Source organism: Pantherophis guttatus, chromosome 2 (assembly GCF_059756535.1).
Source record: "Pantherophis guttatus breed Tessera chromosome 2, ASM5975653v1, whole genome shotgun sequence".
Lineage (NCBI taxonomy): Eukaryota > Metazoa > Chordata > Lepidosauria > Squamata > Colubridae > Pantherophis > Pantherophis guttatus.
The window spans coordinates 25,852,486-26,140,843 of NC_142064.1; the positions used below are offsets into that span (position 1 = coordinate 25,852,486).

Consider the following 288,358-nt stretch of genomic DNA (forward strand, 5'->3'; position numbering starts at 1 on the left):
CACTTTTTTTAAAAGAAAAAAAATCCCACCCTTTTATTTATTAAATTGAATAGGACAACAATAGGGAAAAAAAGGAAACATGGGTAAAACAAAGATATTCTTCCAGTTACTACACACACACACACACACACACACACACACACACACACACAATATAAACACACACGTGACAATAAAGAATGCCCGACCATCTGAACTTTGAATCCAGGTCATAAGTTCCTCTTTTCAGTTCGGTCATAACTTTGAATGGTTGCTAAGTTACTAGTCATACATCAAGGACTATATGTAACACACAACTATGTATCTACTTGTATAGTAAGCCCAACTTAATTAGAGGGGTGGTATTTCTTTCAGGGAGGTATTTATACTTGCAGTTGGTAACGTACTGCCCTCCATATGTCCACCACTTCTATTATTTACATCCTTTGGCCAGGATGGCTGGTTTTCTTGGATGACAAAACAGATCTCTCTTTTGGCATTGCAATACCAAGCTAGTCCCTGGCAACAAAATTTGAGTTGAGTAGAAGTGAAACTGTCAAATGTTTCTTCTTTCTTTTCCTTCTCTTCTAAATAATTCCTATCTCTTTTCTCTTCTCCTTTTCTGGAGGCAGCAAAATGTCTTGAGTAGATCTGGCAAAATTCTTGATCTAGCCATCTTTTCACTTTTTCCTCTCCTTGGTCAAACAGTAGTGGCCAAAATTGTGGAAACCTTTTGGGAAAAGTATTTTATAAAACTAGCTAATAACACCACTTTTTTTGGGGGGGGGGAGTAGTACCATAAAATTATATATCAATATAAAGATAATTTAATCAAGAATGTAATGCAATAACTTTTATGAAGGATTTGCTATTAGAATAGCAGTTACAATATAAAGAAGAAAAGTGAAACATGTAGAAAAAATGAGATATACAAAAATTATCACGTCAGTTAATACTTAGTTGGGTAACCTTTAGCATGAATTACGGCCTTACAATGTCTTCCCATGGAGTGAACCAAGTCTTTTAGTTCTGCAGCTGTTATAATGTGAAACCAAGATTGAACGATTGCTTCTATTAACTGGGTTTTATTGCTGGGTCACTTCTGACTAACCAGTTTCTTTAGTCGGCTCCATAGATTTTCAACTGGGTTAAGATCTGGGCTATTCCCAGGCCTTTCCAGCAATGGCATATGATTAACTTGAAATTCCCCCCCCCCAAAAAATGTGATGTTATTAGCCATTAAACCTCTAAAATACACTTTCCCCAAAAGGTTTCCACAATTTTGGCCACTACTGTATCTTGCCATACCAGCTCAATGGCACTTGCTTCTCTTACTCTTAGGAATAATTAAGCATCTTTCTAGAGTATCTTTCTTAACAAGTTTTGAAAGGAACATTGTACCTAACTTCTCTTAAAAATAACATTTGTTTCCTTGACAAAACCCATCACTTCAATAAAATAAGATATGGCTAAACTCTATTTGCTTTTTACTCCAGAAAAAGGAAGAGAAGAAAGTGGAGGAAGAGGGAGATGGGGAAGAAGCAGGAGGTCATGAAATTAAGTCCCCAGGTTAAACTTTAAGATTTCCAGAATTAACAAACTAATTTTTAAACTTTCTTTGACAGTTTTAGCTTTGCTTCATGACATTTCAACTCAGTATTGACAGGAGATGTAAGGAAATAATGTCCTGGGTTGATGGAAATGTAATAGTACAATAGTTATTTAGGTAAGATAACAGCTGCATCTAAAATTCTGCTCACTGCCTGTTTTTAAGCTTCAGTAAAAATTGCTGAAGTGGTTCTATTGTCAGCAGTTTGCCTCAAATTTTTATGTGTGTAATTTATCATCAGTTTGTTTCTCTTTTAGGTTTGCCAATGATTGTTAAAATATTCTTTCCCTAGCAGTAACGATCATTTGAAATTCACTTATATTTTTAACACTCTGGTTAGCAAAATAAATATGGAGTGATGGCGGAGTTAATATAAACTAGGACAGCTGGTAATCCAGACGCCATTTATAAAATGAAGTTTCATTCAATGTTGCAATGTGAAACTGCCCTTGTTATCTATTATGCTCTTGCTCTACACAGAAGAGTTGTCAGCCTTTTCAAGGAGAACAGGTGAGTGGGTTGTTGTTTTTTTCCAAAACGGAGTGATTGGAAACAGGAAACAATTAAACTGAAACAATCTATAAAGATGCTCTGTTTAATCAACATGCTAGTTCATCTGCTAACTTCCATGCTACCCCTCAACCACCAAGACTCCAGTCAGTACGGATGAGACTATCAAACCAGCAGTGCTAAGAAAGTCGTGTGGTGGAAGATACATATTAGAAGCATTTTTTTAAAAATTGATTAAGAGTCTTTGTCCTTGAATTTCATTCAATATTTTGTTATTAATTTAGTCATGTCAATTGATTGATTATGTGCCATCCAGTTGACCTCTAGAGACCATATATATATATATAAATTTTCTCCCTGAGGCTATATATATAGTCTCCGGGTTTGTAGTCTGATGCCTTAAGCACTACATCAAACTGTTTCTCTATGTTAAAATGCTACTAAATCTATCTCTATCTTTTTGTTTATCTAACCATGTGTGTGTGTGTATGTGTGTGTGTGTGTGTGTGTAATAACACACCCACACACCCAACACAAAGAGGTGCAATCTCTGGAGAGGTTGAGGAACATATTGGAATATTGAGGAAGATACTTGGAATATTACCGTATTTTTCAGACTATAAAATGAACCAGACCATAACAAACACCTAGGTTTAGAGAGGGAAAACAAGGGGAAAAAAGTGTTTAGCTTTCGCATGACCTATTTTCGGCTTCCCTAGCCCCCAGAAGCACTCTGCAAGAAAAAAAATGGGCCTGTTTTTGGCCTCCCAAACCCTCCACGCATTCTGTTTTTGCCCTCTCTGGTGTCCAGAAGCACTCTGCAGGACAAAAACAGGCCTGATGCCAGGGAGGGCAAAAACGGGATGCACAGAGGGTTTGGGAGGCCAAAAACAGACCTGTATTGCAGTGGTAGGTTTCTACTGGTTCGGGCGAATCTGTAGTGGCAGTGGTGGGAGACTCCTACCGGACATCATCATGGACGCTCTACGCATGCACAGAAGCACCGTGTGCGAGTGAAGCAAGCGTGCGCATGTGCATGCTCACAATTCCGAACTAGTAGCAAAGGTAAGTGGAACCCACTACTGCTATATTCGCTCTATAAGACGCACAGACCCACTTATTTTGGGGGAACAAAGTGTATCTTATAGTCCAAAAAATACAGTACTTTAGAGAATTGTCCTCTCCTAGGAAGGTATTATCTAGCTATCTCCTTGGAAGGGATGTCCAGGACAAAAAGGTTTTTTGCCCAGATGGGAAAACTTAAATTAGTATGGGTTAATTTAATCTTTTGGTGTAGTACATTAAAAATGGAAATTTAGTGGCAACGTTGGAAGACACCTTCAGACTTTTCCCAAAGTCATTGGGGTGTGTGTGTGTGTCATGTGTCTGACTTGTTTGATTTAAAACATACTTTATGAAAGATGGGATAAATTTTGTTCTCGGAAGAGTTGTGAGTACTAGTCTGAGTTGGAAGTTGAGAGCTTTGCAATGAAAGTAGTACTTCAGTCATGAACTTGTCATATAACAGCATGTCTTTATTTAGTTATCTATTTATTTACTGTACATAGCGAGGCTCTAAAAACTGCTTCCAGTAAGTTATATAACAACAAAAGATAAAAAGCATAAAATCAGAAAAAGGAACAAGGAAAAAAACACAATGCAATTGCATACAGAAGTTTAAGTACCCCAGATAGATTTTATATTTCATTAAATTCTCAAGTAAAAACTGGCAAAACCTCCATACGATATAAAATTAGATGACATATTTCAGTGTGCTGTCATATTTACTATTCATGTGCACTTCTAACTCCTTTTAAATGCTTCCTATAGCCAGGAATATTTATGCTATTGCTTCTGGATTTTTTAGCCTTCACTCTGCTTTGAACTCTTTTAGTTTGAGCATATTCTTGCGTCTGCTTGCCTTAACTGCATGCTTTAAATCTCTCCATGGTTTTTCAATATTATTCAAGTTTGAAGACTGTGAAGGTCATTTCCAAATCTTCATCCTTCTTTTCTGTATGATGTCTGATTTGAAGGGATAGAGTCAATAAAGCTGAAAAAAGATTAGATATTTCTGAATTATACCAGGTAAGTGGTGATTAAATATGGCTAGGACCTCTCACTCCATGTTCTGACCTAGGCTTCCTGAGACAGCAAAAAGCACACAATTAGTCCCAAAAACCCTCTTTTTATTTCAACGGCTGTGAATTATGCTCATTCACAGTCACAAATAGTTTGTAAAGAGTCCAACAGATGTCTGCCACAGTCCTTCGGGATAAGGCTGATAAGCACCCACCTTTATCTCACTAGACACACTGCCAAAGACCTAATTGGCAATTAACTTTGCAAGGCCACATGGAGCACAGAGTCAAAACGGAGCTTCAGAATACAAACCGACCAGCATCAACAATGTTGCTTCCTGCAAGGCTCATGTGCCTTTGCTCCTCCTTTATGTTTTATGGGAGGGGCCAATCATCTCCAAGCCCTACTCCTGAGTCGTCCCTTTTGTCTTAACTGTTCTTGCCTTCTGGCAGGTCTGAGCATGTGCACACTGGGATCAGGCTCCCCCTGTTCCTCTGCCTTGCTGATGTCCAACTCTGAAGGCTCCGGAGGCAGCACATAACTCCCAGATGGCCCTGGCCCCCTCTCTGCCTCCAACCCAGAGCCTTTGTCTGAGCCTTCCCCAGACTCCAGGACTGACCCATGTTCCTCCCCAACCTCCTCAATGACCGACTCTGATGCCACCTTTGTAGGCTGCCGGCGGACCACAACACTCCATATAGGGTTATAACTGTCATAGCAATTATATCTGGGTAAAGGCCCCCAGATACCAAGTAGTAGCTATAAGTCCAGGAGGACATTCCCACATAGATACACACACATACATACTACATATTGCTCTTTTCAGAGGAAAGTGACTTTGTCTAGCATTATCACTGAAGCTGAAAAACAATCACAATCTTCTTTGGGTTTGACTACAGCTTATTTTGCGTCATCCAGATTTCAGGAGCCTATAACAATCAGTTCAAAAATTCTGTGATATCTCCAGCTCAGTCCAGAGTGGAAATACACATCTGACAATCACTAGCATATTGATAGTACCTATCAGGACTTTGAGATAGGACAGACAAGAAAACAGACACCATAAGAAATATTAGTACTCTACTTCATTGATGTAGGCTATAATAAGAGAATCTTGAAAGCTTGGCAGGATTTCTCCTTCTCTTCATTTTATACCAAAGAGAGTCAAGTTAGGGCAGCTTCCTTGTTTTCCTGGGCTGAGCTCATGATTTGTTAATGGTCTCCATATATCTTCTCTGAGGTGAGTTCTGGACTCTTGTCCATTATCTCACTTGAAATGAATCTCTCAGTGCTTTACACAGAGGTTAGTCAGAAAGGAGAAGGAACTAACCTCTGCAGAACTTCACAAGATTCTGTTAATTAGCCTTACAATATAGTAGAATTAAGGGACGCGGTGGCTCAGTGGCTAAGACGCTGAGCTTGTCGATCGAACAGTCGGCAGTTCAGTGGTTTGAATCCCTAGTGTCGCATAACAGGTTGAGCTCCCGTTACTTGTCCCAGCTTCTGCCAACCTAGCAGTTCGAAAGCACATAAAAAATGCAAGTAGAAAAATAGGAACCACCTTTGGTGGGAAGGTAACAGCGTTCCTTTGTCATTTAATCATGCCAGCCACATGACCACAGAGATGTCTTTGGACAGTGCTGGCTCTTCGGCTTTGAAACGGAGATGAGCACCGTCCGCTAGATTCGGGAACAACTAGCACATATGTGCGAGGGGAACCTTTACCTTTATAGTAGAATTAAACCTCATCTGGTCATGTTTCCTATCTGGTGTACCGGAAAGAATAATATCAATCTTGCAAGTATCAGCCCTGGTATGCCTGGAGGCCCAGGGCTGCCATTCCGGTGGGGAACGGAGAAGCCGGGACTGCCTTTCCTGGTGAGCGCAACATCCACCACACACTACACCCACCGGACTGCCGTACCCACGCCAAACCGATGGCTGGATGGGTGAGGACAAGCCAGACCCAGCTGACCCATTGCTGATGATGAAATCACTGCCTAAGAGTTGTGAGGCGGCCAGACGGCTGAGCAGTGGGCAGAAGCCTGCGCGCATGCGCGCTGTGTATGGCTGGCATTTGGACTCTGCTAGCTTCACTGCTTGCTTTCGAATGACCAGATTGTGGAAGCATGATGGGGGGCACGCGTGGGTGGCTGGGCGGGGCTAGGGAAAGATTTAAACAGTGGGGAGGGAACTGGGCAGTTAGTCCTGACTTTGTATTTCAATTGATGAATATCAGTTAGTGCCGGGTATTCATGAGGGAAATAAACCATTACAGTTCAAGATTGTGTTCTTTGGTGTTTTTCCTCACGTTTTAGACCGGAACCTGACAGCAAGTCTGAAAGAACAAATCTAGGCAGCATCTCTCTCTCCCTCCCTCCCTCCCTCTCCCTCCCTTTCTCTCTCTCTCCCTCCCCCTCTCCCTCTCCCCACATCTCCCAATGTCATTCCCACATACCATTACAGATATCTACAACACAAGTCTTGGGGTAAATACAGAATCTTGGAAACTGCAAAAGAAATTTCAAGCCCTGGTTTATACTACATTCATGAAGAATTGTTTTAATGATTTGAAATGCTTTCTTTCACCTAGGCTGTCTTGCAATTTATAAGAAAAACTGCTAAAAGATTCATCTAGCTCTTAATTTTTAATGTTTACTTTGCTTTCCATTACCTTCTGAGCCTCCACACCATCTTGCACACCCTTGGAGCTAAAGTTTTAAAGAACCAAAACCGACAAGGGCAAATCTCAGAGGGCCACATTACCCAACCAAGTTTTGATAATGCATGCCAGATCTGATGGCTCATCTACACCAGATTATCAGCTCTTATTGCAAAAGAATCTGACATTCATCACTGATGGCTTGAAGTCAGAGTGACTAACAATCCAATCACCTAAACTCAGAATGAGGCACTTCAATTGGAAGAGGGAACCAGCTCTAAACTCCCTTCTCATTTAATGCTTTATCCCTCACATAGCTCTTATGAGCTGTCAAAATGAAAATGTATCACTCCCTTCTCCCTCCCCACACTTGTCTTTAATCTTCCTACGCCATGAAAAGAGATAGGAGATTTGAGCCACAATCTTCCTTTTAATCCGTCCTTCTAATCTACATCCTTTCTCTCTCTCCAACCCAAATAAGAGGCTGGTATCTAGTGAATTATTGTTACCACCCTCTATTTTAATTTTTCCTCTTTTTTTTTCCAATCTGCCTTCCTTCTAGAAATTGCTCTCTGACTGGCTGGGATTCCTAAGGAATTTTCATGGATCTGTGGTGTCCTGGAGTCCAACTATCCATCTCTACTCTTGTTGACTATAGCAGTTCACACTCTACTGACATCAGCTTTATTTCTTCTTCAGTGGTCACATTAATGGCAGCACCTTCTTTCAGGCCATTGGAAATTGGAGGGAATATTATCAAACGTCATCACTGTCTTAGACACTTTGCTTCTGATGCTATTTATTCATTTCCCAGTCAGTGCTGTGTTCCCGCAGCTTGGAGCTTAATTTAATTTTTTAGTTCTTCCTGGTTTGAGGAGTCCTTAATATCAGCACAATATCAGTGCTGCTGATGTTACTTAGTTAGGGTTTATTTTTATTTAGCGTATGGCACATGTTAGCCAGGGATTATCAAAGTTAAGGTGACCAACTTTTTTACAATGAGAAGGAGGGCACAAATAAATTGAAGAAAAAAAATCATAAATAAAAGAAACATTTTATTCATTGCAACAATGAGTCTAATGCATGCGTGTGTGCTGTGTCGTATTTCGGTAAGAAGTAAACAAAGCCACTTGCACATGGCGCACTCTCTCAAAACAATTCTGTGCGGAGTGCATGCGTCTCATAATCGCATCTTGCCACACTGTACCGAGCCTTGATGAATCGTCATGTCAAATACAAATACGTCACATCACATGCAACGGATTGGATCGGCATCGATCGAATACGGAGATTTACAGATTAGTCTTCAAACATTGAAAAGGAGGACATGTAGGAGGACACTTTTTGAGAGAGGACAGAACGTAAGGACTGTCCTCCCTAAAGGAAGACGATTGGTCACCTTACCAAAGTGACCGTCTGTCTCTGTGAAAGGAATTTTTTCGGGCAGTGTTATCTTACCCGTGGGATGCCTGAATGCTGGTAGGGGATTCAGGGGAGGCTCCTTTCCTGTCCCTTTGCGATTTATTCGCTCAGGAAAATCGAGCCATCGAGCTGCCAGCCTCAGTGGAGAGCAGGCTCAGCATCTTACCACATGAGCCACCGTGGTCCCACCTAGTTAGGGTAATGAAATGTCTGCAAGAAAGCAAGCAAGCTCAGGGAGCACCAAGGACTCCTCATTTCAACCCTGAGCTACAAATATTCTCCTTTATTCTTCCTGGGTTTTTTTGCATTCACTTTTAATGTTCTCCATCTGTTTCTTCCACTTTCTTCTATCCTCATCCTACCATGGTTATCATCGTCGTCATCATCATCCTCAGTAAAATTCTGAACAGATCAGCCAAAGTTTGACATAGCTTGCAGCTCTGTGACTGATGGTTAGCTTTGATAGACCAGGACAGCTCAGTAGCAGCTTTCCATCCTTTAAATATGGAAAATTCAATTTAATGTTCCCAGATCCACCCCAAAGTTACCACTTACCATCATCTGTTACACAGTCTTTACCATGGAGGTGGAGGAAGTTAGCACCCACCCCTCTCTTAGAAAAATGAAATATTTTAGGAAATATTAAAAGGGCAGAATATTTCCCCTAAAAGGGAGGCAGAAACTCAGCCCTCCCACCTTTGTTAACGGGCCATTAAGGCCTGAGCCAGTCCATTCTACATAACAAAGATCTACTTCTTCAGGCAGAGCCATTTAATTGCTCTTCATTGTATCACCCAACAAGATTCAACCAAACTTAGCACACAGACAACCTACAAAGCTAGCCATGACCTCTGACAGCAACCAATCAGGATACTCTTCCTGTGCCCCAGGAAGGTCAAAGCCAGAGAGGGTATAAAACCCAGGGATTCTCAGCATCTCTTCCCTTTTTTCGCCCAAGATCTCCAAGGCATGTGATCCTGTTCATCAATAAACCTTCTTTCCAAGCAACTTCTATGAATCCAGTGTCTTTTTCCCCACTTGAAACTGAACCCAGAAGGATATTTTTTCCAATAGAGGCAACAGGATTCTTCTATCAAAACAAGGAGGCAATTTGACTCTCTTTGTCAAAGAGTTTTGTATTTCCTGGAAGTCTGTTACTGCCAGTCCATGCTAGTCTTCCTTAGGTGCCACATTAAGTACCAGCACACAACTCTATCGATTATGCATCTTTATTCCTTATCCTCCTTCTGGAAAATGATACTTAAGCAACAAGGTTTATAGATGTTTACAAAGAATCATTAAAATGATAAATATTATCTCACATATATAATGTAGTCACATAAAATTTTATGTATACATAACATTTTATCTTGTATTTTAACCACTCACAGAACAATTTGTGTTTTGATTCAAGAGGGCTGTGGGTTCCAGCAGATCCATTTTGGTTGATTATCGAAGAATGGATGATAGGAAAAGATTTGTTGCAATAAATACTGTAAAACTCTCATACATTTGGGAATATTTATGAATAAATGTAATGCCTAAATAGAATAACATATATCAACACTAACATTATTTGCCTAAACATTAGCAGGATTATGCTAGTCTCATGGATAAACTGATTTTTAACTCAGCCATCCAAGAAAGCAAAGGGAGAAAACTTTCTTTGTGGAACTTCTTAAGGAAAAAAAAACTACAACTACTAATCCATACTCCCCATCTCTTTTAAGCTCCTCAAGGTTATTGGAAAGAAAGACATAATGGAAAGTACAAATTTTAACTACAGAAAAAAAAAAGATAGAATACTAAAACTAGCTTGGGCTTGGACTAGGTCTCTTGTTTGTTTGTATGTTATGTATGAATTATGTATTAAGTTATTTATTTGATCTCTTGTACTTATATGCTTGTTTTTGGATGATCAGAATCCCTTTGAGTGAAATGCCAGTCATAGACATGTATTTTAAAGCAGAGATAGAAAAAAACTGAAGGCCAGTGTTCTGCACTAAAATAGATTTAGCTGCCTGAAAAAAAGAAGGAAATCATTGATAACTTTGGAAAGCTTGGGAATGGCAAAATGGCAACTGGAAAAATACCAGGACTCAGCTGCACACTTTTAGTAAAGAACAGAACATGGTAGAATGGAGACAGCAATAGCAATAGCAGTTAGATTTATATACCATTTTACAGTGCTTTACAGCAGTGGTGAAATCTAAAATTTGTTACTACCGGTTCTGTGGGCATGGCTTGGTGGTGGTGGGGTAATGTGATTGGGTGAGCATGGCCGATTTTTTTTTATTTTTTTTACTTTTAAAACCATTTTTTCTACAACCTCTTTGGCAAAGAGGTTGTAAAAAAATTCTTTCAAAATTCCTCTGATCGGCAGAGGCTTTTTTTCTTTTAAATGCCTCTGACGACCAGGCAACTCAGCTGGGATCCTCAAAGGCTTTTAAAAGCATTTTTTCTACAACCTCTTCAGAGGTTCAGATCCCAGCTGAGCCACACAATCATCAGAGGCTTTTTTTTTTTTACTTTAAAAGCATTTTTTTTGGCCAAGGAGATTGTAGAGAAAATGCTTTTAAAAGTTAAAAAAAAGCCTCTGATGATTGCACGGCTCAGCTGGGTATGGGGGGGCAGGGATTTTTACTACCAGTTCTCCAAATCACCCACCTCCATCGCTACCAGATTGGGCGATCCGGTCCGAACCGGGAGCATTTCACCCCTGCTTTACAGCCCTCTCTAAGCAGTTTACAGAGTCAGCATATTGCACCCAACAATCTGGGTCCTCATTTTACCGACCTCGGAAGGATGGAAGGCTGAGTCAACCTTGAGCTTGGTGGGATTTGAACTGCCAAATTGCAGGCAGCCGGCAGGCAACAGAAGTAGCCTGCAGTGGCTCATGGTAAATATTGTTTCCCATCCTGTCTTGTGATCTCCCAGACATAAAACTGTACTTGCAGTTGTATCTAATGTAAGGCTAGAAAAGAACTGGAAGAAAACAATGCATTTTTAAAACATATATATATATTCCTTTTACAGAATGAATGAATACACTCACACCCAACAACACCTACACACAGTCTCTCAGGGGAAAGGAAGGAAGTTAAAATGAGATAAGAAATTAGTGGTAGGAATAAAATTGTTGTTAGGTCAAACAAAAAGTAAGTCATTAGCAAGCAAAGTTGAATTTAGACAGTTTCGGGAGATAGAAGAGATGCTGATTCATGGGTGATTCATGGTCACCGAAGAGGGGTTGGCAAAGAGCTTGTTATGAAGGGAAACAATAGAGCAGCAGGGGTTCAAATCCACTTGGGACAGAATGCAGAGAGAGAGAAGGGGATCTGAAGGCTCAAGAGGAACACATAAATCCTGCTAACCATGAGAAATTGCCAGTTAAATTGTAGCAGAAGTCCTTGATTAACTTTATGGGGAACCTAATAATAACTATATACTTAGCAATAGACACACACTGACACTGTAACAGAAACATTATTTTTGCATGCAGGAAATTAATCTTAGCCTGGTACACCAAATTGAGCTATATGTAATTTGCTGCATTCTCTTTCCTTCTGAGCTCAACTGAACGGAAGGGGCGAATTTGTTTACCTGCTTCAGCTGATTGCTTTCTTATGTCCAACTCAATTCCAGATGACTTCATGGATGTGTCCACTTTGTTTTCTTTGAAAATATGGAAACTGGGTCTCCCGTCTAAGTACTTACTAGGGCTAGCTTTGCTTAGCTTCTCAGGCTTAACAAGGTTAGCTAAACTGCCATTGTCTGTTACTACAGTCAGAATGTTAAACTACATCCATAGTCTTTTCTTAACATCAAGCTTCTTAGATGTTCTAGATTTTAGCAACTGGGTTAAGACTAATTTGGAGACTTTGTAAAAAGTTCAGAGAAGAGCAGCTAAGATAATCAAAGGCCTGGAGACTAAACCACACGAAGAATGGCTGCAGGTTTTGGGTCTGGCTAGTCTAAAGAAAAGAAGTATTAGGTATGATGATAGCAGTATTCCAGTATTTGAAGGGCTGCCACAAAGAAGAGGGGATCAAATTATTCTCCAAAGCACCAGACGGCAGGGACAAGAAATAATGGTTGGAAACTAATCAAAGAAGCAACCTGGAATTAAGGAGAAACTTCCTAACAGTGAGGACAATTAACCAGTGGAACACCTTGTCATCAGAAATCATGGGCACTGTATCACTGGAGGTTTTTAAGAAGAGACTGGCAGTCACTTGTCTGAGATGGTATAGGGTCTCCTGCTTGAACAGGGGACTGGACTAGAAGAACTCCAAGGTCCCTTCCAGCTCTATTCTATTCTAATTTGAATTAATAAGGTGATTTGGGAATATTATTAGATCTTATTATATTAATGCTATTAAACCGATCATATACAAGGTTACTAGTTTCATCCAGTATCTCATTCTGAGGAGTAATACTGTGTTTCCCTGAAATGGGATGTCAGCACCCATAACTCGTATTAACAACTCCGAGGCAAGCATTTTCTCAAAGTTCCATTTATTAGAGTAGATATACTGGGACATCTGGGAAAATCCAAATCTGAGAGTTCTGGGTTTTCCCTCAGTAAATCAAAACCCCCAAAACCATCACCTCACTAATCAGTCCTTCACATGCTCCAATCACCATCCGTCCCATCTCAAGACATCACTCCAACCACTCCTTCTCCAGATGCAGGATTGTCCTGACCTTAACCGAAAAGAAGAATGTTATTTTGTCTAATTACATTCCGTCTACTAAATCCCCCTTTCTACTTTGCCACACACAAGAAGGTGGCAGCATGGAAGCTCCCGGTGCTAATATGGCTTCCAAAGCTGACACGGGAAACATTCCAGCGAACGGGAAGGCTGGGGGGGGGGCATCTTCAGCCAGGACTTCTGTTCATGCTCTGCCACTCCTGGTCCCCTACAGGCACCCCCCACCATGTGAGCGAAGTCAAGCTGACCACACCCATCTTAACTGGGGCTTATTTTGGGTGTAGGACTTATATTACGAGCATCCTTTAAAAAATCATGCTAGGGCTTATTTTCTGGTTGGGTCTTCTTTTCAGGGAAACACAGGAGATTGGGCAAAAACCAAAACCAAAAAAGAATTGTATTTAGTTTACAATTAATTAAGATTAATTAATTAGAGCTTTGTATGTTTCAAAGCAGTGTCTTGTGTCAGAGAAGGCTTGAGGAAAATCATCCTTTGAAGCCAAACTATGATCAACTTAGTGTCCTTTCTCTAAAGAGTAAAGTTGAAATCTTTGGTTGATTTGCTGGACAACTGATGATTTGAACATGGGCTGCACAAGCACACAAATTCCTAAGTGTAGTAGAATGCCCAAGGCATATCAGGCATAGAGTGAATCACCCTATAAAGTCAGATTCCATGCAGGAAATAATGTAATTATTCCATCTACATTTCCATTTTCTGTTGTGTCTGAAATTACAGTTTGTGTATAACTTTTAATAGAGGTCTAAGAGTTTCATCTAAGACTTTTGAGAATTCACATATGAATCTAAGGACTCAGGCTACATTCCTGTGTCATAAAGTAATAACCGTTAACATTTTACTTAAATTGCTGACAATAATTTTTGCTCTACAACTAAAGTCTTTTTTCTCTCCTTTGTGTGGTGTAAGGTAATTGATCCTGAAGGCAAAACAACTGCTCAAATGAGGTTACTAACTTAACAAAAAAAACTGCTACAAAAATTAAGTATCCTGGTTAAGTATAATCCAGAAGATTCATAATTAATTTAACACAAAAACAATACAAGAGTTTAGTAGTCATAAACACCAATAACCTCATCTATATTTAAAGAACTGTATATTCTAATGGATATTTATGGGTGTCTTGGTTATCCTTAGCTTGGTTAATTTGTTGTAGGAATGCTACAGATTGTTCAGCAGAGGATTGATTAGCATAACAACTGGAAAATATATGACCTGAATATGCCATTTCCTTTAAGCTTTGCTTAGTACTTAAGAAACAGTAGCATAGTTGCTTATGGTTCATGCATTCCAATCTGTTTGTAGCTCACAGAGGGCTGTTAAATATTTGATCATTTTCTTACAGCTTCACACATCTTATTTTACTGGCAGCCTATAACACAAGACACACTGTTGGGGACTCAAGGATAGGATGTTCTCCAAAAAATGATTTCCCCACATATGGGTAGATGTAATCCAAGTAATATCAGTGGAAATAGGTTTTAAAATAGAGGTCCTTATCTTAGACCTTAAGGCCAGGTGCAGTCTCTGAAAGCTTTTGGGTGCTTGATAATAGTCTAGAACAGGGATGTCAACTTGCGTCGTCACATTGTCATGTAACGTATTATGACTTTTTCCCTGTTCACTAAACCGGGCATGGGCATAGCCAGCGTATGAAGCATCTGGCCCGCAGACCGCAAGTTTGACACCCCTTGTTTAGAATATCTCCATAGACTTTCAGCCTCTGAAAGCTTTTGAGTGCTTGATAATAGTCTAGAACAGTGATGGCTAACCTTTTTGCCGTTGAGTACCAAAAGCGTGTGGAGCGTGGAAGGTGTCATGTGGAGGGACTTCAAAAATTTCAGCAATGGGTTCTCTGCCCGGTTGCTGGGTGGGCATGGCCATGGTGGGCGTGACTAGTCGGCCTCCAGTGACTATGGCAGGGGGGCCGTTTTCGCCTTCCCCAGGCTCCGGAGCCTTTCTTTGAGCCTCTGGAAGGGCGAAAACTGTCTCCCCTGGGCTCTGGAGGCCCTCTGGAGGCCTTCCGGAACTTCCGGGTGGCCTGTTTTTCTGCCTCCCTGAAGCTCCGCATGGGCCCTGCACTTACTTTGCATCTAAAATGGGCCACATGGAGACTTCTGGGAGGGGAGGGGCAGGTGAGAGGGGTGGGGCAGGGTGGGGCGGGGCCAGCTAGGGGTGGGATTTGGAGGTTCTCCAAACCGGCCATAATGTTAGTTACGGGGTCTCCCAAATCCGGGCAAAACCGTAGCAGCCCACCCCTGACTTAATTTGAGCAGAAAGATGCTGACTTTTCTTTAAGTCTAGAAAGTAAAATTTCAATATGTTCAGTGAACCAAAAGTACCTTAATATGACTTCACTCCATTTTCCCACTTTTCTTTCAAGTAGCTAAAAACTATAGCAGAGAATGATAATTAACATATTTGTCAGGTAACAAAACGTTTGGAAACCAACCCACAGGCTCGGAGAATGAACCTTCCTCCTCATCCTACACCCGAGCTACAGATATTTGCCACTGTTGCAAAATTATGTCAATTGTCATGATTAAACTATTTCTGCATTTTGAAGAATCTCTTACAGGATAAATTGTGGTGTCCTCAGCTATCATAAATAAAATTTATCTTAGTCACTTAGGTTTCTGTGAATTTTGCCATGCATCAAAAACTGCAGTTGAGTACTTTGAACTCAGTTCTTAATAACATCTTTTCTGAAAGCAGAGGCCAGTTGGAATTCACAGTTGACAATTGAATAGTGCCAGATGAAGAAGCACTGTTAGGCTTTGAACCAGAACTTGAATCACACTGGCTAAGCGTGATTTGCTATCGATGATCTGTCTTTCTTTTCTGGATTGAATTTTAATTTATTTTTCCTGTCTTATATGACAAACTGCATAGTGCACAAATGTAGACGTAAAATACTTAGATATACAGCAGAAACTTGCACTTGATGATTTAGATATCCTGTGCAGAAGATGATTTTTTTTCTTATTTGCACAGACCTTGAAAACAGAAAGCCACACTACTGCTCTTATTTTTCTTTAAAATCACAGCTCAGAAGTATTTAAACCTTTAGAACCATATATGGTTTAAGATCTACTCATAAAAGCACTGCCTTCCATTTAATGAACCTTGCTAAATATAGAGATATACTTCAAAAGCACATTTCTAGGTGTTTCTGCCATTTCGTCACAGATGAGACATTTTTCCTTTTTGCATCTCTCTTTGCATCTCTGTAGATGTTACATCACATCTAATATGAGCATTCATCATGATTAGTATGAATTACGATGATTGATAACTTGAATTCCTTGTGCTTTAATGCAATGCAATATTTGTTACTGAAAACTGTGACTAAATAATGAGACTAGGAACATAAGTTTGCAAATAAATGAATGCAATTATTGCAAATAAATTTCTTGCAATTTCTATGTATCTTTTACAATTATTGGGAACACTGGTAGGAGCTTTTATTTTATATATATATTATATCTATCTATCTATCTATCTATCTATCTATCTATCTATCTATCTATCTATGTAAACACATGTGTGTATGTATGTTAAACTTTATTTTATTCCAATTTCATTTTAAATTGTATTTTTTTAAATTAGACTTCTATACCACTTCTTAGTGCTTTACAGCCCTCTCTAAGCGGTTTACAAAGTTAACATATAGCATATAGCATATTGCATATTAGCATATTGCATTAGCATTAGCATATTGCCCCCAACAATCTGGGTCCTTAAATTGTATTTTATTCCAATTTCTTTTTAAATCGTATTCTATTCCAATTACATTTTAAATTGTTTTATCAGATTTTAATAATAATTTGTGTCTGGAACTCTGCACTTTGATATGGCCCAGGAGCTAATCAATAAAGTAAAAGTGTTTGTGTGTTTGTGTGTGTGTAGAGAGAGAGATATTTTTTGAAGTACACTCTGTGTTTGCTACTAGAATATAACATAACACAAATTGTCATTTATATAAAATTGAAAAATGTTGAACTTCCACAGCACAATTCATAAAATAAACTCAGCGTGACTTGTTTTGCTAAAGATAGTTAAAGCTCAGGACACATTCACTATTTCAGTATTTTTCTTACATAAAAAAAGATTTAGTCCAATATTCTTATATTTTATCCATGCTTCAGAGTTTTATGATTTGCAAATGTCAGAAACTGAACAGCAAGGAAAATCATCGGCATGAACCTTGCTGCAGAGACAAAATTAAAGCATGCTTTCTCAGTGGAAATCATGCAGCAAGAAAATGTGAATGGATGGAAATAAAACTAGAACTGGTTCCTGAAAGAAATCACAGCTTTATTAAGTACAATTCCACCAAGACAAGCAAATACAGAGAATCTGACCGCTTGATAGATGAACAAAAGAGTCCCAGATTCATCTATTGGAAAGGCTGGTTATTAAGAAAGCTGTCATGACACACAAGTTGTAGTCTGCACAGTGAGAGGGAGGAGTGAAAAGCGAAGGAGCTGACTTAGCCTTTCTGTGCTTCTCATTACTGCCATCAAGTGACTGCCTTTTGTTTTCCAAACTGCCTTGACTAAATCATCCATTATTCTTAGTCATTCTGTCATCTTCTTTGAACTTCCATATAAGTCCCAGTCAACTAACTGTATGGAGAGAATGAAAAAGCAATTACATGGGTGGTGGAAATCAGGATGTCAGATTTAGTTGTTACTAAAGGTGGAACACAAAGAACAATATCAATGACATAAAGAATAATGAAGGCCATATTGGCCCATAACATAATTAACCTGACACAGATCACTGTCTGAAGCATGTATTCTACAGCCACTGCCTTGAAGGTGACTTTCAATGGCAAACTTGGTAACTATCTTACAGTCTCGATTGTGTTGCTTTCTCCAGCTTTTTGCAACATCCTGACTGATGAAGAATCCTTTTGGACCATTTTGCTTGATCATTAAAGGGATCATTCTATTAGAGATGTTGGCTCAATTACACAGCTCATTAATAACATTTGTAGAGGTAGTATATTTTAATACAGTATAGGAGGTAACCATAATAGCAACTAAGATTCAAACAAGATAAATGAATTCATTTAGTACTTGACTATATTATTTTACTTCGGCTTTCTCATTTGACTCAAGATTGAGTAATTCCTTAACCTAATCTGTTGGCAGTGCAGTTTCCAGCTGTTTTGCTTTTAGCTCAGTTCCTTTTGTTGGTGGTTGCTCAGTCTCTATCCTAGCATCTTCTTCTGATTTCTTAAATTCTGCTTCGCCCACTTCAACTTTTCCAAGATCTTCACAAATAGTGGTTTTCTCTAGAAAACTCTTTAAAAGAGCAGCCTTTGCACTTTTACCATTCTCTTGCAACTAGTCATAGTCACCAGTAAATTACCAATGTAACTGGTTAAATTATTTGACTTTCCCTGAATATTCTTCTAAATTCTCTCTGTCTCTGTGATATATCTATAAATGTACTTCAAGATATTGATAGATAGATAGATAGATAGATAGATAGATAGATAGATAGATAGATAGATAGATAGATAGATACCGTGTTTTCCCGAAAATAAGACCCTATCTTATATTTTTTTGAACCCTGAAATAAGCACTTGGCCTTATTGCCATGTGCTCAAAAGCCCGATTGGGCTTATTATCAGGGGATGCCTTATTTTTGGGAAAACAGGGTAGATGATAGATATTATGCCTTTGATTCATTGTTGACCCTTGGAAGCTGTGTGGAATAAGCCCTGGGTTTTTTTTTTTTTGTTTGTTTGTTTTTTTGCCAGATTTCGGAAGAGGTTTGCCATTGTCTTTTTCCTAGGATGAGACATAGTAACTGCTCCAAGGTCACCCAAATGACTTTGTGTCTAAGGCACACTAGAACTCATCAATATCATGGTTTCTAGCCCAGTGCCTTAACACCAAATATACTATAACTCAGTGGTGGGTTTCTACCGGTTTGCCCCGGTTTGGGTGAACCAGTAGTGGTGGCAGCGGGAGGCTCCGCCCACCCGCCCAGAGGTCATCACGGACACTCTGCGCATACACAGAAGGTTCTGCGCAAGCGTGCGCTCACAGTTCCGAACTGATAGGGAAGGTAAGTGGAACCCACTACTGCTATAACTGGCTCTAGTTATATCTCTAGTGATCTAGTAGGATCCTTTTTAACACTTCAGTAAGATATCAATATCTGGCATTTTACCCAGGCACTGGGATCAAATGATGACACCTGAAATTGGTTGGCAGGCACCCCAAGAGGGTGACAGAGGCATCAGGCTTTCATTTTTACATTTTTACGGTTTCATGGTTCCTGATTTTATTGTTACTGGGTTTTATTGTTGTTGTGAGCCACCCAGAATTCTGTTTAAAATGGGTGGCCATTCAAATAAATAAATGTGTACTTTACTGTGCTGTACTTGTACTTTAATCACAACCGTAAAAATGTTCTAGAACTACATCTAAACCCCAAGCCTAAATGTATGATGAAGGATCAAGCAAATTTTATGTTTAGATCTAATCCTAAACACCTGGAAATAAACCTACATCATAACTGTATGCTTTAAAAAGGTACTTAGAGTTAATTAAGTTTTATTCTTGGGTATTTGGAAAGTATTTAGATCATTATTTCAAATATAAGGCTGCCCTGTTCAGGTTTTCTTCTCCTAAAGCTTAATGATGATCAGAACTAGAACAGAGATGACTGACCATTGCTTACATTTTTAAAATATTATTTCATGTTTCTAGACAACCCATTTCCCTCAGCTACAGTTTCCAAACATCATAATATGGGGAAATATACATTTCTCTCTGACTTTGGGAAAATTCCTTAGCATCCTTTGCATTTGGCAAGCTGCAATGGCAGCACTTCAGTTTTTAAGTATTGGGAAGGAGAAGTGAGGAGGTAGCTTGCATTTTGAACAAATAGAAGGAAGAGAATTGTCTTTCTCCTTGAGAGAAATAGTATACTTGGTAGAAGCAGGCATCTATATTCAGGGAAAGACTTCCCTTAGAAAGCTTTGGGTCGGGTTTGTAAATTGTTAGTTTAATCCAAACAAAACTATTGTTCCTGAAACAATACAGGTAGTCCTTGATTTAAAACAGTTCATTTAGTGACTGTTCAAAGTTACAATGGCACTGAAAAAGCAACTAACTCTGTCAATGATGGCCAGCAGTTTGATTCTCACCAGCTCACGGTTTATTCATCCTTCCATCTTTCCGAGGTTGGTAAAATGAGGATCCAGATTGTTGGGGGCAATATGCTGTCTCTGTAAACTGCTTAGAGAGGGCTGGAAAGCACTGTGACACGGTATATAAGTCTAAGTATATACTGTATAATATATATATAAAGTATATAAATTTTCTTACTTCTTCATAGGATTTATGTGTGTTTTTCCTCAAGCCAGGTTTTTCCTAGGTTTTTCCTAGCTAGAAAAGGTTTTTTTCTGCAGAAAAACCTTGGTTACATAGGAAAAACCTGGCTAGAGGAAAAACAAAGTATATAAAGTATATACTTTAGCTAAACCCACTAAAAAGGTGGGTTTAGATCCTATGTGATTTCTAATTTGCTCCTTAGATCTAAAACTTTGTAAGTGGAACATTGTCTTTTACTGGCAAAACTACAGTTGCTTTTCTCTAGAAACTGACTTCCACTTCAAGTGCTTGAAGAAGGAAAAAAGCAAAGAAGAAAAAAAAATCAAGAAAGACCTCCCTGGGAATACAGGACTTTGTTCAAGGAATGAATCATAATAACATTCACAGTTAAAGATCACAGAAACCGATACTAAACAATGACATAACGCAATTGCCAAAATAATTATTTGGAACATCTGTAAAAATTAAAGATTGGTGGGAACGTACTGTTGAAAAAAGTGAACATATTGTGAGGTTTTTGAATACAGGTTAATAAAGTTTCATAACATACCAGATATAACTGCGGTTGAAAAGAAGACTTAACAATTGTTGATAAGAAGAACAAAAAAAGTCTGGATAGGGGACGTAGCGGTATCTGGAGACAGCAGAACAGAAGAGAAAGAACTAAAGAAAATTGCAAATTGCAAAACCTACAAATAGAAGTAGAATGAATGTGGCAAAAGAAAGCGAACATGGTAGCGATAGTAATAGGTGCCTTGGGTGCAGTTTGAAATAGCACCATTGAACACCATTAGCACAAACAAAATCACTACTAGTCGGTTGGAAAAGGCAGTTTTATTTGGAACAGTTTATATCCTGCCATGACACCTTTAATATTATTAAGCAACAACATCTGCCTATTCCAGGTCTTTGGGAAAGACTCAATAGACAAAATTCAGTTTAAACATCTGGATTACTGTATGAACAACCATAATACTAGATATTATTTGGATTTCTGTGTATGCTTCTGGCCAAATTCTGTTTCTGAATATGGATACATGAAGAAGTTTGGTAATTATTACTTTTTTAAAAAAACAACAACATGATTATGAGGAATAAAGAAACGGGACAAAGGTAGGCGGAATTCACAATGTCAAGGTTATGGAGGAGCTCCCAGATAGAAGGGAATGACAATTGCATTCTGAAAGGCTCACAAGAATTGTCATTGATTTGTGGAAACTTCTGTGTGAGAGCAACCTTGCAACCAATAAGATGCTGCCATCAGAAGTCACTGCTCAAACTCAAACCCAGGGTTTGATAGATGCATTTGTTGACAAGATTTTCATGGACTGAAAGCTATTTGCCATTCTGTGAGTAATGTCAACATTTGAAGAAAATAAAAAATGGTGGGAAGTTGACTGATGAAAGTTCTTAAAGGCTCTGACTTATGAAACCATGCTGTAAGATTGTGCTCCAATTGCCTTGGACACAGAACACAAATAAATCCTTCATAATGTTTATGAGTGTAAAAGACTGTTAAACAGTCTGAACATTCCCTTTCTTCTTTCTTTTTTAATTGTGCATTTTCAACAGCAATAAAAGAGCATCACCATTTCTTCGGGATTGGAAGCATTGCTTGCTAAAACTTTCCAGTGTTATTTTTTCCAAACAAACAAGAAATGAAGACCACTCTTGAAGGTTATATTTGCATCCAATGTATACCTGACTTCTGCTATTTGTACAGTACAGCTATTTTTGGACTGCTTTGCAGCCTATAGTCCAATAGAAAATAAGTGTGGAGTAAAGATATAGTCAGTCAGGATAAATCCCTTACGTTTTATTCACCTATCCATTTTATTTCATTGTATTTATATCCTGTCATTTCACCAAATAGAAAATGAACAATCAAAATAAAATAAACCATAAACTTTAAAACTTCAGTTAAAAACATGGCCACGTCTTTTAAAATTCCTAACAAAATATCTATTTGGAATTGATGCTGAGAATTGTTTATCTGATGGTGGAAAGGGATAGCTTGACTTCCTTTGCTAGGTTGTTGGAAAACCTGGGAATTGCGGCAAAGGTGAATCTTACTCATATCTCTGAAAAATGTCCCAAAGGTGCTTTTTCAGGAGGCAACTGGACTTTCTTGTTTTTTCTTTTGAAGACGTTTCGCTTCTCATCCAAGAAGCTTCTTCAACTCTGACAGGATAGTGGGGAAGGGAAGGATTATCCACTATTCTTCCAGAACTGAAGAAGCTTCTTGGATGAGAAGCGAAATGTCTTCAAAAGAAAAAACAAGTCAGTCCAGTTGTCTCCTGAAAAAGCACTTTTGAGACAACCGTGACCCGGATGAATGAGAATCTCTACAGACTATCTCTGAAGAATGTGCTCTCGTGGAAATAAACTGAAAGAAGGATTTCCCCCCCAAGGATTTTAACAGCTGAGCAGAGTTACATCAACAAATGTACTCTTTCAAACAACCTAAAAGTTGGTGTGATGTTTGAAGTGTTGGGCTAGGACTGGAGAGTTTCTAGCCCATTGTTAGCTATGGAAAGTACTGGATGAATATGTATCAGTCACTCGTTCTAAACAGAACCTTTCTCACTAAGTTGCTATTATTGTGGGGACAGGAAAGATGGGAGTGCAGTGTAAATTGCCTTGGAGGAAAAGCAGAATATAAAGAAACATTGCTGGAACTGCGTATAGAAAAAATAACATAACTCAATGAGGTCTGAAATAGATCAATAGCCCAGTGACATTCTGTAGAGCAGTGATGGCTAACCTTTTTTTCCTCGGGTGCCAAAAGCATGCGCGTGTCATAGTAAGTGCGTTGCCCACACTCATAATTCAATGCCTCCCACATGCCCCGCCCCCTGTGTTTCCCTGCCCCTCCACACATGCCTCCGCCCCCCCGCGTCCCTGCCCTGTTTTTGGTCCCAGGAGGCTTCAGCCCCATTTGTTAGCTATAGAAAGTACTGGATGAATTGTATCAGTCACATGCCGCATCCCCCCAGCCCCCCTGTGCATGTGTGCATGACCCCTCTGGCCCTCTGCACATGTGAGCATGACCCCCCCACCCAGTTCCCCCCGCACATGCACACGCTTCTCCACAGACCAGTCAGCTGGCTGGCGGAAGGCCTGTGTGCGGTGGAGCTGACCTAGGACGACGGCTCGCGTGCCCACAGAGATAGCTCTGCATGCCACCTGTGGCACCCGTGCCATAGGTTCACCATCACGGCTGTAGATAAGGGAGATTATCTTGATGGAAATATGCAAGAACTGTTACCTTAGGCAAAGAGGTTGAAACATTTTTTTAAAAAAAGTCCAGGGTAAAAAGGCAACATTTGGAAGTGGCTCACGCAGATGTCTCCTAATTCACTGAAATATAAGGGAGAAATTACTTAAAGCAGGACTAGAATTCCTAGTCTCCTGGTTTCTAGACTGATCGTCCACTATTATGTTTTGTGAACTCAATCTATGAATTTCTTTTTAAGTTCAGTACATAAAGTATGTGTTTCAGTGGTGAAATCCACTTACCTTTGCTACCGGTTCAGGAACGAGAGAGTGCGCCTCTTCTGCGCATTCGCAGATGGTAAAAAACTGGGATGTGATGACGTCTTGGCGGGTGGGTGGAGCCTCCCACTGCCGGCGCTACTGGTTCGGCGAGCCAGATTGAACTGGGGGGGTTTCACCGCTGATGTGTTTCCAACTAAAGCGAAGAAGCCACCACAGCACATTACAAAGCATGATCAGTCTAGTCTAAAATTTGAAATATTTCATATATTTTGATTTGCAGCTGCTCCCTTTCTTTGGGTGGAAAATATTCTGTAAAAGTACGTTGAAAACATTTCATTTTGAAACATTAAAGCAGAAAGATCTATTTTTTTCAGACTTGTACAGCTGCTTCCGGCTATCTTTGCATATATCATGGGAGCTGCCTGGAAAAAGACACCATGGGTTTAACAATTCAAAAAAAAAAAAAAAAAGGTTCTTCCTTTGGGATTCCAAAGCTTACTTTCAAGGGATTTGCATAGCCTTAAAATACTTCCATCAAACAGGGCAATGAATAAGAACAGTCTTCAGCAACATTTAATTCTACAGGTTTGCCCTCTAATAATCTGACAAACCTTAAGAGATATGTGATCTAATTCTGCAGACTCTGATCCAAGAAAACGTCAAGCTACATCCTTACTACTTTCGTTATTTATATATATTTTTAAGTGCTTAAGAAAATGTCTTTGCTCCCCTGTGCTTGACATTAGCAATACATGATTAATATAGACTAGTCTAATGAAAAAGCACTGAGGCAATTGTACTCAGTGGTGAATAAAACATAGGAGGCGATTAGAAAAAGCGCATGGCATAATCTACCAATATTCCCCTGAATTCTAAAATAAGTATTTCATGATATACTAATTTATTTGCAATTTTTAAAGCAACCACTTAGGCAAATAGTAATTGATTTTCCAGGTGGGAAAGTAAAAGCCTGCTTGAATTTTAAAGATTAATACTGAACTATTTACACAAGACACTGGTCGGTACCAGTGTGGATCTGGGGCACCAGCCATTGAGAGAGAATCCCAAGCCATCTCCATTCATTCCAATGGAAAACAAGACTGACATATTACTTCCCTTGTATCTGGCATGGTAAAGGATTTATGGCAAAGAAAGAAAGAAAGAAAGAAAGAAAGAAAGAAAGAAAGAAAGAAAGAAAGAAAGGAAGGAAGGAAGGAAGGAAGGAAGGAAGGAAGGAAGGAAGGAAGGAAGGAAGGAAGGAAGGAAGGAAGGAAGACATATATATACATACATACATGTATTTGTTTTCTTAGTCTCCAAATGGGCAGCAGGGTGCTTGCTGCCTGGCTGAAAAAAGCCTAGAAACTAGTGGATTGTGATTTCACTGAACTAGGGCTGCATAAAAATCTTGGTTTACATAGGAAGAACCTGGCTAAAGAGAAATACACATACATACATACATATATATGTTTTCTGAGGTTTTCACGGGTATTTGTATGTAGGTCTTTGGTTATTCGGGTTTTCTCACGCGCAAAATTGGAAGTGTCTTGGCGACATTTTGACGAAGTCTCATTCGTCATCTTCAGGCTGGTGTTTTTGGCTTCGTGCTTCTAGGAGCAATGTGTGATCGCAGCTGTTTCTTCCTTTTAACTGCCAGTGGGGGTGTGAACTGATTGGGTGGGAGCTTGGCTGTGTTCTGATTGGGTGGAGGTGTGTTCTGATTGGTTGGGGGTTTGGCTGTGCTCTGATTGGATGGGGGGGGGTTGGCTGCGCTCTGATTGGATGGGTGTATGTTCTGTTTAGATGGGGGCTAACCCGAGCACAACCAAGCCCCCACCTAAACAGAACACACACCCAGCCAATCAGCTGGGACTTGGGAGGCAGAGAATAGATGGGGCAGGGCCAGTCAGAGGTGGTATTTATCAGTTCTCTGAACTGATATCAGTTCTCTGAACTACTCAAAATTTTCGCTACTGGTTCTCCAGAACTGGTCAGAACCTGCTGAATATCACCTCTGCTGTCACTGCCTGGGATTGAACTCTCAACCTTCTGAGTGGGAGGTGACTGTCTTCACCCTAGGCCTGTTGCCCCAACCTTTTGGGCCCCAGGGACTGGTTCCATAACTGGAGAGGGTGTGGCTTTGCGTGCTGCATCCTGTGGATGAGGCTTCACTTGTTTGTGTGGCCCAGCTGCTGACATGCTGCGGCCAGGTGCCGGTCCATGAACCGGGGGTTGGGGAGCCCTACCCTAGGCCATTACATCACTCCTGGCAAAGAATAGAATAATATGATCAGTAACAAACAAGGCATTTCAGGAAAGAATACAGAGTCAAAGATATGGAAAAAGTCCAAAATTAAAAGGCGCACTTGAGGATGATTTTTTTAAACTTTTTTTTTTAATCTCACCTTTATTATTTTTTTATATATACCACTCAAAATGGATTTCATAAACTTATTTGGAATAAAAGGAGTTTGTGCAAGATATGCTGCCTTTGTCCAATTGTAATAATAAATTCAATTACATTGGATTGCAATAATAAATTTTGAAGTTGCAGACCATGAGTTTCTTTCCCCAGACTGAAAGAAAATCTCCCCAAAATGCATACAGTTGTAGGGATCCATCTTATTCTTTTTCTTATCTGTTTCTCCCCTCCTTGTCTTTGTAAAGTATATTGAGGAGAGAGTCTAATTACACAACTCTCCATCAGGGAGAAAGAACAAGCCTAAACATTTTCATCAGTGGTGAAATCCAATTTTCTTTACTACGGGTTCTGTGGCCGTGGCTTGGTGGGCGTGGCTTGCTGGGTGTGGCAGGGGAAGGATACTGCAAAATCTCCATTCCCACTCCACTCCAGGGGAAGGATATTGCAAAATCTCCATTCCTACCCCACTCTGGGGCCAGCCAGAGGTGATATTTGCTGGTTCTCCCAACTGCTCAAAATTTCTGCTACTGGTTCTCCAGTAGCAGAACCTGTCTCCAGAACCTGTCAGAACCTGCTGGATTTCACCCCAATTTTCATTTAGAATTAACTTTTTGGTTCATTTTTTTACATTTTTGTACATCACCTGCTGTTAGTTAGTTGATGGCATGGGTACCTTCTCCACCCATTTTTTCCCCTTTTCCCCTTTCTTCTTTTCTTTCATAATAAACTCACACAAATAGCAATCTATAATTCTCTGTGCATTTTTATCACAAATATTTGGTGTCTGTAATACCTTACAATCCTTTCTATGCCAGATCATAGGGTCCAAGCGCTTGTACTTGATAAAAATGCATCTTCCTGATACCCGAAGTTGGTTAATATCTAGGATAAACAAAATGACGCAAAGAAGTATGTGAGATTTCAAGTACATTTTTTGCTGTGCTGATCTGTGTGTGTGTGTGTGCACACGCGCATGTCTACCATTAAATTAACAACTCCTGGCAACTGTATGGACAAATCCCTACAGGTTTCTTGGCAATACTTCAGAAATGGTTTGCCACTGTCTTCTTTTTCTTCCTAGGGTTGAGAGACAATGACTGGCTCAAGGTCACCCAGATGGCTTTTTGTAAGGTGAGAGTAGAACTCACCATCTGCAGTTTTCTAAGATGGTACCTGCAAGACACACAACTACCTTTATGGGCTGAGCTTGCAGAAATAACAGAGATAAAATGGGATGAGGAGGAGATGGAGTGGGAAGGAAGAGGAAGGAGGAAGATAAAGAAGGAGAAGGAGAAGGAGAAGGAGAAGGAGAAGGAGAAGGAGAAGGAGAAGAAGGTCATCATCAAAAAATAGGTCAGATATTTCAGCTACAAGATCTGCAGTTCAAAGTTAGATATAGATAATTGCATTTTATCTTTCCTAAGGTGTTAGTCCTATTCTTTTTATTCAGTCTATCCATTCAGCTTCATTACTCATCATTCAGAGAGGCATCCAGCATGCCAGTTTTCTTCAAGTGAATAGGTCTTAATTGCCCATTCAAGACCAAGCAATCTCAAATTGCTTTGCATTACAATAAAGCTAGCCTTACTGGAAAAAAAAATCCTTTTTCCAAAGCTAGAGTGAGGGTTTTCACTCTAAGATCAGGAAGTCAGGAAAGCTTTGGTGGAGTGAATGATGACCCAGCAACTGTGATGATGGTAATAATATCAACAATACCCAGCATTTTGTCCCTAGCACCATTACAACACTGGTAAGCCAAATTCTGAATGAAATGAGCTTTCTTAAAATTATTTGAATAGCCTTCCAATAATGGGTTAGATCCTAGATAACAATCAATATGTATTTAATTTTATTTATTTATTTAATTTTTCTTATGTGTTTCTTAATCATAAATTTAAAAAAATTAAGCTCTAGTCTTAATTAAAAGAATCTTGCATTGAATGGCTATGGCTCCATTGAATCCTGTGATATTGGGAGGCATTCTAAGTACTGCCCTTTAAAAGGACCATGGATAAGATGTTCATCTATGAATCATAGGATGAAAATGTGTCAAAAAATCAAATGCTATGAAGAATGATGAAAATTGCTGGGCATGTTTAGTTTGCAAAAGGAAATCCTAAGGAGAGAGATGACTGAATTCCATGGATATCTGAAAGGCAATCATATGCAATCATGTGCAATAGAGGAATAGACAGGTTCACTATAAAAAACAAATCAAAACTGAGCAGCAAAATGACTCTTAAAAGATAAAAGAGGCTACATACTAGGAGGATTTGCCAGACAACAAGAACTATACAAAGATCATGGATTCACTGGAAGCTTTCAAAAGGGGATTGGATTTGTTGGTAGAAGCTCAATGGGTTTCTGCAGTAATCAGAGGGGTAGACTAGATATAATAAGATCTCTTCTCAGATCCTACATTCTTCTTTTTTAAGTAAGTATGTTTTTCATGTAAGTTTCATGTAAGCTTCCGTTAACTTACGGGAAAGCACTAGGCAGTTATTTTTCAGCAACAGTTCTCCGTTGCCATTGCATGCATCAACTTTCAGAAATAATGGAACTGTTCTTTGGCTAGAATTGAAAAGCAGAAACACAGTAGTTGAAAGGCACCATAGAAATGCTATTTGAAGTTGTAGGAAGTTAGCACCCACCCCTTTCCTGGAAGAATGAAATATTTTAGGAAATATTAAAAAGGCAGAATATTATATTTTCCTGGATGAGAAATGGAGAAACATGTTTTAAAGACAAAGCAGCTCCCACCTTCCTGCCCTCACCCTTTGTCAATGGGCCAGAGGCAGAAATTCAATCTTTCAATCTTTGAAACTCATCTGCAACACAATAAGACCCATCTAGGACAGAAACTCACCACATAGCACCTGGGAAGATAACATCAGCCAGCAAAGAGCTAAGACCCCCACCCCCTGGGAGTCTGACAACCAATCAGGATACTCTTTCGGGGCCCCAGGAAGTTCAAAGCCAGAGAGAGCATAAAACCCGGGGACTCGCTGTATCTTGCCCTTTTTTCTGTTCAGGAACTCAAGCCATGTGATCCTGTCCACCATTAAACCATCTTTCCAAGCAGTCTCCATGTTTCCAGTATCTTTTTCTCCACTTGGAGCTGAACCCAGAAGGATATTTCTTCCAACAAACTACATAAATAAGAATCTTTGTGGGAAAGCATCAACCAATTCACAAACAGTTCCACTCTTTGGTATGATTATATGGACTGTTACGCTTCATTCCTGCCATTAAAAGAAATTGGTTAAAATATAATCCCAAGTATTAATTTGGAATTTACTGACATACTCCTGTTCATTGACTTGTAAATGTAAATTTAAAAATGTAAATGTAAAATTTTAAAATCCCCACTGATTTAGGATTTACTGAAAAAAATTGAGAAGGTTCAGTAGAAAATATTTTGCTTCCAACTCTCAGATTCGGAAAGATTCTACATATAAACTAAGTTTTAAGTAATAAAGCACAGTTTTTCAAATAAATTTTGAGACAACAGTGTGTCTTATAAAAGAGATAAGATAATAAATCACTTCATCATCAAGATAGGGAATCCATTATTCATGGAACTTGGGAGTGCTATACATGCAGGCTCCCAGGATCCTTCTTTATCCTTTCTAATCATCTGAATTTTTCAAAGCCCCAAATCACTTCATTTGAACTTACAACCTGCAGAGCAAAACAGAAAGTGAATTCAACAGAACAGTTGAGTTATTACATCAGGTGCCATATGAACACTATAAATCAAAATAGCAAAAAAAAAAAAAGTTCATAAGGTAAACACAGCACAGAAAGAAGAGTTTAAGTGGGATTAATTAGACCAGCCATATTACTGACTCATTGGCGCAAGCTATACCTTGATAGGATGATAAATTGATCAAAATTAATCTATGTCTGCAGATAAAGATACAGAGAATCGATCACAGTTTCTTTTTAGGGGTAAAATGGAATTATTTAAATACTTGAAAACATTAATGACATCAGAAAATACTGACTAGACATCCTACATAGTTTCTAATCTCCTCCTCCTCCTCCTCCTCCTCCTCCTCCTCCTCCTCCTCCTCCTCCTCCTCCTCCTCGTTCTATCCTGTATTGGTTTACCATCTTGCCTAGTAAAAAGTAAATGAATTGCTTTTGTAGAGTTGATTGAATCAGCACATTGCCTTAATATGTTTTTGGCTATTTACAATACAGTAGCTTCTTTAATTGAGTGACCAAACCAGTGGTGGGTTGCTCCTGGTTCAGCCCAGTTCGGCCGAGCCGGTAGTGGTGATGTTGTGATGTCACCGAACCGGTTCTCTTTTACTGGGAGCTGGGCCCTCCCACCCGCCCCCGCTTTATTCCTACCTGTATTTCTTGTTTTTTAGCCCAGCTGGTAGGTGTGGCAGAGTGGATTGCCGCACCTCAGCTGGACAGAAACCTAACACGCTTGCGCGGAGCGCAAGTTTGGCGCACGTTCGAGCAAAGCGAGCATGCGCGCGGCACTCATGCGCAAGGCGCGTGCGCGAAGACAACCGGTGGTAACACCAGTTGGAATCCTCCACTGGACCAAACCAATGTTTTATGTGAATATTTATACCTATGGATTGTTTGTAAAAAAAACATATCCTTTAATTATTTAGTTCTTGTCATTTTTTTGAATCAATTTACAATGACAGCCTTCCTTTAAAAAAAATCCTTCCATCAGCCATGCCTTGATGAAAGCTGTAGCAGAATCATTAACTGTCATGTCATAATTGAAAGGGTAAAGAAAAAGTTTTAATTTGCATAACCTTTTCTGGGTATTATGATAGATCACCAGACTAATGCAAGTGAATTATTCCAGCCCATGAACTATTTTAATGGTAACCAACTACTCCTTCATTGTGTCAGTTGTTGATGGCCAGGAAGAGAACTCTACCTTGATATCTTAAGTTTGGTCAACAAAATGATCATAGTGATTTAGAAAAAACATGGCTTTTTAAAAAAATAGCTCAGGATAAAGCTACAGCAGGATTAGGCTATTTTTTTGGTCCCAGTCTTATTTCAATTTTTTTGAACATCTGGGAGTACACTCACAAAATAGCATGGCTGTTATTGACCAGAAAATGATCTAATCTCCAGGAATGCTCTCTGCTGTATCCTCCTGGTTGGGTACACAAGAGCCCCTAAAGCATTTTGATAAATAAGTGACTGTGTTTGTACATCACACTTAATTTGGTTATGTTAATGTTTTACACAACATGCTGCACTATGCTAACATGCTGCTCACATCCACACTGCCACCAGCTGCTTTAGTTGAATTTTCAATGTCCTATGCATATATTCATTAGTAGCAGCCCAATTGGGATGACTGGAATATGACTCTCTTATGTCAGTGTTTATAGCACTACTATAATTTATATGATCTTTCTTAATCTGATGAAGTGGGCTGCAGTCCAAGAACTCTGGTAATTATACATTCACTGGAGTGGCATAAGACATTTGACACTTTTTTCCCCCTGTTACATCCAACATAGCCACACCTTGGGTTTCCTTCCTGCTCTCCTAGATCTCCATAACTTCCTTTCAGCTTCCCTGCTAAATTTTATTATCAGCCACTGGGAGATTCAGAATTAATAATACTTTTACTAAACCCTCAGCTGGGGTCAAAGAAAAGTGGCCTGAAGCCAAGCATAGAGCAAGTATGGAGAGCTGACCACATATGCAGTTATGCAGTAATAAAAACACGCCTATGAATGCCAGAACTGCTGTGTTGGATCAGATCACGGTCCAGCTAGATCAATTTATCTCCAGCCAGATGCCTAGGCAAAGGCCCAAACCAACAACAGGAAGAATAGCTGCATTTTCCTGCCATTAGTACTCAGAAACACAAAATTAGGAGTAGCCGGGAAGCATTGGGTGAAAAGCTGTTACTCAAAATGGCTGGCTGTCACCTATGAGTTCTTTCAATAACTCATAGGTTCTCCACAATACTTAGTCAACATTTCATATTGTATGCTTATTCCTAATTAAATTCTTTGGAAACTACTTCCCCCTGCTAGGATTTTCCTGGAATGTTTTTGCAATACTATAGATGCTGGTGTTGTGTTTTAAAAGCCTAAAATTTGCTTAGGGAATCTGAGCTGGTAGTAACTGATTAGGAAAAAAACGGGAGGGAGGAAGGGAGGGAGAGAGAGATAGAGAGAGAGATTGGAAGCAAGATAGAGAATTCAATGAAAATGTCAATAGAATATACAGCATTTGAAAAAAAGGCAGATTCCATGGTTGGAATCATTGGAATGAATTAAAAAATTGCCAATTCCTTCATGCTGTTCTACAAGTCTATGGTAAGATTACTTGCTTATCATTTTTTAAAAGAATATCAGATAAAATTCTGATCAACTACACCTGAAAAGTATGTAAATTTGTAAAAGATGTAAAAAGGGGCACTCAAATGGTCAGAAAAATTCCTTGATGATGCTCTGTTTAGCTTAAAGCAAAGGGGAGGGTAAAAGCAGTCACAGATAGACATAACAAATTATGCATAGGATTAATGAATTCACAGATTTTAGAGCTGAATGAGAACTTTAGCAGTTAACACTGATTTTGACCAAGTTTTCAAGTCATGGAAGTAAGTGTTTTTCAGGCCCCAGATAAGTTATCCTGAAAGGGGAAAAGAAAGAAAAGAAAAAGTAATTGAAATGTTGCAGCCTAGAGCAATTCAGCCATTGAGCAGCCACAAAAGTGATGGTGCTGAGAAATGACAAAATGTATGTCATGATGTAATCATGCAAATGCCGCAACTTAAATACCGTAACTGTATCAAACCTTGTGACACGAATACTACTGCAGCATTTACACGAGGGTGTTACCACACGAACAGCATCATTTGGATGTCACTGCAATTTACTGCAGAAACTGCTGAACTTCCCAGTGAGAAAACGGGTATTTTGGATTCTTTTGCTTAGAGTAACAGCAGATAAGAGAAGACATGTAAAGCAGGGGTGAAATGCTACCGGTTTGGGCTGGTTTGCCCGAACCGGTAGTAAAAAATGCTACTGGTTCGCCGAACCGGTAGTAAAAAAATGTAAAAAAAAAGTTCCGCCGATCAGCTGAGCGATGTGTGATCGTCGGAACTTTTTTTTTTTTTTTTTTTTACTTTTTAAGCAATTTTTTACTACCGGTTCTCTGGAACTGGTAGTTAAAAATGCTTTAAAAAGTTTTTTTTTAAAAAAGTTCCAATGATTGTGCGCCGCTCAGCTGATTGGCAGAACTTTTTTTTTTTTTTTACTTTTTAAGCATTTTTTTACTACCGGTTCTCTGGAACTGGTAGTTAAAAATGCTTTAAAAAAGTAAAAAAAAAAGGCTTGGATGATTGCGCAGCACAGCTGTGGTCATCAGAACATTTTTTTTAAAAGCATTTTTTACTACCTATTCGCCCGAACTGTAGTAAAAATGCTTTAAAAAAGTTTTTTAAAAGGTTCCCAAGATCGCGCGCCACAGCTGATTCCCCCCTGCTGTCCTACTTACCTTCCCAAGCCTCCTTTTGGTGTGTACTGCGCATGTGCGCGCGGCACGCATTTGGTGCAAACTGTGCTTGGTGAGCAGTGCGCAAGTGCAACCACCTAACTGGTAGCAAACCGATTCAGATTTCACCATGTGCAATTTTCTGCACCATGTTTGTGTGGAAAATCTGACTCTTATTTTCTCTTGCTCTCCCATAGATAAAATTTCAACTGCTGAAGTTAAGGTTGTGACAAGTTTCTAACCATGGCCTGCATTGTTGTGATATGTAATTTTTGATGTTTGTTACCAGTTTCCATGGTTTTAAAAAGAAATTGCCTATCAGAAGATGCTAGAGTTGATGGCATCTGAAAGTCAGATCCTTTCTTACCTCCTGATTTGTAGGTAGCATAGCTTAAATGTCACATGCTGGGGGACAGCAGTGAGAGACATCACCATCCTGTCCATGTGTTAAATGCTTGATAAATGATTGTATGACATGGAAGGCTGGTCTAGAACAGTCCTTGCCTGAACAGCATCAGGAATCTTCTTATGACAAAAGGAGGGAGAGAAACAAAATCTGGACTTTGAATGAGTGCATCTATCAAATCTATGCTGCATAAATATAGGATGCCACCAAGATTTAGTTTTCTGTACCTCTTTAGTAACATCTAATAGTCATCTGGATCTTTGCAGGATGCATCTGGTAGCACTATGAAAGAGGCAGTTCTCAATTTTCAAGCTGACACTCAATACTGCCAAAATGTTGCTAAACTAAGAACTAAAGAGTTCTTAGTATCATCCACAATTCCAAGTAAACAATAAAGTTATGTTGTAATTTTTTTTGTAACATAACTAGATGACCCTAGTTCATCTCTTGCATAAAGATACATAAACAGGAGAAAACTGGCTCCAAATATCAAATAAGTAAAAGAACAGTTTGTGACAGTACTAAGTATAGTTTAAGATAAAGCAAGTGGCTAAAAGCAGTAATAGTATCATCCATAATTCCAAGTAAATTAACACGCAACGTTATGGGAATATTGGTTGAGAGCCAGGTAGGGGTGAAATGCTCCCAGTTTGGACCGGATTGCCCGATCCAGTAGTGATGGCGGCGGGTGGTTCAGAGAACCGGTAGCAAAAATCCCTGCCAATCCCATGCCCAGCTGAGCCGCACAATCATCGGAGGCTTTTTTTTTTTTTACTTTTAAAAGCATTTTTTCTACAACCTCTTTGGCCAAAAAAATGCTTTTAAAAGTAAAAAAAAACCCCTCTAATGATTGTGTGGCTCAGCTGGGATCGTCAGAGGCTTTTAGAAGCATTTTTTTTCTGTAACCTCTTAAGGTTGTAGAAAAAATGCTTTTAAAAGTAAAAAAAAAAAAAGTTGGCCACGCCCATCCAGTCACATTACTCCCCCACCAAGCCACGCCCACAGAACGAGTATTAACAAATTTTACATTTCACCACTGGAGCCAGGGTACTCTACTAGCATTTAAGGCACCAGGCTAGAAGTCAGGAAAAGGTAACATCTAATTCTGTTGTAGTCACAAAAGTCAACTAGCTGACCTTGGGTCGTTCATTCTTTATCAGCCCACAACGGCAGTCTCAGGCAACAAGCCCATCAGTCAATTCCCATTGCAATCCACATTTGGATGTGGATCCACATCCACATTTGGTTAATCTGAGAAAAAAAGCAGACCCTGCATCTATGGGCAAAATTCTAGGAAGAAAAAAAAATATGGGAATAGCACTTAGCACTTTAGACTTAAATACCACTTTATAGTGCTTTACACCCCTCTCTAAGCAGTTTTTACAGAGTCAGCATATTACCTCCAACAATCTGGGTCCTCATTTTACCACTTCGGAAGGATGGAAGGCTGAATCAACCTTGAGCCTGGTGGGATTTGAACTGCCAAATGGCAGGCAGCCAACAGTCAGCAAAAGTGGCCTGCAGTACTGCACTCTAACCACTGTGCCACCACCGAGGCTCTATATTAGCTCATTTCCCAATATGCTTTGTGTGATTTGTCAAAAAATGCCCTGCTATAAATTTTTCAACTTCTATCTGAACGCATTTTAACAGAAAACTGACAGATTTCAAAAACCAGCAGGAAAAATGTTGGTTTCTCAAACACAATGCCACTAATCAGAACTGTTCTGAGAAGGCACATTGAAAAAACTGACTATTGAAGAAAAACAACAACCCTGAATTAGAATTCATCAGGAGATTTAATGCCATTTCTCACTGATTAAAGAGAGACCGATACATCCAATCATGGTACCAGAGGTTTTAAGTTCCTGTAGAAAAGCAGACTGCTTAGAAAAGTTGCAGGCATCTGTATTGCCTTCTTGTCCTCCTATCTGAGCCTTTTCTCTAGCATCAGCATGGCAGATGCCAGAAAAGCTGCAATCTTTAAACAGGTGTGGGAGAAATAAGAAGCGTGTTTTTGAAGATCTGCAGCCACCAGCAAACAGAGAGAAGCAACCCAATAAAAGGTTTTTTTCCTACAAAGGGAGTGAATGTTTCAGAGGAAAAGAAGTATAGAGGCACAACAAGGAAAAATATATATACAAGTATAAAAGCATGATGTTGAAAGTTGCAAGTACTGTATGCTACATGCTCGCCAGTAACAGAAAATAGTAGAAGGAATTCCAGAGAGGAATTAAGGCAGAAGTGTTTATAAAAAGAAATCATTGTTATATAATATTACCAGAGTGTAGTATTGTAATAGTAATTGAATAGTAGTAGAGCATTGTAATTATTATACAAATATTATAGAAATAATATTAATAGAATATAGGATAGAGGCAATAGAGGACAGATTTGTACTTTTCATATTTTACTCTGTCTTAAATAAAATATATTCCCAACCCTATTTCTAGGGAGATATAAAAAACCACCTACCAGCACAGAGGTGCTTTAGGATCTGTTTTTAGATTGGGTCAATCTAATAATTGGTATAATTTTTTTTTTAAAAAAAACCACTACAGTGTTTTATTATTTTACTATTGCTTTGCTATTAATTGCACTTTTTTATAGTTTTGTATTTTAAACATATTTTAGTAATTTAATATGCCAAGTACAATTATTGCATGGACTATAAACAAACAAAATGATTAAATGAAATAAAATAATTAATCAGTGCAAAAAAATGTGTCCCCAGGGTTTTATTAAATTTGTCTTTCATTTTTCTTTTTACATTTTCCCTTTTCTGCTTTTAAAATCCAGCCAGATCTATGTACTTACTTGCGTTCCTGGCAATATTGTTATGTATTGGAGAAATAGAAAGCTTACATTATAATCAGCTTCTTAGTTTTTTTAAAGTACTATGATATTTTATTTGGTATAAACCAGGGGTGTCCAACGGTGACAACTTTAAGACATGGCCAGCTGGGGAATTCTGGGATTCCACAAATCTTAAAAGTTGCCAAGGTTGGACATCCCTGGTATAAATTTAGGTAGAGTTGAATTTTTTTCCCTGGGATTGTCAGCTTTCATTCTATATATGGATACAAGGAAAAGTGGGAGAGAATAAGAGCTAAATGGCCATTGATGCCCTGCCTGCAATAATATTGTACCATAGTTGAAATGATTGAAAAGCAGTAATCTCACTAGATGTATTAGAGACAAAACAATAAAATGGATTTACATCTGTAGTGGGATAGGAAAATTTGTTTTTAATAAGACCCATTCAATTATTTTTTTTTAAAAATAGACCTTTCTAATAAGATGCAACTAAGCATGTTAACCTTTACTTTCAGTTCCTTTGTTCTAGAGTGTTACATCAGGTCTACTTTGTTAATAATTAGCAACCACAGAAATATTTTATATTTCTTTTTTAAAGAGCCAGTATAGCTTTTTTTATTTTAAAGAGACAGTATAGCATTGTGGTAAATGCACTGAAGATGGATCTGACATATAGAGTCTAGCTTTCATTCAGAATTCACTGGTGAGTTTCAGATTATTACTATTTTAGCCCAGGTAACATCAGAAATTTGTTAAAGGGGGGAAAATTGAGGGGAAACCTCCCTATATGTTACATTGACATCTCAGAGGAAATGTAAAATAAATGCCCTAAATAAAAAAAAAATGCTTGTCGAATTTGGTCAGATTGAGCTAGCTGTAGCTGGCCTGCCTGAAAGCAGAAAAACAGATAGGAGATTCTAGGCAGTATATTTAGCCCTGCCATGAAATGGAAAATGTGTCAGGTCACAACTGAAAACAATTCATTTAGAGTTCTACAACACTTAAATTTACTTTCAAGAAATCTTGCTCTTTGTCTGCCCAACATAGTTTTCACCTTGTTCTGAATATGTTGTTCTTCCTCTTGTATTGTTGTATTGCTGAGGGTCTCAGCAAGTTTCCTGATTGCTTATTTGTACCCTATGACTATCATTAAGTGTTGTACCTTATGATTCTTGATGAACCTATTTTTTCTTTTATGTACACTGAGAGCGTATGCACCAAGACAAATTCCTTCTGTGTCCAATCACACTTGGCCAATAAAAAATTCTATTCTATTCTTATTCTGAGGGTCTCAAATTTCACCCCTTATTGTACTTTTGTATTAGTTTTGTATTTTTATACACTAGTGTTCAAAAATTATATTCATTTCCTGTATTTCTGAATTATATATATATGTGTGTGTGTGTGTGTATTTTTCTTCAACCGGGTATTTTCCTACGTAAACCAAGTTTCTCAAATTGCAGCCATAGCTCAGTGAAATCACATACCCGGTTGAAGAAAAATATATACAAAAACCTACGATAAGATGGAAAACAAAAAAACTTTCTTCCTGTTTCTGTTTGACTCTTAAAACTTTCTTACACATTGTATTAATAGCCAGTAAGCTTTGTTGGACTTTCAGTTGCAGGGGAATGCAAGAGGCATGCAAACTTTAAAACACATTTATTCTTAAGCACTTTTATCATATAGAGAACTTTAATTCAGTGTTCCCCAACCTTACTGGATCGGTGGACTGCTGGGGTGGAGGGGAGGAAGAGGGGATGGCTTTGTGCGTACACACATGCTGTTTCACAAATGCTGCTGACATGCACACATACATGCTCGCCCATCAGTTTGGTGGTCTAGTTCCAAAAGGGCTATGGCCCAGCACCAGGCTGTGGCTCAGGGGTTGGGGACCGCTGCTTTAATTGATAAAATGCCATAATAAAAATACAACTACCACCAGTTTTTGTGTATTTATTTTATTAAAGGTATTTCTATACTGGTCAGTTCAATATGAGTCCTGATAGCAAAGAATAAAAACTTTTATGTAATGAAACAATAAAACATAGAAAGTCATCAAATCTAACCAATCACTTAGTCATGAATGCCCAATAGAAGAGTATTCTCTGCCTTGCAGGTAGCTAATAGGGTGTGCCAGCTGTACCTCTAGGGGTGCAGAGGAGTAGAGAAATAAAACTTGGAGCAGGAATGCAAGGAAGAAAATAACTGAGGCTTTTCCTGAACTTGCAATTCCTGCTAGAATCACAGGTAAGAACCATGGGGAAGGGATGCCAATTCAGAAAGAAATACTGTATTTTTCGGACTATAAGATACACCTCCCCCCCCAAAGAGGGTGAAAATCTGGGTGCGTCTTATACACCGAATGTAACCCTGCCCAGCCTCTCAAACTGAGGTTTCAGAGGCTGAAAAAAGCATCAGAAATGAAGCTTCAGAAAAAAAGCCCCCAAACAGAGCTTCAGAGGCTTTTTTTCTGAAGCTCTGTTTCAGAGGCTTTCAGAGGCAGGAAAAAGTTTTTTCTGAAGCTCTGTTTTGGAGGCTTTTAGAGGCAGGAAAAAAAGCAAAAAAAAAAAAAAAAAAAAAAACAAGGCACAGAGCTCATAACCAAGGAACCTTTTGGTAAAATTCACCTCTGGGGACAGCTGATTGGGGATATTCCGGGAGGCCGATCCACCTGCCAATCAGCTTTTTTCTTATTTTCCTCCCCAAAAACTAAGGTGCGTTTTATACTCTGAAAAATACGATAATTCAGTTTTGGGAGAGACGGTGTGAGAAAGAAACTCAAGGTAAACCTGCTCATTCTGTTTGGTTCAAGAGGAACAGGGGATACCGTGGCAGGCTTCCAAGTCCCCCCCCCTCAATAAAATACCTGTTACTGTACTTTATAACCATAGAGTTCCAGTAAGCCTTGTGTTGTCTGCACTACTTTAAAGAGCTGACAGAAGGCCATAGCAGAGAAGATCAGGCCCTTCAACGTCTTCCAGTGCAAGCACACGGAGGCTAGCCAGATCCACTTGGACAGAACAGTTCCTAAGGTAGGAATAACCATAGAGGTCTTTATAAATCAAAACCAGAACTGTAAATTGAATTTGGAAACCTCCTGAAAAACAACGCAGTAATTTGAGTATCACCTGCTAAAAACCTAGCCATTGCATTTTGTCCTAATTGCAGTTTTTGAATCATTTTCAAAGGCAGACCATGTAGATCTCATTGCAATAATTTAATCTCCTAGTGAAAGAGGATGAGTCACTGTTGCTAAGGCAACAGATAGGCCCAAGATTGGCATCTCCTCCCCATGGTTCCTACCTGTGGTTCTAGCAGAAACTGCAAGTTCAGAAGGACCAGTGGTGGGTTCCTCCCGGTTCCGCCGAGCCAGTAGCGGTGACGATATGATGTCACTGAACCAGTTCTGCCCCCCCGCCCCCGCGTTATTCTTATCTCTTATTTGGCCCCACCCCCAATCTATTGCTGCCTCCTGAGTCCCACCTGATGGCTAGAGGGAAAAAAACTGTTTAAATTCTTGCCACGGGGTTTCAAAGAGCCGCCCTACAGCTGATCAGTGTTAAAAAAAAAACAAATGAGTAGACCGGTGCCTGCAAAAATAAATGGGTAGACCAGTGCCTGCAAAAATACTTGAGTAGATCAGTGCCTGCAAAAATACATGAGTAGACCAGTACCTGCAAAAATAAATGGGTAGATTGGTACAGCTCTGCAAGCAGTTAAAAGCCTGGTAGACCAGTACCTCTGCTAAATCCTAAATAATTGTCACATGACCATCAAGCCGTGCCCACAAAATAATCCATGCCCACAGAACCGGTAGTAAAAAAATTTAGAACCCACCCCTGAGAAGGACCCTCAAGTTGCAGAGGGTCCTTCTGAGGGGGTCCTTGTTTCTTCAGAGGGACAGTGACCCCTCCAAAAGCAAAACTGGTATAATTTTGAAACTAGAATGTCTCTTAGCAAACAACTCTTTGATCAGGGCTTGTTTCTACCCATCTTGTCAGGCTTAGTACAAAAATGATACAAAGTTTTTGCCAAAGTTTAGTTCTTCATTTGCTTACACAATATACACAGAATCTTGCCAGGCTAAAACTATACTACCCTAATATAACAAATATGTTAGGTTGGTTAAAATGGGACGTGGTGGCTCAGTGGCTAAGATGCTGAGCTTGTCAATTGAAAGGTTGGCAGTTCAGCGGTTCGAATCCCTAGTGCCACGTAACAGGGTCAGCTCCCGTTACTTGTCCCAGCTTCTGCCAACCTAGCAGTTCAAAAGCATGCAAAAAATGCAAGTAGAAAAACAGAGAAGGTAACAGTTTTATGTGCGCCTTTGGCATTTAGTCATGCCGGCCACATGACCACAGAGACGTCTTCGGACAGCGCTGGCTTTGAAACGGAGATGAGCACCGCCCCCTAGAGTATGTAATGACTAGCACATGTGTGCAAGGGGAACCTTTACCTTATATACTCTCAGAGATTCTAGAGCAGTGGTTCTCAACCTTCCTAATGCCGCGACCCTTTAATACAGTTCCTCATGTTGTGGTGACCCCCAACCATAAAATTATTCCTAAAACCATTGAAAAAATGTGTTTTCTGATGGTCTTAGGCGACCCCTGTGAAAGGGTCATTCGACCCCCAAAGGGGTCCCGACCCACAGGTTGAGAACCACTGTTCTAGAGAGTGATGATCCTAAATTTCTTGCTCTTATGTTTCAGCTCCAGACTGTGCTGTCTCTTGCCTCGCCTCTCTCCTTGGGATATTCTTTTCTTCCTGGGAAACTGCTGAGTTACTGTAGTCCATCATATCACCTCCTCAGTAGACACATTCCATCCCATGAACTTCCACAGCACCTCCAGTTTAGCCTGGGGTGGAAACACACAATTAATTCCTCATCCTAATCTGATTGATAACCTCTTCCCACTTGGTACATCTTGGCTTTTCCTGCACTGTATGCATATTGGTAATTGCAACAACAGTAATGCATAACTTATTTTTCCTTTTGCAGCCCAGAGCAATGTATGTAATATACACAATGCAAACTACATAATAGGCAAGGTTGTAAAACAACAACTGGCCTAACACAATGAGCTTCATGGGTGAGCAGGAATTTGAAGCCTGCTTTTCTGAGTCACAATCTAACGTTCTTCCCTTTCTTTCCTCACATAGGTAAAGGTAGGTTCCCCTCACACATATGTGCTAGTCGTTCCCGACTCTAGGGGGGAACGATCATGTGCTCATCTCTGTTTCAAAGCCGAAGAGCCAGCGCTGTCCAAAGACGTCTCCGTGGTCATGTGGCCGGCATGACTAAACACCAAAGGCACACGGAACGTTGTTACCTTCCCACCAAAGGTGGTCCCAATTTTTCTACTTGCATTTTTTAACGTGCTTTCGAACTGCCAGGTTGGCAGAAGCTGGGACAAGTATCAGGAGCTCACCCCTTTACGCGGCACTAGGATTCTTTTGATTGACAAGCTCAGCGTCTTAGCCACTGAGCCACCACGTCCCATTTCTCCTCACATACATGCATATAATTTTCTGATAAAAACCCATTCTGATTAAAATGTGTTTTTTTAAAAAGAATGATCCCATCTTTTCCCAGTTAATTTCCTAACAATGAGGACAATTAACTAGAGGAATCTTCAGAAGTTGTAGGTGCTTCATCACTGGAGGTTTTTAAGACTGGATAGCCACCTGTCGAAAATGGTATAGGGTCTTCTGCTTGAGTAGAGAGTTGGACTAGAAGACCTCCAAGGTCCCTTCCAGCTCTATTCTGATTGAAAGTTAAATTTAACAACCCTCCTAAATGGACTTAGAGGCAGACTCACATCTGCATGTTCATAGTTTGCCAACTAGAAATCAAGAAATGATCACATTTGGAGTAGCTGGAATGATATTTTTTTTTTGAGTCATTTATGATACAGGGGCTAAAATGTTGAATTAGGATCGCACGGATCATTCTGCAAAGGAAGTGAGGTTTTCTGGAGAATACATAGCCTTCTCTCAGATCAAGTTGGTGGAACTACTGTGCAACTCAAAGAAATCCAGGGGAAAAAAATCTACCAAATGATAAATTGGCGGTAGCGGCTATATAAATCTTCCATAAACCCTACGGAATAATTGTAGAATGTTAAATGGGTTTATAGATCTATTGTGTTTCCCCGAAAATAAGACAGGGTCTTATTTTCTTTTGACCCTCCAAATAAGGGCTTGGCCTTATTATCAGGGGGTCTTATTATTTTGGGGGTGCAGGAGGCAGCAAGCGTGGGACTGGATGTCCCACCCCTCCCTGTTCTTTGCGCTGACCAAGTGGCCCAACATGTCCCACCACACTCCAATGGCAATAGCTGCTTCCCTTCCCCGCCATTTCTTTATCGAGAGAGGTGGCAGGTGGGGTGGGGGAGAAGCGAGAGGTGTGGAGCGAGTCATGACTCCCCTTGCCATCTCTTCTCCCCCCCTCGCCAGGCATGGCAGGACTCCTGCCCCTTGCTTAGCCACCCATCCCCTTTAGGGATGCCATTTGGGGGTGGCAGGTGGAGCGGGTGAGAAGTGGGATACAGGTCTTATATTTCAAGCTCCGTCGTGTTCCAACATGCTGTAAAAGAAAAACTTCTCGCAAGCTCAATCAAACTTCTCGAACTCGCAAGGTTTTCTTTTAGACCGTGTTTCCCTGGACACAATGGCAAGGAAAGCAACGGAGCTTGAAAGGCAAGACCTGCGTGGCTAAGCAAGCGGCAGGAGCCCTGCCATGGCCATCGAGGGGGGGGGGAGGGAGAAGAGGTGGCAAGGAGAGCCATGTCTCGCTCCATCTGTCTTGCTTCTTGTCCACCCCATCTGCCAGCCCCCCTCGATAAAGAGATGGCAGGGAAGGGTTGAACAGCAGCCAGGCTGCTGTTGCCATTGAGGTGGGACAGGATGTGTTGGGCTACTCGGCCAGCACGAAGAACAGGGAGGGGAGGGCATGTCCCCCACTTCCTCCCCTCCGGCCTCGCCTCAACTCATTTTGGTTGCGCAGCAAGCAACCAGAGGAAATGGCGGAACTGGCTGCGCATGCATGTAAGTACTGTAGTTGCTGGGGGGGCTTATTTGTAGGGGTGGTTTATATTATTGCATGCACTGAAAAGCCCAATAGGGCTTATTATCTGGACATGTCTTATTTTCTGGGAAACACGGTAGAATTAGGAAATGTGTTGGTATGATATGCAAAATCTCAGGCGAATATTAAGATGCTGTGATTCTTTGGATTAAGGCTGAAGTTTCAGATGGGGGGGGGGAGAAATCCCCATCTGACTTTACATTGTCTAATTGGGAGATGGCAGTTCTCCAGTAAAAATGTGTGTAGCAAGGGAAAACATACATAGAAGTGGGTATGTTCATAGAAAAGAAACATAAATGTAGTGCAACAGGACAAAAAAAAAGTAACACAACCCTGTATGAAAAATAGATTGGGAAAAAGGAAATGCAAATATTAGAAGAAATGCATACTAAGATGCATAAAGTTTTGTGTGAATTGTTTAAAGTCGTAAACTGATGCAAACATTAGAAGACAAGTTACCAACTGGAAAAATGAGAAGAAACTGAGGAAACGAAAAGTGCCTCATTTGTGCATTCATAATGGAGGCCTGAAACAGATGTAACTTCAGCTGCCAACCATAGGTTTGCCACATTAACCCAGCAACATATGGAAACATAACACATTTGCCACCTGGGTTGGCTTAGCTATTTGTAGAATTAGCAGAGCAATTAGTGACTCTGACTGATGATTCCTACATGCAAACATGATGGGTTGGTGCCATTTTAAGGTTTTGAACTAGGGCTGGGAAGACCCAGGTTCAAATCAAATCCATGATTTTGGACCAGTCAGTCCACTCTCAATCCAATTTAGTTCGCAGCCCTAAGGAAACACCAGAGGAGTTCAAGGTGTTACCTTGAGGTGCTGAAAGAAAGGCAGGTTACAATTAAAACTCGGACCACACGTTTTCTGAATAGTTTTTATCCCAGAGCTATAATTGCACTCAACAATGAACTAAAGGGCCACCATCAGTGAGCATTACTCGGTCTGTTGTGTGGATGTTTGGGTGGTTTAGGGGCGGGGAATTTGTGATGGGTGGGTGGGTGTTTGGGATTGTTATGTGTGTTGGACCTGGTCTTTGAGTGTTAAGTGAATTTCGTTGTATGGGTATACTGTGTATACACATACAATGACAATAAAATTATTATTATTATTATAAGGGGAATAAAGTAAATGTACCAAATGTAGCTCTTCTATCTAAAATAATGAGTCAAGGTGGCGCAGTGGTTAGAGTGCAGTACTGCAGCTACTTCAGCTAACTGCTAGTTCAGCAGATCAGCGGATCAAATCTCACCGGCTCAAGGTTGACTCAGCCTTCCATCCTTCCGAGATGGGTAAAATGAGGACCCAGATTGTTGGGGGCAATATGCTATTTAGTATACTGTCTTTGGTGTAAGCAGCCCAGAGTCCTCGGAGAGTGGGCGGCATAGAAATATGACAAATAAACAAACAAACAAAATGCAGACAGAGCAGAGGGTATTCACTTATTAGATTTAGCTGGTTGAGGCCTTCCACTGTTATTTTAATTCTAAGATTCTGCTTACCTTGTAGTGTTTTGCAAATCTGCCTGCAGCGTTCCCCTACATTCCTTTCCTTTACATATTAGTTTTCCACAGGGAGACATTAAAATGTAAACGTTATCATATGGATTCATTTGTATCTTTATGTACAGGCAGTCCTCGACTTACCACTTAGTGACTGTTCGAAGTTACAACAATGGCACTGAAGAAAGCGACTTATGACCATTTTTCGCACTTCTGGCCATTGCCACATCCCCATGGTCACGTGATTTACACTTGCATGCTTGACAGCTGACTCACATTTACTTGAGGGTTGCAAACCTTCCCACAAGCAAAGTCAACGGGGAAACCAGATTCATTTCACCGTGCTACTAATTTAAATTATAAATCAAACTAATAAATAAATAAATAATTTAAGAAGCGCAGTGTGGCGAGAAAAGTAAAATGGGGCAAAGCTCACTTAACACATTTCTCACTTAGCAACATAAAATTTTGAGCTCACTGGTGGTTGTAAGTTGAGGACTCCCAATATTATACCGAAACGGTCTCCATTTTTTATTAAAGATATCCGGTTGGGGATTTCTTCCGCTCCTCATCCACCTTGCAAAGGAGGATTTTAGCCTTAACGACAACCCTGCAACGTTGGACAGGCTGAGACCAAGGGTGAGACCGAGTCATTTCTCAGCTTTCTCCTCACTTCCCAGGCCATAATTTGTCACAAAACCATCGCATTAACGTAACCTTTTACGACTCGGTCGCTATCAGCGACACCCCCACCCCGAACGACAGGCCGGCGTGCCAAGCCTACAACACAGAAGCAGGGGAGGCTAAAAGCGTCGCTGTGAAGCGCCCGTCCACAACGTGGGTAGCCGGCCTGAGGCAAGGGCGCGCGGGGGCTGCCTGTGCCCGTGTGCAGCGCTTCCCCTGCGGCGTCTCGCCTCCGGTTTCCCCCCCCCCCTCCTACGCAGGCCTAACCTCTCAGCCCGAAAGGGGCAAGAGCCGGCGCGTCTTCTTCGGAAGAGACACGCGAATTCCTCCCCTTCCCCTCCCCACCGGAGGCCACGCAGCCCTTTAAACCGGCTGCCGCCCCCACCCCGCTGCCTGAGTGACCCCTTCGGTAGAAGCCGTGGACGGAGAAGCCAAAGGGGCTCCGCGAAGGGAAAGGAAGCGCGCCCCGGAGCCCGCTTTTCGGCTCCGCTCCGGACTCCTGGGCGGAAAGCAACAGTACGCGTAGCAGGCGGAGTGTCTGGGCTGGGAGCGGCGGCGGCGGCGGCGGCTAGGGGAGGGGTTTGCGGCTTGGCGTCGCTGCAGAAGTGTCGGCCTCTCGGGGAGCTGCCCCTGTATGCGCGCCTGTGTGTGTGTGTGTTGGTGTGTGTGTGTGTTGGTGTGCGTGAGCGCGCGCGGCGGAGTGACTTGCTCGCTCGCTTTCTCTTTCTCCCTCTCTCTGCCTGGAGCAGCCGCTGGGGCTGTTGTGATACGCCGCCGCTGCCGCCTCCTGATCTCCTTTCTCCCCCCGTCACTCCAGCAGCCCAGCGGTGGCGGAGGGGGAGCAGGAGAGCCAAGAGACGCTGGGTTGTGTGGAGCTCCATCTCCGGGCTGCTCCCCTTCCCAAGCAAGCCAGCCAGCCCGCTCGCTCGCTCGCTCGCCCGCTTTCTCTCTCTCTCGCCAGCCAGTGAAAGCCACTGCCGGCGCCGATAAGCACCCCGAACCCCTTCTGGCATCTACTACTGCCCAAGCTCGAAGGGAAACTGGCATCAACATCTGGGCGAGCACATCTGGGCATGCAACGCCGATTTCCCCCGGATTCCGCGCGCACCCGGGAAGGAGAGCTTTCCCTTTTTTCTTGTTAAGCCCTCGGTCTTCCTGGAAGGGTTCCATTTTTGAACCGCTTTTTTTTTTTCCACCGAAAAGGAAGCAAAGGAGCTAGAGGGAGGAAAGACCAACGGAGGAATCCCCAAGGCGGCTTTCTTTCCTTTTATTTTTTTATTTTTTTATTTCCTTCCCCCAGGGATTCAGTTCATGGGGATGTGTTCAAGACAAGAGAGGATTCAGAAGGATATTGACATAGTGATCCAAAAGTGCAAGGCGGAAAAGGACTGCCTGTTTGCAGGTGAGTTTTCCCAGCTTGGTCTTTTTTCTTTTTTCTTTTTTTTCCCCCCTTCTCTTCTTCCTATCCCGACTCAGTTGCTTTCGGACGCTTTTTCTCCAGGGAGGGCAGTGGCTGGAGTTGGCTCCAAACATGTTGATGGGAAAGGGTGGCTGAACTCGGTCGGAGAGAGAATCCGTTGGCGTTTTCTTGGGTTTTCTCAAAGCATGTGACCCCCCCTCCCCTTCCTCACTCATCATAGATAAAGTAGCTATTGTGGCGCTTAATTAGGGGACGGTTGGATGTCGGCTTAGTGAATTAATTCCTAGTTAAGGTTGGATTTTGGTTTATCTTTAAGAAACAAGCCACCATCCATCTCAGCCTTCTTTCTCACGCACCCAAATTTCCCTCCATGTTTTTAAACCTTTGCCTTGAACAATAAACTGGGGTCTGTCCATCATATTTTTTCATGCCTGGGAAGGTGTTGGTCAAAAGTAGACCTTTTAGGGTGGACTTCGTGATATGGTGCACAAACACCCCTATCTTTATTACCTTTTATCTCCTTCCATCTCTTTTTCCCTCCTGCTCCCTCTCTGGCCCCTTATTTCAAACCTTCAATATTTTGGCTTGTTACTGTCCTCAGATAATTTCTGATAATGTTTGATTTGCCTTGAGCAGTTTGTCTTGTTACTGCCTGTTGCCTCCACCGATAATGGAAATCCTTGTTGTTGCCATAGCACTGGAGCACTTGTTGCAGGGAGGGGTAGACTGGGGTGGTCCTCCTCCCTTATATTATGATGATGATGGTTGCTATTTTTATTTTCCCGGCTTGAATTAATCTCTGATGCTATCTATGTGTGTGCCATACTGGGGAGAAGCTGAGGGTGCTGGGAGGTTAACAGACCAGGCAAGACAGATGTGGCAAACAAGCAAGATTGATCAATAGCAACACATCTCTTTTGTATTCCAGATTTCAGATACGCAGATTCCACTTTTACCTTCACCTACGTTGGAGGATCCAAAAGGTATGAATTCCCTTTAAAACACTTGGATTTCTCTTCCCTGGCTGGTGATACAAAAGCTGTTAGTAAGAGTAAGTTGAGACTGGTGCTGTCCCTCCCTTGGAAGTAGCCTATATTGTGAAATAGTGATGCCTCGAGGCTTTTTCCCCCAAAGATATATTGGCCTGGAACAGGTGTTCTATAGGGTGATTATTAGTCATCAGAGATTCATTGATTCTGCACTTCCTCCTCTTTGTCTCCTTCCAGTCTGCAGACTTTAGGCATTATGTTTGATGTGTGCAAATGGTAAGTGGTAGAGGAACAGGGGCATGAAAAGAAAATTTCTATAAGCTAGGTGTGATACAAAGCAGAAGCAGGACAAACAATATTGAATGCTCGTCATGGAATTTGATATCTATGTCAGCAATACAGCACAGTGCAAAGAGGAGATTGCAATGTGTGAACCTGTTTGTTTATTCTTTGTCAATAAAGCAACTGTTTGGCATTAAAAATAGAATCAGTGGAGTTTATAACGCATATAACAAGTCTCGCTACAGGAACCAAATCCGGATGAAATTTCATAGTTTTTTTTTTTTTTTTTTAAATTGGAAATGGTTTTGAAACTTTGCTCCATCGTACAAATATTCATAGGAATTGATACATTTCTGTGATTTATAGTTTTTTTTTTAATGACAATGCTTTGATTTTTCAAATAACACTTAACATTTTAGAATTTTTATCATTTAAATGGTTGTTCTTTATGTTTATATTATTTTACATTAGATAGAATTACATGAAATATCTAGAACAGTTGGGAAATTATTCTAGTTCTATTCTAGTCCCTACAGTCTGTATCCATTGTATTGAAAAAAGATGATGTGCTAGTTTAGGGCCATGATTGTTTAAGAGAGAAATATTCTAGAAGAAAATGTTTACAGCCACATTGCTGTCCTCGGCTCTTTTTCCAGCAAAAATATTCATAGGTGTTTTATCTTTTACAGTTAGCACAAGAGCAGAGGTCAGTATTTATTGTGACAGTGGTCTGGCTGGAAAAAAGTTTATGGTGTCTTTTGATATATACTACCTCTTCGTTAAAATTTGCAGCCCTTCTCCTATAACATAGTTACATTTAAGCAATCAACGGTCTATTATCTGTCCCGTCTCATTTACTTGGCCTATCTGCTATATATTTCAGGCACGTCTACATTCATGCACCAGTTGATACTTCTAGTCCCTTCCATATTCCAGTTTTATGCAGAATTAAGATCTACTTAAAGCCATTGGGGTGGGTATGTGTGTGTGTGTTTAATAGGTTTAGAGCAGTGGTGGGATTAAAGTAATTTAACAAACCGGTTCTCTGCCCTAATGATTTCTTCTAACAACCAGTTTGCCAAACTGCTCAGAAAGTTAATAACCGGTTCTCCCAAAGTGATGCGAACTGGCTGAATCCCACCACTGGTTTAGAGTGATGCACCTAATTTGGCATACAGTACGGTAGTACTAGCCTGCTTCTAAGATTTTCAGATGGATGTAGATTTGAACCTTGGATTCAGAAGGGTAGTTTGGTCAAAAGCATTTCTGTCCTTGTGAGTCAGAAGCTGACTTTGTTATGAAACATTGAGTGGATTTTTTATTGAATCAGCAGCCTAGAATTGACCAGACAGTAGATGAGATTAGTTTTGACTTGCTGATTGTTTAAGACAATAGATGTTTTTTTTACCCAAATGCATCAACTTCAGAACTGGACTTCCTATCTGTTTCATCTATTTTGTAGGCATGGGAACAGCTGGGCCTGTATTAGAACATGCTTATGGAGCCTCGCATGAACTATGCTTAGCAATACTGGTGTAACTAATATTGCTTTTCTCTTTAACAGTTCAGTCACTGAGCTGTTGAACTCATGTGGTAATTGAGGAGTTATCAGTTCACTGCATGGGGTAGCTTGCCAGAAGACATTTCTGCAGTTTGCCTAGAGGCTATCTTATCTTTCAGATAAGTGCTGATTATTCTTGTAGCAGTGGCTGATGCAAATGAGTTTCCAATATTTGTCCAAGGCCAGTACCCATGTGTTTTCTTTTTTGGACGGCCTTTAAATGTGTTTTTAGAACAAAATGAAACATAGAAGAATTTGCTTATAGAATTTGTATCTAAGCTTTTCTTCCAAGATCTTTTGGTATACTATGCGTTTCATAGATACTGCGAGTTAGCTGAAGTTGAACCTCAACTTTGCCTTGACAGCTGCACCAAAAAATGGGAAATTGGGAAATCAAAAGAAGAGTCATAAAACATGAGATCTGTTTAGCTAAACTAGTCACGAGGCACTTGAAAATTACCCAATTTCTCCGATTGAGCTTCAAGGAAGATAATGAGCTTGAATTTTTTATATTCTATATCTTCTATAGAAGGTATAGAATATAGGTATACCTTCTGTACTTGATTTTCTATACCTCACATTACTTGAGGGTAAGCAAATCCATCATCTCTTTTTCCACAAGGGCCAAACCATTATTATGGTTTATTGCTTTTGTGTATGAAATATTGAAAGCTCTTTGCCATACACATGAATGTACGTGTGGTTGTGTGTGTGTGTATATACACACACACACACACACACTTACATATGCATATCCTCAAACAGCAAAATAAAAATAATATCAAAATGTTGTGAAGGAACTGGAGCGGACAGCCTTATCAAAGTCATACAAATTGGTAGAAAAACAATGCTAAAGATTCACCTGAATCAAGTTTAATAAGAAAGGCAACCTAAGTCTCTTTCTGAATGAAAGTTTCATACAATAAGACTTTCTTTGTCCATGAATCATTATTTAAATAATACTCTTTATTTCAGAGATTCTCTTAGCAGCCTTAATTCCAACTTTATCTTTTCGAGCTATAGCAGTTTGAACAGAGAAGTACAGTACTATATAAAAAATTGCCTTAGACGTACCTGTTTGTCCATCTACTTTATTCTTGACTATTGTTGAAATTGTGTGCAGTTTTCCAGTCAGAATAATAGATATTATCAATTAGATAGATAATATCAGAGGATTCTTTTCCCTACCTGTTTGTTTAAACTTTAAATACCAAATTTTGAATGCATGGACTTGTAAAGACAAGGTGGCTGATTTACCACTGAGCTCTGGTTCTTCTGGCCAGTTATTGACCTGACTTCCATTGACATTTCCTTCAAAACCATCTCTATTGTATGCCAGGAAGGGGCATCACCAAAGGTCTTGACAAATTGTTCCTTTAGCTTTGCTGAAATATTGTCTTCCTCAGAAGATGGAACAATTCTTGAGTTAAACCAAGTGCAGATACCTAGTAGAGGCCCCAAACTTCTGTTGACTCTCTTCAATATGGATGGGTGTTTAAGAGCCCAAATCAAATTTTGGGCTGTAGCTAGCGTCAGTATGGATGTGGTATAAGACTTGATTTACAAACTTGAGGTTAGATTGGAAAATATTTATTCATTATGTTATGTAGCTGTGTCTGGGCTGACACTTTTTGTTTCCCTTTCTTTTTAGCTATATTTATTTAAACAGTCATGTGTTTGATTATTTTCCCCTTCAGCAATAGAAATAATACCATTTAATAACAACTTTGCAAGATTTAGTGAAGGTTGGGAGACAGCAGATAGCCCAGTGTGATTTTGGGTTGTTAAGTATGCTTTTTGTATATTCATTCAGTAAATAAAGCTGAAACTTTAATTCAAACATGTTGCCTCATGCCTTCATTCAGTAGCAGTAAGGAATAAGTAATGAGTTAATATGCTTAATTCAGGTGAAGGAGTATAGATTAGCCTATGTGTGTATATAGATAGATTAATGTGAATGCAATATAGGATTAAAAAGTATTTATTCAGTGAAAAATAAATTAGCTTTGGTGTTAAAAAGCTCAATTTGGTAGTTTGACCTAGTAGCTCAGGTATTGTAGTTCTACACAAAAAACAAATTTTAAGCCACATTTACAGCTAAATATTATACTGTAAGTAGAGAAGTTAATGAATTTTGCTTTCTTATCAGTCATGCAAAGATGCTTCATAGAAATCCTCAAGACCAGGGTTTAATGACCTTTTAATACTGAATGATTATTAAAATCAAAAGTCTTCAAAATTTCAATGGATATATAGAATCCTAAGAATTTGGTTGGCTTTTTAGTGTTCTTGTTTTAGATGTACAAAGTAACAGAATAACAGAGTTTGAAGGGACCTTGGAGGTGTTCGAGTCCAACCCCTTGCTCAAGCAGGAAACCTTATACCATTTCAAGGGAAAAGTTGGTTCTTAGTCATGATAGTTAAAAATCAGAATTTCATTCTTTGCATCTTTAATGGGCAGTGACACTTGTCTATTAAATCAAGGCATCTTCAGACTTGGTTCACTTAGATAAATATGAATAATTTAATGTTTATATGTGCACTTTTTGAGAATTTATAGTACCCCTCTTTATCTGTAGATCTACCTGCCTTGATTAATTTTCAGTTTTGTAAAATAGATTAACCTCGTGGTAGAGATAGGAAACTAAACCCAAGAGGAGGCTCTAACTTGACTATGACTATTTAATTAATTCTTGATTCTAATGAGACTTGAGCAGAGAACTTTTCTGCTTACATTCTTAGTCAATCACTATATTGCAATTGCATCACTTCTGTAATTTGCTCCCATGTGAGCACTTTCCTAAGATATGTTTGCATGGAGAATGATAATGTATGAACTGGGTAAGTGCTGAGAATGCTGACAGTGGTTTATGATTTTAAAAGCAGCCTGAGTTCTAACAAGTCTTATATTAGCAGGTTAAGAGATCAGTAGACCATACCACAGGGTCTGAAACCTAGACTGGGGAGTCACAAAACTCACCACAGAAGAAAACAATGGGAAACCACTTTTGTATGGCTGCTGAAAAAAGAATGTGGATGTCTCCATGAAGTCATCAGAAGTCTAGCTTGTCTTGGCCAGGTTAAAAAACAAAAAAGACATTTATAAAAGACTGAAAACCTTATATGGTTTTGTTGAAAGAAAAAAAATTGAATTGATGATTTATGGATTGGGGGATTAAAAAGGATTAAAGGGGAAGAGAAAAGAATAATGTGGCAATAACTTGATAGAAAGAGCACATGCGATAATTCTGTTTTTTTCTTTTTCTTTTATATATATATATATATATATATATATATATATATATATATATATATATATATTACTCTTTTAATTTTTATGCTTTTATAGAATAGGAAAATTCTGATAAAATATTAAAGTTTGACTTGAAGAAGACTGCTTTTTAACCAATAGAAATAATAGTATAATTTTCAATGGAGTAAGCGATTTTATCAGACATGACATAGCTCTATGTATATCCTTTCAGTCTATCTGTGTTTGTATAGAAAAACGCTGGAAATATGCACTATTAATAATTTTTGCACACTTTCATTTTTCTCTTGATATTTTTATTGACCTTCTATATTGTTGCATTTCACATTGCTGTCATTTTCTAAGTCTTTCTATCTTAGGATGTATGCTTATCTCATTGAGAGAAGGTCAGCATGTGTCCATAACCAACCAGTGATATTAAGAGTCATGGTTCATTCTTCTGCATAGAATTAGAACTTTGTTATCATTCTAATGGTGTATCATTCCAGGAGAAAGAAAGGAATTATTTGCAAAACATGCATTTTTATTATTGCAGATGTAAGATGTTGAATTGTTGGTGTGACAGAACAAAAACTACAAACATTGCTTTGCTTAGGTACAGTATTTTGTAAGCTCAGCAGCTTTGAGTGGACTTCAATTCCCAGAATTCCTCAGCCAGCTGGCTACGGGTTGATGTCTAGATATCTTAAAGTTGCTGTGGTTGAGAAACATTGGCCTGCTACTTTTATTAGGCTCAATCAAATTAACACAAAAGGGTATGGAAGCTTTCTAGTCGTCTCGAATTCTATCAGATGAAGATATACCGCTTCACAGTGTTTTACAGCCCTCTCTAAATGGTTTACAGAGTCGGCATATTACGTCCAACAATCTGGATCTTCACTTTACCGACCTCAGGAGTATGGAAGGCTGAGTCAGTCTTGAGCTGGTGAGAATTGAACTGCTGGCAGTCGACAGAATTAGCCTGCAATACTGCATTCTAAGCATTGCACCATGTCGGCTCTTTTTATAAAACACTCTGAAATGTTATGAAAAGCAGAAAAATTTGACCTGAAAAATAGGAGGCAGATGTTTAGTCTTTAGGAAGTAGTAGGGATTTGGAGAGTCCCACCAATTATCATCTAGTCTCTAGTTTGGTATACAGTAGTTGTTAAAGCACTAGGCTAGAAGCTGGGAGTTCGAGTCCTGTTTTAGGCATCAAGACAGCTGGGTGACTTAAGGCCAGTTATTTTCTTTTGGCCCTTTAGGAAGAAGGCTGGGCCAAACCACATCTGATAATTGTGCCCAGAAACATGCACCTACTCGTACAGGCAGCTACCAGAGTCAATCATGACTTGAAGGCATGCATGCATGTATCCAATCACTAGTTTCCAGTTAATGTTCTTAGGATTAATCCAGATTTTCTAATTTCTATCCCCCAATGTTAAACATCCTTTTTTATAGTCTTGCATTTGCCCCAGAGGTGATATTTAGCCGGTTCAGACCGGTTCGCCTGAACCGGTAGCAGAAATCACAGGTGGGCCTGCCCACCCACCCCGGCTCTATGCCATCCTGTTTTTGAGGCCAGGCGCATGCTCAGAAGGCCGGGCGCATGCGAACTGGGTGCATGTGTGGGGAGCAAACCCATAGTAATATAAATTGAAACCCACTGCTGATTTGCCCCTCCAGATTATACCACAAAGCGGTATGCGGTTATCAATCCAGGTGGTCACTTTGTGTTTCTTTAATTATTTTGACAAGTATTCCCTCAAGTGATTTGAATGTTAATGCCTATCTACCTCAGATAGTATGGACAATTGTGAGGGACTCTGGAGGAGCTGAAAGCAAATAATCAAACAGAAGGAACATTCCCTGACCTCAACTCCCTTTTTAAAAAAGTTGCTATATTTTTAAGTCTCTTTCCTTATGGTTCCTACTTTAGGTACATGAGGGATGTTTAGAGGAAATCACTGTCATGGAGGCTGTCATAAAATAGGAGGAGTTACTTCCTTCTGTGCAGGTTGTAATATAAATTGACAAAAGTTTCAATATGCTGGAAGGTGAATAATTTCAGGAAGAGTGCTTGCCAGTAATGTACATGCAAGCAGCTTTCCAAAAACAATGGAAGGTTATCCAGAAATAATCTATCCTGTTTAATCATCAAAACCATAAATCATAAGTTCACATTTAACTATTTCATTATATATATATATTCGGCTTCAGCCTAATATAAACACACATACACACACACATACACACCCCATTGATTTCTGAGTGAATATATATGTCTCTGTGTGTGCTCTCTCTGTGTATGTGTATATATATATATATATATATATATATATATATATATATATATATATATATATATATATATATATATATATATATATATATATAAATATAATTTCCAGTCAGAATAAATGTAGATACTGTGTTTTATCTGATCAGAGAAGTCAATTTAGCCTTCTCAGCAAATCTCATCATGTTCACCAACCATTTCCCCATTATGAATAGTGTCAGATCTTTCCATCTTTGTGCAAACAATAATCTCACTACAGTTATCATATACAAAAACAAATGTCTATAATTTTGTTTTCAACTCTTTGCCCATCTACCCCCAAAGGAAAATCTCCAGTCCCAATTGTATATTAATCTTTAAAATCCTCTGAATCAGTGTATATATTTGTATCCAGAATTTTCTAGCTTTTTTACACATTCACCAAGACAATATCTTCATGTTGTTCACATTTCCATTATTTATTTTAGACTATTTGTCTTGTGACGTATCAACAGTGGTATACATCATTTTATAAAAAAATCTTTTTAAGGTTATAACGAAGTATACATTTAAATTCTTTCAGCCACATATTTTTCCATTATTCCAACTGTGTATTATAACCCCAAAATTTTAAGTCTAATTTTAAGTCTAGTGTCATACATCCTATCACTTGTTTTGCTTCTGTTTCAAATTTCAATAAAAGTTTATACATATTTGCTATTGAATGGTCATCATTTGTATATAGTTGTGTGACAAGCTCAATCCTACAATGTTCAGAATCATAAATTCTTTTGTCTACTTTAAATCTTTCTAATAACAATAAATAAGCAAATAAATAAATAAGCTTACAGTATATTCCTCTGCCACCAATTGTTCTCTAGATTTTATTTTATATTTCCCTTGACCAAATTCTGGTATTTCAAAATAAGATAGCCAGTTCAGCTTTCATTTCTGACTATGTTCCAAGAAGCAATCTGTCAGGTGCGTGATGAGCAACGATGGAAAAAAATGTGAAATTATGTAGATTCTGTTCCTGCATGTAAGAAAAAGTTTGTGAACTTTGTTTTACTTTCACCTTTAGATCATCACCTTCCCCTGAAGGCATGCCTGGTGGAAGGACCTGCTTTTCTTCTCTTCAGCTGTAACACCTGCCAGGTCTTCGGGGGAAAAAAAGAAACTCTTGAAAATTAGTTAGATTTTTGATGTAAGAAGATATTTTGAGCCCATTAACAAATGATGTTTTTGCTACAATAGATGATGTTGACTATGTAAAGACATATGCCCGATGTTGACAAAACAAACACGGGCTGGTATGTGACTTTGATATGAATTCTTGGTTTGCAGTTAACTTTGGTTAGATTCATAGAAAGCAAGATGCTCAGCCTGACTAAATATCTGTCTCATTGCAACTGATAGGAAAGTGGATTAATTCCTATTTATTGAGCCGCGGTGGCACAGTGGTTAGAGTACAGTACTGCAGGCTACTTCTGCTGACTGCCAGCTGCCTGCAATTTGGCAGATCGATTCTCACTAGGCTCAAGGCTGACTCAGCCTTCCATCCTTCCAAGGTGGGTAAAATGAGGATCCAGATTGTTGGGGGCGATATGCTGACTCTGTCAATCGCTTAGAGAGGGCTGTAAAGCACTGTGAAGCAGTATATAAGTCTAAGTACTATTGGTATTGCTATTGCTACTATCTTTTAGGTAGAAATCCATAACGTATCTGAAAACCTAGGGTCAAAAGATACAAGTAGGTGAAGCTGCTGAGTATAGGTTTAAAGATATATAGTCTGGTATCAAATGGATAAAAAGGATATTTTCCCCCCACAAGATCTTAATGGTATTTGCATTAATTGTTTTTCTACAGCACTTCTTTGAATCTCGAGAACAATCCCAAGAACTTCTTTCATTGTGCACTGCAATTGGGTGAAATAAGGATAGGTTTGGAGCTGCTTCTGGAATCAGTTGCACCCTTACCTAGAGCAGGAGGACTTGGCAATTGTAATTCAATCTCTTATCACCACTCTTTTGGATTACTGTAATGAACTCTAATTGGGGTTGCCGTTAAAAGAATTTTCAGAAATTGCAGTTGGTTCAGAAAGCAGCAGCCCATGTACACTCTGTGTATTTCGCTGTGCCCTCAAGACCCTGCTGTTCAGCCAGGCGGGGCTATCAATGTAATGATTTTAAATTGGGTGTTTTAAATTTTTGGGGTTTTAAATCTGAGCCGAAATTATTTAATAATTTTAATTATTTTTAATTGATGTCTGTCTTTGTGCTTTTAATAGGCTGTACACTGCCCTTAGTCCTTCGGGAGAAGGGCGGTATAGAAATAAAATTATTTATTTATTTATTTATTTATTTATTTATTTATTTATTTATTTATTTACTTTTGGTCTCCTGATTTGGGGAGCACACAATACAACTGGTTTTACAGAATCTGCATTAACATGTAGTTCTCAACATACAACAGTTCATTTAGCAAAAAGAGTGATGTAGAACTGATCCTCACACTTACAAACAGCAGCATACAATGGTCCTGGGATCAAAATTCTGGCACTTGAAAACCAGAATGTATTTATGGCAGCGGTAGTGTCCGGAAGTCATCTAGTCATCTCACAAGCAAAGTCAATAGCTGAATTTGCATAAAAATTGCATGATTCACTTACCATCTGCTGTGATTTGCTTAACCATCATGGGAAAAAGTTGATGTAAAATTGGGTGCGACTCATTTAACAGCTGCCTTGCTTAGCAACAGAAATTCTGGTCCCAATTGTGGTCATAAGTCAAAGACCACCTGTGATTGTCAATTAGTTTCCAGGTCCAATTTAAGATGCTAGTTTGGATCTATAAAGTCTTCCTAACTCGGCACCAGGGTACCTTCAGAATCACCTTCTATATTCGTCTTCAGACTAATTGTTTAGATATATCAGGGAGAATCTATTGCAAAGGAAGTTGAGGGTCTGAGTTGGCTTGCTGTCAGGGTTCCGATGAATGCCCTAATTAAATCATGAGCCTGGGGCCAAGCTTCAAAAGAAATCCAGTTATTTATTAGCAGCTTCACATTGGCACGTTCTAAGTGAAGCCAACCCTGACCCCATGTAATTTATGCCCCAATCATGACCCTGTTTCCCCCCTCCCCCCAGGGTGTGTCATCAATCACATTTGCCAATTCCCAGGTTGTACAGTTTACTCCCGTCTGGCCCAGTGGTGGGTTGCCCTTGGTTCGCACCGGTTCTATAGAACTGGTAGTAAAACCGGCGGGAGGCTCCACCCACCGACCCCGATGTCATCAAAATGCTTTTTGCATGTGCAGAAGCTTCTGCGCTTGCATAGAAGAGTGCACGCGTGAGCGGAGCGAGTGCACGCGCACGGCCCCATTGCGAACTGGTAGTAAAGGTAAGTAGAACCCACCCCTGGTGTGGCCGCTGTGGGTAACCTTGGGAGATAGCCTTGAGAGAGATACTGTATGTCTGGAATGTGCTTCTGTTTTTGGGTGCCATGCTGCTTCGTCGGTTTCCCATCCCCTCGAGAATAGTCCAGGGATGCTTTGCGAGTTGACATTAAGGGGCACTGCTTTTTCATTGCAGAATCAACATGGTTGAGTAGACTCCCAGTGAAGAGAAGGCTTGTTCCCTCTTTGCTGCTCTTTTGTTTCATAGAACCTTCCCTTGATTGGCTTTATTGTTAGTATCTTTTATTTTCTTGGTATTTTACAGTATGGTTGTATCTTTATTTCTTAAGGGTTTTGCTTTCAGTTGTATTTTTTTTCTGTATGAGCTCTCAAGAATTTGTGTGTGTGCGTATAGGCGCACACAGGAAAAAAAATACAATAGAAAGCAAAACCCATAAAAAAGAAAAATACAACTCGTATCTATCTATCTACCTACCTACCTATCTACCTACCTACCTACCTACCTACCTATCTACCTGGAGTATATATATTGTATTGCATTCTGCCATATCATTGGCTAGAATGATCAGAATATTAGGTTTTCAAAGTTCATTATGCTACGTATGTGTGTGTGTATGTATATATGTATGTATGTATATATGGGTATGTGTGTGTCTGTGTACACACACACACACACACACATCAATCACATTCTAGCCAATGTTATGGCAGAATGCATACTTTATGTTCCAATGTTCCAATGTTCAATCTAGGGCAGTGTTTCTCAACCATGGCAACTTTATGATATGTTGATTATATCTGGCTGGAGAATTTTGGAAACTGAAGTTCACATCTCTTAAAGTCACCAAGATTGAGATGACCGGGTAAGGTGCTGGGTAAGGTCCTTGCATTAACACTGCTGATCAGAGTAGAAAATAATTGGGCAAGTTGCAGAGATCAATCCAACCTGCAGATAATCATGTTCTATCTCTGCCAAGAGTGATACCTTCCTCTCTGGGGAGAGGAAGATGCAGAAAAAAAGAATGGTTTAGCTTTTCCCACTTTGACTTCATCCCAGTTGCTTTGATCCCATTCACGTCATCGTAAATTCAACATTAATTACCCTGAAGAGAGTGCAAATTTTGAAAGAATAATCCCTCTTATCCTGAATTATTTGGTGGGAATTTGCTTATGGTGTAATATATTCTGAAAAAATTTCAACCATATAATTCAATCAAGAATTATACTTTTGATGTTTCCCTGTTAGGTCTATTATAGTGAAATTCTGGCATCAGATCTTGGAATGCTCATTTCTTCCCAAATGATATTGAGTGCAATATTGTGAAAATTGTGGGACAATCACCTCTTGGATGGATATAGATAGCAGAGTTTCATTTCAGGTACTTAAATACACCCACATTACACCAATTCTCCGTGAGCTGCACTGGCTCCCTATTGGTCTCCAGGCACAATTCAAGGTGTTGGTTATTACCTTTAAAGCCCTACACGGCTCAGGGCCAGGTTATCTTTGAGACCGCCTTCTACCACATAGCTCCCAGCGACAGGTAAGATCCCACAGAGTTGGTCTCCTCCGGGTCCCGTCAGCTAAACAATGCCGGCTGGCAGGCCCACAGGGGATGGCCTTCTCTGTGACTGCCCCAGCTCTCTGGAACCAGTTACCTCCTGAGGTCCGGACCAACCCCACCCTGTTGGCCTTCTGAAAAGTGGTGAAGACCTGGCTTTTCCGGCAGGCCTGGGGCCGTTGATCTCGCTGTTGCGATCTTGTGAGATCCGGCCATGAATGGTGTGAATGGGTTTTAATGTTTTAATTTTTAAATGTTTTTATAATGGTTTTTTAAATGCATTGTAAGCCGCCCTGAGTCTTCGGAGAAAGGCATATAAATTGAACTAATAAAAATAATAAATAAATAAATGCTCCAAAATCATAGCCACACACTTCAAGTAAATTGTCTGGATTCACATTGTTTTAGTTGGGCGGTGTTGTGCTCCGCCAGCAGCCTGTGGAGCTGGCAGCAGACATGGATATTGAGGAGGCTGGGGAGGACCATGGGCCAGTCCTGGAGACTGGAGAAGGCTTGGACAAGGGTTCTGCGTTGGAGGCAGAGAAAGGGCCATCTGGGAGATGTGCTGCCTCCGGAGTCTCCAGTGTTGGACCTCAGCGAGGCAGAGGAACAGGGGGAGCCTGTTCCCAGTGTGCGCATGCGCAGAGCTGCCAGAAGGCAAGAACAGCTAAAATAAAAGGGACGACTTAGGAGTAAGGCTGGGAGATAATTGGCCCCTCCCATAAGACTTAAAAGAGGGGCCTTTGCAGGAAGCAACGTTTGTTCATTCGGTTCAGCTTAAAGCCTGAAGCTCTGTTTGATTCTGGACTCTGTGTGGCTTTGCCAATTAGGTCTTTGGCAGCGTGTCAAGGGAGATAAAGGTGGGTGATTATCCCGAAGGACTCTTTATAACTAATTGGGACTCATCTGTGAATGAACAGAATTCACAGCTGTTGCAATAAAAGAGGGTTTTGGGACTACACGTGTGTTTTAATGACTCAGGAAGCCTTGGTCAGAACAGGCAGTCTTATAAATGTAGTTAGTAAATAAATAAAGTCAGTATAGAGGTTAAGGTGCTGGCCTAGAAAGAGTCTGAATTCTAGTCCTGCCTTAGGCTTGCAAAAACAGCTGTGTGACTGAGCTAGTCATACTCTCTCAGCCCAACCCACCTCGTAGGGTTGTTGTTGTGGGTAAAATAGGAGAAGGAAGATTTATTGTCTGAGATGTCTGCTCCCTTGAATATGAAAAAATGAATAGAAAAAAATGGGATAAAGATATGAAAAAAAAATGCAAAGGAGGGAAAATTAAAGCGTAAGTAGCTGAATAGTTCTGATTCATATTGCTCAATCTGACCGGAGTTAAGTACCACCTCCATAACGTTTTATAATAATTCTCATATTAGTTATTCAGATAACTGTTGGAGAGGTTGTGGGGAAAAAGGAACATATTTACATATGTGGTGGGACTGTAAATTTGTGCAAAAAATGTGGAAGATGGTGTTTAAGGAGATTGAAGAAATTGTAGGAATAAAGGTAGAAGAGGCACCAAAGGTAGGATTACTCTCACTATTGGAAGATATAAAGTGTAAAAAAGAGACTAAAGTGTTCATAACAAATTTGTTGACCGCAGCAAGGTTAATGATTTCTAGGAACTGGAAGACACGAGGTGATTATTGTTTGGAAGAATGGTATAAGGAAATATGGGATATTGCCATAAATGATAAACTGACTTGTAATATTAAAGTAAGGAGGGGCATAATGAAAGTAAATGAATTCAATGGAATCTGGAAACAGTTCCTAATATATGTGTTCTCGGGAGGAAGGGGGATACCACCACCAGAAGAAGCTTTAAGATTTTGGAAGCAGGATGATCCCGAGGGGTGGGCGAGCACTTGTTGATTGTTTGTATTGTGTATATTGTAATATATTATATATTATGATTTATGTATGTTAATAAAATCATTAAAAAAAGTGTAAGTAGCTCAAGTGTGTGAATTGCATAGATTATCATAAATAATACATGTGCTGTGAGGTTTGAAGGATTTTTTTTGAGGGTCTGGGAGTTGAGCAGATTGATCACTGTTTCATTTTTTCTTTTTGAAAATTATATTCATATTTCTGAATTATTGGAACTGTTTGATTGCACTGCACTCTTTGCTGGTTTAAGAAAACTAATTAGGAATATATGAGTTAGGAATAGCTATGCATAATTTGGGCGTTAAACATGGAACACAGAATATAGGCATTTTAATTATTTTAATTATTTAATCTTAGAAAATTGAGAGACTTTTTCAGTAATGGGAAGAACTGCTGTTTATCTTCCTTTCATTCACCTTTTTAGCTTAGATACAAAAAAAGCATTAGAATATTAATAAGTACACCTGGTTCTCAACTTACAACTACGGTTGGAACCAGAATTTCCATTGCTAAACAAAGGCATTTAAGTGAATTGCACTCAATTTTATGACTAATATTTGCCATGGTTGTTAAGCGGATCACTGCTTTAAGGGAATCATTCAGTCATTAAGTGAATCCAGCTTCCCCCATTGACTTCTTGGAAGCCAGTTGGGAAGATCCCAAATGGTGATCCCAGGCTACTAAATGCATGCTGGTTGCCCTGGCATCTGTATTTTGATCATGTGACAGCCAGGATGGTACAATGGTGGTAAGTGCGAGAATCAGTTGTAAATCATTTTTTCCAGTGCTCTTGCATTTCAAAATGGTCACTAAATGAATAGTTGTAAGTTGAGGAGTACCTGCATAGCAGCATTTTTGTCTGTCTTGTAATTTGAACATGGTCTTTTCTAAACAACAATGAAAATTCTGTTTAAAACTGGGTATCTTTTTCTTGTGGTTGTAAATCAGAACTTAGAGACTGTAAAATTTCTCCTCTTCCTCCTCCTTCTCCTCTTCCTCCTCTGCTTTGTCAGCAAAAATTTTTTAGCCTTGGTCAGTAGCTTCGGATTGTGATGTTCTCCTCTTTCTACACAGGAAGAATGATAAGAACAGTGGAAGTTTTATACATGCACAGAAAGCTGGTTATCAGGCTGCATCAGTTTTTTTTTTTGTTCTTAGCTAGCTATCATGCTCTGAAGAGAGAGCATACAGGGCACATTTGGTGATAAGTCTTATTAGACTTTTGTTAATTGTGGGGAATTCTGGGAGTTAAAGTTACCAAGTCTGAGAAACATTGCTTTAGGATATTAATGTCAAGTAAAACTTTACAATATTTTTTGATCTGATACTAATTGCTTTTAGCAAAATGGCACTTGTGTTTTTCATGGTACGCCCCATTCCACAGTGTAGGAACCTGCTTTTAGCTGCTGGTTGTGACTTTCAGGAATTTGCTGCAAAACAGTTGGTTCTGAAACCGACATAACTGTGAGTTTCTTCATCTTTCGTATACGATCAGGTGAACAGGCAGTGTTATGAATACACTTGAACTTGTATCAGGACCTTGGACAGATCAATAACATATGTAGTCTCTTGGATGTTTTGGAGCAAGATTTTCTGCCACAGCAACTTCAGGATAAGTGGATTCTCATCTGCTAATTTTCTTGTCATCGGTGAGATACTGAGAGGATTTTTAAGGATCATCCATTACAACAGCTTAATTGAATTTGCCATGTGATCTTACATGCAGCATATCAAGTGCACTGAAACAGAGAAACCTATCGTCTGTGCCATGGTTACCATGGTAAATCAAATATTTTCAGAGGCCTCATTAGTCTAGAGAGCTGGTGTAAGTTTTGCAGTATGTATAACAAATATATATATATATATATGCCATCAGGTTGTGGTATTGTGAGAAAAAAAGTGTCTTCAGTTCTTCAGGTGTATTTGCCACGATTGTCTCACTTGTCATTTCCATATGAGTGATATACATGTCATCAATAGTCATGAAACAGTGTGGCTAGGAAAAAGGAAATTAAGTTTATCTGGGAAAAATACTTGGGCTTTCTTAATTGAGTTCATCTTCTTGGAAATACATATATGTGCCTCTAAATAAAATCCAGGTCTTGTATTCCCTTTGCAAAAATTTGGAGTCACATCATGGGGCTTTCTGTCATTTACCTTTCAGTTCTTTAGTTTTGCTAAATATTTCTGGAATAGACTAATTTCTAAACTTTATAGAGAAACAGACATTGTCACAATTGCTCATGTTTAGTAATCTGAATGCTGAATTATGTTTTTGTGTGACACTGCCCATAAAAATAAACAATATTATAGCAGAGGAAAATCTAAATAAATGAAATATACATGCGCAGAGGGAAAAAAAAAAGGCTGCATGAATGAGAAAGAATAACCTATTGTTTTATTTGGGGGGGGGGGCTAGTTTGCATGCATTTTCAATTCCAGGCTTCTCCAAGAAAAAGACTCAAGAAACATGACTCATGGCCATTTAAGACTGAGCTTCTCATGTTCATATTAGGTAATAAGAGTCCAACAGACTTCCAGAAACATGTTTTTGTTTGCCACTGTATATACTCCATTCATTTAAGACTTTGGTCCAGGAGTGATATGACTATGACCTAAAATTTAACCACAAATGGTAAGTTGGAGGGAATTGCCATATATTTTGCACTCTGTTAACTTGAAATGGATTTAATGTGGCCTCTTCTATCTTTTTTTTTTTTTTTGCTTGGAATTTAAAGGGAGTGTTCAGTGGTTTTTGTTTTTCTTTGCTTTTTTTCTTGTTTTTTTTTCCAGAATGAAAGCAAACATTTTTATGTACATAGATCAAAACAACAACAACAACAACCAAAAGAGTCTAGTTAGTATTTGGTCAATAGCCAGTAAGAGGCTAGTTGATGGAGTACCTACTTCTGGGTCATTGTTTTCATTGCATTCTAGATACTCATCACGTATTTCGTATTGTTAAATTAAAATGGTGAAAGAAAGAATAAGAAACAGAGAGAGTGAGACTGAGAGAGAGAAATGCTAATTAGAGAAATGGAGTTAGTTAACTGCCCATGTGATAAATGGGCACAATCAATTCTTATTTATAGCTTACAGTATAATACAAGTATGCAAAAGGTATTCTAGAGTCTGAAAATCTCTTCTTGGCTGTTATCCTAGAAACCGAGGTACTAGCTAAAACAGTTACAAGAGCAAAACTTGTTTCAAAATGAAATTAAACAAATAAAACATACAGGAAACAATAAAAGAGAATACGTGAATTTATGAGGTATTAGCATAATGTAATACAAGTGATTTAAGCAAACTGAAAAAGAGCAAATGGGAAGAAAGTCAAGTTTAATCTGGGAAACAAGCATTTGCACGCTGTACTCTTCATAGTTCTAGTGCTACTACAGGGCCAAGGAGGCCAACTCTCCAGCAGTCTACTCCCCCTAACCCTAACCCCGTGACAACCCCTGGCCCCTGAATCAGCACATTTGCTAAACCTAGAAAGCCACTGCAACCCAATCCCTAAATTGTAACATCCATAAAACAAAATCAATCTGCCAATGCTGATAATCTGTTACCTTAAAAAATGTTCTTTGGTTGAAGAAATTGGTTTTTACCAATTAAATCTATATGTACTTGCATAAAAGTTAACAAATATTCAAGGGGGAATATTCAAGTTGAAGTCTACACATCTTAACATTGCTAAATTTGAGAAACACAGCTTTAGAAGAATCACGTAGAAGAAAGTAGAAAAGTAAAATAGAAATTTCCTCTGAAAGAGTTTCCCGTCATACAGTTCTTTTAAATATAAATACTATGAAAAAATAATTTTCATAAAACCCTTTGCCTAATTAGTAGCCATTGCCATTTGATCAATGACATAAAAACTACTGTTCACATTAATAGGGGATGTCTTTCAGCTGATTTCCCAAAAGCTTTCAAATGAGTAAACAGATTCATTGATTAAATGCTGTAGATTTGGTAATATAGTCATTAAAATAGTTTGGTCGTAGATCATACAGCTTACTTAACATTGGATCGTTTTACCTTTAGTAGGATGATATTGAATGTCAGAGCTGCTCATAGATGAGAAGCATTAATTCCAGTTGGGGTTGAAAAGGGCAAGCTAGAAGGGCAGGATAATTGATTCAGGGTAAGGAAGCTTCTCATGTGATTATATTTAATTTAATTAAACAGTACAAAAAGAAAAAAAGAAAGTCAAACAACAAGAGTTTTTTAGTTATATCTGAATATCTGTGTATAACACTTTGTATAAAGCTTATAAAGCCTGTCCGTCCATGTCTTCTAGACTTGACTAGAAGACCAGAAATAAGAAAGAAAATCAGAATCTCTTTGGGTGGAACATTATAAGAGTTAATATACATTAAGAATTACAAGAGTTAACATAAGTTAACATACATTTCATATATATTTCCTCAGAATGGAAATTAAACATTACTCAGAAGGTCAAGAGAAGAAATTGTTATGTTTTGGCCTAAAAAAACTCTGCTTAAATACACAGTTGAAGTGTTGGGAGACTCACAGGATTTCTCCAGACCTCAAGCCCAAACCTAATATATCGCAAGCACAAGCTTTTTATTTGAGATTTCCATCATTTGTATTTTTAGTCACACATTTCAAACCACTTTTGGTAATTCTGTTTAGGGAGTTGCCTATCTGAAGTAGAAAACTAATATTTGAGGGCTTTTTTTTATGTCCAATGTTTTATTTATAAATCACATATTAAATTATTGTTGGAATCTAGAACCTCATTCTTGCTTAAATTTAAATGATCAATGTTTTGCTTAACTACTCTATCCTGCAAGGTTGTCTTGTACCTTCCTTACTTGTGTTTTGGCATTATGTAAGTCCCCTCTTAGTTACAGAAGTAAAAGGAATATAATTTGCTACTCATTTTTTTAGAACCTGCAGTGGAACAAAAGGATAGCAAAAATGCAGGTTCCCTGAATAAGGGGAAATATTCCATGGATACTGCAAAATTAGAAGAATAATTTAGGCATGGATGTGGAGGTAAAAATTCAGATGAGCAAATGAGGCTAAACATGATAAGGGAACTTGGCAATGCTTCAGTTATTGTTGTACCCAGTGGTGGATTTCAGCAGGTTCTGACTAGTTCTGGAGATCCGGTAGCAGAAATTTTGAGTAGTTCGGAGAACTGGTAGTAAAAATTCTGACTGGCCCCGCCCCCATCTATTCTCTGCCTCCCAAAGCCCAGCTGATTGGGAGCAAATGGGGATTTTGCAGTAACCTTCCCCTGGATTGGGGAGGGAATGGAGATTTTACAGTATCCTTCCCCTGCTATGCCCACGAAGCCACGCCCACGAAGCCACATCCACAGAACCGGTAGTAACAAATTTTGAAACCCGCCACTGGTTGCACCCTATCACAAACTCCAGTCCATCTGCAATGTATTGCTAGGTCTATTTTAATTCTGATGTGGACGAGGAGGAAAATGAGTAGAGATATGAATAATACAAAAGTATGCATTTTTGGATCCCACTCTATTTCATTCTGTATTGTGCATAAGCTCTGGAAGCAAAAACTGAAGTTAAAATGCATCAAAATGTGAACTGGACAATAGTCTCCATTATTTTCTAGGCAGATTGCTTCAATACCATGAATTTTACCAATTCCTAACATGAATGTGTTCTCATTCTCTCTCTCTCTCTCTCTCTCCCTCTCTCTCTCCCCCTCCCCCTTCTCTCTTACAAATATATCTATTTATACTTTATTACTGTCAATCCTTCTTTGCTATTAAGGGATTTAAGATACTTTAGGACAGTGATGGCGAACCTATGGCATGCGTGCCAGACGTGGCACACAGCTCCCTCTCTGTGGGCACATGAATCGTCGCCCTGGCTCAGCTTTGCTGCGCATGCGCACATCTCCCGCTGACCAGCTGGTCTTTGGGTCTCTTGCGCATGCGTGGGGTGTGGGGTGCATGCATGGGGGCATGCATGCATGCGGGGTGGGGCGCATGGGGCGCATGCATATGGGGGCTGGGGTGGACATTGCATTTGGGGGGGGTTCGCGCACACGCTTGCGTGGTTTGGGCACTCGGTCCAGAAAAGGTTAGCTATCACTGATTTAGGAAAATAGTTCACCATCTACCATTTTATTTCCTCAAAGAATTTACAAGAGGGAGCAATTGTTTTATTATGTTTAAGGTAATCTTTTTTTAATAAAAGGCACTTATTTGAATCTAATATTTTTCATAAAAATTCATTTCCCTGGGAATGGGGCGGCTAATGTTTGAATAGCAGAGCAAAAGGTAATAAAGAACAAGCAAACAAACTTTCTCAAGTGGGACAGCAAAGTCAATTTTTTAGGGAGCAAGCCTCAATTACCTCTGGGGACTTCGGAATGTTGAAAAATCTTTCCAGAATGATGAAAGGTAGGAAAGAAAGAAGGCTAGAAAAATTAGGTAGTGGCAACAGAGATTGCTCCTTATTTTTTTAAAAAATGTTGACCTCTTAGCTGCAGGACACATGTCTGCCTTATTTTGTAGTTTGGGCAGAAACTTAGCTCTAATCTTGATGAAATAAATCAGAAAAGAAACAATGTCATAATTTAAATTTAGTAGTGCAATCTGGGAATGCTTCTGTGGGGTTCAGCTGAAAGATGAGAGGACAAAGTTTAGAGAATGCATCTTGTTTTGCTGACACAATCATCAAGAATTTCCTGATTAAGTTTAGCCTATTGTCTATTCTTAGTTTTAGTTTAGTTTGTTTACTGAGATTTTTAGGTGATGATTTTTTTTTGGTAGTTTTATGTGACATGTCTGCCATGAAACTGTTGCTTGAATGTGAACTGATTGCAGCCTATGGGTTTTTTCTAATAATTTTGTAAAGTTTGGTCAAAAATTTTTCTCTCTGAAAATTCAATATATGGAGATTCACTCTAACAAATCTATAAACCAAATAGTTGATATTAATTCTGAGTGCTGTTATTTTTAGAATGACAGTAACATTCACCCCTGAAGAAAGTAATGCATCTTGGAAATCGTCTTGTGGTAGTCCAAGCCCTGTTAGTTACTAAGGTTCATTTTAACAGACTTGGATGATTTGCCCACTGCATCCTTTAACAGAGGAAGCAGATCTTGTAAAATCATAATTCTGTGATTATACCCAGGCAGGACTATAGAAGGCTATTTTTAAAGATGGTTTAGAACAGGGCTCTCCAACCTTGGCAACTTTAAGCCTTTAACTTTAAGCCTTTAAGCAGACTTCAACTCCCAGAATTCCCCAGCCAGCTTTGCTTTGCTGGCTGGGGAATTCTGGGAGTTGAAGTCTGCCATGGCTTAAAGTTGCCAAGGTTGGAGACCCCTGGTTTAGAAGTTCAGCTGGTGGAAATTCCAGCCTCTGTCCACTTGCAGAACAGATCTATGGAGTTACAGTAATTGATAGCATATTATTAAGCCTATTTTAAAATGCTGGTGTTTCACTGTGTTGAAACAATTGGGACCATGTGAAAATCTACTTTTGTGTGAATCTGTCCGTGTGCTAAGCTTAGTTGGGTAAACCTGGCAGGAGAGAGCTTGGGAGTGATGTTTGTGTCCTCTGTGATAATTATGCTGACTGGGAATTTTTGATAATTGTCATTCCAAGCCATCCAGGGAGCATCAATTTGGGAACAACTGTATTCAACATTTTGATAAGATTATCAGTAACTAGAATCAGATGTCCGAGTGTGTGATGGCTTAAAACAAACTTTGAAAAGAGCTTTAAAAGAGATGAGCAGGAAATGAAACATTACTCTGTCTACTTAAACTCTTATTTGATAGCTTCGCTTAGGGGCAATACTTTAGTTTGATTATCTTGTGTCAATGACACTTTGTTATTGCAACTTACATTTTGAAATGTGAATTTTTAAAAAAAAAACAATCCTAAGCAAATGATTTTGACCTAGTGGAAACTAAACCAATTCCTGTGAAATGTCTAATGTGTTATTTTTGCAAGACTGACCTAATTATTTGCTTCTGAATAAGGATGTTTTCTCTGCAGTTTTTGTTGGACTGCATTGAAGGCAAAAAGGAGCTAATATAGGAAATACTGCCAGAAAAAATATTTGATAAAATCAATGGACAGTAATAATGCAGTTTGCAGTAGCTCTGTTGGGTATTATGTTGTATATTCAGTCCACTATGGGGGAAACAATGGGCATTGTTCACCTTTGTGTGGAAAGTGAATTGATTGTCACCATGCTTTTAGCATATTTGGTTTGCAGCAAGGAGGCTAAAATGTGTATGCACAATCTCTTCTGTATAAGCTGGATTCCTTATAGTGGAAGTAGTCAGCTCATATGAAAGCAATCATAGGTAGAATTGGCTTCCTGCTAAAGATAACCATAGCAGAGGTCCACACTGTGCCTGTTGGTGTAAATATACAAAGGCAACACTTGGAACACAGAATGTACAAGCAATCATTTTTCCCCCTCCCAAGTTAGAGTTAGGGCTCTCATTTGGAAGGGACGTTCTACATGAGTTCTACATGAGTTCTTCCCAGCTCTTCACCAGTTTTTTTTTTTTTTTTTTTTTTTACAACACCCAAATCAGAGAAAGAAAAATCCTGTTTTTGGAAAGTCTCCAAATAGGAACTCCAGAACTGAGCCAATGTGGGAAGAGTTGAATCTTCATCATTCCTTGTTCAGTCTTTCCCGTTAAAAAATGAGTAATTTCCTATAAAAAGAGGTAGGGAAACCACCAACAAGTGGGTAGACATTAATATTTCTATTTTTTTTTCTTTGTCTTTATTCCAGGAAAATATTTCTGTAAAGGATTGAAAGAGAAACAGAAAATATTAGTCCCAGTACACTAATGTTATGTAACATTTTGGATGGGGATATTTTGTTGTTGGTTGACTCAGACGACTTAAAAGAATAGTTAAGGTATCCAGGGTCATTGAGTTTTGTGGCAATGGGAAGATATTTGACTTCCTCTTTCAGTTCTCATCTTTGTTCCTGCTTTCTGTCACATTGGTACTATGTGTGGGTTCATTCCGGTTATCTATGTCTTTATTCATCCATGAAAGTACAATGTTAATTGAAATTGCTTTTACATCATATCACAAGAAGGAACTGAGCTCAGTCTTGACAATACTGTAAGCCTAATGGAAGGGAAATTATTTTTTGGTCTGAAATTCTGCTGTTTTGTTATATGAGGTAGTAGAGATATAATATTTATTCTGTTATAAAGGAATGGTGTATTTGACACCCATCCATCCCCTTAAAACTCAGCTAATTTTTCACAGTGGTACAATCAATATGACTCTTGTTCTTTAATAATTATTTTAGAAATTTTTATTTATTTCATTTAGCAAAATTTAAATAGCTGCCCATATTACAAAACATGACTGGGCAGTTTGCAAATATAATATAAACATATTCCAGTTTAGCACTTAGAAATGTGATATACAAATAGGTGGATATTCCTGATTATCACCAACATGTGATGCCAATTTTTGGAATCAAACGGTGGAGTCACTCAACAATCTAATGATGATGAGAAGATGATATATAGCTCTTGAACATTCTTTCCTTCTGAACATTCTTAATCTAACCTCAGGCTTGTAAAATGGGAATTCCTAATAATAGTTAATATCACAAAATACAGACTCTACATCCCAGGGTCCTAAACATAGTAAATAGAAATAAAATAGCATTTTCAGTTTTGCTTATCTTTATGCTTTGGATGCCCTTAACCATCATTCGAAGTATTTTCTCTTAATGAATTTTTCAGTGAGCTTCATCTGCTGCCACCCGCTTTGACAATACAGACCTTGTAGCTTAATGACTGAAAAGTCTATCATATTTTGTACCCCTTCAGGTAACCTAATTTCTCAAAATTCTCCCTTTGGCAGTATCATAAATCATTCTTCACTAGGAACAAACAAACAAGCAGTATGATAGAAAAGTATTTGGAGAACAGTAAACAATTAAGGTTTCAGCAGCGATGGTCAAAATCTTATTCATGCTGAGTTAAATAAAGTACATAAATCTGCATGATGTCCCAAGGTGAACTGTAATAAAAATAGGCTAATATCCCATTTACCTTAATTTATTACATAGTTTTGAGTTGGAATAGAAGACACAAGTTACATGACAATGTTACTTTGAGCCCCTATGAAATTTGCAATCCAACCAAAACAATATTAACTTCTGAATTTTGAATCTGCAATATTTCTTGACAAAGTCTCACCCTTATCTTCAATTATCATGCTAGAACTGGACTTGTGGTACATACATTATTAGGTTCAATGTCTCCCCCAACATTATCTACCTCTGCTTTGATATATTACATATACAGGCAGTACTCTGAAATCTTATCCACCCGAAGAATGCAGTTACCAAAATGTTTCCGCCAATGGCTTTGAATATATTAGATGAGTAAACTTGGAATATAGCTAACAAAACCAAAACCATTTCTCCCATGTAACAGATCTTGATGGGATGGAAAAATTAAAAATTTCCATCAGGGTGGATACATAATCCTGCAGTTTTGAATATATTATACAGTCAACTCTCTTGAAGCTGTTTCAGCTGAACTGAGCTTCATTAACTCGGCTCCATTCCATAGCATTTCAGACTAATATAAGAAATGTTCCCCCTTCGGCTACAGAGTACAAGAATTTTCCAGTTTAGCAATCCCTGAAGTATTGGTATTTTTGTTTTTCATTAGCAACCACCCCTTAAAAGTTGCACCAATATTCTGTCATTTGAATGGATGGTGTTTATTTTAAACCAGACACTTAACAAGATATGCTAAGCTTAACACACTTACGTCAATAAGTCCTTCTTTAAAACACCAATCTAAGATATCTCCTTGACTGAGATAATCTTTCTATGTATCATAAGGATACCTTTATTATTTCATTTACAAGACTCCATACAACAAAATTAAATTTTATGAAAACAGGCACCTCTTCTGTTTCAAACTGAACCCATAAAGAACCAGTCATATCTTTTGCATAAGGAGTTCTATCTGCTGGGATCCAGACAATGTGCCTTTTATGCTGTGGCCTCCACCTGCTGGAAAATCATTCCCCCTGAGGCAGTGGTGGGTTCCTGCCAGTTTAACAACCGGTTCGGTAATCATGTGTGCACACACCTGATGCACGCTGTGCGCACGTGCAAAGTTTTACGAAAACTTACCTTCCGCTTTACTGCTGGGGAGTAACACAGCTGAGGTGCGGCAAACCGCTCTGCCATGCGAATCAGCTGAGAAGATATAGGTCAGTAAAGCACAGGGGCGGGCGGATGGCAGACCCACCTGATTGTCTGAGTGAACTGGTTCACTCCCAGCTGATCGTTGGAGTTACCGGTTCGCTTGAACCGGTCCGAACCAGTAGAATCCCACCCCTGCCCTGAGGTGAGTGTGACCTCCATTCCTGCATGCCTTCCAGAAAATCCTTAAAAAGCGTTCTTTCATCAACCTTGTGGGTCTCACTGTGAACATGCAAGATATCTCTATGATGTCAAGTGACTGTTTTTCTCACACAATAGTGTGATTTAATGTTTACTTTTTTATTTATGATTCAGTGTTTTATGTTCTTTTTAAATTGCCATTTTTGAAAATGAGGGGTGAGAGTGGGGCAGAGGAACAGACTGAATTATTTGCTTATTTCTTTACCTTGTAACCTAATAGCACCATTGCACCCGATAGGACTTAATTGGCATGTTTAGAGTCACTCCTGCTTTCCATCTAAAGGTGTAATAGATGCAAATATGAATTAAACATCAGTAACATCTATTTTTCGTTCCTCTGTCTGCTTTTCTGCTGGAGTTTTTAATCAGTTTATTTAAGAGTTCTTCAAACTGTTGAAAATTTGATATTGAGGATATTGTCTCAAGTGATGATTAGATAATAGTTTTGATAGCCAATGAGATTCCTATAGGGCAGTGATGGCTAACCTTTTTGCCATTGTGTGCCAAAAGCAGGGGGAATGCGGGGGGGGGAGTCGTGCACATGCGTGCCCACACCCATAATTCAATGTGCCCCAACCCCTGCCTCTGCGCGCGCGATCCTCCACGCTCCCCCCGCTTTTGGCACGTGATGGCATGGTGGGCCCAGTAGGCCTCCAGGCCTGGAGGCTGGAAACGGCCCGTTTCCCGACTTCCGGTGGGCCCAGAAGGCCAGAAAGAGCTGAGCTAGGGCAATGCTCGCACGCCCACAGATATGGCTCTGTATGCCACCTGTGGCACGTGTGCCATAGGTTTGCCATCACGGCTATAGGGTATTTATGGGGGAGTGTTTTTCTTCCCTACTTTTTAAGGAAGTTGAGGAAATAATTTGGAAAAATAATGAGGAAAAAAAGGAGGGTAGACTCCACTGACTAATTTTCTTTCCCTTTTATTTACGGTAGTTTGTCCAAGGATTTGTAAACTCTTAAAGTGAAGTTACTTTTTTGTTTTCCTTTTCCTTTTATCTTTAGTTATTAATTCTTACGTGAATTAGTCATGAGCCTTGAGCTGGTGGTAAGTTATCTCTCTGTTTCTCAGGGTTGTATTTCCCACTGCTGCAGGAACTTTTTGATTTTTAATAAATGGACATAAAAGGAATGAGATCCTGAATCTTGGAAAAACTGTGATTCTTTTTTGATATAGATTCTGTCAGAGAAATGTCAACATCATAGAATGGGAGCCAAAAGTAAAAGACTATGGGGTACATAAGTAAATGATGTGAAAATAGATAGAGGCGACACTAATAATTACACTGAACATTTACATAGTTCAAGTAAATCCATGCTAAAGTGGTGTATAGAACATGACACATATTACGTGTATGTCTCAAATAGATTCAGCTAGTTATTAGCTATTAGATTATTCCATAAAGTAACGTTTCCCAACCAGGACCCTTTAAATGTGTTTGACAACAGCTTCCTTCAATGTCCTTGAATCGTCCTTCCCCCAATTGGACACCTTCCAAATTCACTAAACCAGGGGTGGGCAACTATGGCCCTTTATGACTTGTGGACTTCAACTCTCAGAATTCCTGAGCCAGCCATGTTAGCTCAGGAATTCTGGGAATTGAAGTCCACAGGTCATTAAAGGGCCATAGTTGCCCACCTCTGCACTAAACTAATGCCTTGCTGGTTGGCCAGGGTAGGAGCTGTGCTCGAGCACATCTGAAGCAGGCTAGTTTTGAAACATCCACTACGTAGTCCTTGATTTACAACAATGCATTCAATGACTGTTTGAAGTTACAATGTTGGTGAAAAAAATAACTTACAACTGTTTTTCACACTAACGACCATTGCAGCATCCCCATAGTCACGTAATCAAAATTTGGATGCTTGGCAACTGGTTCATATTTATGACCATTGTAGTGTCCCAGAATCACCTATTGTAACTTTCTGACACTGGGGGGAAGCCAGATTCATTTAACAACTGTGTTAACAACTGCAGTGATTGCACTTAACAACTGTGGCAAGAAAAGTCATAAAATGGGGCAAAATTCACTTATCAACTGTTTCACTTAGCAATCGAAATTTTGGGCTCAAATGTGGTTGTAAGTCGAAGTCTACTGGTATTCTGTGTAAATTGGGAGTAAATGGCCATTGCCCATCCTCCATCCAATTAAAGAGCTATGGTGGCACAGTGGTTAGAATACAGTACTGCAGGCTACGTCTGCTGACTGCCAGCTGCCAGCAATTCGGCAGTTTGATTCTCATCAACTCAAGGTTGACTCAGCCTTCCATTCTTCCGAGGTGGGTAAAATGAGGACCCAAATTGTTGGGGGCAATATGCTGACTCTGTAAACCGCTTAGAGAGGGCTATAAAGCACTGTGAAGTGCTATATAAGTCTAAGTGCTATTGCTATTGCTTTTGAGACCTGAAAAGTTTGGGAATTTGTTGACACAAGAACTCTTTCAACTTTTTGCATTTGTCAGGATTCAGCATATAGTGACACAGGTTAATTGCAATGTGCAACGCAGTGGTGGGTTTCAATTTTTTTTTTACTACCGGTTCTGTGGGCGTGGCTTGGTGGGTGTGGCTTGGGCGTGGCAGGGGAAGGATAGTGTAAAATCTCCATTCCCACCCCACTCTAGGGGAAGGTTATTGCAAAATCCCCATTTCCTCCCGATCAGCTGGGACTTGGGAGGCAGAGAATAATAGATGGCGGTGGGGCCAATCATAATTTTTACTACCAGTTCTCTGAACTACTCAAAATTTCTGCTACCGGTTTTCCAGAACTGATGAGAACCTGCTGAAACCCACCTCTGGTGCAATCCTGGCTGTAGTTTTGCAAAATATTATGCTCATGTTGGCAATAGAGAATTGAGATTAAAGTATAATGACGAGATTTGAATCAGCTGCTTGCAAATTCACAATTCTAGTTTCTCATCTTGTTTGCAACCCTATTTCCAGTTCTAAACATGTTTCTCCAGCAATAAAAAGCAAAACATTCTTTCAGGACAAGAAAAATGAGATATTGAAGCCAATAATACTTATATGGAGAACACACACTGTTTCAGCATTAACCAACTGACTGAGTTAAAAATAGCAAATAATTTACTTATTTATGCAAAATAAGGTAACAGCATATGTGCTCATGTCCGATGTTTTTATACCTTGTTTTGGTTCAAAATGGGAAAAAGGAAACTTCTTGCCAAGAATGATTTGTGAGACATTTTAACATGTCATTTCTGTGTTGGCTTGATATGTTAGACAACCTCAAAATTTCAGACCCATTTACTGCATTGCTAATTTTCTTATTTGATTAATGGATTTCACAGAGTTCTAGGGTTACAATACCACTGACAACGATCAGCTATTGCCATAGCAACAACTGTACCAACTAGAAAACATCAAGCTTATTACAGCTGGTAGCAATTACAATGCACTTGTGATTAATTACCCAGGACACAAATCAGAAAAGAGCAAGCACTGCTTAGATCTGATGATATCAGTAAAAGATTTAAGCACAGTCTTCGCAATGCAACTTTGTGTTTTTTTGCAAACAGATCCCCTCTGTTCTGTGGACTTAAAACTGAGATTCTACAGTATGTAGTTGGAATACAGTCCAATAGTTTCTGAATACATATGCATAAAATTTCTGCTGTAAAATGTATCCATTGAAAAAGTTTTCCATATGCAGTCTGAAAATAATTTTGCATTTTTCTTAGCTTTTTAGAGGATTTCAGAGTATATATTTCTTCAGAATACTTAACAATCTTTGTCATATTCATTCTTGGGCAGTCAACTGTTCTGGTCTAATAAGATATATTTTGATGTCTTGGAAATCGTGAAACATTTTTTCCCTATACTATATTCTCTATCAGGATATGAGAAAGGAATTTATGATAAAACATTATTTTTTAGTAATTAATATAAATATTTCACAATTAAGAAAGATAAAAACTAATACAAATTAAAAATGCAAGAAGAAGAAGAAAAGTGTGGAAAAGATAGAAAAATAGAAAAGACATTCAAATATAGTAAAGAAAAAGAAAAGAAATATTTACAGAAATGACTTTTCCCTTTATAACAACAGGCATAAACAATTTTTGTAATTTATTACTTTCTCTTACCATACAACAAATGATCTCTTCTTCCCATATATCAACTCTTATCTGCAAACAAATCCTTAATATTGCTTTGTTCAATCCTAATCAGCTAAAGTTCATTAAGGGTTACCAGATATGTGATCTAGTTTCACCTTAATTAAATAAACCAAGTATATTTCTTCCTTTTACTTTTAACAATCTTGGTCATTAATTCCTTCAAACGCTCTTAGAACTTGATTTCTTTTCATTTTTATCTTTGTCTCATCTTACAAATTCTTTTAAACCTTTAACAAGACTCTTTTGTTAATCCAATATAGGAAGATTATCCAGGTCACACCTTTGATTTGTTATTTTTATATCCATTGAAATTATCAAGACTGATTTGATTATATATCCAGAAAAACATCTTTTTCCATGTCATTCTTTGCTGAGCTGCCCATTTATAATATACAGTTATTGTATTTGTTGATTGACTAAAGATCATTTAAAAGCCATTGATTCATTCATACTATTTATTTGTTACGTTTGTTATATTCTGCATTTCCTCTAAGGAGCTCGTGATGTATGTCACTCATCTTAATTTTAACCTCAGAATAACCTTGTGAGGGAGGCAACGTGACAACTGATCCAACCAATCTGGTAAACTTCATAAGTAAATGAGAATCATACTCCAGCTATTTTCAAAACCCCTTTGTAAGCAACTAAGTTAGAAATTGGGCAAGAGCTTGCAGGCAGTTAGGGTCAGGTAGTAAAAAAAGGAGAAGGAAAACATGTAGCTTAACCTTTTAAACTCTGATTTAAGCCTTCACTGGCATTAACCTTACCCGTTGACCAGCATGAATTTCCTTAGAATACTGCTTTTGGGATAATGCACTTGATTAAAAAAACAAATATGTTTCAGCCCTTGTTTTATCAGATTACAGCCTTGGAAATGTTCCAGTATTGGAAAGCCACTTGCATTCAGTAGAAATTATGCTAGACAAGATAAACCAATTGCATTCTGGAAAACATATGTGTTATATGCTACCTGGAGCCACTTTCTGTGAGATGGGTGACCATATAAATTTGATTGATTGATTGATAGACAGACAGACAAACATTCCTTGCTCACACCCATATACTGTGCTTACGATGATTATGTCAGAACTATTTTAAATACAGTCTTAAATACATGCCCAAGAACCAAGATGACATGTGGAGTTACTTCCATGTATGTCCCAAAGGTGCTTTTTCAAGAGGCAACTGGACTTTGCTTTTCCTTGAAGACATTTCACTTCTCATCCAAGAATTCTGACTGAACTTCAGAACTGAAGAAGCTTCCTGGATGAGAAAAGAAACATCTTCAAGGAAAAACAAAGTCCAGTTGTCTTTCAAAAAAACACCTTTAGGACAATCTTGCCAGAAATTCCCAGTATTTCATTGAACAAATGGGTTTTAGGACACACAGACATGCAGCTCATGAATAATGCTGTCCTTTTGCCTGTTGTTCTTCCATATAAACATTTACGAGTTTATCTGCAGAATGTGTTGGGCAGAAATAGGATTTAAACATGCCGAAAGACTCATTTGTAATGTTCCTGCATGCTTCAGAGATTTTCTGCTAAACTAGAAAAACCTGAAAGGCATGCATCACCTGAGATCAGAGAGGTAGGAATAGGCCCTCTTGCAGCTTGCATCATACTTGCATTGCTATTAATAGGCAATTTCGATAGTGCCCAGGGCCCTAACCTATCTCCATCTAAGGATACCTGTACCTAAAAATAATATATAAAATGTACTTATTGTATTTTTCGCACTGTAAGACGCACTTTCCCCCCCAACAAGTGGGTGGAAATGTCTGTGCATTTTATACAGCAAATGTTGCCAAAGCCCCGCCCATCTGCCGGCCTTCAGCCTCTGCCTCCCAGCAATTTGCTTCCTTGCAGCAAACAGCCTGGTCAGCTTCAGCACAGCCTGATTTAGCACAAGCAGTTGATTGGATCTGCCTCCTGGAATACCGCTGATCAGCTGTTTGAGGCTATGGGGATCACCACCACCTTGCCGTCGCTGCCTATCACTGCCTCTGTGCACCCAATTTTCGGCTTCCACACGTCCTGTTTTCGGCCCATTCCAGGCAGTGCTTGGAAAATGGGATGCGTGGAGGCCAAAACTGGTGCACACAAAGGTTGAAAAATGGGGTGCGCAGAGGCCGAAAATGGGGCATGCAGAGGTGGCGATAGTGGTGGCGATGCCCACAGCCTGGAACAGGTGATCGGTGGTATTCTGGGAGGCAGATCCAACCACCAATAAACTGTTCATACTAAATCAGACTGTGCTGAAGCTGACCAGACTGTTTGCTGCAAGGAGGCAGAGGCAGATTTTTTTTTCTTGTTTTCCTCCCCAAAAGCTAGGTGCATTTTATAGTCTGGAGCGTCTTATAGTGCAAAAAATACGGTAAATTTATTTCAATTATTATTTGACATGGTAATAGGGATTACATGGGCCACATTTAAATTGAGTTCTGGGAAAAAATTAATGTATCACTTCTGAGATTTATTTCAGGAAATTCCCCCTTTTTAATTTTAAAAAAGTTTTAATTTATCAGTTAGAGAAGATGATTTGAATTTAACAGTCATAAATCTATAGCATATGTTCTTTCTCTGGGTCTTTGAATATTTGTTTGGCTAATCAAATTGTCCTTGTGCAAGGACAAGAATCTCAGGACATCAGCCACAATTTATAACTTGGAAGACGGTAGATTCAAATAATTTTTATAAGCATGGAATTTCTACTTCCTGTTCTGCCCCACCTACAGACCCCAAAAAACGCAGCACACACGGTCCGTACAAACCTTAGTTTACTAATTAAGGACTACTAATGAGTTTTTCTTAATAGTTGTTTGAATATAAGTACAGTTTAAATCAGGCTTTTCAGAACAAGGGCTGTTAATTTAACTTCATTAACAGCTGACAAGAATCCAAAGAATAATAACTCAATTCTGAAACACAGTATTTCAGATAACCGTAATCTTGGTAGTACAGGGGTTTAAGGCACCCTGTTATTAAGCTGGTTATTAAGATGCCTGCAATTACTGCAGGGTTCGAATCTCGCCAAGGCTCAAGGTTGACTCAGCCTTCCATCCTTTCTAAGGTAGGTGAAATGAGGACCCAGTTTGTGGGGACAATAAGCTGACTTTGTATAAATATACAAAAGGATGAAGGCTATTGCTGAGCACATTGTAAGCCGCCCTGAGTCTTCGGAGAAGGGCGGCATATAAATCAAATTAAAAAAAAAAATCTTACTGTGGTTGGCAGTATGCCCAGAAGCAATTTTCAGGAAAACTGACAAGAAAGGAGCAAGAGCCGATCAGACATTTCTGGAATCAAGACGCAAAGGAATATGAACGAAGTTGTTTCCTGCAAATTGCCTCAGTCGTTGTCCTTCCTTAAATAGACTAGGGGAGTGGCCAATTAGCCCCAAGCCTTACTCTCGAGGAGACCTCCTCCTGAGGAGCCACTCCTGCCTTTTGGCAGCTCTGCGCGCTCATGCATCAAGAAGAGGCTCCTCCTCTTCTTCTTCACTTAAGGGAACTTCTGGAGGTTCTGAAGGCCTTGGCTGAATCCCTGCCTCTGGCACCACATCTTCTCCAGCCTCCTCATTGTCTGACTCGAGCGCCAGCTGCACAGGCTGTTAGCACATCACCACACCAGCCTCCTCGCTGTCTGAATCAGCTACTCACTGCAAAGGCCGCTGATGGGCCACAACACTGTCTATATTAACCTCTTTAATATTGTGGCATGCAACAGCCCACCGACTTGGGTGTGATGCTTGCGATCTGCTGAATTAACTGAATGGGAGAATACATACATTTTTTTTAACATGGCGGGGCACGTGTGGGGGGCTGTGCACACATGCATGGGGCGGAGTTTGCGGGGGGCCGCTCGTGCATGCGCATTGCATTTTGGGGGTTTGGATGCGCACACGCTCATTCGCGCACACACGCGCTTTGGGCACTTAGTCCGGGAAAGGTTAACCATCACTGGTATACACCCTTGCCTCACTCTGTAATTTTGGACCGTTCTCTTCCTCCACATTAAAGTTTTACAATAGCTTCTGATTTAAGGTAAAAGTTCTTTAGAAAAATAATCAGGTGATCTGGATAACCATCACACTTAATATGTTCCACCTTTTGGCACCCTAAACCCACCGGTAGCAATACATACATTTTTTGAGGGAGAAATCAGTTTAAACGACTGTTTCTTAAGAGAGTGATACGAAATGACACAGTCGTGTGCTAACATGGTTTCCCTTTGGATAAGAAATCCATACAAGTAATTTTGGTTTCAGAGATTTATTGGGCTTTTATGAATGCTTATGGTCTTTTTGTAATATATACCAACACTCTAGAAATTAGCAGGAGGATAATGGGACTGGATATTCCATGCCTTTATAGTCATAAAGAGATTGATGCTATAAGACTAGGAGATTTTCTTAAATTATAAGGGGGTCTCTGAAGAATTTATTTCTCTTTCTGTATTTGAGCAAGATTTTTCTTGTTTGAAGGGAAATATGGATTACATGTATTAGTATAATTTCTCTCTTACTCCTATTGCTAAGTGATCTGACTTAAAACTTAAATAACTTAAATGAATAATATACCCTATGGGATGGCCTCTGTGTGTGCAATTTTGCATACGCTGTTCTTTTTATTCCTCCTTGCAACCTTTATGGAATCCAGCTTCAACCTATCTTCAGGAAGATCATAACAGGGAAAAAAAGGCAAAAATGTCACAGTCTTGCCCATGAAGTCAACTCAATATTTTGGGCTACTGCTTCTGCTGCTACTAGCATTAGCCACTGGTAAATCATTTGTCCCAGATTTAACTGTCTGAACTGCTGATCATGAATACTTTTGAGACTGGGAATTCTGTAGATACCATGTCATGTTATAAGGCTGTACTTTGGACTTCACTTGAGCACAGTGCCTTTTTTTTTTCTGCATTAAACACAGCTTTTTTTCCCGAGGCTGCTGCACAAATCATTAAAAAATATAGGTGATTAAAAGTCACATTAACTTTATGAGCAATGACATCTTTTTAAAGGATTGTGCAGAAGCCTGAAAATGTTGAGCTGCTTGAATGAAGACGAGAGAAATGCTTTGGTGATATACAATCCAGAGCTGAATCCATTTTGAAGCAGGAATAGTCAGATGGAAATGGGATAATATGCCACAGCCAACCGACTGTGGCCAAGTCGCCGCAACTAAGTCACCACGGCCAACTCGCCACGAGACAGCTCATTGCAGGACAATTTAACGATTCTATTTCATTATTTAAAATAAATAAAAATCATTTTTATTTTTGCCATTCACATTTCATTCCGTCCCTCCTTTCTTTAATGATTTTATTCCACCATTTCTTTGATATTAATGTAACTCTTGTCCTGCAGTGAGTTGTCCTGTGGCGAGATGGCCATGGCGAGTTGTGCTGCACCGAGTTGGCCATGGCAAGTTGGCTGCAGCGAATTGTCATAGACGTAGTCAGATTGTGCATTTCGAAAGTGTTGTTCATTTACTTAGTGTGTTTTATGGGGCAAGGTGAGTGAGGGAGTGTATCAGACTAAAGCTCTGGTTGTAGAAAGCATTCACATTCCTTTAACTACAAATAGTGTGTAATTTAAGTACAATCTAGGAAATTTGCAGAGCATCAGTCTGTTTTAGTTGGCTAGGTGATTTATTTTTATGAGCGAATGACTATTATTACTTTTTCTTGTTATAAGGAGGCCAACTCAATAGGTTACAGTAAAAAAATACATTGTAGAAACAATAAAACAAGCATCTGCAAACAGATTCAACTACTGCTGTTCTTGATGGTTATTTAGTAACCCTTTAAACTCCAGAAACTTGGACCTACATGGCTTAGGCCCGGGGTACCTGCAGGATCATCTCCTGCCATTCTCCCATCGTCCTGTGCGCTCCCATAGAGCGGGCCTCCTCAGGGTGCTGTCAGCTAGACAATGTCAGCTGGCGACCCCCAGGGGGAGACCGTTCTCTGTGGGAGCGCCGATCCTCTGGAATGGGCTGCTCACCGGCCTTAGGACAGCCCCTGACCACCTCTCCTTTCGCCGCAGATTGAAGACGTGGCTCTTTCATCAAATGGGCTGATCCGGGTGATTTTTAAATAATTTTAATCAATTTTAATTGGATTTTTAATGTTTATGTAATTTTTGTTCCGTTCTTTTGTAAGCCGCCATAAATAAATAAACAAATAAACAAATAAATAAATAAATAAATAAATAAATAAAGTTCTAGTTGCACTTTGGGGTTTATTTTCCCTAGTACAATTAAATTGTTGGGGATTTGGAGATTTTGAGGTTTGAAGTTTTTGTAACTGCTTAGCTAAGAGATTTAGATACATTTTTTTTGTCAGAACTCTTTGTTTTTCCAACATGGGATTCTCCAACAAGTAAGTCCTTGACTTACGACCATGATTGGGAGCAGAATGTCTGTCACTAATCAATGTATTTATTAAGTGAGTCAGGGCAACCCTTGTAAATATATGCCTGCTACCATGCACCTGGATTTTGATTACATGGCTACAATTGTCATAAGTATGAAGACCAGTCCTAAGTCACATTTTCCAGTGCCATCATAACTATGAATGGTCGTTAAATGTTTAGGAGTATCTTGGCGACATGATCTCACCTTGATTAAATTCTAATTCTCATGAAGGTATTTGCAGCTGGAGTAGCTAATGACAGCACAGATTATGATTTGGGAAACAGTTTTTAATGCATCGAGATAACCCGCTAAAGCCTCTCGACAAGGAATTCAGAGTTTCTTTGCTTTGACCCTTGGAAGTTAATAAGATAGAAGGAAACAGCAAATCAGATTTAACTTCATTTCCATTTACTCTCGCCTGATTGGAATATCATTGACAATTTTCTGCCTTGTCTCATAATGTTTGTGCAAATTGACTTTTATTATTAAGATTTTATGTAGTGCTCTTCTTCCTACTTCCCTGGTCTGAAAATTATATTCATTATTTCATTAACAGCAGCAAATAAAGTAGAACAAAATCCAATAACTCCCCCCTTCATCTTAACATGCTGTGATAATTCACACAATATATTCACACAAGCTTTAGGATGCTAGGAATAAGGATAAGAGCACTTCCCTTAAAAGATTATTTATTTAAACAAGATTATTTATTTAAACAGGGTAGATCTGCTATGGTAATTTATGCTGTGCTTAATTCAGCTTTCACCTCTACCTTATGTATGGCTGCCAGTAGCTGAGTGGTGCTGACATCTAATGCTAAGATTGTCCAGGGTAGTGACTGTGGTCCATGGACGTTTGGTAATCCACTGCATCCTTTCTATATATTGTGCCAATCAAGTGAGCAAAGCTTCCCTCAACTTTTGTTTCCCTGCATTCATCACCCATCAGTTTTTGTTATTTTTGAAGTGTGTATGTGGTCATCGGTGAAAACTGGCTTACTGAAGCATACATACAATTAGTACTGTAAGTAGCAACATGAGTACTACTATGGAACCAGCTGCCCCCAGAGATAAGGAGAATCCAAGACCTCGGTGCCTTCCGCCGTGCCCTTAAAACTTTCTTTTTTCAGCAAGTCGGGCTGGCTTAACATATTTTTAAATATTTTTAATTGGTTTGTCATTTTAAATTGGGGCCAAATTAATATATATTCTTTTAATTGTTTTTAATGTTTGTATTGTATGTTTTTATCTGGCTGTACACCATCCTGAGTCCCTCGGGAGAAGGAGCGGTATATAAATTTGAAATAAAATAAAAATAAAAAAATAAATAATATTCAGAAAATTGGCAATTTTATGTGCATTTGGTTTCAAATGCACATAATAGAAAGTAACTGGCTTCAAATACCATCTATATCAGGGATCCTCAAACTATGGCCCGCGGGCCGGATATGGCCCACTGAAGGCATTAATCCGACCTGTGAGGGACCACACACACACACACACACACACACACACACAAACAGAAATCCCTCCCCCCCAAGGCAGCCACATCCCTTCACTAACCTGCTTTCTACCCCCAGGAGCTTAACAAATTAAAGTTTAATTTATGAGTATTGTTTAATGGATTGCTAAATTGGCCATGCTCACACAGTCACATGACCACCTAGCCACACCCACACAGCTGGTCTGGCCATCCAACAGTCTGAGGGACCGTGAATTGGCCCCCTGTTTAAAAAGTTTGAGGATCCCTGATCTATATAAATACAAAGAAACTTAATATCCACTCAATTCCTGGGGAGAGAACATGATTCCATTCCGTCACTCCAGTTGTGGGGGTCCTTCAGTCCAACCAAGGGTCCCCAACCCACTGTTTGTGATAGGCAACCTGTACAGTGGAAGCTGTTGCTAGATAACAATTCCTCTACTATGCATGTGCCAGTTCCATTTTTTTCCTTGACAATAATCTAAGAGTCCATGACAGTTTTTAACAACCACTCTTCAAACACTTTACAATTAGGGCAAAACACATATAGATTGGAGTTGCACTCACAACGGGTAGAGGGATGAAGTGTCTCATACATTTCTTGAAAATCTGGCCAAAAGTTTGGATTTTATGGAATATCTTCTACAGTGTACAAATATAAAGAACCTCAATCACTATGTCTTGAAGATATGAACCGTAGAATCTTTGGTGCTCTCTGAGCTTAGTTGTTCACTTGCAGACATTTTGTTAACCAGACTTGGGCATCTAAAGTATATACTGTAGATAGTTTGCAGACATAGTTATCAGATTAAAGATACCATGGAGACCAACACTTCAATTGCTTCACTGTCAGGTTTTATTCAGGCAACTAATTTGATCAGACAGTATTATTTTTTTTAGTAAAGGACTATTATAGCTGCTGTAATATTCTGTGGGAGATGTATGTCTAATCTTGAACCATATCAAAATTAATACAACATACTGAAATCAATATTATGAAAAGATATTTTTAATACTATTGCTACTGTATTGTAATACACTGCTACACAATTAAATATTTAAAAGGTGCCCAAATTTACTGAATAGCAGCTTTCTGATCAATGACCATGATAAATTTTTTATTTGATTGCCTGAATAGCATTTGTCTCAAAATAAGATTATGATTTTTTTTAAAAAAAATCTTACTCCTATTCTAAGTATGAATATTTATTAGAAGTTAATTCTATTATCTTGACATCTTAGTATAAGAGTAAATTAAACTAGTACTGTATATTTGTTCATAAACTTGATTTCTAAGGGAGGAAGCAGAATATAGAGTTGAGTTTTGAAGATTTTTCCCAGGAAAATGATTGCATATAATCAAGTTTATAGACATGTTGAAATATGGCAGGTTATTATTTTTGAAGGATAGAGTAAAACATATTTGTGTTCTCCCCTCAATCCATTATTGTATATACCAATTCACATTTTGTGTTGCATGAATTTAGAATGCTAGCAAATATATTACCTTTCATGAAATGAAAGGAATAGTGTTTACAATGTACAGTACACAATCTGAAATTTAGATTGTGCTGCCTCCTCCTTTAATAATACTACCTTGTTCATAATAGATTATGTTCCACATGCACTGACATTCTCATTACTGAAATGCAAATGCAGGAAGACATATTTTTGTATAACCTAAGCTTTACATAGAAGTGTATGTAAAAACTGAAATCTTGAAATTTAAAAAAAATACTTATGGCCTTGTAATCTTTCAGATGCGAACAGGAATTTTAAAGAAATGCCTTATAATGTTTGCCCTGATCTGCTGCTGTTTCTTCATTCTAAGGATGCTACCGTACTTAAGATTTTCCACATTAGAAAGTTCAGTTCTAGAAACAGTACATTAAAGGTGCTAATTTGTATTTGTGAAACGGTCATGCTCATTTGTGTGTGTGTATGTGTGTATTATTTCATACATACTTATTAATACTTATTTCCTCTATTATTATAGTTCTATTGGTCAGCATGGTTTTGAATTAATTCAATGAAGACCTTCAGGGACACTCAGATTTCTTTTTGCTAAATCTCATAATATAAAAGCTTATATTAACTCAGGAGAGTCCCAACTGTAAGGGACAGATTAATTAAAATTATTCATTCGCTAGTTAATTAATCATTTACTTCACTAGATTTAAGAGTACAATGGAGTCCTTGCATTTCCCAAGGAGTTAACAGAACAGTGAAATCCCATCAAAACCAAGGATGAAGTCTCAGTCCAGGCAATTGGGCAGAGTGTCCAATTTCGTTTCCTGGAGTTTAGGAGATGTATACACGAATATCATCATTGATTATAACCAGCTCCATCTGCTGGATCACCTCTTTTAGGGATGTTAAATAAAAGGAGAGAGAATGTGAGCTTGTGGCAGCCTACAATGGACAAAAACTGGTCATCTCCCTCTTCCAACTTACTTCCCTAAGTGTGAAGAAGAACCAACATAAAATAGTGCTTCCTATTCCCAGCACCCAAAGGTGGTCCAGAAGTTTTATCGCAATCACTAGTTTTGAAGGTAGCTGACAGATCAAATACAATCAGGAAGGTTGCACTTCCAAATATCCCACACATCCCAGAGTAAGTAATGTGTACTCAGTTCCATGTCCAGCCCTGAACCAAGACCGAAAATAGTCCAGATAATCTGTTTTCTACAGAATATTCAGTATTCGTAGACCCTCTACTTTCTTAACAATCTTCCCCTAAAAGTCGTTGATGGTTGTTCAGAATGTCTGGATTGAACAATACTTTCTGGAAGGGACAGCATCTGTCTTCATTGCTTCTTTGTTGTTGAAAGGTTTTTATTCTTCATGATTTTTTGACATTGCCTTCCAACCTATGTGTCAGTGTTCCAAGTAATGCACCCATTGAAAGTGGAACTCCCGAGGCAGGTAGATTCCTCAAAGATCCAAATTTATTGGATAAATCCTATTGGCACAACAGGTGAAACCCAATTCTGAAAGTTCCTGTGGTTTTCAACTAATTAAAAAGTGAAAGTTCCCCCTTCCCCTCAGGTCATCGGTCACATTGTCCAATAGTGGTGCTAGCAGGTTGCCTGATTACTCCACTCCTCCTCTCCTCAGCCACCTGTTGGAATGACCTTGGTTCCCACAAAAAAACTTTATTTTGACGCAAAGTCAAGTTATTTAAATTCCCACCCCTTTCTCCCCCTCCATTTTGTGGCAACCATGAAGCCTCAAAGATGCCTCAGCCAGGTTTGCTTCAGGATTGACACTATGAGAATCTGAAGGAGCCCATTGTGGTATGATTCCTACTTGGAACTTGGCTTGGAATCTCAACTAGAATGCTCAGTAGCAATACTGCTTATGAGGAGAACTTAAGAGTTTGGCAGCAAGTGAAATGGGAACAACGACACCAAAGCAGCACTAATCCTTTCAAGTGCAAGAACTTTTAGAGGGAAGCAAAGGTTGTATGCCATTTTACAAGCTTTCATAAAGCATCGAAGAAGTATTTACATGGATTACATAGTTACCAATTTACAAGGTCTAGAAAGGTGGAGTTCATCCAGAGCAATTGTCTATTGTCTGGGAAGGTGTGTACTTCAATAAACATTGTGAACAGTTATTTTCCTTGGAAAACAAAGACCTCCTCACAAAGCAGAATCTTTTCTTTTTCAGTACTGAAATTTTGCTTAACTCAACCTAGGACAGTGTTGACTAACCATTTCCAGACTGAGTGCCCAAAGTGCGTGCATGCGCGCCCAACCCCCCCAAAATGCTATGTGCACACGGCCCCAAAACATGCACTCTGCCCCCCACGCATGCATGGCAGAGACCAGAAGACTAGCTGGCTGGTGGGAGGTGCGTGCGCATGCATGGCAGAGCTGAACTGGGGCAACAGCTCGTGCCCATAGAGAGGGCACTGCATGCCACCTCTGGCATGTATGCAATAGGTTCGCCATCACGGACCTAGGATTACTTTCCTATGCACTTTTCCACAATCTCCACCTTTATTTGTTCTTCAGCCTAAAAACAGGAAACTAACTACTATATTCCCTTTTTTGTTATCATTTGTAAGCTCACTATGCTGGCTAGTTAACAGCATGGTCTATATGTATATATGCACTTTTCTTTTCTTTTGCTTTCATAATGAGCTCTTCTAAGTCTTTATTTTCAGTTTACAGAATTGTTTTATTTAAATACCTTAGATTCTTAGTATTCCAGCTTCCAATTTTGATTTCAGCTACTGTTTTTTTTTTTAAAAGCATATTTAAACAAGTATGGGAACAGTATACACCCTTGCCTCACTGTGTAATTTTGGACCATTCTGTTCCTCCAAATTAAAGTTTTACAACAGCTTCTGATTTAATATAAAAGTTCTTTAGAAAAATAATCAGGTGGTCTGAATAACCATTACACTTAATATGTTCCACCTTTTGACACCCGAAGCCCACCTGTAGCAAATGAAGCGAAGCCAAATTGTTATTGCTCTCTTCAATAGCTATCTTATGTTAACTTTATGAACTTATGTCCCTTTGCCTTTTCTGAAACCTCATTTCTTTTTCCACGTAACTCAATAAAATTGTAAGCAATAAGTGCAATGCTTTGGTAATTTGCATTAGCATCTTTTCCAATATAGATATGTGCACTGATCTTTCCACACAGCTTTGTTCCATATTTGTTGACCTAGAAGTGTTTGTTCTTTAATTGTTCTCCTGCAGCAGTTGCTTGCTTAATTTTTATACCTAACCTTCTAGAGTGGAGTTGCTTCCTGAATGTTTGTTCTCTCTGCAAATGGTGCCATCAGCCTGCAATCCTATTTGTAAAAAAAGTGGTATTTCTGTTTTTTATTCATTACAATAGCTTCTATGAGGTTAACCTTGAGTTTTTCTATCTCATTTCCCTATGAGTTTTCTGATGGTCATAAAAAACATGTCTAATTTTCTGATTCTTGTTATGTTCATTCATTTGATAGTGGTCTTTATTTGAAATATATTTTCTTGTCCTTTCTTGCATCATGTTGAAAGTCAGCATTCAATTTTCCTATGTTGCCTAAGGCTTTCATTGTCCATTTTTCTTCCTGTCCGTCTTCCTTCATGTTGAAAGTCAGCATTCAATTTTCCTATGTCATTCTTGTTGCCCAAGGCTTTCATCCTCCATCTTTCTCTAGCTCTCACGACAGCGTTTTTTTTTTTTTTGAAAACCACTTGAAACTATTCCTCATTTAAATTTTGTGCCCTCACTAATGCTGCAGGACATTAAGACAGAACCTCAAAATGGTAGAACTTCTCCTTAAAAGGTTCTCTTTTAAGAGCGACACTCTTGATCTAATCTTTCTCAAAGAACAATCAAAAGAAGAATGTTTGGTCATGGATATATTTGAGGTTGCATGGATAGTTTTAAAGAAAATTTGATATACGATTCAGAATACACATGCTTACTGGTTCGTATGAGTATTCATATTACTTGATTTCCTTGGATTCATCTTATTTCTCCAAAATTTTATAAGCTTTTATTCAAACCACATTCTGTTCCTCTTGGATTTGAAACAAACAAAGAGAACCATGTAAAATCCATCTGCCCATTCAAATTTCATTCAGTTCCATCTGTACTGATATTTGTTCTATGCCATCAGTTGTTTTGGAAAAAATCATGCTGTAGGTACAGTTTTTTTTCTGTAGAAGCTACTACATTAGAAATCTCATAATACTACTCCAGATATACAATTCTTAGATACGATTTGGGAAGAAATTAAAATGTAGCAAGTATGCAAGTTATTTGGTACAAACATGCTTAAACCTAAAGTGAATACTTATTTCATATCCTGATGTAATCATGGAAAGAATATACAGAAGGAGATAAGGAGAATGCATATGAATTCTCCAATACCTCCATATTTTAATTTTGTAGCTATTTTGATATGGCTTCCAGAGCTTTCAAGAAATAATTTCAATACCATTTCCATTGCTGCCTTCAGACAGAAATGATGCTAAGTGAAAAATGTGTGCAAAGACAGTTTTAAAAAAGAACAAGGACAAAGCAAATGACATTGACAACTAGAGGAAGCATCTGGGTTGAGGGTTAGTTCTTTGTTTAGGTCAGAAGGAGCTTAAATGACTTGTGATGTGTTGAGCAAATTGCTGAAGAATAGGCTGTCTGAGTGGAGTGATTTATTTGCAGAAAAGGAAAGAACTTTTTAGAAGTCAATCATAACTTAGTAACATCTGTCACCAAGCGTTTGCAAAGAATTAAAGGCAAATTGAATATATCGGAATATTGCTTTGCTTGTTTATGCTTCAATTCTGAAGTTCTGTTGAGATATCATTCACCTTAAAAAGTAGCTTCATCTATTAAACAAAATGCTTATTATCCTGTCCCTAGCCTAGCATGTTCAGTGACCAGTATAGATATACCACAATAAACATTTCCAGAATTAGCCTCCAAACAATGTTTTTAAATTTAAATTTATTTATCTTTTTCTCAGACATAGCTCATAAATTGTTGGAAGTAAGCAATACAGTACAAGATAAAGATTATATTTCACAGATGGACAACTACATTAACGGAGTGGCATAATTCAATCAGGAATTTATGAAACTCAGAAACCATATGATACAAATGCAGTCACTTATGTTTAAGATCTGTGAATCATTCTGAGGATGTTGTTTATTTCTGGTGCACGGTAAAATGACATTGTATTGTATCAGCATGGACATCTGGGCCTCTCAACAGTGAATGGCATCATTTGATCATTTTCTGCTGCAGATCTTTAAAAGTCAATTTGATTATGCAAATGTTGATATAATTTTCATTGCTCTCTGGTGTGTCTTGACTGAATGTACTTCACATTTAATGATATGGTGTAAAACACTCAAGGATTGGTACAAGCTTCATAGGGAATACACGGCACCACAGTTACATTTTAGTAGTCTAACAACATCTTTTCAAACTTCTTGAAAAGGTTCTTCCAGATGATTCTGTTGGAAGAAATATCCACCTGGTTCAGTTCCAAGTTGGGAAAAAGACACTGGAGACAAAATGGAGGCTGGAGGCTGATTGGAAAGATGGTTTAATGAAGCAGAACCATCAAACACATAGTCCAGGTGCAGCTGACCACATGGAGTTGAGAGAGAGAGATATTAATACCCTCTCTGGGGCTTTGCACTTGAGCTTCCTGTGCAAGAACATGTATTCTGTTGGCTGTTGTAGGGGTCATAGCCACGGTGGATAAAAATCAATGATTTTTTTTAAAAAATCAAAAAAAATCAGATTTTTTTTGATTTAAATCAGATTTTTTTATTTAAATCAGATTTTTTTGATTTTTATTGAATTTATTTTAATAAAAAACTTTTGGGGTAAAAATCTATCGTAAGATAGTTTTCTATTTAAGATACATAAATAATTTAGTTTATTCAGCATGAAATGGAGCTTAGTTATGTAGCATGAGGCTGTATATTCTGCAACACTGGGACTATCGGTGAGTCAACAGTGGGTCAAAGGAGTAGCAGAGATGACAGTTGCTCTTTAAAAATTATGATTTAAATCGAGTTGATTTAAATCAAGCCTTTTTACTAGTGATTTAAATCATGATTTAAATTGTGATTTAAATCAACTCGATTTAAATCAAATCCACCCTGGTCATAGCTAACTTTGTAGGTTGCCTGAGAAGTTTGGTTGAAGCCGGGAGGGTGATGCAGTGTCCCCAGTGATGGTGCAATGTGCTGTGCTCTGCTGCTAGATAATCGTATTATGTCCTGGAGGGTTATGTCTTAATCCCATCACCCTGGAGCTGGAGGATTTTTGTCTTGTAGATAGGCTGGCCCCGTCTTTCTTAACGGGCACCAAATATCTGCTGGGGGCAGGGAGCTGCTCTCTGTATTTAAAACATGTTTCTTCTTTTCTCATCCAGGGAAATATAATTTTCTGCCTTTTTAATATTTCCTAAAATATTTCATTCTTCTAGGAGAGGGGCGGTGCTGCTAACTGTCTTCAATTCCTTGTAACTTTTGGCAACCATAGCCTTCCATGACTCTCCTCCTACATTGCTGTATCTACCAATCTTATGGATTTACAATAAACCAACATTTCACTGTTTGCTCTGGATGTCCTCCAGGACAGGGGTCTCCAACCTTGGCAACTTTACGACTTGTAGACTTCAACTCCCAGTATTCCTCAGCCAGCATGCACTGGCTGAGGAATTCTGGGAGTTGAAATCCACAAATCGTAAAGTTGCTAAAGTTGGAGACCCCTGCTCTAGGAGCTAAATATAAACTGAAGACCAAATTTGGAGTTACCTATAACTCTCGTCAAACACAAGAAATTTGCAGTTTTGTATATAGATGTTTGAACAGAACCAGTGCTAAAGAATGATGTGTGGAGTCTGCTAAATGAATTTCTACTTCTTACCACCCCCAGCCTTTCATATGGAAATAAAGGGAATATCTGTCTTCTTGAAAAATGCATGATACTTTACAATATGAAAATGCAATATCAGCCGGATTTGGAATTACTGCTTTGTTTGTAATAATGTTGTCCCTCTTGTATGCACTGTATCCACATTGGGCTCCAGGAGGGAGGATAAATAAACAGCAGCACAAGAAATAAGGGTAGGTAAGGCTCCCAAAAAAGTGGAACTGATAAACTATTTTTATTAAACCTCCCATTTTTTTTTTTTAAAAAAAACAATTTAGCATTGACCATAATATATGCAAAACTCCCTGGTTATTTTACATTGAAGGTAATGTTTGGTACTAGGTAGATATTATCTTTGAAGTTAATTCATTATGATTAATGTTGCAATAGGGGGAAAAAACATTGATGAAGTTTCCAAGGAATCCAAGGTTCTCTGGCCTACACTGTACTTACTGTCACTCTCCTAGAGGTAGATTACATGGTAGACTTTTCCAAATGTCAAAAAAGAGTGTTTAATTTTCTTTAGACAGCCTCCTTTGATTAATTGAATCACATTGATACATAAATCACCAAAGGAATTGGCTGCAGCTTTTTTATTTCTCTCCTAGTGCAACTCTTGCTGTCGGTAGCGAATCCTAACAGGACAACCTGATTAAATTTTGGCAGCAGCTCAAAGCACTTTTATTTCAGGTAAAGAAATTAAATCCAAACTTATTAAGAACGAGACTTGCAAATTTTAACTTGTTCTCATTCTTGGCTGATCAAACAGACTTATCAATCCATTGTCACTCCCATTATTGGCAATTAGTGAAGAATAATTAGGTGATAGAAACAAAGAATGGGAGGAAGTGGCAGGTCTTATTCCAATGAACACTGGCAGAAGGCGATGAAGAAATCATGGAGTCCATGACTTTGAATACTCCTTCCTTGATCTCAAGAAAGATATTCTCACTTAACATGTACTAGGGTCCTAAGGTGCAAATAGATCACTGAGAGGTCACTGATCAGATGCTAATGAATGTTAGTACTAGAAGTATGAGCAGAATCTCTGCCTACTCAGAAAAAGAATTATTAGATATATTCTATTCTTATTATATATTAACAATATAAGAGGGAGGAAATGACTAGTACAGCAATAGGGTGCAGTACATCTCTGTCCATTCCTAATAGCACGCACTGTCACTTGTTTGAATAAATGTGAGTGGCTGAAATCTTGCAATTTCTTGCACCTCCTTCATTGTCTGGAAAATTGGACAGGTGCCAATCTATCTTCTTGGGTTTTATTAACATTTTTCAATGTTAGAAACGATTTGTCCCTTCCCTCATCAGTGTTTTGTCATTCATGTTGCCTTTTAGAGTTTTTGTATGCAATGCTGTTATTTTCCTGGATATACATATAGTTTGCAGAGTTGCCCAAACGCACTGCTTTGTCACAGTGATTGTTGTCGTCACGCTTGAATTCAAACACTTTGCCTTGCTTACCTATTTAACAATCTGCGTCTCAGAAATTTTTTACGTGACTGTGACTCTGAACTGATATTGCAAAGAAAAGAAGCTTTTGTCTAGTAATAATAGCCCTAGTACAGATGCTGGAAACACTGGGAAAATTAGCTCAGCCGAGAAGAACTTGACATTATTGCTTGACTGAAGTTTTAGATTTTAGACTCACATCCTTACGCTTGGCCGTGAATATTAAACCAGTCTTTTGTGGTTCATCGTGATACAGACTGGAAGATGGATAAAAGTTTTCAGTTGCATATTATGGAGATCCTTTATTTATTTATTTATTTTTCAAAAAGGAAAGTGGCAGACAATGCATAGAATATAATATTTTTGAAAGCCTTAATGGAAAGAGATCACTATTCAGTCCAGCGTGTTGACTAATATATTTTAAGGATATTAAGTGGAATTTTTAATAGTTAAAGAGTCCCGGTGCCTGACTTCTGCAACTGGGCAATGAAAGAAATGACGTTAAAGTATCTTGGAAGAAATATATGGGTTAGTGGGAAAGACACTAGAAACATGGAGGCTGATTGGAAAGATAGTTTATTGATGAACAGGACCACATGGGTTTGAGGTCCTGGTGCAGCTGATCACCTGGAGTGGAGAGAGACGGTTATTTATACCCTCTCTTGGGCCTTGCCCTTGAGCTTCCTGTTCCTGTGGCAAGAGCATGTATTCTATTGGCTGAAGTCAGGCTCCCATGTGGAGTCATGTGTGTCTGAATCAAGTTTGGTGGAACCTTGGGCTGATGTAATGTCCCCAGGTGATTTCGCAATGCAGTGAGCCCTGCTGTTAGATGGCTGAAGGGCTAATCCTATTATGTCTTGAGGGGTCATATCTTAATCCCATTACCCTGAAGCTTGAGAACTTTTGTCTTGAAGATAGCCTGGCCCAGTTTTAATGTGCACCAAATATCTGCTGGGGCAGGGAGCTGCTTTGTCTTTAAAACCATGTTTCTCCTTTTCTCATCCAGGGAAATATAATATTCTGCCTTTTTAATATTTCCTAGAATATTTCATTCCTCTAGGAGAGAGGTGGGTGTTAATTTTCTACAAGTATTTCACTAACGTTTGTTTTAGCTTTGAGGACTTGAAATTCTGTGACGAGGCTCAGTGCATAGAGGCTCAGAAATTGGAGGTACTTTGACTAATAAGAGCCTTCCAGATCTATTGGTCTGTTACTTCCATATTCCTCAGCAAGTGGGACTTCTTGAAAAACTATTGACATTTGAACTACTGCAGAATTAGGAGTTGAACATTTACATAATTATGTGTCATGAATACAAAAAGTCAGGTGGGGTCTTTATATTTAATCAGCATTACTAGCTGTCAGGATTTCTCTCTTGGGTTACCTTTACTGTCCTGAAAGTTTTCTTGGATTATTTGAAGGATCATTTCCTTCCATAAGAATCTGGCCTTTATTAAAGATAGAAATGGATCACCAAGGTCCCTCAGTCACATGGACCTCCAGTTTCTTGGGTGTGGCCCAGGGGTGGGTTATAAATTTTTTACTACCGGTTCTGTGGGCGTGACTTATTTTGTGGGTGTGGCTTGGAGGTCATGTGACTAGGTGGGCGTGGCTAGCTGGTCAGAGTCATTTCTGGAAGGTCCTCGCACTTACGACCAATCCTTCCACTTACGACCTGACTCATTTGTTTGCTTTTAACACTGATCAGCTGTAGGACGGCCCTTTGAAGCCCCGCGGCAAGAGTCTTTTTCCCTCTAGTCATCAGCTAGGACTCAGGAGGCAGCAATAGATTGGGGGTGGGACCAAATAAAAGGTAAGAATAACATGGGTGGGTTGGGGTGGGAGGGCGGGGGGGGAGAACCGGTTCGGTGACGCTACCGGCTCGGCTGAACCGAACCGAACCGGGAGGAACCCACCACTGGTGTGGCCTCTTCAAAAGGTGTTAGCAAGGATATTTTTTTAATGAAATTGCAAGGAGAAGGGGCAGTTGCATGTAATGTGAAGAATAACAATAATTCTAATTATTTACAAATATTGTTTTAAAACGGGATTAATATTATTTTTTGTCACAATACCAGCCAGTATTTGGAGTTATGGCAGCCAATGTGCTTTTCAAGGACCAATTGATCCTCGTTCTGAAAAAAGGATATACAACTCTGTTGCAGGATAAGAAGTAGGTTTCTCTTGTTTATTAAATTATATTCAGAGGCGTTGTTAATGGCAGTGCACAAGAAAAAGAGGTTCTTGTCCTGACATAGATTACCTTCCTCTTTCTCTATATTGTTTCAATATTTATTTTTATAGAAATGTTGGATTTTGATGTTCCTTCATTTTTTAAAATTAATCAGCTATTGCTTTATTATTTATGTATTTATATTGCATGGACATTTGTGGGAGTGCTTGGATGAATGATGAAATGTATGTTGTGACACAGATTCTGCTACTAAGTACTTGTGCATATGTTTTTGTTATTTTGTCATCATTAAGGATATCTGCAGATGCCTATTTGGAAGGGCATTATATGGGTTTCAGTTTACTAATATGCTTTTGTTCTTTTTGTTTTATATTTTGTAAACTGCTTTTAGTGGCTTATTTTGAAACAAAAAGTTAGGTTAGGTTTTTCTTAAATATATTTACAGCTATTATAAATTAATAACTTTTCATCTTTCTAGCATATTGTCTAAAATAATTACTACATATAAGTGGTTACATTATTGATGATAATACTGATAATAACTTACCTGAGACTGTTGGGATGGGGAACTAGAACTTTCCAAATGTTCTGAACTACATTTTCCAGAATTCCCAATCTTTGGCACTGCTATTGAGAGTTGTAATTCAGCAGCATCCAGAGCAGGGGTGTCAAACTCACTGCTGCTGCCTATCGCCACCTCCGCAAATCCCATTTTCAGCCTCAACGGATCCCATTTTTTGGCCCGTTCCAGGTGGCAGGGATAGGCATCGTCGTCGTCGATCCCAGCCACCTGGAACGGGCCAAAATGGGGCATGTGAAGGCCAAAAATGGGGTGCACGGAGATAAAAACTGGACACGAGGTGAAAATGGGGTGCATGGAGGCGGCGATAGGCGGCAGTGGTGATGGGAGGTGATGGTGGCGGCAATCTCCACATCCTGGAAGAGCTGATAGGTGGTATTCTGGGAGGCAGATCCAACCGCCAATCAGCTGCTAAATCAGGCTGTGCTGAAGCTGACCAGGCTGTTTACTGTTTGTTGCAAGGAGGCAAATTGCTGGGAGGCAGAGGCTGAAGGCTGTCAGTTGGGTGGGTAACATTCGCTATATAAGATGCACAGACATTTCCACCCATTTTTTTGTGGGGGGGAGTGCAACTTATACACCGAAAAATATGGTAATTAATAGAAGTAAGGAGAAATCTCATGACAGTTGGAATAATTAATCAGCGGAGTGACTTGCCTCCAGAAGTTGTGGTGTTGCAACACTGGAGATTTTTAAGAAGAGATTGGACATGGGCAATCACTTGTCTGAAATGATATAGGGCCATGATAGCGAACCTATGGCACGGGTGCCACAGGTGGCACATGGAGCCATATCGGTGGGCACGCGAGCTCAGCTCCGGCACGCATGCGTGTGCCAGCCAGCTGACTTTCGGGCCTTCTGTGCCCACCAGAAGTCAGGAAACACACTGTTTCCGGCCTCTGGAGGGCCTCGGGGTGTGTGTGGAGAAGGTCGTTTTTGCCCTCCCCAGGCTCCTAGAAACACACTGGAGCCTGGGGAGTGCAAAAAATGGGCCTACCAAGCCCACCGTGCCATCGCGTGCCAAAAGCGGGGGGAGCACAGGGGGGCAAGGCGCATAGAATTATGGATGTGGGCACACGTGCATGTGACCCCACCGTGCTCCCCCCGCTTTTGGCACACGATGGCAAAAAGGTTAGCCATCACTGATATAGGGTCTCCTACATGAGCAGGGGTTGGACTAAAAGATTTCCAAGGTCCCCTGCAACTCTGTTATTCTGCTTTGGTTTCCTACTCATATAAGAATGGATTTATAAGAAAAAATCATACAATTATAAAAAAAAGAATGGATTTACATGTATGTGCGTAATGTATGTGGTGACACCACATCAATTACTTTTATGTAAATGATATACATCATAAGGTGGAAAATCTTCATAGACCATTATTTTGAATTATCTAGGAAAAATCTTATTCTGCATTTCACAATAAGAACAGTATATTGCAGTATTAATGTAGTGATACATACACTAATGAAACCATGTGGATTGCTCAGTTAGATTATTTGTTTTATTTTCTGCAGTTCAGTCTCAGTTTTTCCAAGCAGCCTGGATTTTCTCCATTGATGAAATATTCCTTTTTAATTTTTATTATTTTTGCTACTTTAAACCTCAAAATATTCAAGCAAATGTCCAACAATGTAGTAGCTTCTTGCTTGTTCGTGAGCATTTGCAGTTGGCTTCACACATTAAGTAACATGTTTGTGATTTGTTGGTCATGACATCTGTGGACAGTTTTTATTTTATTGATGGGACTATGCATAATTTAATTTGAGGGGTTTAGAAAAAGCGAACGAAAAGATGATGCAAAGTAATTTATATTAAATCATATAAATTGATAAGTTCTATCAAAGGAGCATGGTTTCTTTTCCATCCCCTAAATTTTGAAGTGGAGCTTAGCAGTCATATTCGAGACTCTAGGCCGCAAGTATTGCGGTCTCAAGTGCTGCATTCAATCTGGGAACCTCAATTTGTCCACTTCTGATTGATGGTCTAGCATGCCATTCAGCCAGTTCAACAAACCGTAGCTAACCAGACCATATCTTAATACGAAGTCTGAAATAGGTCATTCCCTTCTTACTAATGTTGAAAGGGCAGCCACCAGCATACTGAACGCTTGCTCAGGTACAAAATCTAATTTCTCCCACACACTTTTGTAAACCTGTTGGGACTCTTCTGAACCCTACTCAGGAGACATTTTAAAGAAGTTGAAACCATAAAGAATGTATTAGGGTTGCAAGCAACTTTAAATTTAAGAGTGATTTGTTGCTAAGCAAATACGCTTAAAATTAAAACAGTCTGTCTTGTTTGTTCTTATTAAACACCAGTTGAAAGAAACTTCTCATTTCCTTTTTTTATTGCTTGTTAATGCTGAAAATTTCAACTACTTTTTCAACTCAGAGGCATTCAACCCCTTCTTTCATTAAGAGAAACATGGTGCCAAAGAAACACATGGGATGCATGAAAGAGGTAAGTCAAGGGCTACTCTTTGGTTTGAGGAATAGGAAAGTTGCATTACCGTACTAAGCCATTTCAGCTTTCAACCAAAGATCTGGCTACTTTGAAAAGATAATGCTTCTGTTGAAAGGATACGAGAATAATTTTTGAGTAACATCAATATTTCCATTACTACATGATTTGGTCCCAGAAGTCTGGGTTCTACTTTTGAAGAAGCAATTGAAATATGTAAATAATACATATTTCTATATTCAAAGATCAATACCATTAAGATAAGAAAATATCTTTTCAGACTACACTATATACTTATACCTTGCAGGCACCTTGATCAATGACATCATCTGAGAGGGTGGAATAGAAATTTTATTGAGAGATTTAAATCAATGCCCAGTCTACTCACTAGCAGCCTATTGAAGAAATGGGCCTAAATTATGGGCAGGGGATGACTTATCATTCACCTCTATTTCCAACTTTGGAAGTTTCATTTCAGTATCCTATAATTTATCACAAATGATATCCATCATTATGACATTCTAAAATAGTATAGCAGTTGACTAAAATGTATTATTTATGTTAAAACACTCCCCAAATATCTCCAGAACTGCTGGTGTCATTTTAATATTGTGGGAAAGCAATCTTCTGCCCTTGAATGAACTTCCCTGCTTGATCAAAGGAATGGGCAGGTCTCCAGAAAAAGTATTTGTCAGGTGAAGAAATTTAAGTTCGCCGTCCCTTCCTTCATTGTGACTTAACCCACAATATTTTTAGAAATCATAGAATGTAAGACAATCCTAAGAATGTATTTTGATTCTGTGCTCAGTGAAGGAGAATCCACTACCTCCTATTTCATTGTTGGAATAGCTTTTATTATGAAGAAACTGCATCTTCTCCTGCTAAGTATAATCCACCCCCCCACACACACATCCCTTGCTACTGTCCAATTTTCTCTTCATCTTGCTGATTTTTACCTATGTCCCATGTTCTCAAGATCCTTTGGAACTTAATGTGCTAAAAGTGTTATGCCATTTTTCTGCAAATTGAGTAATCATGTTTTCTAATGGCAAATCCAAATAATTATAAATATATTAAATAATGCAAGACTTAGACTTGAATCCCCTTCACCTACTCAAATTAGCATTACCTACTAGCTTGGCTTCAAGTACAGTGGTAACTCGGTATTTGACTGCTTCAAAATTTGTTGAATTTGGTACTCGATGCATTGTCCTGGTACTCGTTGTTTGCTATTCAATGTGCTGTGATAGGAAAAGGGGGACAGCCATGGAGAATGGACAGAAAGTTGGTCATGCTGGGAAGGCCAAGTATTTGGCTCCTGCCCCCTCTGTAGATATCAATGTTTCACCTCCATATTTCTGTTTTACAAAATACAGTATGCATTCTGCCTAAGAAAAGTCCTACTGTAAATTCATTTCATTTTGTGGCATTCAAAACTAGACAGGTATTTCAGGTGATGCCTGACTAAATTTGGGGGGGTTTGTTACTCTTGCAATCTAGCCACTTTGTGATGCTACAACTAAAACTGACTGAATAAATCAAGAGTTCCTGATCTTTAATATGAAGCTCAAGAGGATAAGGTTGGAATGACAGCTACTGCAACCATAATAGTTTTATGTTCCTAGATTGTCTAATATTGACATGATGAATTGCTTCTAATCTAGACTGGTTCAATTGATTTTCAAATGATTCAACAACACTTGTGGATGGAATTACTTGGTGCTAGGAAACTTCTAATCTCTGTACACCTGAGAGGAAATGAGTTTTTCTGGTATGTGGACTTTCTTTTCAGATTCTCTTACCGTTCCAGCATATGTTTATTTAGTTCAAAGTTTTGAACTAAATAAGTACTTTGGCTCAAGGTACTTGAGCCAAAAGTAAATCTGCTGAATAGAATTCTTTATACGGGGACTGTGGTGGGGCTCTTTATGGGGAATGATGCAGACCACTGGCAAGAAAGGTAGGTTTCCCCCCCTTCTCTATTATACAAAACTTGCAACTTTTATTTAAACAAAAATTAGGATTTCTAGTCCTAATTAGTCCCAATTATTTCTAATTTTATTGCTGTGCCTGTGGCTATTTACCTACATACTTATTTCTGTATGTGCTGTGTGTTTACTTCTAAGGATTCTTATCTGGTTTTATGAGAGGTTTTCATAACCTCTAGGGATGTGTAAAAAAAGCCACTACAGTGGCCCTGATGGTGCCTGCATCTTTTTTTTTAATGCACATCTAGCCTGTGGGTACCTCTGACCTCTCCTTCTGTCCCCCCTCTTCCTTTGCAAGCTGGCTTGAATTGCCTAAACTGCATAAAATAACTGACACAAACTTAGCTGCTTTCTAAGCTGTAGATTGTAAGCATAACTTCTCAACTGCAGTTAGCCTCTCTTTAACCACCATAGGTTTGCTGACCTTTTAGGATTTTCAGCCAAGTATCAGTCTGTCTGCCCTGAACTGCTGCAAACGTGTTAGTGACTCACAGTCTTTAAATTTTTGCCAGGGGGAGAAGAAATTGTTACCAGCTGCTGGCTGTAACATAGCGATTTCTGGAAGAGTTAGTGTGGAGGCTTCATCTGAGTCTCACAAACTCTTTACCTACCTTGCAGGTGACTGATTTTAACCTGTGTCCTCTCTCATCTGCAATCTCTTCTTCTCTCCTCTTCCATTAAACTACATCTCTTCCCTCCCCACAGACACCTTGCCTCCTTCTCTTTTAATTGGCATACAGTTGTGGTCCAGCTATTATCCTGTGTAAAGGTTGGGGCAGAGAAGAAGGGCTGCCTACTCTATGTCTCTTCTTCCACAGGAACCAAACCAAGCTATTTCTTTTATTCTCCCTACAAATAAGGTAGTAATATTTCATTGTATACGGTAGATACATCAATTCAATTTTAGCTTACCTCTTACTATCAGAGAAGAGCTTCCAAGTTTTGAAGGCATCTGGCTGGCTGATGGGGTCAAACAGGTTGGTGGGCTAGCTAGATCTGTGGAGAGATTTAGGAGGAGTCTGTTGCTCTTATATTTGTATCACATCAGACCAGAGGTGGGATTCACTTACCTCCCCTACCAGTTTGAAAATGTGAGCATGTGCGTGCGCTCACTTCGCTTGCCCACGCCTCTTCTGCACATGTGCACGGCCTTCTGTGCATGCACAGTGTTCGCGCATTACATCCGGGTGGGTGGGCGGAGCCTCCTGCAGTCGCCGCTACGGGTTCACCCGGTCTGAAGAGAACCAGCTGAATCCCACCAATGTGATACGGAAGCAACCATTGTTATCAAAACCATAGTATATTATGGAGGTTCCTCGCCTCTCACAAAATACATCATTCTCTCCAAAGCAAATATAGTTAGGAAACAGGAAGCGTCATATTCTACTTCATGCAAGCTTGTGTACGGTGACCCTGTGAACATCGTAGTTGGCAGTACGTGGGTTGCTTGTTGGCTTGAAGTATCAATTCATGCCTCAACAAGCAAATTTGCCTCTAAGCTGCAACAAGAACATTTTGTTTCCTCTTTCTTTTTAATTGCTATATACAGTTTAATAACGGTTCCCTTTGTAATCTGGCTTTCTGAGATAATGCATCCGCAGTATGTATTTACTTACATTTCTGCATAATAGCAACATTTTTGAAGTGGTAATTAGCAAGCTATCATAATTTTTCATGACTGGCCAGACCCCAGACAATACCAAATGGGGGGAGTATTTATTTAATAAATAAGTGAGAATATTTTAATTTCTTGCTGATGAATTATTGGAAGTATAGCTACTTGTGGATAAAAAGTGCACCTGTCAATTCTTGATCCTATGACTTTGGGTTTTTTTGTAATCATATTCTCTTCATTGTCCTCAATGACCATATGTTTAAGAGAATTTTGGAAGTTATGTAGATTGAAGATATATATATATATATATATATATATATATATATATATATATATATATATATATATATATATATATTGGAAATTTGACACAATTTGATGTGGAAAAGGTTGTCACACTTCTTTAAGGTGGGTTTTTCTTTTTTGATGACATGGACCTCTCATTTTATTACAGAAAATCATAATTTTTAGTTACTTTGTTTATCTGGCACAGTTTTGTCATCATTAAAGGTAGACAAACATTCTTCTTTTTTGCATGAAGTGTTATATTTGTGGTTGTAAAAAACATTTGGAATTTGCCTGACTATTGCCTGTAAGTAGATGCAGGAATAGGTGATGGATAAAATAATGAAATTGCTAGGAGATTCATGCATTGCTAAAAAACAGTAAAAAAGTCATCCATGACCTTAGGTGTTGGATTATGAACCTTTTCAGGTCTCCCGGGAATTAAAAACTTGGAATCTTTATTATGAAAAGTATATTTTTATTCCAATGAATTTGGGCTGTTCTCATTTTTTCTATACAGATAAAATGTTATACAGTACTTCAGTTTTTGACAATGTACCTATTTTTTCTTCTTTTTCTAACTTGATTCATGTGGTATTTGTATTTTGGCTGAACATAACGTTTAAAGTTATTGCTGGAGTTGAGGTATATGAATTTAGCATTGGTCTTAATTTCCTTCAGTTAATTTGCATTAGTTCTCTGTTGCTGATATATGCACCTGCATTTGTAACTTAGTAAATAAAGCCAACAAATATGTATAGCATATAGTCTTGCTGTGAACATCTCTATAATTGAAGCAAAGTTATGTACAGTAGATTTTTTTTTCTCTGCAATATTTTACTGATGCAGCTTTCATTAGCTTCTTGCAACCAATTTTGTCGAGTTTCAAAAGAAAAATAAAATATAAACTAACAGAAAGGCGAAAAATTGAATAGGGTAAAAAGGGAGGAAATTTAAAAGTGACAAATGACATAAAACAAATATATAAAAAGAGTAACTTCTATCTTTTTCCAGTACAGATACCAATAAACTGTACATTATAAAAACTTCTTACTTTAAATTTAAGTAAATACATAAAAATACTGAGCTGTCATTTTAAATTTAATCCAATATATAAAAGACTGCAATTAAGTACACATGAAACATGCATATTACAATATTAACACTTCACAATATTTCTCTAATGAAAGAATCCCAAAATCAAAATTTAATTTTTATTTATCTCTAAATCCTTGAATTGATAAAAAGACAGCACTGAAAAGAATCTAAATATTGCAATGTGCCCAGGCTCAGCTCTTCTCTCCTTTCCTCTCCTGTTCTGAGTTTCTGTCTGAAAAAGTGCTCCATCAAATGCACACTGCACACCTGTATTAGTAAAGCAGGAGTCCTATTTGGGTGCATCTTATGCATTCTGTCAAAACAAGATGGGTGACTTTGATGTCATGCTCTCCACTGATGGAACCTGCAGTTCATGTATAGTTCATATGTCTCCAGGAAATGAGTTGTACTCATTGCGTTTTGAATCTGGGAGACAGCTTTCACCTGTATAAGCAAAATAATTGAAGATTCCTTCCCGGTTGACATTTGCATTGTATGTACAGATGCCAGGTTGTTTTGACAAAACAGAACATCAGCTTGCTTGAAATAGTATACTATTAGAAAACAATCCTTTCCTGGTTTTTAATCCAACTCAATAGAGACTTAATGTTTTTGGGTTATATAACAAATCAATCCAAAATTTTCACTCAAGACACAAATGATCGGGCTCAGATTATCATATTTGGAAGCATTATGTGGGGACCTAGCTCCCTAGAGAAGTCAGTAATACTGGGAAAAGTGAAAATAAAAAAGAAAGTAAAAGAGGATGACCAACAGCAAGATGGGTGGATCCACTGGAAGATCTGAAGGATCCACTTTAGAGTGCCATTCCCTTAAGTGGAATGACACTGATTCCAAGGAATGGCTGAAATCTTTACATTAATGTTTTAAAGTGTGTTTTTTCATTGGTGTTGGGCTTCTGTAGGGGTCATTGTGGAGATGTTAAAAGTCACTGTGGGCATCTGCAGATGTTATGGTGATGACCTGTTGTACGATTTTTGTAGATTTTTGGAACATTCATTTAGTGAATACAAAACAAAGCAAAAAATGTATCTTACTGCAGAGAACAAATTGAAGACATTCAGGTGCAACCCATTTCTTGCTGCTCTGGTTTTTTAACAGTTTCAGGAATGTGATTTCTCTACATACAATTCGAAGTGGACCAGTTTATGCTAGCAGTTCAGGAAGAATTTTGCTTTAAGATTCTGAGGGCAGACTTAAAGGCTAAAGTTTATTAAGAGATAAGAATATTTCTAAGAAATTTGGAATAGGGATAAAGAGATGGAAAGGAAGAGTAAAACACTGCCTTGCACATACGACTTTCCCTAGGGTTGCAAAGAACCAGATTTGACAACATCAGCCATTAAGATTTTGCCGTTTACTTTTCCTGAGTATTTGCAACATGGAAACCTAAAATCCATATCATATTGAGTGAAAATTTCAACAGATTGGCCAGTAAATCAAAATGTTGTTTTAATCCTTATCATCATGTAGACTGGTATGCATGTCATGAATTACATGAATTACAATCATGAATGCATGTTTTGATGGCTGCAAATAGGCAGAAAAATTTGGGTGTCCTCACCTGAACTTATTCTGAAGGTTTAAAAATGTTTTAAGTTATAATGTTGCCTCATTGTACAAGCAGGATTGTGCAGGCAGGATGATTGCATCATTTGTTAAAAGCTGTGTCTGTGAACAGTAAAGGATAATTCTGAATTAGAATTCATGTATGTAGCAATAGCACTAGCACCTAGATTTATATACCGCTTCACAGTGCTTTACATCCCTCTCTAAGCGGTTTACAGAGTCAGCATGTTGGCCCCAACAATCTGGGTCCTCAATGTACCAACCTCGGAAGGATGGAAGGGTGAATCAACTTTAAGCCGGTGAGGATCGAACTCCTGGCAGTTAGCAGAATTAGCCTATCCACTGCACCACCATGGCTCTTGCAAGTTATATGAAGTTGTAGAACAGGTCTGGATGAGAGTCAATTCTGTCCTACCTTAAGCTACAACATTTACCGCAACTGGGACCACATGAGACATCTTTCATTGGACTGTTATAATTTCAAATTTCAACTTGGATCAGCAGTCTTAAGAAAAGATAGTAAGTAGTAAAAAAAATAGCTTTTTCGAATTCACAGAAAGTTAGTACGGTTTGGAGCAGAAGATGCTGAGTTATATTGTGATAGTCTAATATGGTTAGGAAAGCAGTTTCTAGTTCTCAGGTAGGGATAGCTTTTATAAGGACAGGCTTAGCAAGATTCTAGCTCACTTATTGAAGGGAGTTATTGTGGTGGTGAGGATTTAAATGTTCTGTGTTCTGTCCATGAATCGAAGAGGTACAGACAGCATTGTGAAGACCCAACAGAAGAGATAGCTCTTTTTTTTACCTTAGGGCAGGGGTCGGCAACCTTAAACACTCAAAGAGCTACAAAGGCCTTAACTAGAAGCCTCCTGTTCAATTCTGAACCCAACTGGAAGTCCAGTTCCCCCTACCATAGTGTCTCCTCCTAGCACGGCGTCCTTTTTATTCTTGTCGACTGGAAGTCCGGTTCCCCACCATAAAGTCTCCTCCTAGCACGGCTTCCTTTTTCCTCTACTTATCCTAGCTGAAAGCCCTATCAATTGTGGAGCTGACTGGCAACAGGGAGCCACAGCAGAGGAGTGAAAGAGCCACATGTGGCTCCAGAGCCGCAGGTTGCTGACCCCTGCCTTAGGGACTCTATCAACGGCCATTTGTCATTAGAAAGTTTCAATATTTTATTTGAACAAAGTTTTGCGTGTGGCTTCTTTCTCTACCCTCCCTTCCCTTCCCTGGGGGAATAACTAAATTGTACAGCATGACATAGAGGAGTATAGCTCATTATGTACTTTTTATGGCAATGCCAAATTTTTAATTCATAGAGGTCAAGAGTATTTCTTTCAGGACAATAATTCAGCCTTCTCTAGCTCTTTAGGAGCTTTATACAATGATTAATGTGCCCACAATCCTTTCAGATGTAAGTGAACTCTCCAAGCCCTCCAGTTCTTTTGTTTTATCTATGGCATGATAGAAGGGCAAAGCAATTTAGGCAAATAGTTACCCTCCCTCCCCCCACTGCCACATTATTTTTGTAAAAAAGTTGTCATAAATCCTCAGAGTTGATTATTTTGGTCTTAATATCTCAGCAGTAAAGGCAAGTCCAAACTATAATAATATTTGCAAATATCTGTGCTGCCTTATTCATACGTGAGACTATTTGTAGTTATGATGTTTCTGAAAACTAGCATTGTGAGATACCCGATACCCAATTCAACTTCCTGGTAGTCTGAGCTTTCCTTAAAGAAGAAATGGTAGATTTTAGATTTTACTTGATGGAACTGCAGGTAGTTCTCGACTTACAACTACAAAATTTCTTATATGTAATTCTTCACCGTTTGTTGAGGACAGGGGTGTCAAACTCGATTTCATTGAGGGCTGCATCAGCGTTGTGTTTGACCTCGGGGGGCCAGGGTGGGTGTGGCCAGCTTGACATCACTTGTGTCGGGGGCATGAGAGCTCTGCCAGTGAAACCAGGTTCCTGAGCTCCATTTTCGGCTGCATTGGCTTCCTGCAACCCTTTGTTAGTGAAAATGAAGCTTGGGAGGGCCGCCCATGGCCCTTGTGAGTTCTGTTTTTGGCTGTGATGGCGTCCTGCAACCCTCTGGCAGTGAAAATGGAGCTTGGGAGCTCCATTTTTGCAGGCAGAGGCACCGTGCGCCGGTCCTTTGCTGTTTTCAGGATTGCCCCACGGGCCAGATCTAAGCACCCCGTGGGCCGGATCTGGCCCCCAGGCCATGAGTTTGACATCCCTGGTTTCGGACATTTTAATGAGAGTGTCAAATTTTGAGTTATATCAAGCATCATCAACAACCGTTTGCTAAATTTTTCTATAATTTGAGCAGAATGGTTCTGGATCTATTGTCCATAGGAACTACAGAAAAGGAAGCTACATCATCTTTGTGATACCAGCTGTATCCTTCAAAAAGTTTTTAGAGGCTAACCTTATCCAGTTTTTTCATCTTTAGCTCTTCATAAATTTTTTCATTCTCCTCTAAGCAAACATGTGCATTTGTATAAATTGGTCTGAGTTTGCAGTGCTGTGCCTTGATCCTTTTATCTCTATCTAAGATTCATTACATGTGTTTCTTATCTGTCTGAATGTTTATCCTTCCATCCCCATAATCTTCTCTATAATACCTAAATGCTGTTCTTTTTCTTCAAATGACTCTTCCTTATCTTTATCAGTTTACTATATTAAAACTGCCTCCCAGAGTAACTGAGTTATGCCATTCTTACATTCTTCAAAACCCATATTAGCATTATGCATTTTCTAATTATTGTCGTTTTTTGAATTTCAGTCTTCCCCAGTTTATCTTCCTCCTGTAATGTTGAACTACAACTTTCAGAATTTTTACCAAACATGGGTTCTAAAAGATGTAGTCCAGCATATCTGGAAGATAACAGTTGACAAAAAGCAACCTAACTTATTCTATATGTCACCATAACCACAGGTTCACTTCCTTCCTCTTTCTGTATGTTGGATTTTAGATCTGTCTTTCCTCACTCTACATGTGATTGGTGCAATATAAATACAAAGAACAATCAATCGTAGGTATGATAGTAAACTTCACTTTTAACATTTCTTCAAAGAACGAAGCTTTTATGTTACTTCAAACCAAATTGCTATAATTTTCAGGTGTCATAGATAGTTCTGTATGGTGTGTAGCAATGTTAGACAGCAGTATCAAACCTAAGAATACTATCTTCAATTTTTAAATTGACATACTTGTTAAAAATTGAAGTACACTACGTTTTATTACACATGCATAGGAAACTGTATAAAACATGTGCTCTGCTACATATTTAAATTACGTTAGTGTTTTGTGTTCAGAAGTTGCAGGTGCATAATTTAGTAGAAAGTACAACAGGATTTTTGAAGACATTAGAAATTGTTTCTATGCTTTTAAATTGCTTTGCAAAGTGTTGCTGATGTGAATAAATTATGTTGCCTTTCTCCTTTCTAGGTTTGCATTTCTGCTGGTGCAAACATTTTGGTGCCTCCAAATAAAGATTTAGATTGTTTGCAGATTATTAATTTCAATTATTTACCAATATTGCTGGATAAGAAAATGTGTTTTCCTCTCTTTTGTGAAGTCAAAACAGCAATCAACATTTTTAATCTCCTCTTTATTTATATACATGTTGCCTTTGTATGAAATCTTACTGAGATTGCTGATCAAGTCCACAGTTGCTCAATTTAAATATTGTCGAACTTCTTCACGTTTCCCAATCATCCACTGAGTTGCCACCAACATTTATAATCTTATAATTTATTATAGTGACTCACATATTGAAAAACATCCTGAAGAAAGGAGTGGCAAATGACTTCCTCCTTGTTGCTAGGCTCTCTGCCCAGACATGTTTATTAAGACATCAAGAATCAAGCTAACTTGAGTATTTACCTTTCACTTTAATCAGACAATGGTCCCATTAATATATAAGAAGGCTTTCTTGTTTACCTTATTTTCTAACTGTTAGTTTGAAAGTACAGGCAAGAATAGTAGTCCTGTTTAAAAATGTAGGATGCTGCCACTTTGGAAATAAATGTTAATACAAGGAAATATTCACTGGTATCCATTTAGGATGAACCTTTTCCTAGGGCTGGGCATACTTTATGGGCTCTGAAGTATCTGAAGATTTTGCCAGTGAAGTTTGATATACAACTGAATTCCAGTGTAGAGAGATGGGGCTATAATTTGTGAAAATAATATGGAAATACAGCTGCAATTCAATTTTGTGAAGCAACGTATAAGGTCAAAAGCTGTCCCATTCAAGCTATTTTATATTGTCTGGAAATCTCCTTTGGCCCTTTTATATATCCAGAAGCCATTTCTAGCAATTCTAGTAGTTGCATATACATTGCGAAAACCATTTTTATGCAAAAGGAGAAGGTCTTGCAATGAAACCGTATGGTGAATTTGTTGTACTTTTTAAAAAAGGTGGGGAGAAGACATATTTTCAGGAACACGAAATTCTCATATTCCTACCCATAAGCATTTTAATCTCCCCACCTCCCAAATTTAATTCCAGACCTTCGGAAAAACAGAAGGCCATTACTGGCCAGGCTCAGAGGAAAACAAATTGCAACATTCATGCTGGAAATTATTTTGATCACAAGCCAGATTTCAGGTTATGAGATGTGGTTTATTCTTTTTTTTTATTTATAAAAGAAAAGAGAAAAAAGAACCCAGTCTTCAGCAACAGAGTCTTTAGAAAAGGGGATAGCGTCCTGTCCCGACCTCCCTTATAGTGAATTGGGAGATTAGTTTGCTCTTCTAGCTGGAATGGGTGCAGAAAGTACCACATAATTGGGAATCTTGCTTTTTGGCAGCTGATCATACAAAGGGTCCTTTTTTTTACATTTAGATGGATAATACATCCCCATTCAACAGAGACGGATGGAGTACCTTTTCCAAATAGACAATATGTGGCCTTTGAAGGATGCACAGCAGTGAGAGTTAACCTTTTGCGTTAGAATAGAATGGAACAGAACAGAACAGAATAGAATTCTTTATTGGCCAAGTATGATTGGACACACAAAGAAATCATCTTGGTGCATATGCTCTCAGTGTACATAAAAGAAAAGATACATTCATCAAGAGTCATAAGGTACAACACTTAATGATAGTCATAGGGAAACAGTCAATATAAATCTTAAGGATACCGGCAACAAGGTTACAGTCATGCAGTCATAAATGGAAGGAGATGGGTGATAGGAACGATGAGAAGATTAATAGTAATAGTAGTGCAGACTTGGTGAATAGTTTGACAGTGTTGAGGGAATGATTTGTTTAGCAGAGTGATGACGTTTGGGAAAAAACTGTTCTTGTGTCTAGTTGTTCTGGTGTGCAGTGCTCTATAGTGTCATTTTGAGGGTAGGAGTTGAAACAGTTTATGTCCAGGATGTGAGGGGTCTGTAAATATTTTCACAGCCCTCTTTTTGACTCGTGCAGAATGGAAGGCAGGTTGGTAGTAATTGTTTTTTCTGCAGTTCTAATTATCTGTGTCTGTCTTGTTGGGTTGCAGAACCAAACCAGACAATTATAGAGGTGCAATCTAGGCCATCCTGGACTGTGGCACTTAGCAATGCCAAGACTGGGCTCAACTCATGTTCCTGGTTACTTGTGCCTGACAACTCCTTCTTTCCATATTTTGTGTTGGGTTTTTTTTGTTTTTGTTTTTGTTTTTGTACAGTACAGCAATCTTGTTATGCTGAAAGGTGGGAGTTGGCCCATAGTAACTCAAAAAGATTTCCATGGCTTGGGTTGACCTTAAAACCTCTTAAGGTTCTGGTAGTTTAATCACTACATGTTGGTTCTGTACACAGCAGATCAATGGATATGAATTTTATGAATTGATTCTGAAATTTTTATGGTTTAGCAAACGTTTGTAATCTGCATGATTAACTCCAATCACATTCAGTGAAGCATTGAGCTGTCACAGTATATGTTAAAGATAATAAATATTGAGCGCATAAAGCGTAATTGAGAATATGTGGACTGTTGCATTTGATGTAGAAAAAGTAGTATTTGGTGAATACATAAGTAAATAATGAATCAATCATACTTTAAAGTGAAAAAAGTATCAGTTGTTCTGAAATCTAGCTGGACTTCTAGCTGAGCAGTCATTATGTAGAAAAATCTCACTATTAAGTTTTTTAAGAAAGCAGGGCACTTTTTTTGCCTTTTGCTTATCCATAAGATTGCATGGAAAAGGTGTAATTTCTCACCTTGATTTTCCCTGTGCAAAAAGTGAGAACTGTTTTACTGTTTCATTTTACCCCAGGCAGCAATTCCAGACACTTTATTTCTATCTCTCCTGAGTTTAATGATACTATTGGATGATGAGAGGTTAGTGACCTTTTTAAAGCAGAGTGCCAAATGGGGAACTTTGATTCCCCCCCCCCCCCAGTCAGGATGAAAACCAACCCTAAAATAATCCCAAATGTTAACAGGACAAGAAAAACTTTATTATTGGGCAATTCAGTCTCTCTGAAAATGTTTGAGAGCAGGTAGATATAAACTACTGGAAAGTTTTAACTCCAAAATCACTCCATTGTTGGAGTCTTTAAAGTATTACTTCAGTTTTAATAGTGTTTTTCCAATAGGTAATATATATCCCCTGTACAGTATTATAAAGCAGGAGCAGCAGGACCTAGGGTATATTGTCAATGCTGGTTAAATAGGGGTAGATAACCCAATGTCAAAGGCCCAATTCAGCCCCTATTTTATTCTTTATAATCCATTAACCTGCATCATCATCAGAAATATGCCTTCCTTGAAGTGGGAAACAAATGAAGCCCTCTCTTTATTAATTAAACCAGGATGTCAAACTCATATTTCATTGAGGGCCACATCAGAGTTGTGTTTGACCTCTTGGGAACTGGAGGGGGGCGTGGCCAGCTCAAAGTCACTCTTGTTAGGGGCCCCTGTGGTGGCCCAAGCACTCTGCCAGCGAAAATGGGCTCCCGAGCTACATTTTCAGCTGCGACGGCATCCTGCAACCCTTTGCCTGCGAAAACAGAGCTCGGGAGGGAAGCCCTCCGGAGCACCGTTTTCACTGGCAAAGGCACCCTGGGCCTGTCCTTTGCTGTTTCCAGGGTGGCCTCATGGGCCAGATCTAAACTCTCCACGGGCTGGATCCTGCCTGTGGGCCTTGAGTTTGACCCCCCTGATTTTAAACTTTAAAATAAGCTATGCAGTAGTTTAAACTAATAAACCCAAGGCTCTAAAATAAGTAAGAATCCTTCCTCAGAAAAAAAATCCACAATTCTTTGATCCCAATATTCTTTTATTTTTCATAGATCTGCTTGTGAATTCAACTTGGATTGATACTGGACTGATTACTGAAAGCCATTGAACCATTATTTTACTTTCTTTGTTAACTCCATGCTAGCAATAAAATACCTTTATATGTAGCATAAGCGTCTCCTATGTGTATATGTGATTTGAGACATAGTGTTGGATCCTGTATTCAACGTTTTAATCCTTGGTACTATTGCCAGATATTTGCCACTTGAAAGAAATGTTCCTGGATTTGGATACACTAAAGCAATTTGGTATGGTTTTCTTAAATGCAAAAAATTAGTTGTTTCACTTCTCCATTGAGAGTGGAGACAGCAGCCAGCGTGGGTAGTGCCCATCCAATCAGCTTGAAGGACTGAGCCTGCCAATTTTCCCTAGTCCCGCCTCTGTTGCCGGGCAGGCCAGCTTTTGGCTCAGTCCTTCAGCGCTGGCTGGTGTGTGGGACTGCTCTCTAGCTAAATCTCTTTATTCTTATTTCTAATGTTTGAATTTCTGGTTTTTTGACTTTGGATTGTGTGACTGTGCTATTTCTTTGCTATTTGGACTCTGATTGATTATTCCGGCTGACCTTGGACTGCCTGACTTCGACTTCGTGAGTTACCCAAGTCCCTCATTTGGGCTTCGTTTTCCCTGGCTTAGCCAGGGGTGTGGGGATTCCCTCGCCTCTATCCCTCCCAAGGGGTTTTAATTTCATCTGAACTTCGAGGGACATTCCCCCTGACTCGAGCTGCCTTCGTCTGCTCCGTTTGGGCTAAGTTTCGATTTCCCCTTATTCTCGGCAATTCGGAGGGCGCGCTGCAGCCGCGCCGGCCATTTTGGACGCCCCTCGCTTTCCCGCCATTAGGGAAGTCGCGGCGCTCCACAGCCTGCTCTCCCCGTAATCAAGCCTTTCAGCTGGGGGTTTTTAGCCTCTAGAAGCCTGCTCCCTCGCAGCCGTTTGCCCTAACTGTTAAAGTGAACTTAAAGTGCTGCTGGCTGTTGATCAATTGAGGAGCCTCGCAACCTTGCATTTCTTCTACTGCGACCTGTTGCTGCTTGCCACCTTAACTGTTTAACTGCCGATCTCTGCAGACTACTAATTGTTGGAGATACATTGCTGGCACAACTATTGCAACTGAGGAGCTTTGCGCCCCCGTTTTGTACTGCAGAGGCCATTATACTTATACAGCATATTATTTCAGTTGTGGAGCTTCACGCCCCCCCCCCCTTTTCTCCTGAGGCTGTATTCATTTTTGTTTATACGCTGTTTGGTTTGAATCCTAGTGGGGTCTCGCGCCCCCTCCCCTTTACGTTACACAAACCTGAGAACGGTGGCCTTAATCTGCCAGTCTGTCTGCTAATTTGAGTGATTCTCTCAATTGGTTGGGCCTTTTCTTTTATTACGCTTGTTGTTTGTGGAGTTTTCTTACGCTCCCTATCGAGCCTATTTGATTTACCAAATAGATTTGTCATTCCAGTCTCTGGGCCTAATTGTGGAGTTCCTCTCGCTCCCTTCTGATACATTAAAATATAATTTATCAAAGCGTAATCTGGCGTGTGGGGTCTTACCTTAAAGCACCCCTTGTTTTGTTGCCATGCCCAAGGCCCTTTCTAAATCTAAGCACGGTCGTAAGGCCAGTGCAAGTAAAGTTGGCCAATCAGACTCCACGTCTGTTACCCAGCATTCTGTCATGGAAGATTCCAGGTCCCATTCCAGAACTTCTCAATCCTCACGCTCTCATCACAAGTCTTCCACTCGTGATGTGTCATCCTCTTCCTCCAAGGCAGAAAAACGTAGAGACAAAGTTTTGACCAGGTTATGTGACAAGGCTTCTGCTCAGTTGGCTCCTCCCACTATTCAACCTCCTATCTCCTCTAATCCACCTCCAGCAGCCGCTCACTCGCCTTCTCCTGACCAGCTTTCTCTGCAAGATTGCCCAGTGACTATTTCTGAGGAAAATTTGTGGGGTCCTGACGCAGTTTCTCAACCGGTGCCTGATCCAACAATTGTACCGGAGGTTCCTTCATCTGACCCTGTACCTGCTCATTCCTTGGATCCTTCCATCCTTCCAGGTCAGTTACAGCAAATGATCGAGGCAGCGGTTCAAAAGTCATTGGCCACCCGTTCGGGTCTTTCCAGTCGGCATGGATCGGTGAGAGAGGTTTCCCCCTGTTTGGCGGACCCCAGTGACGAAGGATGTTCTCATTCTGTTCGCTCCGCTTCTCCTACTTCGTCCCACTACAGTCATCCTTCAGCCTGCATCGACGAAGGAGATCCTGCTTCTGACCTGTCGGAGGATGAGAACCTTCCTCCCGATCAGCCCACTTTCACAGGCCTCTTTCCTCAAGCCTTATTCAAATCATTGCTCTTCAAAGCGGTTAATACGGCCCGTCTATCCTCTACAAATGCGGATCCTCCCCCATCGTCTTCCTCTGGTTCCTTGGACCCTATGTTCGCGGAACCAGCTAGACCCATAACATCCGTCCCTACTCCTCCTCTCTTTCTGGACGTCGTTAAACGCCAGTGGGAATCTCCGGCTTCTGCTCCCCTTCCTTCGGCTAATGACAAAAGAAACTTTCAAGTATCCTCGGATCTGGAGACTCTTCTTCAAATTCCTTCGGTGGATGCCCCGATTGCAGCTCTTCTTCCTAACTCCAATGTTCCGGGCGAGCCGGACGAGGGTTTCCGTCCTGATGAACGCAGATCTGATCAAGTTCTTCAAAAGGCCTTTCAAAGCTCCTCCTGGGCGATTAAAGCTACTACTACAGCATCCTTCTTTAATCGTACAACGTTACTTTGGTTGCGCCAGTTACAAGACAAACTAGCCCCCGGAGATTCTCGTATCAGACAGGACCTAAATAAAATCGTAGCTGCCGTACAATTTTCAGCCGACTCCACTCTTCACGCTGCTAGGTTTTCTGCGAAATCTTTGGCTTCGGCGGTCACAGCTCGGCGTTTGTTGTATCTCCGTCACTGGCAGGCGGATGCCAGACATAAGTGGCGATTGGCTTCGGTTCCCTTTAAGGGCACGAAGCTTTTCGGGGATGCCTTAGATCCCTTCCTCACAGAGACCAGGGACAAGAAGAAGGTTTTAGCGGCTGTTTTCCGGCGAGGAGCGCCCCGTTTTTCACCTTACCCCTCTCGTTCCTACTCCAGAGGTGCGGATGGGGGGTCCTCTTCTTCCTTTCCCTTTCCCAATGTTAGGAGAGAGGGGTATTTCAGCAGGCAGCGGGGTTCCTCTGATAGATCATTCAGAGGACGTCCCTTTAACTTTAAGCGGCCCTTTCGAGGGGGAGGAGGTCGTTTCTCCCGTCGCCGTCGCTGATTGCTCTTTGGATCCTCCCATTGGCGGTCGGTTGGGTCTCTTTGCCGCTGTCTGGGAAGAATCCACCTCGGACATGTGGGTCCTCGCCACCTTAAGATCTGGGTTGGCCATTGAATTTATTGCCCCCCCCCTCACACCTTTGTCTGCTGTCCGATTTCTCGTAATCCAGTCAAAAAGTCCCGTATGGATTCATCGGTTCAGCATCTCCTGACTATCAGGGCTATTCAACCTGTCCCTTCCGGTCAGGAAGGTTCGGGATTCTATTCAAGGGTGTTTCTTGTTCCAAAATCATCGGGGGGGTGGCGTCCCATTCTGGACCTCAAACGTTTAAACAGATACGTGGCGTACCGAAAGTTTAAAATGCAATCATTAAAATCTATTCTAGACGGCGTTCGGAGGGGCGATCTCCTCTCTTCCATTGATCTCACCGAGGCCTACCTTCATATTCCTATCCTCCCTTCCCATAGACGGTTTTTGAGGTTTTGTTATGACGGAGCTCACTACCAATATAGGGCTCTCCCATTTGGCCTTTCTTCGGCCCCCCGCACCTTTACGAAGGTGTTGTCTGCCTTGGCGGCTCAGCTCCGTCTTCGTTCAGTCCGTCTCCTCTGTTATCTAGATGATATTCTGTTATTGTCTCCTTCTGTACAGCAAGCTGCCTTAGATATTAGTCTGACGGTTAAGACCCTGGCGGCTCACGGTTTCTCTATTAATTTGGAGAAGAGCCATCTCTCCCCTTCCACTAAGTTAGTACACTTGGGGGCACTGATTGACTCTGTTCAGGGCAAAGTTTTCCTTTCTCCCGATAGACAAGCTAGTCTGAGACAGTTGATTTCCCGGGTTGAGGGGAGTCGGGTGGTTTCCCCCTATGTCCTATCTCAACTTTTAGGTAAGATGATATCGGCGATTGCTATTGTTCCCTGGGCTCAACTTCACGCCAGGGAACTCCAATGGTTTCTCTTGCCCTTGCAGAAGGCCGGCAGAGGCACTTCATCGAAGCCGATCCCTCTCCCGTCTGCGGTGCGAAGATCCCTTCGGTGGTGGCGCTCCCCGGCTCTCTCGGCGGGTTGCTTCTTCCTCGAGCCCAAGAGGGTGGTGGTGACGACAGATGCCAGTCTTCTGGGCTGGGGAGCTCATTGCCAAGGTCAACTGGCCCAAGGGACTTGGTCCCCTTCGGAAGCTCGGCATCCCATCAATTGGCTGGAACTGAAGGCTGTTTACCTTGCCCTAAAATCATTCCGTCACCTGATCTCCGGAACCCACGTCCTTGTCCTCACGGACAACGTCGCCGCGAAGGCTCATTTGAACAAACTGGGGGGCACCAGGTCGAAATCTCTTCTAACCCTGGCAGTTGCGTTGGGGGTCTGGTCAGAGCGCCACCTGTGTTCCCTTCGGGCAGAACACATCTCCGGAGTGCAGAATGTTCAAGCGGACTGGTTGAGTCGCCGTCAAATAGACAACGCGGAATGGCGCCTCCTTCCGCTCCTCTTTCAGGAACTGACTCTTCGCTTCGGCCGTCCAGTGATCGACCTGTTCGCGACTCACGAGAACTCTCAACTTCCGCTGTTCTTTTCACGGTACCCTCATCCTCGAGCAGCCGGTGTCGACGCTCTTCGGACTCCTTGGCCGTCGGGCCTTCTGTATGCTTTCCCCCCTACGGCCCTCCTTCCCAGGGTCATCCGCAAGATTCTATCCGAGCGAGCGGAAGTGATCCTTGTGGCTCCTCATTGGCCTCGGAGACCCTGGTTTGCGGACCTCGTGTCCCTATCGGTGACCCCATCGTGGCGCATTCCTCTCTTGGGCAACATTCTCACACAAGGCGCTCTGCAGCACCCGGACCCGGCCTGGCTCAATCTAACCGCCTGGAGATTGAGCGGTGCACTTTGAGAGAGGTACAAATCCCGGCTGATGTTGCGCATACTTTGCTATCCTCACGACGGCCTTCTACGGAGCGGATTTACTCGGCCACCTGGCGGAGTTTCTGCAACTGGTGTGGCCAGGTCGGTATCTCGCCTCTTCAACCGTCAATTATTCATATTCTGATGTTTCTACAGAAGGGCCTCTCCCAGGGCCTTTCTCCCAACACTCTCCGCCGTCACATTGCTGCTTTATCATCAGTACTTACCTGCGGCTCCTTGTCATCTCTGGCTCATCATCCCTTGATCCGCCGATTTCTTCGGGGAGCGAAGAATTTGTGTCCTCCTATTCTGCATCGCTATCCGACCTGGGATCTTCCTCTGGTTTTACAGTCTCTTACGTGTTCCCCGTATGAACCACTGCGTACTACCAGTCTCAGACTTCTTACCTGCAAGGTAGCCTTTCTGGTGGCAATCACTTCGGCTCGCCGCATATCTGAACTCGCCGCTTTGTCCACCCGTTCGGACCTTTGTGTTTTCCATGCTGACCGGGTGGTGCTCCGTTTAGACCCTACTTTCGTGCCGAAAGTCAACACAGTTTTCCACCGTGCTCAGGAACTGGTTCTTCCAAATTTCTGCCCCCGGCCCGCGCATCCGCGGGAACGTCGTTGGCATTCTCTCGATGTCCGGCGGGCTCTGCGAATATATTTGAAGAGGACGGCTCCCTTCCGTCGTTCGGAGTCGCTTTTTGTCTCCTTCTTACCTACTTCTCAAGGCAGTAAAGTCTCTCCTTCAACCATCGGTCGTTGGATCCGCCAGACTATTGCCTCGGCCTACGATGTTAGATCTCTTCCGCGCCCTTCAGGTTTGACGGCTCATTCCACCCGCAGCGCGGCTACGACTGCAGCTTGGGCTACACAGGCTTCCTTGCTGGAAATTTGTAGAGTGGCCACGTGGACTTCTCCGAGTCCCTTCATCAGACACTACAAACTCGACCAGTTTGCGTCAGCCGAAGCCTCGTTTGGTCGCCGAGTTCTGCAAAGAGTGGTTGCTGGAGAGGACAATGCGGTCCAGCGTGATCCCCCCCTATCTTCGGGACAGTGAACTTGGGTATGTCCCACGCTGGCTGCTGTCTCCACTCTCAATGGAGAAGGATCGTTGGTCTTACCTGATACGTTCCTTCTCGTTGAGTGGAGACAGCAGCCAGACCCTCCCTTTCTCTTCTTCAAACTGGACTCCGCATTTCTATTGTTTTTTTCTGTCTTTGGTTTCGTCTTGGTCCCACACACCGAGTCTGTCTTCCAGTCTTCGCCAAAGCTGGCCTGCCCGGCAACAGAGGCGGGACTAGGGAAAATTGGCAGGCTCAGTCCTTCAAGCTGATTGGATGGGCACTACCCACGCTGGCTGCTGTCTCCACTCAACGAGAAGGAACGTATCAGGTAAGACCAACGATCCATTTAGCCCCATCCAAAATGTTCCTTAGACGAGTAAGAGAAGAGATTATTACAAACATTGGGGTAAAAAATTCATTTCCAGCCTTCAGAATAATGACTTACAGTTTTCCTTTTTTTACCCTATTGCCCATATGCTAGTCAGCAGATGCTAATCTATATGATTTTCATTGACATAAATTCATTATGTCAGATTTCTATCAGGTATGCTAAATTGAAAAAGAAACAGTTACAATTGCTTTGGGAATACATCTTATCAGAACAAAACTTGAGGCTGAACAAGTGCCAACAAACATTCGGTGCTTTTCTATCATTTCCCCATGTAGCCCTGTTTCGTGTTGCACAATTAGGATGACTAAAAAGAATCAATACAGCATTTCTGGGACAGATTCTGCATGTTTTCCTGTTCCAAACTTGACATTAGCTGTCCAAACTACTGACACTTGTATGCAGAACCATTTCCTGTAAGTAGCATCCTCATTAGAATTGTAGGCTTTAGACCTCAATATTACCCTTCCTTACACACACACACACACACATCTCCCCGCTCGATGGTAACCACAATACAGGTCAAACGTACACCTATTTTTATGTGCATTAAAATGGCTTCAGTTGCACTCTTACAGCCATCCTCTTGACCATTGTTAAGCTATAAACTGTAAGAGTCTTGGTGGTGCAGCAGACTAAAGCACTGTTAAGTAACACCAGCTGCCTGCAATTACTGCAAGTTCAAATCTCACCAGGCTCAAGGTTGACTCAGCCTTCCATCCTTCCGAGGTAGGTAAAATGAGGACCCGGTTTGTGGGGGTAATAAGCTGACTTTGTATAAAAAAGAAGACCGCTTGGGGGGGGGGTGCGAAAGCCCTACTAAGCAGGTATATACAAAAGTATGAAGGCTATTGCTTAATGCATTGTAAGCTGCCCTGAGTCTCCGGAGAAGGGCGGCATATAAATCAAATTTTAAAAAAAAGTTTATTCTCCGAGCTTGTGATCTTCAGCGGAGTTTAGGGAATGTCCGTGTCGGTGTTCTGCTTATAATGGCTTCGTGTGGTCAGTAGGTCTTATGATGGGGAGGTCATATCAGGTAAAGGTGTTGTGGCGGGCCTGGGAAATTACAGAAATGTTTGAGAGCAGAGAATATATGTGGAAAACTTTGGGAAAAAGCCCCAGTTCTCTAGTGAGCAAAATGCTTAGTCAGTTGATGCTGATTGTATTATGGATATTTGTGACCTTAAAGAAAGTGCAGCTGGGAAACTAATTTGAAAGCTGTATACCTTCAAGTGAACTGGCAATGCTGTTATTTGATCCAGCAAATGGATTGTTTCTGGTGTGTATGTGTGTGTGTGTATGTATTGCTAATAAGTAAAGATGTTTATACAGATTTCTGAGAGCTAGATCCCTGTTTAACACAAATATCATGAAATGACTTCACCCATTAATTCCACACATCTGCACATTTATACATATCCAACTCTTGGTGTGTGTTATGTCTACCACACTGTGAACATCTTGTGACAGCAAGCCAACAACCAGCAATTATAGCAGACTCAGATTTCTGGCCAAGCTTCATTTCAGGTTCAAGAAGGTTGAATAGAAAGCATCAACCAAAATTGGGCTTTGTTTTTTTTTTAAGTAAAGGTAGAAAAAAAAAGAAAAGAAATAGGAAGCTCCAAACACTGCAACTCCATATATTTCATGACCAACTAAATCATATGGGTATTCATGTATTCTCAAGTACATGCAGGTTTAGCTGTATCACTGCTCACAAGCCAAAATGCAAGATGTACTTTAGGTATAGAGGGGGGATAGGCAGAAAGTATTTCTGATTATTAGAACAGTCAATGCAGCAAAATAATCTCTTAGGGGCTAGGGTCATTTTTCAGAAAGAAAAGGCAAGTTTCCTGCTTAAAAAATGAAAATGCTCAACAATAGCAATAGCGCTTAGACTTATATACCGCTTCGTAGTGCTTTATAGCCCTCTCTATGTGGTTTACAGACTCAGCATTTCACCCCCAACAATTTGGGTCCTCATTTTACCAACCTCAGAAGGAGGGAAGACTGAGTCAACCTTGAGCAGGTCAGGATTGAACTCCTGGCAGTGGCAGAGTTAACCTGCAATACTGCGTTCTAACTATTGCACAACATGGCTATGGAACGAACTCCTGGTTTTTGTTTTTTTTAAACCTTTTCTAATATTTCTTTGTCCAAAATGAGACTGATACATGAGACAGCAAATAAGCTCCACTGGTTTTATGTCATGGTTTATTTCTTTTTGTTGCTTAACTATAATTTTCCACCAGACTGTTTGGCCCAGCTAAGGCAAGAATTAAAACTTTATTTGTAGGTGGGAAAAGCTTGAAAAATCAGATTTGGATGTTTCTGTTTCTGTGGTTTCTTATCTTTATTTCTTTACTTCAAAATAAATTTTATTTTTTATTTTATGCATTCTTGTAGGAAAGAATATTTGACAAACAATAACAATAAGAACAATAAATTGCAGCTCAACCTCTAGTAGCAATAAAAGGAGTGTAAATATTACAGAACCAGAACAACAACTAATCAACAAGAATAAACTATCATGCAAATGATCGTTATACATTGTAGGAGAAAGGTTGAAAATTTTCCACCTGGTTTTTTTTTAATCACTTTAAAGAGTGATGGGATTGTTACTTTGTTCATGCAGGCTTCTTGTGTCCTTAACATCTACATAATGAGCAAAAACTCAGTAATAAACTTTGGTACTGGGATAAACTGATCACAGAAAGAATGAGATTTTTTTTTTTAAAAAAAAAAAATCAGGTGCCATAAATCAAGTGCTGAACTCCTTTTGAAAGCTTGGTAAGATATGTTCTGGTAGCATAGAAATGGTAACAGTATTTGGTGGACACGATCTAAGCTGGTATTGAGTAGGTTTAAATGTGACTATACTTATGTGCCATCATAATTAACTGTTAGCAATCATTGCAGATGTGCCCCTAACTTGGTTCTTCAGGTCTTCCAATAGTGCAGCCATTAACACTGGACATGAGCCCATCCACCTTGCTTTTGGTTATCCTCTTCTCTTTCCTTCCATCTTTCCTAGCATTAGAGTGTGTTCTCCAGAGAGCTGGGTCTTTGTGTAAGATAATTTGATCTTGGTCATTAATGCCTCAGGTTAGAACTATGGGCTGATTTCTTCAGTGATACATTTATTCATATGTATGTATGTATGTATTTGTGTATATATGTGTGTGTGTGTTTCTATTGAAGCACCTGGTCTATCCCAATATGGGAGGGAACATACTGCTTCCCTTTCGTCTTTCAACTCCAATCCAGGAGCCCTCAAGCAGTCGCATTCATGACAAACCATTTTATACCAAATTTATATCTGCTGATAAAGAAATAAAGGGACATTAGTATAGATCTATTTCAAGCTATTTAGCTCTCATCGGCTAGCCATACCCTTATTCGGATTCGAACTTGGGCTGCCTGCATATTAGGCAGTTGTATTAACCTCCGAGCCACATTTATATTTATCAGCAAATATAAATTATGTATGTATGTATGTATGTATGTATGTATGTATGTATGTATGTATGTATTTATATTTGCTGGGTATGATATTCTCAAGAGTCTTCTCCAACATCAGATAATGAGCATCAATAATCTTTCTAGCCTGCTTCTTCAAGACTACTGTGGGTCATCCTTCCTGAAGAGGCATTGCAATATTCATATTCTCTAAATAATTTACCAAACACCCAGGGCATACAGACTATAGATGATCCTCATTTAATGATGATAATTTGGAACCAGAAACTCAATCTTTAAGCAACATGGTCATGGATCAAAAAAACCAAATGACCATGCCGCTTACCAATGGCAGTTCCAGCAGTCTCAGTTGCTGTCATGAAAATGAGGATCTCAATGTGACCAGACTTGCTGCAGCTGCCCCATTGACTTCCCCATTGCTTATGAGAAGCCAGCAAGAAAGACAATAAATTGTATTCACATGACCACTGGATGTTGTCCTGGCCCATTTTTACGCATGCGCCTTGCCCCATCTTGTGCAACCAAAAACAGTGGGACAGAATGGGTAAGGTCTTAACTAAGGCTTATATTTGGGGTAGGGTTTATATTAGGTGCGTATGTAAAAATCAAGCTAGGGCTTATTTTTGAGGTAGGTCTTATTTTTGGGGAAACATGGTAGCAGCACCCATACCCTATAATGGTGCCAAGTTTTGAGCAGCAGCATCCAAAATCTTCTGGTTATTGACTGCCAGCTAGAGCCAATGAGGTTTAACCCAATTTATGCCTCTTATGCTATTGTTATTAACCGCCATTTATTCAACTTTTTGATTTTTATTGCTGTAACCGTTTATTTTAATTTTTTAGATTGATATAGTACAAATCTCAATTTTATAGCAGTCTGATGGCATTTACTTTTCTATATTTTAATTTTATAGTTACTGTTCTTACGCCTTTCAGGCACAGGCTGTTTTTATGTTATAGTTGTTCATTTCATTGCCTTTTTTACTTCATGTTGGTCAAATATTGAAATAAAGATATATTGCAAATGGTAGAGATACTGGCTGAGAAGCATATACTTTCCCCACTTCTCCCCTTTGTTTTGCCACAATTGATTGCAAAGTAAAAGACGCTTGAAACAACATGTATGACAAGATTGAAGAATTGTATCGTTTTATCTGTTATTGCATATGGCCCTCAATCACCATCCCTGAAGCTTCAGAAGCCTTTTAAGAAAGATTATGCTACCAAAACCTGGCAGTGACTTTTCAGTGTTTGGTAGCATAGCTCTTATATTAAAAAATATAAAATAAAAAAGGCCATCAATTAATATACTTATATTGAGGCAATCAGATTCTGTAAAAGGTGAATTTATGCTTTTGTCACCACAAAACTTCCATTCTCTTGCAGTGCTCAAAGGCTAAGAATTTTCTTTGAAAACCATGTAGCTCCTGCTGTGTTCCCATTCTCTTAGCTCTTATGTATAAAACACGAAAGACCAGGACCAAGTTCCAATTACCCTGATTTATTATTTCTTGTACTTATACATTCAGGAATATACACAATTAACAGTTAGCAACGTTTTGGTGCTATATAAAGATCAGCAGAATCAAAGAGGTTGAATCTAGTCCATTTGTGGGTATGCAGTGATTCTAGGGTGATTCCTTCTTTGACTCCGCCCCCACGTTCTGCCACTCATCCATCTACATCTGCCAAGTATTATCAGAACCCCAGTGATACTCTTTTTATTGCTGAGGTATTGCTGAAAAGTCTGTTTTTATTCTCCTTTTAAGATTTTGGTTCTACAACAATTAAGGTGGCACCTTTTGTCTCTTAATTTCTTGCAATGTTTCCGAAAGGAGCATCCTAAGAATTAGTGATGGGAATCATCTTGGTTCATGGACTCTACTTGTGCTGAGTTGGTTCACTAATTATTCTGAAGAGCATTTTCCATTTGCAGTTTTAATGTGATTGAATGATGCCACTTCTACCTTTTCTCTTGGGAAAGCTATTTTCCATCCCCTGATTGCTCCCATCAGATCTATTATACTTACCTTTAATTTATCCATTGGGGCATCTGGTAAATATGCTAAATCTTTCTTGATATTCATACCAAGTTGGCAAATTTGTTCATCACTTAATCCCACATAACAAATAGATCATAAGCCAAAGAGCTGTAATTGATTTGCTTATTTTATTAGCAAGTTTTATATCGGGAGATGACAAAGTAGTATGAGGTGTGCATATAGTTATTATAAAATGCTTACTCTTAGTAAGAATAGGGAAACAATTATCACTTGTTTTCCCCCGCCCTTACTATATGCATACCAAATGAAGTAGAGAGCAGGATTCTTGAACTGTACCTTTCAGACTGTGATAACAGATCTGAATTTTGAATGTTGTTCTGCCTTTAATAAGAAATTAGTATTAGGAGATAACAGAAATTAATATATATTGTACACAGATATACAAATTTCCCTGCTTCATACATATGGAAACTTAAACCATAGAGGAAAAAGTTTTACTTTATGAATTTATCTTACACAGGAAGATTTTATATGGGGAAACATTTGAAATTATTTTATGTATGTTATGTAATTATATATTTCTCACCTCTGAGAAGCTAAAGAAGCTTCTTGGATGAGAAGCGAAAAGTCTTCAAAGAAAAACCAGAAAGTCCAGTTGCCTCTTGAAAAAGGACAACCATGACCTGGATGACTGAGAATCTCCATAGACATTTGGAGCTTAGTTCTCTCCAGAGTTGTTGGACTATAACCTCCATTATTGCCACAGACATGCCCATTTTGGACCAAAGCATTTTTTGTCTGCAAAAGGAAGTATGCTTGAAATAAACATTCTCCTAAAGTAACTCCTTAGCATGAAATGAATTCAGTTTGAACATCTCAATCCACATGAGATAGGGTCAAATTTCACGGTGAATACAAAATGTACCAGAACTCCTCTAAAGAACACTAGATGCATAGCACTCCCTTCCTCCAAACTGCAGAATGACAATGCCTTGATATCACAGTAGCTGTTCATGGCAATCAGTGGGGACTTTAATTTTTCCTTGTATATCACAATTTCAGAAACATGGGAGAGGGTAAAAAGAGAAAGATTCGGTTTCTATTGTTATATCATCTCTGTTTCCATCTCAGCCTAGTTTACCACTTGACCTATGGTAGTTGCCTATAGAGCCCATATTTGTCTTCTGGATTTATTTCCTCCTATACCTATTATTTTCCTCCTCTGATGTTCCCATTGTCCATCTCACAGTCTGAGAAACATCTCCCTTTCTGCTTTCTGAATTCTCTCCCAATTGTCTTTGACACATTGCTTTTGTTAGTGGGGTATCTGGAATTTCCTACAAATATTTTAGACTATTTTGCTTCATTCTTGGGCCTGGACTGTCTTTATCATTTATCATTTATCTATATAAGGCATAACTACTGCTGTTGGGCCCTTTGATTGTAGCACAAAAATAATGCCACTCCTGTTTCTTCTTGAAGTGAAAAGCTTGGTGTTTGAAGGGGCTTTGTGCTGCAGCCAGAATCTTTAAATAGGCAGAGACTTCAGAAATTTGCCATTGCCTGTTCCCTAGGGATGAGAGAGAGTGACTGGCCCAAGGTCACCCAGCTGTCTTTGTGTTTAAGGAGGTACTAGAAATCATGGTCTCCCAATTTCTAGCTCAGTGTCTTAACCCACTACACCGAACTGGCTTTCTTAATTTCACTTCCCTTTATATTTTCTGTTGGTGGGGCAGTAAAAGGTTTTTTCCCCCCTCCAGCAAGGCTAATGATCTGGACTGTTTCAGGGTGAAGCAGGGGGTCCTATAGGTATTCAGGTACCAACAAAAGGTCTTTATAAGTCAAGATCAGAACTTTCAATCTGCAGCCAGAAGCTCATTAATAGCCACTGCAGGAACCACATTGTAAATGTAGTATGTTTCCAACAATAGGAACTAGTTAGCACACAGGCTCTAACTGTAGCTTTCAAGGCATCTTTAAAGGCAACTTATATAAAGCGCAGGGGACACGGTGGCTCAATGGCTAAGACACTGAGCTTGTCAATCAGAAAGGTTGACAGTTTGGCGGTTCAAATCCCTAGTGCTGCATAACAGAGTGAGCTTGTCCCAGCTTCTACTAACCTAGCAGTTTGAAAGCATGTAAAAATGCAAGTAGAAATATAGGGTCCACCTTTGGTGGGAAGATAACAGCGTTCCGTGCGCCTTTGGCGTTTAGTCATGCTGGCCACATGACCATGGAATTGTCATCAGACACCGCTGGCTCTTCGGCTTAGAAACGGAGAGAATAGTATTATTTGGAACACTAGCTCTATTCTGTCACTACAGGAAGTTATTTTATCCAGTGATCTCCATTATGCTATTTATGTCCACACTAATCTGTATTAGTCTTATGTAGAAGTATTCCTTCCTTCCTTCCTTCTTTCCTTCCCTGAGTGATCTTTTTTTCTTTCTTAGAGCTGTAGGCTTGAAATTATTCTACAGGAAATTATGTACACCAGTATTACAATATTATCCCTTTTGATGTGAGCAACACTATGAAGACTGCCTCATAAGAGTGAAAAATACTAAGCAAAAGAAAACAAAACTATAATTTAACTTCTCACCTTTTTTTTTTCTTTTCCAATAACTCTAACCCTGGCTTTTTCAGTCTACCGTGTTCATCTCAACCCATTTACTCTTTCTTCATATTTTTTTGTTCTGTGATTTGATCCTCATTCTTTCTAAATGACCAAATCACACCAGCATAACTTATTTTGTGCTGGTTACCAACTTTTGTCTTCAATCCATACAGTTTCAGTGCTTGTTCATTCTTGATTCAAATACTTTCTAACTTTATCACATATGTGTCTTAAGCAACACATTTCCACTGAATTCAGATTTCCTCTTGTGTACCGAACTCTCATTTCCATATAACAAAGTGGGCAGAAATATGTTCTTGTATGTAGCAACTTTTGCTTCTTTTGACTAATGTTTGTCTATTCCTAATAATGTATTATTGTGTTTCTATCGGCATTTTTATGTGAAGCATGAGTTCCTTAATGTTTGATACATTAATTTTCAGAGCCATACTTTCTTGCATGACACAATCTACATTTCCCAAATTTTACTAATAATTGCCTCATTTATTTTTCCCAGTTAGAATTCTGCCAAACATCTTTCCAGGCACATAACTAGACTAATTTTGCTTTCTGTGGTTTTGCCTTCATTCTTATTAATTTTCTCATTATATAGGGAAGCAATGATATTTCAATCATCAGTCTTCACACATGGATTGAAAAAAAAAAAAGACATGCAATCACTCTACAACAGGGGTGTCAAACTCGCGGCCTGTAGGCTGGATGCGTCACACACACGCTTACCCCCCAGTTGACAACAACGTGACGTCGCGAGTTTGACACCCGTGCTCTACAAGCAAACCATACCCACATTGTAATATTTTACATTTACTCCATCTACACCTGTAGTCTAACCTTTTTATCAACAACCCACCTGCATTTATTGCTTTTTGAGGGCAGTCTTTTAAGCCAACATATGGATAGTCCTTGTTTAGTGACTACAATTAGGGCTGGCAACTCATTTGTTAAGTGAAACAATCACTAAGTGACACACTGTGTCTGTGTTTATGATTTTACTTAATCTTTTCTTTTCTTTACAGATCTGCAAAGGTAATTACGTGAAGTTTGGTTGCAAAGTTACTTTTTCATTCCCTTTGTAATTGCAAATGGTCACTAATCAAGGCCATCACTAAACAAGGACTAATGTTCTGTTTTTTTATATCCTATCAGATACAGCAAGAGTTAATGTTCATCATACTTAACACAATGCTGAAAATATATGAAAGGAATAATATCATAGTATTAAGTAGCTGATAACATTCCATATGTATGTGCACAAGCATATAGGTTCTGCTCATTTCCGCATGTGCAGAATGTTTTCTGAATGAATAAAATTGTAAAGTCTCCATATGATCATACTGGCATTTTTAAAGTCCATCTGGGTAAATTCTCATAGAAACCCTCATTAGCACTGCTCATTAGTGTGAAGAAGATTCTGCATAATTGTCCCTGTGCACTTTTAGCTTTTGTGTGTTAAGTTTTAATGGATCAAAGTTTGGGAAAACTGGTGCTATTCCATTTTCAAAACATCCAACTTGTTTTGTTTTTTGTTTTGGTCTGTGGCATTTTGAAAATCTATCTTTAGAGCTGAATGCTAAATTCTTCTGAGATTCTTAAGTTGCTTCCTTTTGTGCAGTGTTGTATTGTACAATTCTGTGGCGCAGTTGCGGAATTCATATGCTCCTGCTGCAGACTGACCTATTTATGCTTTAACGGTTAGCTGTGATCATATATATATATATCCATTATTATAAATCAGAAACTTTTACTCCTTTTCTACTTTTTATTTGCCTTTTGTTGACTGTAGTCATGCAACACTCAACAGCCAGGGGTAGGATACAAGAGCTCCCACGAGAATTAGTTTAATATCCCTCTCAAAGGCTCTAACAGTGGTTGTGTCACAGCTTTAGGAAGTTAATCATTCCAGAGTGGGGATCCTCAGTATGTACTATCAGTAAGGCAGAGTATAGTAAAAATTATTAAAAAATTATTAAAGAGACATACCAGGATTCTCTTCACACCACCACTCATGAGAACGACTTTGATTCTGGCTCTGTACCAGTGGTGGGTTCCTACTGGTTTGCCCCGAATTGGGTGAACTGGTAGCGGTGTCGGGAAGCTCCACCTACCTGTCCGGATACTTCTGCATATGTGCCCATGAGCGAATCAGTAGCAACTGGTTTTGAAACCCGCCCCTGCTCTGTAGTGTAATGAATTGGGCTCTCAAATGACTTATCTCAGAATGGCAACAGCATATAGTTCTAGCATCAATATATGGAGAAAATGGATATACTGGGGCCCAACAATATTGACTTTGTGAAATGATATGTAAAATAGATTGGGAGACAGAAGACAATGGCCTTATGAAAAAAAAATTAGAGTCCAAAGGAGGAGGGAAGGAAAAAGTTTGTCAGAAGGGACACTTTCTAGTTTTTTAGCAGCTCCAAATTGCTAAAGATGAAATATTTTCAGAATCAATTGGCTTTCAAGTCCCTATTGAGATTAAGTCAGAGCCTTATATTAGCCATATAGTAGATCTGTGTTAAAAGTATATACAAGCCATATATCAGTGATGGCTAATCTGTTCCGGACCAAGTACCCAAAGTGCCCCGTCCCCCTGCATGCGCCGTCGCATGCACCATGCCCCCCGTTCCCCGCTCATGTGCAACAGAGACCTGAAGACCAGTTGGCTGGTGGGAGGTGTGTGCGCATGCGCGGCAGAACTGGACTGGGGCGACAGCTTGCATGCCCATAGAGGGCACTGCATGCCACCTTTGGCACATGTGCCATAGGTTCGCCATCACAGCTATATATCATGTATATATGAGCTAGCAGGAGATCACAGTTTTAATTCCTGGCTTTTCTACAAAAGACAAACTCTTTGGAGAACTGCTGTCTGTCAGGGTTATCTGGCATCTGAACCAAGATGACAAATGATCGAAGTAGGAAATGGTTTTCTATCTTCCAATGATGCCACTATGATTGTGACCTTTCTCTTTTCCCCCCTCCCTTCTGCTTTAATGTCTTTGTTTTATTATTGGCATTTAGTAGTAGCAGCCCTTCAGATTCAAAGGGGAAAAGCTACAACGGATCCTTAGGAGGGCACTCACATAACAAGGGTCTGCAATTCTGCAAAACAGCAGTGTGTTTTCCTCAGATCACATGATCCATGTGATCCTGGGCAAGTATGCATTTAGTTTAAGGAATTGCAACAGCTAGTGCATGAATATTACAAAGCACCTTTCCCCCTTAAATCCACAGGACTGCATAACCTATATTACAGTTGGTCACACCATCATCCAGATGCTTAGACTGGATTTGGCATTTTTATCCAGCTATCTAGTCATTCCCAAAATCTGGGTTAGGCAGATGTTCTTGTTTGATTGTGTTAAAGGTATTATTGCAGAATGTTTCAAGTAAAGCTGCCTTTTGCAGTGGTCCAATGGTGATTTTGTCAGTGCTGATGGTTTTCAAATGGTTCTCCAGTTGTTTTGGGATTGTATGCAAGGCTTCTAATACTATTGGTACCACCTTTGCTTCCTTTTGCCACAGTCATTCTATTTCTGTTTCTAGGTCTTTGTATTTTGTGATTTATCTCCAGTTCTTTCTCTTCTCTTTTGCTGTCTCCAGGTACTGCCACATCCATTTATCCAGACTTTTTTGTCTTTCTTATTGACAGTTGTTAAGTTTGGAGTGTTGTGTGGCAGGTTCCTATCTGTTTGAATTCTAAAGTCCCAGAGCATTTTAGCGTCTTCATTTTGTATTACTTATTTTGTGGTCTCACTAGTTCTTTCTTGCAAGTAAATAGTATTTCTTGCATAAATGCCAGTGCACCATTGGTGCCATTTTGTCATGCCATTGTTTGTAGATAGTTTGTGCAAGCTTCTTGTGATAGCTAATTAAGTAAGGACTGCCTTCAGTTTCTTTGCACAGGCAGCATTTGCTGTCTGTTCCTGTCTTCTAGCTTCAGTGCATCTTCACTGTCCTTCAGATATTTTTCTTTTTTTTTTCTTCTTTAACTGTTCAATATAGTTGCAGCATTCCATGCCCAACTATTTGCCTTGGTAAGTAGACTCTATCAACATTGCTATGTGGATAAAGTGATTCATTGTCACTGTTTTTTTGGTTTTCCTATTCAGGACTTTTAGTTCTGTTTGAGTCTAGTCCATTATTCCAGCTGCATATTTAATGACTGGAATGGCCCAGATGTTAGTTGCCAATGGTATTTCTTCCTTTAAGTTTGGACTTTAAGTTCTTCTTTACTCTCATAATGTATTCACTTCTAAGCTTCTTCTTGTCTTCAGTGTGCTTCAAGTTGTCAGCTTGAAGGATGCTGAGGGATTTGTAGTGATTTTCTTCATCCAGATTGTTGGTATTATTTCCACAGGGCATCTTGATCCCTTCAGTTTTCAATCTTTTCCCTCTGTTGATGCTAAGGGTGGCGTATTTGCCCAGACCAAATTCCATTGCAATATTTTTCCTTTCTATATAGACAGTGTTAAGCAGGGATTCTATTTCAGACAGTGTTTTTCCATACAGCTTCAGCGTCCATGGAAAGGACGTACAATAGCCTGGCAGATGTTTTTGATGTTTGATAACAATAGCTTAACTTGTTCAGGACTGTTGACAGAAGACTCAATACAAGGACAAACAGTAGTGGTGATAATGAGTCTTCTGGAAAGATTCCTCTTTTGATATTAATCTCTCCCAGTTTACTGCCATTAACCAGCAACTCATTGTGCCATTGACCTTTGCACAAAGCTCCTAATGTTTCTACTAACTCCTGTTATTTCTGGGGACTTGATTATCCAATCATACGATGGGAGTTGAATGCCTTATTATTGTTATATAGACAACAAAGTGAAATCACAGCTGCTAGTTATTTAGCCAGGGTTGGCCTTTGAGCTCTTCCCAAGATTCTAGGTTGTTGTAATGATGACAGTTTGAAATTTTGTCAATGCACAGATTGCAATGCATAGACCAGTGATGTCAAACTTGATTGTGTCACGGGCTGGATTGTGATGTATTGTGAAGTTTTACGAAATCCAAGTGTGCCAGCAAGCACTACACCTGGTTTATGCCATAATCTTTCAACTTTGGTTTTCAGATGTGATCTTCTCCAATTCTTCTATTCCACTGTCCTCTGCTATTGCATCTCAATTATCCACACTTTCTTCTGTTCAATCACAATTATATATATAAAGACTTTTATCATCTGCATTTGGAAATCCCACAATATTTTAACCTACTCATTTTCCAATTAAATGTTCCCACCAATTTTTCATTACAGTTCTGGCACAGGATAAGCTTTTTTTACAGATGTTCAGTGAATCATTTTGGCAGCTATGTTATATCATTTGTAATCAGTTTGTGTGATCTTCTTGCATGAAGTAAACATATGATCTGTTTCTTCTGCTTCTTTGTACAAACTGTATTTTGAATCATTTGTTATTTTTTTCAGTTTTGGCCTTGGTTGCATTAATTCAAATAGTTTGCTCTTGACTAGCCAAAATCAAGCTTTCAGTTTCTTTGTTCCATTGTAAGCCATTGCCAGGTATTATCTTTATCTATTTTGTCCTTGAACTTTTTATTTATTTTTATTATTTATTATTTTATTATTCATACTTCTATGCCGCCCACTCTCAGAGGACTCTTGCCGGCTTACACCAAAGACAGTATACTAAATAGCATATTGCCCCCAACAATCTGGGTCCTCATTTTACCCACCTCAGAAGGATGGAAGGCTGAGTCAACCTTGAGCCGGTGAGATTTGATCCGCTGATCTGCTGAACTAGCAGTCAGCTGAAGCAGCTGCAGTACTGCACTCTAACCACTGCGCCACCTCGACTCCTTTTGTGGAAATTGACCATGTAATGCTTTTCCTTGCCAGCATTTTGTTATGTTTTTATTTCATTATTTCAATATTCATGTTTTTTTTCCAATACATTCAATAAATCCAATTTTTAACTGGTATCAGTGCTTCCTCTTGGTTGTCTTTGACATAATCATTCAATGCATGCTTTTCTTCTTTTGACAGTTTGACTTGGAAGTAAACCTCTGCCTCTATTTCTGTATAATCAATCAATATCACTACCAGGATGTAATGCCTAGTGAATAGGCATCAGTTTTCTTCTTTTTTGGTCCAAATTGTCCAGTTCAACTTGCCTCTTGTATCAGCATTGTATCTTGTCACAGGATTAGCTCCTGTGGTGATGGCTTTGAAGGCATTTCCATCATTCAGTTTTGTCTGTATTATTATTTTCTAGAGATTTATTCTTGCTAATTATACAGTAACATATCCTTGTTTCAGGGTGGATAAAAATCAATGATTTTTTAAAAAAAATAAAAAAAACAGATTTTTTTTATTTAAATCGGATTTTTTTTTATTTTTATCGAATTTATTTTAATAAAAAACTTGGGGTAAAACTCTATCGTAAGATAGTTTTCTATTTAAGATACATAAATAATTTAGTTTATTCAGCATGAAATGGAGCTTAGTTATGTAGCATGAGGCTGTATATTCTGCAACACTGGGACTATTGGTGAGTCAACAGTGGGTCAAAGAGTAGCAGAGATGACAGTTGCTCTTTAAAAATTATGATTTAAATCGAGTTGATTTAAATCAAGCCTTTTTACTAGTGATTTAAATCATGATTTAAATTGTGATTTAAATCAACTCGATTTAAATCAAATCCACCCTGCCTTGTTTAGATAAAGTTAGTAGTCAAGCAAGTTATAAATGATGTTTAAATATTTTACAGAGGCAGAATATATTGAGGTTTAGAGCCATACAACAATATCTGACCTACCCAGCAGTGGTCTGCTGGGGGTTTGCAGGGGTTCAGGAGAACCTCTAGCTAAGATTCTGTGCAGTTCAGAGAACCCTCAAATCTCACTCCTGGCTGGCCCCACCCACCCCACCCTGCCCCTCCCTGGAGCCCCCACATGGCCCGTTTTGGATGCAGGTAAGTGCAGGGTGCTCGGGGAGGGTGAAAAACAGGCCTACCGGAAGTTTGGGAAGGCCCCCATTTCCAGCCTCCATAGGGCCTCCGGAGCCTGGAGAGGCCATTTTCGCCCTCCCAGAGGCTCAAGGAAAGCCTCCGGAACCCAGGGAGGGCAAAAACACCCTCCCTGTCATGGTGCAGGAGGCTGATTAGGCCACGCCCACCATGGCCATGCCCACCAAGCAACCGGACAGAGAACCCCTTGCTAAAATTTTTGAAGCCCACTCCTGGACCTACCTCTCACTTTTTTTCAAGGAGATCACTTGCATTACAGGATTTTTAGATTTTTGTCTTTTTCTACCAACTCTTTCAAGTGCATTCGTAAGACTTTTTTGATTTGACAAGTATCTGAATGAATGACTTAGGAATGCAATACAATATATAGCATGGTAAAAGAAAATCTGCTATGAGATAGTTTTGAAATGGAAACTTTGCAAAGCATAGGTGACAGTATTGCAAAGTCTTGCCACCACTTTGTTTGCATAGCAAGCTAATTCAAGCATCAATTTACAAATGATATTTGCTGTTTAGTTCATTTGTGGTCAAGTCACATGGATGAGCTAGCTGTGAGAATTATTCTTAGTGAAAAATGCAAATATTTATTGCCTTTGACTCAGCACCCAAGCATCACTCAGAAATCTGTAAGAAAGATGAAGATGTGTAATCTTCAGTGCATGACTGATTGTTCATATATTTTATACCATCTTCTTTCAGTTTATCATTCAAACAGTCAAGCCAAAGTATTTCTTTTGTATAACATAATATGCTATATTTTTCACTCTGTGCCATCCCAAAATAAGGACTTACTCAACTCCTTGTACTAGAGCAGGGGTGTCAAACTCGCATCGTCATGTGACGTATCATGACTCCCCCCCCCTTTGCTAATATGGGGTGGGCGTGACCAGCACATGATGCATCCGGCCTATAGGCTGCGAGTTTGACACCCCCGTAATAGAGCTATGATGTCAAATTTGTGAGACCTCATGCTGTTGATTGGCTTTCACTCTGAAATAAGTTGGACTACAAATAAACTGTTTGATACTTTATGAGAGATTCTACTGGCCCAACCATTATTGGTTGGGCCAGTAGAACCAATAATGTCAATAACATTAGTTACAAAGCATTTTTTTCTGATTAGGGAAATTTCCATACAGTATTTGTTTACTGATGTTGATACTGAGTTCTTTATCAAGAAAAGAAATACAGGTAGTCCTCAACTTAAAACAGTTCATTTAGTGACCGTTCAACAGAACTGAAAAACGTGACTTATGATCTTTTTTTCACACTTATGACCGTTGCAGCATCTCCATGGTCATGTGATCAAAATTCAGAGGCTTAGCAACGGATTCATATTTATGGTGCTTGCAAATGTCCCGGGGTCATGTGATCACTTTTTGCGGCTTTCTGACCAGCAAAGTTAAGTGAAGTCAGATTCACTTACTGTATTTTTTGGAGTATAAGACACACTGGACTATAAGACACACCTACCTTTTTTGGTGAGGAAAACAAGAAAAAGAAATCTGCCTCTGCCTCCCAGCAATTTTGCCTTGTTGCAGCAAACAGCAAATAGCCTGCTTTACTTTCATTTTCGTTTTCAGCATAGCTTGATTAGCACAAGGAGAAAAAAAAATCTGCTCCAGCAATTTACTTTTTTGCAGCAAGCAGCAGAGGCCCCAGCAAAACAGCTGAGAGCAAAACAGCTGAGAGTCGGGAGGCTGATCCAATCAACTTGTGCTAATTAGGCTGTGCTGAAGCTGAAAGGAGCTTCTTGCTGCTTGCTGCAAGGAGGTAAACTGCTGGGAGGCAGAGGGCAAAGGATGGGGGCCAGTGGGTGGGCGGGGTTACATTCGGTGTATAAGACGCACCTAAATTTTCACCCTCTTTTAGGAGGGAAAAAAATGTGTCTTATATTCTGAAAAATATGGTAATAACAATGTCACTAACTTAACAACTTCAGTGATTCACTAAAGACCTGTGGGAAGAGAGGTCGTAAAATGGGGCAAAATTCACTTAATAAATGTCTCACTTAGGAAGAGAAATGTTGGGCTCAACTGTGGTTGTAAGTTGAGGACTACCTGTAGAATTGTCCCATTTTAAAGCCTGATCATCTAGTCTGGCTCTTTGCACTGAATTGGAATCCTTTGCAAGCAACATAGCTTGTCTGTTTAGCTGATGTCCAAGTGTGTACAAAGATATTTTGAAAATTGTTTCAAGCATTATTCATAGGGCAGAATGAGCAATGAATTTTTTCCCCTAGAAAATGGAATGATTTCCCAATTTTATATCTGAATGAATTGGTTAAACCGATTGATGGAAAATAAAGCTACCAGTGCTTTCTACTACTGATGGCTTTTAATATTGGAAGCAATATGACTTTTTCGCTGGGGAACCCAGCCAGAAAGATGCTTATGTTCTGCTTTGGGGCATCTGTATTTCATTATTGAATCAGAATATTATTAATAGAAGAAGAAAAACCCATCCTCTTTAAAATGATCAATGCAAGTAACTTTCATTTTTGTAAGCATCGATGAGATTAAGGTACTGAAATAGGGGAACAAAATGGATTTTCTTGATATTTAACGTATAGAATTCTGTGGGATTTCTATAAACACACACAAGTAAGCACAATGTTCCAACTAAGCAATTACAAGTCTGAACAACAGCAAAAATAGGAAACGGTGGCACCCAGCAGCTGTATAAGAACCCATGCAGAAAGAGTCAGCAGTTTTAGGCCAAACAGAGTGGGTATCATCAATTTTACAGTCCATATAATTTGTGTTATTTAGAAAAGCTATTGCAAATTTTAGCGAATTTTTGCAATTCTTGATTTAACATCGTCTGTATCTTTGAAAATTCTCACTGAGCAAATAGATTTAAATAGATTAGGCATATTTATTTTCATTACTGTTATTAATGAATTATTCTGGAGTGTCAACTAGGGGAGTAAGCAGTCTTACATAAGGAGCCGATTGCAATGAAGCTCTTTTCACCATTATATTCTTGAAACGAAGACCTATTAATGGAGATTGGGAGAACTATAATGTCTATTTACTCTTGAGAAAAGAGAATGAACATGAGATACTGTCTCAGTCTTCACCTGCCTAAAGTTGTGTCACTTTAAAGAGAACCAGGCCTTGTTTCCACCATCCTAGAGTGCAGAAGAAGAATTTTTAAGGAACAGGAAAGCAAATTCTAGAGAATAGAATAGAATAGAATAGAATAGAATAGAATAGAATAGAATAGAATAGAATAGAATAGAATAGAATAGAATAGAATTCCTTATTGGCCAAGTGTGGTTGGACACACAAGGAATTTGTCTTTGGTGCATATGCTCTCAGTGTACATAAAAAGACAAATACATTTGTCAAGAATCATAAGGTACAACACGTAATGATAGTCATAGGGTACAAATCAGCAATCAGGAAACAATCAATATCAATATAAATCATAAGGATACAAGCAACAAAGTTACAGTCATGCAATCATAAGTGGAAATAAGTCATAAGGAAAGCAAATTCTAGTTACATCTATGGAAAAATGGCCTAACTGTAAGAATACTTCGATAGCATATTAATTATCTAGCAAATTGATGGTCTCCCTTTCTCTAACTATCTTCAAACAAAAGATGAATAAACATTGGCTATGAAGGCTTTAAATGGGATTGCTGCAGTGAGCGAAATGACCTCAATGGCCTTTCCCAACTTTTTAGTAAGGGTGCTCTGAACATATTGATTTAGATCAAGATTGTGTAGTCTATGAACTCTTTGATCATTTTGACAAAAATTGGCTACAAAATGATCAGTTTTCAAAACCACATTTTAAAAACAAATTATAAGTGGCGATGGAACCAAGTGTTTTGGGAAGTAAATAACCTTCATTCCCACCCATATAATCTGACAAGATTCCCATCCCCTCACACCTGGTTTGCGGCTATTGTTTAAGTGCAGGGGAGAAGGATTATGGTTATCAGTGGATAGTGGTTTGCATCCCAGAGGCCTCCCACTTACATTCCCACCTTCGCCTCACTAAATGCAAAAAGAAGCTACCAAAAAAAAAAAAATAGAATTGGCCCTTCACTTCAGATGAGAAGCAAAACATTTCAAAAGAAAAAACAAGAAAATCCACTTGCCTCCTGAAAAAGCACCTTTGGGACATAAGTATACAGTTTATACTTTTGCAAATAAAAGTAGTCCTTGACTTACTACCATAACTGAGCCTGAAACTTTGGTTGTAAGTCATGGTAATCGAGGTGCTGATGTGACTGCACCAGATTTTATTACAGTTTTTTACTGTGGCCATTAAGTGAATTACGTGCTTGTATATACTCCTGAATGGATTTTTTGGGGGGTGGGGTGGAAATTGGCAAAAAACACTCAAACTAGCAAAAAACATCACAAATCATGGTCACGAGACTGCGGGCCACTGCGCAGCCAGTCATAAATATGAGTCACTCGCCATGCATCTGAAATGCGATTGTGTGACCTGTGGGGGCATGGCATCTGGATGAGTAGTAAAGCACCTTGTCCAAGATCGTTGTAACCGTTCTGAAGTTGAGGAGGTTCTCTGTTTTATGGCTATTCCTGAAATGATTAGAGAAGACTAAGCTCATAGATGAACACTTTTACATAAAGAACTGGTGTGAATCTTTTTTAAAAAATGATCCCATGCACATTTCAAAATAGCTTCTTCATTTGGTCAAAATAATAATAATACCCTGAAGATGCTAAGCAACTGATACTATCAGCAATACAACAAAATTATTCTTGCATAAAATAGATTGCAGTCTTTCTTCCAAAGTCTGCAGTAGGCAAACCCCATCTTCTAAATTAGGGGTGTAACCCTAAAGAACTTCTTAAATAGTCTTAAGAGAGAATTTATTAAGTGATTTGTACATTGCAGATGTATTATGTTTTCCTTTCAGAATAGAAATGGGGACAGATAACAGGAAGCAATGCTGCAAAAATTGGACGTTTGAGCAGTGTTGATTCTCATTTTTCCTGTTTCTCCTTTCCCAAAATGCAATTTTATATTACAGAGGTACTTCTTTAAGTAGAAGGGAAATCTGGAAGAACTTTCCTGTTATGTTGGGTTACCTTTTATTTTATTTTATTTTGCATTAGGTCCTTTAAAATCTGGTAAAGTAACTGCTTTGTTGGATTGTCAAAAATCTGTAAATAAATGTGGGCAGTGCAATTATTCTCCTACTTCTCTTATGTTATTCTTTATCCTTTTCTTCTTTTTAACAGCATATCCTATTCGGTGCACGTCTCTGAGGATTACCCAGGTAAAGTGTGACTTTCTATGCTGCTGACAGTAAAAGAGGTTTCTTGTTCCATTACTGTGCCCTGGGATCACCTCCATGATAATCACATTTCATTAGCCACCTCATTTGCACCTTTTATTTTCTCTTTTTTAGCCTTCCACTCTTAAGCAGGGTGAGAATGTAAGAATTCAGTGCATCTGGGAAAGAATGCGGTTTGCCTGGTTTTTTTTTTTTTTAAAGGCTTTTATATAAATAGCTAATGTGAATCAGAGTTTTATATGGATATGTAAAACCACACAGAGGCAAAAGGGGGAAGGGGGAAAACCAACCCAATGTGGTCTTTGAAGAAAAGGGAATTTCTCGTCTTCATGGATTGTTAAAAATAAAACTGTGTTGAAAATGGCCTTGCAATTTCTTAGAAGTTTTCTTGCCTTGGCTCTGTTTTTTCTGCATTCTTTCTCAGAGTGATTAAGAGTCTGATCCCTTAAACCCCATTTGCTTTTGTTTTTGAGATTCCTTTCTTGTTGGAGATAATAAAGGATGCTCTTCCTAGTAACATTGGGGTTTGTTTGTTTTGTTTTTTTTGTTGTTGGAGATTTTTCCCTCACTCCATCCCTTGTTTTCTGGGCTGAAATAGCTCATTGGGAGAAATTACTTTGAAACAATCCCTTGAAATTGAATTGAATTGGCGAATGGCAAGGGGGTCTAGGACACAGCCACAACTCATAGTGGCCAATTCGCCACAGCCAACTCGCCACAGGAAAACTTGTCGTGGGACAAAAGTTACATACTATCGAATAAAATCATTAAAGAAAGGATTGCAAAAGCAAGGATAAAATGAAATGTGAACGACAGAAACTAAAATAATGTAGTTATTTTAAATAATTAAATAAAATGGTTGAATTGTCCCACGGCAATTGGCAGCAGTGAGTTGACTGCGGAAAGTTGGCCATGGCGAGTTGTCCTATTCCAAATCCAAGGAAAGATAAAGGACTTAATGCAGTCCAGGACTTACCTGGAGTTTCGTAAAAGAACACAAAAACATCACATTCCCTCCCATAAGAATTTTGATCAAAGTCTCTTTTTTTGAGAGAAATGTATGTAGCAACTTCCATCTAATTGAATGAAAATGGGTGGGGAAACAATGCAGGAGAATTATTCTGTCCAGCACTATCTGAAGGTTCATGGGCCAAAAGGCTTGACATCAAGAAGGAAGCCTGTGCATTTCAAGTCTTTTGTACTGATTCCCCCCTCCACGTACACACGTGTATTTGTATTACTGTCAATAGGACATTAGCCCTAAAATGTATCAGTTTCATCATAATCAGCTCTCTTCCATATTAAATTGGAAACCACCTCTAAAGTTAGAGGGTTAAGCACAGCGGTGAAATCCAGCTGGATCTATCCGGCTCGCACAAACCGGTAGCGCTGGTGGCGGGAGGCTCCGCTCACCCGCCAGGACATCATTATGTCCCATTTTTAAACCTCTGCACATGCGCAGAAGGCTCTGCGCATGTGCAGAAGAGACGTGCATGCTCATATTCCCGAACCGGTAGCAAAGGTAAATTCATTTCACTGCTGGTGAAGCCTACCTGGAGATAGTATAATTGTCACCAATATTTAAATAAAACTATCCCTGGTTTTGGTTCTACTTTTACCATAAAAATCTCAAAATACAAGAAAGCATTTCTAATACTGCATGGAACCTAGAATCTCCTCTTAAAAATGTGGCTTGAGCCTGTTCTGCTAGATTAAAATCAAGAATAGGATCTAATTTATAGGCTGTCGTAATTGGTAATGGTTATTGTGTTGCTCTACTTTTCATTTTTTTTTTCAATCTTCTTGCTGAAAGAGGGACATAGAAACCTTCAAAGTCCTTCTATATTAAAGCAGCATATACACACCAGCAAAACCAGCACATAACCAAACAAATAATAAGCATGTCCTTGGCGCATGCATGGGAATGTTTTTACATGAAAAATCTTGTGGCAGCAGGAATGTAATTACCATCTTTGGTTCATAAAATGCATGAGAGCTGTGAATGTGGACATTATGAATAGAACATATAGTATACATTGATCTGATGCCAGATGAATGAAACATTACTCCCAGTTACTTAAAATATGTCACCTGTTCAATTATGCCCATATATTTACCAGCATGAAATTTAGGTCTCCTAAAGAACCGTTCATAATTTTTTGGGTTTTGATAATTAATTTCCAACTTCCTTCTTTGTAAGAACTACATGAGGGCCCTGAAGGCTCTTCTGAGACCTACAGGATGCAGGATAGCTGCATGATCTGTGTATAATAAGATGTTAGCAAATTTATCTTTCATCTTTCCTTCCTTTAGGAGAGGGAAAGTTCAGATTGTTTAAATGGTCTACCTAATTGTTTAAATAATGATTAAATAACAGTGGAACTAAAAGGTCCTTGTGCCGGTTTTCTTTTGATGGGTACAGGAAAAAGTGTAGTTACAGTAAATAGAGATGAAATATCAGATATTATGGCACCAAGGTAATGTGAGCCTTCTTAAATCCAACATCCCCTGCTAAATGGTCCTCCTGTTCAGTCTTGTCTAAGGTGACCAGATTTTAACATTGGTAAAGAGGGACACCATTGTGGGTGTGGCTTATTTTGTGGGCGTAGCTTGGAGGTCATGTGACTGGGTGGGCGTGGCTAGCTGGTCATGTGACCGGGTGGCCATGGCTATGTGTATAGGGATTACTCAGAAGGCTGAAAAAAGTCATTTCTGACAGGTCCTCGCACTTTTGACTGGTCCTCACACTTATGACCATCCTCACATTTATGCCCGTGCAGCATTCTTAACAACCATGTCACTCATTTCGCAACTGCTTCTCTTCACCATGGTGATAAGATAGGGCAAAAAACGTAAAATGTGAGGACAGTCGTAAGTTTGAGGACTGGTCAAAAGTGCGAGGACCAGTCAAAAATAACTTTTTCAGCCCTCTGAGTAGTCCATATGCACAAAAGAACTAACCAGAGGGCTGAAAAAAGTCATTTCTGACAGGTCCTCGCACTTTTGACTGGTCCTCACACTTATGACCATCCTCACATTTATGCCCGTGCAGCATTCTTAACAACCATGTCACTCATTTCACAACTGCTTCTCTTCACCATGATGACAAGATAGGGCAAAAATGTAAAATGTGAGGACAATCGTAAGTTTGAGGACTGGTCAAAAGTGCGAGGACCAGTCAAAAATAACTTTTTCAGCCCTCTGAGTAGTCCATATGCACAAAAGGATTAACCAGAGGGCTGAAAAAAGTCATTTCTGACAGGTCCTCGCACTTTTGACTGGTCCTCACACTTATGACCATCCTCACATTTATGCCTGTGCAGCATTCTTAACAACCACGTCACTCATTTCACAACTGCTACTCTTCACCATGATGACAAGATAGGGCAAAAATGTAAAATGTGAGGACAGTCATAAGTTCGAGGACTGGTCAAAAGTGTGAGGACCAGTCAAAAATAACTTTTTCAGCCCTCTGAGTAGTCCATATGCATAAAAGGATACAGCAATAGAGAGGGATGAAGGAAGGGAAGGGAAATTAGAGTAGGACTAGGAGTGAGGGTAAGAGAGGGAGGAAGAGAGGAGGAGAAGGAGAAAGGAAGAGGAAGTAGGGAGGAGAAGAAGAGGGTGGGGGGAAGAGAAAGTAAGAAGGAAAGGAAAGAGAGAGGTGGTAGGTTTGAGGAGAAAGATTGCTGTACAATAAAAAAGATGAAAGGGAAGAAAGCCAACCCCAAACAAATATAAAGATATTAAGATAAAGAATGAATTGTTAAACTTTAAAGAATAAAAGAGAACAAATATGAATAAATAGCAATAATTAGAAACACACATACAAACATACAATGTATTTTCTTTGAACAGAATATTTGGCAGGTTCACAAATTTAAAAAGTGTTTAGTCATTTCAATTAAATTTATAATTTCTATATTTCCTTTTTGTCATATTTATTCCTCATCTATTTTTTTTTTTTAAAAAAAACAATATTACCCTTCATCCTCATCTCTAATCTTAATCAAATTTAATTTTTCCCTTCTATTCTATATTATACCCCTTCCCATTGTCATTTATTTTTATATCCATCCTTGGCTAATTATGTAATTATGTAATACAGTTTTTTAATACAAATTATGTAATTATGTAATACAGTTGTTTAATACAAATTCAACATTTTAATATAAATCAATTAGTTATATAACTATCTTTTTTGTATATTAATCAATATGAACATGAATATTCCAATTATTTCCATGCAATCCAATTTCTTACAAATCAATTAATTATATTTACCAATAATAATAAACCAAATAATTTCCCCCATATATTCCTCCAAACCACAACTTAACCATTTCTGCTTTCAACACAATATACAATTAATAGTATCTCAATTATTACAATTCCCTAGTTAAATAGAGCTTTTTTTCTTTTGTGTTTTAAAATCTTGAACTCTCCTCCTAAATTTCCCATTGTTTGCAGTTTTGCACCTACCATTTTTGGTGAGGAAAAAGAAAAAGAAATCTCTCTCTGCCTCACTTTGTCACGTTGCAGCAAAGACCCTGCTTTCGCTTTCGCTTTCGCTTTTTCAGCATAGCTAGGGGAAAAAAAATCTGCTCCAGGAACTCTTTACACTGATCACCTGTAGGGCGGCCCTTTGAAGCCCCGCAGCAAGAGTTTAAACAGTTTTTTTCCCTCTAGCCATCAGCTGGGACTCAGGAGGCAGCCGGGACTCAGGAGGCAGAATGAAAAATCGGGACTTTTTTAAAACGCCGTGGGACGCGGGACAAATTGCTAAAAATCGGGATTGTCCCGCCAAAACCGGGACGTCTGGTCACCTTAGTCTTGTCCCTCAATAAATTTTTACCCAAAAGCTAACTGATCATTTTAAGCAGCTCAATAGATCAATAATTGTCCCCAAAATGACAGCTTTACCAGAGCAGGAATATTGATTTATCAAGGGTAGGTTTTAGAAAACATGCTCAATAGAGAAACCACCCAGCCAGCCATTAAGCAGTTCATATTAGTGGTCGATGGGATTTAAAATTATGAATTTAGTGGTCCCTGAAGTCCGAAAGGTTGGGGACCCCTGCCTTAGATCACATACCATCTATATTAGGGGTCCCCAATCCAGATCGCAGCCCAATACCAGGCCATGGCCTATTCACAACTAGGCCGTGCGAGCGGTGTTCCAGTGTGCACACACATGTGCTTGCAGCTCAACTCGCATGAGCAGCGAGCCAACGTGCATGCCCATGCATGCACATCTGCATTTGCAGTCGAGCTGTGGGTACATGTGCATGCACACCGGTCCACCGTTCACACAATTTGAGCTGCACACAAACACACACACACACACATGGCAGTGTGCCGCTCACATGGCCCAGTTCCTTTCTGTCCCCCCAGCTGGGCCACCAAGCCACAAAGGTTAGGAACCACTGATCTATATTATTATCACTGCAGGTAAAAATAGGGAGACACACATGTGTTCTATACATCTATGTAAAATGCATGTGTGTTGTCTGTTGTCTGTGAATATAGTCAGGGTAGATTGCAAAATGATGATGATGATAAAGCTCTCTGCCTCTGCTAAAAATTGAGGCACAGCTATTCCTTATCTCTGTTTGATGAGAATGAGTTCTGCGAATGGGAGTCACTTTGCTTTATTCCCCATTGAAGGGATTTTTCTGGCAAAGCTTGTATTGAAATTGCCTTTGAGTCATTTCTACAGCCACCAATCCCTTCTTCCAATACACACTGCAGGCATATTCTAGAATTCTCATTGCATCCCTTGACTGAATATATGCTTGATAAAGAAGTCAATGTTCTAAAATAAAAAAAAAAAAGTTAAAAAGCTTTCCAATACACAGTGCAAAGATTAAAAGTTCCATTACTGGGAATCAATACAATACACAACACAATGACTCCTTTAGGAGACATTATAGTTTAAGGAGTATGTTCCAATGAGTAACAGCATGAAGTAATGGCTAGCCAATAAATAGTCTGTCTGAGCTTACTGAGTTACAAAGAAGAACAGAGCTATTCAAATTTGAGAAACAGTGAGTTATAACAAAACCTACTCAGTTTTCTATCTCTCACAACGAAGCCCTGATTGCAGTAGTGGGATTCAAATCCGGTTGCTATCAGTTCAGTTGTGGGCGTGTGTGCGCATGCTCTCACACACAATGCTTCTGCGCTTGTGGAGAGACATCCAAGTGGGTGGGAGGAGCCTCCCGCCACCGCCCTACCGGTTCGCCCAATCTGGGGCAAACCAGTAGCAACCCACCACTACCTGATTGATCAGCCGGTGGTTCGTGTGGAAGTGGATACAACTTTATTATTCAACAACCAGGTTCAAATGATGAATAATGGCCCCTTGCCCACTACTGTTCATGACCTCATGGAGATGAGATAAAGTAAATAAAAGGTAATCGGCATCTTTGTTTTTTTTCTAAAAGCCTGCTGAAGGGTCAAGCAAATTAATGGTTGCCAAACGAAAGAGAAATAGGCTAGGAAAAAGCATGTTCAGGTTTCCAAATGGGACTGAAAATCAATGAGCAGTTAAAAAAATAGTTTAAGGCCTTGACTAAGTGGGTTATGGATTACAGCCTAGACCCATAAAACTGATTATTGAGTACATTTTTATCATTAATTCATCAGAGGCAAAGCAACACTTGCCCTTTTGACTCTGGCTTATTAATGCTGTGCCACAATCTGGTGTCCATGAGACCTGTGAATATTGATATTTGTTGATTGCTTGCATTTTGCCTCTTGTTCTCATTCTTAAGATTTAGAGGCTTCTGTGTAAATTAAATGTAGTGTTTTCTTTGCCTTATTGCAGATAACACCTATGTGTCCAGCTCAGATAATGATGAAGATGTACTAGTTACAACAGAGCCAATTCCAGTAATTTTCCACCGAATTTCTACAGGTGATGTTTTATATCATTTAATTTCTTACACTGGGCAGAATGTAGTGTATTTCTCCTACAGGTGGACTACACCCGATTTCACCAACAGAACACCCGATTTTCACCAATTTTCTGAAGTCAAGGAAGTTATGTTGAATATTTCTTAAGGCTGCTCAGTGCAGAAGAGAGCACACCTAATGCCACAGTAAAAATGGATTGTTAAACTACAAAACTGTCAACAACCCTTTGTTTCCCTTGTATATCAGCTCTCAGCAATGCTAAGAGATCTCAGGGTTGTAATCTTAATAGGTCTGGAGGAGACTAGATTGGGGAAAGCATGGTAACTATTCTTTCTACCCATTGGTTTGTATGATTTACAAAAAGACTGAATTTACCGTATTTTCTGGCGTATAAGACGACTGGGCGTATAAGACGATCCCCAAATTTTCCTGTTAAAATATAGGGTTTGGGCTATACTCGCCATATAAGACTACCCCTCTTCCAACGCACACCAAATAAAAATTAAAAAAACATCAACTGGCTCACCCACAATGTAAAAGCAGCTGTGCTAGACCCAAAATGGCCCCTGAAACAAGCAGGAACCTCACACAGCCACAAAAAGCCCAAAAACCCAACTTTCACACTTTACACACACAAAATTCCACATACAGCTTTGTGAGATTTTGTGTGTTTGTGTAGTTAGAGTGAAACACTACAGAAACACACTAAATCTCAGAAAGCTGCACAAATATTATTTTATTTTATTTTATTTTTATTTTTATATGAAAGCTAAATTTAAAACTTCCTAAACTTTAAATGGCTAGGTCTAAAAAAGAACAACTAAAAAAAAACCCAATTAACTATTTTTTTTTTAAAGATCCTAAAGGGGAAAAAAACTTACCCAATAGAACAGGGGTCTCCAACCTTGGCAACTTTAAGACTTGTAGACTTCAACTCCCAGAATTCCTCAGCCAGCTTTGTTTTGCTGGCTGAGGAATTCTGGGAGTTGAAGTCCACAACTCCCTGCCTGCTTGATTGCAGGCAGGGAGTTGCTTGCTGATGGAATGGATTCAGGCAAGCGAAGCAAGGCAAGCAGCTAAGGCAGTGGTTCTCAACCTTCCTAATGCCGCGACCTTTAATACAGTTCCTCATGTTGTGGTGATCCCCAACAATAAAGTTATTCCTAAAACCATCAAAAATATGTGTTTTCCGATGGTCTTAGGCCAGGGGTCCCCAACCTTTTGGACCTCAGGGACCACCAACTTCATAATTTTAAATTTTGTGGACCACTAATACGAATCCAGTGCACCGCTTGCTGAAGCACCTGGACTCCCAGTACAGGATGGGGTCCTTCAGGCACTCTCCCTCCTGTCTGTCTCTCTCTCTCTGTCTCCCACTCTTTCTCTCTCATTCTCTCTTTCTCTCTCTCTCATTTTCGCTCTCTCTCTCTCCCTCTCTTTCTTTCTCTCCCACTCTTTCTCATTCTCTCTTTCTCTCTCCCCCTCTCTCATTCTCTTTCTCTCTCCCCCTCTCTCATTCTTTCTTTCCCCCACTCTTTCTCTCTCTCCCCCCTCATTCTCTTTCTCCCCCTCTTTCTCATTTTCTCTCTCTCTCTCTCTCTCATTCTCTCTCTGATTCTTTGATTCTCTTTCATTCTCTGTCTCTTTCTCTGTCTCTCATTCTCTCTTTCTCTCTCTCTCTCTGATTCTCTCTCTCTGTCTCTTTCTCTCATTCTCTTTCATTCTGTCTTTCTCTTTCTCTCTCTGTCTCACTCTGATTCTCTCTCTCTCATTCTCTCTCTGATTCTTTGATTCTGTCTCTTTCTCTGTCTCTCATTCTCTCTCTCTCACTCTCTCTCTGATTCTCTCTGTCTCTTTCTCTCATTCTCTTTCATTCTGTCTTTCTCTCTCTTTCTCTCTCTGTCTCACTCTGATTCTCTCTCTCTCATTCTCTCTTTCATTCTTTGTCTCTTTCTCTCTCTGTCTCATTCTGATTCTCTCTCTTTCTCTCTCATTCTCTCTCTCTCTCATCTCATGGGCCAGCCAGTGTCTTGGGGCTGAGAGGAAGTCAAGCATCTCCCTGAAAGACTGAGGGCCGAAAGAAGTGTTGGGAGCAAAGCACTACTTGAACTTGTGCGGCATGAGCATTCGCCTTGGTATATTTGCGCCAGCCGATGGCCAAGGCAGCCCTCATCTCTCTGCTGAAAGTGCAGCATCAGGATTCTGCCTTGCTATATTTGCGGCGCAAGGCAGTCTTTGTTTCCTGCTGCTTGGGACTCAGAGCGGTAAATAGCGTCTGATCCGGAGAGCAGCTGGATTTTGCTCTCTAATCCGGATGCCAGATCGGTCCCCTGCAAACTCTCGTCTCTCGAGGAGCGCTCCCTGAAGCGGGGCTGGAAACTTTGGTTGGACTGCTTGAGAGAGGAGAGCTTGCAGGGGGGCGATCTGGTGTCTGCAATGGAGAGCGGCATCCGGCTTTTTCTCTCCGCTGTAAGAGCGCTATAAGAGCGGCAGCCCTCATCTCCTAATGCTTGGGACTCGGAGCGGTAAATGGTGACTGGTCCGGGGAGCAGCTGGATTTTGCAGTCCCACGCATTAGGAGATGAGGGCTGCCGCTCTTACAGCGCTCTTACAGCGGAGAGAAAAAGCAGGATGCCACTCTCCATTGCAGACATCAGATCGCCCCCCTGCAAGCTTTCCTCTCTCAAGCAGTCCAACCAAAGTTTCCAGCCCCGCTTCAGGGAGCGCTCCTCGAAAGACGAGAGTTTGCAGGGGGCTGATTTGGCATCTGGATTAGAGAGCAAAATCCAGCTGCTCTCCGGACCAGTCACCATTTACCACTCCGAGTCCCAAGCATTAGAAGATGAGGGCTGCCACTCTTACAGCGCTCTTACAGCGGAGAGAAAAAGCCGGATGCCGCTCTCCATTGCAGACATCAGATCGCCCCCCTGCAAGCTCTCCTCTCTCAAGCAGTCCAACCAAAGTTTCCAGCCCCGCTTCAGGGAGCGCTCCTCGAGAGACGAGAGTTTGCAGGGGGCCGATTTGGCATCCGGATTAGAGAGCAAAATCCAGCTGCTCTCCGGATCAGACGCCATTTACCACTCTGAGTCCCAGGCAACAGAAGAGGAGGGCTGCCTTGCGCCACTCCTGACACAAATATACCAAGGCGGAATGCTGTTGCCGTACAAATGAAAGTAGTGCTTCACTCCCACAGCTTCCAGCCATCGCAAACGCCGCTTCTTTCCGCTTCTGCCGCCCCCTCCCCCACCGCCACAACAGCACCATTCATTCCGGATGGCGAGGGCTGCGCTCGTTTTTCTGTATTGCACCACCTGCAAAACCCCTGTGAAAGGGTTGTTTGACCCCCAACCACTGAGCTAAGGTAAGCAAGCCGGAGGGGGAAAAATTTTTCCCTTCTCCATGGCTCTGGCGGTCCCAGCTGAATTGCCTGATTAGCAGGCAAAGCTGGGATCCTCAGAGCTTAGATAGCCAGAGCCATTTAAGGCTCGTCAGAGTCTTTCGGGCTGGTCTGCCTGGTTACAGGAGAACAACACCCGGCGTATAAGACGACCCCCGACTTTTGAGAAGATTTTCATGTGTTAAAAAGTCGTCTTATACGCCGGAAAATACGGTATTTATTCCTATGCTGTAGCAAGGCATGTGGTAGCTAACGGCAGATGTGGCTTAGAAAAAAGCTTGAATAAATAAAACAACTGGAAATAGAAAATGGTCATCCTCACATTCTTCTAGACTCCTTAGTGTCAACCCTGAAGCTGATCTGGCCGAAACCAAGGGTTGTGTAGTCAAAATAAAATACTCTCCCCTGGGAACCAAAGATGTTCTCACACCTGGAAGGAGGAGTGATCAGTGGTGGGAGCCGGTAGCGGAGAGGGTGAGGTGAGAACAAATTGGTTCGCTCTGACTGCCAGTTGGGCCCTCCCACCCGCCCCTGCACTATACCTACCTATATTTGTTCATTTTTAGTCCAGCTGATAGGCGCGGCAGAGCGGATTGCCGTGCCTCAGCTGTTCTGAAATTCAATGCGCTTGCGCGAAGTGAACCGGTGGTAACACCGGTTGGAACCCACCACTGGAAGTGATGTCACCAGACCAGCGGATGCTGCATTGATTGGGCCACATGACTGATTGTTTGGAGTTGAGGGAAAAACTTTTACTTTTAATTAGGTGAAAACCAAGGGACCCCTCAGAGTTGGTTTTCACCAGATATGTGCCAATATATTTCCAATAAAGCTATTCTTTGAGGAAATCATCTGACTCAAGAGTTTTTGCTTGCAATGGATCTATTACTTGGAACCTTGACTTTTAGAACATTTTATGATCTGTATGGAATGGACTACCTGAAAAGATGACTAGTATTTTGATGGCTAAAATTACATATTTTAAATTTTTACAGGCAACATCATTACATATGTTACCAAACATGATTGGGTTAAGGATGGAGATGTGGGTTAACTTTTCTTATCTTTTTGGCCAGAATGTAGGCATATCTTTTCACTTGTTTTCTTTTCTAAGCTTGCCTAACTTAGCACTAGTTTTTTGTTGGTGGGTGTGATGTTGTAGTAGTTCCCCCTCCCTTTTAAAGCCAACCATTATTTGGTAATTTCCAAGAGGTGCTTCTGTGGGCTGTAATCAGAAGCAGAAACATTAAGCAGTGGATGCAGAGGCTTCAGAGGTTCTGAAGCTTTCCCCAGAGACCATAGCTGGACACTCTTTATGTCTTTTCAAATCTTCCTTTTAGCTTGTGGAGGAATGAGGGCCCAAGAAGAAGCACATTTTACCCAGGCTGTAAAGTCCAGATGATCATTATATGAGCTAGAGTTGTTTTTTCTTCCACTGCTGCTAAGAAGCAGGGAATTTTCTGAGGAAGGTGGACAGGTGCAGAAGCTCAAGCTGGAATGGGAAAGACGTACTTTGGGTGCCCAAGGACCCTACATCATGGGATGTAGGATGTAGGACAGTGGTGAAAATAAATGATGGCATTATCTTCCTCATCGTTTCCTCTTCCCTCAACTGAGTCATATTTATACTCCTGGTCAAAAAAAAAAAATTACCGTATTTTTCGGACTATAAGACGCACCAGAGTATAAGACACGCCAAGATTTTGAAGAGGAAAAAAAGAAAAAAAAATGGTTTTTAGCCTCCGTGCGTCCTGGCACCCAGGAGCACTCTGCAGGCCTTCCAAAATGGCCCTGTTTTTGGCGAAAACGAGACACGTGGGGTGGGGTTTCGGGAGGCCAAAAACGGCTGTATTCTGTGTATAAGACACATCAACATTTCCACCTTCTTTTTGGGTGGGGTGGGGTGGGGGGTGGGGGGTGGGAAGTGCGTCTTATACTCTGCAAAGTACGGTAATCAAATTTAAGAATGTAAAGTACTAAAACATCAGATCTTGACTGGATAATTGAGAAGTAGCTTTTTAGTTATCCATATACATACATTTAGTCTTCACCTTCCTCTTTCAAGATAATGGCTTCAGAGAAATGCAGCATCCTTATAGTAGAGCAGTCCTTTGATCACTTACTTAAAGATGCTAAATGATGCTAAATGATTTCAGATGACTCAGTCTATCCCCAGTAAACATAGACTGTGCTCTTTTGTTTTATTTGGACTTCTTATCAAGGCTGATCCAGTGGTTACAACATTGTGCTAGAAAGCAAGAGCTGATGAGTTCAAGACCTGCCTTAGCCATGAAAGCCAGCTGGGTAACTTTGTCACTTTGTCTCAGCCCAACTCGCCTCACAAGATTATTGTGGGGAAATAGGAGAAGGAAGGTGTTTTGGATATGTTCTCTGCCTTGACTTTTTGTAAAAAAAAATAATGGGATACAAGTAAATAAATAACCAGTATTTTGCTCTTAAATAAAAGGTCATGTTATATTTGTTTAATTTAACTCTTACATGAAAGGGAGTTAAAATACGCAACTCAGATGAGATGGCAACTTTTCTTAGAAGTACTTTTTTCTGTCAGCAGAAACTGGTGGACAAACAAAAGGAGAGATTTTCCAAAATGCAAGATGAAAATTTTTGTTAGGGCAACTGACGTATACATCTGACGAAAATGCTTCTGAAAACATTAGCTGGCTAGATCGTTGGAACCTTCTTTGTTGTGACATTTTGAATACAGTCACACAGATCATCATTAGTCCCACTTTGTGCCTAATGTCTCAAATTTCTGTGCCTAATGTCTCAAATTTCTGATGGCCCCAGGGCAAGAATGTAAAGCTTCTCATGGATAACAAGTATCTACATATATTTCACCTGCTAATGTTATCATTTTTCTTACTTTTCTTTAGAATTGCGAAAAACCAATGATGTCAACTGTTGTTTGTTTATAAAGTCAAAGTTACAAAGAGAAAATGGAGAGGTACCGTATTTTTTTTTTTTTTAAATGATAATACTTGTTTCCAAGTGCCAGGACAAAAACGGAATCAACACTGGGTTCTTCCAAGATACAGGTAGTCCTCAATTTATGATTAGTCACTTAGCAACCGTTTAAAGTTCTGGCAGACTCCCGCCCCCAAAAGGCACTTCCCTAAAGGAACTTAGATTTGGTCCCAAAGTTCCAATGTCTGCCCCCCCCCGTAATCACATGACCACATTTTGGGGGGACTTGGAGAGCATCCTGCATTTACGATTGTTTGCATCACAATTTACGACTTTTTTTTGCTGAAAACTATCATTTACTTCTGTTTTTTGGTAACCCCAATTTGAGAACAATGTGTTTAAGAACTACAGATTCATTTAATGACCATGGTGGTTTGCTTAATGACTACCGCAAAATAAAGGTAGCAAAATCAAGTTGGTCACATAAGTGATCCGCATTATGATAATCATGACTTAAGGCAGGCTCTATTACCGTCATCAGTCAGGAACTACGTGTATCCTACTTTAATCATATACAAACTACTTCTGTGATGTGAACAGACTACTTTCATGCTCGTTGGAATCTGTATGTGCCCTAATTCATGTGACTAAGAAATCTTGATAATAGTCTCAGTTGTAAGAAACTACAATGACACCAGAATTACAGTATGAGATTTATTATGTACTGATGGACACATATCTGCTACATAAGTCACATCATTTGCATGATGATGTGATGTCACACAAGTCATTGTTAATTGTATCCAAGTACATCCATGCTTAACAGTTTTGTAAGTAAGACTGCATGATCCAAAAATAAATGGAAATGTTACAAAGTCATTGAAATCATGCATCAAAAGCCTAGACTCAACTAGGTGCCTATAAAAGACCTATCGGCTACAGAGAAGTTCATATTTCTTGTTCCCTATCCACTGGTAATGAAAGGCATCTGTGATCTCGAGTGTAAAAATTAGTCCTTGTGACCAACAGTCATTGGTTCCTTAAACTTTTCTGCACAAATTCATTAAATTTATTTCCAAAAGAATCTGTACTGGTGGCCATAATCAACCTTAGCCAGCAAATTTCATTGCTTTGCATATTATTTGGTAAGGTGTAACAGTCATTTCATCTGAAAACATTATTTCAATAGAAATAAATAGAAACATATTTTCCTTCCACGATTTTCCCATTAAGTATGCAAAATATTTTACTTGGCTATTTTAATTTTATAAGTTTGAATTTATTAAAATTAAGCCACTTTTGTGATGGAAAAAAAAAGCCCTCGAAAGATAAAAACTATGTAAATATGAAGATTAGAGTTAATAAAAATACAGATGTAACAAGAAAACAAACTTGTCATGCCTAAAATATTTTAAGGAGCCAAAATGTTGCAGTGACAACCATTAACAATTCTATAAAAAGCACAACTCAGCAGAAGGTCATAGAAAATAAATGAGCCTTAAAGCTTTTCTTGAAAGCCTGTGGTTACAAACATTGTATTTTATTCCTACCAAAGAGTTTCCGAAGAAATGAGATTGCTCACATTTTTTGCAATACAGCTTTTTATCGCTGTCTCATGTTAGTTGTGTTCATGGACACCAAGAGATAAGCATTTCCTCCACATATATTCACTGATGGAAGGAACATTGTAGACTCGGATTATGTGGCTTTCTAATTTAATAGCCAGTAGTATACAAAATGTTTTCCAAAAGTCATTCTAGGCGAGAGATTCCCAACTCTTTTTGGATTTGACCTTTGAATAATTTGCAAGGCTCCATTCTGGGGAAAAAAGGTGTGCAAACAGGATAATTAAATTTAAATTTAATTAAAAGCAAATATAGTTAAAATCAAATCAAGGTGTTTGTACGAAGTAACGAAGCACCAGCAAGGAAACAACCAAGGTTGGAGTGCGCTAAGGACTTCACAATTCAACCCTGACTTTCAGATTTTTCTTCTACCCTAGTAAAAAATTACTTTGAGCTTTTAGTCTTTGTCGCTGGTCACAGTATTCAAGAAAGTTGGCAGAGTTTCCGGACAAATATTAAATCTGTCTTAAATTAATTCAAATTGAATTATATGAATGTATTTAATGATCTCATGGTTCTTAACATTAAAATTTATAATTTGGACACAAGTTTTGAAACGGATCCAGGAACTACAGCAAAACGTTTGTGATGACTATATTCCTCGGTACATTCAGACAATTCCTGCAAGGCAAAATCTTTAGTATGTTAAGCGTTTTGGTTTAATCTGGATTTCATAGCCATTTGTTTTAGTTTTTAGATCCAAACTGCCCTATCAAACTGCCGTATCATGAACAAACTTTGATTTAGAGTTATGTACCACTATCTTTGTCTTTGTTTCTGTCTCTACCTACCTCTTAGATTATAGAATGTGAACATTGCTGAAAAAATGGAAGCAATTTATAGATAGAGCAGCTGCCATGCAATTCTGGAGGAAAATATGATTGATTTAAAGGCTACAGCTACGGCGCTGCATACTCTGAAATGTTTTTGTTTTTTTTTTCCTTTTTGAATCTGGAGTATTCTGTAGCCTGGTATAACACACATTTAATCAAAGAAAAACCCTCTTAGTTTCTCTCCTTTTTTCCTAATCAGGAATCAAGACACGGTACTGTGGTTGAAGAAGATTCAGAAGGAGACAATGACTCAGAAGAGTTTTACTATGGTGGGCAGGTAAACAAGAGTTATCAGTCACCTAGATTCAATTTAAAAAGAATATTGAATCTATACATAATAAGATGGACAGTCTTCATATCCTACTCTGCAATTCTCTTTTTTTCCTCTTACCATTACACAATAACATGTAATCTTCCCAATGAAGGTGGATTCTTAACTTCCATAATAGCTCACAATATTCTACCACTTAAGAACTGTTCAGATTCGTAATTCAAATGAATGTGCATTGCTTATTCTTATTCTTTTAGGAAGAAGCATTTATATTTGAAAGGGTTTCTGAAAACAGCTAGCAATTTATTAGAATTTCCAGCTGTTAGAGATTGTCTTCAAATACTAAAAGCAACAGTAGTTTTGTGGCCATAAGAAAAAAAATCCTCAAATCAGCTATATGGTAAAGATCAACTTATAGGGAATCCAAGTTGGATTTCAATTATCATTTAAAATTAATTGCATCACTGCAATATTCAGATCGTTATTGTTCGTCACTAATGGGGCCTATGCAGTTTGTACAAAAAAACCCTGTAGTCTTGGTTTTGTTATAAACTAGGTTCTTAGTTCATATTTATATTTTTATTCCGTATTACAGAATTGCATTTTTTGTGTATGTTTGCTTAGGGCAGTGAAAGAAAATCTATTTCCAACCAAAGATTTTATAGTACACTCTGCTTAGCAACTAATTCCCACAACGCTGTCAAATAATTTACTAAGACTGTATTACTATTATTCTTCTCTTCCTTACTAGTATCTATCTCTTCCCATTACTATAACCATGTTGCTTGTATCTTTCAATTATATTTTTTTTATTTGTTTCCTAGTACAATTTGATAGCTTATTAATAACCTTGACTATCACTAAGTGTTGTATCTTTTTATTCTTGATGAATGTATTTTATTCTCCTTATGTACACTGAGAGCATATACACCAAAGACAAATTCCTTGTGTGTCCAATCACACTTGGCCAATAAAGAATTCTATTCTATTATTACCGTCCCAGACACTTGCTGGTCTTCAAGTTGCTTTCTAAAGGGTAGAGTGTTGATAGTATGAATTGGATTCCTGTTGTGATATTTACGCTTTACAGTGCTTTTGATCTTTACTGTTATAATATGGGCATGTTAGGAATTTAAGTATGTATATGATCCAAAATTAGGGAAGCCTACTTTCTATATATATATAATAATTATTCATCAAAAGTCAGCCAAAGGTGTTTTATCTTCTTATCCTTCAAGATCCTAATGTGAATCTTAAAATACCAGTATACGTGTCTGATAATTCATATATTGACCATCACACTTCAATTTAGGAACACATTTCAACACTTTCTGTAGCTATTAATAAGTGAAAGTAGTAAGCAAAGAATTGCAGAATGACAAAATAACATTCAGAGAAGCATTATTCAGAGTCTGTTGTTCCGTGACATTAGGGACCTGGATATCTCTAGGACAGGGGTCTGCAACCTTAAACACTCAAAGAGCCATTTGGACCAGTTTCCCACAGAAAAGAAAACACCAGGAGCCACAAAACCCTTCCCGTGCCTGACTATTTCTTGAGCGGCCAAAAAACTAGCATATGTAGTTGAATTAAACATTCTGTTTTCTTCTGAAACTTTTCTTTTCTTGGATTTATCCATGGTTGGCCTACCGGGAGTTGAAAAGCTCAATTAATCATGTGCCAGTGGATGTCGCACATTGGTGGTTGTGACGCATATTTTGAGTGACAGGGAGCCGCACCAGAGGGGTGAAAGAGCCACATGCGGCTCCAGAGCTGGAGGTTGCTGACCCCTGCTCTAGGAGTACCTCTAGCCCTACCAATTCCTGAATATATTTCATTTTCTAGAAGAAAATCTGTTCCGTTTTGTACTTTGCATGAACATGTTTGTAAAGATACTTTTCAATAGTGGAATTAAATAGTGAAGGCTTTGTCCATTTCAAGAGATTCATCTTATCTCAAGTCTTCAGAAGTCAAATTGAAACAATATTTTGATAGATTTTTTTTCTTTGTAGGCTGCTGTTTGAGCCTACCTTTCTGCTAATTCTTTAGCAGAAAGGGGTACTTTTGGGAAAGTTGTGGTATACATAGTTTATTAATGAACTTACCCACCAAGGTAGTTCAACAGTTAAAAAAAATTAATAGTAAAACACAAACACAATTGCCAAAAGAAAGAAAGAAAATTAAATGTATGCTTATCTCTAATAATGCTTGAGGAATTTTTGTATGAATTAATTGGATTTAATCCTCTCAGGATTGTATGCAAATGGAATATAATAAAATAAAAATATACATAATTGTTCTTTGAGCTCCTCAGCTTACCCAAAATTGTGATGTCATATGTGCATTTTATAAGTATGTAACTTAGAAGTGTTGATTTTCAAACAGTGTCTGTTGTAGAAATCCTGCTCCATTATATTACCAAATAAATATTATATTATTAATAGTAAAATACATTTATAGAACAGTAATATTTACTTGATGGGACACGGTGGCTCAGCAGCTAAGACGCTGAGCTTGTTGATTGAAAGGTCGGCAGTTCAGCAGTTCGAATCCCTAGTGCTGCATAATGGGGTGAGTTCCTGTTACTTGTCCCAGCTTCTGCCAACCTAGCAGTTTGAAAGCACGTAAAAAATGCAAGTAGAAAAATAGGGACCACTTTTGTGGGAAGGTAACAGCGTTCCGTGTGCCTTTGGCATTTAGTCATGCTGGCCCATGACCACGGAGATGTCTTCGGACAGCGCTGGCTCTTCGGCTTTGAAACGGAGATGAGCACTGCCCCCTAGAGTTGGGAACGACTAGCACATATGTGCGAGGGGAACCTTTACCTTTAATATTTACTTATGTGGAAGTAAATGGAAGTTAGTTCCATTAAATTCAGTAAGATTATTGATTAGACAGATACTTGCCTGCATAGTCATGCTATTCCTTTTCAGGTTGAACAATGTTATATAAAATCCAGAAAAACCATAAGAAGTAATGAGCAAAATTAATTAATGTAAGAGATAAAAGGAAAGGAAATCTTGTTAAATCTAATTTACACCAACATCATTCATTATAGGTCTTTCTATACCTTTCTATCCTGGATTTTTCTACCATGCCTTCGTCCTTAAATTTCTCAGTTTTACAACTTAATCAAACCATAATTTTCTTAGTACTTCTTATGCCATTTTCATGCCATTCGCTGTTCTTCACATATTTACTTTTAAAATCTGATCATAATTCATTTTGCCTATGTGACCAAACCACCTCAGAGTATTCTTTCAAACTGATCATATATTTTCATTCATTTATCATCCTATTCATTCTTGGCCCTACCTCTTCTTGCCCTATCAGACACACACACTTCTTAAATAACCACTCCCTGCTGCATTTTTTTTAAAAAATGTGATTTATATGCCACCCTTCTCCGGAGACTCAGGGCGGCTTACAATACATTAAGCAATAGCCTTCATACTTTTGTATATTTATACAAAGTCAGCTTATTGCCCCCACAAACTGGGTCCTCATTTAACCTACCTTAGAAAGGATGGAAGGCTGAGTCAACCTTGAGCCTGGGGAGATTCGAACTTACAGTAATTGCAGACAGCTGGTGTTAATCACAATGCTATCAGTCTGCTGAGCCACCAGGCCCTGGCACACCAAATTTTCACTTCCAAACAGTCTTACTCATAGCTATCATTCTTCACAACAAAACAATATATTAGTTTATTTGCTTATCCATCTTTGTAATCATTTTATCAAAGCACGTAAAACTCACTTACTTGATCTTGTTTTTCCCCCATAATGTTCACTCCATTTTTCCTTGCAATCATAACTATCTTGGTATTTGATATATTCATTTCTATATTGCTCATAGTGTCATATAGTCTAACATTCAGTGCAAAAAACCCCATATTTTCAAGCAACAACATGTCATAATTTGTATATAAAAGTACATGCTCATTCAAGTCCCCAACCAACACACATCTAATACAAATTACAAAATATAAATACAATTCCTTACAAAAACATTCCTTACACATTTACCCATTAATAAACAACTAAAGGGACATGAATCAGCTTTGGCTTATTTTATGTTCTATGTGAAACATTTGCTAAACATTTAATTTGTAAACACACACCCTCCATTGCTCTTATTGAATTCAGTAAGAAATTTCAATTCTTTATTCACATCAAACATTCAGTACTCCAAGGATATCAAGTTTATCATGCATTTTGTTCTATTCAGCAAATGTTCAATATATTTTCTCATATTCATACATTCCTCAAGTGACCCACTAAGATGCAAAAATCTTGTCTGCATTTCACAGAATAAAGCCTGATTGCATTTCCAATATTTCACTATCAACTCTTGTGCCGTTTCAATCAGAATTCTGCCAAATAGGTTTCTAGGCCCACCTTTCAAATTAATTCATATAATATGATTTTTATAATCATTCTGGTAACCTTTATACTATTGCCTTCTGTGAAATGTATTGACCAATGGACATAAATAATCATGAATTTAAACATATTCTGAAAATTGTAATTAATGTAGAAGTGGGTTTAAATGGATCTAAGAACAAAGCTAAGTAAAAGTGATAAGGAACCAAAATAGATGGATCCATCAATCTTTCTTACTAAATAAGTGTTGTGCTTTTAGTTAATGGAACTGAGATGAATGGTTGCGATCAGTTGAAAGATTAGAAGGCAGGGATGGTAAGAAAGAAAAGAGCTTTGAGCTTTGATAGTTTTGTTTCTCCTGCTAGACACCTGTACAGAGTTTTACAGAGAAACATGCTTTGTTCTTCACAAACAACAACCAGAAATCTATATCATGTCTCAATTTAATGGATCATCACTTTTAAGTACAATTTTTTCAGGCACAAAAAAGAGATATTTTTTTATCTTTTTGAGTACTTCACTTTTCGTTATGATAATGTTTCTGGAAATGAAAGCAAAACTTGCATTTGCCGAGACAAAAAAAAATGTTAAGATTATTGTTGTGCCTCTCTTTAGATCTGTCTAAGAATAGATGTAGAAATCTTATCATTCAAAGTTGCTACTGCTGCATTCTGTATGTCTCCCTACACATGGGGGAGAAACTGTATTTGTTTCCTTTTAACATTTGCCAGCATTGCATTGGTCCTGCTGTACTTTTTACACAGTTGAACTGTTATGTCAGAAAGTCTGATACGGCTTTGATATGAAACCATGCATTTTTCTTCATCTTTTGAATGCAACAAATCTCTTCTTCCATTCACACATTACAGTACAGAGATGTGCAGTATGGAAGGTATGGAACTAGAAGCGGGAAGACCCAGATTCAGGTTCATTTTTAGCCATAGAAACCTATTCGATGACTTTGGGACAATTTCCCCTAAGGTGCTTTTCCAAAAGGCAACTGGACTTTCTTGGTTTTTTTCCTTGAAAGAACATTTCAGTGAAATGTTTTCAAAGGAAAAAACCCAAGATAGTCCAGTTACCTTTTGGAAAAGCATCCTTGGGACAAGTAATACCTGGGTGATTGAGAATCTCCATAGATGCTTTGAAATAATTGTTTTCTCTGCTCTGTCTTCTCTATAGGGTTATTCCTTTTTGGGGGGGGGCGGGAGACGAAATGTGCAGATTGTTAGACATACCTTCAATTCCTGGAGAGCCAAAGATTAGACGCACTCAACAGAAACAATGATTCAATCACAAATAGGGAGGAAAATATATTAAAATCTGATAATATATCCTTCTGTATAGGTGTCCTTGGGAATCAAAATTCAGTGTGAATAAAACCAGATAAGCTATACTTATAGAGAAGTCTTTTACTTGGACAGATGCATTCTCTTGAGTTCCATGGCCTTGAGTAAATCGAGTTGCTTTGTAAAATATGATACTACAGTGTTGTCAACAGCTGTCAGGTGTTCACAACTATTGAATTCTTCAGATAGCTTGCTACCCCCCCTCTCTCTCTCTCTCTCCCTCCCTCCCTCCCTCCCTCTCTCTCCTTCTCTCTCTCTCTCTCTCTCTCTCTCTCTCTCTCTCTCTCTCTCACACACACACACACACACACACACACACACACACACACACAGAGTTACCAGCTCAGTCTGGAGTATTGCAATTTACCATTCAACTGTATAGTTCTTTCATTATAGCTAGTGCTTCAACAAAGCCTAAAGGAATTTGTAAGTGACTCTAAAAGCTAAACATTCAGACTACAATAAAATCAATGCAAATTTTTAATGTTGCTATAGAGTAAATGGGAAGAAATGGTCTCTATCTAAGGGAAAAAGTGGATCAACGCAGTTCAGTAGATAACAACTTCAGCAACTGATAGTCTTTGCCTTCAGTCAGAGCCATTTATATCATATAAGTCTCCTACTCAGATTCCAATAGATTGGTATTTAAAGAAATCTTATTCAAGGTTTTCTTGGCATCATACATCTTGAATGTCAACAATAAGATGAAATCCTGAATGGTAATTTAGCCCTGACTAACAGCATATTTAGGGGACACGGTGGCTTAGTGGCTAAGATACTGAGCTTGTCAATTGAAAGGTCGGCAGTTCAGTGGTTCGAATTCCACTACTTGTCCCAGTTTCTGCCAACCTAGCAGTTCGAAAGCACATAAAAAATGCAAGTAGAAAAATAAGGCCACCTTTGATGGGAAGGGAACAGTGTTCCATGCGCCTTTGGCATTTAGTCATGCTGGCCACATGACCACGGAGATGTCTTCGGACAGCACTGGCTCTTCGGCTTTGAAACAGAGATGAGCACCGCTCCCTAGAGTCGGGAATGACTAGCACATATGTGCGAGGGGAACCTTTACCTTTTAACAGCATATTTATGAAATAAATTTATTAGACATAAGTAATATTACACAAAATAGAAGTATGAATGACTGCCTGGGATACTGTTGATGTATAATAGCTTGTTGTGGATTATGCGATTTGTTAACACTAAGCATTTTCTAAATATCAATTTTATTAAGAATTTTAATTATAATAGTAAAATGAATACAAACTAAACTTAGAGACAAAAAAGAATAGAAAAAAGAATAAAAAGTACAGAAAAAGGAATATAATAAAGAAATGCTTAAAGAAGTGACTTCCAACATTCTTAGAATAGAATAGAATTTTTATTGGCCAAGTGTGATTGGACACACAAGGAATTTGTCTTGGTGCATATGCTCTCAGTGTACATAAAATAAATTAAAATAAATAAAATAAAATAAAGTATATTCTTCACAAGTATAAACAAATTTAGTAACATAGATGTAGTAATTCAGTTAATACAAATTAAAAGAATCCATGTGGTATACTGTGGCTAGCTGAAGAACAATTTATAACAGTGTTATACATGCTCAGTGCTGAATAAAACAATAATAATTAAAAATATTCTTAACATTCTGTTTGTGGTACCAATCTTTCTGCTCTGGGCTTTTAATGATTTTTTTTTAAAAAAAAATATTTATACAGCATCTCCATGTAGGATTTTTTTTTTTTTTAACAATGAGTATTTAAATGCTATCTTGGCTTACACCTATTACATGAAGATAGTCAATCAAAGATTAGATGTCCTTGTTTTGTCATGAGGACTAAGCATAATGGCCGTGTTGACAGCTTGCGCAAGTCTGAATAACAGTTTGGTCAGGAGTAGCAATAGTAAAGGGATGTTCTTTTTATACTCTTCCTGTTGAGTGCCGATGGAAACAATTAACATGTTAGCTTCATCTACTAAGGAATCCAGTGGGGTTTCCCAGGGCAGAACTTAGGAGCAGAATTCCAAGACACAATATAGCAAAATGAGTTCCCAATGGAGAAGGGTACATTCAGCAGAATTAAATGTCCTCCCTTTTTACAGATATACTTAGTGAGATAAAGCAACTCTATGTTGGAACTAGGCACTGAAAAGAAAAATGAGACATTGGAAAAGGAAAGCTTTGCTACTCAATTTGAGATACCTTAAAAGAAAATCTTTCTTATTCCTCACTCCTCTGCAGGTTAGCTATGATGGAGAACTTCACAAACATCCACAGCTGGAAGCTGACTTGGCAGCAGTAAGAGAAGTCTATGGGCCAAATGCAGTATCTCTCAGGTTGGTCTGTCTATTTCCCTATTTAATCACCTATCCAATGAATTGTCTACATTCCTATCAGTGGTATCCAAATGGATTTGTTCGAATTGATTCAGAAGAATCCCCAAAGTTCTTCTGGTTCAGAAATCTGAATCAATTCTGTCCAAATCTCCAAACCTGATTCAATTTGGGCTAGTTTAAATCATTAAAATATTGGCACATATGTTGTGTTGTCTCAATCAAGCACAATACATTCAAGCATGATCAGTTTGACTAATGACTTCAGTCCTTTGGTTTCCTTCATTAAATGACTTCATCCTTTCAATCAGTTCAGGATGTTAAATGTTTGCTCTTTGTAAGCAAGGAAAAGTAAATTTTTCTGGATAAACAATTACATTTTAACAAAAAAGAGAAAGTATTTCATCAGACACCTGATGAGAACTAAAGAATGAACATACAAATCTAGCTATGAGATGGGCAGTGATTTGTATTCAACAACAACAAAAACAACAAAAAGAAATGTAAGTATAATTAAATAGAAATATAATTCTCTTTACTTCATAATGAAAATTGATGAATGTAACTAGGTGATCTAAATCAGGGTCTCCAACCTTGGCAACTTTAAGCCTAGCGGACTTCAACTCCCAGAATTCTGGGAATTGAAGTCCGCCAGGCTTAAAGTTGCCAAGGTTGGAGATCCCTGATCTAAATGCTGTCTTGAAACACATTTCAAAGCCCCAATTTTCTTTTAAGTTACACTGGAATTGAACCAGGCAGTCATTCAAATAGAATGTTTTCTATTTGGTCATTATAGTGGAAAATAGTCAAATCAATATAGGCAGAATTGGTTGCAGGCCTGAAGAAATTCTAGGCAAAAGTCAGAACTTTTCTAAAATCCATTTAAACGTCCCACAATGCCTCAAACTGTTTGTGCATCAAAGCATTATGGGAAGCAATTATAGTAACAAGTTTTAGATACCATTGCTGCTTAGAACATTGGAGTTTTTCTTCTTTTTTAAAAAAAATAGGAGACTAATTTGAAAGTAGCTACACAAAAGTCCTAATTTCTGACTCTAGGCTTCTATCAGAAATCTGTTCTTCAGAGACATGCCTTGGATTATTTACTGGAGTGATGAGATTATTTAAAGAGCAAAAGTTGAATTAGGTGATGAGTATTGTAAACCCTTTAAATTGAAATGGTTAAGGCTATCTTAACATATTTAAAATGTTGTTTTTAACTTCACGGCCAACTTAGGTGAGTCAGTTCATTACTTCTAAATATATTAACTGCAATTAAATGATTGTCTTAAAGCCACAATCCTAAATAAATTTAGATAAAAAGGGAAGTTCTGTTCCTGTAAATGATGCTGACCAACATTTCATGAAACTGGTAATATTTCCTGAACCTATTAGAGGCTGCAGTTCAAATATCATGAATATAGAGAGTTTAAAAATGATTTCCCCCCCTCCCTGTAATATGCATGGCTAGGATTGCACCTTCAGTTCCAGTTCCTGCCTAACGTCTTCAGCATACTGTCAGTAGACTTGTATATTACTGGCTTTCTTCCGTTAGCCAAGTGTTATTTCACATGATTGCAGCAATTGGTAACTCTCATGTATAGGCTAGCCCAGAATCTTGATAGTACAGTACATTCATTTATTCATAAACTGAATTGCACACTTGTATTCCACATGAATCAACCAAAATAAATCACTGCCAGGAGAAAAAATGGTCACTGCAATTGCCAAAACTCCCTTGAATAATGCCCATCCTACTTCTTCCACTTGCTTTATGTGGCACTTAATCTTTATGGATCAGTTTATAGTGTACCTTAGAAGGGACTAGTCCTCATCAGGATTCCAGATATATACTGTATAACATCATTGCAGATTACGGTCTTTGTCTTTCTCTTAAACTGAATGATTTGTCAGTTTTTTTGTCATGTACACCGAGAGCATATACACCAAGACAAATTCCTTGTGTGTCCAATCACACTTGGCCAATAAAGAATTCTATTCTATTCTATTCTATTCTATTCTATTCTATTCTATTCTATTCTATTCTATTCTATTCTATTCTATTCTATTCTATTCTATTCTATTCTATTTTTGAACATAATCTTCTAAGACTATTTCATTGGCACTCACTCCAGTTATCTAGATCCTCAAGTGAACCAAAAGTTACCTCAACATTCATTTGTTTCATTTGCTCAGTGACATGCAAATTGAATTGCGAGTGTACATTCCAGTTCCTTAGACAATATGTACAGAGAAAAAAATATTTTTCATTACATGCTGTTTGAATTAAGTGGAAATATATTGAGTATACAGAATGTTGGAGATTAAAGTCCAAGGAGGAAATGAATAAGATAATCATTTAATTGCATATCCTGATAACTGCTGTGGTTGAAAAGCTGTACATAGCTTCATAATAAGCTCCCTTTGGGTTTGCAGTTATGAAAGTAAATTTAACTTTTTATTTAAAAAAAACACCACCATGCTTAATTTCTTCAGTACCTGCTTCAATGTCTTTTGAGACTCAGTTCATTAAGAAGTTGGCTGCTTCTGACTTGGAACAAATAAATGAGGAAGCATCACTTTCTTTTTTTCTAAAAAAAAAAAAGAGCCATCTCTTGTGTGCAAACTGTTGAGTGTGTTTTAACTTCCTTGGTGGTCAAAAAAAATGCTCCCTTGAATACTGATTGATTTTTATTCTTGGCTTTATGGCTAGTCTCCAACTTCCATAACCTAGTCTGGCAACTGGGACATCACTGTAAATTAAACCAGGGTCACCTTCATAGGAGGCCTCGTTCCCACTTTCCATTCCAACTCATCAATCAATAACATGCAGTGCTTTTTCAAGCTGCCATGACATAGCCTGTAACATAAAGATATTTATATTTAGACAAGAGATGGGCAAGGAACTGCTTTTTCTTGAGGCTTCTCAGACTCTCTGCACTACTGGGCTTCTTTTATTATTGCAAGAAATAAATGAGAAGCTGAAAAGTTGCAAAACAAAAGGCCAGTTTCTAGCAACATCTGTACAGATAGTCCTTGACTTACAACAGTTCATTTAGTGAAAGTTCAAAGTTTCAACGGCACTGAAAAAAGTGACTTATGACCGTTTTTCACAGTTACATTTGTTGTAGCATCCCCACTGGATGTGATCAAAATTCAGAAGCTTCGTATTTATGATGGTTGCACTGACCTAGGGTCATATGATCACCTTTTATGATCTTCTGATGGGTTAAATCAATGGGGAAGCCAGATTCACTTAACATTTGTGTTACTAACTTAACAACTGCAGTTAAAAATTGTGGCAAGAAAAGTCGTAAAATGGGGCAAAGCTCACTTAACAAATGTTTCACTTAGTAACATAACTTTTGGGATCAATTGTGGTCCTAGGTCAAGGACTACCTGTATTTACAAGAATGAGTCTGGACACTACATGGGTTATGCAAGTTTTCTTTTGACAGTCAGTGATTGATTTCGAAGTATGTTTAGAAAACCAAAGTAATCTGGGGTAGTAAGGAAAATTCTGGGGAGGATATGGTAGTGTATGCTCTCTGCTTAACCAGTTTTGGTTCATGAATATTTTGTAACTGGGGAGGATATTTGGGAATAGGCAAGCCATTTTTTGATTGGTATGTTTTGGAAATTCCTATAACACACTAAGAAGATTCAGAAATAAATACTGTGCCAAAAACTGCCCTGCAACTTTTCAAAATGTTATGGAGGTGTCTGTTTTTCTACCTTACTTTGGGGGAGCTTGAGAATTCCTTTTAAAATTCTCTTGGTGATGGTTGAGTTTTTTCTTTTTCTTTTTAGAAATGATAGCAGAGGCAACTGCTGCTGGTGTTCTTTTCTGAATATTCTGTATCTGTCAACACATCATAACACACACACACACACACACACACACACACACACACACACACACACACACACACACCCCTTGGAGGAGTCTGTTTATGGTGTCTTCTCTTGGCTATGAGTGAACATGAGGAAGCCAGGAAGGCTGCAACTTGCCAGAGGGATGATTGCAGAAAGTTCAATTGGACACTTAATCAATCTCTCTCTCTCTCTCTCTCTCTCTCTCTCTCTCTCTCTCTCTCTCTCTCTCTCTCTCTCTCTCTCTCTCTCTCTCTCTCTCTCTCTCTCTCTCTCTCTCTCCCTCCCTCCCTCCCTCCCTCCCTCCCTTTCTCTCTCTCTCTCTCTCTCTCTCACACACACACACAGACGCCCTGAAACTAGAATAAGTGCAAGAAGACCACCCATGAAATTTTACCAAAGTCCCTTCCTTCTTCAAATGGAATTTCAAATGCAGTGTCTCTTTCATAAGATGTAGATGAAAAAGAATGTGTTTGCTGCACATTGTTATTCTAAATGAATTCAGCAACTTAAGAAGTTTGCAGCCTAATTACTGTTATATGGATTTTCATCCAGAGACTGAGCTTTTTCTTCCATATAAAAGATAGGTATTATACCAATTGTCGAATACTGGACAGCATCCATGGGAGAATACCTTTATCCTAGAAAATGATAGGTAAAATTGTTGTCAAGGAAGTTAGAAAACCTAATCTTTCTTTTTTTGAAGGAATGACAAAACTCTTGGTTGCACCCAGATTCATTCTAAAACAGGGGTGTCAAACTCACTTTGTCACGACAGGGCAGGGTCACATGATGTATCGGGACTTTCTCCCCGCTTCGCTAAACTGGGCATGGGCGTGGCCAGCAAGTGACGCATCCAGCCCGCGGGCCAGGAGTTTGACAGCCTGTTCTAGAAGATAAATTCTTGCTATCATTAAAAGTGCATTCGAACCAAAATATTTTTATTCTTTTTTCTCTTAGATTCCTTGTAAATTCTGAAGTTGTTTTCTTATATATGAAAAGTCTGTGGAAATACAGTGTTGATTCTTCAGATGAGCTTAAACAATGTTTATAATTGATGAGCTTGAAAAAATAATTACGTTTGTTTGATGTTTATTATTAACCTCTCATTACCAAACTAGATAACATCATCAGTCCACTGATAATGTTACCTAGTTTAAGAATAAAATGTCTGCAAGAAAACAAAGGTCACACAGCATCAAGGACCCTACAGCTCAACCCTGAGCTACAAATATTCCCTTATATTGTTTTATTATTAAGCAAATATTGAATTCAGTGAAATCACATTTCCAAATACTATTCATTGGCTATAATTTTTTAAAAGCTTTTTTATTGGAAGAGATGCTATTATATTAGCTCATTCATCTTTAGTGTGGACTATTTGTTCATCCAGCTAAATTCTGCCTATTTTCACCAGCATGCCGTCTTCAAGGTTTTCCTGAACTATGAATAGGGGACCTGCAGCATCAGAACATTCATTCTACCACTAAATAATTATTTATCGTAATCCATTGGCAATTCAAATCTGTTTTACTATAAGAGCATAGTTTTTCTGCTTAAACTGCTTTTCAGATAGCCAGTTAGCTTGGGAAGGATGATCAAAAGTATCAGACTTAGATATAATGTAATGTTTTTTTTTTCCTTTCAGGGAATATGGAGCCATTGATGATGTAGATATTGATCTGCATATTGATGTTAGCTTTCTTGATGTAAGTAATCTAATAACGGGGTTGTATAATGAAGTTTGAAAAGCAACTGTCTCTGTCTTTCAGCAGGATATGAAGTCAATTGATCACAGGCAGTTACCACTTTTTTAAAATTCATAAATTTTTCTTGCATGGGGGCGGAGGGGAATGTGTTTCTGTTTTCAATGGAAATATTTGCAGAATGGTTTCCAAAGGTAAATGCCTATAAAAGCAATATGCCCTAGATTTCTTTGGAATCACATTTGTGAGATCTGCCTAAACTAAGCCCTATGCGACACAACTTGAATTACAATGAACTAATTTAAAAGGGACACGGTGGCTCAGACGCTGAGCTTGTCGATCGAAAGGTCGGCAGTTCAGCGGTTCGAATCTCTAGTGCTGCATAATGGGGTGAGCTCCCGTTACTTGTCCCAGCTTCTGCCAACCTAGCAGTTCGAAAGCACATAAAAAATGCAAGTAGAAAAATAGAGACCACCTTTGGTGGGAAGGTAACAGTGTTCCGTACGTCTTTGGCATTTAGTCATGCCGGCCACATGACCACGGAGACGTCTTTGGACAGCTCTGGCTCTTCACTTTGAAATGGAGATGAGCACCGCCCCCTAGAGTCGGAAACGACTAGCACATATGTGCGCGGGGAACCTTTACCTAATTTCATTGGATAAAAACATATTCCCAGTTGTGTCTGAAAAAGAAGACATCTCTGAAGGTTTCTGAAAGTTCTGTACAAAAACAGGATAGTTGTGTTCTTGAGAAGAAAAACCTACTTGGAGAATGTATGTGATAAAGAATAACAGTTCTGCATTATCCTTATTAAGAAGATATAGTAGAGAATTGATTTTAAAAATGCTACATTAGGCAAAATTTTGTACAAAAGCTCTTTATGCAAATGAAAACATAGACTGCAAAACAGACTGGATTTGTACTGATTCAAACATTCCTGATGGAAGTTGTGTTATCTAAAGTAGACCACTGATCTCCTCAGCTGCTTACACCACAGATGGTCAATCTCTAGTGCAGCCCCTAAGCCCATATTTTGTGGTCCTCAGACCCACCTCTGAAGGTGATGGCTAAAGATCTGTGGTAGGATCCTGTACTCTTAACATAGTCGGGTGGAAAGTATACACAAACTATATTAAAACTTTCAGATAGACTAAACATTAAAAAAAAATCTTTTTCCATAGGAAAATGAAATCTCTACCAACAAGTGTGGTTGGATGTTCTTCTATTACCTCCCAAGTATTAAATTACTACTGGTTCAGAAAAGTTGCACACTCCCAGTTTACGGTGATTTATACTGTCACAAGCATGTTTTTTTTGTCAGCCCAATTTGGGGATACATAAAAAAGAACTTGGAAGCTATTAAATGCAAATCATGTATATACCAATGAATATATGTAAAGATGATCTCTTCCAAGTGTAAAAAATAAGTTGTTGAGTTTGGTTTCATTTCTGGAAGCTGAGAGAACCAGATCTTCCAGAACAAAGTTTATATGTTGTTACAACTATGCAAATTTGGCATTTCTTTCCACTTATAGAGCTAGTTCCTGTTCAAGTCCCATTTTAGTTCTACTACCTTTTGTATATTAGATAGCAGCTGATACAACATTTGTCTTGGCCAATCACTTTAGAAAAGAACTTAGGTGAGCATCTTCAATTCCTTTGCCAGCTGTGAAATTAAAAAAAAAATGCCCAATGTAAATTTGCTGATAATGGCTAAGGTTCTGTTGTTTCTTTTCATGCAGGAAGAGATTGCAGTGGCCTGGGATGTAATCCGCACAGAGCCTATAATTGTGCGTTTGCACTGTTCACTCACACAATACTTAAATGGACCTGGTAAGTTATATTTGACTTTTTCCTGTTTAATATCTTCCTAACGATTTCTATGTGTTTATGATGAGCTTTCTTCACTAAGGTTGTACATAATTGTACTCTCTGAAAAGATATATTGGACTGTTAAGAATTATTTAATACAGGTGAGCACTATGTAGAATTAGTATGGGTAGATAGCAATACTCCAATCAGTGTGGATAGTTAATGATCAGAACAGATTGTTAATAAAGAAGAGTGGTAATTTCATTATTTTGTGCTGCCTTCTAATTAAATTTCAGTGGCAGTCTCTTGTCTCGGAAGTCCCTTGTAGAGAAGGAAGTGTGGAGCTGTCTTGTTAGTGAAAGAAAACAAACAGTGGACTCTGCAAAGATGTAGAGCTATAGTTTATTCTCCTGAGAGCCTTAAGAATTCAATGTTGGGGGTTGAAAACAAGGCAGATTCTTTGGAGTGTCAGCACTCCTAACCAACAACTCAAAAGTAAATTCATTAAAAAAAAAAAAGCAAGGAAGCATACCAAAAAGAAAATGCAGTAGCTTGAAGCTTGTTATACCTCTTTTACACACCAACAGACTCAATGGGCATTCAACCCTTGGCATAAAGGCATTGAATTTGCTTCCTTGGAAGTCTCTGGCCCAGGGTTTCTCAACTCGGATTTCATGGAATCCTGGGGCTTCAATGAGAGGTCACTAGAAATTCACTGGAAGAAGATGGTTTATTTTTTTTAAAGAAAGTAGAAACCAAACAAAAACCCTCCAGTCTCCAGAGGCCTGTCAGAGTGTACATGAGTTAAGGAGGGAAGGAGGGATGAGTATTAGGTGGTAAGAGACCTTATGCAAAAGAGACACCACCAGGGCTTCCATGCTCGGGCTTTGCTTAACAGTGGTATGCCTGCCTTTCTGCAGGTGCAGCAGCTTAGGGGTTTTATGTCTAATGTGGGCACAGGAGATACGGGTTTGCCTGGCTTGGGCACCAGTGGCGGCTGGAGCCACCACAAAGGCCACAGGCCAGGGTGTAAGGAGGTGAGGGAAAAGAAAAAGTTATTCTTTATTTTTACTTTAAGAACTCTTTTACATATATATGAGTCTACACATGAAATAAATATAATAATATATAATTCCTTCCCTGGAGATGAAACATGCCCCCACTGTCCTGGCCTTCTGAAAAGAAGTTAAAACATGGCTCTGTAGCCTCGAACGGGGAGCCTAAAGGAGCACGCAGCCAAGGGGTTTAGTACCCCGAAAGCAGTGGTGGGATTCAGCCAGTTCGCACCTATTCGGGAGAACCAGTTGTTAACTTTCTAAATAGTTTGGGGAACTGGTTGTTGGAAGAAATCTTATTTTGTTTTTTTCCACTTTACAGGGCTAATCCTGTAAGGAAGGCAGGAAGGAAACATTCTGGTGTTGTTTCTAGCCTAATATTTATTGCCCTGCTTACAGAAACTGCCTCTCTGGTTAACCCTTATTACATTGTAACAGCTAAGGCAAAGCGCCCATCGACCTGAGTGATGTTGAGTTGGCCACGCTCACATGGTCACATACCACCAAGCCACACCTACCCAGCTGGGCATTAGGACAGAGAACCGGTTGTTAAATTATTTGAATCCCACCACTGTCCGAAATCCCTCCTCTTGCTTTTTAAACTCATATTAATAGTATTCCATCACTCTTGCCTCCTCCTAAATTTTAACCTATATACGTACCATTTCACATTTTAACATTTTATGGTACATCACAGGGATGAAATGCTCCCAGTTCGGACCGGATTGCCCAATCCGGTAGTGATGGCGGTGGGTGCTTCGGAGAATCAGTAGCAAAAATCCCTCCCCCCCCAATGCCCAGCTGAGCCGCACAATCATCAGAGGCTGGTTTTTTTACTTTTAAAAGCATTTTTTCTACAACCTCTTCGGCCGAAAAAAAATGCTTTTAAAAGTTAAAAAAAAAAGGCTCTGATGATCGCGCGGCTCAGCTGGGATCGTCAGAGGTTTCTAAAAGCATTTTTTTTCTGCAACCTCTTAAGGTTGTAGAAAAAATGCTTTTAAAAGTAAAAAAAAAAAGTTGGCCATGCCCACCCAGTCATATTACCACCACCCCCCACCAAGCCACGCCCACAGAACCGGTAGTAACAAATTTTAGATTTCACCCCTGGTTCATCGCCCAAAATCCCAATTTGAGAGAGATGGGCCAATCATAAATGTGAAAAATAAATAATGTTGTAATTTGAGACCTAGTTTTGAGCCTCAAAACTTTTGAGGCTTTTGAAGGTGCAGGGGTTCCTTGAGACCTAAAAAAATATTTCAAGAGTTCCTCTAGGCTCAAAAGTCAAAAAAGCTCATCTGGCTCCTTCCTTTTAAATAATGCTTTCCAATATGAGGTACCAGTTCTATTCTGTGCCCGTGAAATGAGCTGGATCTTAGCCAGACAGCATAGAAAGGCAGGCGAGTCTATTTATATAGGCCTTGATAGCAATAATTCCAGCTGGTGCTTCCTCCACAGGCTTCTCGTGCTTGTTGTTGTTTTCTGGTACCTGCTGTTTCCTCTACCTTCTTCTCCAGCCCACACAGATGCCCATTTTACACAGCAGCCTTTACATTTAGCTATCCCTGAGTCTGCAGGGACTTACAGTCAGGAGTTGTGGCTTACTTAAAAGGAAGCTGGTATTTTCCCTTAACCAAATTGTCTTCCATAAAACTAACGGGACAAACTAGAACTAGCTGTCCTTCCAGAAGGCCTTTTCTATTTTAATTTGTCTCTTTGGGAATGGTTGAGTCATGCAGGGGACATTAAGGAGTTAGCTGTTGGTTGCATATATATCTCAGAATAACAGAGTTGGAAGGGACATTGCCCCCCTGTTTGGCTTCCTCCCTAGCAAGAGTGGTTAATGAAAGCTCAAAAGCTCCACTGGTGTTTGTTTGTTTTGCTCCGAACTTTACCAGCTTGTGTGTTTTTCTAAGGCCAGTGGAGCCATGAATTATGGGCAATAGCATGTTCCCCATTCTCAGTAAGAATTCTAATTTGATATTCCAAATTTTAGAATTTTCACCTCCCAGAGTCAACTGGCTGAGAAGGGTGGCTATAGAAATGAACTAAGTAAGTGTCAGGGAAGGGTTTTCTTCATTATTGTCTCTGAAGATCGCCTGACAGCTCTAAGGATCCTGGGAATATCATTTGAATGCTTTTGTGTAATGCTGACAGATAATAGGAATAGGAATAGAAAATAAAATAGGAATAGGAATAGGAGTAGAAAATAAAATAGGAATAGGAATAGGAATAGGAATAGGAATAGGAATAGGAATAGGAATAGGAATTGGAATGGAATGGAATGGAATGGAATGGAATGGAATAAAGGGACCTTGGAGGTCTTCTAGTCCAGCCCCCTGTTCAAGCAGGAGAACCTATACCATCTCAGATAAGCGACTAAATAAGTAGATCCTCGTACTGAAGAGCTTTTGGAGGAATGTTAGTGCATTTATTTGCCTTGATTATATCAGCTGCCTAAATTATTGCTTCCTTGTTTTAAAAAACTTGCAGATTTTATCCTCTTGTTTTGATCATTACAGGAAGTCCTCGACTTACAACCACAATTGACTCCAAAATTTCTGTTGCTAAGCAAGACAGTTGTTAAATGAGTTTTGCCCCATTTTATGACCTTTCTTGCCACAGTTGTTAAGTGAACAACTCCAGTTGTTAAATTAGTAACACAGTTGTTAAATTAATCTGGCTTCCCCATTGACTGATCACGTCACCCTAGACACTGCAACGGTCATAAATATGAATCAGTTGCCAAGTGTCTGAATTTTGATCACATGGCCATGGGGATGCGGCAATGGTCATAAGTGGGAAAAATGGTCATAAGACCATACAGTACTGAAAAAAGGACCAAAAATAGTCCTTTTTTCAGTACCGTAACTTTGAATCAGGGTGGATAAAAATCAATGATTTTTTTAAAAAAATCAAAAAAATCAGATTTTTTTTATTTAAATCAGATTTTTTTTATTTTTATCGAATTTATTTTAATAAAAAACTTTTGGGGTAAAAATCTATCGTAAGATAGTTTTCTATTTAAGATACATAAATAATTTAGTTTATTCAGCATGAAATGGAGCTTAGTTATGTAGCATGAGGCTGTATATTCTGTAACACTGGGACTATCGGTGAGTCAACAGCGGGTCAAAGGAGTAGCAGAGATGACAGTTGCTTTTTAAAAATTATGATTTAAATCGAGTTGATTTAAATCAAGCCTTTTTACTAGTGATTTAAATCATGATTTAAATAGTGATTTAAATCAACTTGATTTAAATCAAATCCACCCTGCTTTGAATGGTCACTAAACCAATGGTTGTAAGTCAAGGATTATCTTATTTGAATGCAGGAGTGTCTTCCTGATTGCTGTTTGCTCGCTTTTAAAGTAAATATTGGCATGAATGTACACCCAGTACATAAATATTTTATTAATATCCCTCCATTCCTATAAGAATTTAAGAAGATTTTCATAGGTTCTCTCCATATATTATCCCCACAATAATAGTCTGTGAAGTAGGTTGGCTGAGAGTGAAAGTGGTCCAGGAGTTACATAAATTGAACCTATGTCCCTCTCCCATCCAAGTCCTTTTCTTTCAACTTTACACCATCCTAGAAGAGAAGATGAAAAAGAAAATAATAATCAGGCTGCTTATGTGAATGCAAGCTGTGCTTTCTATTATACATAACTTCAGCTTAAGTGATATCCAATATTTCTTAGTAATACGAAGATGCTGAAATATGGTGGGTATCTAAAAGTAAAATATTCTTTGAGCTCAATATTAAGAAGCGTTGGAAGGGGAAGCTAGACAAAACAGAATAGTGAAAATTATTGAAAGGGAAATGAAAGTGATGTAAAAGTTACTGGATCAGATTGGATGCAATGCAGGGATGCTATTCAGCAGGTACTGACAGGTTCTGGAGAACCGGTAATGGAAATTTTGAGTAGTTCGGAGAACCAGCAAATACCACCTCTGGCTGGCCCCAGATTTTGCAATATCCTTCCCCTAAGAGTGGGAAAGGAATGGGGATTTTGCAGTATCCTTTCTCTGTCATGTGCACCAAGCCATGCCCACAGAACTGGTAGTAAAAAATTTTGAATTCCACCACTGATGCAATGGGAAATGAAGAAACTATGAGGTCAGGATTTTTGAGGCTTGGTGTATATTGGATGGCAGAAGAAGAGAAGAGAGAAAAGAAGAGAAGATTGATGGAGATCTGGACCACGTGAAATGTGGAAAATGCTTGAAGCCATTGACTTGATGGGTAATGGTGTTAGGTGTCCATGAGATGTTGTTCAGAGCTTGGGCAACATGAGTAGGAGCCTGAATTAGCAGCACTGCATGGGCCATCCAGCTTAGATGAAGACGTTCCAGGAACTAGCAAAGAGCTTGTCAACAAGATTTGCAGCAGCCAGAGGACAAGAGAGATTTGCAAAAATGGACGGGGTGGCCTTCTGCCAGATGGTGTCAGGCCTTGGAATATCTTTGGCAGCAAGTTATGCTCAAGAGATTTAGGTTTCCCAGTTTGTCTGAGCCCTGCTGCTGCCACAATTAAATATATCTGCCAGCACACATACTATTTTGGAGACTACAGATTTTGAAATAGATTTGATCTCTAGAAATCGGGATCTGGGCAGACTGCTATATGGGAACATTAGCATGCAAGACTAAGGAATTTTGTTTGATGCTTGGTTCCTAGGTACAGTTACAGTTCCAAATGTCAAATTGTTTTGCTTGTTTACTCTGACTTTTAGGCTTCTTATTGTAAGAGGGAAATGTAGTCCTTTTGGATTAGAGTGGCATGTAAATAAACTTTAGTAACTACCGTAAGTACAAGTTCTGGGGGCATACAAGGCATGTTCACATAAAAGTGGACTGCCTGTTTCCAAGACATATTTCATTTTCTCAGTCTAATCAACTGCCTGATATTTTCTGGTAGACTTCCTCCTAAGTAAAATCTTTACAAACCTTCATTGATCTTGGAAGTCAATAAAGATTGACCCTGGTTAGTGCTTGGATGAAAATTCTAGAACAACGGATTTAGATTTGGAAGCTAAAACAAAAACAAACCCTCCCTGAAGACAACAAATGGATCCTGCCAAGAGAACTACATGGATACAGTAATTAGAAGTCAACTTTTCTCAAGGACGTCTATTAATCTATTGCCATGAGTCAGTTTGGAAATTGGTTATATAGATTTGAGTAATCATTTCCATTTTTACTAAATAATTCACTTACAATGGTATATATTAAATTATTGCAAGTTAATTTATAACATTAGATCATTTGAGGCTGCAAGTAATTTGTCCAATTAGTACAGTATGATTACTTGAGGCAGAAATTAGAGTTAATCACTAGATATTCAGCAAAAATGATTGTGTTTTTTGATACTGCTCCTTAACAACAACAACAAAACTTCAAAAAGGCTGCATATAACCACCTAGTATTTTCTTTTCTTATATGATTATTCCAGTTGCTGTTATGGTGATTTGGATTGTAGCCAAGCAATTAAGAAAGCAAATAATGCTCGTATACAAATATATTTATAAATATTAATACTGCAAGGGGGAAAAAAAGAATAGAGAAAATTATAGTTCTCTATTAATAGCAACATATGGCATTAGAGATTCAGTAAACTAGGTCCAATTAAGTAACACTTTAAATATTTGCTGAGATAAAAGTCATTATTAGCCTTTTATAGCGGACTGTTCTTCACTCAGTTTTACATTTTGATAGGCTATTATTTTAATTGCAGTAAACCAAAATTTCAGTATCATAATTGGTTCTGTGACTTGATAAAATAGTTCCTTCTGCTTTTAATAATTTTCGTTTTATAAAATTTTCTAAACCAGCTGTTATAATTTGCAGTATCTAATTATACTAATGCAAGTACTTTTGAAATGTAACCCTGAAGGTGGGTTTTGTTTACATCAAGCGCTGGTTCAACGCTGAGCTTCTCTAAAAGTATCTAGCTATGATTTCCAGACAAAACCCCATTGTATTAAAGAAACCAGCTGTGTTCTTCTGATAAATCTAACCTGTCTCTTGTTTTCATAATTTGGACACTTTTTTCAAGGGACAAGAGCTCATTGTTATTACCATGGTCATGCACGTTGTTATATAACATATATATGCCATCATTATATAACATACTTTATTGCACAAATATAGAAATTTGAAAAACATATGCATAAAAATAAAAATACTAGCCTTAAAAGTATTCAAAGAGAGGACTTCCATAACACCAGCTCATTTAACCTTTTTCCTTTCAGAAACTTTATACTTTCCTAAAACTTTATACTTTCCTAAGTCTCTTTTCAGCCCAGATTTCTAATTCTCTCTAGCAGTATTAATACTTCACTACCACCAAAAGAAGAGTCTTCTTTTTCTTAAAAACAAACCAGGGACTCTTTTTTTCTTTAATACTTTTTCCAGTTTTAATAATACACGCACACACCATCAATGGGCAATGAAATACTCATAAAAGGATAGCAAAAAGTTTCTGCTTCAGATGGCCTGTTTTATAAATTATGCATTGCCTTTATGCATTGTTATCTCTCTTTCTGTATTCTCTGCTCTCTTTGCTTTCATTTCTCCAACAGCTACATTAAGTTTTCAGGCAATGTCCCTGCAAGTCAGACTCATTTATTGCCAAGTAAGGCTTGAATAAAATTCTACAAGGTCCAATGTCAGATATATCCGATAGGCACAAAAAGTACAAACCTGCCAACTGCTAAAAATGGCAGTCACCACATGCACCACGTTCCTGTTTCATTTAACTCCTTACTCAGTGAAAGAATATGAAACTGTTCCAATGTTTGGAATCTGCAGAATTTACATAACTTGCAGATGTTCTCATCTACCCCATAAGTGCAGATTTTGAATTGTATCCAGTAGCAGAATTGAAATACAGAATGGTAAGATGTATAGATCAGGGGTGGGTTCTACTTATCTTTACTACCGGTTCGCATCATGCCCATGTGCACACGCTCACTTTGCTTGCATGCATGCGCGCTTTTCTGCACATGCGCAGATCGCTTTTGATGACGTCCAGGTCAGTAGGCGGAGCCTCCCGCTGGTTTTGCTACTGATTCTATAGAACTGGTCCCAACTGGAGGCAACCCACCACTGGTATAGATCATACCACTGGAACCAGAAGTTTAGTCTTCTGAGATTTCAGACTCATGCTGGAGCCCATCCTCAGGGAACTTCTCTGTCACCAGAATTTGTGACATATTCCGGTGATAGAGACAACTCATGAGGATGGGCTCCAGCATGTCTGCAAAAGCTCAGAAGACTAAACCTCTGGTTCAGGTGACCAACCCAAACTGGATCCTGCAACACTGGGACACGTATATTTGCCCTCATTCATACAAATCATTCTTCCCTAACTTGCCATCACTGAATAGGCCCGTGATGGCGAACCTATGATAAGTGTGCCAGAGGTGGCAGACAGAGCCCTCTCTGCTGGTACATGCGCCTTCGCCCCAGCTCAACTCTCCGTGGCGTTTCTTTCGTGAGCTTCTGTTTCCCTGCAAACGATGAAATAGAAAGACACAAAAGAAAAAGATCTTGCCGCGCTGCCGGTGTTGGGATGCCCCACTGGCCAGCTGGTCTTCAAGTCTCTGCTGCGCATGCGCGCATGTCTGTCTGAAACAACCGTTCAGTGTGGGCATGCGTGCCCACAAGTTTGGGCACTCGGTGTCTAAAAGGTTCGCCATCACTGGAATAGGCTGATTCACTAACCAAGCTGCTCTCTTTTTCTCAGTTGGTATCGTATCACTTTATCTCCAAGGGAATAAATAGCCCCACTTCTCTTCCAAGCCCTATGATTGCCTGAGAACAGGAAAAACTTTCTATCTTGCAGAAACGTTCAGAGGATGGCAAGAACAAGGCAAAAAAGGGCTAACCATTTCTTTCCTTCTCCACCAGGGATGCTATTCAGCAGGTTCTAACAGATTCAGGAGAACTGGTAGCGGAAATTTTGAGTAGTTCGGAGAACCAGCAAATACCACCTCTGACTGGCCCCAGAGTGGGGTGGGAATGGAGATTTTGCAATATCCTTCCCCCAGGAGTGGGGAGGGAATGGGGATTTTGCAGTATCCTTCCCCTGCCATGTCCACCAAGCCACACCACGACCACCAAGCCATGCCCACAAAACCGGTAGTAAAAAAATTTGAATTCCACCACTGTTCTCCACAACTTGCCACAGGTCCGAAAAACAATTGCCGTGTCCCCAGTTCCATGCTGGTAAAATAGGAATGGTCTTGAAAAAGGCTTTGGAGAAATACAAGCAAAAGTCTGCTTTATTCTACATCAAGCAAAGATCTCATGCAGCCAGGGTTTTGTCCAAGTACTAAGGGAAAAGTATAGTCAGCAAAATAAATAAAACTGTTTAGTAAAAAGAGGATCTGATTCCAGTGTGGGAAGAAAAAACCCAGTAAGGTGAATTTGACAAATGAGCTGCTTGGACAATCCCATATGGAGTTTAGGTTAAAATATTATTAAAGAGCTGCTGCACTTAATAGTGTTAACAATAATTAAAATCAAGTTCTTCTGTTTCATCATTTCTGCCTCTGTCTATGGAGATTCTCAGTCATCCAGGTCATGGTTTACCCAAAGGTGCTTTTTCAAGAGGCAACTGAACTTTCTGTTTTGTCTTTGAAGATGTTTTGTTTCTCATCCCAGAAGCTTCTTCTCATCCAAGCTTCATTCAAGAAGCTTCTGGGATGAGAAGCGAAACTTCTTCAAAGAAAAACCAGAAAGTCCAGTTGCCTTTTGAAAAAGCACCTTTGGGACAACTGAATTCCAGTTATGACCAAAATTTCAGCCTAGAATAATTTGGTTGGTTTCAGTAGCACATTTGAATTGGATACATCATTGCAAATTATTCTCATCACTTGTTCTTAAGCTTTATCCCTACTGATAGAAGCAGTGGTGAGAAGACAGGAGAGGTATTGCTTTGTGACCGCTAAGACTGTGGGAATTGTAGTTTCTCGTGTACTTGGAATGGGTATGAAATTCAGCACCTGTCTGAATGGAGTCTAATTAAGCAACTCTATTCCAAATCCAAATGGCTTCAAAATCTAAGGGACTAGTTTGGACAAAACTCAGCAGTGCTTTTTCATGCGGTTGTTGACAAAAATAGGATTGCCAACATGATCGCCAATGTCCAATGACGGATATGGCACAAGAAAAAGAAGATTCCAAATCAGTTCCTGAGGTTATTACTCATAGCTGTCTAGATGTATTGTGTTTACCACTGGAAAAAGTTGCTAGCATGGAAGCTACAGGATCTTTTTTTAATTCATTGCTATGCACAGCTCTAAGTGTTTTTTCTAATACATCATTTACCTTAATTGTAACTAGTACTTCATTCTGCTCATATAACAGCAGTGGGAAAACATTAGAGGCTTTAAGGTTTTGTTGTTATTGTTGTTGCTTTTTTAACAGCTTCTGGGAGCAATGAGGAAAATGTCTCTGATGATATAGCAATTTTATCAGAAGGACGAGGTTGAAAGGTTTTCATTATTTGGAGATAGCTCAGCAGGAGTTTAGAATGGAAAAGAATGTTTTGCCTTGCAGAGACTTAATTTATACTTCCTCTTTTCTCTCTTTCCCCCCCCCCCAAAAAGAGTAAAAATTCCACTGAAAATACATATTTTTGCTGCCAATTTAGAAATATAATCTTGGAGTGCTCTGGATATCTTTGAATGAGTATTGGAGCACCTCATGTGTTTTAGAGGCCTTGATTGCCCAACTATAGCATAAAGTACAATTAATAATGACATTTAAACAATATGTTTGACCCTGTTTTTTCAACAATGTCTTTTATTCTACAGTGCCCACCATTGATGTATTTCAGATCTCTACTAAAGAAAGATTTGGACTGGGGCATCAGCTAAAGAAGTAAGTTTTCCCAAAGAGAGACATGAATGTGTTATGCATAAATATTTGCTTCTAGTTGCAAGGTATTATTTCTGGCTACAGTATTTTCTAGCAAATGCACTCTAGCAATGTTTCTGTTGACCCTTAAAAATGCATCAAGATTTACCATTTTGTTTTATAATCTATATAAAAAAATTACTCTTTTTTGCTGTTTTCCCCACTTAGATAAACCATATTAACAATAGTTACCTTTGACTATTACAATGCCTCCCATGACTATAACAAATTGAAATAATTTGTCTTTTTGTTTTCTCAGAATTTATGAATGGATATTTAAGGTCAATCTTATATAAATGTATTGGACATGAACAAACCCAATAGCTAAATAAGCAATTCCTGAATTTTATTTCTTAGAGTTGGTATCTTGAAAGATTTAAGAAGCCAAGACTTTTAGGCCACCTTGAGATTAATTTATGGATTTTATGCTTTAGACAGATAATAAATCTGATGAATCCTGCCTTATTTATAGACCGAAAACAGGAACCTTTTTTGGAATGGAGGTTTCGGATATTTTAACTGGGAGGATTTGAATGGAAAGCTGTAGGCAATATGAGTACACTGATATTTTGCAAATAGATTAGAAAATGAAAAATCCATTCCTTATAATTTGCAAGAATGCTATCCATAGATTGTATTCAGCAGCATGGAAGATAAATTAAGGGTGATTAAATGGACTACAAGGCATGTTGTATTCTTTTCTGTATTCTTTTTTTTCCCCAATTGCTGAAAGAGTTGCAGATAGCTTTGAGCATACAATACACGTGTTAAAAGAGCTTCTGATATACTAGACTTTTATACTAGTTTCTAATATAAAAGCTAAAGATAGCTGTTGCTAAGAAAGCATAAGAGTAAGAGCATTTCAGTTCAATCAACCAAATCCAGTTTGAAACAGAACATAGATTTCTGGGACTCCCATTGACAGTTCAGACTTAAATTTCCATTCGGTATGTATGCACTACATTGATTGATTGATTGATTGATTGATTGATTGATTGATTGATTGATTGTTCTATCCTGCCCAGATTCCCAGAGTAGTTGTTTGTTTCATATTTTTGCAGAATTATGCAAACATTTGTTACACAGCAATGGAAAAATGGCAAAGAAAAATCAAACAGTACGCACAACAAAAAACTGTCAGAAAAGAAAGTGAAATCTCCCCTGCACATCTTTTCTACATTGCGCAGGTAGGAGGAAGTGATAAAATATGTACCTTGTTGCTTGGTCAAAAAAGAGAGACAGTTTTTTGCTATACGGTTTAGTGAAATCTTGTCACATTACTTTCAGTGCAAGAATGATGACTAACTTTATTTTTTTCCCCAACAAATTCAGGATTTAAAAAAAACCTTTTGCCAGGGGTTCTGCTAGCAATTAATTTTGGTTTTGGTTTTATTTGCTCCCAAGGCCTCCCAAGTGAATAAAAGGAATATAGTCCACTTAGTATGTTGAATTTTTTTTTAAAAAAGAAAGCATAGCAGGAGTGATTGGTAGTTGTGTTCATTTCTGAACAGTTTTGATGATTGCCAAAAGGTCTCTTCTTTAAGGTAAAGGTTCCCCTTGCACATATGTGCTAATCGTTCCCGATTCTAGGGGGCGGTGCTCATCTCTATTTCAAAGCCGAAGAGACAATGCTGTCCGAAGACATCTCTGTAGTCATGTGGCCAGCATGACTAAATGCCAAAGGCTCACGGAACGCTGTTACCTTCCCACCAAAGATGGTCCCTATTTTTCTACTTGCATTTTTTATGTGTTTTTGAACTGCTAGGTTGGCAGAAGCTGTAACAAGTAACAGGAGCTCACCCCGTTACGCGGCACTAGGGATTTGAAATGCTGACCTGCCAAACTGCCAACCTTTCGATCGACAAGCTCAGCATCTTATCCACTGAGCCACCGTGTCCCTTCTTTATATATGATAAAAGCACTGTCAGTTGTTGTGACTCCGACCCCCAAGCCCGTCTTATCGGAGGGAGAAGACTCCGAAAGTGAAGGAGAGGAGTTGGCAAGGCCTCCCTCTCCAGGACCCTCCTCTCTGGCAATGCCTCAGATGTCTTTCGAAGGAGAAGAGATAGGCCAGGAGCCAGGCATTTCCGAGCAGCCGCAGTTAGACAGCGATGGAGATAAGTCTTCGCTGGATCCCTGACAGCGTCGGAAAGACAAGCGTAAGCAGCAGAGAAAGAGGCATGCCAGAGATTAAGCTGAGTCACTGGACCACACCCCACAGGGGATAAAAGGGGGTGCGGTGGCCATTCAGGCTTTGTGACGGACAAAATTGAAAGCTAGCAAGTCATTCTGCATTTCTGGAATTTTGTTATATGCTCTGCTTGGACTGATTTTTTGGACTGGGCTTGACTATTCTTTGGCTTTTGTAGATTTTGATGTTTTCGGTCGGAGGAGATAAACCTCCCTTTGTAAGTAAAAAACTGTTGGCAAGCAGCCACTGGGTTGCTGCCAATTCTGTTATCAAAGGAAATTCTTGTCTGCTGGTTTATTTTAACTCTTGGTCGACTGCTGGTGTGCGTGTGTGAGACGGGGACAGAACACCAGTCTCTTTGCAAAATAGAGGCTCATTCCTTGATGTATCCTGAAATTGCTATATGAGAATGTGGCCATATGATCAAACCTGGGAAGTGCCTCCAGAATGAAGAAGACTAGTATATTTGGGGTGGATGGGAAGTAAGACGCACCTCTACCTGCTCTTCTCTGATTTGGTGAATATTTCTCTGGATTTTGTTTCCAAAGAAAATAAATATTAGCAGTATTAGAAAAATATGCCTGATGTAATCACACTTCTGCATCCCAAAGTGGAGTGGTCCTCTCGTCTATCTCATCTAATTTCAAGGGGTCGCAGCTGAAATCTCATTCTTCTTGTTATCTTTTACTTGCCACTTCCTAGTGGCAAATCATTCATATCCAAAGACTGAACTGATGCCACACAGAGAGTAATCATTTGTTCTTTCCTATTTACTCTGTGAGGAGATTGAAGATTTTTTTAAAAAATATCTACCAGTCATCTCCCATCCACAAGACCCAATCTGCGACCGAAGAAATTGATTTACATGCAGTTTTTCTAGCTGATTTCATTTAGATTCTAACTCTTTGATTTTAAAAGTATACATGTACAGGAATCCCCTATGCTATTAGAAATTCTAGGCCAATTAAAATAGCCTTTAATATTCACTATATTCACAGGTCTCAAAAGGAATGCAACTTTGTGTGTCCAAAATATCCCAGTAGTTCCCTTTATTTTAAATGTGTGTTCACCAATGTGTGTTTGTGTCCCTGAATAATTCACACTGTCTAGAGATGTGACACATCAACTAAGGAGAAATATATGAGAAATATATTTGTCAGGGTTTTTTTTTTCATAGAATAAGTTCTGCAGATTCACATCATGCAATTTCCTTCCCTCTGCCTTGCAGAGATCTATTAGAAGCACAATAAATATAGTAGACAGTTCAAAAAATATACTTTTAATTTTTCAGTTACATCTCACTGCTAGGGAGGTTGCTGATCTGCTTAGTGTCCTGATGGAGAAAATTCATAGAACCGTGAAATAACTATTAAGCTGTGTTCATATTTGAACATAGATATTTGCATAATTGGTGAAGCACCTTGTCTCTATTCTTTTGTTCATTCTATTTAACAAACTTTTGTTTTAAACAAGGCAGCTGTGTAATTTAATTGTTTAATGAATTGAATACCATCCAACTGAATTTTCAATTAATCAGGCAACCCATTCTTTTTTTTTAAAGATTTTTTTAAAAAACATAAACAGTACTGCAGATAGAAAGTGTTGTTCTAGAAATTGCACCATTTCTCTCTCTTTTACAGAGTTGAGAAATTTCTTTTCTGAGATGCTACCTCCTACAAAGTAAATATTGAAAACATGTTTTTGGAACTACTATATCCGTGATGGCGAACGTATGGCACACGTGCCGGAAGTGGCACGCAGAGCCATCTCTCTGGGCATGCCAGCCCTCGCCCGTTGCTCTTACAGGTTCCAGCTCACACATGCGAGCAGACCAGTTGGTCTTCACATGCATGGGACCACCGGAAACCGGAAGAGCAGCTCCCGGGTACGCATGTGTGCGCTGGGAAGCTGAGCTTCCAGTTTCTGGCACACGCCTGCACACTGGCCAGCTGGTCTGTGTGTGCGCATGCATGCCAGAAGAGCAGGTGACGAGAAGCTCAGCTTCCCGGTGCACGCATGCTGCTCTTCTGATTTCTGGCGCTCCCCTGCGCGCTCGCTCCCGTTTTGGCACTCGGTGCTAAAAAGGTTCGCCAGCACTGTACTATATTATCCATATGCTAATTTATAAACATTTTTCCACTGATTAATTGAAAGTCAGACAATGGTAATGTTATTTGGAATCCTCAGTGATTCTTCTTTCCACAATACAGTCATTGACATGGTCAAATTAACTTATCAGTGGTTCTATAACACAATCATACTGATTCAGTTTAAAAGCCTTGGTGGTGCAGCAGACTAAAGTGCTGTTAAGTAGCACCAGCTGCCTGCAATTACTGCAAGTTCAAATCTCACCAAGCTCAAGGTTGACTCAGCCTTCCATCCTTTCGAGGTAGGTAAAATGAGGACCCGGATTGTGGGGGCAATAAGCTGACTTTGTATAAAAAAAGAACACCACTTAGGGGGGCCCGAAAGCCCTACTAAGCAAGTATATACAAAAGTATGAAGGCTACTGCTTAACGCATTGTAAACCGCCCTGAGTCTCTGGAGAAGGGCGGCATATAAATTGAACCGATAGATAGATAGATAGATAGATAGATAGATAGATAGATAGATAGATAGATAGATAGATAGATAGGCTTACTAGTTTGAAAATGTAGCACTCTATACACTTTCTCTAGGGCTTTGTTTTCCTATGATTCTTTGTGTCACCAAAGTATTGACAAAAATATCATTAACTTCTTCTCTATTGGCTAGAAAAGCAACCACTGCAGTGAACCAGTATTTGAGAGATCATTGGTATCAAACCCTGACAGTCTGTGTCAGTCTCCCAACTGCAGTATATAACCCAAAAAAGTAGATTTTCATAGTATCATTAGTCAGGTCAATGACAAGAGGAAGATTAGATTATCAAATTTGTATTTTAGCTCTCATTAGGCAGTGAGTAAGAGAAGGCAGGACTTCCTTGATGCCTTTGATCCTTTTTCTAATTGTCTCTTGACTTGGAGAAGGTTGTTTCTCATATAGAAGATATGAAAAACAATGTTAATCTCTTCTGGTTGTGCCAGATTTCAGAAGCATCTACCCTCAGACTCAGAATTCCATTACAGATCCATCACAAGCTAGATTTTTCAGCTTGTCGCCTCTAACAAATTTAGAATTAAAATTTAAATTTGTAAAATAGGTCAATCTATTTTCCAAAGCACCAAATGCTTGCCTTCAGAAGTTCTGGATGCTCCATCACTGGAGGCTTGTTAGAAGAGACTAGACAGGCACTTGTCTGCAATGGTATAGGACCATTGAGTAGGAGGTTGAGCTAGAAGACCTCCAAGGTCCCTTCCAACTCTGCTTTCTATTATTCTGTTAACATTGTATTTTGGAGAAGTAGGGCATCTGGCTGTTTTAGATGGTCTTATGAATCGATTGACCAGGTGGAATTTGTATGTATGACTGCATGTGGTTTAGGTGAAATTCCATCCCTGTATGATAGTTAATTGATCAATTAAATCCTTTTTGGTTTTTTCACAAGGCACTAATCCCACCACTGAGTAAGATATACTGTAGAGCCAATGTTTCAACATCAATTTTAGAAAGCAGGCATTGGACAAAATAATCAATATAACTTTCAAAGGACATGAGCAGATTGAACTTTTTTCCATTATCCGTTCTACTATCGTTGATTTAATAAAGAAGAGATGAGTTACTGGTTTGACTTGGGAAGACTACATAATTTCTATTATTTAATAAATTAGTTTAAGTAATAAACTGCAGTTGGAGGCTTGGCGAGTACTCACTATCAAATATTTGAGAGCCAGTTTGGTGTAGTGGTTAAAGCACTAAACTAGAAACTGGGAGGCCATGAGTTCTAATCCTGCCTTTGGTTTGAAGTAAACCGAGTGACTTTGGGCCAGTCACTCTCTTGTCAGCTCAAGGAATAAGGTAATGGTAAACCACTTCCAAAAATCTTGTCAAGAAAACTTAATGCCCAAAAGGTTGGGGGCCATTGATTTAATTGGTGATACTAGTTATGTGAAAAACCTACAGTTTGAAGCTGAAGAAAAATATGTTCATGTTGATGTTTGTCATAGTGATCTAGATACATGCACTCTTAATTAATTCTTCTCTCTGGTTGTCTTGAAGGTCGCCGAGTTATCCTCCACCAGGCTGTGGGAAAAACAAATCAAAGCTGAAACCTGAACAAGATGGTATATCAAAAACCCACAAGTTATTGAGGAGGACTTGTTCTAGCACAGTTAAATCTGAGGACTCCTGTGTGGCAAAATCTCACAGAACCTTTGGTCGCTCGCTGTCCAGCGATCCTAGGGCTGAACATACAATGACCATTAAGTCACACAAACTGTTGAACCACTCTTGCTCTGCAACCATCAAGCAGGATGAAGGCATCACGTTAAAGTCCCACAAACTGCTGAATAGACCATGCTCTGGGGATATGCGATGTGAGCACAACAGTACTTTGAAGCCCCACAAACTTTTAAGCAGGTCTTATTCCAGTAATCTTAGGATGGATGAATTAGATGGGTTGAAGAACCACAAGTTACTCAGCAAGAGTTATTCCAGTGCCCCCAAATCATCTAAAATGGAACTTTTCAAAGAACCCACAATAACAGAGGGCAGGAGACTCTCTCTTACCTCAGGGCTTATTGGTATCTTAACACCATCCACATCTTCGCCATCGCCATCCGCTGTGCGTAAACGGTTTTCTTTTGTGAGCTTTTTCTTTTCTTCCCACATATTTTTAGAATGGTTAAATGCACAAGCTTCTTAGGAAGTCTGAGTGCCTTTGCTCATATATTTGGTGTGCGGACCGATTCCGCTAATGCTCAGGGAACTTCACCACATTTTAGAAAATTTCCTTCTACATATCTACAGACTTGGTAATCATTGCAAGCCTTAAGCATCACTGTAGAATTCAGTATGATGGCCCAGTTCCCTTTGCCGATAAGTGATCTGAGATTTTAGGGGAGAGGCTGGTTTATGAGTTTTGTGCACATTTTAAAACTTCATTTTAATTTCATTGAAAATTATTTGATTATTACTTTCAGGATTGACAGATAACTTGGTCTGAATTACCATACCTTGATCTCTACCAAGGGTGTCAAACTCGATTTCATTGAGGGCCACATCAGGGTTGTGTTTGACCTCAGGGGGGCATGGTGCATGGTCAGGGGGCACAGGTAGCTCGACATCACTCGTGTCGGGCATCTGTGGTGACCCAAGTGTTCTACCAGTGAAAAAGAGCTCAGGTGGGCCGCATGCGGCCCTCTTAAGCTCTGTTTTCGCTGGCAGAGGCAGGGCGGCCTCACGGTCCGCTGGCCTTGAGTTTGACACCCTGATCTATACTGATAAACCTTGCTGAATTAAACTATAATTCTTAGCAAATATTGGCGGGCATAATTTAAAGGATTTAGAGGAGGAAAAATGAAAGGAAATGCTAGTATACAAGTACTGCTTGCATAAATTCTGTGTGGATGGATTTTTCAGAAAGTTGTGTTTGTATGCTGTGGGTGGGTGCACATGTCTCTATTTAATGCCTGTAAGTTATCAGTATCATACACTAATGCATACATCCAGAAGACATTCAGCATTTTCTCAGTATAGCGATATTTAATGAAGTTATTATAACCAAATTTCTTTCAGTCATTACATTGTTTCGTACACAATGTAGTTTAGTTTAGTTTAGTTTAGTTTATTATATTTATATACCGCCCTTCTCCCGAAGGACTCAGGGCAGTGAACAGCCATGGTAAAAACAATATACAACAAAAATTTAAAAACTTAATTAAAATAATTCAATCATTGGCCGAATTTAAAACACCCAACTAAAATCATTATAAAACCCCTATCAAAACCCAATTTAAAATCCTTTATCCCGTCAGACCAGCTTGCTGGAATAATAGGGTCTTCAGAGCACAACGGAAGGCGCGGAGGTCGGGGATCCTTCGTATGTCCGGGGGCAGTTCGTTCCATAGGGTTGGGGCCCCCACAGAGAAGGCTCTCCCCCTGGGGGTTGCCAGCCTACATCATTTGGCCGACGGCACCCTGAGGAGGCCCTCTCTGTGGGAGCATATTGGTCAGTGGGAGGCAATCGGTGGCAGAATGCGGTCCTGTAGATAACCAGGTCCTAAGCCATGGAGCGCTTTAAAGGTGGTAACCAACACCTTGAAACGCACCCGGAAGACCACCGGGAGCCAGTGCAGCTCGCGCAAGAAGGGTGTTACATGGGAGCGATGAGTCGCCCACATTATTACTCGCACGGCTGCATTCTGGACCAGCTAGAGCCTCCGGGTGCTCCTCAAGGGGAGCCTCATGTAGAGAGCATTACAATAGTCCAGCCGGGAAGTGACAAGGGCGTGAGTGACTGTGCGCAGGGTGTCCCGATCCAGAAAGGGACTCAACTGGGAGATTAGGCGAACCTGATAGAAAGTGCCCCTGGCCACGGCCGTCATATGATCTTCCAAAGACAGCCGTGAGTCCAGGAGGACGCCCAAGTTGCGAGCCCTCTCTGAGGGAGGTAAGATCTCATCCCCAATAGCCAGCGATGGTGTTAGCTGGCTATATCGGGCTGTCGGGAGCCACAGCCACTCAGTCTTGGAGGGGTTGAGTCTGAGCCTGTTCCTCCCCATCCAGATCCGCACGGCCTCCAGGCAGTGGGACATCACGTCAAGGGCATCATTGGGGTGGCCTGGGATTGAAATGTACAACTGCGTGTCATCGGCATACAGTTGACACTTCACCCCTAAGCCATGGATGATCTCACCCAGCAGCTTCACATAAATGTTAAACAGAAGGGGCGAGAGGACTGACCCTTGCAGCACCCCACAAGTGAGGAACCTCGAGGTCAACCTCTGCCCCCCCGTCAACACAGACTGCGTGCGGTCAGAGAGGAAGGAGGAGAACCACTGTAGCACGGTGCCCCCCACTCCCACCCCCTCCAGCCAACGCAGCATGATACCATGATCGATGGTATCAAAAGCCGCTGAGAGATCTAGGAGGACCAGGACAGAGGAGCAACCCCTGTCCCGGGCCCTCCAGAGATCATCAACCAATGCGATCAATGCCGTTTCCGTGCTGTATCCCACCCTGAAGCCTGACTGGCACGGATCTAGATAGAGAGCTTCATCCAGTAATCGAGGAAGTTGTCCCGCCACCACACTCTCAACAACCTTCGCCGCAAAGCGGAGGTTGGAGACAGGACGATAGTTAGCTAATACAGCCGGGTCCAGGGAAGGCTTCTTGAGGAGGGGCCTCACCACCATCTCTTTCAGGGCGGCTGGGAAGACACCCTCACTCAATGAGGCGTTGGTAATCTCCTGAAACCAGCCTCGTGTAACCTCCCGGGAGGCCAGCACCAACCAGGAGGGACACGGGTCCAGTAAACCTGGTAGCATTAAGCCTCCCCAAAATCCTGTCCATGTCCTCAGGAGTCACATGGTCAAACTCTTGTACTCTGGGAAGTAGCAAAGATACACTAAATAATGCCACAAGATATAATGGGAAATTTTTAGTACTAAAAATAGAATGGCCCACCTTCTTTCCTACAGAAAAAGCAGAAATGATCATTGAATAATCTGTATCATGTCTTACACTAAACAATCCAATTTTAAATGCTCATGATCTGAACTATTACTTCTTTGTGGCAATTAGTGTGTACAGGATATCTGAATGGAAACATATATACAGTAAATGTAGGTGATATTAGCATACATACATCAATATAATCCCTACCTGTAACATTTGAGAAAAAGATATTCTGCGGTTTCCAGCATTCCCAGACAACATAACCTTGATCATACTGACTGGGAACCCTATGACTCATAGTCCCAATGCTTCTGGAGCAATGTTTCTCAACCACAGCAATATTAAGATGTCTGGACTTCAACTCCCAGGATTCTGGGAGTTGAAATTAAGACCTCTTAAAGTTGCTAGGAATGCGGTAGCTCAGTGGCTAAGACATCGATCGTCTTAGCTACTGTCGAGCTTGTTGATTGAAAGGTCGGCAGTTCAACGGTTCGAATCCCTAGTGCCGTGTAACGGGGTGAGCTCCCGTTACTTGTTCCAGCTTCTGTCAACCTAGCAGTTCAAAAACACGTAAAAAATGCAAGTAGAAAAATAGGGGCCACCTTTGGTGGGAAGGTAATAACATTCCGTGTGCCTTTGTCATTTAATCATGCTGGTCACATGATCACGGAGACGTCTTCGGACAGCGCTGGCTCTTCGGCTTTGAAACAGAGACGAGCACTGCTCTCTAGAGTTGGGAACGACTAGCACATATGTGCAAGGGGAACCTTTACCTAAAGTTGCTAAGGTTGAGAAATACTGCTCCGGAGGACACTCAACTAAGAGACAGCAATTTAGCCTTGGAGGGAACTTCAATAGTGTGTATTCAATTATGGAAGGAAATACATTATTGCTGGGTGATCCATACTAGAATCACTACTAATTACTACTAAGATGTTGATATACAGGGAATAGTTCTCTCTGTATCCTTAGTAGAATCTTGTCAACTTCTAACCAGCTGTGGCCCAAGAATATATATGTATTACTATTCCATAAAGTCAGAATAAAATGTAAGGGCAAGCTTGAGGTAGTTCATTAGTTTGAACAGTTGAAATAAGAGAATACCACAAGAACCTTAAATATGTTCCACTTCCTAACAGGAGTGTTCTTATCCTAATAATGCACTCCACAAATTCTTTTGTGGTTCCTCTGCCCACTCCCAAGTGATTTGATAGACCATATTCAGATGATTGGGATACACCTCATATTTTAATGTTGTCATCATGTCTGTATTTGGTTTTCTCTGAACATGTTGATATCTCCCTCTTGTTTCTCAGTTCTGCCTACATTTCTGTTGACAGTCCCTAATTGAGTTATTGTAGGGAGCAATGATGCATATTGATAATATTTTTTTTAAGTTTCTATAGTAGATATTTATGTTTATAAATCCAAGTGATTGGTTTTCTTACAGGAAATGATGTTTTTCATCAAAAACTCCACTTTCAAGGAAGAAAACATTTTTGGACAAACAGTTAAGGAAAACACACAAAAATATATAGCCTCCTTTCTCCTCCTCCTCCTTTTTTGTCTGAGTCCTCTTGCTCACAGCTCATACAGAGTTATGCTACTCCGGAGCTTTGATTCCCAGAATTAATCCACAGAACAAAGCTGAAGATGCTTCTGTGCTTTGGGAGCAGAGGAACAAGTTTCATAAGATTTCCTAGTCTAATTGACCTCATTTGATAAAGTCTCATTGTGGAGTCTTTGGGAATCTGTTCCAGACAGATTCATAACTTGCGTAAGATTTTGAACTTCCTTGCACACTAGTGCTGACTTTTGGTTTGAAGCTTTTCAGATCTGGGCTCACCTCTGTTGAAGAAATAAGCTTCTTCAGGCCAAGGGTGACACTTATTCATTCCCCAAAGTAAGCAAAGACAATTAGAGAAAATCAAACGGTGCTTTAATTTCCTAACATTAATTGAATTACATGCAGCTGATAGGATTACTTTTTCACATATTTAACTTTTTACCCCTTCCCTCATGTTATAATAAGAAATAAAAGAAATATATATAGAGAGAGCTGTAGGAAACCATGACATTTCAGGTTGTGTTCTTCCAGTCTAAGGGAAGGGAAGGGAAGGGAAGGGAAGGGAAGGGAAGGGAAGGGAAGGGAAGGGAAGGGAAGGAAGGAAGGAAGGAAGGAAGGAAGGAAGGAAGGAAGGAAGGACGGGGAAAGGAAAGGTACTTATTCTATATTAGGACACTGGCTCTTGTCACCAAACTCTCAATAAATCCAAGACTTCTTTAATTAACAATGATGGTAATGGAATAGAATCTTACATATTCAAAGCATGTGCTATACACCCAGCAGTTCACAGCAGGTACCGTATTAGCATAGGACTTTTTTTATATATAACTCTGTATCAATATGAAACCAGGCAACAGAAATACCAGCCTAACCAGTATTGGTCCTCAGTTTCTCTTGGGGTTTTATTATTTATGAATATTGAGGTAGCCTTTTGAAAAGGACATACTGTTTTCACTTTTTTTTCCCTCTCTTCCAAATGAATTATTTTCAACTTTTTTTCTCTGGTGCATTGATAAATGAATGCACTGGATACAGAACTACTTAAAAAGATCCAACTGAATTCCAGTGAAATAGCAAATAGTTCTGAATGTCCTCTGGGAACTGAATGCTATTTAGTTTGCATCGTTATATTATAGGTAATACTAAATTATATCAAGGCTTATACATATTCAACTTACAGCATTCCTGACTTTGTGTTTTTTTCTTTTGTTTTTAAACAGCCAAATTACGGTGCAAAATCTGTTCCAATAAGAGACCACGGCTTTCTTGTGCAGGTAGGTCAGAATGCCTGATGAGTTTTACGAACCTGGAGACGGCTGAGCTGCTTATTAATTATTTTAAGCAGATTGTATTATTCTCTTTTCTATTGTTCTCAGACAATTGAGTTTGCTGAGCAGCGGATACCTGTACTAAATGAATATTGTGTAGTTTGTGATGAACCGCACGTATTCCAGAACGGACCCATGCTCAGGGTAAGTTCAATAAACTTCACACTAAGCGATGTAATATGGTGTGATATACTTGCATGTGCTCCTTTAAGAAACTTCGCAAGGGAGGATAAGAGTGGAATTATAATTCACCTCGTCTGCCATGGTGATTTAAAGTTTGATTTAGCAAGCTTGTCACGTTCTTCATTTGGATTCTGTGATTCTTATTTGAGCAAAGGAGATAAGGCATATTTAAAAATGAAAGAAAATTATGGTTGGAACAGATAACAATAGCAATAGCACTTAGATTTATATACCGCTTCACAGTTCTTTACAACACCTCTCTAAGCGATTTACAGAATCAGCATATTGCTCCCAACAATCTGGGTCGTCATTTTACTGACCTTGGAAGGATGGAAGGCTGAGCCAACCTTGAGCCTGGTGAGATTCGATCTGCCAAACTGCTGGCAGCCGGTGATCAGCAGAAGTAACCTGCAGTACTGCACTCTAACCACTGCGCCACCCCGGCTCATCATAAGATCAGATTTTTTTTTGTACCATTTAGTATTACCCTGTTTTCCCCAAAATAAGACATCCCCTGATAATAAGCCCAATTGGGCTTTTGAATGCATGGCAATAAGGCCAAGCAATTATTTCAGGACTCAAAAAAATATACAGGGTCTTATTTTCGGGAAAACACGTAGGTATAGGAACATAGGACAGTGAAGTAAGCAGGCACACATGGCCCTATGTGTCAGCTGTAGTCTTTTTATTGTGGATTTCAGATCCCACGGAATAAGCCTGGAACTTTTGCGTTGTGCAAATAGTGATCACTGCCAACTCTTAGCTAGTTTGTTCATTCTGCTGTAGTAATAACTTATAGCAAGTTAAAATAGTGTGTAGATAGATAGTTTAGCAACTTTGCAGATGAGTGTGTGGCGGGGGGTGGAGAATTAAGCAGGGCCCTATTTCATTAATACTTGGATTGAAGGATTGAGGGCCCCTTACAAGCTGTCATTCCCAGGATCTTCTCAAAGTGGTACTGATAGGAGAGGCTGTGCATCTTAGGTGGCTGTTTTGTGTGATGGACTGGTAGAAGCATAATTCTAGTTTGACATCTGTTTTGGTCCATCCATCAAGATGACTTATTCACTGAATCTTAGTATGGCCCGTCTTTCTGAAAACATAGATAGATAACCATTGGACAGATTCTTAATCAGCCTTGAAAAATGCTGCAAAGTCCCCGCTCCTCAAATTGTATCTTTAGTACATGTTATGGAAAAGAGGAATGAGGCATTTCTGTGGGCACTGAAAGAACTGGAGAGGGTAAGAAGTCCAGCCTTTTGGTTCAAGTCTTTGAAAAAATTAAGTGATGGTTTTTCAGAGAAGGAAAAATAATGATGGACAGGGATAGCTACATTATGTCAGAATTCTCACATAAAGTCAGTGAATGCATTATGCAGGGGTATCAAATCCGATTACATTGTGGGCCCGATCAGGACATATCATGCCATATTGTGACATATCGGGATGTTTTTTGTCTTTGCGGAGCTGGGTGGGCGTGGCCCGCACACAGGGGTGAAATGCTCCCAGTTTGGACCGGATTGCCCGATCCGGTAGCAACGGAGGCGGGTAGTTCGGAGAACCGGTAGCAAAAATCCCTCTCCCCCCCCATTGCCCAGCTGAGCCGTGCAATCATCAGAGGCCTTTTTTTAATTTTTAAAAGTATTTTTTCTACAACTTCTTCGGTCAAAGAGGTTATAGAAAAAATGCTTTTAAAAATAAAAACAAAGTCTCTGCCAATCAGGCAAGTCAGCTGGGATCGTCAGAGGCTTTAAAAGCATTTTTTAAACAATCTCTTCAGCAGAAGAGGTTGTGGAAAAATGGTTTTAAAAGTTAAAAAAAAACGTTGGCCACGCCCACTCAGTCATATCCCCCCCACCAAGCCACGTCCACAGAACCGGTAGTAACAAAATTTACATTTCACTACTGCCCGTGTGGACCATACCTGGCCCACGGGCCGCCAATTTGACAGGCCTAGCATTAATGGATGGCTGTTTCAGAATCTTTTATTAATACTATAATATTAATATTATAAAATTTCAACACTAATGCTTTCTTGAAAATGTCTTCTGCAATTTTCTTCCTTCGCTTAAATGGGGAGGGGGTCAGAGAATGCTTTCCTCTTTTCAGAGGAAAAGAAAGATTTGGTGAAGTCATAAGCCATTTTAAGGTCTTCATAAATATTCTGCCACAAATCTCTCACTTCTCTTCTATTCCAAAGAAAAGCCATCTAGACTTACGGCAGTTGTGTTGTCAACCTTCTCCTGCCATTTTCCATCTCTGTTCAAGCATACCTTTCTGAGCTACAGTTATTTCCTTTCTGTCCATTGGGAACAGCTTTTTGAGTGAAACTTCAGGAGGCCAGAGCTTCATTTCAGCTTCTTAGCACATCACAGAGAGCCTGAGCTAGTTGTTGCCTTCTCTTTAGATAAACAGCTTCAAAGGAATCCCAGAATAACAATAAAGGAGATTAGGAATTGAAGAGTTCACAGCTAGACCTAAGGAAGGAAGCAAGCAAACCAACACACCAACCAACAAACAAGGACTATTGGATTGATGGTGGATTTCCATCCCTTACAATAGATTTGGATTTGGACAAACCCAATGGCCTATGCTTTGACCTTTAAAGGGGTATTTTTTGGGGGGGATTTATTCCACTCCCTCATTACCCTTCAAATTAGCCAAAATAATAGGATGATTTTCTATAATGCATGGTGTAATTTGGATTCCAGCATTGACCAGGAAACTGAATTTAGTGCTTTACATAATTTCATAGAAGTATGGGTTTGGAAGATTCCCCTCTCTATTCTGCATAAAGTGAAATAAAGGAGAATATCTGTAGCTCAGGGCTGAAATGAAAGGTCCTTGGTGCTCTTTGAGCTTGATTGTTTTCTTGTAAACTTTCATTACCCAAACTAGGGTGCACTGATAATGTTACCCACTTTAGGTAATGAAATGTCTTCAAGAAAACAACCAAGCTCAGAAAGCACCAAGGACCCCTCATAAAATGACCCTACACACATAAGAGAATTTGAAGATTAAACCTTAATTGTAAATACTTGACTAATTGTAATAGATCTATACTAAATACAAAGAAATCCCATTATTTTCCAGTGTCCTTTTGGATTCAATGAATACACACCCTTAACTCCCACTTGCTGAATTGTTGTATCCTCCACCCTCCAAAAAAAGCTTGGCAAGTTTTGGCATCTGGCTGACTGTGTGACTAATGTGACTTATTTTTAATGATGATGATTGAAAAAAATAATATAATAGACAAATGATTGGATAATCAAGTATCTAGAAATAACAGGAGTCAGAAGAAACATCAGAAGTTTTGTGCAAAGATCAATGGCACAATGGAAGACACTGTTGTTGATGAATAGGAACAGACTGGATGAGGTTAATACAGTGGTGAAATCCAATTTTTTTTACTACCGGTTCTGTGGCCCTGGCTTGGTGGGCATGGTGTGACTTGGTGGGCGTGGCAGGAGAAGGATACTGAAAAATCTCCATTCCCACCCTACTCCAGGGGAAGGATACTGCAAAATCCCCATTCCTTCCCCACTCCAGGGGAAGGCTATTGCAAAATCTCCATTCCCAACCCACTCTGGGGCCAGCCAGAGGTTGTATTTGCCAGTTCTCCAAACTACCCAAAATTTCTGCTACTGGTTCTCCGAACTGCTCAAAATTTCTGCTACCGGTTCTCCAGAACCTGTCAGAACCTGCTGGATTTCACCCCTGGGTTAATATCAAGAAAGGAATCTTTCAGGGATATTCATTATCACCAATAGTGTTTATTATTGCACTATTTCCTTTATCAAAAATACTGAACAAGTCAGGCCACGACTATCAAAAACATCTGCCAGGCAATCCCACTTCCTTTATATGGATGTTCTGAAGCTATTTGGAAAATAGAATTGCTGCTCAATGCTATCCGTAAATGCAATGGAATTTGGACTGGACAAATGTGCCACCCTTATCAACAGGGGAAAAAATACAGTAGTGAAAACTGAAGGAAAATAAAATGCCCTGTGGAAATAATACCAAGAGTTTGGATGAAAAAGATCCCTAGTCATCCTTCAAGCTGACAGCATCAAGCACACTGAAGTCAAGGAGAAAGTTAGAAGTGAATGTATCATGAGAGTAAAGAAGATGTTAAAGTCCAAGATGTTAAGAAGAGGGGGTCAAGCTATTCTCCAAAGCACCCGAGGCAGGACAAGAAGCAATGGGTGGAAACTATAATCAAGGAGAGAAGCAACTTAGAACTAAGGAGAAACTTCCTGACAATGAGAACAATTAATCAGTGGAGCAACTTGTCTCCCGAAGTTGTGAATGCTCCAACACTGGAAGTTTTTGAAAAGATGTTGGATAACCATTTGTCTGAAGTGGTGTAGGGTTTCCTGCCTAAGCAGGGGGTTGGATTAGAACAGGGGTGGGCAATTGTGGCTCTTTTACAACCTGTGGATTTCAACTCCCAGAATTCCTGAGACAGCTTGGCTGTCTCAGGAATTCTGGGAGCTGAAGTCCACAGGTTGTAAAAGAGCCACAATTGACCCCCCCCCCAGACTAGAAGACCTTCAAGGTCCCTTCCAACTCTGTTATTCTATTCTATTCCAAATTCAGTGGAGGTTATATTATCAAGGCAATTAATACCTGTGCAATTCCAAGCATTAGATACACAGCTAGAGTAGTGGACTAGTCTCAAGCAGAACTAAAAGCTGTGGGTAGGAAGACCAGAAAAATAATGACAACGAATCATGCTCTTTGTCAATGCAGCAATATTGACAGAGTACTTACCAAGGAATACAGGTCAGCGTGGAATGTTGCAAGTACACCAGACAGTTGAAGACCAAAAAAAGAGCATTGGAAAAATATTGGAAAGAATTGAATAATTTTTGAATACTGCTACTGAAGCTAGTATATCTTTAACACATGATAACAATGAACACCTGTCTATTCCAGGTCCTTGGGAAGGACTCGAGAGATAGATAAAAATGTCAAATCCAGTCTAAAAATCTGACCGATCATGCAACGAACCATAATAATAAAACTCAGCTTTTGCAAGCAGATTGCACAAACTGGCTATAAATGATACGATGCATACAGCTGCCCAAATGATTCACTGGAACATCTGTAAAGATTATCAAGTGCCAGCAATGAAAAACTGGTGGGAACATATAGGGATTGGTTTAATTTAGCATTAAACTTACCAAGTGAAATCATTATGAGTTTATTAGTCATATTTCTATGCCGCCCACTCTCCGAGGACTCTGGGCGGCTTACACCAAAGACAGTATACTAAATAGCATATTACCACCAACAATCTGGGTCCTCATTTTACCCACCTCGGAAGGATGGAAGGCTGAGTCAACCTTGAGCTGGTGAGATTTGATCCGCTGACCTGCTGAACTAGCAGTCAGCTGAAGTAGCTGCAGTACTGCACTTTAACCACTGTGCCACCTAGGTGCACCTCAGTTGTGTACCCAACTCAGCTTTGAATTGGGTACGCAAAGTAATTATTTCTTCCAATATTATTATTTCTAAATATATTTAATAGTCAGGATTAAAATAAAAGGATGCATTGATGAAATATAAACATTTACCACTGCAAGTTCAAAATCTTTATATCTGGCTGTCATGGCCAGTATATAAGTAGTCAATGATATATGACCACAGTGGGACTGGAATTTCCATTGTAAGTCATTGTGGTTAAACATCACGTCCAACCTGATTTTATTAAGATTTTTATGATTGTTAAGAGCAGGGGTGTCAAACTGAAGGCCCACAGGCCAGATCCGGCCCTCAGGGTGCTTAAATCTGGCCCGCGAGACTGGCCTGGAAATAGCAAAGGACTGGCCCGTGGTGCCTCTGGCAGCCAAAATGGGGTGCAGCCCATTTTTGACCTGAATGGCATCCTGCAGCACTTTGCCAGCCAAAATGGGACGTGGTGGGACTGTGCACGCCCCCCCCCCCGCATCCCATTTGGCCGGCAAAGTGCTTCGTCTCCCCCTCCCCCAACGGCCCACGGAGGAGAACTTACAATGGTGAGCCCTCGAAGAAATCCAGTTTGACACCCCTGGTTAAGAGAACCAACCTGGTCATTAAGTGAGTCATGTCATTAAGCAAATCCAGCTTCCCCAGTGTGCACTTTTTTGCCATATTTTGCTGGAAATTTGTGAATAAAAATCAGTAAAAAGGGTCACAGATCGTGATCAAAAGATGCAGCAATTGGTTGTAAATGTGAGCCAACTTCCAGGTGCCTGAATTGCAATCATATAACCATGGGAATGGTGCAACAGTTATAAGTACAAATACAGGTCATAAATCACTTTTTCTGTTATAACTTCAAACCATCATTAAACCAACAGTCATAAATCAGGGACTGCCAATATGAGATAGATTATTCCCATGATATAAATTCTCAGTTTGCCATTGCAGTTCTTCCTTAAGCCCCAGAGGCTCGCCCTTTATTCTTTAACTTTGGGTTAATGGTACACCAGTACTGAAAGTTGTACTAAGTCATCCTCTCCTGCTGGCCAGGCTTTTTGTAAAGCTATTTTCTCAAATTCCCCAAATCATTTTCTGTAGACTCTTTCCAGCCAGCTACTTTGCAAGTCCAGTTTGTATAGGTCTGCCTGAAATAAAGTAGAAGATGAAGATTTAGACAGTTTGTTGTTTCTGGAATTGGAAGTTCATTGTTAATGCTTTCAGTATAGACAGCAGTGGTGGGTTGCTCCTGGTTTGGCCTGGTTTGGGTGAGCTGGTAGTGGTGATGATGTGACATCAGTGAACCAGTTCTCTATGACTGTCCCCGCATTATAACTACTTTTATTTGTTGTTTTCTAGCCCAGCTGATAGGCAGAGTGGATTGCTGCACCTCAGCTGGGCAGAAATCTAATGCACTTGCAAGTTCACGGCGATCGCAAAGAGAACCAGTGATAACACCGGTTGGAACCCACCACTGATAGACAGCTATTAATTCAAATTACAAATTCAAAATTCAACTTTCCTTTCTCTAAATAGTGACTGTTGCTCTTCTTTATTCTAAAAAATCAGTGTTCAGCAAATTCTGACCTGGTGTTGGAAACTTCATATCTGTAAGCCCAGCAGCTACTGCCAGTGGCAATAAACTCAGTCTCTCCCTCTCGTTTTCTAATTGCTGGGCTTGAGGGCAGATAGGATGAAGTTGATAACAGAGAGCTGATAAGAGAGAGCTAATTCAAGGCTCCCATAGGTAGAGTTAACTTGCGATAATGAATGGGTAGAGTAGCTCCTTGTGGAGTAGAGCCAGGGTTAGGGTCTAAGCTGGGGACAGCTGATGAAAATTGTTTCTATGGTTGTTCAGACTGATCCTAGGAAGCCAGCTGTAATAAATCATCAACTACAGACTTATTCTCCAAATAGTTATGTGACATTTGCACTACCTTGACATTTTTTAATTTGTAATTTTTTTTGTATGAATAGAATAGAATAGAATAGAATAGAATAGAATAGAATAGAATAGAATAGAATAGAATAGAATAGAATAGAATAGAATAGAATAGAATTTTTATTTTTATTTTTTTAGTTTTGGACTAGACCACTTTTTATTTATTTATGGGGAGTTTTGTAGTCTCAGAGATTGGGTTTAGCAACATTTCCATGGAGGAACAACGGAGAAGTAAGATGTTAAGAAACTCCATTGCAGCAGTGACTGACTGCAAGATAGATTTATCTGTTTCAAGCTTGCTTTAAGATCAATTGTCATTCCTTGGGGAGAAAGTGTCAAACAACCGAGTTAAATCTTCCTCGGCTTCCAAAAACTCATCTGAAACCTGTACCTTCCCTTTAATTGCATCTAAGATATTTCTTTCCCTGTGTTCTTCCTATTCTGACCTTGAAGTTGAAGGAGTTCTCCGTTTTACAGATAGTGGATAGTTACGTTTAGAAGCTCTAGAGCTTGTACCGTCCTTCGCGTGGCTTGGCTCTGCTCCCAGAAATTAGCAAGGGCTGGATACAGCTGTTGTTAAATTACACATATTGGCAGAATGTAAAGCCTCCTTAAAAAGTTCCTAAGTTTGAAAACTTGAGGGAAAAATAAACCGCCTGAAAGTTAGCATTATCCTTTTAGATCTATGCCTGCTCGGAAGCCAGGAGATTTCTTTAAGCTCATTAGAGTATACTTACAGAACAAAGAAGCTGTGAAAGGGAGTTTTCTCTTTCATTGCTTGTTTATTTTTATTCTGCCATCTACCCTCATTTGAAAAACCACCAAGCAACCTGAATTAGGATCCCCTGTCTCTAAAAAATCAGGTTTTCCTCATTTTTTTCTGAGAATTTTTGTACAGTCTGTACACTGTACAAAACATGGGTTAGAGGTAGGTTTAGAAACATATGAATTGCTATTTACTTCCATAACCAATTGGGAAATATAGTTTTCCACTTTAATTCTAAGACTTTAATTCATCTCTTTTTTTTTTATTGGCACTCAGAAACTGTTCAAATATAGCAACGACTTGATCTGTTAAGTTCTTAGCAACCAAATCTGAATCTCCATTTAAATTACTCCTAATATAAATGGCACCATCCTGCCTATTAGATCCTCATCTTCATAGAAAGGGCAATCATCCCAGTCTAATGATAGATAAGAATTATTAACCAAGGTTACAGGGAGAGATGAAGAAGGCAGGAAAGACTTTCATGTAGCAATGAAACTGTCAGGCCTGGAAGCCATCTTTTGCATTCAGACTTCAGGCCTGCCACATTTACTGTTGTGGGAAACTGGAAGGGGGGATTGTATGGCGCATGGGTGATATGTAGTCATAATAGCATTCCTTTCTCAGAGAGTCAAGGTCATCTTGCCCTGCACCTGGAGGATTGTGACTGGGAGGCATCTCCAGTTGGCATGGTGCTTTGATTGGATAATGTAATGAACATGTGGGTGTTGGGCAGGGACTTGGACTTTCTTTTGGGTGGGGAAAACCTGGAAGCTTTCAGATTCGGATTTTCCCAGATGTGCCAATATGACATCTCAAGTTATATTTATGTAGTTACTTACCAAGCACATCTAAGTTATATTAAAGTAACCAAAATATATTTACCATCTCCAGGGATGTCACAACTTTTGAGCACCCCTAATGTTTGGAAATTGAAAGGTGAAAAATTTGATACACCCTGTAGCATGCTTAAAAGTGGAATAAATCATTTACCCTTGGTTGCCTAGAAGTCATCACAACCTTATCTTATTTGGATTTTCCCTCTGTTGCATCTCAGACTCGCTTTTGGATCTTTTCAGCTTATTTCTTACTCCTGCTTTAAATTTTTACCATTTCCATTAGCATTTGAAATTGTGTACAAAACTCTACTATATCCTCAGATTTTAAATCTACTAGATTAAAAGATTATATAAAATAAATAGAATATTTGGAGCTGTCCCCCTGTCACCATCATGAGGTGACAGATTGTTGGGGACAATATGGTGTGGAATAGTGACAAGATTTGCCCGAGTCCCTGTATTCCATTTCTTAATCTTTGGAATGAAGAAAAAATGGAAGAAGTCAAAAAGCAGTTTCATAATCTCCCTTCCCATTTCTCTTTCAAAATCTCTGCCATGCATCTGCCCTTCCATAGCTAGGGACAGGCTTTTCCTTCATGGGCAGAAATGAAGACAAAACAAAAAAAATGTTGAAGTCAGAATCCAGCCAGAAAAAAACTTAGGGAAGGGAGTTGCATTCCTTTTCTTTAAGAGGGATATTCTCCATACATAAAGCAAACACACTTATGTTCACATAATAAATCATACTGTTGCCTGAGTCAACACTATATTGGTTCACACAACCTGTTTAGATGACAGTTGTGGAATGTAGTCACCCAGGAGTCAGGGAGTACATTCTAGAGCAGGGATGTCAAACTCGTGGCTCCTGTTGTTGTCACGTGACGTATCACGACCAGCAAAGCTGGCTGAGGAATTCTGGGAGTTGAAGTCCACAAGTCTTGAAGTTGCCAAGGTTGGAGACCCCTGCTCTGGAGGATAAATAGGACTGATGGGCAGGGACAATGAGAGGGATCTTTACTAAGTAACAGATGCAGGGGAACCAATCTTACTCTGATTTGCTCCCGTGGCTCCCTTTTCTCATGATCCGTGACTTGCTTTTTTAAACCGTGTAATGCAAAAGCATGCGGCTTCCCTGGTCCTTTGCACAGTCTTTTGTGGGATGAAATGTAATACATAGGAAGAGAATACCAATGCAAAGCTTTTAAGAGCTGAGTGAACTCTCTTTTGCTTCTGTTTCCTACTTCCCAAATTTGCCATCTGGGCTGTTTGTTTGTTTGGCTTAAACTATTCCCATTCCTAAGGGTTCTTTGAAGGCCAAAGAGAAGGCAAATTTCAGTGTTTCCTCTGAATTCGTTGCCAGGGGCTCTTATCCACTCAGGTTGTTTTATGGCGTTTTTGCCATAATGATGGTATAGGTTGGCACTGCAGTTTTCTTGTAAGGCCTCGTATGCGGTTTTTGTGCCTTACTTTTCTGTATCACGGCAATTTGGGCAGACTGACATAGGGTATAATTTTCATTTTGTTTTATTTGGCATTCTGCTTTTATTTAAAGGGAACTCAGATGCACAGCTTCTCTCTGGGATCTGTTTAACCTTGTCTGAGTCTCCTAGAAGGAGGAAGTTTCAAAAGTTGAATTTTAGATTATCATAAATCAGTTATATTTCTTGCCTGCCTTTAAAAACATACATACTGTATTGTTCAGAGTATAAGACGCATCTACTTTCTTTGGTGAGGAAAAAGAAGAAAAAGAAATCTCCCTCTGCCTCTGAGCAATTTTGCCTGGTTGCAGCAAACAGCCTGCTTTACTTTCATTTTTGTTTTCAGCATAGCTTGATTAGCACAAGGGAAAAAAGATCTTCTCCAGCAATTTACCTCTTTGCAGCAAGCAGCAGAGCCCTGCACAAAACAGCTGAGAGCAAATCAGCTGAGAGTCAGGAGGCCGATCCAATCAACTTGTGCTAATTAGGCTGTGCTGAAGCTGAAACGAGCTGTTTTTTCTTGCTGTTTGCTTGCAAGGAGATAAGTACTGCAAGGCAGAGGCCAAAGGGTGGGGGCCAGTGGGTGGGTGGGGCTACATTTGGTGTATAAGATGCACCTAAAATTTTCACCCCCTTTTAGGGGGGGGAAAGGTGTGTTTTATACTCCAAAAAATACAATATATAATCCTAAACCACAGTGCTTTAGTTATGCAGTTTTCAGACTGAGAGAGAAATTATCTCCTAAATAAGATACATTGAATTGTAACTTCCATTGTCTCTGAGTATGGTTGATCTATAAAGTGTCAACCAAGAAAATCTAATTCCTCTCTAATATCCTGCCCGAGGAAAAGACACAATAAAAGTAGCCGGAATATTGTTGCATTAACAGAATCCTTTCATAAACATTTCTATCCAGCTAAGAAAAACTGAAAAGAAAAAAATAACACTGAAGAGACATTCTAGTTCGGTAGCGGAGCAAGCAAAATGAATTACCGTATTTTTCGGAGTATAAGACGCACCTTTTCCCCCCCTAAAAGGGGGTAAAAATTTAGATGTGTCTTATACACCAAATGTAGCCCCACCCACCCACTGGCCCCCACCCTTTGGCCTCTGCCTCCCAGCAGTTACCTCCTTGCAAGCAAACAGCAAGAAAAAACAGCTCCTTTCAGCTTCAGCAAAGCCTAATTAGCATAAGTTGATTGGATCCGCCTCCCGACTCTCAGCTGATTTGCTCTCAGCTGTTTTGTGCAGAGCTCTGCTGCTTGCTGCAAGGAAGTAAATTCCTGGAGCAGATTCTTTTTTTCCTTGTGCTAATCAAGCTATGCTGAAAACAAAAATGAAAGTAAAGCAAGCTGTTTGCTGTTTGCTGCAAAGTGGCAAAATTGCTCAGAGGCAGAAGGAGATTTCTTTTTCTTCTTTTCCTCACCAAAAAAGGTAGGTGCGTCTTATACTCTGGCATCTTATACTCTGAAAAATACGGTACTTTTTATATGAACTATTGCCATATTTAGTTATGGCCATATCTTGTGGCATAGTGTATGTAATGTTTACTATGCAAATACCCTAATATATGTGTCTGTGTTGCCCATCTCTGCCACTTTCTCTTCAACTTTTGCTCATTCACTGGCATAAATGCCTGAAATAAGATTTCAGGTTTGTTCACCTGAACGTACTTAGACTAATTCCTTACAATCAGGAACTTTTATTATTAGGATTCCCAATTTGCGGAAAGACTTCTAAGCAAACTCAGTTGAACACATGTCAAATGTCTCTTCAAACATTCATATTTTATCCTTAAATGTCACCGAGGAGAATTGAGATGCTTTGAGTAAGGTTTTCTACACTGATTCATATTTTTCACATCTTTACAACAAATGTGTTAAGAATGCAGTATGTGAGAGATGCAGACCATAAAATCCATGTGCTCCTCCCAACAGTGACCTATTTTGTTGCTTTTACAGCCCCACAAATAAAGGAGGCTGAATATTCTGATTGCCACTGCTTTCCTTTTCCATACTGAATATTTGGAGTTGTTAAGTCACCCATTTTTATCCTTAAACACCCTCCCTTAATTCGCCTCCCCAGAAGGGTGGCAAAACTGTAATTCTTGATGATATTATGGCAATCTATTTACAGCCCCCAACTGGAGTTGGATTCCACAGTGCAGCCTCCAGGATGCTCACCTTTGAGAGCAATTATATCAGCCATCACTAAAAATAAACCTTCCCTGTTTCAGTGTGTGAAATTGTAGTCCTGTATTTTAACCATTTTCTTGGTCACCAAAAATAATAAGGACTGTGAGGCAGGTAAAACTTTGTACTGAGGAAAGAACAGCATAGTGGAAAAGAAACCTGCTTCCTGCCCTGCCTGTCACATGAGCCTGTGGTGAGATGGGTGGCAAATAAATTTAATAAATAAACAAACAAATACGGTTGTTTCGGTAGACTGTGATGGGATCTTGGCTTGCCATACGGCAGTCAACTGATAGAAAGAGGCTATCAGCTATAGTTGCCTGCCTGCCTGTCTTCCTTAGTATTCAAGTTCATATATTTTACAAAAAAATATGTAGAAGATACTCTGAAGTATGAGGAACAACCAAATGGCCTAAATTGGGACTTCTTTCACATCAGACAGAAATAAACTAGAGAACCATCTGGTTTAAGGCACATGACTAAAAACCAGGAGACTGTGAGTTTCAGTCCTGCCTAAGGTATGAGGCCTTCTGTGTGACTTTGGGCCAATCACTTTCTCTCAACCTTAGGAAGAAGGAAACTGCCACGAAAACTGCAAGGACTAGATCAGGCAGTTACCAGGAGCAAACATTGGCTGAAAGGCAGGCAGGCAGGCAGGCATCAGGAATTGTAAAGCGGGTTGATGTGACAGAAAATGAACAGATCCTGGCCAGCCTATTGAAGATACCACCAGCGATAACATTGCCTTTCACCCATGCATACTGTTTAGGTAGTCCTTGACTTACAACCACAACTGAGCCCAAAATTTATGTTGTTAAGTGAGACATTTGCTAAGTGAGTTTTGCCCCATTTTAGGACTTTTCTTGCCTCAATTATTAAGTGACTCATTGCAATTGTTAAGTTAATAGCCCGGTTGTTAAATGAATCTGGCTTCCCCATTGACTTTCCTTGTCAGAAGGTCATAAAAGGTGATCACATGATCCCAAAACACTGCAAAGATCGTAAATATGAGTCGTTTGCCAAGTGTCTGAATTTTGATCACATGGGATGCTGCAACAGTCATAAGTGTGAAAAATGGTCATGTCATTTTTTTCAGTGACGTTGTAATTTTGAATAGTCAAACTGTTGTAAGTTGAGGACTGCCTGTACACAGAGACATAGACAGACACATGGTCACATATAAGCAAATATGGATACAGTCTTTGACAGAAACTCAGATACTCGTTCATGCACATACAAAATTTACAAGGATATGTTCAGATGGGTAAAAACTTCAGTATCCCAACTGAATACACCTGGGCAACACCCAAAGGCTGTTTGGTGGCTTGATTGGAGCATGTTAAAAAAGGCAAGGAAGGTGCTGAGAGTGTAGATGGTAGAGAGTCTCCCTTCAGTATCTTTCTTAGGTAAATCAAACTTGTATTAGTTTGTCCAACTGTGAGGCAGTCCATTTAGGAGCATAAGAATTTGGTTATTGGAAATTTTTTAAAAATAGTTTGGAATAGTAGCTTGTGTACACACAGTATCTGTCTGAATGGAAAGTCTCCATAGGTTAAGTATGTCCCAAGGGCTAATTGAAGATGGTATAATGTCCTATGACCGTGATGGCGAACCTATGGCACATGTGCCACAGGTGGCACGCATAGTCATATCGGTGGGCACATGAGCTCAGCTCTGGCACGCATGTGCGCGTCAGCCAGCTGATTTTTACGCCTTCTGAGCCCACCGGAAATAGGAAAACAGGTCGTTTCCGGCCTCGGGGGTGGTGGGGAAGGCCGGTTTTGCCCTCCCCCCAAGCCCCTAGAAAGGCTTTGGAGCCTGGGGAGAGAGAAAAACGGGCCTACTGGGCCATCATATGCCAGGAGCGGGGGGGAGCGGGGGTCGCATGCGCATGTGCGGGTCGCATAGAATTATGGGTGTGGGCATGCGTGCGCACGACCACCCTCTCCCCACTCCTGGCACGTGATGGCAAAAAGGTTAGCTATCACTGTCCTATGAAAACTAGTTCTGCCTATCTAGCAAGGCAGCTGTCTATAGCTGTTCTTCAGTATGTTGTACAAAGTTGGACCTAGAATTGGGAATAGGCTTATTCGGTTTGCAAATACCATGTTCTACATCTCACTGTAACCTTTCCCTAAAATATTGTGAATCTCGTGGCCTGTTTTGTCTTCCATGCTTGTAAAACATACTGGATTCATTTCTCTATTAAGTGGACAGCTCTCTAGTTGACAACTTCAAGACTGAACCACTGAAGTGCATCAGTCAAACTTTCCTAAAATGTGCCCACAAGAGAGCCAGTGAAGTTATTATACATTATTTCATTTGGTCTAGAGTGCCATGGTACAGTGAATTAGATGGTGTTAGGCTTCATCTGCTGCCTAATTCAATGTAACATAGCAGATGAGATATATCAAATGAGCAATGCCGTATTGGACTTGAAAGATAATGGATCTTCTAAAACCATCACTGCAAAAATATTTCAAGACTTGTAATCATCATTTAATCACTGGGACTGCAAGTAGAGGAAGAGGAAAAGGATAATGGTCTCAACAAAATGGGTGGAAAAGTTGTTGATGCAAGTGCATGCGCTGTGAAGCATTTTTTTTTAAAGAAAAAAAGCAAATTCCTTCTATATTTTTTGTATTTCCTATGGTGCTAAGCACAAATCATTGTTTAGCTTTCATTTCTTTAGAAAAAAAAATAACCCAAAGACCAAAGTAAGATTGATTCACTGGTTATCTTTGTAACATGAAAACATAGAAAACATCATGATGATAGACTATTCAGTTCTCTATATAAGATAAAATATAGTTCTTTTTTTAAAAAAATGGCAGAGAAATGAGATCAGCAGCAGCAGCCCATCCTGAGCTCAGCAGGATTATCTGTGTCCCTGTTTTACTTTGCAGATAAAGTAAAGTGCAAGAACGAAATGTGTGTGTGTGTGTGTGTGTGTGTGTGTGTGTGTGTGTGTGTGTGTGTATCTGCAAAAGATTCTTAAAATGGCATCTTTCTGAAAATCACATGGGCTTCGCTGAAATTCATTTTGATTTGAAAAATGTTGGTTAGAGATAATGGGGAATGTTCTTCCAGTGTCACAAGGAATGTCTTCCAACTCAAAAGTTGGAACTGTACTTCCGTATGCAAAATGCAGAATTGTGTCCTACTTAGACTTTATTTTATTGGTTGCTAGCAGTCTTTCTTGCTGTGATCATGTCTTTTGGACTAGTTTTATCCAGCAGCAACAACAATGAAAGTTGTAGATAAAGTCTACATTTATTCTAAACTTCAGCTTGTGGTGGTCTTTACTGACAATAGGAACCGGTTCAGGTTCTGCATTTCCCAATATTCCTGATGCCAAGAATATTGCTCAGAAAAGTATTTGTGCCTATTGGAGTCTTATAATATTCCCAACGGTCTTCACTTCCAAGCATGAGCTTGGAAATAAATAATGTGAGGAGCAGCAACTTCATTTATTTATAAGATTATCCTTCCATGTCTTTTGTCATTAGTCTTTATTAATGGGTCAGAGAAAATAGAATTGTGTGTTTAGTCACACACATAATTAAGGGGAGAAGGAAACTGTGTTCTCTAACTTTCTCCTACAACCTTGACCCCGTGGTTAGGATGGCAAATGTCTAAAACAGAGGGCCTGCACTATCTATTTAAGGTTCCTAGACATTAATTTAAATGTTAGCAGAAGGACAAACTGAAATAATAAACCGCTTGCCTCAGATTTCCATCTTCTGAGTTTTAGAAGACAGCAAGGAGGGCACAAGAAAGGCATGGGTAAGGCCATCTGATACAATCCTTTATCCCCTACTCACATGAAGGAAATAAAGAGGGAGGAGCCCAAAGACAGAGATTTTAGTTGATGTATTAATACTCTGCTGAGATCTACCTTACCATTTTGAAAACATTTTTTGCAAGCCTATTTGCATAATAGGCTTTGAATTTTATATCTTACTCTCAAAAACTCTCTTGAAAGTGTTTTTGAATTTATCTTGTCGCTGGTGTAGGGGTAAGGATACTTTTCCTGGATTGCTGGGGAAATAATTACACATTTTTCCAACATTTGGGCTTCCTTGATTCTGCATATTTCCAATTTCCAAAAGCCTCAAAGTCCCCTCATGATTTCTTCTCTTGGGATTGGATTGAAATAGAGAATAGGGACCGTGCAGATCTCTGCAATGGTGATTATCCAATAGGAGACGGGACATTCAGAAACAGCTCTTAGCTACCTAATCTGCCAATAAATGCAAAAATACAAGAATAACACCAAATGTTTATTCCCCTTTGAAATATATGACGAAAACTAATTTTCTTGCATTAAACTGAATGAGAATTCATAGGCAAAAAGAAAATAGTACACACATACACACACACACACAGCAGTTCTACACATGTACAAGATATCAGTCCCTTTGTTGGAATTAAATCTCCCAGCATCCCAACTAAACTTTGGACAAGTTACATAGATGGTCTAGGAACTGTACTCTTCAGCATGTGTAGAACGTTAGGCTGGTGAATATTGTTAAATATAAGAATAACCATTTTCTCCCCTTTGCTTTTAGCCAACTGTCTGTGAACGGGAACTGTGTGTATTTGCTTTCCAAACTCTAGGCGTGATGAATGAAGCCGCAGATGAAATTGCAACAGGGGCTCAGGTAAAATTCAAATAATTTACTTTTTCAAAAATACCAAACTTTTATGATATAGCAGATGAAAGTTAGGGTAAAGCAACTTTTCAAGTTTTTATTACGGAACTCTTTTTTATCAGTATTAGATAATCCGTATTAGATACATGTTTACAGGTCGTAAGTTGTGATGGTCATAAAAGCAGGTCATCAAGTAACTAGACCCTACTTTACGACCTATTTTCTGAATGTTGTTAAGCAAACATCGTAGTTGTTAAGCGAACCCATTGTTGGCAATGGGGCATTTTGCTGAAGAGCAGAAGTAAATGCCGGTTTTCTTGCAAAAATGGTATAAATCACAGTGGTGTGACCATGGGATGCTGCAAATGGCCGTAAATGCTGAGCAGTTGCTGAGTGCATTGTGGGGAGGGCCTGGCTATCAGAACTGGTTTGTAAGTACCTTTTGCAGGAGGCTGAGGTCTGGTGTAACTTTGATTGTTTGTAAGTCAAACACTACCTATATGTATAAATTAGTACTGTGCAGCAATTCAGTCTCCAAAAGGTGCTACAAAGGCATGTAGCAATAAACACAGCACTTATCTGCACTGCCTGGAAGCAGCTGTGCCTTTTCCTGAGCTGCTGAATGAGTCTGGAAAATGACCCAGCTACTTACTGTAAGGTGTTATAATCAAGCTTTCCATTGGTATTCCTTTTTGTTCGGCAAAGCATTTTCTGGAGATCAAAGTACTGAACACTCTCAATATGTCAGAACTTTATTCTAAAACTATTCCATCCAAGCTTCCCTTTACAACCCCACACAGAAACATCTTCATTCCTCCCTGTGTTAGTTCTTCCATATCTTTATTCTCCAAAGCCAAGTTTTGTCAAGGAATCAAAAGTATGTAGATAGGCAGCCTCCAGATGAGTAAGCTTTAGGATAGTGATGGTTAACCTTTTTGGTGCCGAGTGCCCAAACCCCCAAAATGCAATGCAAGCTCCCCCCACACATGCACCCCACCCTGCTCATGTGCCCCACACATGGGCACGTGTCCCCCATGCATGCACCCCGCCGTCCTGTGCATGCATCCTGCACCCTGTTTTGGCTTCCAGGTTTGTGCGGGAGGCTTTCCAAGCCCAAAATGGGGTGATGCACCCTCACCCCCCGTGCCCCATTTTGGGCCTGGAAAGCCTGCACCAACCTGCACCCCTGCACATGCCCCCTCCCCCTGCGCATGCATGAGCGCGTCCCTCACATGTACCCCACGCATGCATGGCAGAGACCCGAAGATCAGCTAGCTGGCGGGAGGCACGCACGCATGCGCGGTAGAGCTGGGCTGGGAAGACGGCTGGCGTGCCCGCAGAGAGGGCTTTGCATGCCACAGGTTCGTCATCACAGTTTTAAGACAACCTCAACCTATGCTGATGGCAGGAACAAGAAGTCAGTTTCTTTCTAGGGCTGCTTACCACAATTCCCACCAATGGGAATTAGACCCTGGCAAAGGCTGCAAGTTCCACGCTGATACCTTCTAGCAATGATATTACGGCTAGACAGATACTTGTGTATCCTTGTCTTGTGGGTAGGAGGAACAATTAATCCAATACTGAAATTCGTCGAACCACACTTGCTCACTGGCATTAAGATTGCCCATTCATGCCAAGTGTGAGAAAAGGAGAGAAGGGAAGGGAAGGCAGCCTAAATATATTTTGCTCCCTGATGTTTTTTTTTTTCTCACTGCCCTTTTTGAAAGAATCCTCTTTTTTATTTCCCTCCAGAGGACTGAATATAAAGATTTCAGAACTAACCTTGGTATGAGTCAGAGCCCATCTGGGGCTGTAGGAGGAATCAGAGGGTTGCATTAATCAAATCCTTTTTTAAAAAAATGTTCTCCCTGAATGAATCATTTTAAATCAAAGAAGTGTTAAAGAGGGAAGGGCTGCAAACTAGATAATTCATTTCATAGCACTCCATTAAGTAAAAATATGTTTACTACTTCAAGTGTTTGAATAGTTGTTGAATGGTCCTTTTAAGGTGTTTCTGTGCTACAGTAAATATCACAATGAAGTGAAATAATTTTTAAATGTAATCTTTGTTTGTAGATTGTTGCTGATTTTCTTAATTGTTTCAGAAATAAATAACTTTCATTTGCATTCTGAGATATTCAAAATTGTTTTTCAGGATTTGATCGTAGACTCTGACAAGAAGGACTATTAATAACGTTAATGGGAATATTTTAACATTGTTCTTTTTTTAAAGACAGTGAATATCAGAAACATGATACAGTCTGAACATTTGTAAAGTAAATCAGATGCATTTTCAGTGGAATGTTTTTTTTCAGTCCATTATCAAATAGTGCATTAGGGTGTTGCTCATAGTCAGTTGACAGATTGTGTAGCTGAAGGTCAGGCACTAGTTTGTTTCATGAAATGAAATCAAATGAATAACAAAACACCAGAAAATTGTTAATCAGGTAAAACAAAGGCAGGCTACTAATAAGGGGTTAGAAATCAGGGGAGCAGCTAATACTTTTGAAGATCAGGAGTTTGGATAACAGAAACAAAGATATGGATTTCTGCAGCACTGTTTTTCAGTGCTAATCCAGTTCTGTCAGGCTCCTTATGTCCAATCGTCATGGGGGAAATTCATGTGTTTCTAGCTCATGCTTTTTTCTGGAAGTGCTTTGTCCAGAACTAGAAATGATTTGTAGTATTTTTGTTAAATTCTGGCCCCCATTTTGAATGCACACTATATTTAGGACTGCTCAGTTAACTTACACTAAAGAAATTAAAGGTAACGGTAAAAGTTCCCCTCGCACGTATGTGCTAGTCATTCCCAACTCTAGGGGGCAGTGCTCATCTCCGTTTCAAAGCCAAAGAGCCAGCGCTGTCCGAAGACATCTCCGTGGTCATGTGGCCGGCATGACTAAATGCCAAAGGTGCACAGAACACTGTTACCTTCCCATCAAAGGTGGTCTCTATTTTTCCACCTGCATTTTTTACATGCTTTTGAACTGCATGGGGAGGGGGGACACCTATTCCATTTTATGACGCACACATTGTTATGTAGGAAAAAGCAAAGTTGCCTGAACCAAAAGATGGGTAGCAAATAAATTTAATAAACAAATGAATAACCAAAAAAGCATATCACAAAATTAGCTGTAGACCAATATTATTTACACCCTCTCAAGATTGCAGATGTACTCACATTTTTATGAGCTTCAGATTTCCTCACTAAGCAATACATGACAAAAAGCAAAGTACAAAGAAAATAATATTAGGAAATCCGCATCCTTTTTATTTTTAAAACCGAAAGTTTGCCTGATTGATTTTAGAGTTTCCTGTGTTTCTGTGGGACTAAAACCCTCCATTTTACCCTTTAACACTCTTCTCTACCAAATCCTGCTAAAAACAAAAGGGAGAAAATCACTGATTTAAAGCACTTTGGGGGACAAACATGGAAAGCAAAGGAGAAAATAAAAAGCCCTTAGGTCACAGATTACCCATTTTTGCCCAGGCTATCTGGAAAGTACCCAACTGAAGATGCTTGGTTAATTAATTTTATTAGCGCCTGCATCATAGAAACAGCTAGTGTCACTGCTGTCTGGGAATCATTCCATCAATGCAGCTGGGAAAGCTAGAATTCTCTTCTTCACATCAGAATATTTATTGAATGTATAATGGTGCATATCAGATCAAATCTAAACTTCCATCATGATGTGAGCCTTTCATTTCTCAGCCTTTACAAAGCTGAAGGTCCTATATTTTTCTCAAAGCAGCCAGAGAGAGAATTCTCTCTGAAATTAGGAAGAATATAATCAATAAAAATGAATATTTTTACAAAGGTCAACTTTCATATGATTCCAGTAAGAATTGGGGAAAAAAGATATTAAATGAATGGACAAGGACTGCTAACTTTTTATTTGATGAAACCGAAGACCAAGGATTAAATTCAAGGTTTTGCAAGATATGAAAGTACAAGTGAATTAGCTATACATTTCAAATTATATTATTAAGCCACTTTAATTTGGAAAACAGATTGGATTGGATTTTATTGGACTGGAGTGGATTGGATTGGATTGCCAAAGGGCTGGTTTACCTTTGTTGAAGGAGCAGGATTTGCAGGCATGCAAAATAATTTCGGTGGGATATAAACAAACGTGTTTAATATGTAAGACATGACTTCATCATAAGTAATACACCAAAAGTATGTGATGGAAGTAAATGATTACGTCCAATTTATGGTCCCTTGCTTTAATGCTATAGAATTTGGTCAGTGAAGAGACAATAATTTATATAGAGAGCAAGATTAAAACTAAGATGAAATTTTTCAAGACAGTTTCAGAAATTCATTGGTTTCAGTATCTTCAAATAAGTAGTATAGTTTTTTTAAAAAAAAAAATCGCAAAAACAAGATGGAATGCTCAGGAATTTGGACAAATTTGAAAAACATATAGCACAAAATTCCAAGCATCTGTTGTGACTTATTTTAACTTGTTTTGAAATATGATCAAATCAAAGACTGTATGATTAAATTGATGCAGAATTTAAAGAGGTCAATTGATATGCAACAGTGGGAATATCAATGGAAAATAAATACCAAATTCAGTGAGTTATTACATTCAGAAAAAGACGGGTACAAGTTGTTTTTATTTGGCATATTAATCCTTCAGTGATTCCAAATATAAATAACTCATTTTTTAAAAAATGCAATTTTTTTTTCCACACACGCTGGCTACTGCAGTAGACGGGAGCTACTATAGAGAACATGCAGCATTGGCCCGTTTCCCACCATACCTCCATGTATGAGAGACTGGCTAAGCAAGTACTCCCTGGTTATCTGAAAAGGATGGGCAAAATATACTGGGAAAGGTATTCCCCAAAATTTCAGGGCTCCAGTCACAGGGGATTTAATAGCTAGCAAGCAGCATCTTCAATTGCACTTGGAAATTTATGGCTAAACTGTGCATCTCATGCAGCATTTGTTTAACCTACCATAGTAGTACTGTAACTGACCTCTGAGTGCACAAGCAGTGCATTGCAGACCAGCTGAAATTTGTAGATAATCTTCAAAAGCAACTTCATGTAGTCTGAGATCGCAAGTGCATTAGGATCTGGCAAGATAAAACAATTTTTAAAGGGGATTATTATTAAAGGGCAGCAATAGTATAAATAAATCATATTTAGGAATTTTTGTTAAGGTCTGGAATAATGATTTTATGAGAAGGTTTTTTTGTTTTGTTTTTATAAAAAAAATCCGATTTAAAAAAAGCAGATCTCTATCATACCTATTAAATTTTATCCTAATTAATGTTTTACACGTTATGGATTTTATAAGGTTTCCATCCATTTTGATTGGAGAAAAATATTTTAGTCATTTACTGTCATTCCTGTTCTTGACTATGGGAGAACTGAACATTTTCCTCAGTCTCACTTCAGTTCTGGGTACAGGTAGTCCTCAACTCACAACAGTTCATTTAGTGACTTTTCGAAGTTACAACGGCACTGAAAAAAGTGACTTATGACCATTTTCCAGACCTATGACGTTCAGCATCCCCATGGTCACATGATTTACATTGGGATGCTTGACAAACCAACTCACATTTATGATGGTTGCAGTGTCCCAGGACCCTTTTGTGACCTTCTAACAAGCAAAGTCAATGGGGAAGCCAGATTCACTTAACAACCATGTGACTAATTTAAGAACTGCAGTGATTCACTTAACAAATGTGGCGAGAAAAGTCATAAAATGGGGCAAAACGTACGTAATAAATTTCTCAGTAACATAAATTTTGAGCTCAATTGTAGTTGTAAGTTGAGAACTACCTGTATTGAGTTGGCCTGGAATTTCTCTGGTGGATCTGTCAGTCCATTGCTGGACTCCAAATCCTGCCTCAGATGAGGTGGCCTGTCAACGTTCACACAGACTTAGTATCCAGTGCCATTCATTGAATTACAATTTCATAAACAGAAGCTTCTATACTTTTAACCATATACATGTGGACGCCACCAAAATTTGTCGTATGTGTACATGGAAGGAAAGAAAACCTGTTAGTATACACCTAACTGGGATTAGTATACACCTAACCAGGAACTGGGCATGGCTAGTCTCAGGAACTGGGCATGGCTAGTCTCAGGAACTGGGCATGGCTAGTCTAGTGAAGAGAAGGACCGGGGAGACATGTTAGCCGTCTTCCAATACTTGAGGGGCTGCCACAGAGAGGAGGGAGTCACGCTGTTTTCCAAAGCACCTGAAGGCCAGACAAGGAATAATGGATGGAAACTAACCAAGGAGAGATTCAACCTAGAAATGAGGAGGGACTTCCTGACAATGAGAACAATCAACCAATGGAATAGAAGTTGCCTCAGAAGTTCTGGGAGCTTCATCACTAGAGACTTTTAAGAAAAGATTGGACTGCCATTTGTCAGAAATGGTGTAGGGTCACCTGCTTGAGCGGGGGGTGGACTAGATGACCTATAAGGTCCCTTCCAACTCTGTTAATCTATAAACCTTGTACATTTATGGAATGAATAATCTGAATCCTTGAATGGATGTTCAAAACCATGCCTTTAATAATTTGAAGAAGTAAATGGGTTTTCCCAGGAGAGAAGTTACTCAAATAAAGGAGCCAAAACAGATTCTACAAAATCAGACACCATCCTTTACCCCTGCACATCATTTGACACTCCTATTAAATTACTGTTAAAATGGGAACATTACAACACAATGAAGAACAGATCCAGATCTTCTAGCTACTGGTAAATTATCTCAGTCTTGCTGGTACAATTATATTTGAAACCCTGTTAAAGTTTAACAAAGTTCTGGTCCAGATCTGTTGGCAAATCATATATGTACTTATTTGGGGGAGGAAAGGGGAAAGTCTACTTTTTGAACTTTCTTTTGTCTTTTCTTTTTTCCTAGGTTGTAGACTTACTCGTATCTATGTGCCGTTCTGCATTAGAATCCCCAAGAAAAGTTGTCATTTTTGAGCCATATCCCTCAGTAGTAGATCCTAATGACTCTCAGATGCTAGCCTTTAATCCCAGGGTATGTATCATTTGTATCTGGAGGGGAGGGGTGTTGATATGGGCAAAGAACACTACTTCCTTCCTTTTCCACATTCTTGGAGGACGACTGATATCAAGGCTCAAATAAAAATTATGTACCTTGTGTGGTTACTTACATCACTCCTTATGCAAACCAGTAGATTTAGGTGATATCAATTTATTAATCAAATGTCATAAACATTCAGTTCACTCATAAAGTTATAGCTATAAAGTGGTTTGTTGCTTAAACTAGATATTTTCTGATGTGTATTAAGCCATAGTTTACATATTTTGGTAACTGGGTTCATACAATACAATAAACCAAAACCAAGCAAACCACATTATGGCTTAGTTCATTCTTACGTCTGCACTTTAAGATATCAAGCAAAGACATTTGTAAGACATAAAATCATTCTAACTAAAATTTCAGAGCAAAAATATGCCCTATATCTGAGCTATTTGAATGATTTCAAACATATACCTATAGTAATCTAGTTCTGAATAACTACAGTAATTAATTACCCAAATCATTACTTTAAGATAGAGTTGGATACAGGAAAAAAAATGACTTTATACATATTCACATTCATTTTTATTTCTAAACCAAACACACATTATTAGCTACCACTCGTTTTGATGCCCAACTATTTTTTTCAGTCTGGTTTTAGATGTTTCACACTAGGATTATCAGCCCAGGTTCACATTACCAGTTGTTAGGAATAGTGTGAGTTCAAAACATCTGAATATCATCTGTTTGGGAGAGGCAGATAATCTCCATATGTTTTGGGCTACAACAATTGGTTGATAGGCATACTGTGTGGATAACAGGTGGAGTTTTAGATAGGTTTTTGATATACAATCAGTAATGGATTTTAAAGCATTGAAAAGTAGCAGTAACTCTGCATGTCATTTCAAACAGTATCTTACTGATTGTAGGGAGAGCAAGAGTGGGAAAATGCATCACCATTTGTCTTTGTGTAAATGATGCAGTTGATGTGTTTGATTCAGATATCGTGACAACAGTTGACATGAGTATGTCAGTTGCATTATTTGCATGATGATGTTACGTGTACAACATTTTGATATAGTTAGATCTTGTAATGGTGTAGGGATTATAAGTTTCATCTTCTATATAAAATTATCGGTAATTGTTATGATAACTACAGTGACAGTGAAACCCAATTATTCAGAAAAGTCATGGGCTTCCTTTCACAAGATATATTCCAGCAGGGAGTTTAGATAGTTATCTGCTATGGATTCCTTGATTTGAATGCCTGCATACCGCAGAGGCTTGGATTCAGGAACTAAATAGATCTTCCCAATTTTATAATTATAAGACAGGGGTATCAAACTCGATTTCAATGGGGGTCACATCAGGGTTGTGTTTGACTTTGGGACGCCAGGGCGGGCGTGGCTAGTTCGACGTCACTTGTGTCAGGGGTACCTCTGGTGGCCCAAGAGCTCTGCAAGTGAAAACAGGCTCCCGAACTCTGTTTTTAGCTGGGATGACTTCCTGCAACCCTCTGCCAGTGAAAACAGAGCTTGGGGGGGCGGGGGGGGGGGCTGCCTGCGTTCCCAATCTCCACTTTTGGCTGGGACGGCCTTTTGTAATCCTCTGCCAGCAGTGGTGGGATTCAAGTAATTTAACAACCAGTTCTCTGCCATAATAATTTCTTCCAACAACCAGTTTGCCAAACTGCTCAGAAAGTTAACAACCGGTTCTTCCAAAGTGGTGCGAACTGGCTGAATCCCACCACTGTCTGCCAGCGAAAATGACCTCCATTTTCACTGGCAGAGGCACCGTGGGCCTGTCCTTTACTGTTTCCAAGGTGGCTCCGCAGGCCAGATCTAAGCACCCCACAGACCTGACCAGGCCCCCAGGCCTTGAGTTTGACACCCCTGTTATAAGAGATATACTTAATATACTTTAAAACATGCAAAAGAGAAAAGTAATCTTTCATTTCTTTCACCATAGAAGAAGAATTATGACCGGGTCATGAAAGCATTGGATAGCATTACTTCCATAAGAGAAATGACGCAGGTAGGCATAATAAATAAGTAAATTAATTGTTGCGCTCTAAAGTATTAATACATGATAACATCTGTTGATTAGTTTTTAGCATTGTTTTACTAGAGCTGTGCCAGGAAAGCCTATCAAAATAATCTTTGTGTAGATAACAAGTTGCAAGATAAAATCAGTGAACCACAACACGGACAGATCAAGCTTGAATGTTGCCATCGATATCATAGGCCGTTACAAGGAACTTTTCATTCAAAATAGGGGCAGGACTGCGTGAGAGTAAATAGATTGTTCCCCTGTCTGGGGAATACAGCACTGACCAGCAGCACCTTTCTGTATTTTTGTGTGTTTATTTCTAAATTCGTGTGCATTCTTAGGAACAAGCCAAAGCAAACTGCCAAGGGAAAAATACAGATTTGTGACAATCTGCTGCAATGACACTGATGGTTTTGCAAGTAAAAGCTTGTTCACTTAAGTGAAACAGGAAAGCATTTGAAGATGGAAAGAGGGCTACATTGTGACTCTATCCGAAAGTTCTGCTGAAGCTAAATTTGATGTGTCTCTTCAGATTGGGCAATCAAAATGATGTACTAAAATGTGGTGACATTCACTCAAGGTTTAAAATTGGGTCACGGTACATATCTGTGAATGTGCAGATTTATCGGCCCTTCTTGCCATGGTAAACCCCAGTTCCCTAAAAATGCACCCTTCTGAATACAGCAGCTTACAGCTCAGGAGTTGCAAGGGGATGGACAATATTTTAAAAATTAGGAAGAGGCACATTCCTTGAACAGAACATTTGAGTTGGAATAAGAAGCAGCTTTATAAGTCTGCTGGTACTACAGAAGCTATGTCAGAAAATTCTTCTTCCCGATGTGATAGAAATTTATCTTCTCTCTCTATCTCCCCATTCTCCAGTTTATCTTATTCAGGGACATGTTAAATAGCATTTTATAGGATTTTGAGATAGCATTATTGGTGAGACTTACAAAGATGTATACCTGGATAGAACCTATTGTATTTTATTGATCCTTGCATTTTGACACCAGTTTTTAAGAAATATATATTATCTGCTTGGAAAGCATTCTGCATAAAATTGCTGTGAATAGTCTCCACAATGCGCCAATTTATCTTGAAGTTCAACCATGCTTCTAGCTCACATTTACGAGCAAACTCAAGCATCTCTTTCATGTTTCAGCATAGATAGGACAAAGAGATAATCAACATCTGATCTTAAACTAACCAAGGGTCGTCATCATCTGAGGATATCTTTGTCAATTTTAGACAAAGATTTTAACTGAGGAATGGGGATACTACTTTGCAAACCAGCCAGGATCAAACAAGCTATGTTTAACCATTGCTTACAGAAACAATTATTCTTCCCAGTTTGTATCTAATAAAGAAGTCTTTTTACTATAAAATAGAAAGCAAATACCTCTGACCTCATGGCCACCTAGGAGGAAGAGCAGGCTTGAGGACATGCAACCTTGTGCTCATGAAAACATAAGGTGTATTAATTATATTGACTGGCAAACATTGCAGTCATGTCAACATTTCATCAAATGTCTCTCTTTAAACATGCTTTGTTTACTATCAGTAGTATCTCTACTTTTTTATTAAAGCTTTTGTGAAGGGATATCAGTCAGTCAAACTGTAAAATGTGGTGTTTTTACAAAGACTGCTAAAGTGAGAAGGTCATGGGGTATCACTGGGAATGAATCACTATGATGGGCTTCTCAAAGAGGATTTTCAATGATCATTACATTCAATAATGTAATTTTTTAAACGAAGTAATATTTCACTGATGTTTGTGGGTAAGTGTGAATTATACTCATAAGGGGCATAGTAAAGATCAAATTTCAACTCAAAAGCTCCACTCATACAAGCAGCAGGCACTTGTGTTTATGCATGAAGCTCCACTTGTGCGAGTGGAGAGCACTTGAGCAGAGGGCATTTGTGCTTGTGTGCAAAACTCAACTCACGTGAAGGGGGGGCACCATTTGTGCAAGTGGAGCTTCATGCACAAGTGCAAGGACTTTCCACTCGCAGAAGTGGAGCTTTATGTTTGCGCGTTTGCTCACGGGCAGGTTTCAAACAGGCCATGGCCTGGTAGTGGACCGCAGCCCCAGGGTTTGGGGATCTCTGGCTTAGGGGACCACTGAAAAAGAAGGATAGCATAAGCAGGTTCAAAAAAAAATCTTAAAATATCTACAGAGAACAGGCTGCATTGGGCAGCAAATGTCTTGTAAGAGATAGTTGGGAAAGAATCCCAGAAACCAGTGACGGGATGCAGTTTTATAAGAAAATGTGCTACTGTTGCTAGAGTTTTGAACTATATATAATTCATCCAAAGTCTATCAGTCACAAAAAAATCAGTTGAATTTTGAAAAAATGCAGCTGAATATTACTTAGTATTTGAGTGGGAAATTACCCAAAAAAATCTTTAAGAAGCCCGAAAAACCTCCAGAAGGTGACAGTGACATTTATTTTTTTTGTTGTTACCAAAGAAATTGCATGAATATGCCCATGGGGTCACTAGAAGCTGAGCTTGACACAAAAGAGACTCGGGTCCTTTCAAAGTGATAGCTTTTTCTTTAGGTAACTTTCTAAACTGTTCTACAATTTCTTGGATTAGTAGAATTACTAGAATCAACACTGGCTTGTATCTAGTCGCAGCATATCTTTTAGTTGATAATTGTACTGTTATTATTTCATAGGCACCTTATTTAGAAATAAAGAAGCAGATGGACAAACAAGACTCACTTGCGCATCCTCTACTACAGTGGTAAAGATCTTACATAGATTTATATGCCGTCTATTTAATACATTCAGAGCACTTTTGAAATATTATGATAAGGCCCTAGTTATCTTATATCTTGTTATCTTGATGTGCAATTTCCTTAAACTGAAGAACAAATTTGTTCTTCCTATCTAAGATAGTATCAGCCCAATGCGTTATGACATTATATGGTATAATAGAAAAATCATGTATAACTTCTAAATTTATCATTCTTGCCGGTATGAGGGACTGGGGCATTGAATGGTCATGTGGGCATTGTAACACAAAGCAAGAATTCATAACATTATATCTTGGATGGGGATAGGCAGAAAGGATGAAATTTACGCTGAGTTAATTGAAGATGGATTGTACCCTTCCATTGTAAATATTGATTAAAAATAATTAAAATGACATAGATTCCTTTAATTCATCAGAAAACAGAGTACATTTTATTTTGAACTCTAAGATAGGTTCCTTGAATTCAACAGGGTACATTTTATTTTGTGACTTACTATAGTTTTGGTAAATTCTCAATTCCTACTTGATTGATACAAATAACTAGGCTTACCATGGGGGACAAAATATACCTTGCAATAGTTGAGTTTCTCTATATAAACACAAGGAAAATGGAATAAAGAATCCCAACAGTACTTTTTTGGCGTTCAGGGCTAGCATGAAAAACTGATTTATTTTGTTTCACATATTTTCTATTTCAGGGTTATTTCCAGTAATAGATCACATATTGTGAAGCTACCTGTGAACAGGGTAAGTTTAATGTTAAGAGCAAGTTGGATTTTGGAAGAATACGGTTTTTAGTTTATCAACCAGTAGATTTTGCTTTTCTGTGCCTTTACCTTTTAAAAAATACAACTATTCAATGATGGTTCTGTTCATTAGCTAGAGGTAATGGGAGTAGTTGTATATGGAGATCATCAGGCTGAAACTGATGCATATTTCTTAGATTTAAGAACAATGGTCAAAATTAGGATAGTATGCTTTTTCAAAGAAAGCAAATTTCCCTACAAACAATTATAAGGATTTACATGCTTAACTTTTTCTGTGTTTCAATGCTGCTGGATTATCTAAGATACGATTGGCTCAGCATTTGATTATATATAAAATAAGATTGGCTGAATATATCTATATCAAATTTTAAGAATGAACTGTTTGGCCTAGGAAATCCTTTAAGTCTAGAAAAATATGCCTTGACAACCAACCTCAATAAGATATGCCATTACAACCTTCCATCCATAGATCCTCCAGATAAACCTTGCTTTTGCAAAAATTTCAGAAAGAGGTACTAACACTGGGGAAAGCTCTAATAGCCAAATAGAAATATCCAAAATTATTTCTAGAAAAAAATAAGAAAAGTTTAGAAAACTCTGGAATACTTGATAAGTTCCAAGGAAGTTCTTTATGTACCTTAACAGCCATAATCATTTGATTATTTGTCAACAACCTTTCAATATAATTTACAACACAGAATATATGCAGTTTGTACAAAGTAATGAAACCAGTATAAATTATACATTGTAAACTAAGACAAACAAAAATGGTATAATTATTGATCATCAATGAAACTATATAATTTTTTCTCAATGTTGAGGCATTTCTTTTCCCCAATATTTATTTAAACTGGAATTAATGCTGATTTAATTCTGGAGAGAAATTATTCCAGAGAAAAGGAGATAGGAAGCGGAAAGTCTCCTCTCTGGTTGATTCCTCAGAAGCATTCTTAGATTGTAGCTCAACCAATTGGATTCATTGTTGTCAGATCTTATGGTTTCCCTGTGGGTGTTTTGTCACCAGATTCTATAACATCATTCATTCATTCTTTTTTTTTAAAAATTTATATGCCGCCCTTCTCCAGAGACTCAGTGTGGCTTACAATGTGTTAAGCAATAGCCTTCATACTTTTGTATATTTATACAAAGTTAGCTTATTGCCCCCACAATCTGGGTCCTCATTTTACCTACCTTTGAAAGGATGGAAGGCTGAGTCAACCTTGAGCCTGGTGAGATTTGAACTTGCAGTAATTGCAAGCAGCAGATGTTAATTACAGTGCTTTAGTCCACTGTACTACAGGCTCTTTCATTCATTCATACTGTTGGAAAAACCAGGTTACTATGATCGCATATAGGAAAAAAACTTTCTCCCCGATTTTTAGTTGCAATCTGTTTAGAACCATTAGCATCTCTTATTGGTTTGAAAACAGTTTCCATTTTTTATGCAATAAAATGCATAAAAATATGCATAAAAATAATTTGTATTGATGATATTTTGATTCTTTGGAAGAAACAGTATCTGTGCAGAGTCAAGAGTTCAGTCCAGGTAAATGTATGGGCTATAGGAAGGATTAACTCCTTATTTTTTCAAGATCAAATTCCAATTTAAGATTGTGTAGTTTTCAAAAATAATTTTTACACCGTTTGGCCTTGGCATATCAAAGTCTATGGCTAATGAATAGAAGAGAAGAAAATAATAAAGTTGGAAAGGACTTTGGAGGTCCAACCCCCTGCTTAAGCAGGAAACCCTATAGCATTTCAGACAAATGATTATCTAATCTCTTACTATCATAGAATTAGAGTTGGAAGGGGCTACTTAAGCAAAGACCTTGCTCAGTGCAGGATTCAAATTAAATGTCCAAGACAGATGCCTTTTTTGAACATGCCCAGGGAAAGGGGCTTTATAACCCACTCTCTCTGTGATTGGTTCCACTTTCAAAGTTTTTCTAAAAACTGAAATGTAATCTGCCTACCTTTGATCTAAATCCATTATTCTGTGTCCTGAATCACGGTATAACGAAAAAATTAACAAGTACATGAGAATGTCAAACTGTTATAGATATAAAACTCCCCTCTTCTGCTTTTGTTCTTCTATAGCAATTGAAATTTATGCACACCCCACACCAGTTTCTTCTGCTCAGCAGTCCACCAGCCAAAGAGTCCAATTTCAGAGCTGCTAAAACTCTTTATGGAAGTACCTTTGCATTTCAGTAAGTATTACAAATAGAAATAAAGATATCATTGATTCCTTGTCTTACCAAGTAACAGAGATTACAACACAGATCCATTCTAATTTCATTGGTAATGCTTTTTAATTATAATGCTTTCCTTACTTTGATTTCTGCTTGTCTTGTCTTTTGTATTTAAGTGGATCGCACATTGAAAACTGGCACTCGATCCTGAGGAATGGCTTAGTGGTTGCTTCCAATACAAGGCTGCAGGTAATGAAGTGAAAAGTAAAAGCAAATATATAAACGTATTTTGAAAGGCACAGAGGCCTAACCTGTCAAGCTCCAGGAAAATCAGGAGATCCAGGCAGTTCAAATGGGTATAAAAATTAATTGTAAGATTAAGCTCACTACAAGAATCTGAACTACTAACAGCCAAGGGAAATTAGCGGGAGATAAGAATAGAAGGAATTCAAGGTGGGCTGGACTTAGATAGATCTCTTGTGGGCTCAACGAGACTCATGACTGATGACACATTTGACCCCTCCCTTGTGCCCAGCCTGATTTTCTCCTACATAATCTACAGTTTCGTAGAATATCATAGAATGAAAAGATGATTATCAGGTTGATATCATCACTGTTATTATTACCTGGAATCCTTGAATTTGCTCATACTAACAGGAGCCCAACTTGCCAGGAACTGGATACCCTTTTCACTCTCTTGAGTTTTGTTATGGATTAGAGAACCATCTGGAAAAGTAACAAAGACTTAAGTAAAAAGGGCCTGCCCATTCCTCTATTATTTATTTATTTCATCAATATTTTTAGGCAAGTCGGTGTAATCAAACAAAAGCACAAATCCCTGAAACATAACATCTTAACATTTCAACATAATATCGTAAAGTAAAAACACATTCAACAAATAGCACATAGAGTAGCCATCATTTCCATCAACTTGTGCTGTAAAAGTTGAGGCAATATAGAGCATCTTGAGAGGTCAGATGGTGCGCGTGGGTGTTTGAGTAGAACCTCATCATCCTTGCTTTCTGATAAATGGAGGCTTTGTGATTGGCCGAGGCCAACATAACAAGCCTTTTGTAAATTCAAATATATCCACCAGCCAAAACTGGTCTTAGATTAGCATAAGAACCACATTCCGAGTTTTATCTTTGATAAAATGCAACAACTGAAGAATTCACTAGCTTTTTGTTTATTTCAACTTTCAGCTCCATGGTGCAATGTTTGGAAGTGGTATTTACCTTAGTCCATTGTCAAGCATATCTTTTGGTTACTCAGGTGATGTATATTAATCCCTTTGTTCATGTGGGGGGGATACAGGGAGTGGAAAAGTAAATAATAGTCACCTCTGGGCAAGACGGGAGGCATATAAATTTAATAAATAAAAATAAATAAATGTCTAAATTTCTAAATTTTATCTGTCAAATAAGGCCATTCTGGCTTTATTCTACATATGCAACATGCCAGAGTTTAGGCAGGAACAAAAAACATGCATAAGATAGAAGAAAGATGGTCAAGTAGCTGAGTGTCTCTCAGCTTCAGCAACTTTAAATGTGTGGACTTCAATTCCTAGAATTCAGCACATTGCTGGCTGGAGAATTCTGGAAGTTGATGTCTACACATCTTAAAGTTGCTGAGAGCGAGAAACATTAAAGTAGCTGAATTCCCAAGTGGAATACAGAAACTATTTCTTGTTCAGTAGATGGTACCTTTCATACATCGAATGTACTGAAATAAATACAGCAGGTAAAATATAAGTAAGGCTGTTCTTTATTAATCTAACAGGAGTCTGAAGCTAACAGAGTAGGCACTAGATAATCTCTCAGTTTTCATGAGCCATGTCATTTATCTACATGCACCAACGTTATTCATTTGTTATTCTGCTTGCCCTCTATATCCTCATGAGCTGCTTGGATAAATTAAGATCCAGATTCCTCAAGGGGTCTGCTCACACAAGTTTTACTTCCTTACTAATTACATTTAACCTTCTAGCTGTAATTAAGAAATGTCAAATTGTCTTCTACTCTCTCAAGAATATCAGTAGAAATGAGGAATTTTTGAGATTCCAAATGTTTGCTGGACTACAATTCCCAACATCCCTCACTATTGGCCATTTTAGCTAAAAACTGTAGTTCTCAAAATCTGAGGAAGTATTTTACTCCTGAGACTCCTGACACGTTTGATACAAAAGACAAGATACAGAAATATGTCCCTCTCTAAAAATTATATATTTAGCTCCAAAAGAAGATGCAGTGGGCAGTAATAGCATTTGTCTTTTAAGGCAGGTAGTAAATTTCATCCAGGTTGCACCAAAAAAAATATTAGCTAGGCTAGCATTGTATGTATCCTGCAGTTTAGCCATCTTTCTACATAAACTTAAGATTGGCTCAGCTGATATGAAACTCAGTTTTGACTCATTTTTAACCTCAACTCAGCATGCAACTTCCCATTATTTATCAGAAACAGAAGTGGGTTTTAGAATGCTGTATGATTGGGTCATTATTGTTGCCTGCATAAATGTACTTACCATATTTTTTGCTCCATAAGACACACTTTTCCCCCCAAAAGTGGGTGGAAATGTTTGTGCGTCTTATGGAGTGAATATTGCATCCCAGACCACAGACAGAAGTGTATTACCTCCAGGGTCGAGTGGACGGGTGCCAGTCCTTTGGTGAATAGCATCCGGGCTGCCACGGCAGGGTCCTTTTACAGTGCTGAACCCCGCCTCTTCTCTTTGTCATTGCCCGCCTCTTCTGTCTCTTTTCCGCAGTGCATGAGTCAATAGGCAGAGCTGGTACATGAGAGGATACCTATCTATGGTCCTCCCAGGCTCCACCTCCTGCCCTCACTACACTGCTGCTCCATATTCAGCGCTCCAAATATTTTTTTTCTTGTTTTCCTCCTCTAAACCTAGGTGTGTCTTATGGTAAGGTGTGTCTTGTAATGCAAAAAATACGGTAACTACTAAACTATAGGCTGCTGGAAATGAGAATCAGCAATGGCATTAATACCTGTCTGCATTCTGTATATGAAGTGGAACATCTAATACAGTATTTCACGCACCACTATGTCTGATGTAAATCCAATGTCTTTAGGGATGAACAAGAAACAGCAGAAGGTATCAGCTAAAGATGAGCCTGCTTCAAGCAGTAAGAGCAGCAGTGTATTACAGGTAAAGAAATATATGAAGCACTTCAAAAATACATTTTCTTTTTTCTTTTTCTTTTTTATGGCTCTCCTTGCTGAAGGCAGGTGCGAGATACAATGGTAATCTACCCCCAGAGCATCCTTGTTCACATTGGGTGACTCATACAGGGAAGGACCGATCCAGAAAGCCAATGCATTAATATTTGACAAGGACGTATCATAATTTTTGTGTGTGTGCTGTCCTTCTATTCTTATTCTACCTGCTAATATATTTTGATTTAGAAAGACATTTGGCAGCTAGTGATGCAGCTGACACATCCATTCATACAATTCCATAGATAATTAGAGTTAATTTATCCTGTGTTTGGGTGGCAGGAGCAGCCCAAGAACAGGCACTAAGCACTAAGCAGAGGTCTTCTATGGATTTGGTGCTTAGGCAGAACTAAGCCGCAGAGAGGCCTTGGAGACATAGTGGCAGGGTGTAAGATAAAGGCAGTGAGCAGCACAACCAAGCAACTGGCATTATATATAGGAACATCTGCACAGTGTATGGGCTAGGTCTTCTTAAGTCCAGAAAGTCACAACGGATAACAGTTCCAGGCAGACAGGCAGGTACTGACCAGTCAACCAGACAATTGTGGCAGTAGACAAAAGGACCAAAAGACAACAGTGGTAATAGATGTAGTGGTGCTAAGGGACAGCAACATAGAATGAAGGAGTATGAGAAGCTGGAGAAGTACCAGGGTCTGAAGCAGCGGTGAAATGCACTTACCTTTGCTACCGGATCAGAAATGTGAGCACGCATGCGCCTCTTCTGCACATGTGCAGAGCCTTCTTATTGTGGGTCAAAATGGGACTTAATGACGTCCCAGTGGGTGGGCAGAGCCTCCCACCGCCAGCCCTACCGGCTCGCACAAGCCAGATAAATCCGGCTGGATTTCACCACTGGGCTGAAGGAGGAACTAGAGTGGATGTATGAAGTCAAGACCAAAGTGGTCCCTGTGGTGGTATGAATTCTCAGGGCTTTGACTCGTAAACTGGGAGAGTGGGTCCAACAGATCCCAGGAATAACCCCAGAACATCCAGAAGAATGCAGTACTAGGAACAGCTAAGATATCATGCAGAACTCCCAAATTCCCAGGCCTCTGGTAAAGGACATGAGAAGGGAATTTTATTTACATACATATAAATGCTCCTAGCAGATACAATCTCATTTCAGAAGCTTTTACTGGCCCATCAGATGAAAAATCATTCCTTAAAGGAAACTATTCAGGCTTCATAATGCCTGCAGAAATTACCTGTATTATTGGATCAAGGTCCTGAATGGACAGTTATGACTAATATAACAAATGATTGTGGTTTTGACTACAGAGATTATATCAGTATTACCGGCAAGAATAATTCATGAAAGCTTTTTAAAAATATTTGATATAACACTTCCAATATTTCTTTTCTTTCACAGTTACAAAAAAAGGGGCAGCAGTCCCAATTTTTGCAAAGCCGAAACTTAAAATGCATAGCCTTATGTGAAGGTAAGCATTTTTGAAATAATAATAATAATAATAATAATAATAATAATAATAATAATAATAATAATAATAATAATAATAATAATAATAAATAGCTGAATTCTATTTGATTTCCTTGCAGTTATCTTGAACTACATAAAAAGTTCATTGATGATTTTGCTGATTTTAACTTACTTGTTTTTAAAACACATTTTTTTTTTATTTTAGTTGATTGTATTTTTATGTATAACTTATTCGAGGTTTACAATCTTTTATTTATACTTGTGTTTTGGTATATCTGCTACATCCTACATACCATGAAAAGAAGAAAGGAAAATTCAGGACAGAAAGTAGAAGTACAATTAGGGAAATGTTTACAGCAATGTTTGATCTAACCAGGAAGGTCAGGTGCAATATCAAAAAGTGCTCATAAGTACATTATTAATGTACTCTTTAACAAGTTATTGCTTTCTTTTAATATATTGCCTCAATATTTTGCCCAGTTCTGCCCACCACGCTTTTAAGAATTCATAGAAATTGATAATACAGGTAGTCCTCATGTTACAACTGCAGTTGAGCCCAGAATTACGGTCATTAAACTGCAACTGGACCTAACTTTACGTCATTTTTTGCATTGGTCATTAAGCAAACCCCATGGTCATTAAGCAAATACCAATGGACATTTTTTGCTGGAAATTGGACATAAATGTCAGAAACTAGCACAAAACATTGAAAATTGTGGTCACGCAACTTTGGGATGCTGCAGATAGCTAGAATGGTGAGCCAATTGCCATCTTTACCAAGTGCCCGAAGTGACCACAGGGCAGCAGGGGGACGTTGCAATATTGAGTTGTAAATAGCTTTTTTGGGAAGAGTCTACTGTTAACTCCGACCAGCCATAAGTCGAGGAGTGCCTGCAATCAGAAACTTGAAACTGTAGTATGACCCATAAAAGAGACTGAAGGATTGGGGCAGGGGTGAAATCCTCTGAAGTCTGCTACCGGTTCTTGTGAGTACGTTATTGAGTACGTGCCCGCACAGCGCTAAAAAAGGAACATTATGAAGCCTTCCAAGTCTGCAAAGGTAAGTAGAACAGTGAGGGGTGGGGGGAATCCACTGTGCCACGTGATTTAGATTAGCTAGAAAGCAGGAAATCTGAGAATTCTAGCTAATATAAATCACGGGTCACAGCTGATCGTCGCCCAGCTGATCATCGGAAATACCGGTTCGCCCAAACTGGTAGCATTTTTTACTACTGGTTTGCCTGAACCGGTCCGAACCGGTAGCATTTCACCTCTGGATTGGGGGTTTCTGAGCCACCAGAACCAAAAGTCAGTTATATAGCCTTTTACCAAATACCTGAAAGGAAGTCACACACATACACAAAAAAATCAAACTCATTCCAGAAGGCATTCCATTCCAGAATGCAGAACATGGAATAAAGGATTTAAATACAAGAAAGCAGATACTAATTGAAAATCTTTTTTTAAAAAAAAAGGAAAAAAAAGTTCATAACGACAATTTCCCAGAGTCTTGACTTTGTTTCTTCAAGCAGAATCCTGGCAAGCTTTGATTTCAGTTCTTGGACTGAGCTTATGATTGGACTGAGCTGTGGCCCTTTCAGCTCTCTGATTCTGCAGTGGACCCTTCCGGATCTATGATTCTGTAGCAGATTAATTTTAATTATTTTCTTTATGCTATTTTAATCATTAGATAAGACTTACGTTAAAGATTTTATTATTTCACAGGAAATACTGTGTTCAATAACCTATCCAGTTGTTAGTTTTGAGGTCTCCAGCATGGTACATCTGAGCATTAATGGAAACATTAATCCTTGATTTCTTCCATGCCATCTGCCTGTCCTCATTTGTTGCAGTTTATTTAATTAAAAATAATAACTGGACGGCTGGCATCCTGCAGAGTATCCTTTCTATTTTTCTCTGAAACTATATAGACCTACCGATATTCTGAGACAATTAAAAATAGCAACCATGTAGAATTAGGTCCTTTTTGTCATCTGGTTAATTATTTTCATTCTGCTATGTAGCATTAATAATAACAACAACTTCCTCAAATCAACTCCTATGGATTATCTAAATATTTCTTTATAGTTGTTTTTTAATCAGTAGTGCTTTATCACTCCTTTCTTTTTTCAACTTCCCAGCCTAGTCTGTTGCTGTGGCATTTCCCAGTGGTCTCTGAACCGACCAATGACCAGTTCTGTTCCTTCTTAGCTTTTTTGAGATTAATTCAGGTCTGTTAGGTATTGCCATGGTTGCTATTATTATTGCTGCTTTGGTAGAGTCCTTGTGATTGCCTGGACAAATACCCTGCAGTTTTCTTGGCAAGATTTTAGAAGTGGTTTGTCATAGCCTTATTCCTAGGGTTGACAGAGAGTGACTGGCCCAAGGTGACCCAGCTAGCTTTGTTCCTCAAATGGACTTAGAACGTATTGTTTTCCAGTTTTCAGTCTGGTGCCTTAACCATTTCACCAGGCGGGCTTTTTACATGATGTAATTAAGCTAGTGACAAATTACATTGGCCTTTAATGTTGATGTTTACAAAGTTGACATTCACCCATAAGAGTCTTGGCTGCAATTAATAAAGTCAATGAATGTCAGATTCTGATAATCAGACCTCTTATTTAGAATTTAGAATATATTTTATGTTGAGTACATCAAATCATCAAATATTAACCATTCCCCCAAATCTCTCTCTTTCTTTTTAGTGATAACTTCACCGGATCTGCACAAACATGGGGAGATATGGGTAGTTCCCAACACTGATCATGTGTGTACGAGATTCTTCTTTGTGTACGTACTGCGGTCTTTCAGTTGAATTTATTTGTACTGAATTGAAGTTTTATTTTTTATGCTAAAACATGCAGAATGCTATCTGGTTTTCATTATACTTTTAACATCTAGCCACAGTGCCTTCCATTTAAAACACTTTTTTGCCTACCAACAAAAAAAAAACAAAACCCTTAGCCAAATTTTTCATTGAGCCAATTGTGTATTTAGAAAAAATTAACCTAAAGAGATGCTTCTGATTTGACTGAGCAAGAGTCCAATCTGAAATTTGAGTCTCTCCCCCCCTCCCCAGGAAAACACCAAATAACTATAACTACAAAATAAGAGAAATTTCCATGAATTGAATTGAAGTCCAATTGAATGGAAAATGGTACAAAAAATGTTAGTTGAGTTCTCCTTTATATTTTGATTCTTTAAAAGGATGAAATTATTTGTAACTTTTAACGATTAAGATACTGACTTGGATCAAGGGGTTCCTGCTTCATGTTCTTATTTAAATATGAACCTCGGTTGCTCTGTCATCCTTTCTCTCTGTGCTAACATATTTTGCAAAGTTACTGTACTGAGGATATGCTTGTGCAAGCTGCTCTGAACTCTCAGATTTATGGTAGGATTAAAAATGCTAATGGTGATACAAGAGCTCAAGAGTGCATCTAAATTTGATGTATACCTCTGCTAGGAATCTTCCAGTCCCTCCATACTTTTAATTTAATTTAAACTTTCTCAAAAGACTCAATTATTTCAGAAACTTTTCAATAATTTTTAATTGACATAGCTGCCACTAATGATCTTTCTTGGCAATATTAAATACAGAATATTTTTCGGTGAATATGGAAATGAGGCAAAATATGGATCATTAGAACCCAGTTAGAACTAAAATAACAAGACAATAACAATTAGAACTACAACTACAATATCAATTCTCTGCATTTTGCACAAGTTCCTTGGAAGTTTAATACATTGTAAAAGAAGCGCCCCAGGACTACAACATTAAAAATCCATATATTTACAATAATGTACATAGAATAATGTCAGTTAGGAGTGCTTAGTCCAGTCGCTAGCTTGTGTTCAAGTCAGAACCAACTAAGGCACTTCCAGGTTAAAAGGATTAGCCAGTGACATCTCCATTGCCCGGGGGATGCCCAGTTTCAGGTCCTCATTAATGTGCCCACTGAAGTGGTACCTAACAATCTACTTGCAATTACATGTTCACCCTGCCATATAGTAGCATTTGGATCTTGAACGTTTGTCAACCCAGTATCCTAACCATTTGAGTTACCTTGCTCCTATTAGTCCAGAGATAGATTAATATTTCTTTTTAAGGAGAAAAAAGTTTATCATCATATGCTGTTAAAACGTTGTTACTCTAATCTTCTTCTATCTTCCTGGTTAAGACCAATGGCAATCAAAGATCTCAATAGAATCATACTGGCCAAGAAGCAACAGAGAGAAACCTGGGAAATATCCCCAGTAACATTGACCAGAATGATAGAAAACGATAAGTCTATAAAGGTACCCCATTCATACTAGAACTCTTACTCCAGCATTGCTTCATTGTCAAGGCAAGAATCATTGGAACAGCCTTTGGGATAACTGCTGATAATTTCTCCCTTCAGTCCGCTTCTTCATGGTATCCTGATAAAACCTGCAGACTCTACTGCCACATTCTTTAGCAAAGTAACAAGCATTTGTGATGTAATAATACCTTGCTTCTCTGTTTTCCAGTTTCGTCAATAGTTACAAGTAGAAATCAGACGTTACATCTTCCCTTTTCTTCGCTAATAGAAGATAACAAAAATAAAAGCTACATGCAGAAAGGATGAAATTTGAATTTATCTATCATACTTTGGATGGGTTCAAAATATTAAACACTTCTTTCTATATACTTTCTCTTTTTGTTTAGCTATGAAGATGGCCAAGTAGGCGATACAAGCATAAACACTCAAGAGCCAAGCATCCATAAAGAGATCCTCCGAGTCATTGGTAATCAAACTGCTACTGGTTGAAAGGACCTCTTAATTACTTCTTGTGTTTTGGGAGCCTTCCTCAGTCTCAAAGCTGGATTTTGAACTGAAGAAGACATAGTGTAAAAAACTTATTTCTTTTTTTTCCTGAACAAGTTAACCCTTTGAATACTTTTTTCTTACTTAGTATTTCTTATCACAAAAGTTTATGAATATATATATATATATATATATATATATATATATATATATATATATATATATATATCCCAAAAGTAGGGAGATATGTTGATACAATGCAGGTGATAATTGAACCGAAATTTTGATTGTTCACAATAAACTTACTTTGAAAAGGAGTTTTGTGCTGCTATTTTTATATTAAAGATTTAAATTGGATCATTTTACTATTTTGTATATCTATATTTCTAAATGTGTGATGACTACAGAAAAGCATCTACTTCTTTTTAAAAAGTGGGATCCTACAGAAAGGAAATTACTGAAATATTTGCATTTTAATACACCATAGGAATTAGTTGCTTGAAATTTAATAAACAAGATGGAAAGGTTAGCCATAATATATTTTCTCTTTATCAAAAGATGTATGGGACCCAAAACGTTGCAGAAATAACACCTTTCTGTTCTGTTGACATAATATATATGTGTCTTTAAATTATTTTATTAATTATCGGTGTAACAGCATGTATCTGTTTTATAGGTTTTATTCCTTTAGATCAGGGCAATCTTGGCAACTTTAAGCCTGGCGGACTTCAACTCCCAGAATTCCCCAGCCAACTGAGGAGTTGAAGTCCGCCAGGCTTAAAGTTGCCAAGGTTGGAGACCCCTGCTTTAGATGAAGGAGCTTTTAGAGAAAACATTCCTGGTGAATTCAATCAATACGTCTCTCTTAAATTCTTGGAAAGACATTCCCCCCCCCCTGTAAATGCATAAGAGTTTAGTTAATGTCTGGTCTTGTCCATGCTACCTTTATGAACATTTCAAATTATTATAGGCAAAGCACTGAGTTTTTGTACAGCTCAAAAAATGATGATATTTTGCCACAAGCATATAGCAATATTCATGTGGCCAATGTGCAGGTGTTCTAAAAAACCTAATTGCAAAACTTTTACCATTCTTTTCCTTTTTTTCCCCCAATGAAAACATGCTTTTGGATGTACAATCTTTTCAATTTCACTGTGCACACATAAACAGTAAAAATCACATTGATCATATTTGCAGAGCTGGTTCACATGGAACATGTAGTTTGTGCATATATTTTGTACAGTGGGGTAGCTAATGAGCCTTGGATATGTGCCCCTTTTTCCACCATTTTTTAATCTCTGTGTGAACTAGACCCATACATACACAGAGTATCTTGTACTAATTCATTGCATTTTTCAGGATACAAAACAATTTGTGGCTACTTGCAGTGATCTTGATACACAAAGAAGGATCTATGCCCAAGAAAGGCCCAGGGCTACTACTCAATGCATACATTACATGGACTTCTGCAGAATGTGAGAAACAGTATATAACTTCTATCACATTAAGAGCTGAGTTTGTTGTCTTATTGTCACTGAATTGGGTAAAACAATCACACCTTAAAGGCCAACCCAACAAGATGGTGAGAATCTGTTCTCATTCATCCTGAGGGTGGTTGTTCTTATTATCTATTTTGTATTGAACTATCAGTAATTCTTGTCTACAAAGTTTTAGCCTAATGGGAAACAAAATGAAAGTTTTCCTAATGCAAATAAGAAACCCAGTGGCTGATAGCAATATCAGTGTTGCCTAATGAAACAGTTCTAAAACGTCTTTCATCTGATAAACCCTGTAATAATTAGTTGGGAAATCTGTAAGGAGAAATTTCTTTGAAGTGTCATTGCCATTCATTTTCTTTTTCTTTTTTTAAAAAAACAGGGTTAATTTAACATATTTAAATTGTAAGTGACTTAAAATTAGAGTAAACCTCTAACCATTGCAATAAATAAGACAGTTTCCTCAATTGACTAGTAGCCCTGGAAAACAGTTATTTCCCGATATGTGTTCTAACATTTTTTTTTAATATCAGTCAAATAAAAGCATTCAGACAGGAAGATAGCAAGTTTGCTGATTCAGTTGATGTGTACAGTAATTGTTGAAGAAACAAGATGAACATAGCTATTGTAGCAGAAACTATCCAAATACCGGTGGTCCTTGTTTAATATCCATTCCCTCAGTGACCATTCAAACATGTGAGAGCACTGAACAAATTGATACTTATGACAAGTCTTCAAAGTTTTGGCTGTTGCAACACCCCTGTGGGCGCATGATTATGATCTGGATGCTTGGCAATAGGCCACAATTTCTGACCCTATCAGGGTCTTGCAATACATGATTGTGACTTTCCCTGCAGGCTCCCCCTAAGCAAAGTCAATGGGGAAGCCAACAAAGAGTCTGAAATCACAATCATGTGAGGTCCTTGCTTAATGACCTATGGTGATTTGCTTAACAATGATATAGAACATGTTAAATTTAAAGACAAAGAAATAAAGGGAGCCGGTATGAAATTTGTCGGTAAATTTAAATTTAACACGAAATAGTTTGTCACAAAGGCGACTGCCTGCAAAGGCTCCTGGATAGGGGCTGAAAGGCGGAAGCGGAAGCAGTATGCTCTGTCCCATATTTGGATAGACCGGGTTGCCCTGATAGACCGGTCCCACCAGAGAAAACACTTAATGATATAGAATGGCTATAGAATGTTCTTTATTGGCCAAGTGTGATTGGACACATAAGGAATTTGTGCATAAGCTCTCAGTGTACATAACAAACACAAAATGATATAATAATCTTAAGATACCAATAGAAGAAAGTAATGGGAAAGATGAGAAGGATAATATGGTAACTGGAACTGGCATTTTAAGTCACATGATGTATAAAGTGATGGAAATTCTAATTACCATCAATAAGGAAGGACTACTTGTAGAAACAATTTGTCACATTCATTAGTAGTTCTGTGAGGTGAGTATGTGAACAATGTAGTCATATTCAGCTAAAATGGTTTACAATTCTGTCTGGATTGCAAATATCGCCATAGCATTTGAGCACACATTTCAAATTCTACTCATTCACTGCTAAAGTGTCTTGACAAGCAGTTGAGATTCATGAATAGGCCTATATGTCCATTGATGACCATCGCCCCAATTCTATTTTAGCAAACATCTGTATAACCTTTTAAGCGTAATTAATAAACTCTAGCCATGCCATCTAAATTAAAAATTGCAGGAACAAATAAAGGAAGAATCTATGTTAGGTAATGAACAAGCAGATTTTCATTCTAGGCACGCTACCATTGCTGGTTTTATGACATTTAACTGAAAAATACAGCCATGAAGGAAAGACCTCATCGTATGTTTTGTAGATTTTAAATTGGCATTTGATTCCATTTCAAGAGCAATATTGTTGAGGAAATGGGAAAATTCTGATATAAGACAGATGCTTTCTCATTCAATTCTTTTGTGAAAATTCTATTAAGGACTTACCCAGAATCTTCTTCACTTGTACTCTTACCATTCTCCCTCTGGTGTAGTCTAATGTCCAAACATTATCTATATATATAAAAGCCAAATACCACTCACTCATCATGAAATCTCCAGAACTGTAAAGCCTACAAACTTGAAATTTGGCACGTATGTTCCTCTTGGCTAGGTAAGAAAGGATTTTCTGAAATGACCATCAGATCATTAGTATTTCATATACAGTATTATATCCACACGCTTTGATGCTAAGGAGTTAGACGTTCTACTCCCCCTTTCCACCTGAACAGTTGAGCTCTGTTCCAACTGCCAGTTGCCTTTTATTAACACGCTCTGCTGCTACTCCTTTGCTAAACCGGGCGTGGGCATGGCCAGCACATGACTCATCCGGCCTGCGGGCTGGGATATTCCACTCCCCCTCCCACTCTGTTCCAAGTGCCAGTTGCCTTATATTAACCCACTCTGATGCTACAGTGTTACACATTCTACATTACATTTCAGGCTTTTAAGTGTCAATTTATCACGCCCGATCACATAGTTTTGTAGCGAAGCATGGTCATCCAGCTAGTACAGTATATAAGTGACACAAGTCTGTAGAGATTCTCAGTCATCCAGGTCATGGTTGTCCCAAATGTGCTTTTTCAGGAGGCAACTGGACTTTCTTGTTTTTTCTTTGAAGACATTTCACTTCTCTCTCTCTCTCTTTTTTTTAATTTGATTTATATGTCGCCCTTCTCCGGAGACTCAGGGCAGCTTACAATGCGTTAAGCAATAGCCTTCATACTTTTGTATATTTATACAAAGTCAGCTTATTGCCCCCACAATCTGGGTCCTCATTTTACCTACCTTTGAAAGGATGGAAGGCTGAGTCAACCTTGAGCCTGGTGAGATTTGAACTTGCAGTAATTGAAGGCAGCTGATGTTAATAACAGTGCTTTAGTCTGCTGCGCCACCAGGGCTCTTCCAAGAAGCTTCTTCAGCTCTGACAGGATAGTGGGGAATGGAAGGATTTATATTCCTTGCAGTCAGCTGGTCATTTGCATCCTTTTAGAGGGTTGTTGAAGCACTTGGAGGTTTACCTGTGTCTTCTCAGGGTCACCTGAGTAGTGCTCCTGGTACCTATAATCTGCAATTTTGAGAAAAAAAGAAAGGAAAAAATTGCAGACTACAGGAACCAGGAGCACTACTCAGGTGACCCTGAGAGGACGCAGATAAACCTTCAAGTGCTTCAACAACCCTCTAAAAGGATGCAAATGACCAGCTGACTGCAAGGAATATAAATCCTTCCATTCCCCACTATCCTGTCAGAGCTGAAGAAGCTTCTTGGATGAGAAGTGAAACGTCTTCAGAGCAAAAACAAGAAAGTCCAGTTGCTTCCTGAAAAAGCCCTTTTGGGATAAGTGACACAACCATACCTGGCAGGATCAACCAATCTCATAGACTACAGATACGATGGAAGAAATTAGCTGGCAACAGATTATTTATTTCATCGTTTAGCCATTACTACTTTCAATAGTAGTGGACTATTGGCAAAATTATCATAACAGAAATTAAAACAATACAAAATATAGATAATAATGTCAGGGTTTCAAGTAATAGATCCATTGTAAGCAAAACTCCAAGGCAGTTGGATTTCTCAAAGAATAGCTTTATTGGAACTATCATATTGGCACATATCTGGTGAAAACCAACTCTGAAAGGTCCCTTGGTTTTCACCTAATTAAAAGAAGCACTGTAATTTAACACCAGCTGTCTGCAATTAAAGTAAGATCGAATCTCGCCAGGCTCAAGGTTGACTCAGCCTTCCATCCTTCCTAAGGTAGGTAAATTGAGGACCCAGTTTGTGGGGGCAATAAACTGACTTTGTATAAATATACAAAAGTATGAAGGCTATTGCTTAACACACTGTAAGCCGCCCTGAGTCTCCGGAGATGGGTGACATATAAATCAAATTTTAAAAAAAAAAGTAAAAGTTTTCCTCTCAACACCAAACAATCAGTCACATGGTCCAATCATGGCAGCATCCACTGGTCTGGTGACATCATTCCTTCATCCGTCCAGGTGTGAGAACATCCTTGGTTCCCAGGAGAAAGTATTTTATTATGATTACACAACCCCAGCTATCTCTAATCCCATTTCCCTATCCCTCACTCCAATGTGGCAGCACTGAAGCCTCAAAATGGCTTTCGGCCAGATCATCTTCAGGGTTGACAAATAATACATATTGATGCACCACATAAACCATCAGCCATATAAATGATCACTGAAGGAGGGCCACCTTCCTTCAATCTGCAAGGACTTCCTGGAACACACAGATCTTGATGGCATTTCAAAACTGAGAACCTTACTCAGATGTGTTCTGTACATCATCTCAGTTGATCTGTCTAGGACAGGGGTGTCAAACTCAATTTCATCGAGGGCTGCAACAGGATTGTATTTGACCTCAAGGGGGCCGGGGTGGGTGTGGCCCAGTGGTGGGTTGCTCCCAGTTCGGTCCGGTTCTATAGAACCAGTAGTAAAACTGGTGGGAGGCTCCGCCCCCCCGCCATGACATCATCATGGGTGATCTGCTCATGCGCAGAAGCTTCTGCACATGAGCAGAAGCGTGCGCAACCGAAGTGAGCATGCACATGCGCATGTGACCGAAGCGAGCTTGCGCGCATGACCGAAGCGAGCTTGTGCGCCCGACCGAAGCGAGCATGCGCGTGCTTCCATTGTGAACCAGTAGTAAAGGTAAGTGGAACCCACCCCTGGTTTGGGCAGCTCAACTCTCATGGCGGGGGCACCTATGGTGGCCCTGGCAGGGTTGGGGGATCCTCCTGTAGCCTGCCAGCAAAAATGTAACCCGGGAGGGCTTTGCACGGCCCTCCTGAGCTTCATTTTCATTGGCAGAGGCACCGCAGGCCGGTCCTTTGCTATTTCAAGGGTGGGCCTTGAGTTTGACCCCTGGTCTACACCATTCTAGTTCATTGTTAAAATGTGCCTTCTATATATAACTAGTCCCTCCGGAGCAAACATAATATGCCTCCTTTTGCCTCTGCTATACGTTTTATATCATCATAATGCTTTTATGCTGTGGACTAAGAATCAGATCAGATTCCAGCCTGTGTCCTATTTATGGACATTCCAAAAGCATTTGCTTTGTGGTAAGAAAAAGATGGCTAGTAGATTTGATGATCGAGGAAGACTCTCTTTTGTTCCTATCAAACAGGAGCTAACATTTTCTCTGACCTGTGCCAATGCTGCATTACATATTGCAGCTTCTGTGTCCCAGTTTCAAGTTTTGTACAACATGGCCAAGTTTGAAGACTAATAAACTGTACAGAAAACTGCAATTGCTCTTCTCCCATTGTTACACATTACCCGTAGATTATATACGTCTGTGTATAAGACAAACAGAAATTGAAATCTGGAGCAAATTTGCAAGGGGATTTTAAAACATCCAGGGAATTTTTTTGCCGAAGGTAAGAAGGATTGGAAGTATCCTTCAGGCTTAAATGCTTTCTGCAATTTCATGTCAGGCATAAATTCAAGACGGGCAGCACCTCCGCTGGGAAGGAAATTTTATTGAATTTGCACTTGTCATTCAGCATATTTAAACTACAGGAGCCATGGAAATTATGACAAAACTGCTGGCATTTTTAGAATGTTATAGAGCTTTTATCATTTACTATATACATCAATGTTTCTCAACCCTGGGAACTTTAAGTTGGGGAATTCTGGGAGTTGAAGGTTGTATAGCTTAAAATTGCTAAGGCTGAGAAACTCTGCTGTAGATTCTATCTCAAAATGTCCTGCTGATGAGAAATTCAGTAGTTGGAGAGCCATTATAAGGTTGTTGATGCTTCTATGTTGTCAGTAGCCCAGTAGATTCAGCATTTAAATTGTAAACTGTTCCTCATACGGAATTCTTATTACTGGGTTTGCTATGCTTCTATACAAAAATTGAAACATTTTCCTTCCTCCCATTCTAACTCCATTGCCACTGGTTTCAATAAAGATTACAACTCCTTCAAAAATCTGTTTGACGATTCCATAAGTTGCTGGTGCATTTATTGATCTGATACACTTCTCTTGCCATAACGTATCTGTAAAAATATCACTTCATAATACACAACATGAAATTGCTTTTTTCTGCAGGTGGAAAATAATTCTTTACTAAGAAGGCCGTGCCCAGTCAGCTGTGTCCCTGCTGAGATGATACACTTGTGAGATGACTGAAATACATATAGCATATTACAAATGGATTGAAGCATTCTTCTAGCATCTCTGTGGAGCAGAGGGGCAACTTCCATTAGTTTGAAAGCTGACTAAAGCTATAATAATAATCAGAATAGAGCTGAAAGGGAAGGCAAGCTGTTCCGCTGGTTAATTGCTGTAGGTGAAATGTCAATGACGTGTTCCAAGAGTGAGTGAAACTAGTGGGCTCTTCAGAGTTTTCAGAAGGCATGGGAAGAAAAGTTTAAGGTGCCAAATGTTACCCCTTCTCTCTTTCTCCAGTACAAACAAAACAGAATTAACAGAATAACAGAGTTGGAAGGGACTTTATTTTATAAAAAGTTTTTTTAAAAAACAAACAAACAAACACATAATACATCAATCCTTCCATGTGTCTTCTCGGTGTTTCTTCCGTGACTTCTTCTTTTTGTTACTCCTCCTATCTTCATTTCTTCCTTAATAATTTCCATTTCTCTATTGCAGTATTTTCCCCAAATTACAATATGTTTTAATATAACATTCTCCAATTTAATTATCAGTCTTTATCTATATCTCTTTTCTAACCAATCATAAAATTTCCTCCATATTTTATAATAATCTGTATCCTCTCTCTCTTTAATCATCAAAGTTAATGTTCATTTCTGCACAATCTAGAATTTTTTAAATTACTTCCCCAGTTGGAAGGGACTTTGTATGTCATCTAGTCCAACCTCCTGCTCAAGCAGGAGACCCTAGACCATTTCTGTCAAGTAGCTGTTCAGTCTCCTCTTGAACGTCTCCAGAGATGATGCACCCAGAACTTCTGAGGGCAAGCTGTTCCATTGGTTGATTGTTGTCGCTGTCAGAAAATGTCTCCTTATTTCTAAATTAAATCTCTCCTTGTTCAGTTTCCATCCATTGTTCCTTGTCTGGCCTTCAGGTGCTTTGGAAAATGGGTTGTTCCCCTCCTCTCTGTGACAGCCCCTCAAATATTGTAACACTACTATCATGTCACCCCTGGTCCTTCTCTTCACTAGACTAGCCATGCCCAGTTCTTGCCACTGTTCTTCATATGTTTTAGCCTCCAGGCCCCTAATCATCTTTGTTGCTCTTCTCTGCACTCTTTCTAGAGTCCCAACATATTTTTAATAGTGTAGTGACCAGAATTGGATAAAGTATTCTAGGTGTGGCCTTACTAAGTCTTTATAGTGCAGTACTATAGTGCAGTACATGATCTTGATTCAATCCCTCTGTTAATGTAATTTAGAATTGCATTGGCTTTTTGATCTGCTGCTGCACACACAAATACTCAAGTTGTTGATCCTATGCAATCTGAAAGATATCAAAGGACACAAAAGTCACATTTTTGCTTCCCTTGTTCTAGATCAAAGGTGTCAAACTCAAGGCCTGGGGCCGGATCTGGCTCACAGGGTGCTTAGATCTGGTCCATGGGACCACACTGGAAACAGTGAAGGACCGGCCTGCAGTGCCTCTGCCAGTGAAAATGGAGCTGTTTTCACTGGCAGAGGGTTGCAGGAGGCCATCACAGCCAAAAACAGAGCTCGGGAGCCCATTTTCGCTGGCAGAGTGCTCAGGCCCCCACAAGCACCCCAACACAACTGACGTCAAGCTGGCCCTTCCCACCCCAGCCCCCCAAGGTCAAACACAACCCTGATGTGGCCCTCAATGAAATCGAGTTTGACACCCCTATTCTAGATAAAAAACAGTCTGATATTTGGGCTGCCATTCTGCACTTGGTACAATTTACCAGTGAACCAATCCAGTCCAAATCTAAACAGATGGAGAAAGTTGCTTAAATCTGAAGAATACACAGTAGGGGCTAGGTTTCCTTACACTTTTTAAATTTTTTTTTAAATTTATTTTTTATTTTGATTTATATGCCACCCTTCTCCAGAGACTCAGGGCGGCTTACAAGGCGTTAAGCAATAGCCTTCATACTTTTGTATATTTTTTACAAAGTCAGCTTATTGCCCCCACAAACTGGGTCCTCATTTTACCTACCTTAGAAAGGATGGAAGGCTGAGTCAACCTTGAGCCTGGTGAGAATTGAACTCGCAGTAATTGCAGGCAGCTGGAAGCTAAATACTACCTTTTAACAGTAGTATTAGTCTGCTGCGCCACTCAGGCTCCACTCAGGATCTGTTTGAGTAAGCAAATAGTCTAGCCCTGGTTGAATGATTTTAATAGGCCTTTTAAATAGTGTATTTGAATTGACTTCCTGGTCATGAAGTACTTGCAGAGACTTCTGAAAATAGTACTCAATTGTATAGGGCTATTTTCGGATGTTTATCCTTGCTTGCTTAGCTGGAGTCTCTGACCTTTCTTGAATTAGGAGTCTTTCCAGTGCTTATTACTATGAAATAATATCATCCTAAAAAAGACCTACATTGCATTTGTATTGCAAAAATCTGAACAGCCATCTGAAAGCAAATGATTAAAAGAGTTTTCCATATCTTTTTGCTGCCCGGTCATTATGAATTTCAGATTTTCTTCAACCTAGATTTGGTAGAGTAAGAGAGAGTAAGCTTTTATTGCGGTCAAAGACCAAATTAAAATACACATAGAAGGGGAGTATATTTTACAAATATAGATAGATCATGTGACAGTACACCATCTACCTGATTTGGTAGACCTATCTAAATTCAGAAGTAAGCATTTTAAAAAAAATTCATCACCAAAGGTTTTCAAGCTTTGAAAGACCACCCCAATGATGCCCTTGCAGTGATATCCCGGTGCCTTGAAGCCGTGCGGATCTGGATGGGGAGAAACAGGCTCCAACTCAACCCTTCCAAGACCGAGAGGATGCCAGCATCCTGATATAGCCAGCTGATACCATCGTTGACTATTGGGGGCAAGTCATTGGCCCCCACAGAGAGAGCTCGCAACTTGGGTGTCCTCCTGGACACACGGCTGTCTTTAGAAGAGCATATGACGGCCGTGGCCAGGGGAGCTTTCTGTCAGGTTCGCCTGATTCGCCAGTTGCGACCCTTTCTAGATCGGGACTCCTTATGCACAGTCACCCATGCCCTCATCACTTCCCATCTGGACTAATGTAATGCTCTCTACATGGGGCTCCCCTTGAGGTGCACACGGAGGCTCCAACTGGTCCAGAATGCAGCTGCACAGGTGATATTGGGAGCGACATGGCGTTCACATGTAACACCTCTCCTACGTGAGCTGCACTGGCTCCCGGTGGTCTTCCGAGTGCGCTTCAAGGTGTTGGTTCTTACCTTTAAAGTGCTCCATGGCTTAGGACCTGGGTACCTACGAGACCACCTTCTGCAACCAATAACCTCCCACCAACCAATACGGTCCCACAGAGTGGGCCTCCTCAGAGTGCCATCACTAAAACAATGTTGACTGGTGGTTCCCAGGGGAAGAGCCTTTTCTGTGGCGGCACCTACCCTTTGGAACAGGATTCCCCCAGGGATACGAATGATCCCACATCTCCGTACTTTCCGTCGTGCACTTAAGACCTTTCTGTTTCACCAAGCCGGGCTAGCATAAATTTCTTCTAATTGTTCTAAATTTTATGCTGAAGATTCTTAACTGATGAGTTTTTTATCCAAATTGGTTTAATTATTTTAAATTGCTTTATTTCACATTTTATATATATGTTATTTTGACTGTTTACCGCCCTGAGTCCTTCAGGAGAAGGGCGGTATAAAAATTAAATAAATAAATAAATAAAATAAATAAATAAAGCAGCTCCATAAGTCTTTTCAAAAAATCTGTAACATATTTTTTACAATAAGAATAGCAAAAAAAGGCATGGCAAGTAACTATATTAATAGTGTTTCACTAATTATAATAAACCCAAGTTATGTTTAGCTTCAGTTTACATTTGGAGTGCAGCTTTCAACATGTAACTTTAAGGTCAATTGTAGCCTTTAGCAAGGCAAAATTGTCAGTCCCTGCTCTAAATAGATTTGCTTAAAATAATATATTAATTGCAGGACTGTTCCAAGGTTGGTGGTTTTCACACGTTGAAATGGTTTGTAAACTTTCTAATTTATGACTGCAATTCCTACAGAGTTTACACTGGCTAGACTCAGTAATTAAGAGCCATAAAATAGTGGAGATTTGACATGGCTTACAGTAGAGATTGTAGTTACTTTCTGCTACAATTCCTTTGACTGATACCAATAGTAAGCTTGTATTGAATTTTGTGCTTAGAATATATTTAGTTTCCAATTTTAGCCCATGGTACCATCAAATTATTACAGATATTGAACAGTTTATACAAACTATAACTCTTTCCAAAGAAAGGAAATAGACCAAATATTTTCTATATTCACTTTCTGCAGCACTAGCTTTCTGTAACTATTTAAGCTCTTTTATTCAGCTGTGTAGCAATTATAATGTTGTAATCAAGGCAGAATTTACTTTCAATAAATCATGACTTTGTTCTAATGTGCTGTTTATCTGGTAAACATAGCAAATTATTTAATAAGCAAGCCTGATTTTAGACCATTATTTCTCATCCTTGCCAACTTTAAGAGGAGATGAACACTTATGACTATCATTAAGTGTTGTACCTTATGATTGTTGATGAACATATCTTTTCTTTTTATGTACACTGAGAGCATATGCACCAAAGACAAATTCCTTGTGTGTCCAATCACACTTGGACAATAAAGAATTCTATTCTATTCTATTCTATTCTATTCTATTCTATTCTATTCTATTCTATTCTATTCTATTCTATTCTACTCTACTCTACTCTACTCTACTCTACTCTACTCTACTCTACTCTACTCTACTCTACTCTACTCTACTCTATTCTATTCTATTCTATTCTATTCTATTCTATTCTATTCTATTCTATTCTCCCAGAATTCCTCAACTAGCAGTTGAAGTCCACACATCTTAAAGTTGCCAAGGTTGAGAAACTGTTTAGACGTTCTGAAGTCTAAAGAAGAACATCAAAATGGTTTCACTCACAGCAAGAAAAACAAATTGAAGGAATTAAATGAGTTGTGATATGTCAATCTGGACCTCTGGACTAGGAACAGGTTCAAATTATTCTCATGGACTTTTCAGGATTATTTTGAGAAATTTGCTCAGCCTCATCAACCCACCCAATTCCCACCCCAATGTATGCCAGCTCCTGAGAAAACATACACACACACACACAGGCTGAATAGTCAAAGCATGTGGTGTACAATATGCTATGCTAGGTTAATTTTAACCTTAATTAGTTTGAGTGTGTGTGCATGCATTAGCATACTGTAGAACACAACCCATTTCATTAGCTTAACTTCTACCCTGCTGCTCCCAAATGTTCTCTTTTTATGCTTGAGAGATCAGTCTAAAGCCTTGAGAGATCAGTCTCAAGTAAAGTTCTGAATGTATGTCTATAATCCTTACCATTACGTCTTAATTTTTATACCTTTGTATTACCACTGCCACTATTCTTAATATAGGAAGTTGCCTCATTCCAAAGGAAATGGTTGGTCAGTCTGGCTAAGCATAGTCCCAACGGGCAGTAAATATTTCTTCAGGTTTTCATAAAGAGATATTTTCCACTGAGATGGAGGTGGGGAACTATGGATACTTTATGAATTGTGGACTTCAGTCAGAGGAATTTGGATTGTCTCTAAGTATAATACAATAGTAATATCAATAACACATCTTTTGATTCTCAGTTGGCTCTAGAAATATTAGCAGCACCTAAAATTCCTAATAATTGTACAGAACTTTATAGTGTGTGTGTGTGTTATTTTCTTCAGTGTGTAGAGTTTATATACTCACATGCATATGGACACATACAACTAAAAGGAATTAGTGGATACTGATTATAAGAGTTGTGGAATAAAGAATTAAAATACCTCATATTACCTCATAATAGTCTTAAAGACTATTAATGTGTTTTTTATGATTTTAGGATGAAATCATTTTTTCATGTTGGATTGGATACCGTAGAGCAGGGTTGTCAAACTCAATTTTCATTGAGGGCCACATCAGGGTTGTGTTTGACCTCAGAGGGCCGGGGTGGGCATGGCCAGTTTGATGTTACCAGGGATGGGTGCTACTTACCTTTACTACCGGTTCGCAATGGGATCACTTCTGTGCATGCGCAGATCACCGATGACGACATCCGGGGTGGTGGGTGGGACCTCCCACTGGTTTTACTACCAGTTCTTGTGAACCAGTCCAAACTGGGGGCAACCCACCATTGGATGTCACCCATATTGGGGGGGGGCTGTGGTGGCCCAAGTGCTCTGCCAGCAAAAACAGGCTCCCAAACTCAATTTTAGGCTGTGACCAACTCCTGAAACCCTCTGCCAGTGAAAACAGAGCTTGGGAGGGCCGCGCGTGGTTCTCCTGAGCTCCATTTTTGCTGGCAGAGGCCTTCACTGTTTCCAGGGTGGCCCCACGGGCCAGATCTAAGCACCCCGCGGGCCGGTTCTAGCCCCCGGGCTTGAGTTTGACATCCCTGCCATAGAGAATGTTTAGAAAGGGTTAATTATCAGCTACTTGGAGGAAGTGTGAAATAATTGAGGGAATAGTTAATCTATGATATGGACATATCTCACTATTGCTGCATTTTGCATTAATATTTAGGTGTTTTTAATACAGTTTTGAGGAAAGTAGAATGATTTAAAATGTAAATATGATTCTGAATTATATACCAAATTTTTGGTATCTATCATTTTGTGAACAACTGTATTTAATCACCATGGGGCACAACAAACAAAACAATACTTTTATAATACTTTAAACCTCCTTTGAGCTGGATATTGGATTCCCTGATGCTGCTAATCCCAGGAGGGATACTGGTTCTATGGACATGGGGCCGAGGAGGCGGAATATGGCTATCCTCACCCTTGAGCTTTCTATCAAAGTGTCCATGGATTAGCCTGGTGAGAGACGGCCACCCTGGAAACTTTCGGGGTCGAATGATATGCACCTCCTTAGCCACTGTCGTGAGAGGACAGTGGAGCTTGGCAGCCTGACCATGGACTGGAATTTTCCCTACGCTTATAACATCAGTGGTCCCCCACCCTTGGACTGTTTCCCCTTGATAGCTATATGTATTCGGTGTCGGAACTCCTCGCCCTGCGAGATTCTCCCCTCTCGCAGATTTGGCCCCCCACATTATCGAGGGCCTATCTCGATGACGGACTTTGGAGTCCGGAGAGATGGCATGGAGCAAGGAAGAATTTATGGGGCTTTTTAGGGAAATTTTTAAAGATTTTAAGGGGTTCGGGGGGAGGGGGTTGTAATTATTCTTTTAAAGATATTGGGAAGATGACTATGGCGGATTGGGGGGGAAATCCACCAGTGTCAGAGCCGTGCCCGGCACAGGGTAACGATCCGGGGGGCACCGGACGAGGGATTGGGAAAGGGATGGGGGACGATATCTATGAGGGCTGTACCATCGGCACGGTGAATGGGAGGGGCAGATATGGCGGGAGCAGGGGACCACATCAGGTGCTGGGGGCTCGCACTTGCTGTCTGAGAGCAATTGCTTGCCCCGGTCCCCAAGGCTCTGCTCGGATACTAGGTGGCTTAGATACTCAGGAGCTGGGCCTTCGGCTGATGCTGTGCAATGCCAGGTCCGTGGTCAATAAGGCCCCCCTCATTCACGATCTTATACAAGAGGGAGGAGCGGACCTGGCGGGTATTACGGAGACCTGGTTGGGCCCGGAGGGTGGCGTCCCTCTGGTTGAAATGTGCCCACCAGGCTTCAGAGCATTCCATCAGCCGAGAGCTCAGGGGACGGGCGGGGGGGTGGCGGTTATTATTAACGAGGATCTGGGTCCGAGGGAGACCACTGTGCCTCAGATAGCCGGATGTGAGTCCCTCCTTGTGAGGTGGGGCCGTGGGGTTCAGATGGGCTTGTTGCTTACATACCTGGCTCCCTGCCGCGTGGCAACAGCCCTACCTGAGCTACTCGACGTGATAGCCACGGTGGCAGTAGATACACCCAGGCTTTTAGTCATGGGTGATTTCAACTTGCCATCCGTCGGTGAAACGTCTGAGGTAGCTTGGGAGTTCATGGCTTCCATGACAGCCATGGACCTGACCCAGTTAGTTCATGGCCCTACTCACAGGGGAGGTCACACTCTGGATCTGATTTTTGTCTCTGGCCAGTGGTTGAGTGGTCTTGTTATAGGGGATATAGACATGGAACCCTTGTCATGGTCTGACCACTCACTCCTTCGCCTAGATCTTCGAACCGCGACCCCTCGCCACAGGGAGGCGGATCCAATTAGATGGATCTGCCCCAGGCGCCTGATGGATCCTGATAGGTTCCAGACGGAGCTTGGGCCATTTCCTGAGGATCTAGCACATGACTCGGCCGAGGACCTGGTAGCCGCCTGGGATCGGGCGGCTGGTGGGGCCTTGGACCGAGTTGTGCCTTTGCGGCCTCTGACCTGATGCCGATCCCGTGCGGCTCCTTGGTTTACTGAGGAGCTGAGGGAAATGAAGCGCCGGAAAAGACGCCTGGAGAGCGGTTGGAGGGCCAGTCTCGCTGAATCTGATCGAACACTGGTAAGGTCGCATATTAAGGCCTACCTAGTGGCGATAGAGACGGCAAAGTCTAACTACTTTTCCGCCTCTATTGCGTCATCAGGGAATCGTCCGGCCGCCCTGTTTAGGGTGACCCGCGCCCTGCTCCATCCGGGAGTGCGGGAGGATCCCTTAGAAGGCAGGGCGGAGGATTTCGGACAATACCTGTATGACAAAATCGCCCAGATCCGGGGGGATTTGGACTCTGACTGGGTAGATCAGGGCAGGGTGACGAGGAATAGTCTTGAGAATGTTATCTGGGAGGAGTTTGATGCTGTGACTCCTGATGATGTGGACAGGATTTTGGGGAGACTTAGTGCGGCCACATGTTTACTGGACCCGTGTCCCTCCTGGTTGGTACTGGCTTCCTGGGAGGTTACACGAGGCTGGCTCCAGGGTGTTATCAACGCTTCGTTGAGTGAGGGTTACTTCCCCACCGCCTTGAAAGAGGCGGTGGTGAGGCCTCTCCTCAAGAAGCCGTCCCTGGATCCGGCAATATTGGCCAACTATCATCCTGTCTCCAACCTTCGCTTTATGGCGAAGGTTGTTGAGAGTGTGGTCGCATGACAGTTTCCGCAATTCCTGGAGGAAACATCTTATCTAGATCCGTTCCAGTCGGGTTTCAGGTCTGGGCACAGCACAGAAACGGCATTGGTCGCGTTGGTTGATGATCTCTGGAGGGCTCGGGACAGGGATTGTTCCTCTGTTCTGGTCCTGTTAGACCTCTCAGCGGCTTTTGATACCATCGACCATGGTATCATGCTGCACCGGCTGGAAGAGTTGGGGGTGGGAGGCACCGTGTTGCGGTGGTTCTCCTCCTTTCTCTCCGACCGGTCGCAGTTTGTGTTGGCAGGGGGGCAGAGGTCGACCTCGAGGCCTCTCATTTGTGGAGTGCTGCAGGGATCGGTCCTCTCGCCCCTTCTGTTCAACATTTATGTGAAGCCGCTGGGCGAGATCATCCGTGGCTTTGGGGTGAGATACCACCAGTACGCTGATGACACCCAGCTGTACATCTCCACCCCAGGCCACCCCAACGATGCCCTTGAAGTGATGTCCCAGTGCCTGGAGGCTGTACGGGTCTGGATGGGGAGGAACAGGCTCAAGCTCAACCCTTCCAAGACTGAGTGGCTGTGGCTCCCGGCATCCCGATATAGTCAGTTGACTCCATCACTGACTATTGGGGGCGAGTCATTGGCCCCCACAGAGAGGGCTCACAATCTGGGAGTCCTCCTGGATATGCAGCTGTCCTTGGAGGAACATCTGACGGCTGTAACCAGGGGGACCTTTTGTCAGGTTCGCCTGATTCGCCAGTTGCAGCCCTTTCTTGATCGGGATTCCCTGTACACAGTCACTCACGCCCTCGTCACCTCTCGCCTTGACTATTGCAACGCTCTCTACATGGGGCTCCCCTTGAGGAGCACCCGGAGGCTCCAGCTGGTCCAGAACGCAGCAGCGCGGGTAGTGACGGGAGCAGCATGGCGCTCCCATGTAACACCGCTCCTGCGCGAGCTGCACTGGCTCCCAGTTGTCTTCCGGGTGCGCTTCAAGGTGTTGGTTATCACCTTTAAAGCGCTCCATGGCATAGGGCCTAGCTATCTTCGAGACCGCCTGCTGCTACCGACGACCTCCCATCGACCCGTGCGCTCCCACAGAGAGGGCCTCCTCGGGGTGCCATCAGCCAGACAATGTAGGCTGGTGACCCCCAGGGGGAGAGCCTTCTCTGTGGGGGCACCTACCCTCTGGAATAAGCTCCCCCCAGAGATAAGGAGAATCCAAGACCTCAGTGCCTTCCGTCGCGCCCTTAAAACCCATTTATTTAAACAAGCCGGGCTGGCTTAAGATGAAATTTTTAACTGTTTTTAAATGTTTTAAACGTTTTTAATTGGTAAATGAGTTTTAATTGGGCCAAATTTATATATCTTTTAATTGTTTTTAATATTTGTTCTGCATGTTTTTTAATCTGGCTGTACACCGCCCTGAGTCCTCAGGGAGAAGGGCGGTATAGAAATTCAATATAAAATAAATAAAATAAAAATAAATAAATAATGAAACGATAGTGACATTCCAAATTCATAGTCTTGAGTTGATGATAGATATTTACTCTCCTCTTATGAACTGGCATTCTACTAATATAATGGAAACACTGATCATGTGATCAAAGGTGAAAGTTCTGCTTTTCTCTCCTCTTTCTTTTTATTCCCTTTTTTTTAAAAAAAATATTAAATATCCTTTTAAAGACAATCCTACTGGGAGAAGTTGGAGAGAAAACTCAGGATACTTTTCATACAAGTTGTGTGCTTTGCTACCGCAATACAGCTCCTTTCCTATTAAACAGCCAATTAATCTGTTCCCATGACATACTTGAAGATTTGAATGCATGGGGCGTGAGATTGAATCTTCTGGTGTTCTGCTTCTAGTAGAACTGAATCTCTTGGCCATTATCAAACTCTATGAATATATTCTACAAAGGTAGACTCACCCTGCACAGTTGGGGAGAAGTAAATACCTATTGTAATAACTATGTTGATCATTTTACTTATTCATTTATCTGAAAACTTCTTTATATTACCCTTCATCTTCCCAAGACAATATAGAAAGTATAATTTATATTGCTATATACAACAAAGCACCATTGGCAACAGAAAAAGGTGGTAAAATAGTTTCCTTAATCTAACTTGAAGTAAATCAGTTTAGATTTACTTTGGGCAGACCAAAAAGTATTTTAATCATGCTATAAAACATAATCATAGAGCCACTGATAGGGGAAATATTTCATAACTGGCAAGAATAGCACAACAAGCACTTAAATACATTTAAATCCCAGGGGTTTTTTTCTTTAAAAAGCATATGAAAATTTTCTCAAATTAATTTTTTATGATGTTCTTCTGAGGTAATCTAGTAAACTTTCTGTCATTTGAATCTAGTCCTTCCAAATTAAATTTGTCCAGAACGGTGAGCAGATATGCAATCATGTGACATTCACAAATCTAAAATCATGAAACACATTGTGTTTAAAAGGATGGATATCTTACCAGAGAAAATTAGCAAAGATAATATTTATTTGATTATACAAGTAATAACAGCTGCAAGGATTGTTTATGCACAACATTGGAAAGCAGAGAATATACCATCGGAAGAAGTAATTAAAAATTTTTTAGATTGTGCAGAAATGAACAGATTAACTATGATGATAAAAAAAAGAGAAGATTCAGAATATTTTAAGATATGGAATCAATTTTATCACTGGTTAGAAAAGAGATATAAATAAATAAATTAATAGAGATAGATAAAAATGTTACAGTTAGAATATTGTGTTAGTGGAGAATTTTTGTAATGGACTTGGCGAAGACAAAGATAGAAGAGATAATAGAAAATAAGAAGTTTCGTAGACAACACCGAGATGTCACATGGAAGAAATGAACGATGTACTAAATGTTCGTTTGTCTTAAAAAAAAAACTTATTACAAAACGAAGGATGGGAAGGAAGTGGATAGGTCAGGTATCTGCCTGAGCCAATGCTCTTTAACATTTTCATTATATACAGGTAGTCCTCTATTTATTTATTTATTTATTTATTTATTGGTTCGATTTATATGCTGCCCTTCTCCGGAGACTCAGGGCGGCTTACAATGCGTTAAGCAATAGCCTTCATACTTTTGTATGTACCTGCTTAGTAGGGCTTTCGGGGGCCCCTAAGTGGTGTTCTTTTTTATACAAAGACAGCTTATTGCCCCCACAATCTGGGTCCTCAGTTATTTATGACCATAACTGAGCTCAAAATTTCTGTTACTAAGTGAGACAATCATGAAATGTTTTTTTTCCCCATTTCATGACCTTTCTTGCTAAAGTTGTTAAGTAAATTACTGAAGTTGTTAAGTTAGTAACATGATTGTTCAGTGAATCTGGCTTTCCTATTGACTTTGCATGTCAGAAGGTCACAAAAGTTGATCACATGACCCCAGGACAATGCAACTGTTATAAATACCAAGTTGCCAAGCACTTAAATTTTGATCATATGACCATATGCTGCAATGGTTGTCAGTGTGAAAAACATTCCTAAGCACTTTTTTCAGTGTCATTGTAAATTCAAATGGTCGCTAAATGAGCTGTTGCAGATTGAGGACTTCCTGTATTTAAACAAGGCATATGTCCATGAAGAATTTCAGTCATCCAGGTAGAGTTGACTGGAAGTTAAGTCATGGCAACTGGAACAAAAAGAAAAGAAGTCCAGTTGCCATGACTCAACTTCTATACAAGATATTAGGAAAAAAATGCTCATCCAATTTTCAGACAACACAATTTAAGGAGGAGAGAGACAATATGGGGGTGGATGGAGGAAGAGAAACTTCGAGACTCAGTTAAGATGGATTTTGAAATATTTGAGCATTGGGTCCTACCCATCAATATTTGTTTTTAAATTTTGTAAATCTATATGTGTTTTAATATGGCTGTACACCGCCCTGAGTCCTTCGGGAAAAGGGCGGTATAGAAGTCCAATAAATCTAATCTAATCTAATATGCAGATGAACAGTAACCAATGTAAGGTTTTGCATTTAGGTAGAAACAGAGGTTAGGGAAAGAAATCCAGCAGGTTCTGACAGGTTCTGGAGAACCGGTAGCGGAAATTTTGAGCAATTCAGAGAACCAGCAAATGCCACCTCTGGCTGGCCCCAGAGTGGGGTGGGAATGAAGCTTTTGTGGTATCCTTCCCCCAGGAGTGGAGAGGGAATGGAGATTTTGCACTATCCTTCCCCTGCCACGCCCACCAAGCTATGCCCACCAAGCCACACCACGCCCACCAAGCCACACCCACCGAACTGGTAGTAAAAAAATTGGATTTCACCACTGGAAAGAACTACTAGTAGTAATCTTATGCCCAATTTATAGCTTGCACCACTGTCTGCATATTTGTCTGCATAATCTACCTGTATAAATTTTGGTCAATTATAGTCCACTCTGGTTTTTCTTTTGCAGAGATAAAACGTATGTTCCATACACTGAAGTCCTTTATTGGACATATAGGTTAATTGCTGGAGCAGGCTAATCATACTAATTAAATTTAAGCCTTAGGAAGAAATTATGACCTGAAAATAATATGTGCTTTACAGCATCATAATTAATGTTGTATATTGTGCCTAGTAGTTGTGCTTAAAACTAACTGTGACCAAACAGTCATTTGTGCTCTTGCCAGGAGATGGGGCCCTAGGGAATTCTAAACTTTTCATGTTTTGAATGACTAGAGCTTGTTTCTAAAATGGAAACATCTTATATCTCCTCCCCTTTCCAAGTTTTATTTTTATTTTTTAAAATCAGCCTTCCCCAGACTGGTATACAGGTAGTCCTCGAGTTACGAATGTAATGGAGCCTACCCATTCCATTCATAACCTGAGGATTGGTGGGAGTGAATCTCGTACCTTGAACGAGATCACTCCCTCGTTTCACCCACGCATTCACTAATTGAATGTGAAGCTCGTTAAGTGCACATTATGTATTTCAGGGTGGGGAAGTCCATGGGGGACCTCCTGATGGAACAGGCCACCTGCCTAAGACACCCAAGGCCTCCCTGACCCACTGAAAAATCTCATGTTCCCCAAATTGCTTTCCCCCCCAACCTGCCACTCCAGGTCACTTACCTTGTGAAGATCTAGAAAACAGTCTCCTCTCCAGCCTCATGTGTCCCTCTTCAATTCCATTCAGACCTCCACAGGCCTCCCGGCCCATTGCTGGCCAAAATGAAACCTCCGGGGGCTGGATCTAGCCCTCCAACACTCCATTCGGACCTCTGAGGGTCTTCCCCAGCCCGTTGCAGGCTGAAATGGAGCCTCCAGGGGCTGCATCCAGACCCCGGAAACTCCATTTCAGCTGGCAGCCAGCTGAGGGAGACTCACAGAAGGCCGAACAGAGCATCAGAGTCCCAGAGGCTCCATTTTGATGCTGGGCGAAGCTCTAGATGGCAGAATGGGGTGTCTGAGGGACGGCTCCTCCCCTCAATAGCTCCATTTTGACCAGCAACGTGCAGAACGAATGTTGCAGAGCCTCTGCGGTTGTTCGTAAGATTCATAGTTTCAGGCTTTGTTCGCAAACACAAGGGGGTGCTTTTTGCATTACTTCGAACATTTGCTAAGGGAACGCTTGTAACATCTGTATTATGATCAGATGTAGTGTAACTTCCAGCTCTGAGGAATCCCATGGACCATGGAATCATGAAACCACAACTGCCTGTTAGCAATCTAAAAACCATGATCTAAATGTGAATAATGGCAGATGGGGGATTTGGATGCTGGAATTTAATGACTGAAGGCGAATATACATGTCCCTGGATAATGCTGCAGGATCCAATCTGGATTGATCACTGGGATGAGAGATTTTGTCTTCTGAGCATTTGGACTTGTGCTGGAGTCCATCTTCAGGGAACTCCTCTGTAGCTGGAATTTAAATTTCTGTCCATGAGTGTCCTTTAAATTTGCTGCTTATCCTGAATATGACTTTCCCACTCAGTAGAAACTGCTTCTTTTAGGATACACTTTGATACCATTCTCTGTAAGATCTTTTGAGTCCATGAAGACATCACAAGTTCTGTTTCTACAAGCTTCCTTTTTATTGAGCTGTTCATTTTATCATGTCGCTAAGACTTATTTTTCTGCTTCAGAAACACTCATTTATTTTTTAATATATTGAGCTTTTATGTTCTGTGGCTTTTTGAAGTTCCATTACATTTTCAGCTTCCATTATATTTTCATTTGTTGGACCAAACAAGCAAATTTCCAAAGATGGGAAATGAAACTATGAAACTACACCTGCTGTGAGCTTCTTCCAGTCATTTCTAATAGTCTCTTGTGATTCCCATGCTGTATCTTCTGCTCTAATTATTTTTTTTTCAGTTCCTTTGCAATGTCTGTGGATAGAGGACAATGACAACTAAATTACAATAGCAAAAAAAAAAAAAAAGGAGAAGTGTTCATATATGCAACACATTATTATTATCTGACTACCTGTTCTGATTTTAGCACTTATTCAATTACTGCTGCCGCCTCATTTTTGTTTGATTTTAATTTTGACATCTGTACTGCTTAAATCTCTTGTAAGACCAGATTTTGCTTGTATTTTATTATTATGGGGTCCAATTTACAAGGGATGAGACGCACCAAATTCTGTTATGACCATGTGTTTTGATGGATGTAAGATCACTGAAGAATTTAGGGGCATTTTAATATTGGTTCTATATGGACATCTATAAACAGAATATAAGAAAAAACAAAGGAGGTCCTTTGCAAAATAAAAATAAATCATTGTCATAAGTCAGGGATGTCAAACTCAAGGCCCAGACCCGGATCTGGCCCACGGGGTGCTTAGATCTGGCTCACGGGGCCACCCTTGAAACAGCGAAGGACTGGCCTCACCAGTGGTGGGTTTCAAATTTTTTTACTACCAGTTCTGTGGGCGTGGCTTGGTGGGCGTGACTTGGTGGGTGTGGCAAGGGAAGGATACTGCAAAATCCCCATTTTCTCAGCTGGGACTTGGGAGGCAGAGAATAGATGGGAGTGGGGCCAGTCAGAATTTTTACTACTGGTTCTCCAAACTACTCAAAATTTCCACTACCGGTTCTCCAGAACAGGTCAGAACTTGCTGAAACCCACCTCTGGGCCACATGCAGCCCTCCCAAGCTCCGTTTTCACTGGCAGAGGGTTGCAGGAGGCCATCACAGCCAAAAACGGAGCTCAGGAGCCCGTTTTCTCTAACAGAGCACTTGGGCCGCCACAAGCGCCCCCGACACGAGTGACATCGAGCTGGCCACGCCCACCCTGGCCATGCTCATTTTGGCTCCCCAAGGTCAAACATAACCCTGATGTGACCCTCAATGAAATTGAGATTGACATCCCTGGCATAAGGTGTATTCACAAGTTTTAAAAGAACTTTTAATGGCATTAAAATTACTATCAGCGATTAGGGACTCATTAGAAATCCATAGAGAATTATAGTTTTTGTGGATTTCCCATATTTAGTCCCTTCACAACCATCAGTGGCTGAATATGTTCAGCAACAAGCAGTGGCATCCCCAAGAAAGGTCAAAGAAAATCAAAATGGCAGCTTTAGTTGTATAATCATGGTTGCCATCTTGATGTTTTGGACCACCACTCACACCAGCAGATATTTTATTTATTTATTTATTTATTTATTAAATTTGTATACCGCCCTACTCCCGAAGGACTCGGGGCGGTGAACAGCCAAATAAAATACATATAATACAAATGTTAAAAAAACATTAAAATACAATTAAATAATTGGCCCAGAGAACAAAATTTAAAACACCCCAAATTCATAAGACAAATTTAAAATTTAGAAATTTAATTTTTTTAAAAAAAGTTTAAAAGAGAGGTTAGGCCAGGCCGGCCTGCTGGAAAAGAAATGTTTTGATGGCACAGCGGAAAGCGCATATATTCAGAGAACAAGTGAAGTCCACAAACTATGGACTGTCTTTACATGACATATTTAGCAGTAATTTACATGTCACACTGAATTATATTTGCGCAGTTGGTTAAACCACAAACTGATTAGCTAAATACTGTGCAAAAGCAGCCTAATGGTGATTGTTCATTCTGGCTATTTTCAGCTGTCATACTCCTACAATAAATTACACCAACCTTCCAGTGGTTTCAGCTCATTAAGTGTATGTTTTGTACTTATAGGTCATAGTTTCACTTCCCATGCTACAGCATCTTTCATTAAAAACAAAAACACCAGTGCAAGAGAAGCAGCGTTATCTTTGTAGCATTTGCAATCAGACATTTTGTAGCATTTGCAATCAGAAGTAGGCCACATATTTGTGGCCTACTTCTGATTATGAAGTAAGCCTGCATCTAATAGGCACTGAAACTTCAGACAGGACTATTGTACTCTAGAATCCTCCATTATGAAATGTTTCTTTAAAAAAAAGAATGAAAATCTTCACATGGAAAAGAAGGTGCTACCATTGAAAGTTCTTGCGTTATATCAGTAAGCCATATATTTGCACTGATTTTTCCCCAAGCCTCACCTTCCTTATCCTCCCCGCCACAGTTCGTGGCATAACAGCAAAGCACAGCAAGCATAAGCTGACAGCTGACATATTGTTACATTTTAGGTATTTTATCAGCTTTTAACCTGCATTAACCTGCTTTATAGAGCTTAAATATACGGATACCTACAGATACACAAACATGCACACACGCACACATCTCTAGAGAAACAATACACATATGCATATACCCTAATTAATTTCTGGTGAGAAAGTACATATATGTGTGCCCAGACACATGCACACAAGCCTCATTTTGTTCCATACACAGATGCTTCCTAAGGTCACTGCTGTTAAATGGCTAGAATTCCAGAAACTGTGCTGTGCAGGCTTTCTCTACCGTGATAATTTTTTGAACCCAGATGAATGATGGGAAGAAGTTATGGAGGGGATGAATCCATCCATCAACATAAACCTCTGTTACGGTTTTTACTCAAGTTGTTACCCAAGGTGAACAGACCATGGCCATGTTTGGTGTGATGAAGTCAGGAAAAGAAAGAAAGGAAGGAAGGAAGGAAGAAGGAAGGAAGGAAGGAAGGAAGGAAGGAAGGAAGGAAGGAAGGAAGGAAGGAAAGAAAAGAAAAGAAAAGAAAAGAAAAGAAAAGAAAAGAAAAGAAAAGAAAAGAAAAGAAAAGAAAAGAAAAGAAAAAAATCAGACCAATTCTATGAGAGCAAATTAATTGTGGGAGAGTTCTTCTAAGATTTTGTTTTTGGCTTTTCTTTAGTTCAAGGTATAACTTTGGCAAACATGCAGTCATCCTGATCTCATAGTATTCCAACTACAGCAACAGCAAAGCTGATGAACCATCAATTACTGATCCTCCTAATACAACTCCTGTAACTCCAACACACCAGTAACAATATAATGCAGTGTTTCTCAACCTTGACATCTTTAACTGTGCAAACTCCAACTTCAGAATTCTCCAGCAGCATGGATGGATAGCTAAAGAATTCTGGGAATCGAAGTCCATATTTTAAAATTGTCTAAGTTAAGAAATAATGGTGTAATGCTTAGGGCTGTAATGCAATTCACCTAAAAACAACAACAGATTGGTGAAGATTGAGTGGTGGATTGTACTATGAACAAAATTATTATATATCCCAAAATGCAATCAAAGGCATCCTGCTTGTTCTACATTCTCCAATCAGTGGCAAAACTAAACTGAAACCAAACAAAAATTCGTTATTTAAATACCTAACAAATAAACATTCCACAGCTGTATGCACTTCAAAAATTATTCATAAGCAATGTTTCGGATCTTGTACATGCAAAGTATCTCTCAGATAGTCATTAAATGAGACATCTCTCTTTTTCAAGAACATTAATTTGGTTCCAAAGATGCTATTTGTTTAAGGGCCACTTTAGGGTGCAAATTCTCAAAGTAGCAACATCTCTTCCCCCCCCCCCCGAATCACCCAGAAGCCTGAAAAAAACATGGTAGATTTAATTATTAGCAAAGAGAAACTGTGCTTATGAGAGCCCAAAGTATTTCTTCTAAATAATTTTCAAACTTTGCAGGCCTCCAGTAAGAAATAGTTTCATTCAATTAAATGTCCACAAGAGGTCACTATAGTCCATATATTTCTTATTTTTTGACCAAACTAAATCTGACTTTGTGTTCTTAACAATCTCAAAAGCATAGTAATACAGAAATAGAAGATAATAAGATGGAAGGGACCTTGGAGGTCTTCTACTCCAGTCCCCTGCTCAATTCCATCTGGGCACCCATCATCACTGTAACTCAATCCACTCACCTTATTGCCGGCCATCCTCTTCTTCTCTTCCCTTCCCTCTTTCCCAGCATTAAAGTCTTCTCCAGAGAACTGAGTTTTTGCATAATGTGTCTAAAGTAAGATAATTACAGCCTGGTAATTTATGCCCCGAGTAAGAATATCCAGGTTGATTTGTTTGAGGGTCCCGTTGGTTTATTTTCTTGGATGTCCACAGTATTCTCAAGAGTCTACTGCAACGCCAACGTTTAAAGGCATCAATACTCTGCTTATCATGCTTCTTCAAAATCCAACTTTTGCTTCCACAGACAGTCACTGGGAATACTGTTTTGCTTGTGCTATTCTAATTTTTTGTAAACATAGACACATCATGGAATCTGAATTTCAAGACCTTCACAGCAATGGTGGGTTTCATATTTTTTTTACTACCGGTTCTGTGGGTGTGGCTTGGTGGGCGTGGCATGGCTTGGTGGGCGTGGCTTGGTGGGCATGGCAGGGGAAGGATACTGTAAAATCTCCATTCCCCCGCCACTCCAGGGGAAGGTTACTGCAAAATCCCCATTTCCTCCCGATCAGCTGGGACTTGGAAGGCAGAGAATAGATGGGGGTGGGACCAGTCAGAGTTTTTACTACCGGTTCTCTGAACTACTCAAAATTTCCGCTACTGGTTCTCCAGAACTGGTCAGAACCTGCTGAAACCCACCTCTGCTTCACAGCCTTTCCAAATGCTAATCTATGGTATATTTATTGGCAGTTTATTTGCTTACTGTGGATGTTTGATCCTAAAAGGCAGAACCTATATAGCATGTCTTCAATATCTTCAGTTAATTCTAAGGATGGTTGTTGTCATTATTAGTTTGACATTTATATATAATTTTGGTCCCATTCTTTTCACTGTGCTCCTTCATTTTTATTGCTAAAGCTGGACTACTGTAGCCTCTTCTATACCTCATGGAAGTACAGAAGAGCACTGACTGATTGATTTATTCTTACTTAATAATGTAAATGTACACTGCTCCCACTGAACCATACTTTGGTTCAGTTAAGTTGATTTAACATGTAGTGGCTGTTGACAAAATTACAAATGTGACTTAATAGGTAGTAGTTTAATGGTGAAAGAAAAAGAACAGGAAAATCCCAGGGGCAGAGGCCCAGAAGTTAAGATGGCAGTTTCAACCACTTGATCAAAGTCTGCCCCTTTTTAAAGGTGTTAAAAAGAGGTGGGCTTTTGATCTTTTTCTTCTTCTTCTTCTTCTTCTTCTTCTTCTTCTTCTTCTTCTTCTTCTTCTTCTTCTTCTTCTTCTTCTTCTTCTTCTTCTTCTTCTTCTTCTTCTTCTTCTTCTTCTTCTTCTTCCTCTTCCTCTTCCTCTTCCTCTTCCTCGGAACAGAATTTAAAGAACAAAAATCTTGGCAGAATAGGATATATTATGAACATATTAGTTAGCTGATAATCCCTTGGCTTTTTTTTTTTTTAATTTGATTTATATGCCGCCCTTCTCCGGAGACTCAGGGCGGCTTACAATGCGTTAAGCAATAGCCTTCATACTTTTGTATATTTATACAAAGTCAGCTTATTGCCCCCACAAACTGGGTCCTCATTTCACCTACCTTAGAAAGGATGGAAGGCTGAGTCAACCTTGAGCCTTGGAGAGATTCGAACCAGCAGTAAATTGCAGGCAGCTGTGTTAATAACAGGGTGCGTAGACCACTGTACTATCAAGGCTTGATCACATGTTCAAAATTTGGGTGTTTGGCAACCAGCAATCTTGTTACAATAGTTGGAGCTCATCTCCTGAAGGTCATGTGATTGCCATTCATGATCTTCACAAGGATTTTCTGACAAACAAAGTCAATGGGAGAATCCAGATTCATTTAATGACTGCATGATTCGCTTAACAACCATGGTGATTTACTTAACACTCATGGCCATACAAGCAAGTGCAACTCAGTTAATAACCACATTGCTTAGCAATGGAAATTCCAGTCACAATTGTGGTTGTTAGTCAAGAACTACTCGTATACTCTAATGAGTAGCCATTCAATGATAAAAGCATTCTAGCTAAAGAATCATCTATTTCAACTGATTAATCTATTGCAGTCATAAGATATCAAGTCAATTGGTGCAAACAAATGTGAAAATATCTCTATAAAAGCCAGATGTGGCATATCTATTTATTTATGCATTTGCATTAGTCAACGCAAAATTCCTTAAGGAAATCGTAATCAGGAAACAACGTCAATATTTTTTTCACAATGGGAGCTTTACTAAGAAATGACCAATTTCCACCCCCAAATTCTCACTCTGGTACTTAAGAAGACATGAGTTGGAGACTTATGTGACTAAACCCATTTTCAAATTTACATATGCAAATAAATCAAAAGAGTTGTTTTCCAAATTACTGTAGGAAGTTAGCACCCACCCCTTTTCTAGAAGAATGAAATATTTTGGGAAATATTAAAAAGGCAGAATATTGTTTCCCTGGATGAGAAACGGAGAAGCATGTTTTAAAGACGAAGCAGCTCCCATATTCCTGCCCCTACCCTTTGTCAATGGGCAAGAGGCAGAAACTCAATCTTTGTCAATGGACCATCATCTGTAACACAATAGGACACATCTAGCAACAGAAACTCACCACATAGCACCTGGGAAGATTACATCAGCCAGCAAGGCTAGCTAAGACCCCCACCCCCTGAGAGTCTGACAACCAATCAGGATACTCTTCCTGCGTTCCAGGAAGTTCAAAGCTCAGAGAGGGCATAAAACCAAGGCACGCTCAACATCTCGGCCCTTTTCTGTTCAGGAACTCAAGCCATGTGATCCTGTCCACCATTAAACCATCTTTCCAAGCAGTCTCCATGTTTCTAGTGTCTTTTTCCCCACTTGGAGCTGAACCCAGAAGGATATTTCTTCCTACATTACAAAGCTTAATTTAACAGTAACTTCACAAATGTAGCCATATATATATCCCCAAATAATTATTTATTTTTCCCCCATTGATTACATTGTTCCTACTAACTACAAAAGTTTTACTGGAAGGATCTGTTTGAAAAAAGATCCTTGAATAGAAAGGCAAGTTGAAAGGATGGAGTTATAAATAGTGTTGCATTAACTTGGTTCATGGATGAATGAGTCCATGTTATTTTTCACAGTAGTTATAACCGTGCTGGTTTTGTTCTCTCTCCTTCCCCTCCCCACCTCCTTCTTTTATTTATCTAGGTGTCCGTGGGGGGAAGGGGGACTTTGACAAGAATAGGGAGGTGATGAAGTTGAAAAGAACTGCTTAGTGATTGACCAGAGCAGTGGTCAAAATTCAGAGTGCCAAATCAGCTAACTGTGGTGAGGATTAGCACCCTGCAAAAACCGTTGATTGATGAGCACCCTCCTATTCTTCAAATCTAACACAACATGACACTTTCTTCAGCTGGTGAATTTGAAACATGAGATTGTTGAATGATCTTGACCTGAAGCACAAGGTGCTCTTCAGAGGAAAAGGAAAAATGAGAAACAAAAGAGCCTGATGATAAGCACCATGATTAGGGGTCATGAGAATGATAGCACCCAATGAAGGGTTAATCTTTGGTTTTCTTTTCTACACAGCCATCATGGAGCATCAGTGTACTGTTACTTTGTGGTTTCCCCCCCTCTTTTTTCCTATTTTAATTCTTCCTTCCTTCCTTCCTTCCTTCCTTCCTTCCTTCCTTCCTTCCTTCCTTCCTTCCTTCCTTCCTTCCTTCCTTCCTTCCTTCCTATATTAATAGTTTTTCACCATTTGGATGCTAGGCTAAAGGTAGGAAATAGTATATTTTTGCTAAATTGGATATCATTTAAATGTATTATATAGATATTTATAGGATTTTCTCAGCTGAAAGCAAATGACATTTGAATGAAATTGCGGTCAGAAGAGAATAATGAGGTCAAAAAAAGGTTCTTTCCACATATAACGTGAAGTGATGGATGGCACTCCTTTTGCAATGACCATAAGAGCTTTTGGGACTGTAAATAACAATAGCACTTAGACTTATATACCGCTTCGCAGTGCTTTACAGCCCTCTCTAAGCGGTTTACAGAGTCAGCCTATTGCCCCCAGCAATCTGGGTCCTCAGAAGGATTGAAGGCTGATTCAACCTTGAGCCTGGTGAGATTCAAACTGCCAAATTGCAGGAAGCCGGCAGGCAGCAGAAGTAGCCTGCAGTACTGCACTCTAACCACTGCACCACCCCGGCTCTTACTGTAAAGCACTTGTTCCAGACCTGTCTCAGTTCTGAATGGTTATTAAATGACTGCCTTAAGTTGAGGTTTACCCATCTGTTTCTGGGTCCGGTATGAGGCATCAGTTCTTACCTTTAAAACACTTTATGGCTTGGGTCCTTATTACCTTCGGGACCATTTGAACTAGGCAGAATCACAGATCTACTCTGCATTGGCCAAGGGAGTGACCTAAACACCTTTTCCCACAAGAATAGAATAGAATAGAATAGAATAGAATAGAATAGAATAGAATAGAATAGAATAGAATAGAATAACAGAGTTGGAAGGGACCTTGGAGGTCTTCTAGTCCAACCCCCTGCCCAGGCAGGAAACCCTACACCACTTCAGACAAATGGTTATCCAACATCTTCTTAAAAGCTTCCAGTGTTGGAGCATTCACAACTTCTGGAGGCAAGTTGTTCCACTGATTAATTGTTCTCACTGTCAGGAAATTTCTCCTTAGTTCTAAGTTGCTTCTCTCCTTGATTATAGTTTCCACCCATTGTTTCTTGTCCTGCCCTCAGGTGCTTTGGAGAATAGCTTGACTCCCTCTTCTTAACATCTTGGACTTTAACATCTTCTTTACTCTCATGAGCCATTCACTTCTAATTTTCTTCTTGACTTCAGTGTGCTTGATGTTGTCAGCTTGAAGGATGACTAGGAAAGTCAAGGGAAAGGAGGCCTGCTTGGTGGTAGCCTCTTTTCTGTCCCTTTGGATGCCTCCAAAATATAAAATGCAGCCCTTTGCATCAGAAAGATGTTTTATTCCTGGTATATTGTATCCAAGCCTAGTGAAGTATGAGCCAGTCACAAAACATGGGACCTACCCACGGAATCCAAGAATCACAGTAGCTCCACCTGAATCTTTATAGCTATTTTTAACTTCTCCAGTGAATTTCAGAATTTCACTTCAAAGAACCTTCACACTCAATAGTTTAAGTTTAAGTTTTATTAAATTTCTATACCGCCCTTCTCCCGAGGGACTCAGGGCGGTGTACAGCCATATTAAAACACATGAATTTATAAAATTTAAAACCAATTAAAATCAAATATATGAAATTTGGCCATCAATTTAAAATACACATACACCCATTTAAAATTCATATTAGGACAGTCCGGCTTGCTGAAACAGAAGGGTCTTAAGGGTGCGGCGAAAAGTGCGCAGGTCGGGGCTAAGACGAAGCTCTAGGGGCAGCTCATTCCAAAGGGCTGGTGCCCCCACAGAGAAGGCTCTTCCCCTGGGTGTCGCCAGTCGGCATTGTTTGGCCGACGGCACCCTGAGGAGCCCCTCTCTGTGGGAGCGTATTGGCCGGTGGGAGGTTGTTGATGGCAGAAGGTGGTCTCGTATATACCCCAGTCCTAAGCCATGGGGCGCTTTAAAGGTGGTCACCAACACCTTGAATCGCACTCGGAAGACCAACGGGAGCCAGTGCAGCTCGCACAGGAGGGGTGTTACATGGGTACGCCGAGTCACACCCATAACCACCCGCGCAGCCGCATTCTGGACCAGCTGGAGCCTCCGAGTGCTCTTCAAGGGGAGCCCCATGTAGAGAGCATTGCAATAGTCCAGACGTGACGTGACGAGGGCATGAGTGACTGTGCGCAGGGTGTAGTGTGAAGGTTCTTTGATTTCTAAGGACTCAACACACCGTAGTATAGCAAATCTCTACAAAATGTTTTATGGCAGCACATGTCTTCCCAACAACAAGCTATTGCTATGGGTCAACGCCATCCTTCTAGGTCTTGCAAGTTGTGTTGCCACATAAATACAACTTCAATACTCAATTATTTGTAGTCAATCTTTTAAGACTCAGCTCAGACAAAAGCCTGAAAGTTTATAAGGTAGCATACAACCGTTGCCCTTTTCCAAAGGTTCTTGCAAATAGTTGGGATGAGGTGCTATCTCCTTATGGTCCTTCTTTTTCTAGTTGCTGACCAGCGGCAGGTCAAGCACCAAACTCTATTCTTAAACAGTGTTGGTTTCAGCCCTCCAGCTAAGCTCCGAAGCCATGCTCCAGGCAGCAATCCCACCAGTTTATGCTACCTACTATAGCTTGTGGTCCTGTAGTGTAGTCCTCTTGCTTGCCTGTAATATCTGTCAGTCTCCAGATGTCTCATCCACCTCCTATCCCCTTTTCTTCTACGTGCCCACACATGTCTTAGCTTTGCTTTTGTAAGCTGACTGGAGTGACCCTGCCTCTGGACATCAGCTTGTCTTGGAAAACACCAAGATGTGACTCAATTAGCCAGGCAGTTTTGGAACATCTGGCGTGGATGTTTGTGGGTGAAGTTGTGAGTAAATGAATGACTGTCTGACGGAAATAGAGTGGGAAGCATTTCTGCCTGGCTGCAGTTGCCATTCCCAAGTGCAGACACCAGTCCCGCTTTACTTGCTCACAGCCACATAGGCTGAAAATATAAGGCCATTATTGAATAACTCTAGGATAGAATTAATACAGGAAAAAAAATCACAAACACGCACAAACCAACATATTATCATGGTACAATCTCTCTCCCTCTCCCTCTCCCTCTCCCCTTCCCTGTCCCTGTCCCTGTCCCTGTCCCTCCCTCTCCCTCTCCCTCTCCCTCTCCCTCTCCCTCTCCCTCCCTCTCCCTCCCTCTCCCTCTCCCTCTCCCCCAGCCTCTAAAAGTATTCAACTGCATTCTAAAGAAAAGATTTTGTAATGGCAAGTCTATCAGACCTTGGAATAATAGAAGAGAATTTAGGATTGTTGTAGAAGAGATGTAGGGGTTGGAGTAGGGTTGGAGTGGGGAGACAAGTGTGAGAAAGAGACTCAGGGCAATTCTGCTTTAATTCTGCAAGGTATAAGTTGATCTGGAGAATTGTTTTGGCAGGCTTTCAAGATTTGGGGCATTACCTTATTCATAATGAAGATAATTCTAGAAATGGAAAGTAACTTTTTGAGTTTGCCAACTTCCACAGTTTGAACTTTTAAAAAAAAATCATCCGAGAAATGGCCATCAATAAATAATTTAAGAGCTTCCATCCGCTAAATTAAAATTTTCACAAGCCTGTCAGAAGAAAAAAAATATTGGTTGTTTGCTCTAGGAGGGACAGGATTTCCAAGCCAGGAAACAGCCATCTACGATTCTTTGCTTTAAATCACTTTTGCATGTTTATTGACCGCTACAAAAAAAAATCAACAAAATCTACTCCTCAGCAGGTTTATCAGTGGGTAGTAGCAGAATTTTTAAAATGGATAGCTGTGCCAGGCAATATAAAAATATATTTATTAGCTGCATTATTACTTTGCTTATTGGAGTCAATTTGTTTTACTGATTTTATTAGACTGCTACCTATAAAATGCTGTTAAATATAAATATTGAGAAATTAAAAGATTGGAAGGAATAATTTAATTTTCTGGGAAATAGTTCAAAGTCTGAAAATCAAATTTCTTTCCTGGAGCTTTTACACAAAAAGGCTAAAGTCAAGAAAAAAGGACAAGAAGTTGAAATGCAGAGTAGGAAAACTCAGACTCTTAATATATGGTTATGGGAAGAAAAGGTAATATGAATTGAGAGTTCCATACATATATGAAAAAGTAAGGGCTAAAATAAGAACCAGAATTCTGAATTCTGTATTAAGCATTTAATACTATACAATCACTTTGCCTCATTCACAAAAAACCAAAAGAACAAAATTGCCATGTGTCCAATCAGCTAGGTTTTATTTGGAAGAACAGAGGTTAACAATATGTTTATTCTGGGAATATATATTTTGTCTTTCGCATATATCTTAAAATTCTGTTTGTGTGTGTCTGTTTGTGTGTATGTATATGAATATATAGGTATTATACAGAGAGAGAGAGATACATAGGTGTACATATATCTCAGATATTAAAACACATACACATAATTGTTCATACTTCATAAACTTCTCGGGAACATTCTCTTCTGCTTATTCAACCTCTTTCTCCAACCCGAGGATATAGAAATTCGTTGATTTTTTTAAAAATCCATGTCACATATCTTCTGCCTCGTGTATAAATTCTCTTTTTGTGCCCCTTCCACATTGCCCACTTCAAAATTTATTATTTAGAATACTAAACTGTTAGAGTTTGCAGCAATCCAACCAGCATACAAGTAAATAATTCAGCAGGATTCATTTATATAAGAAACTTCTTTATTTACAATAATATAAAGCATGATGCATGTATACAATACCGATGCAGCAGAAGCCAGAACCAGAACTCAGAAGACAGAAACACAGAAGCTATATAATACAGAGGCTATATTGCAAGGACAAAGCAACTCTTATATACAAATGTCAAGCTAAGCCATGCCCAGGCTCCGAGCCATCTAGGTCACCAAACAGTCCCCATTGGCTGACCTGTTACCATGTCTATTCCAATTCATGAACTCTCATACACTGACATTATCAACCAACAAGCTGGAAATTAACATGTCTGTGCTGTTCTTGCTTGAATTTTTTTTTTCTTCCCTTGCGAAAGTGGATTTGGGGATTTTAAAAATCTCATTCTCAAACTACCTGAGACTCCCCTTCTTTTTAACATGTTGGATTGTCCTGCTGATGGAAGAGGACAGGAGGTTCTGCTGTTGCCTTTCTCCTGTTTTATATATCGTTCTTTATTCACAGTTACCTGGCTGCCTTCACTGAATGAGCCCCACAGAAGGAATTCTTTTATTTCTCCTCTGGCATTTAACTGCAATTAGGGAGTCCAGACGCTGCATACTGCTAGATGGAAGATGCCTACAGAAGCCGCTTCAAACGACAATAGGTTCCAAAATCCTGCATTCCGAATTCCACTAGAACATATTGATCATTTTTTTCCACCTCTATTATCTTCCAAAAGATGGATTTGGGGTTTTTGTTAAGGTGTTAGAATTTCTTTATTATTGTTCCCTTTATGTCCTTTAGCTTCCCACATTCACGGAAAGGGAAGTAAAATTACAAAGCTGTTCAACGATTGAATTTGTCTACAAATCCTGTTTTGAAAATGGCTAGCATTAGCAGAGTCCTGAAAGATGGGCCCCCAATTCTTTATGTCTCTAAACACTTGGCACACTATCTAGAAGAATTGGGTGCCCCATCTTTCAGGACTAATGCTAGCCATTTCAAAACAAGATTTGCAGACAATTTTTTTTTTTTAGTTTAGGGAAGTTGCTAAACTGACCCTAGGGATTTGGCCTTAGGATTTTGGTTTAAGAGTCATTCCTTTTAGATCAAAGTCTCATTAATAAGAAGGAGAACAAAGAGCCAAAATAAGACAAAATGAAAAACCAAATCACTTTAGGCAGATGCATTGCCCATTGTTTGGCGACAGTAAAAGCCACAGAAATGCCACAGTAAAATTTGCAGCTTCTTGTTAAATTACTCAGATTCCCTTTTTGTTCAAAAAGAAACGAAAGGAAATAAGAGAACAATTAGAGACAGCTTTAAATTTATTCCTTTTGGAAAGAAAAAAGGTCTAGTACCATCACAATCTTGGTTTGAACCAGAGGTGCTATTAAGCAGGTTCTGACAGGTTCTGGAGAACTGGTAGCGGAAATTTTGAGTAGTTCAGAGAACCAGAAAATACCACCTCTGGCTGGCCCCAGAATGGGGTGGCAATGGAGATTTTGCAATATCCTTCTCCCAGGAGTGGGGAGGGAATGGGGATTTTATTTATTTATTTATTTATTTATTTATTTATTTTTATTTGTCAAGCATATATAAGATAACAGGTAAAAGTATAAACATAATTTGAATACATGAAAAGAGTAAGTAAAAAGGAATATTAGGACAGGGACGGTAGGCACGCTGGTGCACTTATGCATGCCCCTTACATATCTCTTAGGAATGGGGTGAAGTCAACAGTGGACAGTTTAAGGTTAAAGTTTTGGGGGTTTGGGGAAGAAACTACAGAATCAGGTAGTGCATTCCAGTCATTGACCACTCTGTTACTGAAGTCATATTTTCTGCAATCAAGTTTGGAACGGTTTACCTTGAGTTTGTATCTATTATTTGCTTGTGTATTGTTGTGGTTGAAGCTGAAGTAGTCATTGAAAGGAAGAACACTGTGGCAGATAATTTTATGTACTATGCTTAGGTCAGACTGAAGTTGGTGTAGTTCTAAATTGTCTAAGCCCAAAATTTGAAGTCTGGTGGCATAAGGTGTTTTATTGCGGTTAGAGGAATGGAGGACTCTTCTCGTAAAATATCTCTGGACTCTCTCGATTGTATTTATGTCCAATATGCAGTGCGGGTTCCAGACAGATGAGCTGTATTCAAGAATTGGTCTAGCAAATATTTTGTATGCTCTAGTTAGTAATACAACATTACCAGAGAAGAAGCTACGCAAGATTAGGTTAACAACTCTTAATGCCTTTTTGACAATGTTGTTACAGTGGGCTTGGGCACTTAGATCATTAGAAATGAGTACTCCAGAGTGAGGTTCATCTACAAGGTCATGTCCATCTAACTTGTATTTTATGTTTTGATTTTTTTTTGCCAATGTGCAAGACAGAGCATTTGTTGGTTGATATTTGAAGTTGCCACTTGTTAGATCAATCTGACACATAGTCAAGGTCTTTTTGAAGGGTAGTTGCAATGTCGGTGATATTGAATAATTTAACATCATCAGCGAAGAGAACACAGTTGCTTTTAATATGATCACAAAGATCATTTATGTAAAGTATGAAGAGTGTTGGACCTAAGACACTGCCTTGGGGAACACCGCTATTAACATGTATAGGATTTGATAGAGCGCTATCTTTCCTTCCCCTGCCATGCCCACCAGGCCACACCCACCAAACCACACCATGCCCACCAAACCACGCACACAGAACCAGTAGTAAAATATCTGAATTCCACCACTGGTTAGAACTCTTTAGTAAAAACTGAATTGCTTCAGAAGGGCTGATTGTAAGTCACTTTTCTCAGTGTAGTTGTAACTTTTTTTTTTGTATATGTTTTATTTGCAGTTTTCCTTTAACAACCAACATATTTTGTGGACAGTGTAATGACTGGGTCAATACATTTTTTACACAGTGCTAACAATAATAATACAATTACTTATACGTAGTTTTTATTTTCCAACTTCTAACCTTAACATGCTCATTATAATGTATTCTTTTATGTATCAATATGTATAATACTTTCCCCCCAATTTGTACTTATTCCCCCCCCACACTTGTTGGAGTTCTTCCATATTCACCTCTTTATCTTTAAACAATACTGTTCTCTCTTTATAACTTTTTATTGCTTTCTCCAAAAATATATTTCAACATCCATTACATTTCTTCATACAATGTGTTTGTTGACCCCTGTTAAGTCACCAATATATTAATATTTTAAATATTACTCAACTTCCACCATATTTCCAATATCTCAGTTTTCTATAAAGACCAATAAAACCATTTATTAATAAAATTTAATTGGTCCCCGGATTATATCTCTGATATAATTTATAGTCTTTAAAAGCTATAAATTCCATTATATTTTTGCACACTGTTAATCATAATACATTTAAATATGCCTAATCACAATCTTCCACCTCCCAATCTTAGTATATTTGTTATAATAAATTCTATTATATACCAATATATATATGTTACTATTTCCCCAGTTTATAGTTTTTATTTGTTTCTGTTAGTTTTTAATACGGTCACAGTATTATAGGATATTATGTCTCTATCCGTCATCTCTCAGCCTTTTTAGAATTTCATCATTTATTGACTTTTTGGTGATTCTTTTATATTTCTCTCTTTGGATCCTATATTTCTTTCTAATATTTTAACATAGACTGAATGTTCCCTCTGCCTTACCCCTTATTTCCTTCTGCTGCATCATTTGGATGCCAATCCATAACCCTTTCATTATTTTTGAGAAGTCGTCTTTTTTCTTTCTGTGGTCTTAAGGAATTATCTCTTCAATTCTTAGGTTTTATTGTTATTGTCTTTTCATTTTTTGTTTTCTTGTAGTTTATTTTGATTTGTCTCCTCCACCACTCCTTCTGGTTTCTCATCTATCTTCTGAATATTTTGTTCATCTTTTCCCACCATTGATCAACTAAGTGTCTCTTCTTTCTTCACCACCCCTCCAGGGTAGCTTGACCCCATAGGGTCTCCCAGCAAGCAGTTGCTGGCTGCATTTCACGGAGCCCGGTGGAGCTCCGCTATTTTCCAGCTGTTCCTGCCGCGATGCCAATTGGAAGTACAGCATAGTTGTAACTTTGATCGGTTGTGAAACAAATGCTCGTAAGTTAAGGATTGCCTCTATACACTACAATAGCAATAGCGCTTAGAGTTCACAGTGCTTTACAGCCTTTCTAAGTAGTTTACAGAGTCAGCATATTTTCCCCAACAATCTGGGTCCTCATTTTACCCACCTCAGAAGGATGGAAGGCTGAATCAACCTTGAGCTGGTGAGGATCAAACTGCTGGCAGTCGGCAGAATTAGCCTGCAATACTGCATTCTAACCACTGCCCCACCCTGCCACCACAGTACAGAGAGCAAGAAGAGAGAAAATATGTAAAGATGTCCTCAAAGTGAACGGAAATCCATGTAATTGCATTCATATAGTTTCTTAGTAGTGCTACCTGAGTGATTGGTCATTGCCTATTTTCCAGGATTTTCCAAGTTTAATCAGCAATGGTAGAATTCACAGGCAAGCTCTAAACTACTAACCATAGCTCACCTTGCTTAATTCCTAAGGCTTAATAAATGTCTTTTGAGTGGATGCAGACTGAATCCAATGCTTGTCATCGACATAAGTCCTTCAAAAGGCCTCATGGCTTCAGGGAGTATTTCTCCCTATTTTGACATGTGGCTGTGTTACTACTCTCAGGATGCTCAACACAGGTTTGTTGACAGCCAATTTCACCCCAGGGCTAAAATAGCTCTCCTCAATCCTTTCTTTTTAAGTTCTGTAGCAGAACTAGTTCTTTGCTGTTTATTTGTACACATGCAAACACAGACAACAAATAATTCTCCTAGCATAAAAACAAATTTCATATCGTTATTTATATATTCAGTATGCACACTAAAGATAGCCACAATTCATATGTTGATTATTTCTGGGCAGTTTCCCAAATATTAGTGTAGATAATCATCAAAAGCCTAGTTTTTATGCTGGCACACGACACATTGCATTCTCTGGAAATCAGATTGAAAATCTCACAAGTTTTCCATTTTCCTATCTCATTTTCTGTCTAACATAGCAAGTAACAAAGGTAGTTACAAGTACACATATGCTAACAAATGTAACCAGAGGGAAATAAGTTGAACAGAATCCCAGCCATATGGTCTACAGTGAGTTTGGCTCACACTTTCTAACATCTGCACCAGTACTCACTTCATAAAAGCATTTTATTTTTCACTAAATAAAACCTGGGGAGAAGAAATACAATTGTCTTTTTTCAGATACCAAATGTTGTTTGTTGGACATATGGAGAAGAAGACAATATTGGGGCTTCTATAATTGCCCCATCCTCACCTGTTTTTATGATCTTCTGCTCAGAGATTCCATATATATATACACATAATATGTACACAGGTACTTTTCAAAAAGGGATATTAACAGAAATGATGAGCAATAGTCATTGGGGCTCCGATCTCTGTCCAAGCATTAATTAAACCCATATTTTTGGTCAATTGCCTAGATTTAATGCATACACAATGAAAATTAAAACTGGTGATCTCATTTCTTTTCCTAAGAGTTGTAAAGAACATCTGATCTGTGGACTCTCTACATTCATAGTGAATACCTGTGTTTTATTTTCATGCTGCTTTCTATTTTCAAAATTCAAATCTGAAAGACTATGGCTTATGGAATTAAACTGTACAGCCTCCATACACAAGAAGCAAACTTCAAAACCTCCAGAGCTCTCAAAACAAAATAAAACAAGATTTTGGGGTTGTACTGTACTTTGAGGTTGTACTGCTAAAGAAAGGAACTTCTCAAAAAATAGCCCATTGAGGCATGGGTGTTTTCAGGAAGGAGTCAAAAACATTAATATGCACCTATGACATCATTAGTGGTGGGATGCTGCTGATTTAACAACTGGTTCGGTTTTTTATCATCAAATTAGAAATCACTCTCTTTTTAACAGGTTTATATGATTAGATCTTTCTGAGAACATCCAAGGTTAGTTAGGTGCTGCTATCTGCTGTGACTAAAGGTCCAGAAAGTGGATTTAATCTGCCATGGTCAAACAGATAAACATGTGATGATGACTGAGTTCAAGTGCCTTGGTAGTACAGTGGTCTAAGGCACCCTGTTATTAAGCTGGTTATTAAGACCAGATGCCTGCAATTACTGCAGGTTCGAATCTCGCCAAGGCTCAAGGTTGACTCAGCCTTCCATCCTTTCTAAGGTAGGTAAAATGAGGACCCGGATTGTGGTGGCAATAAGCTGACTTTGTATAAATATACAAAAGGATGAAGGCTATTGCTTAGCGCATTGTAAGCCGCCCTGAGTCTCCGGAGAAGGGCGGCATATAAATCAAATTAAAAAAACAAAAAAACAAAAGTGGAATAATAATTGGCAGACTGAAGCTCAAGGACTGATGAGTGACCTTCTAACCTAGCCTCCATTTTCCTCAATTTGTTTTTCAGCATACCAAAATATATATATATATCTCACAATGGAATTTTTCAACTTTCAGCTTAAAATCAATTAATTAGCAGTTCACTTGCTGAATCTTCTAATTAAGGCATTATGGGAACACTTTTTCTTCTTAATTTATTTATTTATTATTTATTTATTTATTAGTTCGATTTATATGCTGCCCTTCTCCGGAGACTCAGGGCGGCTTACAATGTGTTAAGCAATAGCCGTCATACTTTTGTATATACCTGCTTAGTAGGGCTTTTTGCCCCTCCCCCCCCGAGTGGTGTTCTATTTTATACAAAGTCAGCTTATTGCCCCCTCAATCCGGGTCCTCATTTTACCTACCTCGGAAGGATGGAAGGCTGAGTCAACCTTGAGCCTGGTGAGAATTGAACTCGGATTAATTGCAGGCTGCTGGCAGCTAATTGCTACTTTAACAGCAGTTTAGTCTGCTGCGCCACCAAGACTCTTGGTTGCACAGTTGTTACAACCGTTCCTCTCTTTGATTTATAGAGTAATCTTAATGCTTTAATTTTGCCTTATAGGTCACCTTTGAAAATCATCCAAGAAAAAAAAAAGTGACAAATAAGTTTTAGGATAAAGAAGCAAGTAAAGAAATTGTCTTTCCAATGTCACAGAAGACCTCGCAGGAGGACACACCTTTCAGACTGCACGTTACTTCCTTGGCAACAATACAATTGTTGTGACAGCTTGAATTGTTTGTTCATTCAGCCTGGCCCTGGCAGGATGCTTTAATTGCCACTCAGCACTGATGACAGAGACTATAGCAGGAGATGGTAATATATATGGTATCTTGTCCTTTTCAAGGTTTTATGTTGATTCAACAGGCTGCAAGGTGAACTTGAGCTGCTGTAGCTCTTGGTAACAGGAAAAGTGTATTGCAGTACTGTTAGTTTTAAAAGCAGAAAGATTGATTGGATCTATTATGGACAGGAAATAATTCTAGACCCCACTTGTGTGCCTTACTTACCGTCAGCTTCAGATCAGGAATGGGTGACTTTTCTTAGAGTTGAAATTTTCATCCAGTCTTAGATAGAATGCCAAAGCAGGGGTGGGTTCTAAATTTTTTTACTACCGGTTCTGTGGGCATGGCTTATTTTGTGGGTGTGGCTTGGAGGTCATGTGACTAGGTGGGCGTGGCTAGCTGGTCAGAGTCATTTCTGGAAGGTCCTCGCACTTATGACCCGACTCATTTGTTTGCTTTTAACACAGATCAGCTGTAGGACAGCCCTTTGAAGCCCCGCGGCAAGAGTTTCAACAGTTTTTTTCCCTCTAGTCATCAGCTGGGACTCAGGAGGCAGCAATAGATTGGGGGTGGGACCAAATAAAAGGTAAGAATAACGTGGGGGTGGGTGGGGGGTGGGTGGGAGGGTGGGGGGGAAGAACCGGTTTGGTGACGTCATATCATCACTGCTACCGGCTCGGCCGGACTGAACTGGGAGGAACCCACCACTGTGCCAAAGCCTTCACTCACCCATCCTCAAAGGGGTTTGGGACCAATAGAAAAATGGGTGGGACAATCTGCAACTATTTTATTTTTTTCCTGTGGTGGCTCAGTGGCTAAGACGCTGAGCTTGTCGATCGAAAGGTTGGCAGTTCAGCGGTTCAAATCCCTAGTGCCGCGTAACGGGGTGAGCTTCTGTTACTTATCCCAGCTTCTGCCAACCTAGCAATTGGAAAATACGTAAAAAAATGCAAGTAGAAAAATAGGGACCACCTTTGGTGGGAAGGCAACAGTGTCTCGTGTGCTTTTGACCATGGAGATGTCTTCGGACGGCGTTGGCTCTTCGGCTTTGAAACGGAGATGAGCGGGAATGACTAGCACACATGTGCGAGGGGAACCTTTACCTTTACTATGTAACATTAGTTGTTTTGAACTTATCTTTGTCTTTCAAAGTAAGTCTGCAATCCTAATCGCAGATATGATTATGAGCCAACAGATGGCATGCAGAACTCTTTTAATAAATCTCTTGGAATTCTAGATCATGTAGAATTTACACATCTCATATGGGACAGTTTCACATCTCATGGCTGGGACCGTTTCTTCTGTTTTGCTACACAGTTTGCTGCCAAAACTAGACAGCGAATGGTGTGATTGTCCAAAATAGCTAACCAGTGAGCAAAGCTGAAGGAACTGATGCAAAAATTTCTGCCAGAATTGCCAACTACCCAGCAAGATTTACTTCTTCTGGATAGGACATTAATTTTATTTCTTAAATTTATTTGCCGCCTATCTCACCATGGGGCCAGTCTAGGCAGCTCACAGCAATGACATGAGATCAATTAGAAGTCATTTTTGATTTGGAGACTGTCTGTTCATCGGGTCCAGATAGTCTCCTCTGTCTGCCTATAGTTCTTCAGGGTCATTTTCATATCATATGATCTATTGATTTGGAAGTGAAATGCCTTTGATCTGTAATACAGGCATACATCAGGGGTGAAATGCTCCCGGTTCGGACCGGATTGCCTGATCCGGTAGTGATGGTGGCGGGTGGTTTGGAGAACTGGTAGCAAAAATCCCTGGCCCCCCCATGCCCATCTGAGTTGCACAATCATCAGAGGCTTTTTTTTTAACTTTTTTTTTTTTGAAGGTCAAATAAAATATATTTATTCAACCCAAAGTTGTCAAATAACTTTGCATGAGTGGCTGCAATGGGCTGCTTCTCCATCTTCCTTTAAAAAAAATAAATCTTTATTTACATTTATCATTAAAAAAAAGAAGATAACACACCAGATAAATGACAAACAAAACAACAAAACAAATAACATACATGTCTATAAGTAGTACCTTAATAACTTAATATTCGGTACAATATATCTATGTTACATTCCGGGGGAGGCAGAACAACTTAATTTACATTTGTAAATCAGTTAGGTCTATCCGACCTCACTTTACTTGTATAATATAAATTCTTCAATAAATACAACTCCTAATCTGGTTTGGGATTATAGTTTTCTCTTTGATAGCCAAATATATAGTTTTTCCCAAGATAAACATTTTTTTTTTAACTTTTAAAAACATTTTTTCTTAGGCCGAAAAAATGCTTTTAAAAGTAAAAAAAAAAAGCCTCTGACGATCAGGCAACTCAGCTGGGATCGTCAGAGCCTTTTAAAAGCATTTTTTAAACAACATCTTGGGCCAAAGAGGTTGTAGTAAAAATGCTTTTAAAAGTAAAAAAAAAAAGTTGGCCACGCCCACCCAGTCACATTACACCCCCCCCACCAAGCCCTGCCCACAGAACTGGTAGTAATAAATTTTACATTTCACCACTGGCATACATCCTTACTTACATAAAGTTGCATAGAACGCCTGCCAGGCAGGAGTGAAATCTAGCAGGTTGTGACAGGTTCTGGAGAACCAGTAGTGGAAATTTTGAGCAGTTCAGAGAACCGGCAAATACCACTTCTGGCTGGCCCCAGAGTGGGGTGGGAATGGAGATTTTGCACTATCCTTCTCCCAGGAGGGGGGAGGGAATGGGGATTTTGCAGTATCCTTCCCCCAGGAGTGGGGTGGGAATGGAGATTTTGCACTATCCTTCTCCCAGGAGGGGGGAGGGAATGGGGATTTTGCAGTATCCTTCCCCCAGGAGTGGGGTGGGAATGGAGATTTTGCAGTATCCTTCCCCTGCCGCACCCACTAAGCCACACTCACCAAGCCACACCATGCCCACCAAGCCACACCCACAGAACCGGTAGTAAAAAAAAATGGATTTCACCACTGCTGCCAGGCTCCAGCTCTTGAACAAGAGTCCCAAGTCAGATGCCCAATTTGCAAGGGTCACCCATTCCATGTCTACACAAACCTGGGGGAAACCTGAATGGAATTTTGTGGGGACAGATAGTCAGTTCTTCCTCTGACATGCTAGGATATATGTAGCTGGAAGTCTGGCCTTTTGTCCTCCTGTAGATCTCAATCCTTTCCATCCATCATGCATTCATATTTTGTGGCTGAAGCCCTTCTGCAAGAGGAGTGAATAATGCATGGCCTTCTCCCTGCCTGGCCATGTGACATTGACCCAAAGCCAGCAATTTTGATGGATCGGTCTATTAATCAGGCTGCCCTCGGAGTGATTTCTGAAGGATAACGACCTAACTTCACAACAGGCAATCAGGGGAAGCCATCTCTCCCTTTGAGCATGTTACAATCTGGAGAATCAAAGATTTTCTTTAACTCTCAATCATAAAAAGACCCTTGAAAACACAATTGTATTTGAGAAGTTCAAAAACCTTAATTTTAAAAAGTGTAGAGCTGCATATGTTACAATAAACTGAAATTTTCTTCAGACGAAGTTCTGTCTGTCTTCCTTTCTTTCCTTTTCCTATTATTCCTATCGCCCTTCAGTGAGAGTCCACAATGGTACAGTTCAAGAAGCTATTGTGACAGTCTATTGTGCCTCTAATAACAGATAAGGCAGGCTGAAATTTAACAGGTGAGGTTTTTTTCTTCTTCCATGAAGGACTTGTGAGTCCCATCTGCCTTTGGGGTGTTAAGATAAAAGAGCCTCGACAGGAAAAGCTAAGTTTTGGACTCTTATTGGCTGTATTTATCTAATATACTTAGTTTGCTTACTAAATCCACTCACTTTCAAAGTTTACACAATGCAGTGAATCCTGAACTAATTAATTTGTTTGGATTCACACATACACACACACTAAAACCAATATTGACATTCTTTAAATGTAGTTCAATTGTCTGAGCTGATTATCCATTTTGTGTATAATCGCACTCCACAGAGCTACCATACTCTTGAAAGCTCTGAAAAATCTCAGCCGGTACAATAGTAATCCTTGCATTTTAGTGGAATGATGTTTTGTCCAGGCTGGAAAATCTATTTCTGTAACCAATGCCTTCCAAGCAATTGGATTTAACTACTGCACCTTTAAATATTTTAGGATTAGATTACTTCAGGATCTGTTCATTTTGGTAAGTGCTGGTCTGATTATTCTATTTGGTAAGATAGCTCTCTTCAAGAGTCCAGTGCTTTCAGAGGCCCATCCATTGAGCATCTGGGAGATTCCTTTTTTTTTTCATACATACCTGTCCCTCTTTTCCTTTCAGGTAAGGAAACTTCACTAAATTCAGAAATGGAGTAATAAGTAACAAGCCAAAATAAATAAAGTCACGAGGCATAGAAATAAAAAGTAAAGTAAAGTAAAGTGAAGTGAAGTGAAGTGAAGTGAAGTGAAATGAAGTAAAAAAATAAAATAAAAATCCATTTATATCATTCACCATACCTTTCTATCTAATTATCTGTTCTATCTAACCATCCTTGCTTCCAACATGACTGCTAGAGTCCACTCATATCAATATATCTCTAGGTATAATCAACTCTCACTTCAATAAAACAAAATGGCAGAGAAACAATCCTATACACAGCCACTTTTGATTTTTTTTGACACTCATTCCTCACCACAGACCATCTACCATTCACTACCTTCCCGCTAACATCTTAAAAGGTGTTTTTTTTCTTTTGCCTATGCTTAGTAGGCAAGGTACACAAATTTATGCACTTGCTTTAGTTTAAGCGTTTGTATATAACATGCAACCATTACATCAATTTTTCTTGTTGAACAAAATTTTGCTGCGTTGATTTATAGATTTGTATCAATTATTGCAGCATATAATCCATGTGAAACTGGTTACATCATTTGGGTTGTTAGCCAATAAGATGTCATCATCTCCTTATAGAAATGTGTGTGTGTGTGTGTGTGTGTGTGTACATATACTGTACACCCTGTTTCCCCAAAAATAAGACATCCCCTGATAATAAGCCCAATCGGGCTTTTGAGTGCCTGCGCTAAAATAAGGCTCCCCTGAAAATAAGCCTCCCTGAAAATATTTAAACACAGAGCTGGAAATCAGGTCTGACAGCAAGAGAAGCCCATCTTGCTCCACACACCCCAAAATAATAAGACCTCCCTGAAAATAAGGCCAAGCGCTTATTTCAGGGTTCAAAAATATATAAGACAGGGTCTTATTTTCGGGGAAACACAGTACATACATACATACATAAACATATAAATATACATATACGCATACACATACACATATACATATACATATATCCAACTTAAATAAATAAATAAAAGGAGCAAGAGGTCTTTATAGATCCTTCTCTTTCTCCTTACTCAATGTTAACTATTTACAAAGCATTCTGTTTATCCTCACACATGCATGTTTTTCATTCCATAGCAATCTTACCAGTCATCAAACATGTAAGACATTTCAGCTCCATGTTTGTGCAAAACATTTCACAACTGAAGCCTTTTCATTTTATCAAACGTTTCTACTAAATCAACCAGCATAATGATTTTTTTCTTTATTTTTTTTATATTTAGTAGTGTTTTGACTTGATGAACGCCAAAAATGTACGCTGAACATCCTTTCTATGCATGAAACATATTGCTCTTTGCAAATTTTATTTCTTGCTCTTTACTCTACCCTTTTATTAAAATGTTTGATAAGTACCTTCCCAGATGCTCTTAACAAAGTTGTCCTTCTGTGATCTGTGTTTTTCCTTTTGTTTGGTGGAGCAATATCAACAATTTTCCAATCAAAAGTCAGAGATGCAGACATTCCATAAGCAGCCAGATCTGTATTTCAACATTTCTCCAGTTACATCACCTACCCCTGCCTGCACCCTTACTATTTTTCAACATTCTCATAGCACTTGTGACTTACCTTTTCATCAACATTTTTTCTTGGGGAGTAACATTTGTGGCTTTTTAAAAAAAATTCCACTTTTATAATCTACCTCTCAAATCTTTTACAAACTTGTAAAATATTCCTTCCAGAATTCCATTTCATTTTCATCCCAAATAACTTCATTACTTTTCTTTTCAATCCCATTTCCTTTCCTTGATTTGCCCACTTCACTTCCAAAACTTTTTATTTTGATCAACTTGGCTTAGCATTTTCTCAGATCATTTAACTGTTGCTTGCTCTGTTGGACAACCTTCTTTGTCACTTTTTTCTTTATACACATTATACAATGTATTTCTCTCATCCTCCTTCTTTGCACAATTATTTATTCCCAGCTCCTTTCGCTTCATCATTCCACAACCAAACTTTTTCATACTTCTATAGTATGTATTCTGAAACATAACTTTTTAATTTTTTAAAAAATATTTTTAATTTCATAATTTTTAATTGAATGTTGCCCCGTTTTATCACCCTTCTTGCCAAAGTTGTTAAGTGAATCACTGCACTTGTTAAGTTAGTAACACAG

The 288,358-nt window shown here is 39.4% G+C and overlaps 1 protein-coding gene and 1 long non-coding RNA gene across 2 annotated transcripts; one reads left to right on the forward strand and one right to left on the reverse strand.

Moving 5' to 3' along the window:
* Window positions 1–17,294: 17,294 nt before the first annotated feature.
* On the reverse strand, window positions 17,295–24,122 carry LOC132711412 (uncharacterized). The gene is made up of 2 exons (XR_009622265.2): window positions 23,876–24,122; window positions 17,295–17,626 (listed from the first exon to the last, which is right to left on the reverse strand). It is a non-coding gene; the product is annotated as an uncharacterized LOC132711412 (long non-coding RNA).
* A 22,456-nt stretch (window positions 24,123–46,578) lies between these two features.
* PARP8 (poly(ADP-ribose) polymerase family member 8) lies at window positions 46,579–239,435 on the forward strand. The gene is made up of 27 exons (XM_034440846.3): window positions 46,579–46,812; window positions 47,597–47,698; window positions 48,645–48,699; window positions 142,422–142,459; window positions 149,307–149,396; window positions 155,687–155,757; window positions 158,375–158,452; window positions 166,421–166,515; window positions 172,034–172,094; window positions 173,834–173,924; window positions 184,782–184,848; window positions 185,946–186,071; window positions 191,213–191,777; window positions 197,399–197,452; window positions 197,555–197,650; window positions 214,947–215,039; window positions 221,926–222,051; window positions 224,026–224,091; window positions 226,788–226,855; window positions 227,566–227,614; window positions 229,732–229,844; window positions 230,003–230,075; window positions 231,029–231,098; window positions 232,916–232,992; window positions 234,430–234,499; window positions 237,204–237,288; window positions 239,189–239,435. Exons 2-27 carry the CDS (start codon window positions 47,608–47,610, stop codon window positions 239,289–239,291), a joined length of 2,571 nt encoding a protein of 856 aa, XP_034296737.1. The 5' UTR covers window positions 46,579–46,812; window positions 47,597–47,607; the 3' UTR covers window positions 239,292–239,435.
* Window positions 239,436–288,358: the final 48,923 nt, after the last annotated feature.

Excerpts from the sequence above, each read along its gene's own strand:
- PARP8 (XM_034440846.3), top strand. The coding sequence starts at position 47,608 with ATGGGGATGTGTTCAAGACAAGAGAGGATTCAGAAGGATATTGACATA. Across the intron at positions 172,095-173,833 it reads TTGATGTTAGCTTTCTTGAT|GAAGAGATTGCAGTGGCCTG; the intron begins GTAAGTAATCTA and ends CTTTTCATGCAG. Across the intron at positions 229,845-230,002 it reads GGAAGTACCTTTGCATTTCA|TGGATCGCACATTGAAAACT; the intron begins GTAAGTATTACA and ends TTTGTATTTAAG.